At 41.2% G+C, this 288,358-nt stretch overlaps 2 protein-coding genes across 4 annotated transcripts; both read left to right on the top strand.

The window, feature by feature from the left end:
- Positions 1-20,812: 20,812 nt before the first annotated feature.
- Ndnf (neuron derived neurotrophic factor) lies at positions 20,813-28,479 on the top strand. The gene is made up of 3 exons (XM_048333508.1): positions 20,813-21,000; positions 22,919-23,043; positions 26,512-28,479. The coding sequence occupies exons 1-3, from the start codon at positions 20,813-20,815 to the stop codon at positions 27,903-27,905; spliced, it is 1,707 nt and encodes a 568-aa protein (XP_048189465.1). The 3' UTR covers positions 27,906-28,479.
- A 66,052-nt stretch (positions 28,480-94,531) lies between these two features.
- On the top strand, positions 94,532-228,822 carry Prdm5 (PR/SET domain 5). 3 transcript variants are annotated; one of them, XM_048333509.1, is made up of 16 exons: positions 94,532-94,862; positions 110,461-110,544; positions 141,493-141,615; positions 163,418-163,592; positions 165,738-165,912; positions 167,236-167,328; positions 167,564-167,685; positions 169,909-169,988; positions 174,305-174,389; positions 175,583-175,740; positions 186,334-186,427; positions 188,864-189,024; positions 191,720-191,813; positions 198,649-198,734; positions 221,582-221,686; positions 228,467-228,822. In XM_048333509.1, the coding sequence occupies exons 1-16, from the start codon at positions 94,770-94,772 to the stop codon at positions 228,629-228,631; spliced, it is 1,893 nt and encodes a 630-aa protein (XP_048189466.1). In that variant the 5' UTR covers positions 94,532-94,769; the 3' UTR covers positions 228,632-228,822. The 3 variants fall into 3 exon arrangements, with proteins under 3 accessions (XP_048189466.1, XP_048189468.1, XP_048189467.1); XM_048333511.1 differs by lacking the exon at positions 141,493-141,615; XM_048333510.1 differs by lacking the exon at positions 167,236-167,328.
- The last annotated feature ends 59,536 nt before the right edge of the window (positions 228,823-288,358 follow it).

The raw sequence follows: 288,358 nt of genomic DNA, 5'->3' as shown, positions 1-288,358 counted from the left end.
TCTGTAAAGCTTGGAATGAACTCAAAACGTGGTTATGAATGATTAGAAATCAACTCATTTGAGCCTAAACCTTAGACATTGCTTCAGTAGTATGGAGCTAGTTTCACATAAAAACCAATTCACAAAAATCTCATTGACCAACATGAATGTCTGCCTGTTTCCTATCTGGAATTGATTTCAGCAAATATCACAGATAGTAGTGATTGATGGGTGTAATGGAGATGATGTTCATTTCTTCCTATCAGTATTTCTTCTCTCTGCAAGGAAATGAAGGTAAACACTCTCTTCTTTCAGCCGCCTGTGCTCTGGGAGAATGTGTGTTCAACAATCTTACAACACAAGCCAAAAACATGGCCTCTACACAAATGTGCATTTTTATCAAGATCTAAAAATCATCATCTCTCATCTTGTTTTCCCAGACAATGTTCCTGTCTTCACAGAGGCAGATAAAGCAAAGACTGACAGTTTCTTTTTCTTTTCTAAAATAAGTATAAGATCTGAACTCAGAAAGATGGGAAGTGTCCGGTCTTGTTTTGGACATCACTACGGCTATTAGTTTTTCAATTATAACACAGGAAGTAAGTTATTTATATGCAGGGACTACGCATGGTGTTCAGATAATGGACAAAGACCACGAGGGGGCAGCTTTAGTGTACTTTTTCTGGCAAACATTATGTCTAGGAGAAAAGAGCCAATGTCAAAGGGCGGGTTTCTTTGGGACTGCATTCTGCAGTTTTAGATGCTGGGACCGCTCAGAGACAGGGGAATGGGAGCCATTATAATGCGAAGCCCACTGCTGACAGAACATAAGCCCGGCCAGGACCCACAGCTTGGAGTTGGCCCTGATGACTCTCTTGAGCTCAAGCTGTAGTGCAGGAAGTTCGGAGTCAAGCACAATGCTGTGCATTTGACTCGACCAACAAAAGGCATTTCTTTCCGAACTATCAAACAAAGTTTGCACAAAAAATACCCACATAAAGGTGTGGGAGCTTGTGAAAAGCATATAATTAAGGCATGTTTGACTGGTACATATGCATTGGTATGCTTGTATGTAGACTGAAATATTATGTGGATGCTGATAGCACTCAGTAAAATTTCATAAAAAATAATCATCGTTATAATTATTGCTCTATGTCAGATTTGAGGCTTGAACTCAGGGTCTGGTGCTCTCACTGGGCTATTTAGCTCAGGGGTGGTATTCTACCACTTGAGCCGCACCTCCACTTCTAGCTTTCTGATGGCTAATAGGTCATAAGAGTTTATCTTCCCTTGGCTGGCTTTGAATGACAATTCTCAAATCTCAGCCTCCTGAGGAGCTTGGATTACAGGTGTGAGCCATCTTAACCTTACAAATGAAAGCACTTGATGGAGTCGATCAACGTTGTCCAGTTTTGAACTTGGATTAATTTCCCAAGTATGTGGACCCTGAAACTGAGGAGAAGCTTGTGGCCACACTGGTGACAGAGCTGAGAAGCAACAGTGCTAGCTAAAGCACCAAATTCCTGGGGAGAAGCAGCGCTCAGTCTTAATCACCCACCCCATTGGTCTCCGGCAAGTCCTTTGCTAGGTGATCCTCTACTGAGACGGTCACCCTGGCCAGGCCCGGGGCTGTCACCAGAAAACAAACAAGCGCAATCCCAAAAGTAACCATTTGGTTTCAGGAATGAAATTTTTCTAAAATTTTAACTGGAGATTAACAGCCAAATTAATCTCCATGCCCAAAATTTGGTTAAAACATGTTTCATAATTCCCAGACTCCAAAAATAACATTTTCTTAGTCCAAGTCCATGACACCATGATTATCTGCAGCCCACGGCACTGTTTTGTTTTGTAACAATTTACTAGGTAGTAGCTTTTACCTAATTATTTTTAAGTAAATCTACCTCCCTTCACACAACCACATTTTCACAAATTCTACCCCAATCATGAAAAGTAAGGAGACCTTCAGTTTGCTGTATTAAATCTACTTAAAGTCATGAAATCACTTCCTGACTGCAAATCTCTTTTGCTTTCTTCAGCTCTCTTCTTAGTCTGTCAGCCATTACAGTCCCCATGGCCCAGTGTTCCTCTTGGCATTTTATACTGATCCCTCGCTCTACTCTCTCTCCCTTCTTCCCTCCTCCCCTCCTTCACTCTGTAGTAGACAAGATCTTGGGGACAATTTATTTGGAAAAGGAAACAAAAAGCTACATCTCTTTACTACAAGGAAAAGTTAGAACTAGGAAAAATGTGTTATAAATGTATTAGAAATGCACAACCCATGATATGGAGATATATATTTCAATTAGTTTAAGTAGGTTCATCGCTGAAAAATAATTTTTAAAAAACCAAATCCTTCCCCAAATTACCAGTATGTAGTAGTCACTCAGCACTTTCCCCGGGGATGCATTAGTTACATGGAGTTTTTGGAAGGTAAAATCTGAAGATAAGTCAGTGCTAGGACCTCTCTCCCGCGTCCCTTCTGCTCAAGGCTGGCGCTCTACCATTTGAACCCCAGCTACACTTCTGGCTTTTTGCTGGTTAATTGCAGAAAGTACTCCCTCAGATTTGTCTTTCTGAGCTGTTTCCAAACTGTGATCCTCAGATCTCAGCGTCCCAAATAGCTGGGATTAAAGGCATAAGCCACTTGTATCTGGCTAGGACTGTTTTTTTAAATAAATGTTTTTAAAAGATTTGTATGACTTTATATGTGAGAGTTATTATAGACATCACTGAAAGCACCTTCCACAGATCCTAAAAGTTAAAATCCTTTATAGCAAGAAAAAATAAGCTCAGACTCCGGAAGCATTTATACAAACACACATATTAATACTTTAACCACCAAACCCAGTCTATAATTTATTTTAAAAATCTCTACATTGAAAGTTCAGTCACACTTATTATAAAACAATGGAATCCACTAGACAGTTCTGAGATCTTTTATTTTTTGGCAGTGTCTTATAGAATAATCACCGACCTGTGTTTCTCTCACAAGCTTGTCTGATTGTCTGATGTTTCCTCAGTCCTCTCTTAAATGAAAAGAAAAGGAGAGAGAGAGAGAGAAAGAGAGAGAGCTTGCTTCATTCATATATGACATCTTTGGGGGTGAAGGATGGCCTACTTGTGGGTCAGCGTTTGTGCTTTGTTGTAGGTTTGTATGCATATATTCTTCCACTGTATGTAATTGGCTGTGAACTTCATTTAACAATAACTGTAGGAGCTGATGGCTCCTAAGCCTGGATGGCTCACGCCTGTAATTGTAGCTACTCAAGGACCACTGTTCGAACCCAGCCCAGACAATAAAACCGGGGAGACTCTTATCTCCAATTAAATACAAAAAAAGCAAGAAGTGGAACTGTGGCTCAAGTGGTAGAGTGCTAGCCTTGAACAAAATAGCTCAGGAACAGCACCCAGGCCAAGAGTTCAAGCCCTCGGACTGGCAAAACAACAACAGCAGCAATGGTGTGGGTCATTTCGTAGTATTTGCCATTGGAAAGTATACTTTTCTCTAATGATCTCTCATCCAGAGTCAGGACTACAAAGCCTGATCTTCATGGTTGGAATCTCCACCCCCAAACCTTATACTCTATTCCCCTTCCAGCCTAGCATGCTCACCTGAGCTAGGTTTTTATGGTGCATGCATGTGTGAGTGTGCACGCACATGCGTGTGCGCACTCCTAAGCTTGAACTTAGAGCCTGGGATCTGTCCCTGATCTTTTTGGCTCAAGCCTGGCTTGAGCCAAAGCTCCACTTCCAGCGTTGTGCTGGTTAATTGGAGATAAGAGTCTTGTGGACTTTGCTGTCTGTGCTGGCTTTGAATGGTGGCACTCAGATCTCAGCCTTCGGAATTACAGGTGGAATTACAGCTGGAATTACAGGTGTGAGCCACTGGCGTCTGCCCCTTGAGCAGGTTTTAAAGCAGCTTTATTTATCAAGTGGTATTGAAATCCTCAGATGTGGTATATAGAGATGAACAAAAAGAATAGTAAGAATATGTGATATTGTTCAAAACCCAGGATCTTGGCCTTTCCCTTATAATTCTAGATAAAATCTCATTGAATAGGAACTTAATGTTTTATTTCACAAGCAGGTAAAGATACAGCAACTGCCTGCTGATATTCTTATTTGTATCTGTTTTAAAAGTAAATCAAAACATCTGGCTTTTACTGTGAAGTAAAATCTTGGCAGCTGCGCATGTAGCTCAGTGGTAGAACGTTTCTCTAGAGGATTCCATTACCAGGACCTGAAAAAAAAATTATTATTGCAACTGCTCTGAGAAATTGGCTTATCCTGTTGGTAAGTAAACAGAACATTTTTGATTTTAAAAGGGCATCCAGACCCATGATGTTCTTTAATCTGGTAATATTTCTTGGACTGAAAGGGATTGAAAGACACACTCAATGAGCAGAGGCCCAGAGCTAACCCAGACTCCCTCAGTCTTCTTACCCAGACGGAGCCCAGTCATCTCTTCTGCATTTTGCTTTAGCAGCCTTTTGACTCCCAAAACCCGAATCAAAAAATAAAAACAGAATTTGCATGCTAGTGAAGGATGGGGAAAAAATAAAGAAGAGGTCAAAGATGAAATTCAGGCATTGGAAGAAAATTCAATCCTGAACTGATGGGAAAACAAGACCTTAGCAAGGAGGGAGGGACCGGAAACGGAAGTGCTTAGCTAGGGGGCAGGGTCCAGAAAAACGGAAGTGCTCAGCCACCTGTGTGCTGAGTTCTTTAGAATGACTCAGGGTCAGGTACCAGAGTCTCCACTGGCCAAAGGTGAATCTTTGCATGTGAAACTTTGTAAGAACATCATTAGAAGAAACACCTGTTTAAGGACGTTTCCTTTCAAGTTCCTTCTCTCAAATCAAGACAGCCACATACGTGTGTGCCCCATTTGTTCCTTTCCTTATTTCTAAAAATTGACCAAGATATATTACATTTATAAATTGCTTTCTTCAATGGTGACCCCTTTGGACAACTACTTAAAGACAATTTTTAAAAATTTAAAAAGAATGTATTACAATATAGCCATCTTACTATTCAAGGTCCCTGGCACCTCCTGTTTACTCATTTATCTACAGATTGTGTTGTATTTGTGACAGTTACTTTGCATCTCTCTTATGGGGGGAAGGTTTCAGAGTAAGAATGTACGAGAGTCGCAGGACTGGAGAGGTCACAACCATCCACAATATGGTTACCAAAAACACAGCCCCTGAGCTATCAGCACTCTTGTGTGTGAGCTTGTCAGAAAAGACCGCTCCCCAAATTGGCTTTGCACATGGGTAGAAAACTGAGCAACCTGTGCACATAAGATTTGCAAAGTATCCTGTCTCTTCTTTTTTTTTTCTTTTTGTTGTGAGACTGGGACTCAGACTCAGTACTGGGCACTTTGCTCACTGGCTGGTACCATGCCTTCAGTCCCTCTCTGTTCTTAGATAAAAATATATCTCATCAAACCACAATGTGCAAATTTCAGAGAGGTATTCCAGGATAATACCATATTTATGCTTTTTATTTTTTTGTGCTGGTCCTAGGGTTTGAACTCAGGGTGTAGGTGCCGCCCCTGAGCTTTTATGCCCCAGATTAGCACTCTACCATGTCTAGCTTTTTTGGTGATTAATGACAGATAGGAGTCTCATGGACTTTCCTGCTAGGGTTGGCTTCAAACCATGGTCCTCGGATCTCAGCCTCCTGAGTTGCTGGGATGGAAAAGGCATTCTTATTTCTGTCTACACGCCCCCCCCCCAGCATTAAGGAGAGACCCATGACATTTTGTGGATATACCATGAGAAAATGTAAATATTAAAATGGTTCTGAAGTGCGGAGTGGTGTCATCAGGCCATGCGAAGCAGGGAGAGCTGTGGTTCAACATGCAGGGAGCTTCACAAAGAGCCAGGAGGCTTCCTGCCTTGCCCTAGTGGGATAACTGCATCAGAGGTAACACCATGTCCAGGAGTGTCCGCTTACAATGGTGGCCACTGCATTCATGTAGACGGCTTTCTGTTGCTTCTCTCTGGGCACGTTTATTAGATCGGGCTTCGTGTGCGGCACTGCTGTCTGCTTCCCTCGGCTGCCTTGCTGGCCCTGGGGCCCAGTGGGACCCCCACAGGCCTTCAGTCCCCTTCCACCGGAAACTGTCCATAAGCAGCCATGTCCCCTGTGATTGCTGGTTACTGGCCAGTCCTGGTAGGACCAAGGCAGCCGCCAGGACTCGCCAGGACTTGGCGTCTGCCTGCCTTCTGGTGCTGGCAGCCTCGCCGTGTCCCTCGGGGGAGGGCAGTGGCTGAGTTCACCTGCAGATGAGGAAGGTGGCCAGTTGTGGAGCTTCCATGTCTGTCCTGTCCCATCCGCCACCCCCCCCCCCGCCCCCAGCTTTTTCCTCATAGGTTAAAAGTTCCTCCTGGTGGCTCACACCTATAATTCTAGCTACTCGGGAGACTGAGATCTGAGGGTCACAGTTCAAAGCCAGCCCAGGCAGGAAAGTCCATGACACTATTATCTCCAATTAACCACTGAAAAGCCAGAAGTGGAGCTTTGGCTCAAGTGGTAGAATGCTAGCCTTGAGCATAAAAGTTCAGGGACAGCGCTCAAGACCAGAGTTCAAGTCTTAAGTTAGGCACAACAACAACAACAACAACAGAAAAATGTTCCTTCTATTTGGAACATTCTAGAGTTCTTTAGCATGTTACAGTTCACTGACTCTCTGCTGAAATGCTCTTCCCCAGAGCAGTCTTTCCTAGTACAGCCTGGGAGGGCTTCCCTCTGGCCCGCCTTCCCCCCTCCATTGCTTCTCTGGCCCCTTTGGCTGCCTGGCCTTCTCTGCAGCGCCACTGATCACTGTTTACTTGCTCATCACTTCTCTGATCCTCCGGTTTCCAATGTCTTGCCTTCAGTTACCTCCCAGAGCCCGCACGCTGTCCACACCTAAGCAACGCCAGGCCCTCTCCCCGTGAACTCTGCCATCTGCCATGTTCGCCCCTTGAACACAGCCACTGCCGTGTTGGTGGGCGCTGCTTGTGTCTGCGTCATCAGGAGCTGGAGTGAACACCAGGCCTTTGATCAAAACCTTCTGCAGTCCATGTGTTCAGCAGACGCAGCTGCAGATGTCGCAGAGATAGAGGAGGATGGCTGCTTGTCCCCGCAAAGCAAAGTGCAAAACTAGCTTTTTCATAATACACAGACCGTCTCAGAACTCGGATAATTTAAATGCCCTGGTTGGTCACTATGTTAAGCAATACTAGAAAGGCCTTTCTTTGTTCCTTTCTTGCTTGCTTGTTTGCTTGCTTGTGGTCCTGGGGCTTGAGCTCTTGGTTGCTGTCCCTGAGCTTCTTTTGCTCAAGGCTGGCACTCTGCCACTTGAGCCACAGCGCCACTGCTGGCTTTTTCTGTGATTGATTGGAGATAAGAGTCACATGAACTTTCCTACCAGGGCTGGCTTTGAACTCAGCCTCCTGAGTAACTAGGATTATAGGCGTGAGCCACCAGCGCCAGGCTAGGAAAGCCTAGGAAAGTCCCAAGTCTCTAAGAAGGTAATTGCTGGTACCTGAAATAGAGTATAGATAAGAAATGGAGTTGGGATTGGCGGCTTTGCGAATCCTCTTTCCTGGTAGAGCATTTGGTGTTAGTTTATCCTCAGTTCTGTCCTTGTCATTAATAACCAGAAGTGGTGTCTGTTCAGAAAACAATGTGATCATTGCTCTGTTGCACTTGTCCCTCAGACCCTGGAGATTTAACGTTTTACCCTTTGATGTATCAGGAATGGGTAAAGATGGCTGCTTCCCGCCCCCCCCCCCCCCCCCCCCGCACATCACTTCTCTGCTTTCTGATGGGCTGTAACGGGAGCTGATTCCTTTCCAGTCTTCACTTCATGCACCACCAAGCTTTCCTGTACTCAGGCGCCATGTTGCCACTTATCCTAGGCCAAAGGACATCATGGAAGCTGCCAGAGGGCGTCTGGCAGGTGTGGGTTTGAGGAAGGCTCATGGTGTTTCTTAGCTGATCTGTTTGGACATAGAGACCAAAAATGGTTCGGTCACATAGGCTAGATCTTCCTCCTCCTTTTCCTCCTCCTCCTCTTCTTCGTCTTCTATTGTTATTCCTATTATTATTATTAGTTTGGCCATACTGGGGTTTTAAATCAGAGATTCATGCTTCCTAAGTAAGTGCTTTACTACTTGACCTGGTTTATTTTTTATTAAAGTCTCACTTTTTCCCATGCGCTGGCCTGGTAGAGTTTTTCTTTTTCCCTTAGTCTAACCTGGACAGCTATCCCCCTTTTACACTTCCTACTAAACTTAGTTGTCAGGCGTGAACCTCTATGCCTGGCCTTTAATATCGGGTGGGGATCCACACACATTTTCACCTGGACTGGAACCCTGATCTTCCAGATCTCAGGTTACCGAGGTGTGAGCTACTGGGGTCTTGCCCAATTGTCATTTATTTTTCTTCTCAACTTTTCTTCATGCCTTCCATATCTGTCTGTCTTTTTTTGTTCCCTGAACTCAAATATGACTTTGGACTTCTTCCCTTTATGTTTTGTTTTTTAACATTAGTCCATCTGAAATATTCAGTGCAGCTCAGAACCTACTCAGAGTATGGCAGATCCATTTCCCATCATAATTATTGAAATCAGCATTTCAAATATTTTTTAACCCTTGTACACCATGGCTTTCTTTCCTCTTTGCTCCTCTGACACAAGCCATTATTTGATATTAGAATTTGTTTCACTCCCTGGTCAGTTTCATTTCTCACTGATTTCTTTTCTCATTTCCATGTTGTGAGTTTATTGTGTGCATTCCTGTGATTAATGTGATATCCTTTCCCTAGTTCCTGCCTCCAGCTCCTCTGCACGCGTGGACTCCAGTCTGTTCCACACCCCAAATCTCCATTGCTCTCCATCCTCACTGTGCCAGATACAAAATGCAAGCTCTCCCCCTTTTTTTGGCTTTTACAAAAATGAGGTCATTTTTTGGTAATGTCGCTGTTTCTATAATCCCATCCCTACAATCTCCTCTCTGCACCATGCCCAAGTAATTGTTTATAAAGCGTGGATTAGAGCAACTCCCGGACCTGCTGAAAGGGTTTGCCATCCTGCCTGGCCTAGAATCCAGACTCTTTAATTTGCTTGCAAAGCTCCACCTCGTCAGCACATTGCATCCCATTCTTCCTTCACGAATCGTGTTTCCTTTCATCAGCCCCCCAAAGCTCAGGGCCACCTCAGGACCTTCGCACCAGCCACTTCTCTGCCTGGAGTGCTCTATCCACTGACATCCCTTCCGCTGACTTCTCCTTCTCACTTGAAGCTCATTGTAAGTGGTGTTTCCTCTACAAAACCCTCTCTAAACATTCAGCCTGAAGTGATCATCCCCTCAGATTCCTTAACAGAAGCCAGTTTTGACCCTCAGCATAGCAATGAATCTCAGCCTGTGCTTGATTCATGCTTGTGTCTGGACTGAGGCCGTCTCTAGAAGATACTACTGACATTTTTAGACTCTGTTGCCTTTTATATACATTTTGTCTTTGTAGGTAGATTGTGAGTTCCTAGGAGATTTCTTTCAAGCTCCTGCATACCAAGTTCACTGTGGAATATCTACTTGGCCATTGGCAAGTTGGTTATGAACAATATGTTGTTTTTTTTTTTATTTTAACCCTTCTGTCCTTATTTTGGGGTTTTCTATGACATTATAGAGTATCTCACTGAAAGCTCATTTCTTGGTCAAAATAACTATTTAAAATTGGAATTGGAGGCATGGCTCATGAGCAAGTTAGTGAGTGGAAATGGTCAGGTTGCCAGTTCAAGTCCAGGTCTCAAATGGAAGAAAAAAATCAAATTGCTAAGTCAAGTGCTGGTAGCTTACATCTGTAATCCTAGTGACTCAAGAATCTGAGGGTCATGGTTCAAAGCCAGCCTGGGCAGGAAAGTCTATGAGACGTTTATCTCCAATAGCCAACAAAAAGCCAGAAGTGGAGCTATGGCTCATGTGGTAGAGGGCTGGCCTTAGTGAAGAAGTTTACGGGCAGTGCCCAAGCCCTGAGTTCAAGGCCTAGGACTGCACACTCTCACACAATCTAATTTCTCAGGGTTCCATATCTGACAGTCCTGACACTCTGGGACTGCCCTCCTCGTCCTTGTGTAGGTAACCACCGCCATGCTGTTCTGTGCTGCGGTGCTGTGGAGGAGGCCATGAGCCCTTCGTAAGCATGTGGGGATCATCGCACAGGAAGCCATTGCGTCTGTTTCCGATCAACAGGAAACGAGGCTTAGTTGTTCAAGAAGAGCAAGGAGGCATGCATGGGCCCCCCTAGGGCCTTTTCTTATCCAGGGGTCCCTAGCTTCTCCAAAGATGGTAGAAACTAGTCCAGCTGTCCCACTGCTCAGGAGACTTTCCATAGCAGCAAGGCATTAGCATTCCATTCCTCCTCGGCTTTGCACCTTTCCATACAGTGCATTTGAACTATTTGCTCACAGCGCATCAAATGTGTTTTAGGACGTATATTACTCTTTTGAAACGGAGTCTGGATTCCTGAATTAAACTTGACCTATCTGTGGCTATTTATGCTGGTCATTTCTACTATTAACTGTGCACTTATGTATGTATGCATGTATTTACTTACATTTTATTTTGGTAGTGCTGCTGGGGCTTGAACTTGGGGCTTGGGTGTTGTCCCAGAGCTTTTTCTTTTTTTCCCTCTGCTCCTGGGGCTTGAACTCGGGGCCCAGGTGCTGTCTCTGAGCATCTGTGCTCAGGGCTAGCACTGCTCCACTTCTGCCTCTTTTTTGTAGTTTAGTGGAGATAAGAACCTCACAGACTTCCTGCCCCAGCTAGCTGTGCATGGCAATCCCAGGCCCCTGAGCAGCGGTGTTTCTAGGCGGGAGTCATTGGTGGGCCCGGCTCATGGTGCTTTTTGTTGGCATTAATGATGGCGAAGATGCAGCAATGCTGACTTGATAGCGAGACCCTCTTTCAAGGTGTTCAACCCCAGACTGGGCAGGGCAGGAAACTACACACCACAGCTCTAAGAGCAGGTGCATGACAGGATGGAAACTTTATTTGAATCCTTGGCATGTTTCAATTTTCTGTTGCTTTTTAAAAATATATATTAATTCAATTTCCTTTTAGAATGAAAGTTGGCAGTCGCCGAGGGAAATGCCTGAGGAGATCACAATCATTGCAGTTGAAATGCACCGGAGGGTCCCTAAGCTGTAGATTACAGACCTAATCACCCTAAAGCCCTTCGTAATCGCCCCGAGTGTAATGCCAGCCTTCCTGGAGGGAGGGAGTAGAGAGCACAGGTCCCCGGGGCCAGGAGGAGCCAGCAGCCCTCCCCAGGCTCTGAGGTCATTGCAGAATAAGAGCTCACCTTCCTGGGACTGCAGACCCCACTGCGAGGCCCACCCAGGCCGTGTGGTTCCTTGAGGAAGCACCAACTACCGCAAGGCACACGCTTTTTTCTTTCTTTTGCTTCCAATTTTCAAGCACAGCAGAAGATATTTTTGGAGTTTTATAACCAACCAGTGTCAGGCAGTATTTTCATTGTTGGCAAAAGACAGCGAAACAAAGCAGCTTCTGGGAATTCAGTTTCAGGAAGGAATGATGATTCTTGTTGACTTTCTGCCTGGGGATGATTCTTACATCCAGGTGGGGCAGAGGGTGGGCCTTCTATACAAGTCTTTCTGCCCCAAGATCAAGACAGACACAAAGGCCAACGTGCCATTACTATCACCATTGCCATCATCATCATTATTATTTTCTTCTTTGTAGCTGGATCAAATGCCTCAGATTTCCAATCAGATGTGGCATGGATGTTTCACACAAAAGCAAAAGCCCTTTCCAGCCACTGGTGGCTCCCTCCTGTAATCCTAGCTACTAAGGCGGCTGAGAGCTGAGGATTGCAGTTTGAAGCCAGCCCGGGCAGAAAAGTTCCCAGGAGACTCTTATCTCTAATTAACCACTCAAAAACTGGAAGTGGCACTGTGGCTCAATTAGCAGGACTCTAGCCTTGAGCACAAAGAAGCCCAGGGACAGCACCCAGGCCCTGAGTTCAAGGCCCACAACCAGTAAGAAAAATAAATTGCCCTCCTGTTTAAAAATAGAAGTCGGGGCTGGGAATATGGCCTAGTGGCAAGAGTGCTTGCCTCGTATACATGAAGCCCTGTGTTTGATTCCCCAGCACCACATATATAGAAAATGGACAGAAGTGGCGCTGTGGCTCAAGTGGCAGAGTGCTAGCCTTGAGCAAAGAGAAGCCAGGGACAGTGCTCAGGCCCTGAGTCCAAGGCCCAGGACTGGCAAAAAAAGAAGTCAAAAAGACTAAATATTTGCATTAAAAGAGGGAAAAGAAAAATAACAGAACTCTCTGTCTGGGGACCATCCCTTGAAATGATCCCCACTAAATTATAATCATGCACTTTCCACTCTCTGTAACTCAGCATTCAATTTCATTTATTCCAGATGCAGTTGTAAGTCACAATACCTATCCTTTTGGCTCTCTGGAAATTTATGTCAAGTTTGCGACTTATAGATGATTGGGAGTTTTTTTATTAAATATTTTTATTGTTATTATAAAGGTGTTGTACAGAGAGGTTACAGGTACAAGTCAGATAAAGAGTACATTTCTTTTTGGACAATGTCATCCCTCTCTTTGCTTTCTCCCAGGTTTCCCTCCCATCCCCACCCACAAATTGTATCGTTCATTTCCCACAGTGTCCAGTGAGGACCACTGCTGCATTTGTTCTCCCCTTCTGATAATGCTTTTAACAAAAAATATTCCACTGCTTCTGCAAAGAACTTGTAGCCCCAACATCTCACTGGCAGAAGGCTGGGGGCATGTGCTTTGACTGAGTGTGCACAGGTAGCCATGGCTGTTGGCTGCTGTTCTGAGGGGTGTGTAGCACCCAGAAGGGTCACACTGCTTTTATCTGTCTACATCACTCTATTGAGAGAACCATGGACAGTGAGATCAAAACCCAGAGGAAATTTTTATTCACCAGATATGCAAATTTCCTCCAGTGATGAAATACTGTAACTACATGGCAGCCTACAAAAGATTGTGGAAACAAGCCTCCCAGTGCTTTGACATAGATTCCTATTCTTTTGTGTGTGTGTGTGTTGGGGGTGGGGGGGGTCCTGGGTCCTGGAAGCTGTCTCTGAGCTTCTTCACTCAAAATTAGCTCTCTACCACTTGAGACACAGTTCCACTTCCAACTTGCTTAACTGGAGAAAGAAGTCTCCCAGGCTTTCCTGCCCAGGCTGGCTTGGGCCATCATCCTTATATCTCAGCCTCCTATGTAGCTAGGATTACAGGCGTGAGCCACCAGTGTCTGGGTAGTTCCTTACTCTTAAGGTTTTCTGTTGCCACTTGTAGTTAAATCCATTGAGTAAAATTTTAAGGCAGTAAACGTTATTCAGATTTGTTTTCTTCTTATCACTGTTTACATAGTTTCAGATTCAAAATTGTGCTCACTAAGTAAACTTGGTTAAACAGTTTAACTAAGGCTGGAAAGTGGCTTAGTTGGTCTTGTAGATATGTTTTATCTTGTTTTTTTTTTTTAATTTTACTTCATTTAAAGATTTTGTTTTATATTGTGTTTTGTGCCAGTACTGGAGTTTGAACTCAGGGCCGGGATTCTATCTTTGAACTATTTTGCTCAAGGATGGTGCTCTGCCACTTGAGCCACAGCTCCACTCTTTTGCTGGTTAATTGGAGATGAGAATTTCCCAGGTTTCTATGCTGGCTTCAAATTGCTACCCTCAGATTTCAGCCTTAGGAGTAGCTAGGATCAGAGTAAATTTCACACAGCCAGCAGTGAGGCTTCTGTAGGAGCACTGGAGCCAGTCCCACTTGCTTTGGGGTTTTCTGTGTTTTGCCTTGATAGAGTTCAGCCTGGTCGGGGTTTTTGTTGTTTTTTGTTGTTTTTGATGCAGTGGACCATTATTCAAGTGTGCTTTTATGTTTTACTTTATCATTCGGCCATTTTACAATTCATGGGCATTTCTGCAGGTTTAGGTAGGTACGTGTAATATTTATTTCAACTACAGTAAAGCTCTAGAGAAGAAGTACAAATTGATGGTAAAAATTATATGTTTGATTCATTTAGTATATTTTCAGTCATCTACTTTTGGGTTTTGCAGAATAATGCAAATGCTTCATAGGTATTCATTAGGTATTTCTTTCCTCCCTCCCTCCCTCCCTCCCTCCCTCCCTCCCTCCCCTTCCTTGCTTTGTGCTAATCCTGGGTCCTGAACTCAAGACCTGGGCATTACCCCTGAACTTTTGTGCTCAAGGCTAGTGCTCTACCACTTGAACCACAGCTCCACTTCCAGCTTTTTGGTGGCTAATTGAGGATTCATGTCTTAAGGACTTTGCTACTGAGGCTGGCTTTGAACCATAATCCTCAGATCTCAGCATCCTAAGTAGCTAGGATTGCACATGTGGACCTCCAGTGCTCAGATCGGGGTAGTCTATTTTCTAAAGATTGTGGAAGAGCAAACAATGAGAATGTTTTTCTTCTGTCTTTTAAACTTAGGTAGGATTTTAAGGTATGAGCCAAACATGATGAAGGCCTTTGCGTCATGAGCAATGTACCAAACAGTGAAAACCACTCTTCCTGGTAATCAGGATGACATAGCAAGTGTTTCTGGATTGTTCCAAATTATGCAGCCCAATTGGTTGCTTTAAATGGTAGAATAAAGACATTAGGCATAATCTTAGCAATTGTCTACTTTGGTTCCAACTCCAGCCTGGGCCATAGAAAGGTAGAAAGATTTCTGGCTGAGCCTTTCTGCGCTAGCTACCAGATGGCCACGAAAACTTAAATAGTGACAAAGAAGGGCTGAACGATCTGATTGATGTTATTTAATTTAACCTTTAAATTTAGATAAGCTTTGGATACTCAGAGGTAATCTGGAGGAAAAACAATCAGAAGCAATAAGAAATGAGGAGGAAAAAGGAAAAATTAAGCCATTAGAGACCACTTTAGTAACCTTAGAAATCTGTTCTTTCTTTCTTTTTCTTTTTTTTCTTTTGGTGCAGTTTTGGGGCTTGAACCTCACAGCCTGGGTGTTGTCCTTAAGCTTTAAAAACAAATTTTTTTTAATCGAGGCCAGCACTTTACTACTTAAGCCACAGCTCCACTTCTATTTTTTGTTTTACATTTTGTGGTTAATTGCAGGTAAGACTCTCCTGCACTTCTGTCTGTCTTTGAATTGAGACCCCCAGATTTCAGCCTCTTGTGTAGCCAGGATCGTAAGTGTGAGTCACCCGCCAGCCCCTGGCCTGGGAGGGTGTTCTCAGAAATGGACTTGGCCAGAGTTTGTTCTTAAGAAGAATGACATTTTAGTTATTTACTTAAAGTGACTAATTTTAAATTGCAAATGTCTGAGAGACACTTTTATTAGCAAAACAAATCTGTAAAACGTGAAAACCTTCCTTTAAGCCGACTGTAAAGTGTGATTTTTCATTTTTCTTTTGTGTGTGTGTGATGTCCTGAGGCTTGAACTCAGAGACGGATGCCATCCCTAAGCTTTTGTATTCAAGGCTAGTGCTCTACCACTTCAGCCACAGTTCCACTTCTGGCTTTTTTTGGTAGTCAATGTGAGATGAGAGTCTCATGGACTTTCCTGCCTGAGCTGGCTTCAAACGACCATCCTCAGACCTCAGCCTCCTGAGTGGCTAGGATGACAGGCGAGAGCTGCCCACACCTAGCATCAATGTGCATAATTCTGATCAACTCGCTAATTTTTTATTTTAAAAGGTACTTATTTCCTATTGTTGGTAGTTTAAAGAACACCTACCTCAATTAATAAACGATACACAGCAGTTTAAACATATTAATGAGGAAGAACTTAGGGTTAAGGAGTGTAGAAAGTTGGGGCTTTCCCCCTCCCTTCATGCGCAGGCTGGCCGCAGGCACATGGGCAGGAGGAGGAGGCAGGAGACTAGGATCATGGACTAAGGCTTGGGGGTGAGAATGCCACCAACACTTTTATTCACTCGTTCTCTACCCCAGAGAAACACAAGGCCATGCAGAGACCCAGAGTGCAGAGACAAGCCTGAATCCAGGCACCCCAAATCTTTTACAGAGGTGGGTAGAAGGGCTATTTCAGTCTTCCCTTCCAAAGTTCTATCCTCCAGAGCCGTTCATAGACATGCTAGGCAAGCCTAATCCAAAATTCCACTGTCAGAAGGGCTCTGAAATCCAAACTTCTTAGAGAGCAATATGACTCCACTTCTCCAAAATTCAACATCATTAAACTTTGTTTCATATGCACAATTATTACAAAACATTATATGTGATTTCCTTCAGGCCATGTGCCTAAAGTGCATGAAAATGTGTTTAGATTAGATACCAGAAGCATCTCATTATTTTGATACAAATACTCTAAAATTTATTTATTTTTTTTAATACTCTAAAATTTAAAGAAGTCCTCAGTCCAACATACTTCTCATCCTAAGCATTTTCAAATAAGGAAAATTCAATTTACCAATATCCTTTAAAGATACTTTTCCCAAGAAGACAAGCAGTACTCCTGTATGCCTCCCACCTCTCACTTTGAGTAGTCTTATTAATTGAAATTGTTTGCTAATATTAAACCACTATATAGCCAGGCACTAGTAGCTCACACCTGTACTTCTAGCTACCCAGGAGGCTGAGATCTGATGGTCATGATTCAAAGCCAACCCAGGCAGGAAAATCCATGAGAGTTTTATCTCCAATTATCCACTAAAAAACCAGAAGTGGAGCTGTAGTTCAAAGTAGTAGAGCACTACCCCTCCCCCCGCCACACACAAAAAAATCCCTCAGGATAGCAACCAGCACCATAACTGACAATTTTTTTTTAAAAAACCCCAAAAACCTGCTACCATTATCTAACTGATGTGGAGAATGTTTATGAATCAGATGTTCCATATTTTGATAGTCACTTATACTGTTCATGTTTTTCATATCACACAGAGTTTTTCTGTGTGACCTTACCTGTCTAAACCTGTCCACTTATTTTTAAAAATGGAAACAAAACCACAATTCATGCCTGCCTAACAGGCTCATCACTAACTGTAGCTGAGACAAAACACTTTAGAAAAGTGCCAAGAACACTCATGTTGATACACAATAGAGTGCATTAATGTTATCTTTAAATTCATTTCTTATAATTAGCAAACAGTCTTCTCAAGGGTAATTAAGAATGCTGGGGAGATTCTGAGCATTCCTGAGGGTCTGGAGCTGACCTCAATACCCCAAATACCCCAGCAGGCAAGCCAGTCAGTAGTTCTGTGCAGCTGGCAGCTTTAGGGGAAACTTTAGAAGCCAATCATTGAGGCTGCCCCAAGTACCCTGAGGCAAATACACCCAACTTCCTCTCACAGGGCTACCAGAGTGCGCTTGCTCCCCATCAGTACAGCAAGACAAATTCCAACCATTTCAAAGATGACTGAAAGTTGTTCTCTTCTTTGCCAGGTGCCAGTGGCTTATGCTTCTAATCCTCGCTGCTCAGGAGGCTGAGATCTGAGGATCATGGTTTGAAGCCAGCCTGGGCAGAAAAGTCCATGAGACTCTTATCTCCAATTAACCACCAAAAAGCTGAATTAGAGCTGTGACTCAAGCTGTTCAGTCTAGCCTTGAGGAAAAGAAGCCTCGGACCTGAGCCTAGGCCGAGGACTGGTATATACACACACACACACACACACACACACACACACACACACACACACACACTTAACTTGCTCATTTTGGCGCTCAAGAGGCAAAATTTAGGTACTACAAAGAAGAGTCATGTAAATGGGTTTCATTTGTGCTAAAATAATAAATATTTCTAAACACACATATGGAAGGTAGAGAGGGAGCAAAGGTATTGAGGGTCGAAATAGCTAATGGCAATATACTATCTATAACATAATACGTACTATATAATATAGTAATATAGCATAATATATAGTAATATATTATGTAATAATAGGCAACAGTGGTCCCATTCAGTCTGTCTACCTTATTCCTATTTAGAACAAGTTCACTGAGTTTTGTTCAAACCATCCATAAATCTCTTGTTGGTCTAACTTGTTGCTATTAGTATAGTAACTCACAAAAGAGTCCACTTACATTCCCAACTCTCTTGGATTTCTCCTTTACAATCCTTTGAACATTGAGAGATAGATTATTTAATGAACCTAAGGAGCCTGATGTTATTTCTAGTATGCTCACTGGCTTGAGGAGGACATTAGTACTCCCTTAGCAAATTAGTGTCCATTTGTAGAGTTGATGGGTCATTCCATCTTAGTACACTCCCCAGGAAACAAGAGGTCCATGCCAGTCAGTGACATGGCAAAGATCTAGTTAGGCAATTCAACAAAACATCATATTTCTTAGTTCCCAGTCAGGTTTCCTTTCAAGTGCAATGTAATAAAGAAGTAGGGATGGGAAGTAGGAAATGACTACAGCTTTCTTGAGAGATGTACTACCGGATGTAAGTTTGGGCTATGGAGTCAGGCCTATCCATATCCATACCCTTCTCTGATTCACTCCTAGAGAAAAGCCTCACCTACGTCATCTAAATGTGGGAAGGAACTTTGTGACTCTTAGTCACTGCAGAGATTTGGAATGGAAAACTACAAGAAATAAAATGTTTTAAGCCAGGTGTCCGTGGCTCATGCCTAGAATCCTGGCTACGCAGGAGGCCGAGATCTGAGGATTGCGGTTCAAATCCAGCCTGGAAGGAAAGTCTGTGAGACTCTTATCTCCAATTGAACACCAACAAAGCTGGGAGTAGAGGTGATAGAGCGCTAGCCTGGAGTGAAAAAGCTCAGGGACAGCACCCAGGCACTGAGTTCAAGACCCCAGGACTGGCACAAACAGACACACACACACACACACACACACACACACACACATTTGGAAGTAGTTAAATAAACTTACTGTGCAAGATTATTATGAAATGTTGCTCACACTTTCATTTAAAAAACAAAAGGCTTTTATCTTCCAAAAAACATTTTAGCTATCTAAATCTATCTTTGACCATAGTCAAGGCAAAAATAAAATCAAAGCAAGCCAATGGTTCAACTAGATGCAAATCCGTTATATCCATAGTAATCACTATTTAAATTGGTACTCACCTCATCTCAAATTACTGTAAATTTTACTTTTCCATAAGTCAATGTTCTTAAATGCCAAAACACTGTGTATCCCTAATATTTTTTAAAATTTTCCTGATGTATGCTAAATCAAAGAGGCAAGGAAAACGAATCCCTCCCATTGTCTTTTTCTGTGAGGGGAAAAAACAAACAAACATGTACTTGATTTTCATGGGGAGCAAAACTCTTTACTAAGCATTTAAATGAGATAACTTTCCCAAATGAGGCTCCCTCATGGAAACTGAGACACGCAGAAGACAGTGGCCGTGACAACGATCAGAAGTTGCAGGACTTTTGATGAAAGTCAGAGATAGATGTCAAAAGGTAATGTAGTGTAAGTACTCAGCTGGAGATTCAGCCTAGTGTTACAAACAGACAGCGTTCCTTGGCTCGCTGGCTCATTCTACAGGGCAGAGCAAAGCCTGCCTTCTGAAGCTTTGGATGTACATGTTGTTTTGAAGGAGGTAGGGCTCTGTACCAATTAGTCATCAATAGGTAACTCAGGATTTGGGATTAGCTGATTTTCCTATGAGGGAGTTGAATTTTATAACCTCTAAAAACACTCTCAAACGTATGAAAATCTGATCTTGGAAGAAGTATGATGATATGTAAAAATCCTAAGTCTAATTTTAAGCCAGTTTTTTTTTTTTTCACTTGCAGTAGTTTCCTGGTTTCAGACTAGTTCCTGTGATAGGTTGTGAGTGGTAGCTTAACTCAACTAGTGTTTAGTACACCAAACTCTGGCAAAACTTTTCGAACTGTTGTAGGGCCTCTCTGCAATCGCTGCAGGTCAAGCTTCAAGTCATTGCTAAAACCTTGTCTCTCCACAGTGATCTGTCTGTTGGTTTGTGCCATAACCAAGTGGGAATTCCCTGTCTGAGTGCCCAGGCATGGGAACACACTCAAATTCGTTCCGGTTCAAAGAGTTTTTAATAACTGAAATCCTGGTTAATTTATTCTCATCATCATGAAATATTTGAGAACACACACGAGAGTTACCTCAAGTTTATGTGTTTGCATCAAAGATAAAAAAAAAAAAAAAAGCCTTCAGAAGGATTCTCCATGGAGAGGGACAGGGAAAATACTTCATTGAAATGAACCCCAGGAAATGGAAACAGTTTTTTTCTTTGTTGCTGTTTTCCTCTTCTTTTCTTTTTCTCTTGTTTGTTCCTTTACCTGTCTTTGGGGAGGAGGGGTCAGGAGGCGCAGTAATGGAGGGACAGCGGGGGACCAGGGCAGCTGTGCTCCTCACTGGACACGGTGTGGAAAATGAACTACACGACTTGTGGGTGGCGAGGGAGGGAGACACTGGGGGAGAGCTGGAAGGGGGTGACAGTGACCGAGAAGAAATGCACATAACCCGGCTTCCCTGCCCCTAACCCCTCTGCGCGCCCCCTTTAGAACAGCCAGGAGCTCCTCTAAGTGCAGAAGAAGAAGCCTTTCCACGGTTCCGCCACGCCCCAAAGGGTCACCGAAGGGCCCTTTCCCGCCCTGCCCTGGCGCCCTGCCCCGCGCGCCCTGCCCGAGCCCATCCGCTCACCTTGCCCTGCCCCGTGCGCCCTGCCCGCGCTCACCCGCGCGCGCGTCCTGCCCTGCTCCACGCGCCCTGCCCGCGCCCACCCGCGCGCCTTGCCCTGCCCCGCGCGCCCTGCCCCGCGCGCCCTTCCCGCGCCCACCCGCGCCCCTGATGCCGGCCCCTCTCCCACCCCGCAGGATGGCGCTGCTCCGCTGGGGGCTGCTGTGCCTGCTGCTGCCGCTGGCCGCCCGGGCACAGAAGCTGCCCACGCGGGACGAGGAGCTCTTCCAGATGCAGATCCGGGACAAGGCGTTTTTCCACGACTCCTCGGTGCTTCCGGACGGGGCCGAAGTTGGCAGTCACCTCTTCCGAGACACACCTAAAAGGTAAACCCAGCGCGCCCGCGGTGGGCGCGCGCCCCTCCCTCCCCGGTCACTCGGACGGACAGACAGATGGACAGACGGACGGAGAGCACTGCCTCTCTGCCCAAAGGAAGGAAGGAAAAGAAGACAGCTCCCACCGAGGCCCCTGGTCCCCAGCAAGCCTGCCTCTCCTCCACTGTAATCCCTCTGGAGTAGAAGAGCCCTTCTCACACTTCCTGCCTCGCAGCATGATGGCTTCTTCAGTCGCAGGCCAGTGGGACAGGTCAAAGGATGCCAGGGGTAACAGGAAATCCATCCAGCACACATGAAGTTTTAAGGGTTAACATTAAGTTTAAGAAGGATCATGTGATTAGACTTTGAGAGACTCAAACCAGAGATAAAAACTGATACCATCTTTAAACTTTACCCCAGCGTGAACAAACTGAGCCCACATAGTATTTCTAGATATTCTGTAGATGTGGTATATATAGGTATTATATATGCTTTGTATCACAGATCATAAATGATTAATCGCATGTACTACGTATGACAGACAGCATATATGATGCAACTGTGTATCACAGATATGCTATGTCTCTGATATATATATATCCTGTTAAAGTATAATAGGATACATATCATATTATCATATATGATGTCATTTGCTATAACATATCATATATCATACATAATATACTATATAGAGTAGGGTATATATCATATGAAATTATATTATTATATATTTTTATATCTAATATAACATCATATAGATGATATATGATATATGTGTATCATAGATAATATGACATATAATATATGATATGTCATATGTAACATAGGTGATATGTGCCACCATATAAATATAATGTATGATAAAGCAATTATACATAAAATTTCTTAATTTCCTATGCTGTGGCCCCTCTCTCCCTTTCATAGTTAATCTTTAGATATAGTTCAGAAACAATTTCTCCTTTGAACCTGAAACTCATTGGCATTCTAAGAAATCGACTTCTTTACACCATTCCTAATGCAATTCCAAAAATCTGTAGCTCTTTGTAGCATAGTAGACAGTAATGGTGAAGGCCGCGCCTCAAACCCCTCTGCTTAGTGCCCCAGCCGTATAAGCCTCTGATCATTGAAATGAAGGTAGAAGACTAGTTTTTTTGTTTGTTTGTTTTTAACTGAAGTGTAATTGTCTGTGGGGATCGCTTCAGCCCTGCCTGAGGGAAATGATTTGCTTAAATGAGTGTGGCAGGCAAGGGATGTAAGCGGTTATGGGAAGGAGTCTGATGAACTGGAGAACTCCATCTGGTGTGGCGAAGGCACACTGTGGTTATGGGAAGGAGTGTGAGTAACTGGAGAACTCCATGCAGTGTGACGAAGACAGGCACACTGTGGTGCAGGTGTGAGTCAGGGCGGGAGCCTCTTCCTCCAGGGAGACCTGGGAGCATCCCGCTGTGGAGAGCAGTGACATTGGTGAGAATGGGAAGATGGTGTTACCTTGCTCGAGGCCCGGGAATTCAGAAGTAGGCAGCTGTGAGAATGACGTAGTGAATTAGTAATGACTGTAAGAAGGGCCCTGAGGAGGGCGGACAACATTAGCACCAAATTCATGGAAACGCAGCACTGGTCCTGCAACATGCCTACACTGCAGTGACTGTGTTCAACAATACCTAGCGTTAGATGTAGGTCGGGGCTGATATTTCACAAAAAGTGCTTTGAGATTAATGCCTCCCCAAGGTTTCTTACTATATTTGTTAGTAAATCGAGACTTTTTTATTTTCCCTGCAGTTAATATTATCTTATGGGGTATTTTTTGGAATGTTAAAGTGCCATTTTTATGTTGTCAGATGACCAAAACGGAAAAGCATGATTTTTTCCCCAGTAAGTCTTGATGGTCCCTGTTGAAAGCTCATGGTCTGAATCATCCACCCTCCTGCAGGTTTTTCTTTGTGGTTGAAGAAGACAACACACCTCTGTCTGTCACGGTGACCCCGTGCGATGCTCCTTTGGAGTGGAAGCTGAGTCTCCAGGAGCTGCCGGAGGAAACCAGCGCCGAGGGCTCGGGTAAGGAGCAGGCCGACCTGGCCCGGATCTGTGCATGGGGGGCAGGATGGATCTAGGAAACATGACACCCTCTACCAGGAAGCAAAACCCGTAGGAGGCTCACACCTCCATCCCCGCTACTCAGGAGGCTGAGATCTGAGGATCATGGTTCAAAGCCAGCCAGGGCAGGAAAGTCCATGAGACTCTTATCTCTGATTAACCACCAGAAAACCAGAAGTGGTGCTGTGGCACAAGGGGTAGAATGTTAGTCTTGAGTGAAAAAGTCCAGGGGCAGGGCCCAAGCCCTGAGATCAAGCCCCATGACAGGCAAAAAGAAAAAAAGAAAAACCAGTATGGCTGCCCAGGAGAAGCTGGAGCCCCTGGCATGGAGATACAGCACCAGAGCACATCTTATCTTGCTGGAGCACAATTAGAGGAGACCATCAAGTACAAGTTGAAGGTGATAGATGTGGCCCAGCTGTTGTCATTATCCTTGGTGATCTTGTTGAACATTTGCATCACCGGGTGGACTGTACTGCTGGTGCTTGGATTTTGCCCTCACAAGTTCTGATGTTCCCGAGTACTGGTGGCTTATTTCTGTAATCCTAGCTACTCAGGAGGCTGGGCAGGAAAGTCTGTCTCCAATTAACTTCAAATAAAAATCTGAAAGTGAAGCTGTATAATGCTAGCATGCCTTGAACAAAAAGCTCAGAGACAGCGCACAGGCCCCGAGTTCAAGTCCCATGACCAATACACAAACACACACACACACACACACACACACACACACACAAATTATAACCTAATTATTGTAGAATGTGGACTCAACTGGGATTTTTTTCACCATTCTGCCTGGGAGATGTAGGTGGTCTTAATACTTGGCCAAAGCAAAGATCTTCTGTAGTCTAGGGAACACAGAACAGAGCAGCAGTGAAAGGCGGGATGAAAAGAAACTCAGCTGCAAGAATGAGTTAGGCTCCCGAAGAAGATGATATTGCAAAGCAATTTAAGAGCCATGGGTTCTGCTCCTCCTTAGATGGGCAATACAGCTTAAAGACAACAGCTGGAACAGTCGGGACCACTGGTGTTCTGCAAAAGGTGCTTTCACACCATGGGAGTGAGGAAATGTGGGAAACACCCACAGGGAATGATGCATCTAACTCTACTCACCACAGTCACCGGATAGAACCAGCCCAGATGCCTTTTAGTAGATGACTGGATCAAGAGAATGTGGTATAGACAGAACGTTAGACAGACATTAGATATTGTGTCCTTTACAAAGAAATGGGACGACCTGGAAAAATTATGTTAAGTGAAGGAAGTCAGGCTCAAAGAGACAAAGGTTGTATGTTTTTGCTCACGTGTGGAAGTTAGAACAAGCTTCTAAATATATAATAAATGCCTTGAGTGGTAGGCAAGTGTGCACAAATGCAGTCATTGAAATAGGGTAGTTTGTTTACAGCATATTGTCTTCTAAGTATTACTGTTGCACTGGTTTTCCTTTTACCCTTTTTCTCTCCATTTTGGTGTTCCCCTTCCCTAGTTCTGATAAATGCACATACAGTACCCAGGGTACCAAAGTCAGTTACAGTGACATCAGGGGTAAAACCATGGTGACGAAAGACAAAAGAAAAAGGCATCATTTCATATGATAAAAAATTATTTAAATCTATCTTTACTAAAATTGTTTAGGGGGCTGGGAATGTGGCTTAGTGGCAGAGTGCTTGCCTAGCATGCATGAAGCCCTGGGTTCGATTCCTCAGCACCACATAAACAGACAAAGCTGGCAGTGGGACTGAGGCTCAAATGGTAGAGTGCTGGCCTTGAGCAAAAGGAAGCCAGGGACAGGGCTCAGGCCCTGAGTCAAGCCCCAGAACTGGCAATAAATAAGTAAATAAATAAATACTGTTTAGTAAAATAAACACCAGGAAATGGATATCTGAAAGGGTTGGTGGGATTAGAAGATAAACAAATGAAGTAGGGAGAATGCAGTATAAAAAAAAAAAGTCAATGTATAGCCCACAAAATTAAGACAGTGAGGAAGGGGTGGGCTGGGAGGTAGGCTGAGAATGAGGAGGGGTGGGAATGAGAAGGGGTGGCATTGATCAAGACAGGTCGTATTCATCAGCTGCTTTGTGGAATGGCAACTCCTTTGTCCCACTACCTAGAGATAACAAATTAAAAAAGAAGTGTGTAATATTATATTGACATACACTGAAGTTTCGTACAATTGCTAAAAGGAAGATAAAGGAAGTGAATCTGATAGTAATTTAGCATCCAGCCCATTGTTTGGAAATATGAAATTCTATGTAGCTCACTTCAGAGTGACAAAGTTGGGGAAAGTTTGTTGCCACTCTGGTTAGGCAGCCCTTCACTAGGGACTGGAAGGTTGACTAATGCCAATATTTGCAAAGGACATTAACAAACTATGGAAAAATGACTTTGCCTTCAGGACTTCCCCTGTCTTCCCCTGGCTTGTATTCTAGCCTTAAGTCTTAGCTACTTATGAGTAGCTTGTATTTGAATCAGATTGTCCAGTACTGCTACCAGCAGTGAATTAATAAAATAGTCAGCCATCAACGTGCAAACTGAGTCACTCCTGCTGATAAACAGATTGACAACTGAGATTAATAATATATAAATAAATATGCATATAATTATTGGTAATCCATAACATATATAAAATCAGTAACTATTGTTAGTTATTAACAATCTCTTTCTATATGTATATAGTCTTTGACCTAAGACTTCCACTTACTGGATTTCTAAAGAAATTTAACCTCAGAAAAATTCAGGAAAACATTATACATGAACACTGTTTATAATGGCAAAAAAATAAGCAATAATATTATTTTTATAATACAATATTAAGTGAAAAACGCATGATTTAAAAAGTGGGATGGTCTAGTTGCTTGAGTACATGAGAATAATGTTAAAATTCAGAGAAACTGAGTGACAAACATCAACTGGATCAAAATGTGTAAAGGGAAAGACTAGATATGAATAACCAACACAGAAGTAAGAGACTCTCTGAATAATAAAAATGGATGATATTTGTGTGTGTGTGCACGTGTGTGCGCTCATGGATGTGTGCATGTGTGTGTGCGTGCGTGCCCGTGCATGTGTGCCTGTACTGGGGCTTGAACTCAGGGCCGGGCGCTGTCTCTGATCTCATCTGCTCAAGGCTAGTGCTCTACCACTTGAGCCTCAGATCATTTCTGGCCCTTTGTGATGAACTGGAGATTAGGGGTCTCCTGAGCCTGCTTGGCTGCCTTTGGAACCATGCCGCTCAGACCTCAGCCTCCGGCAAAGCTCGGCTTACGTCCTGAGTCACCTGCACCAGGCTGAGAAGGCATGCTGTTTTTATCTTGTTTTTCTGGTCAAGCTTTCCTTTTATGAACATGCCTTCTTTTTAACCTGGAGCGGCATGCGCTAAGTGAGGCCGGGGTGCAGACACTCATGCAGCCGTGTTTCTGTCCTATCTTCCAGGTGACCCCGAACCCCTGGAGCAACAGAAGCAGCAGGTCACTCACGAGGGAGGCACTGAGCTCTTCTCTTACAAGGGCAACGACGTGGAATACTTCCTGTCCTCGAGCTCTCCGGCGGGCCTGTACCAGTTGGAGCTGCTTTCCACGGAGAAAGACACCCACTTCAAGGTTTACGCCACTACCACTCCCGAGTCCGACCAGCCATACCCGGAGCTGCCCTATGACCCCCGGGTGGACGTGACTGCGCTGGGCCGCACCACGGTGACCCTGGCCTGGAAGCCGAGCCCTGCAGCCTCCCTGCTGAAGCTGCCCATCCAGTACTGTGTGCTTGTCAACAAGGAGCACAATTTCAAGAGTCTCTGCGCTGTGGAGGCCAAGCTGAGCGCGGATGACGCGTTCATGACCGCGCCCAGGCCCGGCCTGGACTTCAGCCCCTTCGACTTCGCCCATTTCGGATTTCCTTCCGACCCCCTGGGTAAGGAACGCAGCTACCTGGCAAGACCATCTCCTAAACTCGGCCGCCAGGTCTACTCGAGGCCCAAGGCGGACATTCAGAAAATCTGCATAGGAAACAAGAACATCTTCACCATCTCCGACCTGAAGCCCGACACCCAGTACTACTTCGACGTGTTCGTGGTCAACAACAGCAGCAACACCAGCACGGCCTATGTGGGCACCTTTGCTAGGACCAAGCGAGAAGCCAAGCAGAAGACCATCGAGCTGAAAGATGGCAAAATCACAGACGTGTTTGTGAAGAGGAAGGGAGCAAAATTTCTACGGTTTGCTCCAGTCTCTTCTCATCAAAAAGTCGCCATCTCTGTCCACTCGTGCCTGGACACGGTGCAGCTGCAGGTGAGACGAGATGGGAAGCTTCTCCTGTCCCACAGTGTGGAAGGCGTGCGGCACTTCCAGCTGAGGGGAAAGCCAAAGGCCAAATACGTCATCCGGCTGAAAGGAAACAGGAGAGGAGCATCCATGTTAAAGATCCTGGCCACCAGCAAGCCCAGCAAGCAAGCATTTCCCTCTCTCCCCGAAGACACGAGGATCAAGGCCTTTGACAAGCTCCGCACCTGCTCTTCCGCCACCATAGCGTGGCTCGGCACCCAGGAGAGGAATAAGTTCTGCATCTACAAGAAAGAACTCAACGAACCTTACAACGAAGAGCAGAAGAGAAGAGAGCAAAACCAGTGCCTGGGCCCAGCGACCAGGAAGAAATCAGAAAAGGTCCTCTGTAAATATTTCCACAGTCAAAACCTGCAGAAGGCAGTGACCACGGAAACCATCCGCGGCCTCCAGCCCGCCACGGCCTACCTGCTGGATGTGTATGTGATTGGCCACGGAGGGCACTCTGTCAAATACCAGAGCAAAGTGGTGAAAACCAGGAAGACCTGTTAGTTGTCTCCCACAGGGGGAGGGAGCCGGAACTCTAGGAAGGAGGTTGTATCGCTTGATCTAGAAGCTGACTGTACATGGCAAGAAGGATGTCAACCTGTGCAAACAAATGCTGACTGTAACCGGAGGAGACGTGCCCTGGTGGGTCCAGTGTCACCCACCTGCATTCAAAGCCAGAGGACATCTCGAAGGAACGGTCGCCCTCTCCTTTGCCCACTGCATGAACCACTTCTAAATTATTTTATTACTTAAAAGTTTAAAAAATAATGCCACTCGTTGCCCTACTCCTGCAGAAGCAAATCATTTCTCTCTATAGATGCTAGTGGATATATAAATTATTTTATAAAGTCTTGTTCTAAATGTCAGTGTGTCGATGATTGTAAACTATTCAATTCTTCCCCCATCCAAGTACAGATGGAATCTAAGAATTATTAAGTGGACAGCCCTCTCACCAGTTATATTGCTATTGTAAATTCTTATTTGTTAAGGAAATTGTTGAAATTCTATATGTATCTCCTGTACAAAGTGGACATACATTATATTCGTGTACATATAATTAAAGATATTAGATTCTCTACCATTCATTTCCCAAGCATCTAACCTCATGTGTTCAATTTCCAGTCTGTCCCTTAAACTGCACCTTTCTGTAATTAGGCACCAAAATGATCTCCTTTGACTAGACAGGAGGGGACACTGTGTCTCTGCAGAGACTGGGGCATCAGGAGCAGTTATTAGAATATGGATTTGACATTCAAAAGGATCCAAGCATTGTTTGAGATGAGCAGACTTGTTTTAGAAGAGGACATGACAAATTTTCCCTTAGCAGCCAATGAATCACCCTAAAGTATACCAGATTTTAAACATTTGCTTTAAGTTGCAAAATTGAAGCACTCCAAGTATTTCTTATCTACTTGACTATATTGAATATATTATATATTATATTCATATATATGAATACGAATATATCATATATGTACATATATATGTATATATATATATTTGGTCCTGGAGCTTGAACTCAGGACCTGGGCCCTGTCCCTGAGCATTTTTGCTCAGGGTTAGTGCTCTACCACTTGAGCCACAGCTCCACTTTCAGCTTTTTGGTGGTTAATTGGAAATAAGGGTCTGACAGACTTTCCTTCCTGAGCTGGCTTCACACCATGATCCTTAGATCTCAGCCTTCTGAAAAGCTTGGGTGACAGGTGTGAGCCACAGGCTTGAATATTATTCTAATGTCTAGCTCAAGCAACTTGTCAAACGCCAATACAGACTTTGATTAGGATAAAGACACCTTGAAAGCTGTTCTTCATCACATCGACAGGCTGCCCCCTTGAACCTTGATCTTTCTAAGAGATTTTTTTCCTAAAAAGTACCTGAGGTGACTTAGGCAGATAACTGCGGAGTACCCAGTGGCCATTTGGGATGGCTTCATTCTCCAGAGATTCCATTTGTAAAGTGTGAGAACTCAAGTCTGGGAATCAGAAAAGTCTGGGATGTATAATCACCTAAAACAATATGGCTTTAAGAAAAGCTGTTACTTCATATCTATAAAATTGGGTAGGGGTATATTTGAAGACGATGGCACAGTTAGAGACCAAAGTGAGAGCCCAGTGCTTTCCTCTGGTGTGGTTCCACAACGGTAAGTTACCATGTTCCACACCTCCGAGTGCAGAGGGCGGCCATGTCTGCTCGCTGTCCCCCCCATGCTGGCATCAGGGCTAACCTTATGCAGAGTGGGCCCCTTCCACTGAGGGGGTAGAAGGAGGAATCCTATGGAAATGGGGTCTTCTCACCTTAGGAGAAAATGTCCCCTTCCTCAGTATTAAGTTGTTCAAGCCAACAATGACGAAACCTGGACAAAACAGAAATGACATCCAGAAGAAAATTTTAGGACAAAAAAATCCCATGTATCCAGTGACCTTGTGAACCATCACCTTGGAAGCAGACACACCCAGGGGATAAGTGGACATCTCAGATGTGTTGTAGCCTGCATTATGAATGTAAGCTTTAGAAAGGGCCCAACTGTCTCACTCTAGCTGCATCTGTACTACTGCGGGGCAGGGTGATCAATAGGACTATAGTGAATCAACAAGCCATTGTTGGGTGCTGGTGGCTCACACGTGTCATCCTAGCAACTCAGGAGGCTGAGAACTGAGGATCAGGGTTTAAAGCCAGCCTTGGCAGAAAAGTCCATGAGACTCTTATCTCCTATTCATTTCCAAAAAAGCCAGGAATAGTGCTAGCTTTGAGTAAAAGTGCTCAGGAACAGTGCCTAGGCCCTGAGTTCAAACCCCAGAAACGCGTGCGTGTGCGTGTGCACACACACACACACACACACACACACACACACAAAATAAAAAGTTATGGCTGCTTCTGGAGGTCATGGATTTAACTCTGAGATATTGTCTTTTTTTTTTGGCCAGTCCTGGGCCTTGGACTCAGGGCCTGAGCACTGTCCCTGGCTTCTTCCCGCTCAAGGCTAGCACTCTGCCACTTGAGCCACAGCGCCGCTTCTGGCCGTTTTCTTGTATATGTGGTGCTGGGGAATCGAACCTAGGGCCTCGTGTATCCGAGGCAGGCACTCTTGCCACTAGGCTATATCCCCAGCCCTGAGATATTGTTTAATGCCCAGGAACCTGGGACCCAGGCCAAGTCACTTTAGCCAAGCTTTTGGACTTTTCTTCCAGCTGTGATAGTGGTTTCCAAAGATTTTTGGATAACTGAAGGAATCTTTTCATGGCCCCCTTGAAATGTGTCTGTTTATTTTAAATTACAGGCAAATGAAACATACATTGTAAAATGCCTATCATTCATAAAAAAAAGGGGAGACCTATTAAAGTCAAGCATCCATATTTACCACTATGCTTAGAGTTTAGGAGACCTGAGGGAGCTAGAATCAAGAAAGAAAACCTTCTTCTTCATTAACAAAAGAGACATAAACTAGTTAATAAGAAAGCCGGTGGCTCACACCTTTAATCCTTGTTATTGAGGATGCTGAGATCTGAGGATCACAGTTCAGAGACAGTCCAGGCAGGAAAGTCTGTGAGACTCTTATCTCCACTTACCCACCAAAAGGCCAGAAGTAGAGCTGTAGCTCAAGTGGTAGAGCACTAGCATGAGCACCCAGACCCTGAGATCAAGCCCCAGGACCAGCACAAACATAAAGTGAAATAACAGTAAAAGAAAGTGTATCCTTTTCCACATTAAGCTCTGGGAGAGCTATACCACAGTAGCATGTACAATCCCTGAGGACAGTCATATGTCATTGAGGGCAGAGGAATCTTTAGGATATTTAGTTCTCATTTGGTTAACTATTTTTGTTTTTCAAGTACCAAATAAGAAATTCAAGGTGAGGGAAATAAGGACAAATTAAGAAAAGTTCTCAAAGCCAAAACAGCTGAGCTAGATTCCAAACTTCTAGCCAGATCATGAAACACCAGTTCTTGCTGTAGAAAGAGAAACTGTTTGTAGACCACTTTCTAAACCAAAGCAGCCTAGTTTTCTTACTTGGGATTTTCACACAGCTTATTTTCCATATCAGATTTTTTTTTTAAAGAACTGTGTTATCTATAATTGACCACTCTAAATTTGTAAGAAAAAGATTGTGGTAATTTTGTGAGTTTTAGAGACCACAAAATTTCTAAATTAGATCTGCATGCTCAAAATCTTGATGTTTTTAGGATTGTTAGTGGATGTGCTGGGAATGTGGCTTAGCGGTAGAGTGCTTCCCTGGCATGCATGAAGCCCTGGGTTCAATTCCTCAGTACCACATGAAAAGAAAAAGGCAGAAATAGTGCTCTGTCTCAAGTGGTAGAGTGCTATCCTTGAGCAAAAGAAGCTCAGAGATTGTGGCCAGACCCTGAGGTCAAGCCCTGGGACTAGCAAAAAAAAAAAAAAGATTCTTAGTGGCTCAAGCCTATCATCCTAGCTCCTCAGGAAGCTCAGATCTGAGGACCCTGGTTCCAAATCAGCCTGGGAAGATTAATCCAAGAGACTTTTATCCCCTACTGATTAGCAAAAAGCCAGAAGTGGAGGTGTGGCTCATGTGGTAGTGGTAAAGTGCCAGCCTTGAGTAATAAAGCCAAGCAAAAACTCAATGTTCTGAGTTGAAGGATCAGTACAAGCTTGCACAAAATAAGATTATTGGTCTACAGCTTTAATGATAGACCCAGTTATTTTGGATGCAAAGTTATTCAGAAGCTACACAAATCATAGCACAGTATTTTCTTACCTAAGTTACTTCATAATTGATATCCATGTCCATTTTTAAAATATGCCTGCAAAGTTTAGTGGAGAAAAGGATAAATCCTAACATTTTAGTTACTCATTATATTGTTTGTGTTGATCCTGGGTCTTCAACTCTGAGTCTGGGCTCTGTCCCTGGGCTTCGTTTTGCTCAAGGTTAGTGCTTTACCACTGAGCCACAGCACCACTTCCAGCTTGTTCTGAGTAGTTTATTAGAGATAGGAGTCTCACAGACTTTCCTGCCTTGGCTGGCTTTGAACTGCCACCCTTAGATCTCAGCCTCCTGAGTAGCTAGGATGAATGGCCTGAGACACCAGCACCCAGCTTCATAACGTATTTTTCTAAGTCACAATTTTGGTATGTGAATAATCAAAAACTCTAAAACACATGCATACATAAGAGTTTGAGAAAGGCTTAATGATTCTTAATGTTTTCAGGTAGATGGCAGATGTCCCGATGAAACACACACACACATACACATACACACACACACACACACACACACACTTACATTAGCATACATTTCAAGAGTTGTGATGAATGCAGAAGCGAGCTGAGCTTCCTTCCGGAATGTCACTAACCCTTCTGGAGTCCTGAGCGCTGCTGCCTAACTCCATACAGGTGGAAGGGAAGGTCCGTTAAAACCAGAACCCAGTCTAACAGTCACTCGGCACTTGGTTTCAAGTGTGTCTTCATTCTGGAGAGGCACAATTCACCCAAAGTTCCCTGTAAAATAAAAACAAAGTGGAACGTGACACCTTCCTCTCTTGGAGAATGAACTCACGTGGGAGCTTCTTCCATCTCCATGTGCTGTGGCAGAGGCAAGATCAACTGCAGATTTGCCTCTGGCTTCTCTCCCCAGGACTAAGCAGAGGGACCACTGCGACCCCTCGCCTGGCTCTGTCATGGTCAAAAGAATCTGGAGGCATCACCGTTGAAGTTTTCCCAGTTTTGTCTAGGAACACACACAGTGATGTGGGCTCTGGCCCTTGTGATAGTTCTAAGGATGGGGAGCAGAGAGGAGAGCATAGAGAGAGGACATGGCTGACTTTGAACCACAGAGAGAACATTTTTAAATAAGAAATCACTTCTAAGAAGAAGTGAAAGGTGTAATACAGCCTGATCTGACTCAGAGTCTGGACTCTATCCTACATACGATCCATGCTGGAAACCTTCCTCCGGGTCATGGTCTTTATGCCCACTGTCTTTTTCAGTTCCTTATGACTGGATAAATTCACTTAGGGGAATCATTTCCTCCTGTTTCTATAATTTTCCTTCCCAAAGTATGAGAAAAGTATCTTAGTAAATCAAATTTAGAAAGGCTTTTTGGATCCACTTCTGACCTCTTCCTGCATGTGTTGATGGAGGTTCTCCTCAAGTGCAGAGTAGATAAGAGGCTGCTGATCCCTTTCACAGGAAAAGTAAATGCTCCAAGACTCAAGATCTTAGGCACAGTGCCACTGAGATATTGTCATTATTTAGATCTCACAAAAGATAGGATGAAATCAGCCTTCTCATAGTGTACACAACACCAAAGTCCTGGCAAACGATTCACTTAAAAACTTAAGAAAGAAGTATCAAGCTGGGCTATGAGCAGCTCACGCCCTTAATCCTAGCTACTCGGGAGGCTGAGACCTGAGGACAGCAGTTCGAAATCAGCCCAGGCAATAAAGTTTATGAGATCATTATTTCCAATGAACCACCAATAAAAGCCAGACATGTAGATAAGGCTCAGATGGTAGAGTGCTTAACCTCGAACAAAACAACAGAAATGTAAATCTCAGAGACAGAGCCTGGGCCCTGAGTTCAAGCCCCAAGACTGGTACATGCGTACATGCGTGCACACATACACACGTGCGCATACACATGAGCACACACACACACACACACAAGAATAAAGTATCAGACTGTGGCACTTCACTGAGCCAAAGAGGCGAACCTTCAGGAACGTTGCAAGTTCTGTTGAAACTTGTTTGAAATTAGTTTTGAGACCCTGAATCTGGAATGAACTTCTCAGGCTAAAGCCATGCCCTGAGACTCTTCAGAATGGAGAATCACTTTTGACTGAACACAAACGTACAAAACAGAGAGGGGCATGGAAAATCAGATCTCATAAAGGGCCAGATGGAATAGTCCAGAAAACATAACCATCTCATAAGTAGAAGAATTTGTTGTTTTAATCTTGAGATTGGAATACAACTGGGACATTTAAGAATGAAGATGTCTATTCTCTCTTTCCCCACGAATACCAGACAAAATTAATATCCAATTGAATAACCATAGTTTGTAAATAAGCACATAACAATGTCTTGTCTAGAATGGCCTTTGAGTTTAGCCTCTCCATTTGTATAGATAGGATCACACAGAATAATATGAACATCCATAAATGTCCATATTTAATTATAACTCTGATGAGATCTTTCTTCTGAGAGAAAGTGAGTGTAATAAAGAACACTAAGCACTTCCATACTTAGCAAGCCTAGAGAACTGAGTGTTTCACCTCTTCTCTTTTCTAGAATATGCTATGCAAAAGGATTCCACATAATGGACCCTTTACCACACAGGTGAGGAGTTCCATTATACCAGACAGACGAAGAGAGGAAGCAATATCCCATCCCAAGAATCTCATGGGTCCCTGTGGGTTTCTGAGTTGATATCTAACACTTGGAAGATATTTCTATCTGCAATAACTAAGCTATGGCTTAACTAATCTCATTGTTGCAAGGCTAGACAGATCATACTAGGTAAGAATAGATTATATAGTCTTAAACCCATGGTTTCCCCTGCATCCTAGAAGCTTTTCCTCGATGTGGTCAGAACTTTGAGAGAGACAACAAGCATACATACACTAAAAAAATATAGCCAAATGAAATGGAGCCATCTTTATTATGGTAAAATGTCATGTTCAAAAAACATTTATTGGGGCTGGGGATTTAGTTCAGCAGAAGAGCGCCTGCCTAGTGAGTGCAAGGCCTTGAATTTGGTCCTCAACTCTGGAAAAAAAAAATCCATAAAAAAATTTATTTAAAAACATTAGCAGGGAGCCTGTAACTCATGCCTATAATCCTAGCTATTCAGGGGGCTGAAATTTGAGGATCACTGTTTCAAGCTGGCCTAAGAGGGAAAGTCTATGAGACTCCTATCTCCAATTACCCACCAAAGAAGGCAGAATTGGAGTCATGGCTCAAGTGTTAGAGCGAGTTAGAGTCAAGTGTTTAGCCTTGAGCTAAGAAGCTCAGGGAGAGCACTTAGGGTCTGAGTTCAAGCCCCAGGACCTACACGAAAAAAAAAAAAAAGAAAAGAAATCACTCCCTTTCCATTGACCATTTAAAAATAGTCATATTGAATATCCTCTTTCTACCCAAGAAAGTCTGGCACCCCTTGTCAATGAAGAGGCATAAATTACAGGTGTAAATGACAGCTTACTGAGTTTTGCCTCCTCCCCAAAGTACAGGATCAGAGTTTCTCTTGGGTAAAGACAAAGAAGATCTCTGGGTGATCATCAGCTTTGGAAAAAGATGTGAGAGGTAGGAAAGGAGAGAAGGAGAGCAAGAATCACAGAGGTCCCATCCAAGCTGCAGTTGGGGTAAGCCCCCTGATGAATGGCAGAGAGCTCAGCTTCAAACACAGCTGTGTACTGAACAAACTTGACCACTCCAAATACCAACTTCATGGGTGAGCATTCCAGGAGACCAGGGCTGAAATGTGCAGATAAGCACTCAAACACTGTATTCTAGGAGGGATTTTTTTTGTGCCAAAGCATACAGAATACTTAGGGTCTGCTATGGCAATCTTGCAGGAACAGAACTTCTCTTTTTCAGATCTCTAAGGACTTGAAGCCATTCTGAGACTACTTAGTGCCTTTCATAAAACCCACTCCTACTTTAAAAGTCTCCTGATGGCTTACTTATATGAAAAGAAAGAGGAAAAGACTGTATTTTGATTCCACTGAGTTTTCTCTTCTCAGCTGAAGTTTTGCAGACTAATAAAGAGACGGGACAGCAGTGAAAACAGTGCTGAAATGGGAACTGGGTTTTTCTTTTTAAACTTAATTTGTAAAATGAGAAGGGTAGAGATCTCTAAGTTTCCTTCCAGGAAAAAAATCAGGGAATCTAACAACCTTTAAGAATATACTGAGTGCCAAGCATTTGAAATATAATCATTTAATCCTCTGAATAAGGCTCAGCTGGAGATTTTATTGTATTTTTATTGAACAGTTGAGCAAATCAAAGTAGCAAGAAATTACATAATGTGCTCAAGATCACAGATGGAGCTGGAATTTATTCTATGGTAGGGCTGGCTCCAAGTACATATACCATTTTATGTCCACAGGATGCTTGTAAGTTCTACAGCTTATTAGTAAAACACAATCAATCACACAAATATATTTACCCCAAAGACTAAAAACCTGGATACAGTAAAGCTACCAACACAACTCTGTTCATTGCAGCACTACGTACCATAGCCAAAGTATGGAATCAGACCAGATATCCCTCAATGAAACGAATGGATCCCAAAAAATGGTGTGTATACACAATGGAATTTTACTCAGCCATTAGGAAGGATGATATTATACCATTTGTACAGAAACAGAAAGACCTGGGGGGAAATCATGTTAAATGAAGAAAGTCAAGCCCAGAGACACCAAGGATCCATGTTTTTCTTTGTACATGGAAGCTAGGTTTAGCTATTGAGCTTGTAAGTGAATAATGTTGGGTGGTATGTAAGTGTGTACAGTTGTGTTAATTGAAATATGGTAGACCCAAGGGAGAACTCAAGTAGTGTAACTCCTTAGAAAGGCAAAGTCAAAGTTCAGCAAAATAAAACACCAGGAAGCAGATACTTGTAAAGGGTGAGGTGGCTCAAGGGGAGAGGGGTGGACAAACAAAGAGGAGGAGATAAATGGAGTCAAAAATCCAGTGTATGTCCTACAAAATCAGGAAGAGGGAGAGAAGGGGTGGGTGAGGGAGGGATGGGAGAGAATGTTGACATGGGTGACACTAATCAAAATATATTGTATTCATAAACTGCCTTGCTCAATGGCAACTCTTTGTACAACTACTTAAAGATAATTATAAAAACTTTAAAGACAAAGACATGAAGAGTGCTTTGGCAAAAATGAGAGACAGTCAAAACGGGCCTGGATGTCCAGAAACCGTATTGGTAATGTTTTAAAGAGCTGGAAGCAGAGGAAAAACCTAACAGAGTATTGCCGAATTCCTTTAGCTGTGTGGCATTTTCCCATCTGATGCTGTCTTTTACCACTCAAAGCCTTGCGCATTCCTGGTGGCCACTGAGAAGGCAGGTGTGCTGGCTTTCCCATGTTTTACTGACGAGGACACTGAGGCTGAGAGAAGTGAGGTAACTCTCCCATTCTTCTGATGCGAGGAGAGGCAGCCTGGTCCTAACGCCCATGCTGGTGGCAGACGGGCGCTCACTGCCTGAGGGGACAGACAGCCAGCCATCCACAGAGCCCACCCCCGGGTCTCCACTGCAGGCCTGTCAGACGTGAACGCGGTCTAAGCAGAACCGGGGCTCTAGGCAGAACCGGGGCTCTGGAAGATGATGTTCTGATCTGTTCCTATAAACTCCCCTCAAGCGCCTGCCTGGGAAGGAGCCACCAAAGCCACTGCCCAGCCGGGCTGAGCGCACAGGCCCTGGTGCGGGCGTCCAGCTGGATGAGCCTGAGACAGGACTGGGGCCAGAACAGGACGAGCCTGAGACAGGACTGGGGCTGGAGGGCTGCTGGAGGGTTTCTTCCATTAACCTTTCTCAGACAGGTGCTAAGCACAGATGAGGCCCCAGTGTCCCTCTGGGCCTCTTTCAATAGAATTCTTTTTCAAATTGCTAACGTGAATTTTGTCACATATATATATATTATGTATAGATATAATATAACATAATAATCATATCATAAATAATTACAGAATAATTATATATAATATAGTTAAATATATTAATATTTAATAATATATAGAATTAAACATATAAATATAATAGAACTATAACATAATTATTTACAATATGATTATGTATAACTCTATAATATATAGTACACAGTTTTAATGTATGTTATATGCCATATAATATATTATTACATTATGTGAGTGTATATTATATTACAATTCTTAATAATGCTAATGTGATTATATATTGTATCATTATATTCTGTTATTCATATTAATATATGTGTATATAATATGTTGTACATAATTACAAACACTGTATATATATATACACATATATATTAGGTGTGTGTGAAAGCAGCATATAGCAGGGAATTTGAATCACCACTATGATCCCTTTCTGCACAGTCAGCCGCTCTTCGCCCTGCTATTCCACGTGTGATATTCTAAAGATGATCTTATCTTTCCCTGTATTGTGCACGGAGTTCTGTCTGCTGTGCAGTGTTGTGCCTGGTTCTTCTCTCTCTCTTTGGTGCACTGGCTTGCACGCCCCCAGGCCTTGGTGAGCGGTGCTTGGCATTGGCCCCTCTGCCTGGTGGCCAAGGGCTGCCCAGGTACCGGGCACACAGCCGTGGTCAGGCCCGACCGCCCCTCACACAGCCCTCCCTCCCCACAAGCAACACACTCCGCAAGGTCTCTTCATCCGCAGCTTCTTAGTATTTGGGGCAGGGAGTGGAGAGCACCCCGACAATGTAGAACATTGCCTGGGGGCTTAATGTGCACATAATTGCAAGAATCAGATAAATACATTTAAGTGTGAGGTGGAAGAAAAATGTGAAGTTCAGTTTAAGAGCACTTTCCATTAACGTTTAGATTGGGCACTGTTTGCAGTGAGTGACCTGATGTTTCTGTTTCACGTGAATTAAGTTGACGTTTGGCAAGTCAGGCTGACAGGCTTCAGAGAAATTTTTCCCTGAATGTATGTAGCAGAGATACTGTGTAAAAAACAGGTCACCCCTGGCTTTCTCTTTGCTACACGCCACCCCCCCCCCCCCCCCGCCCCACAACCTCTGTTTCTCATGCTTGATCCACCAAGAGCTAAGGGTCAAGTATTTTTCTTTACCTCATCCTAACACAAAAATACATAATATGAGATCTACCCTCGGGGCACACGATTAGCAAAGCTCTTTAGAACACACCCATCTTGGAGAACTCAATCTTCATTACCCAAATCAGTAACTCCTCATTACCTTTCCCATTCCACACACCTGACTGCTTTAGTGACCTCAGTTCAGCGGACTCACACATTCTCTGACCCGCTGTTTGTGCTGAGTGTGGTGTGGTCCAGGTGTATTCATGTTGCAGTTTACTCCCTTTTTAAGGCTGTATAGTGCTTCACTGTATTTATGTGGCATGGTTTGGTTATCCATTCATTTGGTTTTCATATCCTGACTATTGCTAAGGATACTGCAATGAACACAATCGCCTGGCTGCCTTTTCAAGATTCTGGTTTCAATTCTTTGGACATATGATGGTTTTATGTTTAATCTATTGTGGCTTTCATGCTGATTTCCACAGTGGCTGATAGGCTGCACTCTCACCAGCAATGCACCTGAGTTCCAGTTCCTTCACCAGCTTTTGATGTCTTTTTGTTTTGCTGTGGCGACTCTGTTTGTTTTCACTCAAGTTATTCTATGTGACTTCTCACTGGGGGGTGGGGGGGAAAGGTTGTGTTTCCATGGTAACCAGTCATACAAAACACTTTCTTTCCTGTGCTTTTCGACATTTTTATGTCTTTTCTGAAGAAAAGTCTGTTCAAGTCCTCAGTAAACATTTTTAACCTGGTTATTAGTATTTTTGTAACTGTGTTATAGAAAAAAAGATTTTTTAAATATGTTTGGAGATGGTGTTCTTGTCAGACAAATGGTTGGCAAATATTTTCTCCCAGAGGTTTCAGAGGTGGCCTCTGACTCTGTGACGGCACAGAGGACTTTCATGTTCGTGAGCTTTGTAGCTTACTATAATACCACATTTGTGTTTGCCGATGTCTTGATGTCTTGCAGGTGTCCATGTCTTCCTGAAGTCAGTCTTCACTCAACTTGTGTTTTGAGTCCCAGTCACATATCCCGAGGTGCTGGAGAGTTTCCTGTTGAAACTGGACGTAGTGATGAAGGACTCAGTGGAAGCTTCTAGCACCTCTAAGTCACCTGGAGGCTTTGCCCTGCTTGGGCTGTTGAGCCATAGGAGGAGGCACAGGAGAGGGGGGTGCAGGGTTACCCTCTTACTTTTCTGGGGCTCAATGTCCTGACACTTATCTCTACCCAAGGACTGTAGTAAAACACCATGAAGTTTCCATTTCAAGCTCTGTACTAATTTTGTCTAAAGAAATAGTGAGAAGCTGGGTGCTGGTGGCTCACGCCTGTAATCCTAGCTATTCAGAGGCTGAGATCTGAGGAATGGCAGTTCAGAGTCAACCTGGGAAGGAAGGGTCATGAGACTCTTATCTCCAATTAACTACCAGGAGATCAGAAATGAAGCTATGACTCAAGTGGCAGAGTGCTAGCCTTGAGCAAAAGAGTTCAGGGACAGCGCTCAGGCCCTGAGTTCAAGCCCCATGACCGCCCCCCCCCAGCCCCCTAGGAACCTATAGACAGCTAAATGAAGACTTGATTACTGTATTTAAAGCATATGCAATAAGAAAAAGAGATGATTACCTCCACATTTGGGGTAAGATAAAATATACAGTTCATGCTAACATCTGTTTTGTTGTACAGTTCTGATTTGTATTTACCCAACTTTATATTTATTTAATATAAATACACAGAGGAATACGGTTATTCATAAAACTGTATAGAAACGTAATAACCATAACATATTTGACTTGAATTGATGCTTTCAACTCTCAGAATAAGAATGACTTTTAACTTTGCTTTTTTTTTTTTCCTCCTGCTTTTGTCTGGCTTTCTTGCCAACCTTTTCCTTGCTTTGCAAAACCAGTTAGGGATGCATTTCTTGTCTTCTAAGAAACAATTTGTATAATATGAGAAGTCACTGTTTTCCTAACATTTGATAGAACACTGCTGCATAATAGCTTGCCCTGTTACCTTCAGGGCTCTGAGTCTTTGTACAATTATTTATTTATTGGATTCCATTCAGGTTTTCTATTTTCCTAAACCAATGCTTTCTTTCATGTTTTCTGTAAAAATTTTGCATTTGACTTAGGTTTTTCAAATGCATTGTTTTATAGTTCTTCAGGCTATTGTGTGATGGCATTTGCACATTTGTCCTTGTTATAGTTCTACTTGTTTTAGTTTTTAATATTTTCAGTGATGTCTTAGTTGCTGGAGTCTTCCCAAGACTCATCTTTTTTGTCTGCTGTCTGGTTTATTTTCTTAGAAGCAGCTTCTGATTTCATTCATCTTCTAAAGTATTTTTTTGGTATGTATGATTAATTTTGTATGACTTCTATTTCTTTTTTTAAATCCCCTTGTAGTCATACTGGCTTTATTTATTTGTCTGAGACTGAGACTCGGTATCTGTTGCTTTTGTTCACTTGGCTGGCGCTCTTCCACTTGAGCCACATCTCCAACCCCAAACTGCTGTGTTTGCTTTTTACATTACATGAGTTGAGAATTTAATGTGTGTGTGTGTGTGTGTGTGTGTGTGTGTGTGTGTGTGTGTTAGTCCTGTGGCCTGAACTCAGAGACTGGACCATGTCCTTGAGCTATTTTGCTTAAGACTAGTGCTCTACTACATGAACCACAGTTCCATGTTGGGCTTTTTGCCAGTTTATTGGAAATAATATTCTCATGGACTTTTCTACCCAGGCTGACTTTGACTCACAATCCTCAGATCTCAACCGCCTGAGTACCTAGGATTACAGGCATGCGCCACCAGAGCCTGGCTGGATTGTACCTACACTATCTAATTGTACCTACACTATCTAATTGTACCTACACTATCTCTGTAATCTTATCTGAGTATATTGGAAACCATGTATACTGGTATTGGAAGTAGGAAATTGAAAGGGAATACCAAATTTGAGAGACACAGGGTAAAAAAAGACAAACAACTGCAAAAGCAATACTTGCAAAACTGTTTGGTGTAAGTGAACTGAACACCTCCGTGGGGGGGGGGAGGGAAAGGGGGAGGCGGGAGGGGGGTATGAGGGACAAGGTAACAAACTGTACAAGAAATGTATCCAGTGCCTAACGTATGAAACTGTAACCTTTCTGTACATCAGTTTGATAATAAAAATTTGAAAAAAAAAACAAACCTACAACTTAAACTAGCAGGTCATTTTATAGTCAATCTCTGTTTTTCAGTAAGTAATGATCAGAAGGTTATTAAACATATTGAACAAAAAAAAAATAAGATGCCCTAAATTCTACTGAAGCGTGTCTTAGAACATGCAATATCTTAATTAAAACTTAATTGGCTATTTTTCAATTTTTAAAGGAAAAATAATGACAAACATTTATAGCTTAATTGAAATTTTTATGTTAAAATTGAAATTTTTATGTTAAAATTGTAACTATTAGTGAAATGGGAAACCTCTAAAATATATTCTATTGATATTTTAATTTTATTAGATTTTATTTCATCTTTCCTCACTTTAAACATTTGCCATGCATATCTCTGCATCAGATTCATAAGAATATTCTACAGAATTTTTTTTTTTCACCAGTCCCCGGCCTTGGACTCACGGCCTGAGCACTGTCCCTTGCTTCTAATTTTAATTTCTTCTTGGTCAGTGATAAAATGGATACCTGACCAGTTACACAGATAAGTTACCACAGAGTAAAAATATTCTACCAATCTCTTAATGAAAGAGCTTTTCCTATCACCATGCCATAAATGGGATCTGGAAGAACTATTCTATCCAAGGTGATGGTACAGAAAGAAAGAAATGATGAAGTTCATCTTCCTACAGGGAATGATGGTGGAACCAGGACCCAACTTGGGAGGTTCCGGGCATGACATCACTTCTGCTCTTATAGTGGGAGGGGGTGGGGACTGGCAATTTGGCCAGAAAGGCTACTTACCCATTTATCTGTGCATCACAGGCCCTTACACACTCCTGAGAATTCACATGGCATCTGGAGGTTTGGGATCAGCAAATCTTAACCACATGGAGGCTTTTCTCTTCCCTTGAGGGCTGTTGTTGATTGCTTGGAAAGCCAGTATTTCCAGGCCATTTACTTCACATTCATCCCACTGTAAGGTGTCATTTTGCGTGGCCAGCAGGCCTGTAGTACCCCTGGCACAGCTGTTGATTTCTCTGTAATTAAAATCCTCACAGGGAGAGACGAAAGCAGGCCTTTTACCTCATTTTCTCATTAGTTTGGTTTTTCCTTCGCATTGGATTTCTCTTTAGGCTTGTCAGAAGGAAACTTTCATTAGAGTCTTTTGGCTACTATGTTGTTTTACCAGAGCAAATGGAATTTGAAAATCCCAACCAATTGCTTTTCACCACTTTCTAAGGAGAAAAGAAAAGGGCGTCATTTCAGCCATAATGAGTGGTTGCTCTTCAGGGTCTATTGTTTAAGAAAATTTGCACAAATTTTAAGTCACAATTTTAATAGAAGCTGTTAAGTTTGGGGCTTAGTGTCAAGTTTAACTTCCAGAACTGAAGAATGTAGGCACAACTTCCTTTGTTACTAACAGTCGTTGGTTGGTTGATGAGTGTTAGCTACAAATGTCCCAAAGATACAAATGAAAATTGCTTCTCAGAGAATGTTTATGGCCCTAACAAGGACATCTTTTGCTAGTATTTGTCCTACTTTTGACTTCAGTCATGTCTGTTGACTTCAACTTACCCAGTCATATTTGATTGTTATAAGACACAAAATTGGAGCTGGGCTGCTGGTTGCTCACCCCTATAATCCTAGCTACTTAGGAGACTGAGATCTGAGGATCGCGGTTCCAAGCCAGCAGAGACGCTTATCTCCAATTATCCACCAGAAATTAGAGCTGTGGCTAAAAGCGTTAGAGAGCTAGCCTTGAGCTGAAGAGCTCAGGGACAGTGCCTAGGCCCTGAGTTCAGCACCAAGACTGACAAAGAAGAGAGAGAGAGAGACAAGGAGGGAAGAAAGGAAGGAAGGAAGGAAGGAAGGAAGGAAGGAAGGAAGGAAGGAAGGAAGGAAGGAAGGAAGGAAGGAAGGAAGGAAGGGAAGAAAGAGATAAAATAGAATACAAATCGGTGTGTCCACCTCTGAATTTTCTTCTTGTAGCTCTGGCTGGATGTGCTTTTGCTGAGCCAGAGGAGAGAGGGGAAAGATAGCTGCTTCCTGTCACAATTCAAGACTCACTTTTATCAGCCAGGTATTGAGGGGAGCTTGGTACCAGGCCTCCACACATAGCCAGATCACCCCCAGCACCCATAAATCAGCCCAAGGTTGCTAACACCATCGCAGACAGCGGGATCCAAGGAGGAAATTGCACTGAAATGAAACCTGATTGCAGATCAAAGAAAACCTCAGCCTTGCAGTTCTTCTTTTTTTCCCTTTCTTTTCCCCTTCTTGTTGACATTAGTTGTACTCTAGTTTCCTGTTACACTGCCTTTGCCTCCTTATAAACCACGATTGGATCTCTGTAAACTGTAGCAATAACGAGCTTGGAACGCACACACATTCGAAGACTAACACTTCAATAACTTCCTTTTGACTACATTGCAAAATAATCACAAAGAATTTATCACTTGGATAAAAGAAGCAACACCACTGTGTTCATAATAGCCTATGTGCATCCGTGGCTGGCAGACTCTGTTCTCTAAACGCATTATGCAAACATTACACTTCATCGTGGGCCAGGGAAACCCGGCTGCTCGCGTGCCAAGGCCCCACCGCGAGTCTGTTTAATGTTATGACTCCAGCCTCAGTGATTACATTCTCTGACGCTCGCCTGGTGGGGAGGCTGATGTCATGGTCTTACTGTCTGGATCTGCTTTAACTCCTTACAACCATTCCCTAGCCCTCCCTGTTAGCAGGGCAGATAAAGTGGGTGCTTCCAGAAGGTGAGCCCATGAGAGTGGAATGTGATGAAACGAATGGGTTTCAGCGCGAGCCACCTCCTTCATGACTTGTCAATTCGGAAACAGAGTGGAAGCCATCTCACCCATGACATTGCTGGCTAACAAAAAGACACAGAGACACAAATGTGACAGTCCAGAATGGTGGGAGGGTCCTGAAGCCATGCGGCCTGCCACTGGCATTGGACGCTCAGCACAGAATCAGTTGTGGAGCACGAAGCCCAGGTCCATGCAGCAAGTTGCAAAGGCTATTTTTGTTTGGGGTTGATTTTGTTTGTTTGTTTTGTTTGTTGGTATCACTCCTGGAGTTTGAACTCAGGGCCTGGGTGCTGTCCCTGAGCATTTTGTTTTTTGTTTGTTTGTTTGTTTTCCCCCCTCAAGTCTAGTGCTTTACCACCTGAGCAACAGTTCCATTTCCGGCTCTGGGGTAGTTCATTGGAGATAAAAGTCTTACTTTCCTCTCAGGCTGGCTTCAAACCATGATCCTCAAATCTCTGCTTATTGAGTAACTAGAATTACAAGCAAAAGCCGCTAGCAACAGGCTCAAAAGCTGGTTTTTAAATTATTTATTGTGGTTATTTTCCATTTCATTTTTGTTTGGCTCTTTTCACGGACACAGTTGCAAACTTTATCAGCAATTGTTGACATGAGAGCTGTAAAAGTTCCAAAGTGAGTCCAGTGAGCAGATGGAGTCATTATGTTCAATGCACATGAATAGAAATTGAACTACATACTTGAGAGTAGGGATGGGGTGCGGAAATGGGGGACAATGAGGGGAGGGTGACACTGATCCAGGTGCTTGCACTCACAACCAGACCTACGGAACGGCGACCTCTTTGCACAACTGCTTAACAATAATCATAAGAGTAATCTGTTCAAAAAATGACCTCGGGTTACAAAAACTGCATGTGAAGCGGGAGGGGAAGCTTCAATTTCACTGCTTTACTTCTGTCCAGTGTGCCATGACAGTGATCATTACAGGATATGTCCACCCACGGAGCTACGGGGGAGCGGCGGCTGGGCCCTCGGGGGGCTGAGGTCTGAGGATCGCGGTTCAAAGCCAGCCTGGGCAGGGAGGTGAGACGCTGATCTCCAGGGAACCAGTACAAGCCCGAAGGGGCGCCGTGGCCCACGTGGTATCAAGTGCTGGCTTTGAGCACACACATCCAGAAGGATGCCACACTCTGAGTTCAAGCCCCAGCGTGTACACCAAAAAACATATTTGTTTTTTTCTTTTTTATGGAAACAAACCCCCATCTTGGAAATATGCACCACTGTGGGAAACCAGTGATGTGGGCCTGGGTGACACAGCTACTGGGGTTTTCATTCCTGATGCTCTGCTCTGGACACCAGGGACTTACCAAGAGTCATGGATGAGGCTGCTCTAGGGGGCGGGCTTGCTGTCTGTTTGAGTAGGGTCTTGATTTTTTACCAGAGGCTGGCCTAGGTACCATGATTCCACACCTGGCTCATTTGTTGAGATGGGGGAGTCTCATGAACTCTGCCTGCACTGGCCTTGAACTATCATCCCCTGCTTTCCTCTCCCCAAGGAGCTGAGATTACAGTCATAAACCACTGTTTCCTACTGAGCACTTCTGTTTGTCACAATGTGACGATATTACTCTTAGAAAATGGCAATAGTCACACGTTAAGTATTTGTACAATGATGCCCATTTTGGGGTCACTCCCACCCCATTTATCTTGCTTAATTCTCACTATAGCCCTGTCAGCAGGACTTTTAACCTTCAGAGGATACTGAGGCCCAGAGATGGGAAGTGGCTCCTTAAAGGTCATGTGCCTACTTTCTGACTTTGCTGTTGTCAGACCTTAAATCTGCCTCTCTAATTCTTTTATTTCTGCCTTGTATTGGCCCTGGGGCTTGGACTCAGGGTTTCAAGTTCTACGTTGGCTTTTTATGCTGGAGTCTGGCACTCTACCTCTTAGACAGCAGCTCCACTTTTGGCTTTTTGCTGGTTAATTGGAGATAAGAGTCTCGCAGACGTTCCTGCTTGGGCTGGCTTTGAGCAGTGATCCTCAGAGCTCAGCCTCCTGAGTAGCTAGGATTACAGGCAGCAGCCAGCAGGCTATCTTAATTCTTGTTGGATGCTCTTGTCATTAGAATATGAGCTCCACGAAGCAGGGAGAACTGGATAGACACCTCTGTCTTTACCAACTGGATGATTGCCTAGCTAGAGTTCTCTTATTGAATGGATTTTTGGTGCATATGCCACAGCTGCATTAGAAAATACATGAGTGGATAAAAATTGTCAGTATCCAATCATAGAGATGAAAAAGGTATTATTCTTCATAAATTGGCTTGTATTTCTCTAGGGATCATTTCTCTAGATTTTGGACTTTGTGCTGTTCTGTGATCCTTATGGACTGTATTAAACATTTGTACATGCTTACTCATGTGTATACATGCTTACAAACATGTAGTTAGTATTCTTCCCAGCAACTCTTTGGTCTGACTGCATTATTCTCACTCTCTGTAGTTTAGATGACTTATTTGTCTCTCAGTCATGAATGTTTAGCCTTAGCCATAGTAATTGGTTTGATAATTATTGACAACAATAACTATTAACTACAATAACATGGGTAACAGCAATATATTTAATGCTTGCCATGTTCTATAGTACTAAACTAATTATTAGCAGTCTTCATGTGTAGTCTTATCCAATCCATCCCAAAATTCTCTCACTGAGCCATTCAGATGGCTCAGTTTCTGCATTAATTTGAACAATATGTAGAGTATTTGAGACTACTTGTGACACCATTATTATAACAGTTAAGATCAGAAACAGCCCAAATATTTATCACCATTTTTACTAGTACACTAGGAGAAAAAAAGTGTTAATATATTGATACAAGGAATAGAAATGGCTATTATAAAGGATGAGCCAATTATATAATTTAGGAAATTCCTAGTGCAATTATCAGAGCATTCGACATTTTTCTTTTATTTCTTTTGGTGCTGGTCCTGGGGCTTGAACTCAGGGCCTGGGCACTGTCCCTTAGCTTTTTTGTTCAAGTCTAGCACTCTTACCACTTTAGCCATAGCTCCACTTAAAGTTTTTATTGGTCATTAGAGATAAGAGTCTCACAAACTTGGATTTTTCTGCCCAGGCTGGCTTTGAACCATGGGGCTCAGATCTCAGCCTCTTGGGTACCTAGGATTATAGGAGTGAGCCACCAGCCCTTGGCTAGCATCAAGCTTTTAAAGCTATCCTGGACTCAGGATACTAGCTTCTTCTGAGATCACTGCTATGATTTGAAACTACAAATGTCTCCCATGAGCTAATGAGTTAAAGGTTTGATTGGATCCTAAAAGATCTCATTAGATGGATGGATTAACCAGCGGACTAGTTCATGGTTGAATGTGCTACTGGAGGCAGGGCTTACTTGAATAAAGGAGGCCATGGGTATGTTTTGGCCTTGATCCCCTCCTGTCTGTCTCTCTGCTTCCTGGCTTCTTTAAGGTGAGAAGCTCAACCCCACCATGATTGTGCAGCCTGGACCCCGAGTCACTGCAGTGGAGCAAGAGGATGATGGACTAGAAGCTCTGAAACTGTAATCCAAAACACTTTCTTTTCTCCTTTGCTTAGGTCTTTTGTTTGTGTTTTAACAGCAATGAAAAGTTGAGCATAATTGCATAACGTTTTCTCTGGGGAATAAAGAAGGCCCATCAATCTCCTATATACTCCATTATTTACAAGCTCTTATCTTTTTGACCATGAATGTTCAGGGCAGGCAGTGGGCTATTGACTCAACTACATGTGAACTTGAAGCATGCCTCAGCTTGATCTGTATTTCCTCTGCAGTAAAATCAATTTCCCGCCCAAATATCTATATCCATTATTATGATACCAAGAAGCCCCAAACTCTTTCTCTCCCAAAGATGGAAAGCCGCCCTCATTATTTGACCTCTATGGGAATTTTTTAAAAAATTTCCTCTTTGGCTAATTCTGATTTAGTTTATCATTCTAACAAAATAAGTAATGGAAAAAATTAAGCAAGCTAAATTTTATATTTATATCACAGATCTAAATGTATTATAGACAATAGAATATAAGCTTCCACCTAATGTGAAATCAGCCCAATGGCTGGATGTATTGCTCTCTGCAGAGACAGCCAATTAGTGAGAGTTAAAGAGTAAATATTTATGCCAAGAGTAAGAGTGCTTTTAAGGTGGTCCACAACAGAGTAATGCTTTGGAATCAAAGCATTTCCTGATCCTTCAGAAATCTTGCTTTAAAAATTAAAAAAAATTAAACTCTAAGCCACTAGAAAAATAGAGTCATATTCAAAACATAAGGATTCTGAATTTCATGGTAATGCGCTAACTGGCTGTTATGCTAAGCAAGCAGCATTAACTGAATTACTGTACTCATAATACTCAAGTAGGAAGGTCCTTGGAGAGACTCAAAGAGCTTATTGTTAACTGGAAAAGGTAAATTGAAATTCAGAGTGGAAACAAAACTCATGGGGGAGATGACAATACATACTGCTGTAACAGAATTGTAGTGTACAGTACACCATTTGTATTCATATCACATGACCTTCGAAGGGTTAACAAAGATGTTGCATTATTTTACCCCTAGCTGTGCACCTACATTGGACATGAAGTCAACACATGTATGACTATTTTTTAAAAGTATTGCTAAGGTGTGTCCATTGTTTCTATTACTTGCTGACCAAGAATTTCAGCAAGACTGAAGGAGGGCCTTTGTTAAGAATCAGAGGCCAAGGCCTGCTAGGTATTTTCAGCCCCGTTTACTTCATAAAACAACAAAAACATATAGCTGTGTTGTTTGTCTTTTTAATTTTCAAAATGAAAATTAGGCTCTGGTCCTAATGTAAACATTACCTGAGTTTTTCTTTTTGTTTCTGAGATAGGGAAAGGCACTGTATCTCTCTTTAGTAACTGGGTACACATTTCCCTGGGACTTTCACTAATGAACACTGTGAAATCCTGGTTCTAGTAAACAAACAAACATCTTATCTTCAATACTCAGAAAAGGTGTTCCAAACAAATGAAATTCAAAATGAAAATGAAGTCAGGCACGAGCAGCTCGTGCCTAGAATCCTAGCTATTCAGGAGGCTGAGATCTGAAGGCAGAAAAAGTCCCAGAGACTCCTGTCTCCAATTAATCACTATTAGCTGGAAGAAGAGCTGTGGCTTAAGTGGTAGAATGTTAGCCTTGAGCCAAATAAAGCTCAGGGTCAGGATCCAGGCCCTGAGTTGAAGCCCCAGAAGCAGCACAAAAAATACCCAAATGACAAAAATAAGCAATGTTTTCAGGGGTTCCTCAACTGGGTGATATGATACCAATAAACTCAAATCCCTATGTCATTCACTAGCTTTCTTTCACCTTGTACATTAATGAGCGGCCAATGCATATATTTAGTTAAGAGATTTGCCTCCAATCCCTGTTGCAGGTTGATACAATCAAGAGCTTTAGCGAAATAAAGCACATAGAGTAGAATCTGCAAATAGCATCTTCCCAACATTCCACTGAGCAAGGATGGTGACTTTGGGAATGCGATACCTGCCAGTTATGGTACAAGACTTGAGAGGATGCTATATCAGCCCTTAGGTATTGCGTGCACTTAGGAGTTATTTTCTGCAAGTACTGTGGCTTGAACTCAGAGCCTAGTTGGTATCCTTTAGCTTTTTTGCTCTTCTACTTGTGCTTCAGCTCCACTCTGGCTTTTGGGTAGTTAATTGGAGATAAAATGTCTCAAAAACTTTCTTGCCCAGGCTGGGTTTCAGCTGAAATTCTGGAAGTATTTAGCCATTCTCAATCCCGAATCCTACAAGTCAGCTGCTATAACATCAGATGATTCAACAACTAACTCTATTTTTTAAAAAATGTGAGCTTAATCTGCAAAACATTGATTTGTTTACTATTTATTTGTACTTATAGTTATCTTCACTTTGTGAACAAGGAGTAATTGAAGTTCTGTTTTGGAATCAATTGCCTATCCTTTTAAAAGAAGTGTTCATACTCTTAAAACTCTAGCCAGGATAATGAGTATGTTTACATTGTAATAATTCAGTGTACATATGCCTACTCACACTGAAGAGGAATTCTGTGAGACAATACTTACTCCTGTGAGGCATGGGGCTTTATAATACTTTCTATTTTATTATTTTTTAATTAGACTTCTTATGTTGAATAGACTGCTTCTATGTAGTAAGCTGTTGGATCATGAATGGATTACAACTGAACAGCAGTTAGTTGTCTGGTTCAGTGATCATTCATGTGACATCATTGTTATACATATTCAATTCTGTATTGTTTTTATTTTTTACAAATTGCCTTACAACTTCCTCTAGGTTTGGTACTGCCATTCAAACCATCCCTTTTTTTGCAGAACCGAGATGTCCTTGTCCCAGAATCCTTCCTGTGTTTTCATGATATGGGGGTGCAGATGGGGACCCCAGATGTGCTGGAGTCTTCCCTCAGATCTGTGTGGTTGGTTCAATAGCCCTGCTGGCACTGGGAAACTGAGGAAACTGAGCCCACTGGCACTAGGAAACTGAGGAAACATTTTAAGCTTAAAGTTCGGACAGGAAAGTGTGATCTGTGCTCACAACACAACACTTTAACCATTATGCTGCTTCCATGGACTCCCAGACTTTCAACTGGGGGAGGAAGTGGATCACTGGGACCCCTCAGAGGCTGTCTCCTCCTCTGGGTTCTGTGCTCAGCCCAGCAACTGAGGGCACTTTTTTTGTTGTTGTTGTTTCACTTTTGGTCAAAAAAACATCAAACCCTTGAAACATGCTTGATGGCATGAACCTTGAGGTGTTTAGTTTTAAAACCCAGGGCTTTCACACTCCAAAACATTTTTCACTCAAGCTGTTATCTCGGCATTTAAAAAGTATACTGGAAATTTGAGAACCGAGGATTACCTTCTGTTTGCTTGCTTTCAATCTTATCATAACCAAGATTTCCTCAAGCAATGGTTTTCTTGGATTTCCTCTCATAAGACAAGGAATGAATTATCTGAAATATATTTTCAAAGAGAGACCCGTCCCTTTTAGAACTCTTACCTTTAAGCAAGTCAGGCACATTTAGGGACAAAATGATTCTCTGGTGAGCATTACCCCTTTCAAAGACAATAACATGACTTGAAGAGTAGCCTTTCTTATTGTTGCTGCTAAAACTTATTTGAAAAATTTACTAATGAGCTGGGTGCTGGTGGCTCACGCCTGTAATCCTAGCTACTCAGGAGGCTGAGATCTGATGATTGTAGTTCAAAGCCAGCCCAGGCAGAAAAGTCACTGTGAGACTTTTATCTCCAATTAACCAACTCCAATTAGAAACCCGAAGTGGAGCTGTGGCTTGAGTGGTAGAGCGCTAGCCTTGAGCTCAAAGAGGCTCAGGGACAGTGCCCAGGCACTAAGTTCAAGCCCCTCAACTAACCAAATAAATAAACAAAAATTTACTAGTAACCAGTCCAGGCTACCAAATCACTGCGACTCATTCTTTTAGGTAAATGTGTAATAATAAATTTTCTGCCCAGGGGGGACTTTGTATTTTTTCCCATCTTTCTTTTTTTAATTATTAAGTATCTTTATTGTTATAAAGGTGAGGTACAGGGCTGGGGATATGGCCTAGTGGCAAGAGTGGTTGTCCCGTATACATGAAGCCCTGGGTTCAATTCCCAGCACCACATATACAGAAAACGGCCAGAGTGGTGCTGTGGCTCAAGTGGCAGAGTGCTGGCCTTGTGCAAAAAGAAGCCAGGGACAGTGCTCAGGCCCTGAGTCCAAGGCCCAGGACTGGCAAAAAAAAAAAAAAAAAAAAAAAGAAAGGTGATGTACAGAGGGTTCACAGTTACATAAGTCAGGTAAAGAGTACATTTCTTTTTGTACAATGTTACCCCTTCCCTCACTCTCTCCTAGTCCCCCGCCCCACCCCCCGCCATTCTTACTCACAAGTTGTAGTTCATTTTCCACATAGACTCCAGTGGGTACCACCGCTGCATTTGTTCACCCTTGTGCCTCCATTTCTGAGCCCCCTTCACCCCTCCTAAAGACAGATAAATGAACAAGCAAGACAAACCATCTTTCATTTTAAACATGTGATCTGTAAACTTGAAATAAGTATGCTCAGAAATAGCCCAGTGCAGGTGACTCGTACCTCTAAGCCAAGCTACTCAGGAAGCTGAGAGCTGGAAAATAGAAATTGGAGGCCAGCTTAAGCCAAAGTGTCTGAGAGATTCCATCTCCAAAATAACCAGCAGAAGGCCAGGCTGGAGGCATGACTCAGGTGGTAAAACATCAGCCAAGCAAGGTGAATAGTGAGTATGCTTTGAGTATTGGTAAAGAAAGGAAGAAAGAAAGAACGAACGAATGAAAGAAAGAAATGAAAAGGAAGGAAGAAAGGAAGGGAGGGAAGGAAGGAGGGAGAGAGGGAGGAAGGAAGGAAGGAAGGGAGGGAGGAGGGAGGACATCTTAAATTGTGCATGTTCAAAATGTTCAAAAAGTGCCCACCTGTCGCATGCCTTTCCATATGAACTAGTGTGTCTGTCATTCTTTGGGCTCTGTTTGAGGAAATGTTTACTTTGCAAATAATTCCACTGTTTCCCATCCCTACTGACTTGCCAAACCTCTTCTATTCTTTCATTTATTTATTTTTTTGTGTGCCTTTCCAGGGCTTGAACTCATGGCCTGGGTACTGTCCCTGAGCTTTGTGCTCAAGGCTGATTACCACCTGAGCCACAGCTCCATTTCCAGCTTTTTGTTAGTGAACTAGAAATCACAGTTTCACTGACTTTCTTGCCTGGGCTGGCTTTGTACCACAGTCCTCAGACCTCAACTTCCCAAGTTGCTAAGATTACAGATGTGAGCTACCAGTGCCTGGCTCTCTCTGTTCTTTTCTCTTTGGGTTTTCTCATTGGCTTTGTACTCACTAAGAGAATCTAATGTGTTCTGTTGGAGAACTGCATAGTAAAATAAAATCTGTGCACACTCCTATTTAATCACTCATTCTCTATGGATCATTTTTATTTCATCATGGGTAAAGAATTCCCACTCCTTGATGATCTTCAACTATATATGACAGATTCAAGTTTTCTTTCATATTCTTAATGTGCAAAATCAGAGACATTAAACCCTTTTACAATATAGTATAGTATAGTATAGATTTAATTTTACTTTAGCTATGCTACAGATACATGAGTTTTCTTGCAAGAGACAACTTGCTGTTACAAGTTGGAATGGAAAACAGTAGATCATAGAAGGATAAAAAGAAGCAATCAATGTAGGAAAGAGTGATGTTCAAAGAGTGATGGTAGGGTATAGGAGAAAGAACTCTGAAGAGTTGATCCATTTGTTTATTCTCCTACTTTGGTAGATAAAAGTATATTGTCAAAACCATGGGGCCAGCAGAGACAATGTCATTGAAGTCACAGCTAGAGAGGGGACAATTTACAAATAAGTAACTCCACTCCAGGGGAGTCTGTAATGCCTATGAATAGAGGAATTAACCCTTTCTAGGAAGTGTGATGGTTTCTCCCCAGTGACTAAGGAAACTTGTAAATACAAAGCAAAATGTGTAGTTTCTTCAATGCCTGGTTTCACATGCCTGAGCTCCCTGCCAGTAAATCTTTGTTTGCAAGGGGGAAAATGAGGTTTTAGGATGTTAAGTCTATGCAAAGGCCTCAGATGCACAGTGACTCTGTTCAATGTAGCTTCGCTACACTGTAAAGATTGTGAGGGCATAGGGACCTGCTTGAAATCAGAAGCTCTCCTATCCCATTTCCCACAACGTTAAACTCTTCATCAAACCTAGCACAAGAAACACTTGGGCTTTGAGTCATTGCTGTATGAAGAGTCCTGTATCACATAAAATTATAAAACTATATAAAACCTGTACAGTTTTCATCTATTAATTTGTCCTTTGTTAGCCTAAGTTGCACAGCCCCAATTAAAATGATGGGGGAAGATATAATTTTCCTCTGCTAAAGTAGGTTATTAAAAATCATACCTACGAATGTATAACTAATGTTTATAATATCCTCAATAACCTATTGTCTAGAAATAAATTGGGCAAGATTATGTGCATAGTTTTCAGTAGACAAACTTTACGAGTAGATATCAATAAATTGAAAGACATTACATTCTTTGGAGAGAATTTTGAGGATGTAATTTTATCCTGTTTTACTTATAAATGTAGTGCAGCCCTAAATATATTGAAATAGCTGAATATTTACAGTGAGATTATTATCTTTGGACTTATGGTTTAATGGTGTGGAATTATATTAATAAGCCAGTAAAATAACTAGTAAAACTGAAAAACTGCAATGGAAATTGAACATCTCAGTTATTAAAATGAAGTAAAATGTGTCAATTAATGAAACAACATGGTACAAGGACAGGAACAGACAGATAGGATAATAGGACAAAATAGAAAAATAGTCTTAATGCATACAGATTGTTAGGATACATCAAAGGTGACATCTAAAATAAAACAGAATTGGAATGATTGGCCAGACTCTGAAAAAAAATAGAAGGAATGAAGTTGAATCCTTTCCTCATAAGATTCTATGGAATAAATTCTAACTAAATTTTAAATGCAAATTATAAAATGTTGGAATAATGTGTTGTAGATATATATATTTATTTATTTATCTTCTAAGTAAATTCCTAATCTTAACATTTTTCTGACTCAAAACTCAAAAGCCATTGCATAATAAAGGCTTCCCCAAACTAAGATCAACAAACCAATCTTTATTATTATTTTTCAAGTCTAACAATAAAAGGGTTACAGTTACATAAGTCAGGTAATGAGTATATTTCCTTTTGGACAATGTCACCCCTTCCCTTGCTCTCTCCATTTTTTCCCTCCCATCCACCCACAAGTTGTGTAGTTAATTTTCAACAAACCAACCTTTAAAATTAGACCAATATATAAACAGAAAATTCATGGAAAATTAAATGTGCTTGACTCACTAATATGGAAAAAATATGTATACCTACAAAACTATGTTTATCTTCACTAATAAAAAAATGAAGTCGAAATGCTGCTCTTATATTACTCAATCTAATTAGCCCACAATCTAATTAGTGATTTTGATTGCAGCTTCTTTGGATGACAATATTGTAAATGCAAACTCATATCTTTGCTGGTGGGAGAACAAAAATGTTGTTCCTTTTATGGAAAACGTTTGCCAGAAATGATTAAAATGATCATATGTATATATGTCCTCCAAATCAGCAGTCTACCCACTGGGAGTTTATAATGCAGATTTTCCTGCCCTCACAGAAAATGCAGAATGGTAAGAGCATTCATGACAATCACAAAAAAGCATAGAGGCCTCCCTCCGGCCCATCAAGACAGTTGTGGCAAAAATCCACTGTGGTCCATCACAGCTTGAAAGAGATTGCAGTCACACCAAACAGAAAGAAACAGGAAATGGGAGAAGAAAAAGAAGGGGAGGGAGGCATGTTAAAAAGAGGAAAGAGGCTGGGAAAATAGCCTAGTAGCAAGAGTGCTTGCCTTGTATACATGAAGCCCTGGGTTCGATTCCTCAGCACCACATATATAGAAAACGGCTAGAAGTGGTGCTGTGGCTCTAGTGGCAGAGTGCTAGCCTTGAGCAAAAAGAAGCCAGGGACAGTGCTCAGGCCCTGAGTCCAAGGCCCAGGACTGGCAAAAAACAAAAAGAGGAAAGAAGGCAGATGCTTTATTATATGGGTATGGGGAGAGTTCTCAAACATGAAGTGTGAACAGCAAGTAAAGAAGAGTCCTTGTTATGTTACATTCTATACAGATACCTAAGAATGTATATGTGTTGAAATGCTAGAAGTTCACATAAAAAACTTCCTCCAATGTCAATAATGGGAGAATGAAAAGACCTCCAAAGTGTGTTTTAGAAATGGGAGGGGATCACGGATTGTTATTGGGGGCTTTGCCTGTCAATCAGGCATCCTTTGTTCACACCAACTACTCACTCATATTCCCCCACCCCCCACCCTCCAGTCAGTACCTTGGGTTTCCATGGAGTTATTCTTATCTAGCAAAGAAAAAGTGACCTTGGGCTTTCACCCCAATTGACCAAACCTTCAGTGCTGAGCCCTCTGAGGTAAATTGTCAACTTCTCATGGACTACCGTGGAAAGAAACTTGACCTTCTGGGGCTTGCCCATTGTCAAGTGCTCTAAGAAACAGCAGAGTCTCTGTTGTTACATTCTCAGAAGAGGTTGTATTCTGCATGAAAGTAAAAAATGGCACTTCATTGTTGTGTCTTAACAAGTGGCTGGAATTCAGATGTCACCAATGACCATGCAGAGCAAAAGAAAATATAGCATCTGCTTTAAGTTAGAATGGCAAAAGCCAAAGTAGATCCAATAGAGAGCTCTATGGAAATGAGGCCAGCCAGGAAGCAGGAGAGGTCTAACCCAAAGGGGATGAGAACTTGGGTTCCGGAGACTCTCACCAGAGGTAGGAAGCATTAGAAAGGGAGACATCCTAGAATTTAGGAAATTATTTGATGTGAAGATATGGGAAGGGAATACCAAAGATGATTTTCTTTGCCAGTCATCTTGCCTTAAAAGTATGAACAGAAATGTGGCATAGGAATTTCTTGAGTTACCATCATTCTAAAATTCCATAATATAGAAATGCCAAGTTTCTGCACTGATAGCTTTGTTATTAGTGGTTCGCCTTATAAACTTACAAGTTACAAGGTGTTAAATGTAATTGACAAGCAATGCAAAATCTTGACTGTAGGGTAAATCTAAAATAGACATTCATAAAAATAATTATTTAGCTCCTATTTGTTATAATTGGTTTGAGAACTGTGTTCTTTTTTCTTTTCCTCCCTCCCTCCCTTCTTCCTTCCTTCTCTTCCTTCCTTCCTTCATTCCATTATCATCCACTTATCTATCTATCTATCTATCTTCCATCTATCTGTAATTTCTTTAAATTAATTTATTTAGCATAAAATTATCATATTGGGCTGGCACCAGAGGGTCACACCTGTAATCCCAGCTACTCAGGAAGCTGAGATCTGAGGATTGTGGTTCAAAGCCAGCATAGGCAGGAAAGTCTATGAGATTCATTATCTACAATTATCCACTAAAAATGAAGAAAGCTGGAAGGGGAGCTGGAGCACAAGCAGTAGAGCATTGGCCTTACGCCTAAACCACAGGACCAGCACTCAGGCCCTGAGTTGAGCACACACATACATACCCACACACCTTGGCATAGTGAATGCTAAGTTCTTTTAAGTCCTATAGAATGATTGATTAGGGGGTTATCGGTGCATCAGATAAAAATTTCCCACCCTTCTCCTGGACAAGGATCTGTGTGTTACCCTTCACTGGGTGCTCGCAGACAAGCCCCATCATGGTGGCTGCTGCCCAAAAGCATACACTGCAAAGTTTGTTGTCCTTTTCTGCTGGGTGCATGATGGTGTCCCCCAAAGGCAGTAGCGGGGATCGCTTGTTTCTGTGTAAGACAAAGGCATACTGGTTTCTATTTCTGTTCTGAGTTCAGCCATATTTGGATCAAAATGAGAGGTCAACAGAAGAAGTCTAGGATGTGAGAACACTAAGGTGCAGAAGGATGGCTAGAATATGTCTAGTGGATCCAAATATGTGTGCTTGCTGTTTCTAATAGTATATAAATTTAAATTTGTGTTGGGAAAAATAATACCTTACTTTTCAAAGTTGAGAGTAAAATAAACACTGACCCCATGGTGCCAAAATCAAAATTTAAAGACATTTTCTTTGGCTATTCCATGGGACTCTGGCTTGTGTCGTTGGCAGCCTTTCGATGCTGCCCTGAACCAAAAAGCTGACCAGTGGTTTTGAAATCCTGATTACAAGGATTTCCATTCCCAGAACCAGCTGTTAGTGTGTGTGTGTGTGTGTGTGTGTGTGTGTGTGTATGTGTGTGTATGTGTGAACTTCATGCTCTTCTTATCTAATTATACCGCTCACAGAAATATTTTTCTCTCATGTGACTAATTATGAAGCACCCATAATTAAATGCTTTAATACTCCAACTTTATTGCAAGCCCTTACCTCTCCTCAGAGTGCTCCTTTATGGGTGATGGCTTGTATCATGAATCGTCTTCCCTGCGGGCAGAAGTGTGAGAGCAACAGATGCGGGCACAATGACCGTGGCACACCACCCAACATTAGAAGCCACAAATGTATTTTCCTTGAGGAGCTGAAGGAATCAAATTGTGAGGGCGGCGTACAGGCTGGAGAGTTCAGATTCTGGCAAAAGTATTTGAATGTCAGAAAAACAAATCCCAAAATGTATAACTCACAGAGAAATTCTACGCTCTGGCTTTCTCATGGGTGTTGCTTGTGACTAATGGGGTGTTGTGATGCGAACTTGGATGCAATGTCTCCCAAAGGCATGTTCACACCACAGCATGGGAAGGATGCCATATCGCTGTTAGTGCGGTGTCAGTTGGGAGATGAGGGTGGAAGGAGTCCCAGCTCTAGGATCTGTCTGCCATTTCCTACTAAGGAAGCTCAAAGGCCCTTCCTTGACTTTCCTTTCTCCACAAAACAAAAGGCAGAAGACAGTTAACTCTTTTTTATGGAGTTCACAGTATTCTAGCACATAACCCCAGTGTTTGTAGGGTCTCTTCGGCTTGTGGATTGCCTATTGGCTGTCCTTCTGGGTCAGTTCATTGGATTATGGTCAATCTCGTTTTCCACTCCTAAAGACTAATTGGCACTTGCTTACCAGAGCTTAGAAGAGGAGAGAGGACTCGATAAAGCCCTCTTTCTGTGAGGGATATTCACAGTGCTTCAGATCTATCTCAAACTATCACAAGCATTTGCCGTGATCCAAGGCAGATTTAATGTCGTTGAAACACATGAAGTATTGATGAAACAATAAGAGCTCTGCCCGACACTTCGATGTAATGTCCTGGACTTTTGAAGGCTAGAGTTTCTGGAATCCAATGTAACAGTTAAAGCCAAATAGGCCAATAACAACTTTATTTTCTTTGGCAATATCCATAACTAAATACCAACTAGCGTGTACACTCAAATACTCCAAAAGGAAGCTTCACACACATTCCACCAATCGCTACACACTCCTCCATCATAGCTTGACTAAATTCTCCCTCTTCCTTGAAGTCTTAGGGCATTACATACTGTGGCTCTTCTTCACTTAGATGAAAACAGCAATGCCTGCATTCCATTTTTACCCTTGCCTTCATCTCTTGCAGGAATGAAAAAGATAATCTGAGAAAGAGTAGAAATTTCTCTCTCAATAGAGAAAAGGTGAAGGATTGTCCAAGTCTAAAATAGGAAGAGCTAGCTAATTTGGATAATAATCTCCTCTACAATAATAATAATGTGGGTACAAGGGGCAGCCGCAGCAGAGACTCAGCTTATCCAGGAGTTTGGCAGGCACCGGTCTCAGTGCTAGGCACTGAATGGTCTATCATCTGCTCTCATTTTTCCTAAGGTTTGCCCACATAAGGGAAACATTTCTCTATGCACAGGATGGCAAATAGCCTACTTAGTGATTTGTAAATATATCCCCAAATAACTTCACAATATTAATAACAAAAGCCTTAAAAATTTTTTTCATGAAAAATGTGTAAATTGATTTGGCATTGAATGACATAATATATATCTTTATTTTGCCTCTAGCATGATATTTTAAATTAGTTAGCAATAAAAATGTTTTATTCCTTAGTCAATAGTGTGTGTGTGTGTGTGTGTGTGTGTGTGTGCTTGCACATATGCCAGTCATAGGGCTGGAACTTCGGGCCTGAGTACTGTCCATGAGCTTCTTGGTTAAGTCTGGCGCTACACCCCCTGAGCCTCATATCCACCTCTGGCTTTTTTCAGGTTAATTGTAAATAAGAATCTCACAGACTTTCCCACCCTGGATGGCTTTGAACTTCATTCCTCAGATCTCAGCCTCCAGAGTAGCTAGGACTACAGGTGTGAGCCAACAGCATCTGGCTTAGTCAAAGGTTTTTAATATTCAGTTGAAGGCTCCTTACTACACAAAGTAAAAAAAAAATCAGAGACTTTAAAAATTATGTAAAATCAATTTATTTAGGCAACCATTACTCTTAAGATGAACAATGAAGTAATTCATCTTGTTCAAGGCTTGTGTTCCCTGCCACGAAGTTCTTTATTCTACCTTAAGAATTTTCCTTGAGATTCAAGACGTTCACACACCTCTTCCCCAAGCAAGTGGAGCCTGCAACTCTCTTCAGAGATTTGAGTTCACTGCCTAGGCAGGAGATCGGTCCTTGTTATCATCCAAGGTCTGAATCTGTCTGATCTGTCTGATCATTTCTTTTCTCAGTCCATGTCAGGAGGAGTTCATCTTGGACAGGAAGCCGTCTTGTTTTGTGTTGACAGGTGGGCCTTTGAAGGACACTCCAGATGCAAAGTTTATGTAACACCCTCCCAACCAAAGACAGAGTGCCTGCGGAGCCCCACCGACCCAGGGCAAGGGGAAGCTGAGCACAACCAAACATCTTACACGCTTGGTGTGCCATTGCAGTTCTTTTCAGAGTCATCACTGCTTCAAAGTTGTTGTAGACTTATGGATTTTTCAAATTTCTTCTTTCTATATTTTGTGGAATACCTAGAAAAATCTGTCTTGGGACCAAGACTGGGAGAGGTTTTTAATATCAAGGACATTTTCTTTGCATATTTTTATGATGTACTAGTTATAAAGACATTCAGAATATGTCCATCTTGGTGTCAATAAAAATATCACCTCCTTCACGATTAAATTGAATGAAACCTGCTAAGAATTACAGCCTTCCTATGTAGCTATTTATCATCTTTCAAATACAATTTTTAGAATGGTGAGGTGATCCAACTATTAATATTTCATATTGTGCAGAGGTCAATTTACATGGATCATTTAGAAAAGGTTCAGTTCTACAATAGATACACTGGTCTGCCTTCAGAAAATAAAAGCAGCAACGATTTGTGTCCTGTTCAATAGCATGACAAAAACACATAGGTCTGCTAGGGCGCTCTGAAGTCTGGAGCTCTCCTGTTTCTCTTGTCTACTTAGTTTTGTTTGGACACAATGACACATACGCAAGATTGAGTCCAGCCAGTGCCCTTAATAGTCCCTAGTACAATGAAAGAAAAGCCAATCCGGTTGGGTTCCAATAGATTTATTTGAGTTTGGATAATATCTGATTATCTCTCCTTATCTACTTATCCAATGGGTGCTATTTTACCTTCTGTGAGAACACTGGCTTTCAGGTCTAGTTTTGGAATGTTGTCCACCCATGCATCCATCCTTCCACCTTCGTATTTGGTAGGGCACGTCACCTGTAAACCATGGCGCATTCATTGTTGTGGATTTTCACCCTAGTGAAGAAGATCACTGAAGAATGTGTGATTCTTAGTTGATATATTCAACTAAACAAAGAGAGGATTTGGGCCACCGTAAATGTGCACATATTAAAAGAAGACTGACAGATGCTAGTTGCTTTTAGCCTGTAATCCTAGGTCCTCTGTAGGCTGAGATCTGAGGACTGCAGCTCAAAACCAGCCTGGGCAGGAAAGTCTGTGAGACTCTTAGCTCCAATGAAGCCAGAAGTGGAGCTGTGGCCCAAGTGGTAGAATGCTAGCCTTGAACAAACAAGATCAGAGACAGTGGGAAGGCTCTAAGTTTAAGCCCCAGGACCAGCAAAATTTTTAAAAAGAAGCTTATACTTCAGAACCTCTAACTTCTGTAAGCTCCAAGACTCTGGAAATCTATTCATATGATTAATTTGTTTCATAAATTTTGGGGGTTATTGGTGACCGAACACAGAGCTTTCTGCATGCTAGGGCAAGCAATCTACCGCTGAACTATACACACCGGTCTCGATAAACACTTAATGAAAGCTTTTGTTCACATTTGACACTGTGGTAAGCCTGATGGATCTTCTACTCCAGCTTTTCTCATAGTTGCCCTGTTGGCTGAGAATGGAATGGCCTGTGATATTTCCAAGAGAAGGCTGAGTGTTAACAGGAGCCCATTTAATCTGGGTTTCTGAGACAACTCTTCTCTGCTCTCAGTATTTTCTGTATGGTTAGGCCATTACTAGCTGCCCCTTAAGTAGAAATGATTTCAGGAATATTACTACTCCTATCTGGGACTTAAGAAAACATTGCAGCCAGACTCTGGCCACACCAGTAATCCTAACTACTCAGGAGGCCAAGATTTGCGGATTATGGTTTGAAGCCCGCGTGGGCAGGAAAGCCCCTGAGGCTCTTATCTTCAATTAACCAGCAAAAAGCCAGACACAGAGCTGTGGCTCAAGTGGTTAGAGTGTCAGCCTTGAGCAAATAAAGATAAAGAAGTGTGTAGGCCTTGAGCTCAAGTCCCTGGACTTACATACCCACCCACCTCCCCCACAAAATAATAATAAAGGAAAAAAAGAAAATATTGCAAAACCAAACCTCATAATGTTCACCTTTTCTACAGTGACCACTGCTAAAAGATTTGGATAATGATAAATCAACCAAATTTGAAATTCACAGGAGAAGGAAACTATCTTTGTGTTACCAGGAATATACTTTATAACGTAATATGTAAATACAACATGTTCTTTATTTATTTTTGGTGCCAGTCTTTGGACTTGAACTCAAGGCCAAAAAATACACGCAATCTGAAGTATTACTGTTGATAAATTAAAAAAAATAAAACAACAGAATAAGAACTTTTCCAAACTTGACAACAACAAAAACCCTAAATAGTTATACACATACTAGTAGTATGTAGAGCTAAATGTATTTTTCTAAACTGTTAATATCTGTTAATGAGATTTACAGGAGGCCATTTTTTTGGAGTAAGATTGTGCAAAAGGGTCCACAGATGAGATGAAATCAGAATGGAATTCTCCTAGGCCAAATAATCAGTGTTCTTTAAAAGAGACTGATATTCCCAAAACAGAAACTTTGGAGCAATGGACTGGAATCTTCTTCTGTCTGGGCTGTTGTCAGGAAAAAAAAAGAGAAAAAAGACAAAAATAAAAAGATATAAAATATGAAAATAAATAAATAAAATCAAAACTCCCCTTTGGTATCTTTAAGCCTTAGAAGGAAACCACTGGACTGACCTGCTAGATACTGGTCCACAATTTGGCTTCTGTGGTGTTTCCGAGTTCCTGCTCACACAGCCTTACAAAACCTGCTGTTGTGCAGCTCAATGGGAAGCCTTTCGATCTCATAGACAAAGACACTGCCTGCTAGATGAATGGCTAATTAAAGCCAATTAGGGTCTTCAAATAAATTTGTTATTTTTTTTTGCGTTTGGACATAACAAAAATGGTCTAGCAATCATGATAGGAAAAAAGCCTAAATTATATTTTGCTCATCTCTATGGAAAATAATTCTCTCTAAAACTAAGTCATGGCAAACAATCACCAAAAAGAGTTCCATTAAGAAACAAAGCAACTTGATGATTGTGGAAGTGTGCTCAGCATATCATATTTTCTCTTTTTCCTTGGATTCTTCTGGATGTCTGTGGTTCAACTCCAGCATATTCTGTACAATTTTTTATATTATATATAAGGGGCTGGGGATATAGCCTAGTGGCAAGAGCGCTTGCCTCATATACATGAAGCCCTGGGTTCGATTCCCCAGCACCACATATACAGAAAATGGCCAGAAGTGGCGCTGTGACTCAAGTGGCAGAGTGCTAGCCTTGAGCAAAAGGAAGCCAGGGACAATGCTCAGGCCCTGAGTCCAAGCCCCAGGACTGGCCAAAAAAAAAAAAAAAAAAAATTATATGCATAAAATATGTGAGTACATAAAAGTGTTAACATTATTATTTCCAAATGGTGTGTGGCAATTCTGTGGTGATTCTTTGATTTGTCCTATATTTGAGTTTCATATAGCTTAGATGTTCTACACATTTCAGGGAAAAAATTAAAAAATAAATGATATTGATCAAGACTCATTGTACTCATATACTGCTTTGTTGAATGGCAACTACTTTATCCAACTACTTCAAGCTAATAACAATATTTTAAAAAATTAAATAGTACAGACAGGTGTTTTATGTAGTTATATGTTTTTTAAGAAGAGAAAACTCCTTGAATAAAATGTACTCTTATTCAGGTTTTCAATGAGCTATTCTATGAAGTGGTTCTAATTGGAGCTTGCAGGCAGGAAGTTGGCATTCATGTGATTTGCTCCAGAAATAGTATTAACTGATTTACTATCCTTAAGCTCTTTACTTAATCTTCTAGCTCACCCTTTGTGAAGAATGGATAATAGCCATTCTTGGAGAATTACAATGGAAAATAAGCTTAGGTTTGTAAAGTATTTTAAAGAGAAAATGATGTATTAAAGACCTTTATAATTTGGGATATTGTTTAAGAAAAACTATGAGCATAGTAATTAATTATCCTAAAGTGTCTTTGTTCATGTGGCAAAAGAAAGCAAAACCTCCTTTAGTGTTAAGCTACAATTAAGTTAAAATTTGGAAAGGAAGTGACTTTCTTTAACAGGAGCGCAGGCATATGTAAGAAAGAAGAAAGAGCAATAATGATCCTACAGCTGACTCTTCCAGAATCTCATGAATGTTTTTATTTTTATTTTTTTAAGGTGATTGGGGGTTGCAGGATCTGGGATGACAGGAAAGAACATTGCTTGAAGAATGACTCCTAGTGGAGTAGGATGGGAGAAAACACATTAGAAAATTGACTAATTGAATCAAAACCTGTTGTGCGTTGGAAGCAAACTGACAGCATAGTACCATTTCACTAAGCATCTTTGTGTGTGTGTGTGTGTGTGTGTGTGTGTGTGTGTGTGTGTGTGTGTGTGTGTGTAGTTGTGCACATGCATGCCTGACAGCACTGGGGCTTGATCTCAGGGCCTGCCCCCTTGCTTACCTTTTTCATTCAAGGATGATTATCTGCCACTTGAGCCACGCCTCGGCTTCTGGATTTTTGCTAGTTAACTGCAGATTTGGCTGTCTATGCTGGCTTCCAACTGTGATCCTCAGATCTCAGGCTCCTGATCAAAAGAATATCTTTTTCTAATCTAATCCAAGTTAATGTAGTTATGTGTGTATGTGTGTTGATGAGGGTGGATGATGGTAATTTTTTTTGATGATGGTAATTTTATAATGTCTGAGGCTTAGAAAATAATAAGCTAACTTGAAATACTGATTTAAATCAAATGGTTTTTGAACTAACTTCTAGAAGCAAATGATACCAGCTTTTATCTTTTCAAATCATTTGCTTGTGGGCAAATCAACATATGTTAAAAGAAAAAGAAGCCATGCTGTTTAAATCATCAAAAGTGTAGACAAAAAAAACCAACAGCATCCTAGCATCGGGGTGGGTGAGAGGGCAGCCTTTTCCCTCGGGGTAGAAAGCCCTCTGAACTACTGACAAAAGGCCTCTGTAATTGATTGGGAAAGTAGATCATGTCTGTGATTTCTTTTGAGCAGCTCTGCGTTGGAAGTCAGTGGTGGCACATGTGGTTCGTGTTGCGTTCCTGTCACTGTCATTCGCTCCCCATTGCACAGCTCCAGTTGCCCCATGTCCACCAACACTGGACTGTGTGGGACAGAGTCACCAAGTTCAATCTTCAGAAGCAGAAGGACAGACATAGGGCATCCGATGACCTTGCCTCAGCTCTGAGGTGATACGACGTCCTTGTCCGAATCTTTCTCCCCTCCCAAGGGGACTCATCTTGCACTGAATAATTGCTGGCAAAGTTCAGAACTGCCCAAAGCAACTTTTGTAACTTCCAGACCTACATTCCAAGACCCAGCAAAACCTGGCCAAGGAACACACCACACTCATCTTTACCCAAAGAAACGTTCTGCCCTTTAAGTGATCATAGTGAGGTTTCCTCTTGTAAAACTTTGCAGCCTAATTTTGCTCTTTTGCATGCTACTTTGCCTTGATGTGAATCCTTATGGGTCAATAATACCTTAGAAATTAACAACTGGTATCTAGTAAAGGTTTCACAAATGCTACTTGTTTCTTCATGTGTTATTGTCCCTATTTGATTTCCAGCCAACAATAATCTCAATAATTACTGTAATATTTATGGCAAGAATATCATTGGCTTTCTATCAGTAATCAATAAGGTAATTTTGTCAGACTACCCATGTCAGACTTTACTGTATTATGTAATTCTAGCTATAATGAATTACTGTGTAGGCATCCTGGCTTAGATTTGTCAGTATCTATAGAATCCAGGTAATTGATCTGGTTAAATTGTTTATGTACTTAGATCACTATAAGTGATCTAAAGTTTCTTGTGTTTGTAGAGATAAAAGAGAATGACCATGTGGAGATTTACTTGGTATTTCAATAGTCAAGAGTCAGAAAGTTCTAGCTTATACTGCTGCTGTTATTCTGTCATTTACCCATCCACCCATCCATCCATCCAGTCATGTTTGTTTCATGTTTTTCAAGAATGTTTACTAGTAGGACATATAGCAGTGAGCAAAACCTACGCATATTGCCAGGCACCAGTGTCTCACACCTGTAATCATAGCCACTCAGGAGGCTGAGATCTGAGGATCACAGTTCCAGGAGTTCACATGAGTTAGCACTACATTTCTATAATTTTAAAGAACAAATAATCATTTATACACACTGAATTAAAGCAATGTATGGGGGAAATAACTAGAATGTGAATACCTAAACTTGCCAAACTAAGGCAAAGAAGATGCCACATAAGGCTGGTTTGGAGTCTGTGCTGTCTTTTCCTGATCCAATACCAGAATCTCTGGTCCCATCCTTGTGTTCCCTAAAGGTCAGAACAGGTACCTCATAGGTTCAATGAAGACTCAGAGATTAAATGTCTTTATTTTATAATTTGTGACAAGGAGGGAGTATGTTAAATGCAGAGGGGACATTTCTAATGGCATGTCACAGGGCAAAGCCCTGGGCAAAGCCAGTCCTGATTAGTGAGTGATAGGCACTAGTGCAAGGGGATTATCTAGTGCCCACTGGTGACATCCACCACACATGCACCACACACACACACACACACACACACACACACAAGAATTGTGCCTACATGGGCAAAAAGGGAAGAAAGATTTCAAAACAAATGGAACTGTCATTTTTACTTTTGGAAGAATGGTTTTGTTTCAATTTAATTCGGGATGATGAAGCTGTGCACAATATTGCATAAATACATTAAAATTCAGTTTTGAAAGCCGGGTGCCAGTGGCTCATGCCTGTAATCAATCCTAGCTACTCAGGAGGCTGAGATCTGAGGATCATGCTTCAATGCTAGCTCAGGCAGGAAAGTCTATGAGACTTTTATCTCCAATAAATGATTAAAAAGCCACCAGTGGATCTGTGGCTCAAGTGCTAGAGTACTATCCTTGAGCAAAGAAAGCTCAAGGATGAGTTCAAGCCCCAGAACAGACACACAAAAGAATCAGTTTGAAGTCCAATGGCTTAGAAGGCCATGGTATTAAAAAAAAAAGAAAAGAAAAGAAAAAGAAAAGTTAATCTTGAGAGCAATAGTAGGAAAGAGAAAGAAAAGAATCTTTTTTCCAAAACCAAATTTCTTGTGCTTTTATATTCTAGCCAAAGATAATGTTGGGTTTGAAATGTATGGAAGCATTTGAAGAATTACACACATGCTCTAGTAATTTGTATAAGGGAGCATAGTTCTAAATTTCCTTTTGGAAGGAACAAGAAAAGTATTTGAGTTAATTTAAGCAGAAATTCAGCATCTGAAGTGCTTTTTAAGTAATTTTCTTCATTGCTAATAAACATGGATACCTATTTTATGGTGTGAATAAATCTATATGTGACGCCATAGACAAAAATGTGAAATACCAAGGAACCAAGTTCCAACTTGGATTAAGATGCTCTTCAAAGTTATTGGATCGTTTTCTTTACTTATGGAGCATTGTGAGATCTCTGTGCAAATATAAAAATACTTGCCATCAGAGGTTACTGGATGAGGAAAATTGGTGAAGACGAATGAGGCCTTCATCTGCAGCTGCCTTAATACTGGAAACTCTTGCATGTGAAGAAGGAAGTGTGTGCTGGTGTGCCCACCGTCAAGGGCTCTGCTTCTTGGGTTGGAAATGAGATTGGAGGGAACAGTGTGTGCCACAGCATTTACAGGCAAAGCACAAGACGCAAACCACCAAGACTCACCTCCCAATGGGAAGATCCATTCTGACCAGCAAGGACCGTCCAGTGTGGGTGGCTCGTAATTGTAATTACTCAGGAGATCTGAGGATTGCAGTTCAAAGTCAGCCTCGGCAGAAAAGTCTGTCAGACTCTTGGGTCCAATTAAATACCAAAAAAAGTCCAGAATGGAACTGGGACTGGCTCAAGAGGTAGAGTGCTGGCCTTGAGCACAAAAGCTCAGAGACAGAGCGCAGCCCATGGCTGGCATGACAAATAAGAGAAACAAGACTAAGAAATGGCAGGTCGGGTCTTGGGACTCAGTTACGGAGTGGGTCCATCTCCAAGCTTGTTAGCGCAGGCATTCCATAAGGCTCGTTGCTGTTCTTGTCCATGAGGCTCGTTGCAGTTCTTGCCCATAAGGCTCATTGCAGTTCTTGTCCATAGGCTTGTTGCAGTCCATAGGGCTTGTTGCAGTTCTTGTCCATAGGCTTGTTGCAGTTCTTGTCCATAAGGCTCATTGCAGTTCTTGTCGATAGAGCTCATTGCAGTCCATAAGGCTCGTTGCAGTTCTTGCCCATAAAGCTCGTTGCAGTTCCTGTCCATAGGTCTCCTTGCAGTCCATAAGGCTCATTGCAGTCCATGAGGCTCGTTGCAGTTCTTGCCCATAAGGCTCGTTGCAGTTCTTGTTTGCAACAGTTGAGTTGAGGGGAGATAAACTGTTTGGAGATGAGGGAGGCGATGTTCACCTTGGCGGTGGGTTTTCCTCCTGTGGACTCTGTGTTCCTGGGGCTCAGGGAGGTTGTGGGAAGAATCAAACGCCGAGCTGTGGATGGTTTGGGATGGCCTGTGTTTTGGAGAGCTCATAACACTGGGGTGCAATGAAAGGCAGGAGAAGCCCGAGGGGCGATGTTTACCAGAAAGTCCATTAAGTTAAGTAGGATATTTACAGAAATGTCTTCCAATTGTCTGCAGAGAGCACAAGGGAGAATTCAGTTTCACGGTGATTAAAAAAATAAAAGGCTTGTGTAGATCTGGTTTTAGTTACCTAATCTAGTGAATATTGTATCTTTTCTTTCTTTCTTTCTTTCTTTCTTTCTTTCTTTTTTGGCAGGACTGGGAGAGGGGTTGGCACTCATAGGGATTGAATTTAAGTGGCAAACTTCTTAATTCATGCTTCTAGTCTTTTTGCTTTCAGTTTGCTTTTCAGGTAATGTCTAATGCCTCCTATCACCACCTTCAGGGTAGCGGGGACTATAGGAGTGTAGCATCATACCTGGGCCCTTAAATTTTACTTTTTTTTTTTTTGGCCAGTCCTAGGGATCGAACTCAGAGCTGTGACACTGTTTCTGATCTCTTTTGTTCAAGGCTGGTTCTCTACCATTTAAGCCACAGCTCCATTCTGGCTTTATGGTGAGAGAGAGTCTCACAGACTTTTCTGCCCAGGATGGCTTTGAACCATGATCCTCAGATCTCAGCCTCTTTGAATAACTAGGATTACAGGCATGAGCCTCTGGCATGCAGCTGGAATTTTTGCCTTTTAAGGACCATTCACACTTGTTATAGACTCAAGCATAACAAAAAACTATAATCACTGCTTGCTAACATTACCAAGCTTCATTTACTGTATTGAAGTAAGAAAAGCAGACATCTTCAGGCATACTTGCCTGCAAAGCACAACTTAATCTAGGGAGAACAATTTCTATAGTTACACAATAAGAAATAATTTACGTGTTCTCCCAGAATGTAGGGTGAGGTAGAATTTTCTATTGTCAATTTGTTGGTAACAAACAAAATATTCTCTTGCACACACATGAGGACGTGAGGAAAACTTGTTAGTAGCTTTACATGATAATCACTCTTAAATCAGCTCTTTACCAATAATGCAGATCTAAAGTGAAAAGTGAATTTTGAAATCATAAAACAATATTGCAAGATTTTTTTTTGCCAGTCCTGGGGCTTGAAGTCAGAGCCTGAGCACTGTCTCTGGCTTCTTTTTGCTCAAGACTGGCACTCTAACATTTGAGCCACAGCTCCACTTCTGGCTTTCTCTGTTTATGTGGTGCTGAGGAATCGAACCTAGGGCTTCAGGTATACAAGGCAAGCATTCTACCACTAGACCATATTCCCAGCCCTGCAAGATTTTTAAGTTGCAAAAAAAAAAAAAAATCAGCCTCATGACTTTTTTCAGAAAGCATATAATTAACTATGAACTTGCCCAGGGTGATTATTAGAGTCTCTAGTTGAGTCAGGCCCTAGTGGTTCATGCCTAGAATCCTAACTGCTTGGGATTTGGAGGATGAAGATTTGAAGCCAACTCTGGAAGAAAAGTCTTTGAGACTACATCTTCAAAATAACCAGCAAACCAGGTAATCTGAGGGAAGGGTAGAGTTTTGCTAGATGGGAGTGGCAGACATTGATCAGGATGCATTGTACTCATAAATTGTCATGGTGAACTGAAACTTCTTTGTACAACTACTTAAAGATAATTAAAAAAGAAAAATAATAACCAGCAAAAAGCCAGGCTGAGGTTGTGGTTCAAGTGGTAGGGCACCAATCATAAGCAAGAAAGCCAAGAAATAGTGTGAGAACCTGAAAGAAAGTCTAGGTTACAATGTTCATGAGTATTGAAATTAGTATAATTTCATATTAAAGTAAAAACATGTTATAAACTTCAGACAAACCTCCATACCATAGTAGACTTTCCATTCAAATAATGAATAACCTCTGTACGGATAGAAAAAAATCAGTAAGTGTTGTTTACTTAATAAAGCAGAAACAGTGAGCTGTACTTTAGAACCTATGAGAGTGTACTTCAGTTTTTATTAATTTCTTTGAATCCTAGGTGAATGACTTATCAAAGGCAATCTGAAGAAAACCTGGCCCGTTGTCCATCCAGCTCAGAAAAAAGATGGAACTCAGTTGTGGAGTTTGGAGGACTGAGCCTCTTAGCACTCTCTGTGGACATTAAGTAGAAATGGAGGTGGGGTAGGATGTATGTGGGGGACAGAATTCAAGGGAAAGGCAATTCTGTGACACAGGATAGACCTTGGGGGTACAAACTCTGCACATAGAACCCATCAATCAACTTCACTTACCAGTTCCCTAGTTTCTCTCACACCTTAGAAATCCTGTGGAAAATTCTATGTGGAATAGGCAGTCTTTGATTCAGAATGCCAACTTAAAGGAAAAACTCTCAGCTGGGCCATTGTGGCTCACACTTGTAACCGTAGCTACTCAGGAGACTGAGATCTGAGGATTATGGTTTGAAGTCAGCCCCAAAAGTAAAGTCCTTGAGACTCTTATCTCCAAATAAGCACCCAAAAAATAAAGCTGAAATTGGAGCTGTGGCTCAAGTGGTAGAGTTCATGAGCAAAAAAGCTATGGGACATCATTTGGGCCCTGATTTCAAGCCCCAGGACTGGCAACACAGACACACAGACACACAGACACAGACATGGACGGACACACACACACACACACACACACACACACACACACACACACACACAAAAGCAAAACATTTGAGTTTGCCACGAGCATTGTCCTGCATCTTCAGAAAGATCAAAAGTTGGTAGACAACAGTGGGAGTTTTCACTAAGTTTCTTTGGGTTGAGACCTTAGAGCGGGCTTGCAAAGCCACAAGCATTGAAATGAGCTTGAATGATGTAGCGTAGATGAAAGGCAAAAATCATACTCCTCTCACAATCAGTTTATTAAAAATCCATCAATGTTACGTTTATTGCACAAGAGATGGGCTTCATAGTTGGCATAAATCCATTCTCAAATCTTCATCACCAGATTAGCTCCATGAAGATATTGGATTTAACAAATACCGAGAGATTAAAAGGAGGCATCCAGGCTGGAGAAAGAAATGCAATATAACTCGACACTTGGGTTTTATGGCGGCTAGTTTTCAAAGGGATCTTTTACATCAGTATCATTAGATCGGGCTTCATATCAAGGCCCAGATTACCAGACAAATTATTCCAGCTTGAAAGAGTTAAGATGTTCTTGAGATGTGAATAGCTCTATTGATTGGGAGGGTCAGATAACTGCTCTTCAATGTGCTTCAAAGTTTTTCTTATTATATTGTTCTTATGGCCTGCTTCTGAAGTGGTGATTATGGCCAGGACTCAGCTCTACTTAGCGATAGAAAGCAAAGGTAGTAGAAAATTAAAATCTTCAAAGTCAGTAAGCATTTCTATTTAGTTATTAATTTTTAAATATGGAATCATGCTTCTGAGTAGATATTTAAAGATAGACTGATTACTCACTTCTAGCTTTATGATGTGAAGCTCTAATTTCTACTTATGAAAATGCCCCAGTAATAAGAAATTCTACTTCTTTACAAGATCACTACAATTATTAGGAATTAAAAGCATTTTTTGTTTTAAAATTCATTGTCAAGGTGATGTACAGAGAGGTTACCATTTCATACATATGGCAGTGAGTACATTTCTTGTCAAACCTGTTACTTCCTCCCTCCCATCCCCACCCCAAATTGTCCAGTTGGGGTACAGCATATTGGAAGTATTGCTGTTGCATTGGTTCACCCTTTACCATTTGTCTCACCAATTTGATGTTCCCCTTCCCTTCCCTGATTCAGACAAGCATATATATAGTACCCAGGGTACCAAAATTAGATACCAGTGACAACAGGGTAAAACCATAGAGAAGAAAAACAAGAGAAAAATACATAATTTCACATAATACGTTGAAAATAACAACAATGACAAACCCCTTATTTTCATAACTTGGAGTTCATTTCACTTAACATCATCTTATGTGATCATATATACATCGCTATTGAGTTACTGTCATCATCTGCTAGGACTATCTTAGACATATACTAATTATTACCAATAAAGGAAACTGTAGAGTCTATGCTTCTTTGAATCTGGCTCACTTCACTTGACATGATTTTTTCCAAGTATACCCATTTCCTTATGAATGGGGCAATGCCATTCTTTCTGATGGAAACATAGAATTCCATTGTATACATCTTACCACATTGCTGGGTCATAGGGGAGCTCTATGTTTAGCCTTTTGAGGAAACTCCATACAGCTTTCCAGAGTGATTGAACAAGTTTACACTCCCACCAACAGTGTAGTAGGGTTCCCGTTTGGCCACATCCCCGCCAGAATCTGTTGTTATTAGTTTTCTTTATAATGACCATTCTTTCTGGGGTGAGGTAGAATCTCAATATTGCAGACCTATGGCCACTTAATCTTTGATAAAGGAGCTAAAAAATAGAATAGAAGAAAGACAACCTCTTCAACAAATGGTGTTGGCAAAATGGGTTAAACACCTGTAACAAACTAAAGCTAGAACCTTATATATCACCCTGCACCAGAATCAATTCCAAATGGATCAAAGACCGTGAGGTAAAAGCAGATACCCTGAAAACACTTCAGGAAGGAATAGGAGAAACACTTGGACTCCTTGGCACAGGTCAAAGTTTCTTAATAAAGGCCCAGAAACACAACAAATGAAAGAAAGGTTGGACAAATGGGATTGCATCAAACTGCAGAGCTTCTGCAGGGCAAAGGACATAGCTTGCAAGATAAATAGAAAGCCCACAGATTGGGAGAAGATCTTCACTGGCCATATATCAGACAAGGGCCTCATATCTAAAATATACTTAGAACTCAAAAAATTAAATTTCCCCAAAACAAATCCTCAAAGAAACAACTACCTCCCCTAATCAGTGGGCTAAAGATCTAAAAAGAGACTTCTATGAAGAGGAAATGAGAATGGCCAAGAGGCACATGAAGTGCTCTACACCACTGGCCATAAAAGAAAAACAAACTAAAATGTGTTTTAAAAGCACTTACTTACTCTAGCCCTCTCATGAACAATTAGATCATGGATAGAAGTATATTTGTGTATTTAAGAAATTACATTAAGCCAGGGAATGATGACTCACTCCTATACGCATAGCTTCTCAGACAGTTGAGATCTGAGAATCACAGTTCAAAGACAGCAGTGCAGGGAAGTCACTGAGACTCTCTCTCCAATAATCTACCCAACTCTGTGGCTCCAGTGGTAACGTGAAAGTCTTGAGCAAAAGAAGTTTAGAAACAGGGTCCATACCTTGAGTTCAAGCCCCAGGCCCAGCACAAAGAATAAAATAAAAATAAGTTACATTAAACAGTTTATTAGAGTAACACTTGATTCTATTTTTCCCCCTTTTCTTTTACTACCACCAAAATATCTACAGTAATTATAAACTTGGATGAAGAATTGACTGAATTTTCTCCTGGCAAAGATTAGTTTTTAAGAAAGAGACTTACATAGGACAATACCTGTATTTTCAAGTGTGGGCCTGTAGTTCATACCACTGTTTTTCTTCTAAACCAGCCATGTGAAGAGAGACATGGAGAATACTTTCCCTGCGAGGAGGAAGGTAGAGAGTCAGCTGTTGCAGCCCGAGTCATGAAGGCCACGCCAGCCCCGAGCCAGCAGCAGGGAGAGCAGAGCAGAGGCTGCTATTTCCTCCAAGTCCTCCTAGGAACTCAACCTGCACACACGGGGATGTCAGATCTCCAGTCTCCACACGTACTGGAGTACTGGATACGTCTCTGTGCCCAGGAATGTGCTGCTCTGCTATGTTGTTAGAATAACGCTACTAAATACAATGGTGGGGTGCGGGGAGAGAAGCATGGAAATAATAAGAGCTTACTGATTTCAGAAACAGGACAAGGTTATTGATGACTAGAACTTGAAGTGACCTGCAGCTGAGGAACTGAGATGTGGACATCTCTAGTGATAGAAACGTGTGAACAAGGCAGGCTCCCATTCCCGGTCCTCTTGTCTTACCGTTACTTGCTGGGCCATCATCTACCTGCCAAAGTCAGGAAATACTATAAATTAACAGGGGAAAAAGCTGATATTCAGACTGGACAAAGGAGAGGTTTTCATTATGGGATTATCAGGAAAGGCTTACCACAGGTGTGGCAGGTGTGTGTATGTGTGTGTGTGTGTGTGTGTGTGTGTCTGTGTCTGTCTGTCTGTGTTTTGCCTGATTCTGGGGATTAGAAGGAGAAGGAAAATGGGTAGGAAGGGTGATGAAAGGTCATTTGCATGGAAAACAATCATGGGAGCCCACAGGCAGGACAGGAGCACACAGGAGCAGGCCTGGGGCAGAGCCGCGGTGGGGGCCAGGGGGCCTTCAGGGAAGAGCGGCTGTGGGGAGCCCGAGGGCAAGGCAGGAAGGCCACGGTGTTAACTGATCCATGGGCCATGTGCTTGGCTGGGGGAAGATGCTCTGCTTGGGCTGAGATGTCTCCTCTGTCAGGACTCATGACTCTCCCGGGAGTCATCACTGAGACACTCAGCTGCTTAGCACAGCATCCAGGAGCAACTGATTCTTCACACCACTGTCGCTGCTGTGAGCCTGTTCCAAGAGCATCGTGTTCATGCACACACGCGTACACAGAGAGACTCCACCTGGAAGCCCGTGTGCACACTTCTGAGTGGGACATGACCGTCCACTCTCGTATCTCAAGTTGCTTCCTGTGAACGTCCAGAAGTAACTTTCATTATTCCCAAAGGTAGAAGTGGTTTTCAAAGGCGATGATCAATTCACCTGACTATGTCTAGGGGAAAAGAAGAAATCAGTTACTATTTCATTGAGAAAATATTGTGTAATACAGATTTTATTATATATGCATTAAGGATTCTTGTAATACCCCCATTCAATTTTTATTTTCAGTCTACTATCCTTTCAAGAAGTTATATGAGACTCAATCATGAGACAATTACTGCACAAAGACAACTTACCATGTAGACATAAATATGTATATACACGTAAGTATGTGTATATAATATGTATACATAAATAGAAATGTGTTAAATATATTTATGTGTATAACATATATACAAATAAGTGTGTATACACATGTGTATAGAATATACACATATTCTATATGTATATCTGCATATGAATACATGTTTATGTACATATACATATATGTAAAACACAAAACTAAGGTGTCAATGACTTTATAATACCTTAGGTATACATATATATTATATTACGTTATATATGTATATAATCACAGGGTAAAGTGTCAATGACTTTATGATACCATAAATTCCTATATGGGGGAAACGACTAGTCTCAAATGAATAATTAGTTAAATTCAAGTTAAAGTGATTGCACATGTCCTGTTTCTTCCCTTCCTACCACAAATTATTAAATATTTTACAAGTATTAAATATTAAATAACATTGGCTTATTTTATTCAAATATTGATTTATTGTTATTTCTTTTTAGATATGTATCTTTAGCTTTACTATGATGTTAATTTCTATGTCCTCTGAAAATGCATATGTTGAAATCCTAATCTCCAAGGTATTGCTATAATGAAGTGGCAACTTTGGGGGTCATTAGGCCATGAGAGACGAGGCCCCATCGGTGGGGTGAGCAGCCTATGAAAGAGGGCCCAGAGAGACTTCCTTCCCCTGGAAGGCCTCCATGACCCGCTCAGCAGAACACAGACTCTCAGGAGACACTGATCTGCTTTAGCACGACTGTGAACTACAACTGAGAGGATTAGGTTTCTACTGTTTATAAGCCAACTTTGTTTATAGTATTCTGTTATAGCAATCTGATTTGACAATATTCCCTCCCCCCTAAGCCCATATACAAAAGTCATTTTAAGCCAAAAAAGGCAATTATCAATTGTTGCATTTTAACAATATATGTTGGATATAGCTCATAAGGCCATATATTTTTGTGGACACATTCTGTTGCTAATTGCACACCAGCCCATTGATTTCTAAGGTATATTTTTTTTCACTCTGCTTCTAAAGTACTTGCAACTAACTCAAATTAAAATAGTTTACAAGTAAGAGGGAATGAGTTTAGTTCCCAACGTTTATCTCCAAGTTACAGATGTTTTCTTTCTCCAAAAAGGTTTTTCTTTTGCCTTAGCTGCATTAGAATGCCTTTTAACTTTATAATCAGAGTTAAATAAATAAACATTTCCATTGGGAAAATTATAGACTTTCACCAGCTGGAAACTTCACTGCTTAGGTGAATTTATGTCTATTCTATAGTAACGCCATAATGCATTGGACAGGCTCAAAAATCACAGCTCAAATTTAATCTGTGTAATTAGTTATGCTCATTCTAGGCCCCTGTCTTTCATAAAGTTGAACACTAACCCACCTCTGAGAATGAGTTATGATTTGGTGCTCAAAGTGAGAATATCTACAGATTGTTCAGAAAGTAATATCCCAATTGGGGCTACTTTATCTTTTTACAGTGGGATATTTAATATTACTGTGATAAAAAATACTTATCAAAGGGGCAAAAAAATGTTTTTGCAAAGACCTTTGGTTATTTTCTCTAGTGTCATAGGTGATTCGTGTTTAAGTTACTTTGACTAGAAACCCAAGTCTTTTAAATGTGCAGATGAGTTTTAAAGGGAAGAAAATAAATGAACCAGGCCAATAAATCATGTTTGAATTTAGGCATTGGGTTTAGGTATTGGGTTCATTCCCATTCTCTTTGTTTAGCATTTTGCAGATATGCTGAATATAACTGAAGCCACACATTTGCCACTCAATGATAAAATAACTATGTGAGTTTGTGTCAGTCTTGGGTCTTGAACTCAGCGCCTAGGAGCTGTCCCTAAGCTTCTTTATTGCTCAAAGCTAACTCTTTACTAGTTGAGCCATAGCTCTATTTCCAACTTTTTGGAGATCAGAGTTTTTTGGCGATCAGTTTTTTGGAGTTTCATGGAGTTTCCTGCCTGAAGTAGCTTCAAGTCTCAATCCTCAGATCTCAGCCTCTTCGATAGCAAGGGGTACAGCCATGAGCCATGGATGCCCAGCTCATCAAATAAATATACATCACGGTGCTGACTCTGTTTCATTGAATGAAAAGAGAAAAAGTGTGGCCTCTTTTTACAGTGGATAAGCAAGCAAGGTGCTCTCTGAATACACTCACTCACTCGATGCTCATGTATGTGTAAAAACATATGCGTATGTGTGTATGCACACCTATTAATCAAGACCCTGAATACTTTTGGTCAGTGTAGAACCAGGAATATTTAGGTTTATCATTTTACTTCCCTTTTCTTACATTTTTTTACTTTTAATCTCAATTTTCTCTATTTAAAATTATTTATTTATTTATTTTTGCTGGTTCTGGGGTTTGAACACTATTGATTTTTTTTAAATGACACGACTAATACAAAAATACATTTTCTTTGTAAAACCATGGAGTGTATGTCTAAAGTTTCTTTAAAAATTTCCTTCAGCCACGTGCTGGTGACTCGCAACTATAATCCTAGCTACCCAGGAAGCTGATACTGAAGACCAAGGTTCAAAGCTAACATGAGCAGGAAAGTCCATGAGATTCTTATCTCCAATTAAGCACCCCCAAGAAACCAGAAATGGGGCTGTAGCTCAAATGGCTGAGCACTAGCCTTGAGCACAAAAGATCAGAGATAGTGTCCAGGTATTGAGTTCAAGTTACAGGACAGGTACAAAAAAGAAAAAATATTCTTTATATCTCTTTCAGAGATATAAGGAATTCAATGTATATTTTGACTTCTTTCAGTCCACCTTGGAAGACTCACATCTCTTAAACCTTTTATTTGCATCTATATCTCCATAAAAATGTGTAGCATAGTTAAGAGAACTTTTTTTTTTTGCTAGTCCTGGGGCTTGAACTCAGGGCCCGAGCACTGTCCCTGGCTTCTTTTTGCTCAAGGCTAGCACTCTGCCACTTGAGCCACAGCACCACTTCTGGCTTTTTCTATATATGTAGTGCTGAGGAATTGAACCCAGGACTTTATGTATACAAGGCGAGCACTTTACCACTAGGCCATATTCCCAGCCCTAGAGAATTTTTTTTCACACAAGTAGAATGCTGTATAAATAAGTGTATACATTACTTTTTTGGTGGTACTGGGGTTTGAACTAATAGTCTTGGCCTTGCTAGATAGGTGCTCTATCTTTTGAGCCATATCTCCAGCTTTTCCTTCTTCCATTATTACTGCTTGGAACAATATGTATGCTCAAGCTGGTCTGAGCTACCATCTACCTATTGGCCAATAGCTCAGGGATACATCACCTTTCCCAGCTCTTGATTGCAATGGAAGTCTCATGTTTATGCCCAAGTTGTCTTTTCACTTTGGTCCTCCAGATCTCTGCCTCTCAAGTAGCTAGAATTACAGGACTGAGCCACACACACCTGGTCTGTACATTTATCATTTTATGTTATGTGACTTAGGTCTACCATATTTAATTATTTTATCCATTTGTGATTATGGTTTTTCATTATCTAGTTCCCCTATCAGAAAGTGTTTGTCATTGCAGTTGCAGTAAGTATTGTGGTAATATTCTCTTTGAACACGTGTGTGAGTGCTTCTATATAGGTAGAAATTTGAGGCCAGGCATGTTGGTCACCCCTGTTACCCCGGCTATGCAGAAGGGAGAGATCAAAGTTTCCTGATTTGAGGCAAGGCAAGTAAAAAAGTTGTGAGACTGGAGCTTAAAACCTAAAATAAGGGCTGGGGATATGGCCTAGCTTGCCTCATATACATGAGGCCCTGGGTTCGATTCCCCAGCACCACATATACAGAAAACGGCCAGAAGGGGTGCTGTGGCTCAAGTGGCAGAGTGCTAGCCTTGAGCAAAAAGAAGCCAGGGACAGTGCTCAGGCCCTGAGTCCAAGGCCCAGGACTGGCAAAAAAAAAACAAAAACAAAAAAAAAAAACCTAAAATAAATAAATAAACACCAAAGGAGAAAATAATTTAATTAACAAATGGGCAAACAGAAAGTTCTCAAAAGAAGTGCCAGGGGCTGGGGATATAGCCTAGTGGCAAGAGTGCCTGCCTCAGATACATGAGGCCCTAGGTTCGATTCCCCAGCACCACATATACAGAAAACGGCCAGAAGCGGCACTGTGGCTCAAGTGGCAGAGTGCTAGCCTTGAGCGGGAAGAAGCCAGGGACAGTGCTCAGGCCCTGAGTCCAAGGCCCAGGACTGGCCAAAAAAAAAAAAAAAAAAGAAAGAAGAAGTTAAAAAAAAAAAAAGAAGTGCCAGTGGCTAATAAATACATGAACAAATGTTTAGGATCTTTAGCCATAAAGGATATGCAAATCAGAACAAAAGGGATTTCAACTCACTTCAGTCAGAATGGCCATCATCAAGAAACATACATACACCACACACAAGAATGAATGCTGGTGATAATTCAAGGTTGAAAGTAACTTTATATACTGTATGTAAATTAGTTCAGCAGCTATGAAAGTTAGTATGGAGGTTCCTCAAGAAATGAAAAATGGAACTATATAATCCTGCTCTACTACTCTTGGGTGTATAACCAAGGGAATGTCAATAAACATGCAAGAGATAAGAGATAAATACCTGAACACCCATGTTTATGGCACTACTGTTTATCATAGCACCAGCCTAGGTGCCCCCAAACTGATGACTGGATACACAAAAAGTGAGATGAATATCTATCTATCTATCTCTATCTATCTATCTATCTATCTATCTATCTATCTATCTATCTATCTATTTATCTATCTATCTGTTAGAAATATAATGAGCTGAGTACTGGTGACACACTCATGTAGTCCTAGTTACTCAGGAGGTTGAGATCTGCAGATCACCATTCAAAGCCAGCCCAGGTGGACAAATCTTTGTGACTCTGATCTTCAATTAACCAGCAAAAAGTGAGTAGAGGCATGGCTCAAGTAGTAGAGCACCAGCTGTGAGTGAAAAAGCAACATGTGGAAGGCCTGAAAACAAGAAGAAAAAAAGAAAAATCACAATGAAATCATTTTGTATAATTTATACTAACAAAAATTAAATTCAGGGGCTGGGAATATGGCCTAGTGGCAAGAGCGCTTGCCTCCTACACATGAGGCTCTCTTTTTCGATTCCCCAGCACCACATATATGGAAAACGGCCAGAAGCGGCGCTGTGGCTCAGGTGGCAGAGTGCTAGCCTTGAGTGGGAAGAAGCCAGGGATGGTGCTCAGGCCCTGAGTCCAAGGCCCAGGACTGGCAAAAAAAAAAAAAAAAATTTAAATTAAATTAAATTCAGGGAAAACAGGTGTGGTGGCATATGTCTTTGAACATCAGCATGAATGAAAATGTAAACAATGGAAGCAGACTTTTGTTTGAAGACCGAAAAAGGAATAGCTATTCCTCGTTCTTTTGCTCAAGGCTAGTGCTCTACTACTTTGAGCCACAGTGCCACTTCTGGTTTTCTGGGGGTTTATTGGAGCTAAGAGTCTCACAGACTTTCCTACATGGGCTGGCTTTGAACCCCATTCCTCAGATCTAGGATTACAGGCATGAGCTACTGACATTTGACCTTCTGCCTTGCTGGCCCTGAGTATGAGCCAACAGGTTTAACCTGAAAGAGGCTCGCTAACACGCTGTACTCCTGTGTGTTTCCTATGATATCACTGGGAGAATTGACCAAAGCCGTGATATTGATGGGGTTATCACCCGTGTGATAATACATACAACCTGGACTTCCCCATTGACTAGGAAACCCCAGGTGAGTCGAGATGTGACAGCTGCAACCCATGTAAAGTTAAATCAGTCAGAAAATTCACCTGGGTCCTATATGCATGTAAGCATGCATGTATCTACAAATATGTATGTGTATGTATGTATATATGAATGTTGCCTTTTAGTTTGCAAACTGTAGACCTCTATTTGAAAATTTTTGTTTGAAAACAAAATAAAATGAAGCCCATTAAAAGTTATAAAAAAGTAAAAATAGAAAAGGGGAGCAATAAGAAAGAGTAATGGAATAAGTTTGAACAAAATACATTATATATGAACATATCACAGTGAAGATCTTTTGTATAATTAATATATGCCAATACAATATATGCTAATTTGTTAATACAGTTGATTAAAATGAACTTTCTGATAGCAAATTGCTTTTGTAGTCAATTTGAAGTCTATCATGCTATTATATTATGTAATATTAGATTCTTTTTACTACTATGCTAATGTACTGATTATTACTAAATAGTGCATTGCTTAAGAGTTTCATACTTGTGTTCAAAATGAATCGGATTATAATTTATTTCTGGTAGTATGGTCTATTTTTGTTATCAGCACATCAAAGATTGTGAATTGATTGAATTTAATATATTCTCTAAATTTTCTGTTTACTTATTTGCTTCCCGTTGTGAATCTGTCTGATAGTTTTTTTGTGTAGCTATATTATTAACTACCATTGAACTTATTTTTTGTTGTTTTGTTTGCTTTTCTGTTATTTTCTGAGCATGTTTTAATTATTATGACTTATTGTCATATGGAATATTATTAGGATAGAAAATTTTTATCCTTTATAAAAAAGTGATGGTGGCATGAATCAATATTTACAAATAGAACAATAAAGCATTTTTAATTAAGCATCCTCTTTAAGTTTACATCTTCAAAGCTGGCTAAATTATCTTCTTTTCAATTGAGTTTTGCTGCTTTATGAGTTTGGGGAAGCATAGATACTACATAAATACAAACATAAGAAATATTTTACATCCCCTACCTACCCAACAATCATTTTAATTTCATGGGCCAAATTTGTTCCTCAGGCCTACTTTTATTATTCTTATATAACCTCCACTGAATTGAGCAGGAATTCAGTGAAACTGTCTGAAGGCAGAACTTGGAATCACATTTGCAAAGATATTGACTTTTCCTGGTGCATGTTTTATTGAGAAATTGGACAGTTAAATTGGCAAGGATTATCTGTAATAAAGTATTTGAACCTCACGTTCTAACATTTATTGGGAAAAGAAGAAAAAATAATGTTTCACTGCAAATTGCTACTTTAAAGATTCCTATTTTCATTTTGTATGCTGGAAAAATAAGCCTAGAGAATTAGACATGCCCACATTTTTCTCTACAGATCTTTTAAGTCTAAAAACATTGCAACTGCATGAGAAAAATATTTGTATTAAATACAATAATCACACTGAACTCCAGGAGAGTTAAAGGGTGAGAAAATAAAGTGGAAGGAAGAAAAAACATGACTGCAAAATATTGAACCTGAGAATCCAAAATATATTCACCAAATAGCTTTAAAATTAACTTGGATTATTTCACCTCTACATGCTCCTTTCTCAGAAATGACTGTAAAGATGGCAAATATGTCTTTTTGTTATTTTCTAAACTTCAGAAGGTAATAATACCAGGGGCTAACCTCACATGGCCATCTAAGTATCCAGGAATTCTGGATCAGGGTTGCCCCTCCCGTCATTCTCTTCCATTCCAGTTGTCCCTCCACCCAGATTAATTTCCCCTTCCCCTTCTCTGTATCCACCCCCCTTTCCTCTTGCCCCTCCTCATTCAAACTTGTTTCAGCTTCCTGACTTTCATTTGTTCATTTTGTTAAGTTGTCTCTTAACTGGTGGAATAGTTTACTCCATAGAGTTTTTCTCCTGTATATGCTATAATTGAGTCAACTTAATTGTGTATATATGCAAATGTTCCTGTGTGTATTCACAGCAGAGGTTGTACTTTGGGCCTACGATCCACATAGGAGAGAAAATACACACGTAGTCTATCTGGGCTTGGCTTATTTTTCTCAGCATAATTTTTTTCTTAAATTTGAACGTGAACTCTTGGCTTGGGCAAGAGTTGACTCTGAGCTTTTTCATTCAAGGCTAACACTTTACCATGTGAGCTACAGCTCCACTTTTGGCCCTTTGTAGTTAACTGGAGATAAGAGTCTCACATGCTTTCCTGCCTAGGTTAGTTTTGAACTGTGATCCTCAGATCTCAGCCTCCCGAGTAGCTAGGATGATAAGCGTGAGCGATCAGTGCCCAGCTCATGATCTCTTTCTTGATGTTGACAATAATTTGAATATATGTCATATATTTAGGAAAAACCCAATTTCAAGAATCATTCCTGCTTCTGCATTGCTTACTCTGGAAGCCAGATTTCCGGTAACAAAACAAAGGTAGTGAATAATCAGTCCTGTTTTAATTATTTAGTTTCTTTGTGTGGAAAACGTTTACTCTGATGAGTTGTTGAAGCTTATACATCCAACTTTGAAACTTAACAACCATCAAGTGTAGCCTACCTTTCTAGTGGTGTACCCCTCTTGTCCTAGTTTCCTGGAAGCTGAAAATGGGAGGATGGCAATTTGAGGCCAACCCAGACAGGAAAGTTCATGAGACTCCATATTCACAGAAGAAGCTGGGCATGATGTCACCCGTCTGTGCTTCCAGCTACAATAGGAAACCTAAAATAGGTGGATAATGGTTCAGATACAAGCCCAGGCAGCAAATAAGACTCTATGCCAAAATTAACCAGCGTAAAAAAGGGCAGATGTTTTAGCTCAGTGAAGCATACCAGTTTAGCAACTACAAGGCCCTGAGGTCAAGCACCAGGAAAGGAATAGCCTAACTATTGTTATTGAACATATATTGCCCATATGCTTTAGCTGGGAGGAGTGGAGACTGATGAAAGTTTTCTAGAAGGACATTCAACATTATGTATCGTATGTCATTTTTTTCTCTTAATTAAGTCATACATAAAAGTATATTTTTGTAGTACACTACTCTTTTTTTCTTTTCTATGCCTGTCCTGGGGCTTGAACTCAGAGCCTACGTATTGTCCCTGAGTTTATTTGCTCAAGGCTAGTGCTCTACTGCTTGAGCCTTGGGGCTGCTTATAAGAGTCTTACCAGGCTGTGATCCTCAGATCTCAACCTCCTGAGTAGCTAGGATTTATATCTTCAGTGTGATATTTTAATGAATATATACAATGTAGGATAATAAAGGTAATTGGTATTTCATAACCTCAAACATTTGTCATCATTTCTGTGGGAAATTAAAATTGCTACTTGCTGTTTTTTTTTTTTTAAAAAATATGTAGTTACTATTCTTTTGCCAACCACAGCTCCCTACTCTATGGGAGAACTTTAGTTCTTTTGTTCAGGTTCATTTCAATGTCCTTTACTGTCCTCTCACCGTAACCCTCTCATCCCCTTCTCTGCTAATCACTACTCTACTCGCTACTCTGTCATGCCAGCATCTCTAACTTCTACAGGAGAGTGAGAGCATGTAATATCTGTCTCTCCAGTCTTGTCTTTTACTTAATTTAATGCCTTATAGGGTCATACATATGGCTGCAATTGACAGGGTTTTGTGCTTTTTATAATTGAATAGTATTCCACTGTGTGTGTGTGTGTGTGTGTGTGTGTGTGTGTGTGTGTGTGTGTGTGTGTGTTCTTATCCATTTATCCAAGAATGGTAATGTAGATTTATTCTGCATTTTTGGTTATGTGAATAGTGTTGCAATAAACATATGAGAGCAGCTGCCTTCTGTTTCTTTGTATATTCAATAGTGGAATTACTGGATCATGTGGTAATTTCATTTCTTGTTTTTAGAGGAGCTTCCAACTTGTCCTCCATGATGGCTGCATTAATTTCCATTCCTATCCAGTGTGGGGAAGGGTTCCTTTTCTATACATCCTTGCCTTCACTTGTTACCTCTAGTCTTTTCTCTTTTTAAATTATAATCATTCTTACTGGGGTGAGGCAATATCTCATTTGGATTCTGAATTGCATTGCTATGCATCTGTACAATTCTGTAGTTCTTCTTGTTGTTGACTTCTAACTTTGGTTTCTGCTATGATTTTGAGTTCATAATTTTTGTTCAGATGTGTTCTGTCGCCTGTGGCCTAGTATATATCCTATTCTGAAGAGTGTTGATAAGAATGGGCATTCTGCAGCTGTCAGATAAAATGTTCTATACATGTCTATTGATCTATTAGTATGGTTTGTTGGTGCTCTGTCTGGATTACATTCCCATTAATTAAAATGGCATGCTGAAGTCCTGTATTAATGCTGTATAATCTGTTACCCATTAGGTAATAAAAACATTTGCTTTATGGATTTGTTTTGTGCAGTGTATATGTATTTACAATAGTTATATCTTCTGGCTGAGTAGATCCTTTTGTAATTATTAAATGACCTTTGTGTCCTTGTGCAGTTTTTGACTTAAAATCTGTTTATTTATAATTACTCCTGCTACAATCTATTTCTGTTGGCTTGTCTTCTGTTTACCTGAAACATTTTTTCCACCCCTTAACTTTCAGTAAATGTGTCTTTCCTGCTGAATTGTTTCATATAGCATTATATAATTAGTTCTTGACTTCTTCTTTTGTTTGTTTTTCTTTTTGTTCTTCCAGCTAGTCTGTACTTTTTAAGTCAAGATTGTTATTGATAGGTAGCAACATATTTCATTTCATTGTTCTCTGGCTGTTTTGACTATCCTTTATCCTTTTCTTCCTCTTTGGTTGTTTTTCTTTGTGGTTTGGTGGTTTCTGTAGTGGAAATGTTTTAGTTCTTTTCTTGTGTGTGTTTTCTCTGCCAGTGTGTTCCATACATTCACACATTTTCACGATGGCAGTTACCCCTTGATTTCCAGAGTTAGGGGCTACAAGCATCTCTTCTAACTCTGTGATACATTCTGAGGAAAACGGTATTTCTCTTTTTAAAACATTAATTTACTTTTTTGTTATTGTAAGGGTGATATATAGAGGAATTACTGTTATATAAATTAGGTAATGGGTACATTTCCTTTCGGTCAGCGACTTTTCTTCCCTCATCTTCTCCCAGCCCCTCCCTCCTGTCCACCCATGAGCTGTACAGTTCACTTCCACTGGTGTCCAGTGAGCTCCCCTGCTTCACTTTCTCACCTTTTTCCTTTGAGTTTTATACCCTCCCCATCCCCTCACAATGATATACACTCAAATACACCATACTTAAAGACAGAATCATCAAAAAGTAAAAAACAAATTAAGGAAGAGATCACATTTCCACATCTTGGAGTTTGTTTAGAACAGGTCGAATGGTAGGTCCATTTCCAAGATGGTGATGAGTTTTAGCTGCTTACAACATAGAGGATGAGAGGTATAGAACATGGGATTTTTTGTGTACCAGTACTAGGACTTGAACTCAGGTCCTGGGCCTTATCCCTGAGGTTTTTATGCTCAAGGCTGGCATTCTACCACTTGAGCCACAGCTCCACTTCCAGCTTCTTTTTTATTTTTTTGGCCAGTCCTGGGGCTTGAACTCTGGGCCTCAGCACTGTCCCTGGCTTCTTTTTGCTCAAGGCTAGCACTCTGCCACTTGAGCCACAGCGTCACTTCTGGCCATTTTCTGTATATATGGTGCTGGGGAATTGAACCCAGGGCCTCATGTATACGAGACAAGCACTCTTGCCACTAGGCCATATCCCCAGCCAACACTTCCAGCTTCTTAATGGTTTATTGGTGATAAGAGTTTCATGGACTTTCCTGCCCAGGCTGGTCTAAAACCATGATCTTCCAGCCTCAGCCTTCTGAATAGGTAGGACTACAGGTGCGAGCCACCAGCATCTGATTTGGATATGGGCTTCTGCTTGCGACAATATTGCTGCTGGAATTCTCTGCAACTCTCCACATTGTGTTTGGGGCTGGCCAGGGCTATGGAGTTGCCTGCGCAGTCGACCATGGCAGCAATGAAGACCACTAGAGGACTAAAAGTTCTCCATAAGGAGAAGTTTGTTTTGGCTTCCAGATGCTCTGGGAAAGAGAGACAGTGCTGATAATTGATCAACTCTGGAAAAACAGTTTTAGCACCTAATGAAGGAAGGACTCACTTAAAAGCCCATTTTCTCAATGTGAGAAATTACAGTTTGTTCCTCATGAGGATTTCATGATTTGCTTGGTGTACATTTTTTTTCCTACATGTACTGAAGTGGTTTCATCTTTTTTCCATTTCCTAGCCTTGAGAACAAAGATCAATTCTGGCTCCCTTTCCTGGGTCTATTATTGCTCAATATGTTCCTCACTGTTTTTCTTACAGGCTAAGCTGTCCTGCCAAGGTCTACCCTCTGGAATCTTGCTGCTGAACCTGCCTTTGCTCATGGTCTTGCAGTATGTTAATGTTGAGTTTTACCAACAAAAACTTACAATTGGCTTTTTTCCCCCCCTTTCTCTAAGTTCTGCACAGTCTTTGCATTGCTCTGCAGGACCAGGGTGTTCAGTTTCCAATCTCTGTGTCCCATCTCTGTGTTCCCTTCCTAGTGACAGAAATTCTGTGAAACCTCCTTTGTAGAAAGATATTCTCTTGCCCAAATTCACCCTGTTTCCAAATAGGTCATAACTATGGGCTACAGGAGGTACATTTGTGTCCGTTAAAACAGGCTCCCTTACCCACTCTGAAGTGGTGTCAATTGCAGGATTATTTTCAAGCACTCTGTGTTTGTCTGCTGTCTGATATCTAATGGTGCTTGTTCTTCACACTCCATGCATTATCAGGAATTCTGTCAATATTTGTTGCAGATCTGAAAAAAGGTATTTTTACAAAGGAAAGGCATATCAATCTATCCTCTCTCTCTCTCTCTGTCTTTGAGTGATAATCTGATATCCCTCCTTGGATTTTGCCCCCCCCCCCTTTTTTTGTGACAGCATCTGACTCCTGAGTGCAGGGGTTACACTACCACCATGACTGGATTATTCTTCCTTTTTTATTGTTTTATTTTGAGTTTTTTATTTTGAATTTTTGATTGGTTTTGAGACATGACAAATAAATATATAATACATATGTGTATATCTGTGCATAATATATTATATAATTAATTGTATTGTATAATTATCTTTAAAATTTTTTCAAGGACATTTCTTGTGTCCAGTGTTAAGCCATAAAAGATTTGTCGTTTCTCTTTCTGTGTCACTTGATATTTTTGTTTTATAAAGGAGTTGAATATTGTCAGAAATATTTACTGTTTCACCTTGCTGAAATATGAGAATAGGATCTGAAAGTATCTTTTTATTAGAGTTGTATGATTCAAAGTCATCTTCATTGGAAATTGATATTCAAGCTATAGGTATATATTATTTTATGACATTTATGGTTTTTCTGTTGGACCATCCATCTCTCACGGAAATTTCTGGGTCAACTGAAATATTCCAGCCCCAGCTGACTGTATGTTTCACAACTCTGCTTGCTTCCTTCTTTTTAAAATAATATACTCTTTCTCCCTTTCCTTCCCATTCTTATGGGTTTCATTACCACTTGACTCTTGCTGGAATTCCAGTAGGGTTGTTGGGGTTTATAGGTAATGGATAAGAAGAATCTAGATTGAGATCCAGTATCTTCTAGGCACTTAGTACCCAGAAGCTTAACCTTGATTTCCTCTTCCCATGTTATTTTCTTTTCCTAGTGTTTGTGTGTGTCGGGGGGTGGGGGTGTTCCTGTCATATTGGGCCTCATGAACAGCATGGTAGGGATGAAATAATGACCAGGAATTATTTCTTCAATTTTCTTTTTACAACTTAATTTACTTTATTCCCAAGAGCTTGTACGTTTTTGCTAACCTCTTAAAACAATTTTTATGATTTTTTTCTTGGCACTACAAGTATGTGGTAGAACTAGGAGATGAAGGGAGAGGTAACTTTCATTTTGTTTGCTTAGGTTTCAGAGTAAGACTTAGACTCCACCCCCTTTTCCATTTTTTTGAGACAGCATCTCAACAAGTCATCAGGCAGGCCTCCTGATTTTCCTGCCCTGGCTCTTAAGTGCTGGGATTATACATGCCACAATGGCTGGACTTTCTTTGCCTCCCTCCCTCCCTCTTTTCCTTCCTTCCTCTGTTTGTTTCTTCCTTCCTTTTAAAAAATTTTCTTGTCCTGGGACTTGAACTCAGGGCCTGGGCCTTGTCTTTGCGCTTCCTTTCTTTAAGGCGAGTGCTCTGCCACTTGAGCCACAGCGCCACTTCTGGGTCTGTCAGGAAACTAAAAAGCAGTAAATTTCAGTGCTTTGTTTTCCCAGTGAGGCTTTTACCCTACCATGACACTTGAAAAAAAAATCCTTAGCAACAGAGATACAGTCAAAAGACTAACTAGAATGTGTGGCTCAAATACTTAGTGTAGAATTATAATTCAACTCTTCCCTGAAACGAAACGGTAAGACATTGATAAGTACATAGCTTGAATGTAGTTAAGTAGAGCAAACTTTGGTTGTTTAGGTCATTCAATGAAAACAAAAAAGAGTCCTCCAGAAGGCAAATTTGACACTAAGAAGAAATGTATATGGAATCATTCTTCTTGGGTCAATGCTGTGCCATATTTTCTAGCATAAGTAAATCAGGTGCTTTGAATATCAACTTTCCGATATTCTTACTTACTTTTTTAAGACTGCATTTAATCTTTTGATATAAAGCAGACTTTTAATTTCCCCTGTTTCAAAGATAATATTCAAAGGTCACTCTAGTTTTTAAAGTTTTAAGAAATGACTCATTGTACTACCATGTCTTATAAGCTTCAAAATCAAATTTCCGGTCAGTATTGTGCATGTTGATTTGGCAAACATGTCTTTTTTTATGTACTTCAATGGAACTTAGTAATGAAAAGCTTTTGATTGCTGGTTCTCATGTTTTAGTTAGTTGATTTTCAGAAGATTCCACTTAATATACACAAAATGTTTTGGGCTTTCATGAAATACACTGAACACTTGTGTCCATTGTAAGACAAATCTCTGATTGAGATTCATAAAAGGGTTGGAAAGTTTCTTACCTTATTGATTCCAGGCTTAGCACAACATTTTCTATTTTTTACTTTTTTCTACTTAGTAGAGATTCCTAGACTCAGGGATGAACATGTTTCACGTTAGCAGCTTTCTTCTTGAGACAACTAAAAAGGAGCTACTGTGCTCAAAGCAAGGGTCCTGTGTCGTGAGGGTGTGTCAGGCTTACAGCATCAAAACAGCTGTGGAAACTTCTGTGCTCAGAGACACTTGTCAGAGAATTTGACTGAGCACTGGGCAAGGCTGGAGGCTGGTGGAAAGGTTGTGTCTTAACAATGACTACTTTCTGGTAAATCCAAGTCAGAAATTCTTGGCCAAAGCACCAACTAGGTTACTAGAAATTTGGGGTAGCTAAGTTGACCTAGGTCCTTGTACCTGGCAGGAGAGTAGTTCGGGCAAGATGTGAGCATAGTAAAAGTGACAGGAGAGTTTATTAGAAAAGAAATAGGGCAGAGAAAGAGCAGTGGCATAGACATGGCCTAGTTAGACAGTCCTTCAGTGGCCATCTTACAGGTTACAGTGCTGGGCCTGGGGCTATATAGTAGTGAGATTTGGAGAACTTGAAGATGGCATTCTGACAGGTGGGTCTCCTTTTTGTTTCCTCTAAGTTTGTGGCACCAAAGATGTACCCATTCTTTCGTAGCTCCCCCATTTCTTTTGTCAAGTGGGGTTTGGTTAATCGGTTCATCTGGCCATCTGCACATTGTATAGGCTGCAAGTCCGGGATTGGCTGGGAGGGAAACTGCTGAATCCCAAGGGGAAAATACCAGAGTTCCCCCTCTAGGATGTACTATAGCTCTACTTGCATCCAGTGTATCTAGCCTGCATGGTGTAAGGCCTGCTTCAAAAGACCCTTGCAAAAGCTACTTACCACAGATTCTTGTGAGACACAGCAAAGGATCTGTCCTATGCTCACCAGGCTAGTAAGAAAGTCTCAGATCAGCACCCAACCAACTTTCTTTCCAGAACCATGTATGTGAAGGAGACTCATGGAAGGAGGTAGGACAGGGAGAGAAAATAGCAATATAGAGGTGAGCCAAGCCTGAGAAACTAGCCATGTGGAATGTAAAAATGGGAGGGATGAAATGCAGGTGGAAGAGAGAGGAGAGATAGAGGGATGGACAATAGGGTCCACAAAAAAAGCTTCAAAAGCAGCCAAATTAAAGGCACACTCCATTCCCAACCCAGGCTCAGCAAGCTGTGCTCCTGTGCCAAACTGTCCACGATCACAGGGAATCCTAACAAACCTACGCTTTCTCTTACTCTCTTGTCTCCATAAATTATTTTACAAATGCTTGGCTCCAAAACAAAGAAACCCTCAAACATGACAATTTACTGAACATCTACTAGGTTTTCAGGGCATCTAACAGTCCTCCCCAGATACTGCTTTACTTACTGAGTCACTTCTCTATACAGCGGTCAGGCCAAAGGCATCAGACCTGAAACATCATCAAGCCACTGTTCTTTCCTCCTCAGACAAAGCTACCTGAGATGTTTAAGGTTCATTTATTCTGTTCTTTAGAATCTTCGAATGCTGCACTTACATGACACCCGCCCACCCCCCGACTTTTTTTTAAAATTGTATTTATTTTCTATCTTAAATCAGAATTTTCTATTTGGGAGCTTTTGGCCCAGTCTTTCTGAAATCCTGAAGACGCAGTAAACTTTTCCTCAGGATGTGTCTGTCATCTTAAACTTCTGCCAAAATCTTGTGCCTCTAATGGTTCACAAGAACATCAACTTTGGGCATGCAATTATTTCCAGAGAGACTTTTGAGTGGGAAATTGCCGAAGATACTCCCAAGTAGGAAAAAGCACATCATGCAGGATGAAAGGGGTTTTCCACCACCAGAACCCTCCCCCCCCCCCCCCCCCCCCCCCCCCCCCCCCCGCCTCAATGAGAACCCCAAGCCAAGCCCTGGGCGGATTCTGTGTTCCCGGCTGGGGCACCGCGTTCCATGCTGGGGTATTCCTTACAGCCTCCATGGGGGGCTCGGAGAACTCGGGTCCCATCTGGTGACTCTCAAGCCCGAGTGGCTTCGCAGTGGGCACCCTGGGGAACACCACCAGGCCAGAACCACACACGTTTCTGCTGCTTTGGACATGGCTTGCGACCAGATCGGTTTTCAAGGCAAACGGGGCTGGTGGCAGTGCGCCCACCTTTTCCTTCCTGCAGCCCATTGCGCCCACGGCCCTGTGTTTCTGGATCGCCTAGGAGTTGGTCCAACTCTCTGAAACCAGCCTGAAACAGTGAAGGGCGCCGCAGCTCCAATGTGGGCAGCGCTGGCCTGTCCGAGGCTTCTGGAGGGTTCTTCCCGGGCGCGCGGCCGGCTCGGTTCTGGCGGGACGCACGCCGCGGGGTCGGCAGCCCAGCGCATCCGCCGACCCGCCAGGGAGTGGGGCTCGGGGGACGGCGAAGGCCTGGACACCCCGAGCTGGGCCACGGCAGGAAGGCCGGTGGCGGGGGACGGCCCGAGGGCGCCCCGCTGGGGGCTCCGCGCTCTCCGGGGTCCGCGCCGCCAACTTCCGACCAATCAGCGCGCGGCGACCAGAGGCTCCCACCCCGCGTCCCCGTGCGCCTCCCGCGCCTGGCCTGCGCCTCCCAGCCCAGCCCGCTCCCCGTGCGCCCCCCGCGCCTGGCCTGCGCTCCCCAACCCGGCCCGTTCCCCGTGCGCCCCCCATCCCGGCCCGCGCCCCGTGCGCCCCCCGCGCCTGGCCTGCGCCCCCCCAGCCCGGCCCGCGCCCCGTGCGTTCGGCCCGGGCCCCGTCTCCCCCGTCCCGGCCGTGGCCCCGCGATTGCCCCGAGGCGGCTCCGGGCCCCGCCAGACCCCGGACGAGGAGGGGCTGAGCCGCGGGGGATCCTGGAATCGCCTGGGAGGTGGGGATTGTGGGAGGAAAACTCCATTTCCTCCTTCCCCGCCGGCCTCTTCCCTCGGCCGCCGCCCACCCCGCACCCCAGGTCCCCACGTGTCGTGTCCCGGGGCCCGGCTCGGAGGCGCGGGGCCCGGAGCGCGCCATGCTGGGCCTCTACGTGCCCGACCGCTTCTCCCTGAAGTCCTCCGGGGTGCAAGACGGCCTGGGGCTCTACACGGCCCGCAGAGTCAGAAAGGTGGGTGACTCGGCGCCCCGCAGCCCCCGACGGTCCCTGGCCCGCGGCCCGCGCCCGCCGCGCACCCGGACACCCGGGCACCCGGGCAGTGCCACGTCGGTGTCCGGCCGGCCCGGGGTGGGGCCGCCGCCCGCCCGCCCGCGGCCAGCTTGCCCTTCCTCTTAGCCAGGAAGCTTGTCCACACCAGGCTCCCTCCTCCTCCTCCCTCCTCCTCCTCCCTCTTCCTCTCTCTTCTTCCCTCGCCTCCCTCCCTCCCCTCTCTCATTCCTCTTCCCTCTCCTCCCCCTCTTTCCCTCTCCCTCCTCCCCCTCCCTATCCCTTCTCCCCTTCCTCTCCCCTCCTCCCTCCGTTCTCCCCCGCCCCCCCCCACTTCCTCTTTCCTCCGAAGGGCTGGTGTCATCCTGCAGGCCGCCTCAGCTGCTTTCCCCAGGATGACTCCGTGTGCTCCGGGCCGGCCTGCTCATGCGGGAACCAGGGTGGGAGCCCACCCCATCCCCACCCCATCCCCACCCCTGCCACCAGCCTGGGAAGCCCAGGGTCCCGCCCCTTGCAGACAGCGGTGGGCAGCTTCTGGGACATGCCAGCTGAGAGTCCCTGGATCTCTGACTCCTCCCTCCCTACTCCCCCTGACTCTTGAATTTTTCCCAGGTTTTGGGTGAGAGCTCAGGACCAGCACACCTCGCACAGAGGGAGATAAGTGTTTGGATTAGAAGTTGCAAACTTCGAACATGGAAACACTTGTGCTATGGTAGTTTTACACGAAAATTGACCTTGAAGGCAGGTGTGTGTGAATGTGTGCGTGCATGCATAAGGATAGCCACCTTTTACCCAGTAGCTACTTTGTGTCAGATCCATACTTAGCAGTTGACCTTTATTACATGTGATTTCATCTACACAGCAATCCCTTGGATTCCCTTAGGCCTTGTTTAAGAGATGAGAAAACCAGTTCTGCTAGTGTGGCTACTGCATGTAAAGCCCATGTTCTGACAGAAAAGTGCCCTTTACATGTCTCTCTCCCTGCCTCCTCTCCCCCTCTCTGTCCTTTGTTGTTCCCCACATGTTAGCTAATAACTGGAAAATGGAATTTGGGTCAAGGGTGTGCTTTCCCAGGTTAGCTATGTGAGCAGAAGAACATCTAGAAGATACATGCAGGGTGCCCAGGACACCCCCAGTCTTAGCAGAACACCTTTGAGATGGTTTAGAGTTCATTCATGGTTGTTTTTTTTCCACCAATTGAAGAATTAAAGGAGGCCAGGTGTCAGTGGCTCACACCAGTAATCCTGAGATCTGAGAATCACAGTTCAAAGCCAGCCCAGGCAGGAAAGTCTGTGACTCTATCATTAAACTACCAAAAAAAAAAAAAAAGCAGAAAGTGGATCTGTGACTGTGACTCAAGTGGTAGAGTTTAAGCCTTGAGCAAACATAGCTCAAGGAGAGCATCCAGGCCCAGAGTTTGAGCGCTAGGACCAGCACAAAAAAAGAAAAGAATAGTAAAGAAAGGATAGGGAAGTGTTTAAAGCAGAAGGAGCGGGTTTATTTGAAAGTGAAAGAAATAGTAAAACAAACTCCTGAGCAAGGTGGGACCTGGGGTAAGCTATGTCTTTCCTGTGTAGCTGCCTACACAAAGTGTCTTGGTACTCCTCCCCACTAAGGGCATGCTCAGGCTTTGGTTGGCCAGAGCATCAATCATGCATCCATGAGAGTCCTGGGATTGGTTCCCCACCCTCAGATTGGTTGCCTGTGACTGGAAAGTATCCTCCAGCTCCCACTCCTGCACAGTACTTCTCACTGGATGGAAATAGGGGGCCTGCTCTTAGTCAAAGCCACAAGGGTACATGCATTTGCTCTGAGCCAAAGCCACAAAGGGTACATGCGTTCCGCCCGATGGATGGAACAAGATGGTGCAGTTGTTGGGGTGTTCCTCCCTGCCGGCTGCCATGTGCGAGCCTATCTTGGTGGGCATTTCCTGTCCCTAACTTTTCCTTGCGCCTAAATAGTGTCAGTAATGCTATCACATCTCCAAAACCTGATGCATTCATGGCCTGAGACAAGAGCAGACTCCAGGGCATAATATGACTCGATAAACCAATTATTAATTATTCCAAAATGGTAATTTGTGAGAATGGTCAAATGTAAAAAAAAAAGAAGAAGAAAAAACCCGGAGTCATTACTTCATTTCTATTAGAGATAAATAGATGTCAAATGACCAAATGTTAAAGTCAACTTTCCTCCAATGCCAAATCTAATCACCAAAGCACTTCTGTATGCAGTTGAAATTCTGTTAGTATGCAAATTACCCAAATGGACTTTTCTGGAAAGTCTTGGTTGTCAGTATAATTACCTAACAAAAGGCATACAATTTTCTTTCTCGTGTGTGTGTGTGTGTGTGTGTGTGTGTGTGTGTGTGTGTGTGTTAGTCTTGGAGCTTGGGGCTTAAACTCAGGTCCTGGGTCCCTGAACTTCTTTTGCTCAAGGCCAGGGCTCTACCACTTTAGCCACAGCTTCACTTATGTCTTCTTTTTTTTTTTTGTAGTCCAGTAGAAATTAGAATCTCATAGACTTTCCTGTCTTGGCTAGCTTCTAGCTGTGATCCTCAGAGCTCAGCTTTTTGAGTAGTTAGGATTACAGCATAAGCCATGGGTCTGAACACAGTTGTTAAAGATCATGTTATTTATTGTTATCAATAGCAAGACATCAAACAATTCTTCAAAGATAAGAATTACTACGATTCCATTTTTTAAAACTTGTTTTATATCACTAGATTTTTAATAGCAATGTACATCTGAGTTTGTTTTTTAATTTACTTTTATTTTGTTGTAAGGGTAATGTACGGAGAGGTTACAGTTATATAAGTAAGGTAATGAGAGCATTTCTTGTCAAACACTGTTAACACTGTTAACCCCTCCCTCATTTTTCTCCTACCTTCCCTTCCCCCCAACTTCTCCCTCCCCCAGGTTATAGAGTTCATTTCAAACCTAGTGTCTTATAGGTATTGCTGTTGGATGGGTTCACCCTTTTTCCATTGTTTCCCCATTTTGTTATTCCCCTTACTCAGATCAGGTAACCATATATACAAGACACAGGGTGCCAGAATCAAACACAATGACTACAGAGGATAAACCAAAGGGGAAAAAAAAGAGAAAGAATTTCATACATTAACAACAATGGTATCAGTAACAAAAAAAAAACCTCTTGTTTCATATTTTGGGGTTCATTTTGATTAGCATCATTTTTATATGGTCATATGAACATACCTATTAAGCTATTGTGCTCCTCTGCTAGGGCTGTCCTAGACATATATTAATTGTTACAAATGGGGGAAACTATGGAGCCTATGCTTCTTTGAGTCTGGCTTACTTCTCTTAATATGATTTTTTTCCAGGTCTTTCCATTTCCTTACAAATGGGACAATGCCATTTTTTTCTGATAGAAGCATAGAATTCCATTGTGTATATATACCACCTTTTCTTGATCCATTCATTTACTAAGGGACATCTGGGTTGATTCCATATCTTGGGTATGGTAAATAATGCTGCGATGAACATGGTTGTGCTGGTAGCTTTTCTTCTGAGTCTTTTAAAAATTAATTTTGGAAGTACTTAATTATTTGAGTACATAGGATAACTAGCTTCTGAGGTTATATATTAGTAACATTTTACTATTTCATTGACATGTGTTTGTTTTTTCCTGGCTGATGTAATTTTAGTAACGTAAATCATAAAAATTTTTATGCATATTATAGCCAGAATGCACATCTGTATTTCGGTGAATGTGCATATACTTATAGTACATCCAGATCATCACTGACGTAGGTTAGCTTAAGATCCCAAGATACTTGATGCCAAGGTCATGGGAAGGTCTCTGGATCCCCTTAAAGTAGGCCTTACCTTCTTTAGTCTTTGAATGTCTGAGGATAGAGCCAGAAAGCAGACTTCAGTCAAATTGTATGGAAGCTCGGTGCCAATATATCCTTGCCTCTGTGCATAATTAATCTCTCAGGACTTTCCAGGCTTCCTTATGCAAGGCCTAACTGAGGACAAATCAAGGGATTTGATAAGCCAAGTGTCAAATCAGCAGCTATCCAAAGGACTGTATTGAAGACTTCTCATGTTCTCTAGTCTAAACCAGTGTTGGAACATCTGTGTTGGAAATTACAGATGGTTTACGACACTTCCAGAACATGTATGCTCGTGTGTCACTCTTGCTTTATGAAAAGGGTGGAGCTCAACTCATCTGTTGGTTGCAAATTCAAAGAATGGACTCCGGATTGTGCTTGGGGAAATCCTTCCAGAAACTCCATCCTGCTATGGCCAGCAGGTTGACAGAAAGTTCTCTTGCCCCATGATTCAGGGTGTTTTCTAGAGTGAGGTCTCAGTTATATAATCACCGAATTCCCTGATGGCTTCAGTCTTAGTAGAGTTTTCCTTGCCACTTCCCTTTGTAGCAGGCCTATCACCTCAAAAACCTTTCAATGTAAAATCTATATAGTGACAAGGGCAATGATAGGATAGAGTGTTTTGAAAAGCCTGTGAGTACAAAAAGTTGAACTTACTCACACTTTTACATATTGTAGTTTGCTAATGATCAAAGTAAAACTATCCCTGCAATTGGTGCCTTTAGTAAGCTGTTCTGTGTGCTTCCATGAGCTTGCTGTGAAACTTCAGGTTGCAAATTACTGTGGAGATTAAACTTAACATTAGTTATACGAAGCTAATGCATAAGTATACCTGCCAAAAATATGTTGAGCAAGCCTATCACTATAATACAGTTTTTCCTTCTAGCAGGTCCAGTGGGGATGGTTGACATTATGCTCCAACTTGAGAAGTGGGGAAGGAAGCTGAGAGTTTGCCTCATGTCCTCGGATTCCCTGATAAGAAGAGGGTTCAGGTGGGGAAAGATACTACTGCTAGCCTCTTTCCCCTTCCAGATTTGTTTCATTTGCAGCTGTTTCTTCTCAGACTGTCCATTTGATTAGATTTTTGGTCCAGCGGGATTGGCTCATCTTGGTGATGCTTCACTTCTGTGTGAAGTTTGCCATAGTAGAAGGAAGCCAGCATATCTGTGTCTAGGTTATGTGGGCAGTGAAGCCCCCGACAGAAAGATCACTGCACAAAATACTGAGGAAAGAAGTTATCTTTCTATACCATGGGACCTACAGCCTTATGGGAAACTGGAACTATATGACAAGAACAAGGATTTAAGATATATTCAATGCCCTCAATAGCATGTCTGTATGTTGATTTTGTAACGAAATTACACAATTAGTTAATACACAGTCTGCTTGAAGAGGCAGGGACGTAGCTCATCTTCTTGTCTATGCAGTGTCTCGATGGGCCCATCGTGGAGCTGTGTGGGAAAGGGGTAGGTTGCGTGTTCATAGAAGGGTGAATCCCAGGCTGTGTTGTCAGGATGTCCGTGGGAGGTGCTAGGAGCAGTGTGGGGACTCTATTCCGACCTCCCTTGTTGAGACCTTTTGTGCTGTGTGTATTATTTCACTGGGCCTGCAGCCTGCAGCTGTCGGGGCCACCGAGTTCCAGTGAAGGCATCGCGGTGGTGTCTGTTGTGAGTCTGGGGCGAGGGTGGCCATGGTTGTGAGTTGAAGTGCTGCTTGCCACTTGGGCCGGTTCTGAGTGCTTTGTGGACAGAACTGCTGGGAATAAAACTGAAGCTGTCCTGGGAGCTCTAGGCTGGGGAGTTACAGAAACATTCTCTTGGAGACCTCCTTGCACCCAGGAGCCCAGGGCCCCTGGAACTGTCATCTCCCATCTCCAGGCATGCAACGTCTTATTTTATCAGACACCAGTCTCCAGTGGCTCTCCAGTTTACAGATTACAGTATTGCTCAATCGTTACACTTGCTGGAATTGTGATAGTTTTCGTTATGTCTTTTAGTATATTTTTTCTCCTTCTAATCTCTTCTTCTTTTTTTTTTTCAAGTGCTAAAAAATTTTGTGATCATGAGAAATAGCTATTGCTTTTCTTTTACAGAAGCCCTTTAACTTGTTACTTAGCCTTAGTATATTAGAGTTAGTATGTAATTGGGTTTTTTTTTGGGGGGGGGAGCTAAAGACTAATAAGAAAACTGAAGAATAGCAAAAGAGAGGATGTAGGAATAAGATGAATTGTGTCCCCTAATTCCAGTAACAAACCTTGCTGAGGAGTTGGGTGCTAAAGGCTCATGCTTGTAATTCTAGGTACTCAAGAGGCTGAGATCACAGGATCACAGTTCAGAGCCAGCCCTAGGCAGGAAAGTTTATAGGACTCTTATTTCCAATTAATTACCAAAAAGCTGGAAGTGGAGCTGTGGGTCAAGTGGTAGAGTGCTATCTCAGGGACAGTGCCCAGGTTCCGAGTTCGAGCCCCAGGACTGACATACATTCACACAAAACAATATTGCTAAGGGCCTTTTCTCCTTATCTGAGTATATACCAGCCATAGTGAATTAATTCAGATGGTGTGGTGTGACTCTGTTCCTGGCTTTCTTTCCTCCAAACCCTGTCTCATTGCCTAAGGAGCTAATCTATTTATTTATGAATGATTGATTGACATTACAGACCTTATTTATTTATTTGTTATTGATTGATTGGTTGATATTGAAGTTTAAACTCAGGGGTTCCTACCTCTCTTTGTTTTCATTAGTTTTGAATAGTGTCTCTTCACCCAGGCTCTCTGGACATTGATCCTCCTTACGCTCCAAGTGTAGATTAAAGATATGGTCACTGTGCCCAGCTTCTTATTGCTTAGATGGGGTTTCATGAACTTCCTGGGCTGGCCTGGAACAGGCCTCTGGACCTCAGACTCCCAAGTAGAGAATACGACAAGTGTGAGCCACTTGGTTGTAGTGAGTTCTTGATGGCATTCTGAGTCGTGAAGGTGAAGACATTCTCCCATCTTACCTTGCCCTTTCCAGGCGCACTTTTCAGTTCTTGGTTTAAACTCTACAGATCATTAGTTTTCTTGATATATGACATTCTTGCTGGGGTGAGATGGAATCTCAATGTTGTTTTGATTTGTGTTTCCTTTATGGCCAGTGATGTAGAGCATTTTTTCATATGTCTCTTGGCCATTCTCATTTCCTCATCAGAGAAGTTTCTTTGTAAGTCTTTAGCCCACTTGATGAGGGGGCTAATGGTTCTTTGCGGTTTTGTTTTGGAAGAAGGTAATTTTTTTAGTTCTGCATATATTTTAGAGATGAGGCCTTTGTCTGTTGAATGTCCGGTAAAGATCTTCTCCCAGTCTGTGGGCTTTCTGTTTATCTTGCGAGCTATGTCCTTTGCCGTGCAGAAGCTCTGCAGTTTGATGCAGTCCCTTTGTCCAACCTTTCTTTGATTTGTAGCCTTTCTGGGTCTTTGTTCAGGAAGTTCCGTCCTGTGCCAAGGAGCACAAGTGTTTCTCCTACTTCTTCCTTTAGTGTTTTCAGGGTGTCTGTTTTGATTTCAAGGTCTTTAATCCATTTGGAATTGATTTTGGTGCAGGGTGATATATATGGATCTAGTTTTAGTTTGTTGCATGTGTTGAGCCAGTTTTTCCAGCACAATTTGTTAAAGAGGCTATCTTTCTTCCAAACTATTGTTTTGGCCCCTTTATCAAATATTAAGTAGGCGTAGTTCTGTGGGTTCATTCCCGGGTCTTCAATTCTGTTCCATTGGTCTTCAGGCCTGTTCCGGTGCCAATTCCAAGCTGTTTTTATTACTATAGCTTTATAATACAACTTGAAGTTGGGTATTGTAATTCCCCCAACACTGTTCTTTCTGCTTAGGATTGTTTTTGCTATTCTAGGTCTTTTATTATTCCATATGAATTTCTGGATTGCTTCCTCTATTTCATCAAAAAAAAGTGGTGTTGGGATATTAATGGGTATTGCATTGAATTTGTAGATAGCCTTTGGCAATATTGCCATTTTGATTATATTAATCCTCCCAATCCAGGAGCATGGGAGGTTTTCCCATTTCCTTAGTTCTGACTTAATTTCGTTTTTCAAGATTTTAAAGTTCTCCTCAAAGAGGTCTTTCACTTCTTTGGTTAAGGTTATTCCTAGGTATTTTATGTTTTTGGGGGCTATTGCAAAGGGCGTTGCTTTCCTGATATCAGCCTCGTTCTTTGGGTCGTTAGCATAGAGAAAGGCCATTGATTTTTGAAGGTTTATTTTATATCCTGCAACTTTGCCAAAGTTTTGGATCACCTCTAGTAGCTTGGGGGTAGAGTCTATGGGATTCTTTAGGTATAGGATCATGTCATCTGCGAAGAGAGAGAGTTTAACTTCATCTTTTCCTATTTGGATCCCCTTTATATTTTCTTCTTGCCTAATTGCTCTGGCTAGAAATTCTAGTACTAGTTGGAGGGGATGTGGCCAAAAGGGAACCCTACTTCATTGTTGGTGGGAATGTAAACTGGTTCAGCCACTCTGGCAAGCAGTATGGAGATTCCTCAGAAGGCTAAATATAGAACTCCCCTATGACCCAGCAGCTCCACTTTTGGGTATCTATCCAAAAGACCACAAACAAAATCACAGTAATGCCACCAGCACAACAATGTTCATTGCAGCACAATTTGTCATAGCGAGAATCTGGAACCAACCCAGATGCCCCTCAGTAGACGAATGGATCAGGAAAATGTGGTACATATACACAATGGAATTTTATGCCTCTATCAGAAAGAATGACATTGTTCCATTTGTAAGGAAATGGAAGGACTTGGAAAAAGTTATACTAAGTGAAGTGAGCCAGACCCAAAGAAACATGGACTCTATGGTCTCCCTTATTGGGAATAATTAGAACAGGTTTAGGCAAGTCATAGCAGAGCATCACAAGGCCCAATAGCTATACCCTTATGAACACATAAGATGATGCTAAGTGAAATGAACTCCATGTTATGGAAACAATTGTTATATCACAGTTGTAACTACTTTCAACGTCCCATGGGTATCTGTAGCTTCTATTATTGATGATGTTCTTGTATCACATTCCTGTGGTGGTACCTACATTATCTCTGTAATCTTATCTGAGTATATTGGAAACCGTGTTTACTGGTATTGGAAGTAGGAAATTGAAAGGGAATAGCAAATTTGAGAGACACAGGGTAAAAAAAGAGAAACAACTACAAAAGCAATACTTGCAAAACTGTTTGGTGTAAGTGAACTGAACACTTCGGGGCGGGAGGGAAAGGGGGGAATGGAGGGGGGTATGAGGGCCAAGGTAACAAACAGTACAAGAAATGTATCCAATGCCTAATGTATGAAACTGTAACCTCTCTGTACATCAGTTTGATAATAAAAATTTGAAAAAAAAAATAAACTCTACAGATCCCACAGGATCTCGTCTATTGTCTATAAATGTTTTTTGAGGCCAGAGTTATTGACAGCACTGAGGTATTTGTTTCTTGTCATTGTTATCATGAATCATTATAAACTTAGTGGCTGAAAACAACACAGATTTATTATCCTTTGGTTCTGGAGTACAGAAGTCTGAAATCAGTGGGCTTGGCTAGGCTTGGCTTGCCAGGGACTTTCTGTGGTTGTCCAGAGGCTGGCTGCATACCTTGGCTCATGGCCCCACATCATTTCAACCCCTGCTTTTGTTGCCATAGTTCTGCTTTTGACTTTGGCCCTTCTGCCTCCCAATTGAGGACTCATGTGGCTGAATATGCCCCAGATACTCCATAATAATCCCCCGTATCTCAAGATCCTTACTATAGACCCATCTGCAAAGCACCATTTCCAATATGCAGTAGCACATAAGGTAGCACAGATCATGGGGTTAGGATGTGGCCATTGTTAGCAGCCTCTTTGGGTCTACCATGCCCCTGAACTACAGTTCTTTCATGTCACAATTATCAGACATTTACAAGATAAACTGGGATGAGTCCTTTCTCATAGGCCGATCTCAATCTCAATAGGTTTAGAGTGCTTCCAGTGTGTCTAATGTATTGATAAACATTCTGCTTCCTTTGCAGTATTGATTCTGGCCTGAGTCTACAAGATTAGCATTCCAGCAGCATAACTCAAGTGAATAGTTCCTTCAGAAAGAGGAAGAAGAGAGTGAACACAAGGAGAGGAACACAAGGAGTAGAAAAGAGTAGATTCTGATGGTGTTTCAAAGTGCTAGTACTGAAGGTATTAACGCTGAGGACACGGAAACTGAGATTTGCAGTCACCCAGTCAATAGTTGTGTCTCAGGTTCTACTTCCTTTCAAAGTGCTATCTCCCTGTCTTTTAAACCCAAGGCTGCATGCATTCTGCTTCTCACTGAAGGAATCACACTAGAGACATCTGGTGAAGAAGAGTGCTAAGCAAAATAATCCTTGAAATAAAGGCTGAATTCTTAACTTGTAAAATAGAATAAGCTAAAAAAAAGGTTAAGGTCAAGTTATGTACAAGTTGTACGGCATGTATAATACTTGAAATAAAGGCTTAACATTTGGTTTGTAAAATAGGATAAGCTAAAAGAAAAGGTTAAGTTGAAGTTATATTGGTTAGAAAAATAATATGAGAAGGAAAAACATAAGATGTAGGAGAAATAGGTAGAGCAAGGAAAAGCCACCATGCGTAAATGTTAATACAAGAAGACTGGATTTTGTGGAATGAGGTTCTTTGTTGGTCAGTGTAAAGGTGACTCTGGTGAGAAAGAATGGATTTTTATCCTCCAGCTCTAATTCTGCCAGTGGATATTTATTGACCTTTCCTGGTGGCTGCTGATAACTGATTTGGAGATAGAATCAGAGTTAAAATCATCATCATATATCTGCCTTGTGTGACATGCCCTGTATGCCCAAACTCATATTCTTGTTGTTTTGGATTAAAAATGTACAAAAACCAACCCACATATACTGTTTGCTCTGAAACTAGATGTGTGTGTGTGCGCACACACATACACGTATGTATACACACATATGTTTTGGTGGTACTTGGATTTGAACTCAGGACCTTGAACTTGCTAGGTGTGATGTGACTGAACCATACTTCCAGCTCTGCTTTTTACTGGGTGTGTTTTAGGATAGAATCTCTCTTTCTGACCAGGCACTCTCTGAGCTGTGATTCTCCAGGGTTTCTGTTGTCTCAGGGTTATTTTGAAGGCTACAGTACAGCATCCAGCTTCCTTCTGGGGAGATGGAGTTTTTAGGACTTTTCTTCCTGGGCTAGCCTGGCACCGTGATGCCCCAATGTCTGTTTAACATGATCCGTCACAATGGCACCTGGTCGTGGGTTGAAAATTGGTCTTGTGAAATTTTCTCTCCCTTCAACTGAGGTCCTCAGACTTCAGCCTTCCAAGTAGCTAGGGCTATAGGCATGAACCACTGATGCCCAGCTACGGCTTCAGCCAGCCCTACATTGCTATAACAAATAGCTTGAGATGATCTTTTATAAGCAGATTTATAAGCAATGGACTCTAGTCCATTGTCAGTAGGCTCTGTTTTTTGGGGGCGGTGATAGGCATCATGGTGGGAAGTGTGCTGCCCTGAGCACTGAAGCAAGAGGAAGGGGCTGGGGCCTAAAAGAGCAACCTCTCCCCCCTTCTCCCCATGACCTCTGGTCAAGCCCTATGCTCAAAAAGTTTCAGCACTGCCCCATGCTGCCATTCAGGGGTCAAATGTCTGCCACATGAACTTTAGGGGAATACTTACAGCTGAAAGAATAGCGACTCACTTGCCTGCATCCGGACTTCTTTTCCTTGACACCATGCAGTTTACTTGGTTCTCCATTCTTTCCCCTTCAGACTTTTGAACTCTGTAGAAGTGATAGATTTAAATCTTTCTCCTCCCAATTTATGCTGCAGAAAAAAAGTGGCCAGTTGACTTTTGGAGAGACCGGCTGCGCTGGAAAAAGCAGACTTGGGTTATTATCGCCTGCTGCAATGGTTGGTAAAGGTTAAATACATGATAAAGTGGACTGAAAATTGAACCACGTCCATTAGCTAAATCCTCAAATTTATTATAAATGCACCTTATTTTTCCATCTCTTCTCTGTACGGGCTTTCACCGCATTTCACTGCATTTCAGTTCAACCGTCAAAACACTGAGCATTTGCTTTGAGCAAGGCAATGCCTGGGATCTTGCAAAATGTCTGTAGTGGGGTCTGAGAGGGGAAATGGCCAGCCTGCTTTGAGTGGGATGGATGGGTGGTTTCTGTCAGGGTTTTGCTCTGCAGCAATGAAACAGAGGTGCTGGAGTTTTCTCCTCAAAATAACCCAGTGGCTTTTCATGCTGCCTCTGACCTTTGCTAGCTGGCTGATCTTCATCAAGCTATGTAAATGCTCTGAGCCTCAGTTTTCTTGGTTGTCACGTAGGAAAATTTCCACAAAGGATTACTGCAAGGGAACGTGGCTCCAGTAGTGCAGTATTATTAATTCCTTCATGATGTTGCATTTCTTATGCAGCTTTTCTTGCCTGCTAGCAAATACTGGTTAGGTCCCATTTTGAGTCAAGAAATTACGTGAGTGTGTGTGTGTGTGTGTGTGTGTGTGTGTGTGTGTGTGTGTGTGTATGTACTGGAGTTTAAACTCAGGGACTTAGGTTTGCTAGGCCAGTAGTACCCTAACATTTGAGCCACATTCCAAGTTCCTTTCTGCTTTAGTTATTTTTCAGACAAGGTCTCATGTTTTTGCCTGGAGCTGATCTCAGGCCACAATCTTCCTGATTACACTTGCCCTGTAGGTGTAATTACAGGGATGAACCATGATGCTTTGGCTTTTTGGTTGAGATGGGGTGAAGGGCATCTTGGCAACTTTATAGGAATCTTCCTGGATAGTTGGGATTAAAGAGGCAAACTATCATATCCAACCTTTGAAAAATGATTACTGTTTGGTACTGGGGTTTGAACTTAGGCCTTTCTGCTTGCCAGACAAGCATTCTACTATTTGAGCTATGTCTCTAGTCCTTTTTGCTCTGTTTTTTGCTTTTGTTTTTCTTTTTCTTGGTGCTGGTCCTGGGGTTTGAACTCAGGGCCTGGGCACTGTCCCTAGGCTTTGCTTTTATTACACAAGGCTAGTGCTCTACCACTTGAGCCACAGCTTTACTGGCTTGGTTTGAGTAGTTTTTCAGAGATATCAGTCTCATGGACTTTTCTGCCTGGGCTGGCTTTGAACCACAATCCTCAAATCTCAGCCTGCTGAGTATGCTGGGTTACAGGCCTGAGCCACCCATGTCTGATCCCCCTGGTTATTTTTGAGATAGCATCTTGCTTTCCGTTTGGGTCCACAGTGGATCACGATCCTCGTATTTACCTTCGGGATGAGTAGCGAGGATGATATGTGTAGTGTGCCATGTGCATCTTGTTTGTTAAGATGGATTTCACCAACTTTCCCCCAAGCTGGCCTTGAACCACAGCCCTCCCAGTCTGTCTCTTAAGTAGCTTGGGTTGTAGGTGTGAGCCACTGGCTCCTGTGACATCATTTCTTTTGGTCTGAGACATGGTGCCGAGTGCCCATCCTGGCATGAGTGCATGCTTAGTGTGGGGGGTCTCTAGAGACTGGACAGGCTTCCGGCCCCTTCTGATTGTTCTTCCTAATCTTTGTTTTGGTGTCATTTCTGTGTTGATATAAACAGCTAGCAATCTCCCTGCTCTCTCTCTCTTCTAACCTCCCTTTCTCCCTCCCTCCATCCCTCCCTCCCTCCCTCCCTCCCTTTCTTTCTTTCTTTTGGTCAGTCCATGGGGCTTGAATTCAGGGCCTGGGCGCTGTCCCTGAGCTTTCCTGCTCAAGGCGAGAGCTCTACCCGCTTTCACCACAGCTCTTCTTCTTGTTTTCTGGTTGTTCATTGGAGATTAGTCTCATGGGCTTTTCTGCCTTGCTGGCTTTGAACTGTGATCCTCAGCTCTCAGGTTCCTGATTAGATAGGACTACAGGCATGAGCCACCAGTGCCCAGCCTCCCTGTTTGGTCTGTGTTTGTCTTACTTAGAATTTATGGTTTCCAGTTGCAAGCTCTCTATGTTCTACCCCTGTTGTTAACATGAAATAACTGGTCTTAGTGACTGCTTGTCTTTTTTTCATCTGGGCTCATTATTTGTAGTTCCTCTCTAAGTTTTCAAATTTTACTCTTCCCAGGAGTTGAGTTTTCTGTTGTTCATTAAGTAATTTATATTCCTTAAAACACTGCATTGGTGGTTACATTTCCCCTAATGAGGTTCATCAAAAGCTCCTCTGGAGATTTTGTTATTTTTCTTCCTATTCTTCGGGCAATGAGGAGGACTCCACTGAAAACAGTGAAAACAGTGGTTGGGAGGAAGCTCACAGAAGGGTGGGGCACCTCCTTCTCACGCACTCTTACTACTTGAAGATGGGGACCCAGTGTCCCCCCCCAACCACACCCCTTGCATCTGTGTTCCTGCTTCAGTCCACTGTGAGAAAGACATGCCACCTGTCCATCAACTGTGACCTTGCAAGCCAGACTACAGCGGCCAGCCACTCCGCTCTGCACACCTGAGGCTAACACACCGGGGGCTTGCACACCCAGGCTTTACACATCCAGGCCCTGCATCTGATGGTTGACATGCTTGAGTCTGTTACACGTGGTTTGAACAGGTAGGGGCTTAGAGCCGTGTTTGAAACACTTAGGAGGTGTGCCTCACCATTTGCACACTCAGTGCTGCACTGCACGGTTGCACAGAGGGCTTCAAAGCACACACTTGGAGGAAGTCGTGCAGAGTGAAGTGTACCCACTAGGCTGTTCAGAAGATTGGCAGGTGGATGTCAACCATTTATGAGCAGTCTTCCTCTGAGAACGGCAGCCTCCTCCTTTCTTGTGTAAAATAGGGATGAATTGGGGACTTCTATAGAAGCCAGGTGACTTTGTGCCCAGTGGGTGTGTCTCTCAAGTCAGGCAACATTCATTGCTTTTCATATCGAGGGAGATTGAAGTGCTCAGTGCCTCCTCAAACTTGGAAAGTGCAGGACTTAACTCTTTCCTGAGGGCTCCTGGGCTGTGGAGTCTGACTTCTAGGTTAGAAGCGGATGAAGCTGGTTTTTGGGTATGTAAATGAGTTCATGTTTTTGGAATGTCTCAACCTATTTTATTTAAAGATTTAGAGGACTGTTTTTCTTTTGGGGCTGGTACTGTGGCGTTCTTTTTGGGTTGGGATTCAGGGTCTCATGCTATGCTCATGCTTGGCTTTTTTGCTCAAATCTGGGGCTCTACCACTTGAACCACACCTTTACTTAGGACTTTTTGCTGGGTAAGTGGAGATAAAAGTCTTATGGATTTTTCTGCCCAGGCTGGCTTCAAACCTCAATCCTCATCAGATCTCAGCCTCCTGAGGAGCTAGGATTATAAGTGCGAGCTACCAGTGTCTAATTGAAGAAAAAAAACAAAACAAAACAAAATCCTCAAATGTAAAAAACTGTCCCATGTTTGTAGCTTGATTATTATGCTATTTTTTTTTAATTTTGCCAGTCCTGGAACTTGAACTCAGGGCCTGAGCACTGTCCCTGGCTTCTTTTTGCTCAAGGCTAACACTACCACTTGAGCCATAGCACCACTTCCAGCTTTTTCTGTTTGTGTGGTGCTGAGGAATAGAACCCAGGGCTTCATGCATGCTAGGCAAGCACTCTACCACTAAGCCTTCTGAGCCCTATTGTGCTAATCTTTCAATGTTATCATTGCTACTCAGGGTGAAAAGTTTGGGCCCTTTGCTGGGGAGAAGAAGATGCCTGAAGACCTGGATGAAAATATGGACTACAGATTGATGTGGGAGGTGAGACTGTGGCATTTTTAAAATATTAAAATATTTTTAAATATTAAAAATATATTTCTCCGGATACTATTTTGTATAGATGGAAAGGCATGTGAACTGAGAGTCTATAGTAATTCTAGCCGAGTATTTAAGTACTAAAATGTCCTAATTTTGGAGCTGAGCATTAAAAATCTATTAGATGGATGAAATTACTAGACAATTCTCTTAGGACTCTGAAAGTTAGAGCCCATCTCTGAAAAAGAAGTTTTCCATCTTGAAAGATGCTTTGGATTTAAACATAAATATATTCTGGATTTAGAATTTGATATTTGTGAGTGAACTGATTCTTTTCTCGAACTTCTGTTTCCTCATTAAAGCTATTGAACAGAAACAGTTCTGAGCTCTAAGCTGAACCAAAGCAAAAATCCCATTTTAAAATGTATCTGACCTTTAAAAACATACATTTAGGAAACCTTGACACTGTAGGCAGCCTTTGCAATCCAAAGTTGCTTTCATTCCAAGATACGTATGGATCCGTCTATGTCTATATATCACAAGAATTTTCATCCTTCTATTGGCCACTTAAATTTATTGTTGTTTTTGTGTAGCAATTAGAAGAAAGGACTGAGGAATAGAAATAGGAAAGCTGAAGTGCAGAGACTGTTGAAACGAAATTTTGGAAAAACAACACCCTGGGAATTATATTTGCTTTGTTTATCTATCTATCTATCTATCTATCTATCTATCTATCTATCTATCTATCTATCTATCTATCTGTCTGTCTGTCTGTCTGTCTGTCTGTCTGTCTGTCTGTCTGTCTGTCTGTCTGTCTATCTGTGTGCTGGGACAGGTGTAGAACTCAGGGCCTGGGTGGTTTCCCTTTAACTTTTTCTTCTAAATGCTGGGGCCTGTACCACTTGGCTTATCACCTCACTTCTGGCGTTTTTGCTGGTTAACTGGAGTCTCATGGACTTTCTTGCCCAGGCTGGCTTTGAAGGGTGATCCTCAGACCTCAGCTTCTGAAGTAGCTAGGATTGCAGGTATGAGCCCCTGGTACCTGGTTTCTTTGAGGAATGCCAGGTGGGGCTTCAGTGTCAAGGCTCCTAACGCAGGAAAGGCTGAGACTCTGGAATAGAGAACCCTACCTAGAAAGCAATCAGTGTGTCCAGAGGAACAGAAACCACAGGCTATTTTACATACATGTAAAGAGAGATGTAATTCAAGGTATTTTCTCATGCATTTGTTAGATAGCAAGTCTGAAGTCTATAGGGCATGCTGACAAGCTGGAAATTCAGACAGGAGTGAATGCTGTAGTCTATAGGCAGAATTTCTTCTTTGAAAACCTAGTTTTTGCTCTTACGGCATTGGAAGAGAGTCATGTGCATGGTGAAGGAATAAAGGTTAGGAATATAGATTACTGCACTCACAATATACCTACCCACCACGTAGGTTCATGTTTGATTAAGTGGCCGAACACTGTCACTTAGCCAAGTGACTTATAAGGGCATTGTAATGTATTGCCTGTAAGCAAAGCACATTTCTCAGCATCGTGCCTGTTACGGAGACTTCTCAGACCTGGTAAGGAGGAAGATTTCTGAAAGGCTTCCTTAGTATAAACGATCAAAATTGAGATTAATAGCATAGTCCAGAGTATAATTTTAAATGTGAAATGTTATTGATACTGCCTTTATTTAGCACACTGTGTTGTTTATTTTTATGAACCTAAAATATGTCTTAATTGCCATCACTGCTTTTTTTCCTTCCCCCAAGGTCTTAATTTTGTCAGCAGTTAATTCTTTTGTCATGAAGGTTTTCATAAATCAAACAGCATGTGGCCAAAGATAACTAAGTCTCAAATGATAAAAATAGCAACCCTTAACAGGTTATTAATAATGGCTTTTGATATTTATTTTCTTGTCTTAACATTTTAGCATGATGATTTGGTTAATGTTTTACACAGCTGGTTATGAGGCATTTTAACACAGATAATGATTATAATTTTTATCTTGGAAAGAAAACTTGCAGATGGAAAACTTAAGATTGCTTTTATATTGTTCAGTGCCAGTTCAGTAATATAGCATAACTTTTCATTGTCCTCGTTTTTTTGTTTTTTTTTTTTCTTGGTGCAAGTCTTGGGCCTTGAACTCAGGGCCTTACTGCTGCCCCTGATCTTTTTTGCTTAAGGCTAGTCACTTGTGCCACTGCTCCACTGGCTTTTGGATGGTTAATTGGAGAAAAGAATTTCATGGGATGGCTGGAACCCTGATTCTCAGATCTCAGGCTCCTGAGTAGCTGGATCACAGGCATGAGCCACCAGCACCCTGCCCCTTTCCTTATATTAGTGTTGGGTACAGTAGAACTTAGAAGAGCCCAGAGAAAGGAGAATAATTTCCCTAACTATTAGTTTCTCCTCTGAAGCCCTTGAGCCCTCACGAAGTAAGAAGTGAGAGAGCTCACATGAGATAAAGACCTCTTTTCTGGAGGAGAACTTGAGGCCAGCTTTGAAGCCACTTCTGTATGCCCTGTACTTCCATTGCTCACCCCTTTGCAGCTCCCGAGTGGGTCATCCTTCTCAAGCCAATAGTTACCTGTATTGTGACTATGGAACCTGAGCCAGAGGCAGGTGCCAGCATTCGGAAAGGATGTCACATGAGACAGCACGAATTATAGCTCTTTCCTAATTTATATTTGTACTTGATCACGGTGCTGGTGGTTCTTACAGACAAGGCAGGCTTTTAAGTGTCGGTTTCATACCAAAGAACTGGAACCGCCACATGGTAATGAGCCGATGCCACTAATAGGGGCGAGCTTTGGTAGCATAGGAGAGAGTGACTGACATTGGTTGCTTGAAGCTCCCTTCCCTCCAGAGGCACAGCTTAGAATTGACTATGCTCATGCATCAGAGGTATTTTCCAAACCTCAGTTTCTTTCTACACTGGCCACAAATATTTGAAGTTATTGTTTGAAGAGACTCAATCTTGTTTGTCATTCATGCTTCTTGATGCTCTCAGGTTTTTCTTTTCTCCTTCCTTCCTTCCTTCCTTCCTTCCTTCCTTCCTTCCTTCCTTCCTTCCTTCCTTCCTTCCTTCCTTCCTTCTTTTTGTGCCAGTCCTGGGGCTTGAACTCAGGGCTTGGGTACTGTCCTTGAGCTTTTTAGCTCAAGGCTAAGGCTCAACCACTTGAGCCACACCTCTACTTCTGGCTTTTCGTATAGGTTGAAGATAAGAGTCTCGTAGACTTTCTTACCCAGGCTGGCTTTGAACTGCGATCCTCAGATCTCAGCTTCCTGAGTAGCCAGGATTATAGAAGAGTACTGCTGGCACCTGGCTCAAGTTTCATTTTCGAGCAGCGTTTATTAGCAGAGGAATTCTGGATTTCTCGGGCTCGGGCCAGCTGTAATGCTGTAATGCTGGGACGTTGGGAGCCAGAGATTGTCACTCTGAATGCTTCTCGTTGACAGTTTGGGGGAAGGTGCTCAGTTGTCAGTATTGTATTCTATTCTTCCCTTAGTGAGAAGGACTTTTCCCTATTTTTCCCTACCAATTTAAACTCAAGATGCATTGCTTTTCACACTCTACTCTTTCACACTCACCTTTAAGACCAAGATGCATTCATATAGTGTTGCTCGAACTCTCAACGATACATTCCTTTAGTATCTCTACACCATCCTCTCTGTACAGTATCTCCTGTAGAGACTGGGAATTCTAACTGAGAGGAAATATTTCAACTGTTGCATGAAATAGTTCCTAAATACTGATCCTAAATAAAGGAGGTATTTCACATAACAATTGAAATACTTCCTCTTCAGCTATTGGCATACGCCTTTAAATTATGCCATTGGAAGAATAACATATGGTTTATTGGCTCTGCCATTGGTATTGACATTTATTTAGTTATTTATTTTCCTGTATATTTGTGTCAGTACTGGGGCTTTCTTGAACTCAGGACCTCATGCTCTTGCTTGGCTTGTTTCTGATCAATATTGGAACAGTACCACTTGAGCCACACCTCCAGTTCTAGCTTTTTTACAGGAGGTAATATTCTGGAAATAATATCCTTACAGATTTCTTTGTGTGGTTTAGCTTCAGACCTCAGTTTTTAGACATAAACCTCCTGATCAGCCAGGATTACAGGCGTGAGCTGCTGGTTCTGGGCTGCTGTTCCTGGTTGGGATATTAAAGTGAGCACTGGGGTGTGCAGTGTCTGGTTTTGAATCCTCTCCACAGCTTTGCCTTGTAGGCCATGGTTATGTCTTCTTTTTCCAAAGCATTTCTCTGGCATTGCCTGTAGAAGCTGGCCTGGCGAGTTCTGAAGACTTGACACTGCCTTGGCTTTCCCGGTGGAACCCTTCACTCCTGAGCTGTGTCTCCATGTGAATCCCGGAGACCCTAGGGCTGTTCCATCCCCCCTCTCTCTCAGTGGGGCTGGGCTGCGTTGCCCCTAATCTTTCACCATTCACAGATGAAGCTGGCTGTCCAGTGGTGTGATGTGTCACCCACCAGGGCCGACGCTGTGTCATGGCCCGGACACCGTGGCTGTAAAGACAGCTGAGAAGCTATGTGCAGAGCCCCAAAGAAACAGACAGCCAACTAAAAAGTCAAGTGAAGTATCCCAACTGTGGGTGGTATTTTTTTCCATAGGAAAATACAAAATCTCTCTCTCTCTTTTTTTTTTTTTTGGTTCTGAAAACTGTAATTAGCTTGTCTTGTTTCACATTGTATGATTTCTTTTCTCAGCCAAACTTCAGGTTCTCAAAGAATTAGGCCATGACTTTGAAGGCCTCCTTCTCCATTGTCGTCTATACCAACACTGAATGTGACATCTGGGGTCCCTGAGTTAGAAGAGGATTTAGTATTCTCTCATTAAATGAAGGACTAACTCTAAAACTGACAGTTTAAAGGAACTGATAAATTAAAATTTGTTTTAAGGTGTGCAAGGTAAATATGCTTCATGATTAATCAATGCTAACCTTGTTTCAACTTTTTGAAAGTACTCAGAAAACTGGATTGAGACAATTGATTATTTCCAATTCTCTCAAGTACAGTTTACAAAACTTTCCAGTTCCTACTGAATTCATTCTCATCCTCTCCTATGCTGTGTAGACTCAGAAGAATTTGAGTTAGGTAGGTCAGGAGAAATTAATGAGCTCAAGTCTAGTGGGTGGATTTCTGCTCTTCTTTCAATGCAGGATAATGCAATGTGTTCTGTAGTGACTGAAAAATATCACCCATCTACAAAATCTCTTTTTTAAGTATGGGTTGATTTCTTGTTATTGTGTCATGTGTAACGTATGCTAAAGTAAGTGTTTATTTCAACACCAGGGAAGTTAGGAACAGCACAAAACAAACAGAATTAGACTTTTGAAAAAGGCCTCTGGACTTGTGAGGGCTCCAGATGTAAGAAACACAGCTGCAGCGTCAGGTGTGTGACCTTCCTGTGCCTGGCAAGGGCACCATGGAATGTTCCTCATTCATTTATTTCCCAAAGACTATCCCTGGGAGGAATAGTAAGGAGAACTACTTCTACTTGCGTTAGAGGCCAGTCGGGCTCTGGGGGCATTAATCACTACACAATTAGACTGCCCATATTTTATAAGAGACAACATGTCAAATGATTGTACTTCTTTGTGTCAGTAGAAAAGACTTCCTACTTGTGAGTAAATAATATGTTTGCAAAATAGAACTGTCAAAATGTAAGGGAGGTAAGCCAACCTCATTTTTCTCTCGTATGCGGAAGCTAGATCTAAAACACACTAGAACATGACAAATTATACATGTCTCTAGGCATTCATACACAGTGAGACCAAAGGAGGATACTTTTAAGGGAGGAACACAAAGACACAGTGCCTATGACAAAGTAATGCTTATCGAAATGAATTCCAGGAAATGTTGTTTTTCTCTTCTTTTTGTGTATTTATCTGTCTTTGGGAGGGCAAGGGAGGGGTATGCACAAAAATAGAGGGATAGGGGGTGAACCCTAGATACCTTGTAGAAAATGAACCATATAACTTGTGGATGGGGATGGGAAGGATAAACTGGGAGAGAGTAAGAGAAGGGGTGACATTGTTCAAAAAGAAATGCACTCTTTACCTCACTTATGTAACTGTAACCCCTCTGTACATCACCTTTATAATAATGAAAAATTAAAAAAACATAAGATTATGAGATTTGCAGGTGTTTTGTACAAATATTTACTCTGCTATAGTTTTAGTAAATTATTATTTCAAAATAATAGTGCATACCAGGTGAGCTGGTGCCCTTTCTGTAACTGATGGGATTTTAAACACCTTGATGTCGGGGGAAATACATACAGATCGTGTTTGGAAACTTCTTCCTCAGTCCCTAGCCCCTACTTCATTATACAATGGGGATGGTCCCTAAATGATGGCCTCTCTCTCACTGGTTCTATTCAATGAAGCACTTACATAGGAACCAGATAGGTATGGACAATGGCTGCCTCATTAGTGAGTGTGTGATCATTCTCCATGTGGCTCCAGAAAAGCAGGAGTGTGAGCCCAGGCCAGGATGGAAACTTCACACTCTCCTGTGAAATCTCCATCTTACTACCACCAGTGGCAACACTGGGTCTGCTGAGTAAGTTCTGAGGAGTTTTCCAGTGATGACTTTAGCGAATGGTGATTTCACTCAGACTCACAGGGCAGCCTGACTGGATGGGAGGGGATGGCACTTGCGGGGAGCTGTGCTTGCTGTGGAATGTTGAGTAAAATGGTGGCAGGTCTGTTTTCTACCCAGCCGGGGATGGGGCACAGAGAGGAGATCCTTTGACTGCTGTTTCCTTGAATTGTAGTAACCAGTCATCAGTACCTGGCCCAGTGGCGTATGGATGAGGGTCTCAGTGCTTAGCCGAGGAAAGAACTGTCCTGAACCCACCCCAGTGCTGGGGTAATGTGAACCCTGTGCAGATGGTTGCCCTATTTGGGGATGAGGAAGAGTTTGTGCCCTGTTGCTTCTTCATGCTTGAAGTGGTGTAGTTTTGGGATAGCAGATCATTATAGAATAGGTTTTTATTTTACAGAACATATTTATTTTAGAATAAAGTTCTCTTTTCTAAATTGTATCTCAGTTACAGTGACAGTCTAACTTCCAAGTTACTTGAAACCAAAATAGGAATCTGAGAAGGACTTGGTGAAATACTCTGATATTGTAAGTAGTATGAAAACTTCCGATTTTCTCACGTGGCTCACCAGTAATTCTTATAGCGCTGTTCAGGTGTGCAGGTGAATGAATCAGAGCTAATCAGAGGTGTTCTGGCCATATCTCATCAAAGAAATAATCTGTTATTTATTTATCAATTCATTCGTTCATGCATGCCTGGTGGTCCTGGGGACTTGGTGCAGTCTCTGAGCTTTTTTTGTCCAAGTGCTCTACCACTGGAGGCACAATTCCACTTCCAGCATCTTGGTGATTAATTAGAGAGAAGAGTCTCTTGTAGACATTTCTGTCAGGATGGCTCTAAACTTTGACCCTTACAATCACAATCTCCTGAGTAGCTAGAATTATAGGCGTGAGCTACCAATGCCCAGCTCAAATGATTCTCAAAGACAGTTTTAAAGTATAACACGGAATACCTGACAATAAAAGGATGGAGAAAGATATTTCATGCAAACACAAAGGAAACCAGTTTTGACACTGCTGGTATTCTACAGAATGGGCTTTAAGATTGGCAGTATTGCTAGAAATAAAGTTAGGCCTGTTCAAAATGCTAAAGCAAAAAACTGAGAGTGGTAGAAACAGATAAATGCACGGTCCTAATGGGAGATTTAAACATACCTTTTCCAGTTGCTGTATGAATAAGCACGGAGGATGTATGGAAAATCTCTGTGATTTAATTAGTACTCATTCATGATTGGTTGACCAGTGAGAGTCACTGAACCAAGTTTACATGGAGTACTACCAAAGTCACTGTGTGCTGGTCATAAAATGCAAGGCAGCAGGTTCCAGAACATGTGACAGCCAGGTGCTGGTGGCTCATGCTTGTAATCCCAGCTACTTAGAAAGCTGAGTTTTGAGGATCACAATTTGAAGCCAGCCTGGGCAGGGAAGTCCATGAGACTCTTAGCTCCATTTAACCATCCAAAAAACAAAAGCTGGAAGTGGATACATGGCTCAAATAGTAGAGCACAAGTCATGAGCAAAATAGCTCAGGGGCAGTGCCCAGGCTCTGAGTTCAAGCCCCAGCACTAGTAAACACCTTCTCCTGCAAAAAAGAAAAAGAAAGAAAGAAAATAAAAGCATATGACTGGAGCTAAAGGAAAAGAACCAACTCATGGTTTGATCTCTTTAGTCTTTTTTTTTTTTTTTTGGCCAGTCCTGGGCCTTGGACTCAGGGCCCAAGCACCTTCCCTGGCTTCTTCCCGCTCAAGGCTAGCACTCCGCCACTTGAGCCACAGCGCCGCTTCTGGCCGTTTTCTGTATATGTGGTGCTGGGGAATCGAACCTAGGGCTTCGTGTATCCGAGGCAGGCACTCTTGCCACTAGGCTATATCCCCAGCCCTGATCTCTTTAGTCTTTACTGGCTTGGGTTTTCCAGTCTTGTAGATGCAGACACTTTTCTCTTTCATGAAGATGGGAATTTGGTTTCTGTAGCCTTTGAAGTAGTGGGCGGGTGGATATTCAAGTGGACCCTTTGCTTGCACATGCTCCTCTTTCCTTGCAGTTGTTTTGTGACTATAGCTGCTCTGCTCTTGGGAACTTGGCTCAGTACCAGATTTCCATGTGTTTTAGTTTTTGGGGAAAAATGTTTTCAATTGTTTAAAATCTACTTTTTGTTGTTTATAGAAGTTCTTTTAGGTGTTTGTAACAAGGAAATCTTTTTACCAAGTGTTTTCTTATTGTAGATGATAAGATTTTTGTTGTAGGTTCCAAATGGAACCATTTAGCATAGATGGAAAAATACCACCTAGGAAGATGCAGAGCATTCTGGAACTGCTAAAAGAAATTTCTAGTACTTCGTTCCTCTCTATGCCCACTGTGGACTGTAGTCAGGGAGGAGGCAGGACCAGTGTGTGCTAGAAGCATTATGTGTATTTGATCTGGGATTGTTCATTTTCTACTCCTCACACCATGGTTCCTACCTACCTATGCCAGCTTCTGGCAGTTTCTGACAAATCTCATGTATTATTATTATTGTTTTGTTTTTTTTTGGTCAGTCCTGGGGCTTGGACTCGGGGCCTGAGCCCTGTCCCTGGCTTCTTTTTGCTCAAGGCTAGCACTCTGCCACTTGAGCCACAGCGCCACTTCTGGCCATTTTCTGTATATGTGGTGCTTGGGAATTGAACCCAGGGCCTCATGTATATGAGGCAGGCACTCTTGCCACTAGGCCATATCCCCAGCCCAAATCTCATGTATTATTAAAAGAATGTCAATAGCTGGGTACTGGTAACTCACCCCTGTAATCCTAGCAACTGAGGAGGCTGGGATCTGAGGATCACAGTTTGAAGCCAGCCCAGGCAGAAAAGTCCATGAGACTCTCATCTCCAATTAACCACCAGAAAACTGGAAGTGGAGCTGTGATTCAATGTGGTAGAGCTCTTGCCTTGAGCAAAAGAGCTCAGGGAAAGTGCCCCTGAAGGCTCAAGCCCCAGGCCCCCCCCCCCAAAAAAAAAAGAGATTCATGGATAGTGGGTGAAGTAAAGGTCTCAGAAAGACAAAGAGCATATGTTTTCTTCTCATATGTAGGAATTGGGTCAGTATTGTGAACATACATGAAAGCATATACAAAGTGATATCCAGATATACTGAACAAATTGACAAAATTATAGTAGTCATAGAGGATGAGTCCAATGGCGTGACTCCTTTGAACATCTAACTTATAGTTTAACAAAATGAATAGTAGGGAGCTAGAACATGTTGTCAGGGGTCAGGGTCAAGGAGATGGGAGCAGGTGCATGGGGAGAGAAATGGTGGGCAAATCGTCATTAGATTCAGTGTGCACATGTGAAAACAGAGCCACGTAACTCGAGGAGGGGTGGGAGAGATGGGGGAGAACAATGGTGGGGTGACCATGGTGAATGACCATGGTGAATTGCACACACACACCGATATGATGAATTGAAACACCTTGAACAACTGAAGATGTTAAAAATATATAAAAAACAAACCAACTAGCAAACCGACTTCTATGTTGTTGTACATGGAATATGTTGTGGTTCTAATCATAATTGAAATCAGTTTAGTTATTAAAAATAATAGATGCATTTGGTTGCAAGTAATAGCAACTGTAATTCCAACTTATTTAGATAATAAGGAAATACAGTATGTCCATATGAAATTCACATGTTGAGCACCTGTGGGATGGTTGACCTGTCAGCTTAATATTGTCTTCGAGTTTTTGTTTGCCCACCTTAGTAGTGGCATCACTACACTATGGCTTTTATTTCGTATTATCATCATCATCATCATCATCATCATCATCATCATCATCATAATCATCACTTTGTGCCAGTACTGGGGCTTGAACTTGAGGCCTTGCCTTCTCAAGGATAGTGTTCTACCACTTGAGCCACAACTCCACTTCTAACTGGTTGTAGGTTAATTGCAGATAAGGTCCTCACAGATTTTTTTTTTTGTCTGTCTAGGTTGGCTTCAAACCTTGATCCTCAGAACTCAGTTTCCTGAGTTAGGAAGGATTACAGACATGAGCCAGAAAACGGCTTTTGAATCATGAGCTCACATCAAGGAGATTGTTTTAGGAGACAGGGTTGTGGTTAAAGTACAGAGATGCAAGTCTTCCAGAACTCAAGTTTTCTGCCTGTCAGGAAGTTTCCTCCTGGTATGTCTGGTTAGCATTTTGGACACAGAATACTACTTTGAGATTTCAGTTATGTGTGAGTCACCTCATTGACATCTGATCTGAAAACAGATTGGCAAGCTTTTCAATGTTTTCAAATAATCAAAAGTCAATTTTTTTTTGTCTTTGTTGTATGGCCAGAAAGTAAGTTTTTTTTAAAATACAGTATCTTTTTTGTGGGTTGTAAACATGAAGTTAATTTAAAGATAAATTTATTTTAATTGAAATCATTTATCCAATAGCCTGGAGCTAAAAATTGGTACAAGGCGCAGACAAGCAACTGAACTGTGAAGTTGGAGAGTGAACCCAGGAATGCACTGTGGTACCACGGTGGTGGCCAGATGAAGGACTGGCGTGTAACACAGACAATCGCTTTAAATGTGATATATCGGCATGAGCTTCCAGCGTGTGTGATGGTCAGAAATGTGGGCATTCAGGGAGGGAATTATTTGCTACTTGCAAAGGCCACCTGTGTTTCTGACACAAAATCCTCCGATTTATTCAAGGTCTTAAAGATAATGCTCAACTCCCCGCAACCTCTTTTGTTAAGCTCAATGTCTTGAGTTCTCACTGGCTGGACCTACTTTGTCTCAAAATTAGCATTGTGATCATTTTTCACCCCCTGCAAATTGATCTTTATCCTCATAAAAAATTCTAATGATATGAAAACATATGTGATGTTTCTCAGAAGAGATTATTTTGTTGTTGTTTAGATAGATTTGGTGATACAAATACTCTTGAGTTGTGCAGGAGACTCTCCTATAGAATTTGCTTTATTTATTTATTTGTTTGTTTGTTGTTTGTTTGTTTGGTCGTGGGACTTGAACTCAGGGCCTAGGCACTGTCCCTGAGCTTTTCTGCTGAAGGCTAGTGGTCTACACAACTCCATTTCTGACCTTTATGCTGCTTAATTGGAGAGAAGAGTCTCACGGATTTCTTGCCCAAGCTAACTTCAAAACAGTGATCCTCAGATCTCAGCCTCCTGAATTGCTAGGATTACAGGCATGAGCCACCTGCATCCAGCTTCTTTCTTTATGTTTTAAAGAAATCTGAATTTGATCTCGTAAGACATTGTAAATTTTTGTGACTATTCCTGTAAAGCTACATAAAGAAGGGTATTCCTAGTTCTCATGGCAATAGACAATGAAGTTGGTTTTTATTTGTCTACAATGTGGGGGTATACTCAATAAAGGCCCTAAGGCTTATGGGAAAAGACAGGCTTAGTGACACAAACCTTCATTGACACATGGGAAGTAGGAATGGAATAAAAGTCGTAGTACAGTTTTATATCTATTAAATGATAGCAAAGCAATAAATTTTGCAATAAATGGAGTAGTTTATTTTCAGAGAGACCCAGGTTTGCTTGTGGAAGTCAGCAGCTTATAGTTTTTTTTTGAAGTGGTGAAAGGAAGGTTGTCTGAAATTGGATGAATTATCTGAATTGAAGGGAAGTAGCCTTTGATGTGGTGAGGTAACCTCCTAGACTGGGTGGTGAACTGAGGACCATGTGAGATGGATGGTGTATGAGGGTGCTGTGAACTTCCATGGGTGCAGTGTTTTTGCATTCATGTAGTGTTTCCAGAAGATTTTCTTGTGTGCAAGCAAAGTCAGAATCCATGTAATGCTTGTGTTGCTCCCTAACTTCAGTTCCATTAGACCATTAGAACCAGTTTATGATTTAAAACAGGCTTTCTATTGACATAAACTATACACATTCCCTTAAAATACTGAGTTCTATGGCCTTTGAAAGTAATGTTTTAGAAACAACTTACCTACTTCAACATGGTGCCTCCACCAAAGGAGCTCATCTCTGCAAATGTCGTGTGTGTGTGTGTGTGTGTGTGTGTGTGTGTGTGTGTGTGTGTGTTGGTACTGGGACTTGAATTTTGGGCTTTGCACTCTTGCTTAGCTTTTTTTTGCTCAAGGTTGATACTTAACCACTTAAACCACACCTCCCTCTTCTGGTTTTTGTTTTTGTTTTGCTGGTGAATTGGACATAATGAATCTCATGGACTTTCCTACCTGGGCTGGCTTTGAAAGTGAAGCCTCAGATCTCAGCCTCCTGAGTAGTTAGGGTTACATACACAAGCCACTGGTGCCTGAAGACACATTTTTATTAATTAGGGAGTTGCTACCAAAATACTTTCCCCCTTAAACCCTGCTCCTAGGCTACTCTGAATTTGTCATGAGCACTGCCCCTTTCCTTTGCCTTACAGAATATAATCCTGTCCTCTTCTTCCATCCAACTTTCTGCTCCACCTCCCTGCTCTGCTGCTTTTCACATGAACCTGATGATTTTCATTCTTCACAGACGGCTGTCATTTTCCTAGCTTTTCTGTTACCTGGACCCACGTTGGGAGTTGGCTCCATGCTGTGTTCCAAGTGCCCTGACTCACTTACAGTGGCCTGGAAAGAGATTCCTATCCTATTTGATCCCTGATTTCCCTACATGGAAGTAGATACAAGGCAGTTCAGGCCCTCTGTAGTCTCAGACACATTCTCAGCACCATGCTCCAGGAAAAGCCCACCAACCAGCTTCCTCCCATCTCCATTGTCAAGTATTGTCTGTGTTTACCTGAGGCTGGCTCTGGTGTCTGGGCTTGTCTGAGCCTGGGCTCTAGTTTGGTTTATGTATAGACACAGAAAATTGGCCACATACTTGGGGTCATGAAATTTGGCTCAGAAGGCTACCTTATATATTCTACTCATCTCAGGGGCCCAGCCCAATGTTAGATATATCACTACAGGAATAGACCAGTGTCCATTTGCTTATCTTAAATGAGTTAATTCAATATACTATCTTCACTCTACACCCAGAGACAGGTAGCCTGCTGGATAGGTTGTACTTAGCATGGTAGCTTCCTCTTTCCTCCTCCATACAATTGCTTCATGAATAGTGGAATGGCTCTGGTCAGGCCTGGGAACTGTGTGTATGTTCGTTCTACCAGTGATAGAGACTCAGGTGCTTCAGACAGACAGACAACAGGCAGACAACTGTCAATCTGCAAGGTTAGTGCAAGACAATGGCCTATTCTCAACTAGTCTGCATCCCACCTCTACTTGGGTTACATTTTTCTTCAAAACAGTTAAATGACAGTAGTTATAGTAAGCAGTTTGTTTTGAGCTTGAGTTTCATTCATTGTTTATGTGTTTCACCATTATGTATTTGGACTTTGATTTAATTTGGTTGTAGTTTCCTTCTTAAAATGATCTTTCCTTAATGAATTCATCAGAACTGTTTTAAAAGGGAAAACAATGAAGTGAAATTAAGGAAGATGCCCAGGTGCTGGTGGCTTATGCCTATAATCATAACTACTCAGGAGGCTGAGATTTAAGGATCATGGTTCAAAGCCAGCCCAGGCAGGAAAGTCCGTGAGACTTTTATCTCCAACTGACTACCAGAAAACTACAAATAGCTCAGGTAGAGTGCCCAGACACCGAGTTCAAGCCCCATGGCCAAAAAAAAGGAAAGAAAGAAAGAAAAAAGAAATTAAGGGAGATGATGTTTCCTTTGTTTTAATTGTCTCTGTTATTCTGAAGCTGAAACCCCATCTTCAGTTTTACATATTAATTTAACCTCTGTCCCATTTAATTAAGTAGAGATAGAAATGGAAAAAACAAAAACAAAAAACACTTTCCTTCTCTTGCTTCCCAACTTGCTCCCTGGGCTTTGCTAAACTGGGGTTATTATGGATTTCACATACCAATTTTTTTTTTGTTCCAACAATAGAACTTTTTAAACTATTGGACTTCTGAGGTCTTGATTTTAATTCCTTGAATAGTTGATAGTGAAAATCTTCATTAATGTTTGAAATAACCTTATAACTGGTTAAACATTTTCTTAGAAAATAGAGCTCAAGATGTACCTATTTAAACAGTTTATATCACTAGTCCCAGAAAAATTATAGACCCATTCCTCCAGTAACTTTCTATTATTTTTTGATAAATCATATAGGAAAATAAAATGAAGTTAGATTTTGGAAATTATTAAGTTATTCAACCACAGAATTTCTGAGTGAAGTAGTACCCACATTAATGGAGAGTGACCCTTGGAAACCCGTGGGTGTAAAGAATTTGATTTCAGTCAAATATAGTCTTTAATGGTTACATAAACTCAGGAGAGCACAATGGGTATACTAGCCTCGCATTTTCTCTTGGGCTTTTCCTTGAGACTGTGTCTTTAGCATTTAGCTGCAGCTCCACTTCTGGCTTTTTGATGGCTAATTGGCCGTGGCTGGCTTCAAATTGCGATCCTCAGATTTCAGCCTCCTGAGTAGGTAGGATTACAGGTGTGAGCCACCAGACCCTGAACTACAGTAGCCTTGATTAGGGTGACACATTTGATTATGGGGGTCATGATGACCTTTTGTAGGAGTTGGAGTAATTCGGGCTTAGAATGGATGGTTAATGGATGGTTGGCCATTCGTGGCCACAGTTCTTACTGGATTTTAATTCAAAGGAAGGCTTTATCTGGCCAACATGAAAATTGAGTATATACTTAAGCCTAGCATCTGTAATACAGTACAGTAATGGTGGGGATATTTTCTCACTCTTAGAATATTGTGGAAAAATGGAATGAATTTACTATTCTAACTGTACACTTAATATTTTCATTGTTGTTGTTTTGCTGGAAATCTAACCCAGGGCCTCATTTATGCTAGGCAAGTGCTCTACCACTGAGCTACCCCATCCTGGACTATTGTAAACATGCAGGATTCAGTGTCAAGTATATTCATTCTGTTGTGAAATATACTTTCAGAACTTTTACATTTCATGAATCTGAAACTGTGATTAGACAGACATCTTTTTCACAGCCCTGGCTTGGTTAGATATTTCAGATAAGTTAAATAATATAATAATTTTTTTTTGTTTTTTTTAAATGGCTGGCTTATTTATGGTGTGTGTGTGTGTGTGTGTGTGTGTGTGTGTGTGTGTGTGTGTGCGCGCGTGCACGCCAGTACTGGGGCTTGAACTCAGGACCTTGCTCTCTGGCTTCTGCTCCAAGCTGCCACGCTACCACTTGAGCCACACTTGAGCCATTTCTGGCTCTTGGCTGGCTGATTGGAGATAAGAATCTCAGGCGCTCGGCCAGGGCCGGGGCTTCACTGGGGAGTCTCAGAATCTTCTCTCCTTGGGTTTCCGCCTCTTGAGGAGCTGAGGAGTACAGATGTGATCTACCACCTACCATCTCACCAATCTTGCTTTCAAGATTCATGAATCTTGTAGCCTGTGACAGAATGCCCTTCCTATTTCAGGCTGAGTAATATTTCCTTGTATGCTCGAAGCATGGGCATTTGGGTTGCTGCTTCCTCTTGACTATTTTGAAATGTGTTGCTGTTAATATGGGTCTGCAGACGACTCCCCAAAAGTCTCCTCTCAACATATTTGGATGCATACCCGGAAGTGTTTCTTCTGGATCATAATAATAATAGTGTATTTAACTTTTCAAAGAATTCTCTATTGTCCCCCATCCTTTCAACAGGAAACAAAAGTTCTCGGTTTTCTTTCTTATTTTTAGGTCATGGAACTTGAACTCAGGGCCTTGGTGTTGTTCCTGAGTTGTTTTGCTCAGTGGTAGTGCTCTATCACTTTGAGCCACAGCTCTGGTGGTTAATTGGAGATAAGAGTCTCATGGAGTTTCTTGCTTGGGCTGGCTTCTAATCTTGATCCTTAGATCTTAGCCTCCTGAGAAGCTAGGATTCTCAACATGAGCCACCAGTGCCTGGCAAAAATTCTGGTTTTTGCATACCATTGACATTTGCTGTTTCTTCCTCTTCCTTTTTGTCTCATCCTTTCCTTCTTCCTCTTCCTCCTCTACTTCCTTTCCTCCGTTTTCATCTTTGTTTATGGGTAAATTATATTTACCCTTTGTTTGAATGCTAAATAATGTTTTATATATATATATATATATTTATTACCAAACTGAATTACAGAGAGGTTACAGTTTCATACATTAGGCATTCTATACATTTCTTGTACTGTTTGTTGCCTTCTAAATAATGTTTTAAGATCCTTGATGAATATTCACACATTGAGAGTAAGGAGGGACCAGATACATGATGGAATTCAGCATGGATCAAGGTAACATTTAATGGTTAACATGAGGCTGATAGACTGGATATTCAATATATACCAGTGACTCAAAGTTAGTACCATTTCCTGGCAGCTAGAACCAACCCATTCCCGCTGCAGCTGAGCAGGAGGCCCTTAAGATCCTGACCTGCGGCTCCCGTCCTGTGGACAGGACTGAGATCTGAGGTTGGGTTCAGAGACCTGGACATTCATCAAGAGCTGACCTGCAGCTGTGGACAGGGAAAGAGAGAGGACCAGTACTGTGCCCCTGAAACAGGGAAGACTCGTGAGCAGTAGTTACCTTCATGTGGGTCACAGTGCTGTCATGCCGGAAGATGGCGAAGACATAGCTTTCCTGACAGATCTAAACACATGCATGTGCACTCGTGCGCGCGCACACACGGCAAGCCAGAGTGCTGTTCTGTGAACCCAGCGAAAAGTGCATTTCTCACCAGTGTTGGAAGAACTTTCTGGCAGTTGGAAGATGTCCACAGTGGCTCCCCAGCCTGAGGAGAAATGCTGTGTGCTGAGGAAGCACCCTGCAAGGCTTCCCAGGGCACCAGCTGCCTGCGCCACACTTCTAGTGGGTGTGACCCCGGCCAGGTGGACCCTCACACACACTCTCTGTACCCCTTTGCTTACAGAGTGTGCAAGACAATAGACAAAAACACGTGCTCACAAGCAGCTTGAGGTACACTAGCAAACTAAATCTTGCCTTTAGAATCTGGAATATTGGTCTGTCCCGAGTAAGGAAAATCTGAGACAAGACAGTGAGCTGCATGCACTCTTTCCAGACGGCCCCTGAGTGCATGGCTTCCCCGTCCTGCTTCCTCAACATTGTGGGTTTTTAAAAATTTTTTTCATCCCAGCATTTTGTTTTTTGTTGGTCCTGGGACTGGAACTTAGGGCCTGGGTGCTGTCTCTGAGCTTCTCAAGGTTGGCAGTTTACCACTTGAACTACAGCTCCACTTCTGGCCTGTTTTGGTAGTGTACTGGAGATGAGCTCGGGGGCTTTTCCTGCCTGGGCTGGCTTTGTAGTGTGAGCCTCAGATCTCAAGCCTGTGAGAAGCTAGGATTACAGGTGCGAGCCACTGGCACCCGGCCGTTCTAATGTTTGATATGTGTGCCATTTACCACCTATGTGCCTTTGCTTTTGCAAATGGTCAACTTGGGCTAGCTTGACCTTTCTGGTGATTACCTACCCCATATTTCTGCGGGGCTGGCTTGGGGGTGTCTCCTGACTGTCAGTATGGCAGGTGGCTGGTCTGCACACTGCACCTGTGGTGTCGGTTCCTCTCCTTCCCTCCGTCCAATGTGAGCTCTCCTAGCACCGGCTACATGGGGCTGATCTTTGATTTCTTCATGCAAGTAATCCGTATTTGTCAAATGAAAGGATAGTGTGAATGGAAGAATTAAATTTTAAAGTATTTATTTGTTAATTATGGAAAGATGAGTTGTTAATATTGTTCATCTTTGTTTGGATAGGTTTGAGTGGGAGCTATAAATTGACATAACCAAGATGTTCCTAATTTTCTGTTCAATGGAGTTTGGAATGATAAGAATTGGGTATATGTATTTCTTTCAGTTGAGGTCATAAAAATTATGATAGAGTTAGAACTTGGATGTAGTTACAGTTTGTGTGATCAGAGAGGCCTTCCTCTTCTCTCCTCTTCCTTCCTCTTATTCTCTCCCCTCTGCCCTCTCCTACTCCTTATGGCCCTTTCCATCTTCCTGTTGCTTCACTTCCTTTTTCTCTTGATAATCCTTCTCTCTCTTCCTCCTTTGCCTTTGTTCCTTTCCTTCCTTCCCTCCCTCCCTCCTTCCTTCCCTCCTTCTTTTCCTTTCCTCTTTTTTTTTTTTTTTGTGCAGGTCCTGAGGCTTGAACTAAAAAGAAAAGGAGCCTGTTCTTGAGTTGTTTTTACTCAAGACTAGCACTCTACTACTTGAGTTGCCGTCCTTTCTGCTTTTTTGGTGGTTAATTGTAGAAATGAGCCACTGTGTCTAGCTCATGTATTAATTAATTTATGTTCTTGTCTTTCTGACTACTCTGCATTTGTGCTGGCCAGTTGATGCCAACCATCTGTTGATTTGTTAATGTTTTAGCAACACAGGCTTTGCTTGTATTTCAGAAAGATTGCATTTTTATGTTTTCTTTTGTAGATTTTAGGTAAAACAGGTGAGAACAACAGGTGGAGTGGAAGTTTCTTTTGAACAGTTTTTATTTATCTGTTGTTTAGTGTATGGGCCATTGTAAAGTTCCTTCTTTTAGTCTCTTTGGCAACAAATTGTTGCTCTAATTTATATCCAATTTAATGACTGCCTTTTCTGCAGTGAGGTATATTATGGAAAATCATTTGCATGCACATTACCCCATTGCACCCAGCAGAGGCTCAGCAAGCTGGGGTGAAAGTTTGCATAAAACTCAACTGCTGTTCCCTTTCTTTATAGAAAGAAGATTAATGTTCATGGGTTTGAATAAATTCCTTGTAATGATTTGGTTTATCATTTCCTCGCCGTATGATAAATGACTACTGGGAATGTACTTTTGTTCTCTGAAGAGTTTTTAGGAATGCTTCAGTAATTAATATTCTAATAGATGCTTTCATTACTCTTCAATGTAATGAATTGTGTTTAAAAACATCTTTTCTCCTGTCCGCCCCTAGAGGTAAATTGAAATATATACCAATATACTTTGGCCAGCATTTCAGGAGGTAGTTTGGTATTTTATAGGTCTCGGCATTTCAAAACCCAGAGGAGGGCTGTGTTGACTTCTAACTCGGGACTTGAGGACTTGCAAGGTTTTCTCTGTTTCAATGTGTGGACTAATTTGTTGATTCTGGGCTGCCTACAGAGAACATTGGGTGGCCTGATAGGATTTGTGGACTTCATAGCAGGCTACGCAAGTTTGGGAACAGTTCACACAATGACCTCCGTGTCTTTAGAGGACACAAATGAAGGTCACAGAGCTGAGCAGCTTCCACTGGTGCCACCTGTCTCTGTAACCTGTACACAGCCCATGCAGGAAGAATTCTGGTCCCAGGACAAGCAGCGAGCAGCGCGTGTTGTTCTTGAGTTCTGTGGAATGGTGTGTTTCCCCAGTGCCTCACACAGGGCCCCTGTCGCATCTCTCTGGAGACCGAAGACACTGATGGCTTGTTTGATCTCTCATTTTAACCTCTAGGGCTGTTTGACAGCCTGGTGCCAGTGACTTTACTGTAAGCCTAGCTATTCAGGAGGCTGAGATATAGAGGACAACACCTTTGGATGCAGAACATTTCTAGATTTCCCATTTCCAAAATAATCAGCAAAAAGTAAGGCAGCATTTGAATTGTATTCAATGTACACTATGTAGAAAATGAACTGTGTACCTTGTGGTTAGGGACTGTGTACCTTGTGAGGCAGTTGAAGCTATTTGTTCTCACCCCCATTAGCACAATCTCTGCACTAGGATATCTTTCTAAGATGAATGTTCACTTCTGCTTAAGGAGTTGGGATATTGTGGGAAGCATATTCACTTATTGTTTAGATATCAAAGTTAAAGAAGTTTCTGTAGGTGAAACTACTAAAGGTAAATATAATAGGTAATGATCTGTGAATCATGCAGACTTTTTAATGGATTTTCTTTAATTTATTTAATTGGTGCTCATTTAATTAATAAAAATAATTGGTGCTTATTTAATTGAACTCAGGACCTGGATACCACCTCTTAGCTTTTTCTTTCAAAGCTGGTGCTACGCCACATCTTCACTTCTGGGTTTTTGTTTTCTCTTTGTTGCTGCTCACTTGGAAATAAGAGTCTCACGGACTTTCCTGCCTAGTCTGACTTTGAACTGCTGTTCACAGATCTCAACCTTCAGAGTAGCTAGGACTATCCTGCTTCAGAGTTTGGATTGTTAGTGAAGGTGAAGCAGTTAACTGCTCAGGGGAACAGGATGCTGTGGGCTCAGAAGTTGTCCTGGCATGCAGGAGTTGTCAGCTCCCCAGTGACGTTTTCCTATCACCCTGTCAACATTCTGGACTGGAAGTTGTAGTGGTACAGTTTATTGGTCATTTAAGTTTAATATTAGGGTTTTTGCATATGCATTCAACAAGGTATTTCCCTCCTTTGTGTTGCAATAACTGCCAATGGAAGTCTTATCTCTAGACAAAGAAAGTGTGTTTGTTGCCTTGTAATTGTAGATGACTTAACTTCAAGGGCAGTTTGCTGGAGAATTAGAAACACTCCCTGGAGAATGCCTGAGATTTGTAGGCACACGTTAAAAAACTCAAAGCAAAGTTACACAATGCCATTGGAGCATCATTTTCCCCAAATTCCTTTCTTTATTGTGTTCTGCATCTGTATTTTTAATGGTTTATTATGGTTTTTATGAGGTGAAAAAAAGCAATAGAAACATATTTATGGCCAATAGTTTCCGTATGTGTTAAATTCCTCGTCCAAGTCTGATGGTGCTGTGTACACTGCTTCTTATGCCCCTTCTCAGGAAGAAAATAAAAGAAAAATAAACACATCATTTTAGGCTTAAGATGCGGAGAAAACTCATGAAATGGGACTGATGAAATTGCAGAAATATACGATTAAAAATTGTAAGAAGAAAGGTTTATGTCTGTTTGCAGCCCAAATGTAGAATGAAAATATATACATGTCGTGTTTCTTCTTTTTCTCTCTCCTTTCTTCTCCCCTTCCCTCTCCTTGAATTTTAAACAAAATTTCTTACATTAAACGATACTCACGTTATATGTAAAGACTTTGACACTATTTTCATCTGAGCAATAGTTAGGGATTACAGTAACTTTCACAACTAAAATGAATGGAGTCAGCAAAGGTTGATTTCGTTGACCTGTATGACCGTGTGTGTGTGTGTGTGTGTGTGTGTGTGTGTGTGTCCCTGGGGACCGGCTGGCCCAGCCAGGCCCATGCGCTGGCTGCTCTGCAGGACGCTTGAGATAAGGAATGATTATTGTTTTAAGCTGCTGCAAGTGATAACAATGGACAGTGCTGATAATCTCTTGTAGCAATGAGGATTTGCTTCCAGAAGTGGGATATTTGCTTTATTTCTTGCCTGCCTGACTTCCTTCCTTCCTTCTTTCCTTCCTTCCTTCCTTCCTTCCTTCCTTCTTTCCTTCCTTCCTTCCTTCCTTCTTCTCTTCCTTCTCTTTCTTTCTTTCTTTCTTTCCTTCCCTCCCTCCCTCCCTCTTCTCTCTTCCTTCCTTCCTTTTCCCTCCCTTCTTTCCTTCTTCCTTTGCTCTCTCCATTCCCTCCCCCTCTCCTTCCTTCCTTCCTTCCTTCCTTCCTTCCTTCCTTCCTTCCTTCCTTCCTTCCCTCTCTCTCTCTCTTTCAAAAAGGATATAAGGAGGGTGAGAAGATAGGGGAGAGCAAGACAGAAAGAAAGTGTGATTGTGTCTCTGGACACCCTCCCTCTCTGCCTGCCCCATACCCAAAAGTTATTCAGCAATTTAAAGGACACCATTTACAGTAGAACACCATATATATGTAATTAATGTATATTAATATACATATATAAAGATTTACATATAATATATACAACTGCATAATATATTTATAATACATTTATATATAATTTATATATTTGTGTATATATGCTTATATATGAATATATGTATATATTTTTTTTTCCAAAAGTACAGAGATTTATGAGTGCCTTGACCAGTAGGGAGCATGACTATGATCCAGATTCTTGTTTTCTGTTGTTGCTGTACAAGTCACTATGGATTTAGTAATTTGAAACACTACATTTTTAGTTCTGTAGGAATGAAGGGCTTTCTGCTTAGGGCTTTCCCAGGCCAGAGCAGTGTACTAGCAGGGCACTTTCTCACTTAGCCATCTTGAGGACCACTTTGCTCCCAGGTTCCCTCGGGTTGCTGGCTGATTTTGGTGAGGCTGAGGGATGGAGGTCTCACCTGCACTGCTTCACCTAGGCCAGAGATGGTTTCCAGCAAGATCTCCTGCGCCCTCCGCCTCCGCAGCCATGGAGAAAATCCCTTATCTCACGTCCTTCTCCTGTTTCTCTTCTGACTTGGCTGCTCACGGGCAAGTGAAAAAGCTCTACTTTCTAACAATAACAACAGCAACCGACTCGCTAGGGAAATCTTCCTTTCCCACTGTGGAGTTGTAAGGAATGATACTGTACCTCATTCCTAGGTCTGTCCAAGCTCAGATTCAGATATAGGAGGGTGAGGGTCATTCATGGGGACTCATTCTCAGTCCTCTGCTCACCCACTGGAGGCTGGTGACCAAGGTCGTAATGGTGTTAAGGTCACACAACCGCAGTGGGGCTTGCTTCGAGCCCTGGCTCCAGATAGAACTGTGAGGGTTGTGACTCTCCCCTTACCTGTTACCGATGGCCAGAAAGCGGACAGCTCTCAGCTGCGAGGAGGCTGAGGTCTGGGGATCATGGTTTGAAACCAATCTAATCAGACAAGTCTGTGAGACTCTGAACTCCAGTGAACCCCCCAAAAGCTGGAAGTGAAGTTGTGGCTCAAGTAGTAGAGCACCGGCCAGGAAGAAGAAGAAGGAGAAGGAGAAGGAGAGAAGAAAGCAGAAGAAGAAAGAAATAAGAAAGAAGAAAGAAGAGCTTGGGCCAGGAAGAAGAAGAAGAAAGAAGAAGAGGTTGGGGCCTGAGTTCAAGAACCCCAGGAGAGAACGCAGTGTTCCTAGATTGTCCCAGTCTTTTCTGACTTGACTGACATCCAGATGCTCTGGTGCTGTGCAGAGTTAATGTAGAGCTCAGCAGCACTGAGAAATAGAAGACCGCTGTTGTTTTTTAAATTACAAATATTTAATGCTTCGAATATTTCAAGCTGCAGAGAACCTTAGAAAATACTGTGGGATGGTAAACATTTGGGACTAAGAATCCAGATCGCAGGGGCCACCACTGGTTCTGGCTGTGCTGGGTGAGAAAGGTGGGAAGCGAGGTCCTTACCGGTGCCCTCCCGGAATCTCTAGAGGCCGGGGAGGAGGGGAGACCACAGCTCTCCCTGAAGCCCCGCAGCCCACACTGCGTCCCAGGGCCCTGCTGGGGACCCGGGGACGGCTCTCCTGCCATGCTAGCCTTGTCAAGGACCCCACCCGAAGGCAGCTTCATGCCCCACGCGGTTCTGGTTGGCGCCAGCGAGCCCACTCGGAAACCAGAGTCCCCAGGCGCTGGAGACCTGCAGGGCCCCCCAGCCCTCCGACTTCCCCTCCGGCCGCCTGCGGCTCTTGGCCTGGGACCAAGTGTGGCCTGCTCCCGGATCCGGCCCAGGCCTTCCCATTCCCCCCTCTCGGCCCTGCTTTCCTCTACAGGACTCCAAGCGATGTCTCCGTGACTGGAGTGCGAGTGTCCCTGTCCACACACGAGACACAGGGCGCACCGGGATCCAGGCGCTGTTCCCACCGAGGCCACAGGGCGCACCGGGATCCAGGCATTGTTCCCATCGAGGTCCACCAGAACCACAGAGGCCTTAGGGGCTGTGATGCCAACCAAGCCCCACTGGGTGCCTGACTACATAAGTGCTGTACTTGAGTTCCTAACCACTCAGAGGGAAGTCTTTCATTTCATCCATAAACACGTGTGTGTATGTGTACACATATATATAATATAATATCATATTGAAGTAGACATAATTTCTTCTCCCTAGTCACTGTGTTCCCAGCTAAGGCCATTTTGCTGGAATGTGGGTTTCGGGCTGACCAGGTGGGGCTCTCTGGATCAAATCCCACAAGGTGGACATTGGAGTTGAAGTAACCACCCCCCCCCCCTTGCATTTCTGATTAATCATCTCAGGGTGTCCCCTCCCTTGAGACCTGAACTTCTTTCTGACACCAGCCTGGTTCAGGATGCTCTAAAAAGTGTTCTTGATCTTTGCTGGTTTGATTTACCATACCACTATAATGTATGTGATACATTATATATAACATGTATATTTAATATATGTGATACATATTTTATATTACATATCATGTTACATATAAGTAATATCTATAAAATATACACAATATGAATAATATATTAAATATGTAATTTAAACAATATATTAAATATTATGTAATATATAATTACATATATTATGTTATGTAATATAGATAATATAAATATGTTATATAATTATATTTAAATCTATATTTAGCTAATATACAAATTTATATATAAAATATAATATATTATTTATATACTAGTTTTTAAGTATTTGTATAAAAGAATTTAAATTGAACATGGCATTTTATGAGTACAATGCTGATATTTTTCTCTCCTCTGGCTGGCTTCAAATCGCGACCCTTAGATTTCGGCCTCCTGCATAGCTAGGATTCTCGATGTGAATCATCAGCATACTTACCACATTTAACAGGTGAGGAGAGAGAGGCACAACTCCAGTGACTGCACTACATAGTCAAGGATGCTTTCCTTTCCTCACATGAAGAGACTAATCTATGGGCCAGGTTGATCAGATGCAGGTTAGAGAAGATCAACAACATTGAGGGTGTGTATGTGTGTGTGTGTGTGTGTGTGTGTGTTTAAGCACCAAAACAAGCAAAAGAACTTAATGAAAAACCCTTTGAAAAACCAATAGGATTAACAAAGAAGGGAAACACAGGCTTTGCATAGAAGGTATAAATCATGGCAATTTCCTAGTGATGATCCTTGCTGATTTCGGAGCATGTGTTTCTCTTTGGTTTCAATCTGACAACATTGTCCTGTCAGAATCAATTACTTTGCTTTTTGTGCTTCTAAAGGTACATTGAAGTTTGGTGCATAGTTAAACACTGGAGACAAGTTGTGCAGATGGCTTTGCTTAGTTTAAAAAACCTACAGAAGGAATGCCTAAAATTTACATTTAAAAAGACAACATTTCATACTCTAGACCTCATGGTGCTTTGAATTTGAGGGCTCAAAACTACCTTTTTGCACAGTAATCTTAAAAGGGGAAATATAAGCCAGGTACTAGTGGCTCACGTATGTAGCCCTAGCTACTCAGGAGGCTGAAATACGAGGATCGGGATTCTAAGGATACCTGGTCAGAAAAGTCTCCATGTGACTCTTAGCTCCACTTAACCAAAAACTGAAAGTTGTGCTGTGGCTCACATGGTAGAGCACTAGTCTTGAGCACAAAGAGGCTCAGGGACAGTGGCCAAGTCCCGAGTTCAAGTCCCACAAAACCAACAAAAAAAGGATATGTGTGGGTGTATGTATGTGTGTGTTTCTCATACAGCACAACATAATTTGTCACTAAGTGTATTATTGCCATCTTTGTAGGAACTAATGTTTTAATACTGTTAGGTTTTGCATTTTGCTATTTTTTTTTTCAGGGCAAATGTGGCTGCTTTTCCCCTGGAATTTCAGTGTCTTGCATTGGGTGAGATTGAAATCCCTTGGCAGTTGAGCTGATTGAAGGTAGACCTTTCAATCACGTGGTAGGCCTTTTCCTTTTGAAAAGGAACCATCCAAATAACAAATGAGCTTCTCTCTCTACAGTTGACTCAGTTTTGCAAATTACATATTGAGGTTTGGGTAGAGCAGATTTGTTGATATTGCTTACCTATTTCCAGTATTTCTTTTATTTGTATTAATTTTCTATTATTGAACTGAAAATCTTTCTGTGGTTACCTCAGTCTACCTGGTTGGGAAGATGAAATTAACTGTGACAGTTGTTGTTTTTTTGGTAGTCTGATTGCATAATGTATCAGAATTTAAAGTTCCGTGTAACTTTTTAAAGTTGTTATTGTAGAGTTGATATACAGAGGGCTGACAGTTACATGAATTAGGTAATGAGTAATGAGTACAGTTTCTTTATGTGCCATGTCTCCTCTTTGGTCTCTCCTGGTTTTTCCCCCTTCCCTGCCCTCAGCATATCCAGTTCATTTTTCCAGTGTTGTCCAGTGAGCTCCACTGCTATATTGGTGCATCCTTGTTCCGCCTTTTATTTGCCCCTCCTATCCTCTCCCAAATCCAAACAAGACAAAAGGAAAAGAAAACAAAAACAGCAACAATGGTAACTACAATATGTCTCTTGTTTCCTTTTCTTGGAATTCATTTCATAGAATATTATTTTATGTGATCATCTATGCATAGCTATTGAGCCTTTGTCCACCACTCCTATGCATAGCCTTCTTTGGCCTCAGTATGCGATGACTAGAGTCCTATATAATTTATCATGTCCCTGTGTGTGTGTATACATATATTTATTTTGATCAGACAGGGTCCTCAAATCTAAAATATACTTAGGGCTCAAAATTAACCCTCTAAAAGATAAATCCTCAAAAATTCAACAACCCAATCAGAGAAGAGAGAAGAGAGACTACTCAGAAGAAGAAAACAGAATGGCTAATGGACACATGAAGTGTTCAACATCTCTGACCATAAAAGAAATGCAAATGAAAACAATATTGATATTCTTTCTTATTCCAGTTAGAATGGCAATTATTAGGAAAACTAACAATAACAAATGCTGGTGGGGATGTGGCCAAAAGGGAATTCTAGTACACTGTTGGTGGGAAAGCAGTATGTAGGTTCCTTAGGAGACTAAACATAGAGCTTCCCTATGACCAAGTAGTCTAACTCCTGGGCATTTATCCAAAGGACTAAAATCAGGCCACACTAAAGTGGCCAGCACAAGCATGTTCATTGCAGCATTGTTTACCGTGGCCAAGATATAGAATCAACCTAGATGTACCTCAGTGGACAAATGGATGAAGAAAATATGGCACATATACATATTGGACTTCTACTCATCCATCAGAAAGAATTACATTGTACCATTGTAAGGAAATGGGAAGAGTTGGAAAAAATGACATTAAGCGAAGTAAGCCAGAGCCAAAGAAACATAGACTTCATGGTTTCCCTCATTCATGGTAATTAGAATTTGTCTATAAATATACAAGTAAACACACTGAATAATCAACTGTGACTTTTGTTTGCTGCTGCTGATCTTCAGTCTGGAAAAACTCCAGATCTGTGGTATATAGGACCAGTATTGAACACAGGCTGAAAAGGGCGAAGATTCCATGTGAGCATTCTTTCTGTGACTGTAGAATGTCAGACACAACGTAGAACATCAGACACAAACCAACTGTGTGGCCTTTTTCTCTTCATACATGCTTTCTTTTCCTTTTCTGCTTCAGTTACCTTTTGTGTAACTGGGACAGGATCCGTGAACACATCCAGTAGATTCTGAGATAAGTTTTATTAGGAGATGGGAGCTGTGGAGCTGTGGCTCAGATGGTAGAGTGCCAGCCTCAAGTGAAAAAGCCAAGCAGGAGTACAAAGCTCAGAGTTCAAGAAGTTCAAGTAGCAGCATCAAGAAAAATAGTGAGTGAACTCTTCACTGTCATGATGATTCATCAGAGAAGCTAAATGCCAATAAATCAATGCAATACACACCAATTCATTAGGAGAATATAAATGACAGTCCATCAATAAGTGTTCATTTGTATTGAGAATGTCATATTTCAGAATTTTAGTATGAAGATGAATCCGTGCATTTCTCTGAAGATGGAGTCTTGTGTGGAAGAGGAAGAGATCACCAGAAAGTTCATGCGTCTACTGAAGGGAAAACAATAAAAATGAGTTGCTAATTTTGAGTCGTTGAACATAGTTGGAACTCAAGCCTGGGGAAAGAGTTGGAACACATGAGCCAATAGTGCTCCTGGTGAAAACTCTAAAAAAGTCAAGTGTGCTCATCAGACCCAGCCAGAGAAAACTTGGCTGTGCATCACATCACAGAAGAAGGAGTCCAGCTGTCAAACACTTCCCATATATAGTGAGCTTAATATGAGTCATAGATGTGTCAATAAGCAGGTCCTAGGCTACTTTATCTAAGTTGGTAAGGCATTGGTGTTTCCTTAATTTTTGGTCCTGGTGCTGGGTCTTGAAGTCAGAGCCTCACATTCAAGATTGGCTTTTTCCGCTCAAGGATGACTCCTTACAACTTGAGCCATGCCTCCACCCACTTGTGACTTTTCTGCTGGCTAATTGCAGTGAAGAGTCTCTTGAATTTGTTGGCCCAGGGAGGCTTCAAACCACGATCCTCACATCTCAGCCTCCTGAGTAGCTAGGATTATAAGCAGGAGCCCGCAGGGCCGCACATTAAGTTAGACTTAATTTAGGCAACAGTTACTCTTCTTTTAAGAGCACGTTTCTCTCAGCGATGTAGGCATCTCACTGCTTTCTGGGTGCAGTTTGGTCTTTTGTTAATGTAAGTAGTTTTGTTCCTATGGCCAGGGCTATGGAGATTCAGTGTTCACGATTTATACTTGGGCGTTGGTTTGGTGGGACACAGGGTGAGGTGATGAAGCAGCCATGTGCTCTAGGTGGCCCTGGGCAGGGTTGCTGGGTGGTCTGGCCCTGCTTGGAGAGGGTGAGGTGGGGCAGGGTGGGCTCTGAGCTGAGGCACTCCTTGGCCAAATAGGCAGTCTATTAGATTGTAGGAAGAGACTAACTGAACTTTTCACAGACAGTATTTGCTAGAATCTTGAAATACCCATTTCTGCAAGTCGTTCAGCAGATGGATTAATTACAGATTTTTGGAAAGGCGTGATTGTTTCTGCACGGTAACTGTTTGGATGGCTTCCTGGTCTGTGTATGCTCCTATGATTTGAAAGTAGCCAGTGTGTCTGATCTCAGCACTTACTACCTCTTCAGTTATTCTTGCTTTTCCCCTGCCTCTCCTCTGCCTTCTTATTGCTCATCTCAAATCTAAGTTTTCTTAGCTTTTCCAAACCTAAACTTCCTATCAAGTTTCTTTCCAGGCTTCAGCTTTTCTACCTGTGACCCCTCTGCCTCTTCCCTCAGCAATTCCTTCTTATGAAATTGTTCTCGTTAACTCATCGCAAGGCTTTACTTACTACTCTATCTAGTGTTTCTCTTCTCCCATAGCTAGATTCTCCCCCTCCGCCTCCATACTTCCAATGTTCACACTGGCTAATCTTTAAAGTTGCTTCTGTGTTTGAGGACTGTGAGGTCAAAGGCTTTGTTTTGTTCACTGGAAGGTTTTTAGCCCTCAGCAGTAAAGGATGTGGTAATTCTCAGTTGAACAAATGAATGATTGTCCAGAAGTCCATTCAAACACATACATTATTGGGTCAAGGTTGTCCTTTCAAAGAGAAAATTTTGAAAATTTTTTTCTCACCTCAGATATGCACAGATAAGTTTTAAGCATTTGCATTTTTGATACTTGGTGTTGGAAATATTGGTGTGCATTCTTTCTTGTCCTCCACTGAATTCTAGAGGTGGATAAGCCTGGGGGTGGGGGTTGGTAAATATAGTTTTATTAAACTGGGCAAGTGCCCAGTCACTTAACAGTGAAGGGATTTGAGAGAAATGAAATTCCAAGTGACTGAAGTGGAATACCTGGGGTTTTGGTATTTTTTCCCTTCAATGAAATGTTGAGTAGATCTGACCAGCAAAGTCTTGCATTCTGAGATTTAAAAAAAAGGGGAAAATGCAAAGAGAACACTTGGTTGAAATGAAACCTTTTGGTACAACTCCTTAAAGATCATGAAATAATATATGACAGATAATTGGAGAAAAAGAAAACACTACTCCCAATAATTCATGAGCAGGCCATGAACAGATGAGATAGGTTTTCTTTTGCTCATCCACTTAAAAAGTGTGGATGAAATTGTGGTTCTGTTGGGAGTCGGATTCCAGGGTCAGTTTAGCACGTTCCCCTTTGTGGAGATGACTCTGTTACTTAGTGGAGGGAGAAAGGCCCCAACTTCACTTCCTCAATTGGGAAGGGAGCAGCTCCACCCTCTTCTGTGGATTTTGGTTCTCTTCTGCACAATGCCAATTATGACACATATATTCCAATGCACCTGCAAAGAGAAATCATTTTGACTAGAAAATAACTGTCCACACTGGATATTTCTGAGAGTTGATTGTAACGGTGAGTCATCTAGACATCTCGCCAGATGGAACTGTGGGCTTGGTTAAGACATATGTTTAAGGGAAGAATGATTATTAATCCAGCATCTATTCAACACCTGTTAATTAAAGAGATCTATGCTTGGGGACAATGTATATCATGCCTTGGTATAGTTAGTAAGGGTCATCACAGATTTCTGTGGGAATTCAGGAGCCTTTTCTGTTTCAGGTGCGTGGGAGGAAGGGAGAAGTTCTGTACATTTTGGACGCCACCAACCCCAGACATTCCAACTGGCTGCGCTTCGTGCACGAGGCCCCCTCACAGGAGCAGAAGAACTTGGCTGCTATTCAAGTGAGCTGATTCGCATTGCATTTGGACTCTGCACTGTGAGAGGAATGAATTAATTTATAACTCCCTGTCTTAAATCTGGTTGCCAGTGAACTGGTTCAAATATCAGTGACTAACTCATAAAAGTGGAGCAATCACATCAAATCAGCCGGTGCAAGTGGAGAGCTTGCTGAGTGGGATGCTGACACCACATCAATTGCTTTTATGAGAATTCTTGAGAGAGTGAATTACACAGTTTGATACTGTTTTGGCAGGTTTCACGTATCAAATATTTTTATTTTATTCAATGAATTCTTGACAGAATTTTTGATTGAAGAGTTTATTTGGTCCAAAGGATGCTGGGTTATTGTTTAAGGAGGCTTCACAATGGTAGTTTATTTGTACACAACTAGACTATGAGTCTATGAGGGTCATGGGCTAAGCAAGGTTCTTCAGAACTGGTAGTGTGTGTGTGTGTGTGTGTGTGTCTGTGTGTAAGGTGTGCTAACATATATATACACACATATATACACATGTATGTGTGTGTGTTATTACATTTTCTTGGTTCATTCACCGAATGTAGTACATCTAGGCTGTTTTGATAACCTGGCTGTAGTAAATAGTGCAGCAATGAACATGGATGTGTAGGTGCTTTTATTGTATCACACAGGGCCTGGGTGCTGTCCCTGAGCTCTTTTGCTCAAGACTAACACGCTACCATATGAACCACACCTCCACTATGGCTTTTTTGTAATTAAAGATAAGAGTCTCATTGGCTTCCCTGCCCAGGCTGGCTTCCAACCGTGATCCTCAGATCTCAGCCTCCTGAGTAGCTGGGACTATAGGCTTGAGCCACCTGAGTGCCTGGCCTTTTATCTTGACTTGCAATCTTTTGGATAAATGTTCAAGAGTAGGATGATTGGATTATAGGGTAGTAACATTTTAGTATTTTTAGTTTTTCACCATACTGCCTTCCACAGAGTTTATACTCTGACATACCCATCCACAGTGTGACAGCATTTTCCCCCTACAGACATCCTTGCTAGTATTTGCTGTAGTTTGTTTTCTGGACAATGGCCATTCTGAGTGGAGTAAAATGGAATCTCCATGTTATGTTGATTTGTACTTCCTTCATGGATATAGTTAAAGCTAAAGAGACAGACTACAGGATGGGAGATCTTTTCTATCTGTATATCTGACAAAGGTCGAATAACCAAAATATTGAAAGCGCTCAAAAGAACAAAATTCTTAAAGATTCAATTAATAAAAGTGCAAATGAATAGAGGGGCAAGTTAATGAAGGGAGCAAATGATCTAAATAGAAACTCTTTGAAAGAAGTGCGGTGACCAGTATATGAAGAAATGTTGAACATCCTTCACTGTGCAGAAGCATTTTAGCTTGATGCAGTCCTGTGTGTGAATTCTCTCTCCTATTTGCTGAACCCCTGGGCTTTACTCAGGAAGTTCCTGTCTATGTCTGCAAGTTCTAGTGTTTTCCCTATTCCTTCCTGTAGTAATTTCAACATTTCAGGTCTCATTTGTAGATGTTTGATCTTCTTTGAATTGACATCAATACAAATGGGACACAGGGAACTCCTTCCAGTCTTTTATAAAGGGATACCCAGATTTTCCTACACCATTTGTTGAAGAAAATGTCGTGTTTTTTTTTTTCCCAAAATATATGATTGGCTTCTTGGTTAAAGATCAGATGTCTGTAAGTTTGTGGGTTCATTGCTGGGTCTTCTAATCTTACCCATTGTTTTTTGGGGTTGTTTTTGTGCTAGCAGTCTGGAATTGTGAAAGTTCTAGTATTGCTTGTTTTTTGTTTTTTTTTACCCCCCTCTGAATTGCTTTCTGTACTTTGGATCTTTTGAATATGAATTTTTGCATTGTTTTCTCTGTTTCTTTGGAGAATGTCATTGATATTCTCATGGATATAATATTGGATCTGTACTTTGATTGCTTTTAGCAGAATGGTCATTTTCATTTCCTGGTGTCTTCTTCAGTTTCTTCCTTGGAGTTTTCATTAAAGAGGTCCTTCACCTCCTTGTTTAGGTTTATCCCTGCAGTTTTTAATTTTTTTTCCTGAGGTTTTTACAAATGGAATTATTTCCCTTGCCATCTGCTCATTGTTATCATAGAGAAATGCTACTGATTGTTGTGGCCAACCACAAATTTAAACTGATTTATTTATTTTTTCAAGTATATTTATATTTTGTAATGACTTCTTGAGCAAGCTCATTTCATGGGATCTTTAGAGATGTTATAAATTTATGTTTATTTATAAATGTTACTCTTAGAAAAATTACTTACAGGACATAAACTTTACTTTAAGCCATCCTGTTATGTTGGTAAGTTGTTCTTCATGGGGTTCATAGAGATGCAACTAGATTCTCTAATTCTTATGCTTGAAAGATAATCTTCAGCTTTTTCAAAATGCCTATATCTTGAGAAATTTCTTCCTATTGATTCTTATTTCTGTAGAAACACTATTCTCTGTTTGTTACAACTTTCAAGGTGTTTATGTGGTCAGCTTTGAGTTTTGCCTCAGATTGCTCATCCTTGACTAGAGGTGCCTCTTAACCATACATTTCACTTAATAAAGGTCCTTAGTAATGGAAAATGTGTTCTTAAGTGTTTATCTTAATCTTTCACCCTCTGTGTCTGCTATCCTACTATGTCCTATAATTTGCATGTTTAGATACCTCTATAGATACAGGTATTGGTCCATATCTATAGATACCTATGATAAAGTTTCTGGGTTTATTTGGTGCTTTAACGTACAATGGTTTTCTTCCTCTATGTTATTTGCATTTCTTTCCTTGAAAGACAATAGTAATTTAAAAAAAATTGCAGTGGGAGCAAGAGATGAGATGATGAGATTCCCACAGGATAAGATGACGATGTGACCACAGGATTAGAAATTCTGTGAAATTTCACTTGGATTTTAATAGACTTTAAATCTCTTCAGAGGCTACTGTGAATATGTTTTGGTACAGAAGCAGTGGCTTTAATTTCTTTTTTAGCATTTTATATCTTTTCTTGACTAGTACCACACTTGTCACGGAGAACATACAGGGATCTTCGTTAGATCCCTTGAGGTGGCAGCTTTCTTAGCTGAACAGTAGCTGCAATAGGAGACTGCTGGGATTCGAACTTCTATCTGAGCTAGGGGCAGAGCATAATAGTTAGGTCAGATGGCTGGCAGCCATGGCAGCCTTCTGATTGGTTGGGATGTCTCCCGAGGATGGCACTCGAGAAACACGGAGCTGGTAAGAGAAGATGATAAGGTTCCCCTTGTTACATTATGAATCACTTGCATTCCAAATTGCATCTGAAAATTAGGATTTTCAGGAATTTTTTTTATCTCAGCTTTGTGTCCTAGTAGTAGAGTAAATGAGAAACACTTGTGGCCAGGAGTCTTGCTTGGTGGAAAATGTCAGTACTTGGTCTGATTTTTTTGGACCAGAGATTAAGAATTTGAATTTGGTTCTGGCAGAAGATTGGAGTTGCTTTTTGGATACTCAGTTGTATTTCTAGTTTTGCAATTTGTTTCATTTCAGAAAATTTGGCTTGGCAATAATGGTCGAAGGGGCTAAATGGCTGAAGAAGGATCTAGAAGCAAACGATTCTTGCCACATGCACACTTTTCTGAATAGTCAGTTGGACTTTCAATTCAGACTTGTGAAAAGCTTCCAACTTTGACTAGAAAATCCTAAATGTGAAAGATGAGCCTTAAGTAAAACAAAAGCTTCATTAAATAAATGGTGATTTTTATTCAATGTTACTTCTGTTGTACTAAAGGAAAATCAGTATATGTAGCATTTGGAAAAACATCAGCCTCAGCAGTATTTTTGCAGGATTTAGGAAACTTCTATTTTAAAGTAGTTAAATGCTTAGTTAAAATTATTTAGTTACAATAGTGAATTATTCCATTTAGAATTGAATTTTTGAATTCTTTGGTAATTTCAGAGATGCGATGTTCCATTTCGTATTCTTATTTTCTGTGTGTGTGGGGGGGGGGGCTCCTGGGGCTTGAATTCAGGGCCTGGGTTCTGTTCCCTGAGCTTTTTTTGCTCAAGGATAGCACTCTACCATCTAAGCCACAGTTCTTTCAGCTTTTTGGTGAGTAATTGGAGACAAGTGTCTCATGCTTTCTTGCTTGGGCTGGCTTTGAACCAGATCCTCTGATCTTAGCCTCCTGAGTAGCTTGGATTTACGGGTGCGAACTATTGGTGTCCTGCTCATTTCATATTCTTTTTTTATTCATTTCATATTCTTAAGGTCATATTTCCAGTCACATCCGCCCTGAGGTTGTTTGTTATATATTATCAGCATAAATGGAAAGGTGACTGAGCGTTTTAAGAAAAATATTGAGGATATAGAAATATCCTTCTCGATTGATTCGGGAGAAGACGGCGGAGGAGCGGCTGTGCCCTGCAGAGCTCCCTCTGATATGGTAGTTTTCTCACCTCATAGAAACTGTTTCTCCGAGAAAGACAGCCAAAGTAACTTCTAACAGTACAGGGATTCTCTCCAGGAAGGAAAAATCGACTTTGCTGGTCTGAAAACACAGTTTTGAGCTCCAGGCGGCGTCCCGCCGCGGCGCCAGCGCTGGCTCCGGCACAGTGCCGGGCACAGCCCCCAGCACTCCACGCAGCTAAAGCGAGAAATACTCCAGACGGCAGCCGAGCACGGAGGACCTGACATCGCAGAGACCGCGTGAGTACCCCGCAAAAAAAAAAAAAAAAAAAAAAATTATTTTCGCTTGTGCCCACAGTCCAGCTTCTGGAAGGCATCCCTGTCCCCACCGCCAGAGCAAAGCGCCATCTTTGCCACTGGCATAGGGTCAGACCAGACTGAAACTGAAGCGGGCCTGGGGAAAGCGAGGTCAAAAAAGCCATCTTTGAAAAGGGCAGGAGGGGCGGAATCAGTGAGAACCAGCTCCGCCCAGAAGAACGCCCCCTGCCCTGGTGGGAGGCGAGTCCGGGGCCTAGCCAGAGAAGCCCCGCCCTGCCCGCCGGAACTTCTAAACTTAAAGCAAAAGCTGGGAGCAGCTACCAGGGGCACGGAAACAACAGAAGGAGGAACAAACAGTTCCGGGGACAGCTAAACGGTCCCGTCACAGAGGAAACTAATTCCCAGCCCAAAACGGAGCTGCATTCCATAGCTACCTATGCCAAGGAGGCCGCCTCCCTCAGGCAAGCAACTCTTAGTGGAGCAAAACAGGCTAGAGGCGCCATGCTCTGCTGAGTTCACAGTCTAGTCAAGACCAGGCATCAAAGGCAGCGGCCCAACAGCAGACAGAGGAGCCACAGTTCCTGTGACTGCCCACGTCCCCATCGACAGAGGACGCCCAAGGCCTGCCTGCAAGCTGTGCGAACCTCAGAGACCCACGATTGCACCAACAGGGGAGAAAGTCAGAACAGAACCACCCCTTGCCAACTGAAATCAAGTCAAATCAGCCAATCAGGAAAATAGACTGCAGTCCATTGCAGGGAAACGAGAGACTGGTTTCTTTTTCTTTTCAAACATTTTTTTTTTTAACTTTTCTTTTAAATTTTCTTTTTAATTTTTTCACACCTGAAACATCATTGGCTGTTTTTTCTTTTGTTTTTTTTTTTTTTTTTTTTTTTTGGTTTGTTTGTTTGTTTTCCATTTTTACTGGTTTGTTGTATCAAGTTTTTTTGTGTGTTTGTTTATTTGCTAGGTTTGTTCCTTTTCGGTTATTTTCCTTTTTATTTACTTATACTTCCTTGTTAAATAATTTTTCTCTGTTTTGTGTATCTGTCTTCCAGTATTTTTACTTCATTTCTCTCATTGCGTCCTCTTCCTATAAAAATTACTTTCCTATAAATAACACCTACACCCTTTTCTGCTAACTCTCCAGTGTCTGTCATTTTATGAATGTTCTTTCTACTGATTCTACTCTTCTCCACATTTCCACGTCACTGAAACTAAACCAAAATCACCACCACCACCCCCCCAATACAGTTGACTCTATTCTCTTTACTACCTCCAACTTACCCTCCGGACTTACTGCCTGGACCTCCAGGTTCCATTGACTTCTGGTTATTGGATAGAGGATATCACAGCTTAATACGAGTGAATCAAAGGGGTTCACAGAGAAAGCCAGTCCTAAAAGAACTTAATATAAAAACAAGAATTGCGTATAAGGTTGTAACAGTAAATAAGTAACTACTGAATACAGGGCCCAGGATCAGATGTTATATTGAAATTGTATTCTTTAGAACACCAAATCTAAATTTATAGACAGGTATACAAGTTATCTGTTTATAATTGTGAAATTGTAAGATTTACACAACAGTGCTTGGTAAGGGCTGCTTTGGGTCTTAAACAGTGCTCACAGGTGCTGGTAGGTTGGCATTCCCAATTCAAATGGGCAGAAGAAACACAAGAAAGATGGCAAATAATGAAGTCTTATCCCCCACCCAAAACAAGCAGGAAGCAGAGCAGTCAATCAAAAACATAGAAGAAAACCCCCAAAATGCTCTACAAAGTTTACTGATAAACATGATAAATGAAAAGTTTGAATCTCTTCAGTCAATTATGTTAGAGCGTGAGGAGGCAAAGCAAAAATTAATGGAGAATTTCATGGCATCCACAAATAGAAAGATAAGTGAGCTTCAAGAGTCAAATGAAAAGATAGCTACCCAACTTAAAGATTTGAGAGACAACACTCAAAACCAAAGTAATGAAGTTAATGAAGTAAAGAAGTCCATACAGGACCTAAGAAATGACATGGAAAACATCAGGAAAGACCAGTCAGAAGGAAAAGAGATTCGAAATCAAGTAGTTAGCCTACAGTCCCGACTAACTGAAGCAGAGGATCGAATCTCAGGAGCTGAAGATTCCTTAGATTCTATGGAGAAAGATCAAAAATCAATACAAATCCAGTCCAAGCAACAAAACAGATCGCTACAGGAGATTCAAGACACAATCAGGAAGCCCAATTTAAGGATAATAGGTATTGAGGAAAACTTGGAGAAAGAGGTTAATGGGATAGGCAACCTATTTAACAGAATATTAGCTGAGAACTTCCCAAATATCCAGAAGGAAAGGCCTATACAGATACAAGAAGCATTTAGAACCCCAAATCGACCAGACCAGAATAGGACTTCCCATCGACACATTGTGATCAAAACAGCTTCTGCAGAGTGCAAGGAAAAAATACTCAAAGCTGTTAGGGCAAAGAAAACAATCACATATAAAGGAAAAGCAATCAGAATTACCCCAGACTTCTCAGCAGAGACCATGAAAGCAAGGAGAGCCTGGAATGAAGTATACCAAACTCTAAATAAAAATAACTACCAACCAAGAATTCTGTACCCCGCCAAACTCTCCTTCATAGCCGAAGGTCAAATAAAAGTCTTCCACAATAAGGAAAAACTGAAACAATATATCTCCACCAAACCACCTTTACACAAAATCCTTAAAGATGTACTATACAGGGAAAATAATCAGGATCCCAACACAGACAGAGAAATGAACCCTAATTAGTAAACACTAGATCAAGAAATGGGAAGACACAGCTTCAAACAAGACAGTGATAATGAAAGGAACAAACGATCACCTCTCAATCCTAACTGTCAACATTAATGGACTTAATTCTCCAATCAAACGACATAGGCTCATAAGTTGGATCAAAAATCAAGATCCATCTTTCTGCTGCCTCCAAGAGACACATCTATCCAGCAAAAGTAAACATCTTCTAAAAGTGAAAGGCTGGAAACAAATCTATCAAGCAAATGGCCCCCATAAGCAGGCTGGAGTTGCAATCCTAGTATCAGACAAAATTGACTTCAAATTAAAAAAGGTAAGAAGAGACAAAGAAGGTTACTACATACTAGTAAAAGGATCTCTCCAACAGGAAGAAATAACCATCCTAAATATCTACACGCCAAATGCAGGAGCACCCAACTTCATCAAACAAACACTACTGGCTCTAAAAACATTCATAGACCCAAACACAATGATAGTGGGGGACTTTAACACTCCACTATCACCTCTGGACAGATCAACACGCCAAAAACTGAACAAAGAAACCACAGAACTAAACAATTGCATAGACCAACTAGACTTAATCGACATCTACAGAATATTCCACCCAGCAAGGACAGAATACACATTCTTTTCGGCAGCACACGGAACATTCTCCAAAATAGATCACATCTTAGGGCACAAAGAAAATCTGTACAAATTCAGAAGTATCAAAATCATTCCCTGCATTCTTTCAGACCACAATGGAATAAAATTAGAGCTCAACTCATTCAGCCACCACAGAAAATCCCACAATTCATGGAGACTAAAGAACACACTGCTGAACCATCAGTGGATCATTGAAGAAATTAAAACAGAAATTCAAATGTTTATGGACTTCAACCAAGTTGAGGGCACAAAGTACCAGCTCCTTTGGGACACAGCAAAGGCAGTACTTAGAGGAAAATTTATATCTCTGAGTACATACATCAACAAACTGGAGAAACAGCAACTCAGTAATTTAAGGAAGCACCTTAATTTTCTGGAGAGAGAACAGCAAGCCAAACCCCAAGTCAATAGACGGAAGCAAATAATTAAAATCAAATCAGAATTAAATCAATTAGAGACGAAAAAAACCATCGAAAGAATCAACAAAACAAAGAGTTGGTTCTTTGAAAAAATCAACAAGATAGACAGACCCCTGGCAAACCTGACCAAAGAACGAAGGCAGCACACTCAAATAAACAAGATAAGAGATGAAACAGGTAGCATCACCACAGAAATAACCGAAATTCAGAAAATAATAAGGGACTATTTTGCAAACCTTTATGCCAACAAATTCGAGAACTTGGAAGAAATGGATGATTTCCTAGAAAAAATTGATACCCCCAAACTCAACTATGAAGACTTAAACCTTCTAAACAGACCCATATCCAGTATTGAAATAGAAACAGCAATAAATGATCTCCCATCCAAGAAAAGCCCAGGTCCAGATGGATTCACAGCAGAATTCTACAAGGCCTTCAAAACAGAACTCACTCCAATATTTCTCAAACTCTTCAATGAAATTGAAAGAGAACGTTCACTGCCAGACTCATTTTATGAAGCCAGTATAACCCTCATCCCAAAACCAGGCAGGGACTCATCACGGAAAGAGGACTACAGACCAATCTCCCTGATGAACATAGATGCAAAAATTCTCAACAAAATTCTGGCCAATCGACTTCAACAAGTCATCAAAAAAATCATACACCACGATCAAACTGGATTCATCCCAGGGATGCAAAGCTGGTTTAATATACGCAAGTCAATTAATGTAATCCACCACATCAACCGGAGCAAGGTAAAGAACCACATGGTTTTATCGCTGGATGCGGAAAAAGCGTTCGATAAAATCCAGCACCCATTTATGCTAAAAGCCCTGGAAAAACTGGGATTCCAGGGAACATTCCTGAATATAATCAAGGCAGTTTATGACAAACCAACAGCAAGCATAACTCTAAATGGTGAAAAACTAAAGCCATTCCCTTTAAAATCAGGAACAAAGCAGGGATGTCCACTCTCTCCCCTGCTCTTCAACATAGTACTAGAATTCCTAGCCAGAGCAATTAGGCAAGAAGAGAATATAAAGGGGATCCAAATAGGAAAAGATGAAGTTAAACTTTCTCTCTTCGCAGATGACATGATCCTATACCTAAAGAATCCCATAGACTCTACCCCCAAGCTACTAGAGCTGATACAAAACTTTGGCAAAGTCGCAGGATATAAAATAAACCTTCAAAAATCAACGGCCTTTCTCTATGCTAACAACCCGAAGACCGAGGCTGAAATCAGGAAAGCAACTCCTTTCGCAATAGCCCCCAAAAACATAAAATACCTAGGAATAACCTTAACCAAAGAAGTGAAAGACCTCTTTGAAGAGAACTTTAAAAGCTTGAAAAATGAAATTAAGTCAGAACTAAGAAAATGGAAAAACCTCCCATGCTCCTGGATTGGGAGGATTAATATAATCAAAATGGCAATATTGCCAAAGGCTATCTACAAATTCAATGCAATACCCATTAATATCCCAACACCATTCTTTAATGAAATAGAGGAAGCAATCCAGAAATTCATATGGAACAATAAAAGACCTAGAATAGCAAAAACACTCCTAAGCAGAAAGAACAGTGCTGGAGGAATTACAATACCCAACTTCAAGCTGTATTATAAAGCTATAGTAATAAAAACAGCTTGGTATTGGCACCGGAACAGGCCTGAAGACCAATGGAACAGAATTGAAGACCCAGAATTAAACCCACAGAACTATGCCTACTTAATCTTTGATAAAGGAGCTAAAACAATAGTATGGAAGAAAGATAGCCTCTTTAACAAGTGGTGCTGGCAAAACTGGCTCAACACATGCAACAAACTAAAACTAGATCCTTATATATCACCCTGCACCAAAATCAATTCCAAATGGATTAAAGACCTTGAAATCAAAACAGGCACCCTGAAGACACTAAAGGAAGGAGTAGGAGAAACACTTGGGCTCCTTGGCACAGGACAGAACTTCCTTAACAAAGACCCTGAAAGGCTACAAATCAAAGAAAGGTTGGACAAATGGGATTGCATCAAACTCCAGAGCTTCTGCACGGCAAAGGACATAGCTCTCAAGATAAACAGAAAGCCCACAGACTGGGAGAAAATCTTTACCGGACATTCAACAGACAAAGGCCTCATCTCTAAAATATATGCAGAACTAAAAAAATTACCTTCTTCCAAAACAAAACTGCAAAGAACCAACAGCCCCCTCATCAAGTGGGCTAAAGACTTACAAAGAAACTTCTCTGATGAGGAAATGAGAATGGCCAATAGACATATGAAAAAATGCTCTACATCACTGGCCATAAAGGAAATGCAAATCAAAACAACATTGAGATTCCATCTCACCCCAGCAAGAATGTCATATATCAAGAAAACTAATAATAACAATTGTTGGAGGGGATGTGGCCAAAAGGGAACCCTACTTCATTGTTGGTGGGAATGTAAACTGGTTCAGCCACTCTGGCAAGCAGTATGGAGATTCCTCAGAAGGCTCAATATAGAACTCCCCTATGACCCAGCAGCCCCACTGTTGGGTATCTATCCAAAAGACCACAAACAAAATCACAGTAATGCCACCAGCACAACAATGTTCATCGCAGCACAATTTGTCATAGCGAGAAGCTGGAACCAACCCAGATGCCCCTCCATAGATGAATGGATCAGGAAAATGTGGTACATTTACACAATGGAATTTTATGCCTCTATCAGAAAGAATGACATTGTTCCATTTGTAAGGAAATGGAAGGACTTGGAAAAAGTTATACTAAGTGAAGTGAGCCAGACCCAAAGAAACATGGACTCTATGGCCTCCCTTATTGGGAATAATTAGTACAGGTTTAGGCAAGCCATAGCAGAGCATCACAAGGCCCAATAGCTATACCCTTAGGAACACATAAGATGATGCTAAGTGAAATGAACTCCATGATATGGAAACAAGTGATATATCACAGTTATAACTACTTTCAACGTCCTATGTGAATGTGTAGTTTCTATTATTGATGATGTTTTGTATCACCTTCCTATGTTTGTACCTACACTATCTCTGTAATCTTATCTGAGTATATTGGAAACCGTGTTTACTGGTATTGGAAGTAGGAAATTCAAAGGGAATACCAAATTCGAGAGACACGGGGTAAAAAAAGAGAAATAACTACAAAAGCAATACTTGCAAAACTGTTTGGTGTAAGTGAACTGAACAACTGGGCGGGGGGGAGGGAAGGGGGGGAGGGAGGGGGGCATGAGGGACAAGGCAACAAACAGTACAAGAAATGTATCCAACGCCCAACGTATGATACTGTAACCTCTCTGTACGTCAGTTTGAAAATAAAAATTTGAGAAAAAAAAAAAAAAAAAAAAAGAAATATCCTTCTCATTTGGGTCCTTAAATTTGGGCTGTTATTTACTTCATAAACCGTGTCAGGATGTGAGGATGGACTTCATGAGCTGAGAAGAGCTTCTATCTTAAGCTGGGCATCAACAGAACATCCTATGATTCTGATGCCATTTTATACTTCCCATACCAGAGGAGCTATTTTGCCACAGGTCGTTGGCTCTCCTTTTCCTGTTTTGTGGGAGGACAGACCATTGTAGGCAGCTTGCCCTGGGGACTTTCCTGGGGATATGAAATTTTACTATGGCAGACCTGGGTGATCAAATGTGCAGAGAAACAACTTTCATATTAGAAATACTGCCAGCGATGTAAACAAGCGACAATAAAAAGAAGCATCAGGGGCTGGGAATATGGCCTAGTGGCAAGAGTGCTTGCCTTGTATACATAAAGCCCTGGGTTTGATTCCCCAGCACCACATATATACAAAATGGCCAGAAGTGGCGCTGTTGCTCAAGTGGCAGAGTGCTAGCCTTGAGCAAAAAGAAGTCAGGGACAGTGCTCAGGCCACGAGTCCAAGGCCCAGGACTGGCAAAAAAAAAAAAAAAAAAAAAAAAGAAGCATCAGAGGAAGATATCATTTCTTCGGTCACAGTATCACAGCTTCTTCTAGCTCTGCTATATTTCTGTTACTTCTTACCAAGTATATGAAAACAATATGTCTACAATATGTTTTGGCATCCGTGTGTTAAAGATAGTAAGGAAAAATTACCTGTTTTTCTTTAATAACATACAAATAGCAGTTAAAGTAGCTTAAAGATCTTTCCTTTAATAGGCTGTCTTCTAGCAATAGGACATTCTTGTGTTTTATTAATGTAAGCTGCTATTATTAAATTGTTTAATTACAGCATAAGTTCAAGATATCTGTTATCTAGCATGAAAATAAAGCCAGTTGCTGGTGGATTATGCCTGTAATCCTAGTCAAGACGCTGAGATCTAAGAATCATGATTCAGAGTCATCCCAAGCAGAAAAGACTGTAAAACTCTTATCACCGAATAACCACCAGAAAACTGGAAGTGGTGCTGTGGCTCAAAGTAATAGAATGCTAACCTTGAACAAAAGAGCTCAGGGACAGTGCTCAGGCCTTGAGTTCAAGCCCCATGACTGACAAAAAAAGGTATGTTTTGAATGTTATCACCCTAATAACTATGTGAGATAATTTTTGTTAATTAGCTAGATATAGACATTTTACAGTATATATATTTCAGAAGCTCATTTGATATATGATGAATACATTTATCTGTTAACTAAAACAAATAAGGTGAAAGTGCAGGCCTACCTATATTGTTTTAAATGTTAACCCTATGTGTGGGCATATGTAAAGAAATTTATTATTTATTAGTTTACATTGTTATTTAGATTGTAGATTATTGGTAAGACAAGTAGCTATTTAGGGAAACATATAGGAAAGAAAGAAATGTATGTTAATCCTTAGTGACAGATAGGAAAGAAAATGAAATATTTGTTAACCCTTAGTGATGATGATGATAACTAATACATTGAATGCTTACTATGGGTAAGCAATTATATATTTATTTAGTATTTACTGTGGTGCTATGAAGTATAATTATTTTCTGTTGATAAATAGGAATGCTGATACCTTAGTATATTGTCTAAGGACTTTGATTCTATAGAGCCAGTTAGAGGTTAGGTAGAATTTGAACTCAGGTATTCTATTCTCTCTGTCCACACTCTTAACATTTGTGTTCTAACACCTTAAAATTGAGACTAATTAAATATTTTTCAAAGATGCTCTTACATAGTTTTGAAATCACTGGAAGTCTTCAAAATTGTTTATGTTTTCAAATTATTTATGTCATATATTCTTTGACTTTTGAAAGTTTCCATCTCCCCTTCTAAATTCTTTCCAAACACTGTACCTGCTTCTCATTTCTGTAAAGATTCTGTCTAACATTGTCTGTCATTGCCTCTTGTGTGCTGTTGGCTCCTTTTGGTTCATCTTTGCTAACAGCTGATGTGTTTGAACTGTAGTAAAGTTAATTATGTAAAGCTCTTGAAAATGAGCAATAATGACAATACCACTTGAGTCACACCTTCACTTCTGACTTTTTGGGGGTTAATGCAGATAAGAGTCTTACTGGACTTTCTTACCTGGGTTGGCTTGAATGAACCATAATCCTCATATCTCAGCCTTCTGAGTAGCTAAGGTGACAGGTATGAGCCACCAGCTCTACAGAAACGTAGAAGAACTAGAAGCTTTTTATAATGTTTAAAATGTTTCTGACTTTAACTTGTATTTTTTAATAGATTATGCTAAGGATTGTACAGCAAAGTTATCCTAAATTTTTGGAGCTTAAAGTAGTAAGCATTATTTCCTGTAGTTTTGAGGATGGGAACTCAGGGGCATAGCTCTGGGTAGATTAGGGGCTGCGGCTCTGGGCTTCCACTTCCAGACCTCTCATAAGATTGCAGTCAAGCAGGGTAGAGTTAGGCTGAGTTAGGGCAGCCTCGGTGTGACTGTTGGAGGGAAGTCTCAGGTCTTCACCCTATGGTCTTACTTGAGAGCTCAATGGGGGCTTTCATCTCCTGGAGATGAGAGAGAGAGAGAGAGAGAGAGAGAGAGAGAGAGAGAGAGAGCACAGGGGCATGAGTAAAAGTGAGAGCAAGAAAGACAGACTGATAGAGACAGACAGAGATGGTATTCTTACATCTTTGGTAAAGTCTTCCTATCATGGCACACCATATATTCGTTTTTTTCCAGTACTGGCAGGGAAACAGGCCCGACCTGTTGCAGTGTGGCGGGGACTACGGAAAGAGGTGCGTCCTGGGGAAGAGGCCTCACTGAGGGTCATCTTCAAGGCTAGAGTGGTCTTCAAGGCTGGGGACAACAGTCAATAATGGGGAAAAGCTACTGTGTGTGGCGATGGGCCAAGAATACAGAATTGAGCTCAGTTTATAGAAAAGCAAGAAGGGAAGCCATGTTTTGTTTTTTTTTGGTGTGTGTGTGTGTGTGTGTGTGTGTGTGTGTGCGTATGCTGTTCCTGGGGCTTGAACTCAAGGCCTCCGTGTTATCCCTGAGCTTTTTTGCCCCATGCTCTATGACTTGAGCCACAGCTCCACTTCTGGCTTTTTGGTGGTTAACTGGGGATAAGAATATTATAGATTTTCCTGCCTGGGCTGGCTTCAAACTGTGATCCTCCTATCTCAGCTTCCAGAATAGCTAAGATTATAGGCTTGGGCCACCAATGCCTGGCAAGAAGGGAAGTTTTTAAGTAGTAGACAGAGCATGAGCCAGACAAGTTACTTACTCATTCAAATGATCGCTTCCTGGCAGGTGCTGGTTCTGGGCCCTCTGCTCAAAGCTGCAGTTACTGGCACTACAAAGGTGATCTGCTGCCTAGCTTCACAGAAGTAAAAGTAACCACTGTAGCTTTGCTCCTCTGCATGACTTGACTGTGGCTATTGGATAATGGATATTAGGATGATTATGTTTAGTGAGATAATGTCAAGTAAACCATCTGGCCCCACACCTGTCAATGTACATGAGCCAGTATTTTTACTGTCACTATAGTTTACTAGGTTTGGAGCTTCTGTCCTTACAGTTTTGTTACAGTATATCACAGAGTTATATCTTATATTACGTTAAAACTTATTATCTTTAAGTAGTTGTACAGAGGAGTTACCATTCAGCAAAGCATTTATGAATACAGTGCATCTTGATCAATGTCTTCTCTTTCATCATCATTCTCCATCCTGCTCAATTCCACCTTTTCCCTCAATTTTCTTCCTTTGTAGGATATACATTGAATTTTACCACTGCACTTTATTTTACATTTTATTTTCAGTGGCTTCATTACGCTAGTTTCATGCATACATATAATATGCTTTGAATTTAAATGGTTAGTGAAATGAATTCACAATCTCATAAAAGGAATATCTGGAATCTGGCATGGGGGGGTGGAGGGGAGAACTCAAGGGGAGGGAGTAGGGGAATGCAGAAAGGACGGGAGGAGAATACAGCCATAATAGTCAACGCATATCCTATGAAATTAAGAAAATTGAGGGGATGGGTTGGTTTGGGAAGGATAGGGGAGAAGGATGAAAGGGGTGATATAGATCAAGATGCATTGCACCCATAAACTGATTTTTTGGAGGTTAACTCCTTTGTACCACTATTTTAAGGTAATAAAAAATATATATAGGCTGGGGATATGGCCTAGTGGCTAGAGTGCCTGCCTTATATACATGAGGCCCTGGGTTCGATTCCCCAGCACCACATACACAGAAAATGGCCAGAAGTGGCGCTGTGGCTCAAGTGGCAGAGTGCTAGCCTTGAGCAAAAAGAAGCCAGGGACAGTGCTCAGGCCCTGAGTCCAAGCCCCAGGACTGGCCAAAAAAAAAAAAAAAAAAAAAAAAAAAAAAAATATATATATATATATATATATATATATATATAAAGCGAGAGATGGAGAAAAGGAACAATAACTAAGTACATAAGTAGATAAATGAATCCAACTTTTTGATTAAAAAAAGAACAAAAACAGAAACTGAGATTATTCTTTATGAGGGAGTGCAGAATCTCATATTTCATATTAAGTTTATTCAGCATAATCATTTACTATATATTGATTATCTGACTTAAAACGTGAAAATAAAACACTTAAGGATATTTAACTTAAATACTTCACTTGTTATTAATACGATTTACTATTATATTGATTATCTGACTTAAATTGTTATAAAATTAAAACATATGAAGAGATTTCATGTAAGTTATTCTTAAGTTCTCAGTAGTGGGAGCCCAAGTTTCCCAAGATGTTCACGGAGTCACTTAGGTGCATTTACTTCTGTGGTGACTTGTGGCTGCACATGCAGTTTCTCAAGAGCAGCCAATATCCATCATCTCTGCTTTGCAGACCCCCCTGGCACCGTGCTCCTTGTGGGGTCCTGGGGAGCCCTCGCTGCTCTGGCCCCTCCCCTCCAGCTCCCACCCCTGGCATACCAAGCCCAGGGTGCTTGGTCAATTGGGCAGAAGAGCCCATCTGGTTTCTTTAAAATAATAGAAAGCAAATGCTTCCGCTTGAACTCTGGCCTATGCTTTATGGGAGTGTGTGTAGTTGTTTGGCAAAGAGTTTCTCAGAGAGAGCTAAGTGTGCACTTGGAGTGTGTGTGTGTGTGTGTGTGTGTGCGTGTGTGCATGCATGTGCACATTTCAGTCTACTGTCTGAGTATTTTCATCTCTTTGGAGCCAGGGACATCAAATGTTGATTTGCAGTATCACCCTGGACTAGCAGAGAGTAATTCCTGAGAGGTGAGAGAAGTCGGACAGATGAGGAAACAGCAAAGGCAGGAAACACGTATCTGCTGTCAGGTGAAAATGCTAGGGTATTTTCCATGTCCTACTTAACATACTTAAATAACACAAGATTAGTAGTTGAGACTAACTGAATTTAAGCCCATAAGATTTAAAAGGTATGGTAGAAGTTAGAAAGAGAAAGTTGAGGAAGTTTTATTTGCCAAAACATAATGAAAGAAATGTTTGTTTACCAGAGGGGAAAATGATACCACCTATCCTGTGTATACACATGTTTCCAAGCATTAAAACTAAAATCTGAGCAGGTAATGGTGGCTCACATCTATAATCTTAGCTACTCAGGAAGCTGAGAGCTGTCGATCACAGTTCTAATGTAGCCTGGGCAGTAAAGTCTGTGAGACATTTATCTCCAATTAATCACCAAAAAGCTAGAAGTCGAGCCCAAGTGGTAGAACCCTAGCCTTGAGCGAAAGAAGCTCAGGGACAGTGCCCAGACCCTGAGTTCACAGCCCCAGGACCAACACAATGAAACAAACAACCCCTCCCCCAAATCTGGGCATCCCAGAGTAAGCATGCTGTACCACTTGTTACGTGATGAGATTAGTTTATCTTCTGGGGTGGAATGAAGGAAGAAATGCTTTGTTTGTCCTTTCAAAACTGGAGATGCCTCTGATGGTGAGGATCAGATCGTTTTCAGTGGTAACAAACAGTACAAGAAATGTACCCAGGGCCTAACGTATGAAACTGTAACCTCTCTGTGCATCATTTTGACAATAAAAAAGAAAAAAAAAAGTGTTAGTCAAGTTTGTCAACAAAGTAGAGTGAATTACTAGAATTATCCACATTCAGGTCTTTTTCGAGGGAGTTGAGTTTCCTAGGGAAATTTCTACTCAAAGAAAACTGTACAGTCCTGCATCTAGTGAATGAAGTCAGTAATACGAGGTTAAGTATTAAGTGCTACCTTTCATCACTGAATTAATAAACCATTCAAAAGAAAGCATGCGATTTATCTTACAGTTTGGACCCCATTCAGTTATTGTAACTTGCAAAGCCAAGGTGCACCTCTGCCACAGAGGGCGCCGTATTCTGAGGGTTCTGTGGAGCCCATCGAGGCACAGTTCCTCAAAACCTGGCTTAATCACTTGATCATGGCTGCGTCCCCCACAAGAATAAGTCAGAGATGACAGCTCGGAGAATGGGTCAAGGAGACTCCCTGAGTGCTGTAAGAGGCGGTGATTTATTGCATGGAAGGCACAGAGCCTCAGGGAAGATGAATTCACAGATCTGAATGAGGGTTCCCTTTCACTTGGAGTTTTGTAGACTTTAACCTATGTCTACATGTCTGGGAAGTAATCAAATAAATATTACGGTTGATTTATGCCCACTCTAAGTTCTATCTTATTATATTGCACTTCACAAAATGGGCATTTTTCTGACTTTGAAAGCTGCTGTTTAGTGATCATTTTACTTAATTCACCCTAATGTGTAGAGATGAAAGCAGTGGCTTTTTCTTAGTTTCTTTTCCTGTGGTTAATTAGGCCTTTTGAGATAACAGCTGTCCATTTTATAACAGCTTACATATCTGTTTGCTTTATTAGTTTTGCAGACAGGTGGAGGCCGGAACAAAATGACCATGGTTGTTTTTGCCAAGCTCAGGGTTTGCCTCTCCAAGCAACAGAGTGTAAATGTAGATATGCTTTTGGGAGCTTTCTAGATGTGACTTAATTCCACACCTATTTGTCTACTTTGGAGTGTGGTATGCTGATGTAGCTTCATTTATTCTTACAAAATTTAAAGTGCACATCATCTATCTATCTATCTATACTATGCTATACATGTATAAATACATACATATAACATATATATTAAAACTATATAGCACACATATATCTTTGTATGTATGTTTATGTTAAAAATCTATGGGTATAAGCTGCTTAAATTAAAGGTAGAGCCAGTGTCATGTTGTATGTAAAGGTGGTATGTACTAATTCTATTAAAGTTTGTGATTTTTAATATATACTTCTAGAAAGTCTATTACTAAGTAATAAAAAAGCAGAACAAACGTGAAAATACATATTATTCAGGCCTTACAAGAAAGAGTTAAAACTATACCATTTTGGCCTTTTGTGACAACTTATATATCACTGAATGCCTCATTGTAGTTCACAGAAATCAAATGTACTCCTTTGCTTAGTAAGTCATCCCCAGTATAAAACTGATAAGGAACACTCTAAGGCCACGCTACATGGTTCATAGAGGGCTGAACAGAAGTAGAGCATTGCCTTCCCTGTGTGAGCACACAGTTTCTACCGTGAAATATTTACTGATTCCTGAGAGTATACGCTTTGGCTATTTCTTTTGATTCTAGAAATAATACCTGGCCTCTGGATTATCCAGACGCATTACAGTTCCAGCTCCTTCAGGTCTCCTCTTGGTTAGAAAATCAGGCACACACTTCTTGGGTATGCTGGTGCTAGGTTGATGGGGAGAGTCCTAGAAGTTAGCTCTAGAGTAATGGATTGATAGTTGATGATAGGAAACCTCAAAACATTGGTTTACTTCTGCATTGCAGTCTTTGCAGTCTTTTTATTTCTTGGATGGTCCTGGGGTTTGCATGCAGGGCCTGGATGCTGTCCCTGAGCCTTTTACTCAAGGCTAGCACTCTACTACTTGAGTCACAGCTCCACTTCCAACTTTTTGGTGGTTAATTGGAGATAATCATCTCAGGGACTTTCCTGCCATGATCCTCAGATCTCAGCCTCCTGAGTAGCTAGGATTCCAGGTGGAGCCATCAGTGCCTGACTACAAGTATATTATTTTTAAGATAATATGAGTAGACTCTCATAAAGCACTTGGCTTTCAGCATCCTTAGAAGCATTTTGAGGCTTTCCTTTTCTGATATCCCTGGCTTATTTTAAACTGTAGGTACATGATATCATCCCAGCAGCTAGCATGGGCAGGAGGAGCTGGTCTGGGGCAGGCAGTGGCCCAGTTGGGGTGGGGAAGGAGCACGGTAAAAGGAGATGTTTGCCCAGGGAGAGCCTGGCTCTGCCTCCCGCAGTGAGCCATAGCAGGCCTAGCAAGTGGAAGCTTGTTGGCTATTTTATTTAACGTAGAACCCACTTTTCAGAATCGTATTCAACTGTTTCTTTGTGGTGATTTTGAAAACATTCCATTTTATTTGCATTTGTTTGAAGCTTTCATTCTTTTTCCTAAGACCTGACTAACATGAATGAAATAAGAAGTTGATAGATTCTACTTGTTTGTTGTTTTAAATGCCTTTGTCATTTTTTTGGCTTCACCTTTTTCCCTTATTTTACCGCATTCTTTCCTTGTTGTCCAAAACCTTATTTTTTTTCTTTTTCTCATACGAGGGGCTGAATTCAGTGTGTTATGCTCACTTGGCTTGCTTGCTTGAGGCTGGCAATGTACCATTGAGTCACACCTCCAGCCCAGCTTTTAGCTAGTTAAATGGAGATGGAGTCTCATGGGTCTTTCTGCCTAGGCTGGCTTCAAAACTTAATCCTTCAGGTCCCAGACTCCTGAGTAGCTAGGATTATAGAGGCATGAGCCGCTGGGTTTCAGCTAAAAAAACAACTGAAAATCCTATTTTGATTAAGCTGTTCTATCAGTTTTGCAACAAAAAAATCAGTTAATGTAATGGTCAACTTTGTTTTATTTTCTTCTTCTGGGCTTTGAGAGGCCAAAAGATGAGGGGTGTGTGTGTTTGTGTGTGTGTGTGTGTGAGTGATGGTTCACAAATATATTGAACTATCCAGACGTCTATTCTTTTTGGCAATTTTTGGCCCAGACTTTTGGAAATTCTTCCAAGGAAATAATTTGTTTGCCATTCTTCTTGTTGGCTTTGGAATGTAAAGGTTTTTTCTATTCCATGGTCACATTTAACATTACTTATAATGGAATCATTCGTATTTCATTGCTGTCTGAGTGTGTGTGTCTGACAGCATTGCCTGACAAACAACGTTTACAGTTTTCCACAGCAGGTATTATTTTTGTATAAGGCCAGTTCATGTTGCCGACTTAATTTAAAAGTTAGGTGTTTATCCCAGTTTCTTCTGATAGAGATATAAATTCATCATCCTTTTTAGATTGATTTTTTTTTCCTCTAGAGCACAAATAACAGGATTACCATGTACAATTTTTTTTTTTTTTGGCCCGTCCTGGTGCTTGGACTCTGGGCCTGAGCACTGTCCCTGGCTTCTTTTTGCTCAAGGCTAGCACTCTGCCACTTGAGCCACAGCGCCACTTCTGGCCATTTTCTGTATACATGGTGCTGGGGAATTGATCCCAGGGCTTCATGTATATGAGGCAAGCACTCTTGCCACTAGGCCATATCCCCAGCCCTAATCATCATCCTTTTTATAAAAAAAAAACAAAACAAAACATTTTTTACTGGTCACTGTCTGTATCAGTGGGAGATACTGAAGAAAAAAAAAGCCCCAAACAAAAACTATGATGATAACTTTGCATGATACTTGAGGATATCTTACAATGATTTTGTCATTGCTCTCAGGAAATAGTGAGTGGCTCAGGGTTTTGTTTCAACTTCCATTTCAGGAAGGAGAGAACATTTTCTACTTGGCACTTGAGGACATAGAAACAGACACAGAACTTCTGATTGGCTACCTGGACAGCGACATGGAAGCGGAGGAGGACGACCCACAGATTGTGTCAGTGACAAGCGAAGAGGAAGAGGAGAATACGGCTGCACAGCCTGCAGCTGGCAGGAAAGGTGCTGTGTGGATCAGATCATCGGAGAGCTGAGAGAAGGAAGTTGTGGAAGCAGTCGTGCTTGCACTATTAGAATTTTAGCTGCACTGTAGTGTGTTGTTGATAGGATAGTGTTTTTGTCATGCGCTGTGCTCTTCTGACTAGCTCGAGAAGCACTTTGGAGAGAGGTAGCAGAAAGACTCTGTAGGACAAGTAAGGTCAGGGCTGGTTGCATTGTCAAGGGGAGAGTTTGTGGACCCCTTAGCTTTCTAGTTAGATGATAGACAGTGGAGATTTTCATTTGTTACTCCTAAAACACTTAGTGAGTCCCTAACTCTTGTGGGAAAAGGTTGGAGAAGAGGTAAAGCCCAACCCTGATTTCCAACCTTCAGCCTTATTTGAGATCCTCTGGGATCCTAGAACTTCTGGATAGTGTTGTGAGTTTGTCCGGGTTTGTAAAGGAAAACCTATGATGACCCTAGGTCAGACCTGCTTATTCATTTAATCCTGCCTCCGAAGAGCTAGATGTCACTTGCTTGTCCACAGTTGTGGAAGGAGCAATTACTTTAGGACCTCGTTTCTGTTATCTCATGTTTTATACCTGAAGGAAGCTTGAGAGAAATAGGAATAATGTTTTATTGCTCTAATAGGCTTGAGTAAATTTATAAAGACCCGAAGATCTTTTGTTGAGATTTCTGGAGTCTGTGGAACTAGGTGAGGTGCCGTCACTTTCGGTGTCAGGTGAAGGCCTGTTCTCCTTCGATAGTTTTCCTCAGATGTGTCCTCAAATGAGGGAAGGGCGTGGAAGGACAGATGCACATCTCTGCAGGACAGTGATCACCAGTGGGTGAGGGCAGAGGCTTCAGGACCACACTGAGACCACTAAAGTTCTCAGTTCTTCGTACTTTGCCTTCGGGGCTTAGGTTTCAGCCTGTGAATTGAGGGATTTAGAGGGTGCCTGAGCCCTGATACTTACTGGATTGCATTTTTCAATTCAGTTGTGACATTGGTTTTACTTGTTGCAGTGATTATAGTGTTTTTCATAGGAATCTTGTATTCTAGCTATGGTTTTTGTTGTTTTGTTTTTGGTTGGATGATTTAAGAACAGGTTTAGTCTATTCTGTTTTCCCAATATGCATTATACTCTTCAAAACATCAGATTTGGGATGATAGCAATTATCTCTTCTATTTTACTTAATTTTTTTCTCTGTTACTTCCAACACGTGTCACTGTTATATCCATTATTTTAATTTAAAAGTAAGTTTTCAACTTACCATTTAGTGCCCAGAACATTTTTTTTTGGTTATCGAAATAATGTATTCCATTTTCTTTGTAAAAAGAGTAAGTAGAAACGTAAAAGATTTTCTGAAACATAAGAACCCAGAGTGTGTGTTTGTGCATGCATCATAACTGGGGCTTGAACTCGGGGCCTTGAGCTCTTGCTTGGTATTTTTGCTATTGGCTGACATTGTACACATAAGCCATATCTCTAGTTTGGCTTCTTTGCTGGTTGACTGGAGATAGAGTTTGGGGATTTTACTTATTTTTAAAAAAATTTTTTAGCCTGCGCTAACTTTGAACCATGGTCCTCAGACTATAAGCTTCCCGAGTAGCTAGGATTACCAAAGTGAGCTGTGAGCACCATTTTAGAACTCTTAGACCCATTTATGAAAGCAAAGAAACAAAAACCCCAACAGAAGAAAGAATAGATGGGTCAATTAAAAATGCAAATTGTCTGAGTGCTAAGGGTTCTCATCTGTCATCCCAGCTACTCAGGAGGCTGAGATCTGAGGATCGAGTTTGAAGCCAGCCTGGGCAGGAAAGTCTGTGAGACTCTTATCTCCAGTTCACCACCACAAAGCCAAAGTGGAGCTGTGGCTCAGAGATAGCACCCAGGCTCTGAGTTCAAGGCGCGCATGTGCTTGCACACGTGTGTGCACACACACACAACATTGAAATTGATTTTGTGTTCACTTTGTGAAACATTAGTGAAAGATTTTTAATATAGTGGATTTCTGTTTGGAAACACTTTCTTTTTTTATTTTGTAATGGAAGTTAATACAAATTTTCAGCATTAAAACAGTGAATCTGATTTTAAAGTCAGGGTGGAGCTGGCAGTTGCTGGCTGTGGATCTGTGCTATAGCACGCTTCCTTCTTCATATACAGATCATTGGGGCTGTGAAGAGGGGCACGCCTGTCCCCAGTGCGAGCTGAGCTTCCCCAGTGAGGACGTCCTTGCCCAGCACGCTCACATACTGCACCAGAGGCCTGCAGAGGAGAAAGAAGTGAAATGCAAGGACTGTGGGAAGAGATTCCCAGTCAAGCAAGCTTTGCAAAGACAGTGCGTATATCAAAGCCTATCGTGCAAACCATAAGCTAACACTTAGCTAGCTAGACTCATAGTTTTTCATCTGTGTGTGTGTGCATGTGTGCACGTGCGTGTGTGTATGTGTGTGTATGAGAGAGAGACACACACACAGAGAAGTCTGCATTGGTATTAACTCATCTCTTCTGACTGTACTGTGCTCACTATTAAAAATTCTGAGTTTTGAAATTAGTAGGGAAACACTATTCTAGTCAGTCTTAATGTGGTAACGTGTCAATAAAAATCAATCTGAAGTGGATCCACACTTACCTGGAATTGAGTTCTGCATCAAGCAGTGCTTTGAAGTGATAGGTGAAGTTTCCATGTGTTACAGACTTGGGAATCAATTACAGAAAAGTTTAAGAAGTGGCAGGAAGAATTCATAGCTTTTTTGAGGAGCCTGTTTTATTTAATAGACCTTTGGGGGAGTAGTGTAAACATGGTCAGGTAAAATTATGACAGTGGGATGAATTAAATGTTTCTACCCATGTTTCTATACTCTTGTTAATTTAACAACATAAAATTTGTTACCTGTTCATTTAAGTATTTAATAAGATTGTGTTCGTTACCTTAATATAAGAAGATTTTGCCACAGTCTTAATGTTCCTTGGTTTCACCCATGTAAAATTCTAATATATGTTGTTTCGTATTAAGATTATTTCCATGTATTATGTACACCAGGTTTTGCTTATAAATTTTCAAAGTAAAAATTCCAGCACAGACTTAAAAAATATTTAAAAAGTCAAACTTGTATAACATTAGGAAATTAGATATTTAGGGATTTTATAATAGTTTTATTTTTCTTTATTTAGTTTGTTGGCAGTTCCGAAGTTTGAACTCAGGGCCTCACACTTCCTCCACGTTTTGGCTCTCAGCTGGTGCTATACCACGTGAGCCGCGTCTCCAGTTGGCCACTACTGACTGGCTCAGTGGAGATGGAATCGCTGAGACGTCTCAGGCTTCTCATCTCTATCCTCCAGTGTCTGGAGAAGCTAGGACTACAGGTGTGAGCCACTGGTGCCCAGCTAGAAAGAGGCCCCACAAGGGCCATGCGTGTTTGCAAATAGACTTTCTATCCTCAGTCTAGTTTTGCTGCATAGAGTATTATATACTTCCTTTGAGAAATACCCTCACTGACATGGAGCATGTGGATAAATGAATTGCTATTAAACATTTCCAAAGGCAAAAGACAGCGTGAAGAGGGTTGTGACATGACTTTGCGTGGAGTTAGCATGTTCTCATGTGCTTTGTCTTAGAGTTCTGTTTTTTGTTTTTTTCTTTTCCCCCATTTCCTCTTAGTGTCCTACACTGCACAGTGAAAAGCAGCCCGAAGCATTCATCACGAAGCTTTCAGTGTTCCGTTTGCAATTCCTCCTTCAGTTCAGCGCTGAGGTTTTGTGTCTGAGTTTTGAAATGACTGTTACGTACTCTTGGGTGGTTTATTTTTTGCATGTGACTGATGGCATGGAATGCTTTGTCTTTCACCTGTGTAAAACGCATGAGTTTGGCCTGGAACTCCGGAAGGAGCGCAGCCCTGGGTGCTTGTGACAGAGCCTGCCGTGCTGTGTGTGCTGCACACACATGCCCAGCCTCTCTCCTTCCTCCCCTCTCACTGCTTGCCTTGCAGTTTTGAGCAGCACCAGGAGGCTTGTCCGGGCAGTGCCAGGTTTGTGTGCAAAGCGGACAGCTGTGGGAAGAGACTGAAGAGCAAAGATGCCCTGAAAAGACACCAGGAAAATGTCCATGCTGGTATGTCGTGGGAACGTGGCTTGTAATCTGCTTTTCATTCTCACTCCTGAGAGGAGAACAGGCTTTTTTCCATTGTGTTTCACCCATATGTGGAAGGTTTTTTTTTTTTTCTTTGTTTCTTTTTCTTATACTGAATGATATTTTTCAAGTTGATTTCAGCAGCCTTCGCCATTTTCCCATTTCTGAGTTAATCCTAACTGGACACTAAGCAGAATCCATAAGTTGAGCATAGTGTTTGCACCCATGAAGAATGATGTGTTAACAGTTTTCATGTTTCACTGTGAAATTTTGTCTATAAATGGTTGAAATGGGCTATTTTAGCTGTATCTTAAAACTATTAAGGGAGCTACTACTGGAAAATTCACTTCTTTTAACATGTATATGTCTACAAAAGTAGAGAAAATTCCTCACTACATTTTTGACTTGGGAGTTGAATATCATTTTAATCCAAATTGACATTTGGATTTAGTACAGCTGGTAATCACTGGAATTCCGCCTAATAGTTGAGCTAAAGAACAAAACCAGTATTAAATTGGATTGTCACTTAGTTTATCGTCTCAGTTCTTTGAAGACCATTAGTAAATGGACTTAGTTCGAGATAAATCTTTTGCACTGGCTTGAACCAATGACTCTATTGTCAGAGTTTACTTTTGACTTCCTAAAAAATTGTATTGTTATTATAAAGATGATGCGCACAATTGTTATAGTTGCTGAAGTCAGGTAAAGAGTGCATTTCTTTGTGGACAGTGTTACCCACCTTTAACATCTTGTGTATGTGCCTTGAAGGGGTTGAAGCGCTTGAAGCTGTGCTTGCTTTGTGCATGTCCTGATTATGTGTGCAACCCATGTGTTCAACTTTCCCCTTTGCTTCTTTCTAGAAAGAGAGAAATTCTCCTCAGGATAAGGGGAAAGGTGGGCTTTTTTTTCCTTGTTTTTTTCTCAAGGTCAGAGGAGCAGATTAATTGGTACCCAGCATATGAACCCTAGGTTTGTTCATCATCTACAACAAAATCAAGTGTAATAATCATAAGATTACAGAGACCCATTGAGCCCCACACTAAGGGTGGACTAATCAGAATTCTGGGTGGTGGAAGGTAGACCTATAGGAAATAACCTTAGCTTCGTTCCCATCGCTGGAACTTGGCATTGTTCTTTTCTGTTTCTTCCTTCAACGAACACATGGTCGATAGGTGGAAAATGCATTTTCCAACTTTAAAGTATACTATGATTGTAGAGGCAAGCATGATTTTTTTTTTGATAGACTTGCCTACATTTTTTTTTAAACAAAATGATGTTCTGGTTAAAATGCTGTTCTTAATTTTCTCCATTTATGTCTGCAATGTATTGTAACAAAACTTTCATGTTAGTTTTAAAGTCAGCTTTGCTGAACTAAGTAAAACTCCAGATGCGCGCTGTGGTTCTGGCAGCGCTGGCCTTCTTTCTGGGCATGTGGTTTCCATGCGGTACATACACCCCGTGTACTTTGTGAAGCTTCTTGTAATTGGCCTTGGATATTAGAATATAATAGATTCAGAAAATTTGTGGTAATTTTTGTAGGAAATAATTTATAAATAGATATTTTGTTTTATTATTTTTTTTTGGTCCTATGTAGTAGAACATGATTTTTTTTTTTGAGATCTTGATGTGTTTTAGCCATGGGTCACAATGACAACGTTTGTTGAGTTTGGTACATGATTTCAGCTCTTCATTTGTAGCTTTTCTTTATTTAGTTAATTAATTTATTTTTCTGTGAACTCAGATGTTTGGGGGAAAATATTCCCTGTTGAGAAAAGCGAGGGGGAGAGTTTCATGTAAATAAGATAGAATTGCTTAAAGGGAAAAAGTTTGTTCGGCTGGGATTATAGGGGCATACCAGCATGCCTAACTTGTTTTAGGCAGTCTCACTAACTTTTTGACTCAAAACATATTCTTGCTGATCTACATCTCTTGAGTAGCTGCGATTACAACCTCTGGGCAACCATGCCTGACTCTTTTTCCCCCTTTAATACTATGTTACTATAAGAATACTAACAAACTTATTTTATGTTTGTAAAAAGGAATGTGTCAAACTGAAGACCTCTCTAAAAGGGTTTAAAAGACAACTCACTGTCTAGCTGAGTTTAACGAATAATTGTGTGTAACACTGAGCAGTATAGAATTCTCTGCTGTGCAAAACTTATCACAGATCATGCATACATATCATTTGTTTCATTTCTATCGTAGGAGATCCAAAGAAGAAACTCATATGCCCAGTGTGCAATAAAAAGTGTTCCTCTGCCTCCCGCCTGCAGGAGCACAAGAAGGTTAGTGTGGAGATGAACTTTCTGTAGTGTCGGCCACGCCAGCTACCCATTGATTTGTGTATGAAGACAGAGTTTTTCCATTAAGCAATAAATAACATTCTATAATATAAACTTTGAATGAATATAAGTATAAAATGAATATGCAGAAATGTAAGCTATAGAAGGATATATTCACCTAGCTACTCAGGAGGCTGAGATCCTAGGATCACAATTCAAAGCCAACCTGGGCAGAAAAGTCCCCATGAGACTCATCTCTATAATCAAACACTCAAAAACTGGGAGTGGAGCAGTGTTCAAAGTGGTGGACCACTGGCCTTGAGCAAAAAAATCTCAGGGACAGCACCAAGGCCCTGAGTTCAAGCTCCATGATTGACAAACAACAAAACAACATGAAAAATATTGTGTGTGAGTTGAAGCTAGTTCAGATAGACCCCCCAATAGAAGTTGTCATGTTTAGCTGAATCTTTTACTCCACTTTGGATTCAAGCTCTTTGAGTTGGCATTTGCTCAGGAAACACAGATCAACAAGATAAATCATCCATCTACTTTTGTGTATTTCTTATGTACTGGAAAAGGCCTTTGGCTTTGAAAGTAAATGCTTATTATAGGTGAATCTGACATACCAGATAAGTGTATACTACTTTGAAAGCCTAAAAAACTTTTCCAAGTATTAGTAGAAAGTGATTATATTAGGAGAACCTCAGTTTAATATTTATAATAAGTATACAAATTACTGTTACTGTTTTGATCTGAAAAGACCATCTGAAAAATATTAAATTTAATCACATTAGGAACTAGTTAATAGAATTTTTACAAAAATAGAATTAAAATCGAATTTAGACTTATTTATATCATCACAAGGTCTGAAATATTTCCTATCATACATTTTTAAATATCTAGGTACATGAAAATGTATCTTTAGTGAGTAAATAACAAAGGAAAGGGAGGATGGCACTATTGAAAGGAAAATTTCACTTTGATTTTCATTTTATTTTTGTTTCATTTTATTGAATCTTACCTCTATGTGTATAGAAATATTCATTTATTTTTGTTATCTTTAAGTAGTTGCCATTCAGCAAAGCAGTTTCTGAATAAAATGCATCTTGATCAGTATCACCCCTTTCAACATTCTCCCATCCCCCACCTTTCCAACTCATCCCTCCCCTCACTTTTCTTAATTTTGTAAGATACACATATTACAATTTAATTTGACAGAACACAAAACTTGTTTCATGTAGTAGTAAATCCAGCCATGTGCATGGTTTATCTTGTAGCTTATGAGGTGGTAAATATTGTTTGGTGTTTCTCAAGTGTTCTTCCCCGGGCTCAGTGATTCTGACCTTCGGGGGAAATAATAGAATAAGCAAGCACTGGGCCAGGGTTCCTCATGTCAGCAAACTTCATGAAACTTCTAATTTCTAAGTGGTGATTTTATTAGGTTGAGTAAGATCGTTAAATAGCCTTGGAACGTGTGTGTGTGTGTGTGTGTGTGTGTGTGTGTGTGTGTGTGTGTCTGTCTGTCTGTCTGTCTATCTGTCTGTGTTTTGTCCATTGTGGGGCTTGAATTCAGGGCCTAGGCACTGTCCCTGAGTTCCTTTTGCTTAAGGCTAACAGTCTACCACTTTGCACCACAGCTCCTCTTCTGGTTTTCTGGTAGTTAATTGGAGATAAGAGTCACACAGACTTTCCTGCATGGGCTGGCTTTGACGCATGATCCTCAGCGCTCAGCCTCCTAAGTAATGAGGACTACAGGCATGAGCCACCAGTAGTATTTATCTTATTTTTTCATAGAGGCTTTGCTCTTGTCGGAACTGTTCAGGTGTTAGTGTAGCTACTGCAGTTCCTTTACAGGAAGTCCTTACAGAATTCTAGTGCACAGCCAACTATTCTTTTCCTGCCTCCTGATCACCTTCATCCCTTTAGGTGGTTTCTGATGGGTTTCCTTCCTTCCTTCCTTCCTTCCTTCCTTCCTTCCTTCCTTCCTTCCTTCCTTCCTTCCTTCCTTCCTTCCTTCCTTCCTCCCTCCCTCCCTCCCTCCCTCCCTTCCTTCCTTCCTTCCTTCCTTCCTTCCTTCCTTCCTTCCTCCCTCCCTCCCTCCCTCCCTTCCTTCCTCCCTCCCTCCCTCCTTCCTTCCCTCTTTCTTTCTTTTTAAAAATTCATTTATATTGTTATTGTAGCAGTGATATACAGAGGGGTTACAGTTACACGAGTACAATCTTTTGAACCATGTCTCCCTTTCCCTCTCTCCCATCCCCACCCACAAGATGTACAGTTCATTTTCCACCTAGTATCTAGTGAGTTCCGTTGAAGTATTTGTTTACCTTTATTCCACTTTTTCTGTGCCACTCCCTGCCTTCCAAACACAAATTAACAAACAAGACAAAAGGAAAAGAAAACAAAAGTGCCAATAACAGCAACTAAGAAAAAAACCTTCAACAACCCAATGGGTTGAAGACTTAAAGAGAGATTTCTGAGATGAAAAAGAATGGCCAGTAGACACATGAAGAAGTGCTCATCATCTCTGGAAAATCAAATGCAAATCAAAACAGTGTTGAGATTCCACCTCACCCTAGTTAGAATGACCATTATCAAGAAAACTAATAATAACAAGTTCCCAGCAGAGATACAGCCAACTGTTGGTGGGAATGTAAGCTGGTTTAACCACTCTGGAAAGTATTAAGGAGGTTCCTCAAAATACTGAACATAAAGCACCCCTGTGACCCAGCAATCTCACTCCTGGACATTTAGCCAATGTAACACAAACAATGCCACACTAAAGTGATCAGCACAATCATGTTCATTGCTGCATTGTTTACCATACCCAAGATATGGAATCAACCCAGATGTCTCCCATTGGACGAATAGATCAGGAAAATGTGATATATACACATATATCACATTTATATATATATTTATATATCATATATATATATGAATTCTACTTGTCCATCAGAAAGAATGATATTTTGCCATTCATAAGGAAATGGAAAGACTTGGAAAAAATTATATTAAGTAAAGTTGCACTGTTTTTCTCATTTGTTATAGCTATAATGTGCATATAAATCTACAAGTAAACACATTGAATGATTAATATTTAAACACTGTGTCATGATAAATTACATAGGTCTGTAGGCATCAGTACATTGATGCCAAAGGAGGATATGCACAGGAGCAGATGACAAAGGCTCATTAGCTCTGTGCATATGATCATATTAAATAATATTTTATGAAATGAACTCAAAGAAAAGGAAATGAGGTATTTTTTTAGTTGCTATTGTTGCTCTTTTTGTTTCTTTTCTTTTTTGTCAGTGGACCTCATGCTAGTTCAGCTTGATTACTCAGGACCGGTACTCTTATCACGCCAGCAATGCCTCTGCTTTTTGCTGGTTAATTGGAGGTAGAGTCTTGCAGATGTTTCTGCTTAGGCTTTATTCAAACCTTGATCTTCCAGATCTCAGCATCTTGAGTAGCAACAGTTAAAAGTGTGAGTCACTGGTATCTGTTTATGTGGTGTATTACATTTGTTAATTTGTGTTTGTCTGAGCTGGTCTTACATCCCTAGAATGAAACCACCTTGATCTTCGGGGATGATCTTTTTAAGGTATTGTTGCCTCCAGTTGGTAACTGTTTTGAGAATTTTTGCATGATTGATCATCAAGGAGATTGGTCTAATTTTCTTCTGGGTCCTTATCCAGTTTAGATACCATGTTAATATTAACTTCATGGAATGAATTTGGTGGCGTGCCTTCCCTTTACATTTTAAGAAAATGTTTGAGTGAGTATTGGTGTACGTTTTCTTTACAGGTCTGGTAGACTTTGGCAGGGAATACATGTTGTCCTGGACATTTTGCTGGTAGACTCTTTATTGTGTCTTCAATCTTATTGCTCAGTTTAATTGTTCATTATAAGCTCAGTTTAGGCATGCCATAGGAGAACAGAAATTCAGTCATTTCAGTGTAGCTTAAGATATAGTATACCCAAAGACTATATATTTCCAAGTTGACATTTGTATATAACAAGAGTTACTATATACTAGGTATTTTTTACAGAGTCTACAGTTAGTTCAAAGTAACTAAGCTATATCTCATTCTTAAATAGTGTGAAAGTGACGTTTTCTTTACTGATGTATTTACTAGGTAACATATGTCTGTTGTATTTTCAATGTATGTGACAGAGTGAACAAAGTTGGGCTGAGTGATAAACATAATGTGAGCATTGCAGTAGCAACTATCCGTATGTTTGCACTTTTACACGAGCTCCATGCCATTTATTAGGTTTTAACAGTCCATTTAAAGGTTAACTAAATCTTTTTGCAGATACATGAGATATTTGATTGTCAAGAATGTATGAAGAAATTTATTTCAGCTAATCAGCTAAAGCGTCATATGCTCACCCATTCAGGTAAACTGCATCCTGTTTCAAACATCTTGAAATTACCACAATAGGATTGCTTCTTTTCAGGACCTCAGTACAGGCAATAAGAAGCACTGTTGTATGTTCTATCTCAGTCATGTGATTTTGAACAGGTGACTTAATTCTTGAGATATGTTTATGCAAATCAAAAGTGGTTTGACCAAAAAATACCACAGATCTTCCAACTCACCATACGTTTTTTTATTGGTTCTTTTTTGAATTTTAGATTCTTTATTCATGGTGCATTCCTTGCAAAATTAATTATGAAGTTTAATTTCATTTATTTATGTGCTGTGCTACCATAGTGTTTGACATTTAGTAGAGATTCAACAATGATAGTCTTTTTTTCCCCATCTGTAGATGCTTTAACATCCTAAGTATGGTACTAATCAGTGTTAGCCTAAATTCTTAAATATGCTTTCAAAAAATATTTTAATGCCATGATTTTATTTCATGCCAGTTTGAGTAAATAGGTCTATTTTACTCATGCAGACATAAAAAGAAAACAGCTTTGAAAATAATGTTTGCCTTATGGAGTCTCTTTCTAGATTTCAAGGTTCTAGAAATTAGAGGTCATTTAAGTCAGAATGCATTTGAATTATTTATCTTATTTGGAGATATATGTAGATAAGTGGGTTAGCAAATTAAAATCGGAGATTAAAATGTCGTTTGGTGGCTTTAAGATATGCTTTGAACAGCAGAAAGACGTTCAAAAAATGTAGTTGTCAACATCCTATGAATATTACATAAATACGGCTTTTCCCTAAGGCCTACATGCCTAGCTCCTGCGCGAGTGGGAACTCTGGCCTCTGAGAAGCCCGCAGGAGGGGGCTGCCTCCTTGCCTCCTTCTCCGCCCCACCCCCCGCCCCCCTCTCCCCTGTTAGGCCTCTGGGCACTAAGGCCGGTGATCCTCACTTCAGCCTCACCCCATCCGGAAATAGGAAAGAGCTCCCTAAACTCCTCAGAACAGGCCTGCAAAAGAGGTCGCTCACATTGCACATGTAACCAGACTGTCACACATTCAAGCAGATGCACTAGGTGGTAGCTTTTATTTTTGTGTGTGTGTGTGTTTTTAAGTTATGTGACCATTCTTGAAGTTAAGGTAAAAACATTTTCCTTTGCATCCTTTGGCCTTTATGGAGATGTAAGCCTGTCTCCATTCATTTTTTTTTTTTAACAGAAAAACGACCTTACAATTGTGAAATCTGCCATAAATCTTTCAAGAGGCTTGATCAAGTGGGCGCTCACAAAGTAATACACAGCGAAGACAAGCCTTACAAATGCAAGCTCTGCGGAAAGGGGTTTGCGCACAGAAATGTTTACAAGAATCACAAGAAGGTAAAAGCTTAGGGATATTCTTGTCTTGTATTAATTCAGTGGTATGATTTTTAATTGCTTAGCTCATAACCAAGTTTTTCTGCTATCATTGACATGCTATATGTAATGGGATAGCTGGATGAGATCTTGCTTCTACTTTATAACTACCTTATGAATTTTATTCTCTATTTAAACTGTTCTCACAGCAAAATCTCATTTAATTTGGCTCCATCTGATTATCAGAGGTTTAAGTTCATGGTTGGTTGGCTAGCTTTTTCCTCCCTTGCTTGCTTCCTTCTTTGCTTCCTTCCTTCCCCTACTTCCTTTCCCTTCCTCCCCTCTTTCTGTCGTTCTTGTACTGGGGAAATTGAACTTAAGGCTTTGCAATTGGCAAGCAGGTGCTCCATCATTTGAGCCACATCCCCAGTCTATTCCAGTTTGTTTTTCTCAGATAGTGTTTTGCTTCTGCCTATGGTAGCTTGTGACCACAATCTTCTTACCTCTGCCTCTTTATGTAACCAAAATAGGTATGCAACACCATACCTGGCTTCATTTTGAGATTGGAATTTGATAATTTTTTCCTTGGCTGGCCTCAAACCCCTCAGTATCTCAGATGACAGGTGCACACCACTGTGCCTGGCCTGATCCCATTGTTTAAGTCTAAGATAAGAGGCAGATCATCAAGGTCAGAGGTCAGGGCCTAGATGTGACTCAGAGACTTGCCCATGCTAAGCAAGTGCACAAACATGGGTCTATTCCTTCAACCTGTCCTGAGAATTTATCCTTCAACTGGATTGCTTCCACATTCATTTCCTTAGACTGTTTGGTAATTACTTATCACTGCTTACCATATACCATCCTACCAGGTAAAACTTCCCAAAACCTTACTCTTTCATATCACTCTTCAATATACAAAGTGGATTTCTAGTGCTCATGTAGCACTATCCTGCATGCATCTTCTCTTGTTATTCAGACTTCCAAGCCATGCCCTCAATGTCCTTTTCCAGTGTTTTCTTCTATTCTCTTCATTAAGCATAAAATGATTCAACATTTGCTTTCACTCTGCAGACACACTCTTGCTTCAAGGTTTTAACACTTATGCTTCTTACACTTTACCTTTGCAACAGTTCTTGTTTTACTATTTATTAGCTTTTTGGAAAATCTGTTTCGTGTTGAGATGTAGTATTTGAACTGAGTTCAGGAAGTGTGTCCAAAATATTCAACATATTAGAAATATTTATAAAAGTATTTGAGAAGTAGCAGATATAAACTTAACTGAGTTTGGTTGAAATAGATTAATATGCTGCTACATTTTATAGATATAGATAAATTGATAGATTCTCTACAGAAGTTGTTACTTTTTGACTTGCCATATTTTATGGGCCTTGGAGTTACATCAATATTTATTGGGGACTTTCTGAAGATAGTACTATCATTTTTGAAATAATTATGATCTGCATTTTAGCTTTTGTCCAAGAAGAAAAAGAAAAGATAGACTTAGCAAAGAATAAACAAAGTTTGATTGATAGTGTCTCAAATCCTCTCTGCCTTATTTCTGGCTCACTGCCCTCATGTTTAACTCAAGCATTATATGTACAGAGGCAGGAATATATTAATCACTGCAACTTTGGAATTGCAGGACTGTAAAAAATTATCTGGCTAGTTTCCTGTTCAGTCTCTGAAACTCTCTTGCTCCTTTCTTTGATGAAACTGATCTACCCACATTTATGAGATTTTCACAGTTTGGCTTATGTTATATGCCATATGGGAATTTGGCAAAGGATCTTTGCACCATCTTTCATACTTTTCAGCCATAAATCATATGAAAGTAATAATGATGTCTTGGGAAGGACAGAAACTATGATGTCTGCTGTTTCCGAAGTGGAAAGCACATTCAATCCTCAGCCCAGAAAAATGTGTTTCCTACTGTGTTATGTTTGGTATGGTTATGTGAAAATTTATGAAATATTCACCAAGAATCAGCCTTTTCTTCCATCATGATTCATTCGTGGCTACTTAGAAAACTATAAAATAAGGATAAACAAAGAAATCAGAACAAAAGAACATTAAGAATCAGTTTGATCTTCCTATAGCAAGTCCTGTTATTTTAAGGAAGTTAAATGTTTCTTGGTTTGTTGAGTATGTAGCCTTTTAAAGTATTAGTTTTTTGCATTTTAATACTTTTTTGTCTTCTTTTGAGACTGTTCCTCTCTTTAAACATTGAGATATTCTTCATGAAAGGATTAAGGTCATTATTATTATGACAGTGAAATTTTAAACAATTTATTTTTTGCCACAACTTAGTTTCTCCTTTCATCTTCTTGTCAAGTATATAAACTCAATAGCTGAATGTGAACTTTTTGCTACTTCATTCCTTCTGACATTCATTGGACCTAATTGAGAGAGTACCATATAGTCTAGCTAAAATAAACATCATTTATCTGAATCCAACTACTTTTTTTTAACTATTTAAATCACAACCAGACTGACCTTTCTTAAGCAGGGGGAAGAACCTGGTCAATGAATCATCATACTCGGTTTTCTTCCCTGTTCAGCGAAACACAAAGCACATTTGGAAAAGTTGTGTGTAGGATGCCCTCTCCTTCTGCTGTGGAACAAAGCATCTTGCTTTGTGGAGCAGGCACTGTGTTTGCCTGATCATAGAAATGAAGCTAGAAGAGTTTTCCTTGAGGAAGCCATAGACAAGACTCTTGAGGATAGGAGCTGTTTGATTAAAGAACCTTCTCCCATGTCCTAGAGATTTATGTGGAAATCTAATCACAACTTGGAAAAATTGAAGTTTCATAGTATGCTTCATTCCATCACACCTAAAGTGTTCTGGACCATAAACACTTTGTTGATCTTGAAGTCATTGAGTCACAAATGGCCACTAAAACATAAAACAGAGCCTGGCACTGGTGGCTGACACCTGTAATCCTAGCAGCTCAGAAGGATGAGTTGTGAGGATTACTGTTTGAAGCCCACGTGGGCAGAAAAGTCCCTGAGACTCTTACCTCCAATAAACTACTCAGAAAAAGCCAGAAGTGGCGCTGTGGTGCAAGTGGTAGAGTGCTAGCATTGAGCATAATGAAGCTCAGGAATAGCACTCAGGCCCTAAGTTCAAGCCCCAGGACAGCAAAATGAAATTAAAAAACAACAACCCAAACTAGAAAGTACAAGAGTAAGTCATTTAATGTCAAGTGTATACATACATGCATTCAATTTTGGTATTAGTAGTCATTTCTTTGCTAATGTTTCCACAATTTGAAAGACACGAAGTTCTAGTGTTTCTTCCTTGACATTCCGTTCTATTTTAAAGAAAAGTATGGACCTTTCCCTAAGATCTCAAGTTAGCTTCTAAGACAAGAATATGTGGTGTAAACTTGACATGGTAAAGAAAACCTTAAACACATCTTAGGAAGAGGTCAAGCTGGATGTTCAAAGAGAAGTCACCAATCGTCGCTCCACAGCTACAAGCCCCTTCCTTTGGCAGGAGGTCGTTCTTGGTGACCTTGCTCATGGCAGAGTCCTGCCCATTCGTTCAAGGTGTGACGTTGTACAGAATTACCCGTTTTAGTGCCCTGGACACACTTTCACAGTGGTTTGATGCTCAACTTTTTTTTTTTTTTTTTTTTTTTGCCAGTCCCGGGCCTTGGACTCAGGGCCTGAGCACTGTCCCTGGCTTCTTTTTGCTCAAGGCTAGCACTCTGCCACTTGAGCCACAGCGCCACTTCTGGCCATTTTCTGCATATGTGGTGCTGGGGAATTGAACCCAGGGCCTCATGTATACGAGGCAAGCACTCTTGCCACTAGGCCATATTCCCAGCCCAGATGCTCAACTTTTGAGTGCCATGCAGGATTTGAACTTGACAGAGCAACTGGTAGGAGAGGACCTTGTCTGAAGCTCAGTTTTTGAATGGTAGTTTTTTTTTTTCCTGTTTGCATTGTTCTTTTCCCTAATTGGGTGATGAGATTGTAATATATAAATCTTTTTTTTTTAATTGCTTTAGTTTTCTGGTGCTTTTAATTGAAGAAGGTTTCTTTTATTTGAAGAAGATTAAATAAATAAAAGAGGACTGCAAAAACCCCTAGGTCAGGGAGAGCCCAGTATGCTGGAGTCTTGTCACAGGAGGGATATGAATTTCCCCCAGCAAATAGGGGATTTTAGCATGAGGAGGGCCGGCAGCTTGCCAGTACCAGAGTGTCTCCTGAATGCACCAACGATGTCAGCAATCTAATTGTGAATGGCCCTGATGAAAATGTTATTCTGTCATGAAAATAATATTTGATCCATGGGACTAGAATCCTACGCATGTAGTAATTATCGTATATTAGGCTAAAGGTCTTCTGAAGCATTTTTGAGACATTTCAGTGGTGCTATAAATAGTGTAGCACATTGTATTATGTTTTTTCTACATCTGTAATAATAATCAGACTTACTGTAGGAAAGGAACTGCTATACGGATGTGTATTTTATGGGCTGGCGCATTTATTAATTCAGTTGCATTGGCAGACATTGGTGTCATCACTGATTTTGCATTGTGTCAGGGAAATATTCTATAGCTCAAGGATCATGTGATTCATAAATCACTGAAAAGTTTGGCACTGTTTAAAGATGAAAGATTTGAGGACAAAGCACCTTTAGAAAGCTTAATCTCATCTGGCACTTGCAAAATACATCCTGGACACAGAAATTCTCTACCAACAACACTCAGGCATTTTACCACCACCTTTCTTAAATGGTATGTCTTCTGAGGGTCTTTGTATGGATGAAGCACATGGGTTTTCTGCTGGAGTTTCTTTCTGGTCTTGGCATCCTAGTCCAAATAGTGATGTTGGTAGCTCTTTATGACAAAATGTATTTACTCACCTGGCTGTGGACTGCTAACCTGCTACTTAAAATATGCTATTGGCTTTTGGCCAATAAATGATTTACACAACGTTTTGCTCTAGATTTGGAAAAGTGGAAGAATGATTTAGGTAACCAATAGTATTCTTGGAAGATTGAAGACATTCTGTGACCCAGTCTGAATTCTCTAAAAATGAATTTTTCAAAAATTTGAGTATTGGGGCTGGGGATATGGCCTAGTGGCAAGAGTGCTTGCCTCATATACATGAGGCTCTGGGTTCAATTCCCCAGCACCACATATACAGAAAACAGCCAGAAGTGGCGCTGTGGCTCAAGTGGCAGAGTGCTAGCCTTGAGCAAAAAGAAGCCAGGGACAGTGCTCAGGCCCTGAGTCCAAAGCCCAGGACTGGCCAAAAAAAAAAAAAAAAAAATTTGAGTATTGTATAGTGATTATAGAGATCCAAATATCAAAGACCAATAAGGGGGATGGGAAAAATGATGATCAAGGCTTATTGTATTCATAAACTGCTTTGTTGAATGGCAGCTTCTGTGTACAACTAGTTAAAGATAAAAATAAAAGAAAAAACAAAGATAGGATGAAAGCAAAGATCAAATACTGCTTTCCAATGAAGACCATTCCTGTTTACATCTTCCCAGGTTCTCTCCTTCATTACTGAATGTATACAGTTCAAGTAGTCTTCTAGATATGTTTTTCCCTGCATGCTCAAATGTGTTGTAGCGGTTGTCTTAATGAAATAAAATATGTAACACCCATACATTTATGATTATTTAGGAGTTATCCTCTTAAAAAATTTCTTCCTACACTTGTCAGATACAATTGTATAAGTGAACTAGGCTAGACAGTAAGTTTACACATTGTCCTTTAGATCCAGAGTGCCACACTGCCACTCACAAAGTGGTTCCCAGTTACAGCATGCAGGGTGCCATGTTCTTACCATGTAGCTAGCATCAGATGACACCCATTTTTGTGATAGAAACTATGTATGTATCTACGTATGTGCCTGTTCTGGGGCTTGTACTCTGGGCCTGGGCACTGCCCCTGAATTTTTTGAACTTTTTTATTTCAAGGCTAGCACTGTACCACTTGAGCCACAGCTCTACTTCTGTGTTTGGTGGGCATAATTGGAGATAAAGAGTCTCATGAACTTCCCTGTTTTCTCACATGTCACCCTCCTGAATAGGACTGCAGGCGTGAGTCACCAGCACCTGGCAACCAATGAAACTTTTCAAATTATCTTATTTTATCTATGAGGAAAATATTAATACCATGTGCAATCCAAATACTTGATAATTCAAAGTATATCCTCTGTAATCCACCCTTGAAATATTCTCTGCCTACCAGATATTTTTATGTTCTTTTAAAAATTATCTTTAAGTAGCTATATAAAGTGGTTTCAATTCAACATGTTAGTTTATGATACAGTGTCACCCCTTCCACTGTTCTTTCGCACCCTTTGCATCCCTACCCATCCCCTCAAGTAGCCTAGTTTAATCATATTTTAATAGCCATTTGAACATTTCCCAAATTGAATACTGTGTCTTTCATTCAGATTTGTTTCCCACTAAGCCTGTTAATGGCCTGTCCATCCTTGCACTGCTCAGCAAATCTTGAGCTTGTGCTTCCTTCCTCCTTTGTGTGTCTCATGTTTCATATTTAAGTCCAACTACAAAATCTATTGACTTTCATAAAGTACTGGTGTCTGGTGTTAGCCTTAAATCACCTATTTCTTGGTTAACTGCTATGTCTTCTCCCTTTCTGTTTTCCTTGTACCTGCATGTGTGCTCAGCAGAGTTGCTGTAGTGTCTTGTTAAATGTCAGTCTAGACATGCCTCTCACGTGGCCAGAACCTACAGATTTTATATTTCTCTTAGAATAAATTAAAGATAAAGTAGTGTATTTCCCCACATGGCTTTACATGATTTGTTTCACCCCCTGTCTTTTCCCATTTCTCTGATTGCATCTGTTCTCTTCTCTGCTTTTTTCTTCTGGGTCCAACTAGATGGGCTCCCTGGTGGTACCCACATTGGTCACTCCCAAATATCTGATATAGCTGAGTCCTGGTAGTTCACACCTGTAATCCTAGCTACTCAGGAGACTGAGATCTAAGGATCACAGTTAGAATCCAGCCCAGGCAGGAAGGTCCATGAGACTCTTATCTCCAGTTAGTTACCAAAAAACAAAACAAAACCCTGAACAAAAAAATCTCAGGGATGGAACCCAGGCCTTGAGTTCAAGTCCTAGGAGAGGTACACACACACACACACACACACACACACACACACACACACACCCTGATCCTGTTCCCTACAGCCATTAATTAGGTCTTTTCTCAGATGTCACCCTCTCATATAGAATTCTCTTGACTTCCTATTTAAAATTACTACCCCACTGTGTATATATACCACATTTTCTTGATTCATTTGTCTGTTCAGGGGTATCTGGGTTGATTCGTATCTTGGTTCTGGCAAACAATACAGCAACTAACATGGTTGTGTTGGTGGCTTTAGTGTGGCCTTGTTTGTGATCTATTGGGTTAAATGCCCAGTAGTGGAATTGCTGGGTCCTAGAGGAGCTCTGTGTTTAGTCTTTCAAGGACCCTCCATACTGATTTCTAGAGTGGTTGAACAAGTTTACATTCCTACCAACAATGTAATTGAGTTCCCTTTTGGCCATGTCCCCTCCAGCATTTGTTATTGTTAGTTTTCTTGATATTGGCCATCCCAGCTGGAGTGAGGCGAGAGCTCAATGTTGTATTGATTTGCATTTCCTTTATAGCCAAAAATATTGAGCATGTCTTCATGTGTCTTCTGACCATTTTTACTTCTACTGAGTAGTCTCTTCAAGTCATTAGCTCCCATTTATTAATTGGGTTCTTGTATCTTTGAAGGTTTATTTTTTGATGGTTTAATTTTTTTGAACTACATTTTGGATATTAGTCCTTATGTGCTGTATAGCTAGTAAAAATCCTCTCTCATTTTGTGGGCCTTCTATTTAGTTTGTGAGCTATGTCCTTTGCCATGTGGTATATATACACAAAGGAATTCTACTCATTCATCAGAAAGAATGATGTTGTGCCATTCATAAGGAATTGGAAAGGCTTGGAAATAATTATACCAAGCAAAGTAAGCAAGATCCAGAGAAAGATAGGCCACATGGTTTACCTCATTGTAACTAGAATATGCCTATAAATTTACAAGTAAACAAGCACAATGGTAAGCAAGGGATTAAAATTATTAACTGAAGTACAGTAGATTCTATGGAGAGCACAAATAGTATAATTCTTTAAACAGACTAAGCCAAAGAAAGCCCAACAAAATAGGTGGAAATGGGTATATTTAAGAGGGGAGGGTGGAGCCAAAAGGAGATTCATAGAAGAATGAAGGGAGAAAAGGGAGACAAGGGAGACAGGAATTCACTGTATATAGCACAGAATTGAAAAATATAATGGGAGAGACAAGTTGAAAGGGGGTGAAGATGTTTAAGTGATGATACAGGTTAAGATGCATCATACACATAAACTGTTTTGGTAAGTGAAAAAATTCAATACATAGGGTAAAAATCAAGAAAAGTGAGGGGAAAGGTGGGTGAGAATCTTGAAAGGGGTGACAATGATCAAAATGTACACTGTTCATTAACTGCTTTGGTGAGTGGCAACTCCTTTGCACAACTACTTAAAGATAATACAGATATTCAAAAGCTTACCTCACAAGTTTTTGGAAATGTCCACTACCTGTCATTTCCTTCTTTGCCGCTCTTGGTAGCATGTATTATTTCCTACTATAGATGGTATTCTGTCATTTGCCACCAGTGTGCAGGTGCCTGGGTAACAGGGGTTCATTTTTGTTGTTCACTATTGTACCCCAGAGCTTCTGACATAAGACTAGCAGCCATAGTCTAGGCCTGGCAGAAAATCATGTGAAGAATGATATTGTAGGAATGCTGCCCTATCTCTGATTTTCTTTTGAAGGTTTTGCTTTTCTTATTAATAGGCCATAATTTATGTTGTAAATGTCTTCTTCACTTGTCACCAAAAAGTTTGCTTTTCAGTTTTAAATTTAATTTTTTATCTGAGTATTTTTTCATGCTTATGTCTTTCTCCATTCAGAGGTTATTTAAAATGTACTCATATTTGCTTGTAGTAGTATGTTTAGGGTATTATTCTTCATTTTTTAAAATAGTGGAATGTACATATTTGTTCTCTTGTAAGACGTGAGCATTGGCTCCAACTTAATGTTTTCCTCAGATGTTGAGGTACTAAACATTATGCTGTTCTCTTACCAGTTTGAAATGCCATGTTATACTCAATGTTTATATATATTTAAATTTTTATTGTTATTGTAAAGGTGATGTACAGAGGAGATAACAGTTACAAAAGTCAGGTAAAGAGTTATTTTTGTACAGTGTCACCCCTTCCCTCTCTCCCAGTTTTTCCCTCTCGTAATGTTCATATATTTCATGAGGGGCACAAACTTATTCTTTTTCTGTATTTTTTATTTCATCTATGTATTTGCCTTCTCTAATTTCAATTTTTGGGGACTGAATAGCACACTGGAATATTGTTCATTTGTCATGAGTTTCCATCTGTTTTCTCCATCCTTTATTTTCCACAAATGAAAACTAGTATGGTAATCCTTCTATTACAAATGTTATGTTCATGGATAACACTGAATCTTGATGGTTGTAATGTCCATTTGAATTATGAATATTGTGAAGTTAATATTCCTTGAATGAAGTGATTTTCCTTTGGATGGCCCCTAGTAGTTTACTACCACTTAAACTGTAAGAACCCATCAATTTATGCTTTAATGGAAGAAGATGGTTCAAATTTTTATGTACTTTCTGTTTTTATGGTTGTTTAGCATTAATGAGCTTTGATTGTTGTGCTATCCTTGGTAGAATTTGATTGTCTCCACCGATTTATGCCAAGTGGGTTTATACTGATGTGTAATAGAAAACAGCTGCGTGAGCAGGGTCTTCCTGCTTTGTTGTTTGGGGTTGTTTTTTTCTCTATTTTCTGATTTTTGATTATTGTTATTATTAAGTATTTGTACAGAGGGGTTACAGTTCCCTAAGTCAGATTGCTCCTGTTTTTGAAGTTTAGACCTAGCTGCTTGCCTGTGCCTATTTTGGTTCCACGCGTGAAATTCTGTCTGTTATCTCCCTTTGAGCTTAACAGTGACTGTTGTGGGCACATGATAGCATTGTATTCACTTACTTACCTACCGTTGGAATTAAATGAATTAATTCTGGTAATTAGGATAACATTTGACACTAGTAAAATATTTAATGTTATGTAGGGTTAATCATAACGTAAGTACATCTTTAATGAATATTTAATGGCATATATAACTTAGAGGCAAAGTATTATTTAGTGATTATTTGGAATAATTCAGTTAAATCCACCATTTGCTACATTTGTATTGGAAATGTATCAGCCACATAGCTCTGGAGCTTGGTTGGTGCTAAGGGAGGTTTAGTCATTAAAGAAATGACATAGTATTTGGCTTCACAAAGTCAATCCAGAGAAATCCGCATACTAAGATTAGCAGCGAGTTGTCAGATTTGTAATGAGTGTTCCAGTTTGATTTCCTCCTCTGAAGGCAGCACACTCCTGCCACATGGCTGGGAGGCCAATGCTCCCAGAAGACAGGAAGTACTGCCCACTCCCTTGATCTGACTTCTGCAGTGATGTGTTCCTTCGCCTTCTGACACACGCGTGTTTCTTCCCGTGTTTCCTCCGCAGACACATTCTGAGGAGAGACCATTTCAGTGTGCGGAGTGCAAAGCTTTATTCCGGACCCCATTTTCCTTACAGAGACACCTGCTGATTCACAACAGTAAGTTACCCTTCGGGCAGTGGGGAACAGAGGAATTACCTCATATTCTGTTCTTAGAACCTTTGAGATGTAGGCAGCCCAGAGGCGCACCTCTGTAGCAGTGGGCAGTTAATCTCCTGTTAAATGTAAAATGAACTTAACTTTCTTCCTTTTCTCTTTCCTTCCTATACCTTTGCTTTATTTTCCATAAAAAATTAATCCTTTAGTGAGATATCTCATATTTTCTCAATTTTTACAACTTTTATATACATTTTTTAAAAGACTCTAGATTCCATAAAAGGCATCTTATTTTTCTTTGTTGTTTGTGTGTGTGTGTGTGTGTGTGTGTGTGCGCTGGTACACAGACTTGAACTCAGGACTTTGTGCTGTGGCTGGTGCTCTCCTATTCGAGTCAAGCCTCCAGTTCTTCAGTGAGGTATCTTTGCACATGGTCTTGTCACAGTCATATTTTTTCTCTCGTAACTGTGATAATTAAGGATATATGCCTGCCTCTGTGAAAACGTGAAACTACATGATGTGATTCTATTAGCTCACAGACTTTGCAAGCCGGAACGAACTGGAGTACATATCTAATTTAGCACTTCCTGTGGAGAGGGATTGAGACGCAGTGGAGCAGCTGTGATTCTGGGGATTAGCATCCCAGCTTCTAGTAGTTGTCTGTCTTTCCTGCTTCCTGTACTGCTTGCAGTTTTTTACTTACTTTGGTAGAAAAAGAATTAATAAAGTCTGGATTTAGTTCTCCACAAACACATCATCAAAGTCTAAACAGCTGCATTAAACACTATTTTTGGAATATGAAAAGTATATATTGATGACCCCACTGACAGACTTGACTCTTGAGAAGAAGAGTTTATAGCGAAACTAATTCACTGTTCAGTTAATTTATTTATTTATAGTGCCAGTAAGGTGACATGAATCCAGGCCTCAGGTTCTTGCTTGGCTTTTTTGCTTATAACTGATGCTGTAATACCTGAACTGTGCCTTCAGTTCTGACTTTTTGCTCATTAATTGAACCTGAGAGCCTTGGATTTGTTTATCTGCACTGGCTTCAGAACTATATCCTCAGACCTCAGTTTCTTGTGTAGCTAGGATTATAACCATAAGCCACTAGTACAGGCCTAAATGAACTCTGTGTGTGTGTGTGTGTGTGTGTGTGTGTGTGTGTGTGTGTATGTATGTGCTGGTCCACTGTTCCTGAGCCTCTTTGTGCTAAAAGCTAGCACTCTACCACTTGAGCCACAGCTCTACTTCTGGATTTTTGCTGGTTAATAGGAGATAAGAGTCTCACTGGGTTTTCCTGCCTGGGCTGGCTTTGGACTACATTCCTCACATCTCAGCCTAATGAGTAGCTAGGGTTACAAGTGTGAGCTACTGGTGTCCAGCTTCTAAACTGAATTTTTAACCTGAGTCCTCAAAATAAATGGTGTGGTAGTCAGAGACTTCCCAAACTGCCTTACCAAAAATTAAAGAGAAATTGTGTACTAATGGCAATATTTATATTGCTTACTCTTACTTTGTTCTCTACACACGTAAAGTTCTAGTGGCAGTTTAAATATTAAATTTCAGAAGAAGATAAAAATCTTGCCAATTGGCTGTACCTAGAAGAAATTTCTCTGGTTGAAGTATGTAGATGAAAAATAATAAAGACGACGAGCTTCGTATACATAGTGAGCAGTAAAGGTTGTGGTGAAATGCAGGTTCCTTCCTCTCACTTTCATGTCCTCCTGTGTGCAACTTGCAGCCATTTCCAGTTTCCCTATAAAGAAGAGCAGTCTGTTTCAGAAATAACATTTCTCATATCACAGTAGGATCATCCATTCCATTTCACCCTCGTCTTGTTTAAGAATATGTTAGGAGATGGATGGATTTTAAGATAGGGATTTAGCCAAGTGAACAACTTCCATTGTCCCTGAATTAAGTGGTTAACTTTAGCCTGGTGATTAGGGGTTTTTGTTTTCCATGAATGAAATTGTATTTTGTATATAAGCAAGGAATTTATGACAGAATCTAATGCTTTTGATTTTAGCCTATTGGTTCTCCTCAGCCTGAGAAATACGATTTCAGTTAACTACGTTGTAGACCGTGGTGTGAGCTGAATATCTAATGTAACATGTGTAGTGACAGGCTTTATATGATGAATTTGACCAGGAAAAAAATTAACCTAGTTCATTAAACGAGTTCAGTGTAGATCAGTGAGTTAAAGTGATGGAAAACCCAGAAAATGACTAAAGAAAAAATGCAGAAATACTATGTGAAGGACGAGAGTCTTAGTCCTGGGTTCGAACCCCAGTATCCTGACTGGAAACAATAAATCAACATAAGGTTTTATGGTTATGAGAAATTGTTAGAATTCCAAAGATGATTTGGGTGGGAGGGAGTGAACAGGTCTGTCTTGTTCCAGCCTGGGTTTCTCTTACTTAAGTCTTCATCTTGAAGGTGAAAGGACTTTCAAGTGCCATCACTGTGAAGCGACTTTCAAAAGGAAGGACACATTGAATGTCCACGTCCAGGTGGTCCATGAGAGACACAAGAAGTACCGATGCGAGCTCTGTAACAAGGCCTTTGTTACACCTTCCGTGCTCAGAAGTCACAAGAAAGTAAGTAGAAGCCTGCTGTGAGTTCCAGTGACCCCAGGTTTAAGGGACTCCTGCGGATTCAGCATCTGGGCCTCTATGTTCACCATCATTTGTGTCATGTGTCCATTATCTACATAGCTCCTGAAAAAGACAAATGCATGATGTCTACCAGATATTCACAAAAGGCTTCTTTCTCCATTTTTCAGACTAGATGTGATTTTCTTTTCCCCTGATGCAGAAACACAAAATTAGATATAAATTTTTTATAACCCTTAGCTACACTAGTAGGTATATTATAGATACTACAGCTTATCAGATGTTATTCCTTGTTGGATTAATAAGATTATGTAACATGAACATAATGAATAATAATAATTTTGGTTTTCATAGCTAATACAGATACGTATAGGCAAGTTAGTAGGCTGAGTCCTTCCAGGCTCCCATCATTCTAGGACTGGATTCTTCAGGGACTGGGTCTTTCTATGACTGAGTCTTTCTAGGACTGGGTCCTTCCAATATTGGATCCTTCTAGGACTGGGTCTGTTTAGGACTAGTACTTTATATTTGCATCTCTGGGGCACAATAAAGTTCCTAAAATGGACTTAATAAATTCACAGTGTTTTGTTCATTTTCTTTTCAGACATTCATCTGATATTCATTAGTGATCTGTTTTCATGCTTTCTTGTTCGTAGTGTAGTTTAGTAATTTACTTTTAATGACTTTTAAAATTAGCTATATTTTACTTATTTAAACAAAAATGGGTATGTTTTCCTTCTTTTTATTAAGAGACTTAATGCCCTTTAGTAAAATTTCTAACATTGGCATGACCTTGAATCATGTAAATAAACAATGAAATCTTGTGGCTATTATATTTCAGAGAAATTAGCAGCTCCCTATTTGGAATAATCCAGTGTTATAATAATAATATATATACCTATATATGTACACACACATAATTTCCCAGCAACTGTATACTAATCAGGAAAGACTGACCATATTTTGTATTTTCTGTAAAGAAATGAGAAGTCAGGTCTGTTATGTGTTAAAATGATAAAAAAAAATTTTTTTTTACTTTCAAGTGAACTATAAAAAGGACCAGAGAGTAATGGTTTATACTGAGCTAGAAAGTCATGGAATTTTCTTATAGCAGCTCTTGTAGTTAAAATGGAAAATGGAATGGCTGCCCAATGCCGAGTCCAGGAGACCTGTGCCCTAGACAGTGCTCTTGGCTGGCTCATATGGAGGTTGACTCGATTTTGTTGCTCTAATTTGAGTACAGTATGAATGCTTTCAAGGAAAAATGGTTCTGAAGCACTAATTTGCCTGGTGTTGTCTAAGGATTCAGTTTATATGGCTCTTTTTGAAATCACAAATAGGACTGTACACACTCAAGTATAGATTGTAATACAAACATTCCAAGTTTTAAATTAAATGTCCATACGGCTGTGCAACTAATGAGCATTAACCGTTCATTTACTATGCAAGATGAGAATATGTTGCACGCAAGCATGTATACATGTGCGTGTGCCAGTACTGGGGCTTGAACTCAGGACCTTGCACTCTCACTTGGCTTTTTCACTCAAGTGGTGCTCTACCACTTGAGCCACATGTCCACTTCCAACTTTTTCCTGATTAATTGAAAATTAACACACATTTCTGCCTGGGCTTCTTTCTAAGGGTGGGGGGGAGGGTCCTCACATCTCAGCCCCCTGAGTAGCTAGGGTTCTAGGCAGGAGCCACAGAAACCTGCCAGCTGTTTTTAAAGGCCTTCTCTATTTTTTTTCCATAGAGCACAACACATGGGTGTAATTAGCACGTGAACAGCTGTACACTTGGGGGCACAGCCCTGGGTACTTGGTGCAACTGTGGAAACTTGCATGATACATTATCTGCTTCTGCTTAACTTTCAGACTGTATCTTCTAAAAAATAAATAAATTCTCAAAACAGTATCCTAGAGAATAGACAGGTCATGGAAGGAAATGCCTCTTTCCTCCCTGCAAGGTCCTCGCCCTTGTCCTGAGTTTGAGACACACGGCAGCTTGGCATGGAGTGCTTTTGAAAGATCGATTTTGATCTGAGTAGAAACGTGGTGTCTTGGTGTGATGGCAAGGCCGCTTTCAAACCCTGCCTGCCATGTCCCTTCTTTAAGCCCCAACACTGAAATTCATCTTTTCTAGTAGGATCATTTTGTGCTTGGATTCAATATATGTTGAGAGCAGCAATGTTCGTATTGACTGTTAATGCGTGCTGACTTGGAAAAGCAAGTTGGATTTATATCCCTTTCAGCTTTGCAGTAAAAAGTCAGTACAGACAAATGCAACTTAAGTTACAGATGACTTTATGGAGATTAATTCCATCCTCACAAAGAATGTGAAAAATGCCCCGGAAGAGGTGTTTCGTGGCAGCCCGGGATGGGCAGCTACAGCCCCCTTAGAACTGTGGTATTTCTCTGCATACGTTGGTTTCGAATAGCTGAGGAACTCCATAAAAACCTAAAAAGTAAACTCCTGAATTATTTTCAAATTAACACTAATGTACCATCCAAAGGCCTTACCTCCTGGGAATACTCATGATAAATGGTTTAAATTCTCACAGTGATATTAAATCATTTTAATGAAACCTAATCCTGGAAAATAAGGAATTACTGTTGTCAGAGGCATTTAATCATCTTTGCCGAATTCTCCGTTTAACTTCTTCCTGTTGCTCTTTGCGTAGACACACACCGGCGAGAAGGAGAAAGTCTGCCCATATTGTGGCCAGAAGTTTGCCAGCAGTGGAACGCTGAGAGTTCACATCCGCAGCCACACTGGTGAGGCAGGAGGCCGGGCTTGGGCCTCGGCGGGGAGGCAGCGTTTCAGGGAGGAGACACCCTCGCTCCAAAGCCCAAACAGCACCCTGATTAAGAATCAATCTCCCTAAAGTATTGAAAACCCAGCGCTTTACTCCACAGAATTCTTAGCAACTACTTTTCAAAATTAAGTAAGATACTTGAAGTGGAAAACTTCCTATGTAATATTTTGGTTGTATTTAAGTGTGATTTTACTTTATGTGGGATTCGAATGGATGCAATAACGCTTTCATTTTATATGAAAGTTGAAGACCTCCTCCTCAGTCTGTTCTGTAACACAAACTGAAAATGACTGTGACTCTGTGTGTGTGTGTGTGTGTGTGTGTGTGTGTGTGTGTGTGTGTGTGTGTGTACACACATGCACTAGGGCTTGAACTCAGGGCCTCAAACTCTCTGGGCTTTTTCGCTCAAGAATGGGCACTCTACTGTATGTATGAGCCACAGCTCTAGTTCTGCCTTTTTGCTGGTTAATTGGAGATAAGAGCATCTCAGGTCTGCCCGCCTCACTGCCTGAACAGTGATTCTCAGATCTCAGTCTCCTGCATACCCCCCAGGATTAGAGATGAGCGCTGCTGACACCAAGCAGAAAGTGATCTTTTAAAATTAAGTTACTCTTCAGAATGCCTCTTTAATGCTGTTATATCTGCCATGTGGCTGGAATATCTCTTTGTTCAGTGTTGTTCCGAAAGGCTTTCCTTCTTTCCTTTACAATTTCTCCAGAATGTGGTTATGTCTAATAAGGGTTTATGAAACACTGATGATTCCCTCCCTTCCTCCTTCTCTCCCTCCCTTCCTCCTTCTCTCCCTCCCTTCCTCCTTCTCTCCCTCCCTTCCTTCTTCTCTCCTTTTCTTTTTCTTTCTCTCCCTCTTTCTGTTTTTCTCTCTCCTTCCTTCCTTCCTTCCTCCCTCCCTCCCTTCCTTTTTTATACCAGTATTGGGGCTTGAATTCAAGAACTGGGTGATGTTCCTGAGCTTTCTTGCTCAAGAGTAGCACTTTACTACTTGGACCCCAGCTCCATTTCTCACTTTTTTTTTTTTTTTTTTTTGTGCCAGTCCTGGGCCTTGGACTCAGGGCCTGAGCACTGTCCCTGGCTTCTTCCCGCTCAAGGCTAGCACTCTGCCACTTGAGCCACAGCGCCGCTTCTGGCCGTTTTCCGTATATGTGGTGCTGGGGAATCGAACCTAGGGCCTCGTGTATCCGAGGCAGGCACTCTTGCCACTAGGCCATATCCCCAGCCCCATTTTTCACTTTTTGATGATTAATTGGAGATAAGAGTTTTATGAACTTTCCTGACATAGCTGACTTTGAATTGAGATTCTCAGATCTTAGCCTCCTGAATCACTAGAATTACAAGTGTGAGCCACTAGTGTCTAAAAACACTGACTATACATAAGAGAACTTTGTCTGGGTGTTATTTACCATGTAGATAAATACTTGAACTACTACTCCAAATTCTGTTCTGAAGATGACATCACAGGAGTCTGAACTAGTTTTTCGGTAGCCAGGCTGTATTTATGTGGTAAACTATGGAATTGAAGCTTCAAGCTTCCTGCTCAGGAGCCCCCTCTCTGTGACTTGCTTTAACCGTCGTATCCCCAGCAGCTAGCCTCGAGCCCCTGCCGGCTTCGCTGTGAATGTAGAAGTGGCAGCTTAAGTCATCCAAAGCATCGACACTATGAGACATAAGCAAAGGAAGGGACAACAGTATAGTGTATTTTTTTTTTTTTTGGAAAATTTGTCTGAAATGAGAATGTATGTGTTATCGTAGGCACTTAAATACAGTCGATCCTTAGTATCATAGGGAAGTGTAGATACTGCTGTGAATGCTCTAGACACGTTGAGCTCAGCACTTTGCCTGTACCATGCACACAGTAGGTGTAAGCACCCATTCCTGAAACCACATTGGGGAGGCCATACTAGTGTCACGGTAACACTGCTCACCAACAGTGATGCTTTACTTGGCTTTTAGCTCCTTATCACAATTATTTTGAATATTTGGTTCAACTTTCTTAGACAGGCTTCCTTTCACCAAGAGTGAACCTTTTATTTTATGACCTGATCTAAGCATGTTGTCTTTTTTTTTTAACCTTGCTTTTTTGGATACCGTTTGCATTTGGAAATGAAATATTTTCACAAAATTCATGGCAGGGAAACTCTCAGCAGCTGACACAATTGAAACACAATGGCGTGTAACAACAGGAATGACAGTTTCTCCCCACCTACCCATCAGGGATTTAAAGTGCTCATTGATGAATTATTTACTGTGCTTGTAAGAAATTGGTGAACCAAGAATTCGTGGGATAGCTGTGGATGGCCAGGAGCCCTTTGCTTACAACTTACTTAGAACAACCCCAGTTGTTAAAACAGAGACTAGTGCAGAAGCAGAGAGCAAGAAATGAAGAGTAAGTGATCTCTACTAAATCATAAAGTATTAAACCTAATCTCTAAAATTATTTTGTCTTCTTGGCGTTTTGTCTTCCCAACTAAAATGCATTTCACTCATTAGTATTGAGAAGCAAGGATTTATTAAATGATATAATTTCTGATGTTGTGTTTTCTGTTTCTTAGGTTTATGTTTTATAGTAATATTGATAATTTTCAAGCCCAGTATCTTTCTTCTTCCAATTTTATCAAAACAAATTGTTAAACCTATTGAATTTCTCATAATTTAGTTTTATAAACGTCCTCTTTGTGGGCTCTTGATAGGGAATTAATTTCATACCATGTTTGGAATAGTTGTTATTAATACATGAACTTTGGAGGAATATATTTGGGATGGCAGTATTCCTCATTAATTCTTTCATGTAATAAATATGTAAAGGAAAACTTGGTTAAAAACTTGGTTACTTGGGTTGTATTTTGAATCCTGAACCTTCTTTCTTGAAACTAAATGATAGTGACCTCCAAAATAATGTTTCATAAATTCAGTTTGCCTTGTCTCCCTAAAATTTGTTTTTGTTTTCCTTTGGAATTAGCTGTAATCTACAGTTTCTATTTATTTCTAAGACCCAAAAGAGAATATGGACAATGAAAATTTATACCCCCCCCCACAATCTTCCTTTGTTTCCTCTTCATTTCCCCACATTTTTATTGGCACATATGAATTGTACAATGTGGGGAATTCATTGTGATGGTTTTATGTATGTACATGTTATTCATTGCTTCTTGTCACTCTTATTTTCTTGTGCTTCTTTCTCCACCTTTCTTGTTTTATCATATATATATATATATATTCTTTAAGTAGTTGTACAGAGGCGTTGCCATTCAACAGAGCAGTTCATATGAATACTGTGCCCCTTGATCAATGTCACCCCTTTCCACATGCTCACCCATCCCTCTAGCCCACCGCTTCCCTTACTTTTCTTAATTTTTAGGTTATGCATTGAATTTTTTTGCCATTTAACAAAGCAATGTATACAATACATTGTGATCTGTGTCATTCCTTCAGCATCTTCACCCCTCTTCTACTTACCCTTTCCTTATTTCTCTCAGTTCCGTGGCGTATACAGCACATTCTTGCCTGCATTCTACTCATTTCCCTGGTTCATTTTTCTATCCCCCTTGGTCCCCACACTTTACAAGTACCCATTCCCTAGTACTCATTTTGTTAGGCTTTAACTTAGTTTTTCTAAAGAATTGTACTATTTGTGCTTATTTCTTGCCTTTGTCATGCCCCTACTCTTTTTCCTATTCTGGAATTTACCCTCTAATTACAGACACAATATTTAATGAAATCTTGACTTGGATACTTGAGGGTTTGTGATTTATTACTTATGGCTTAAGTACTCCAGATAGAGAGAAAGTTTCCCACCAGAAAAAATCAGCTATTTATACTAACCAGCTATTTATTATTTAAAATCCACCGTATGGGTCCTGGAGGCCAATTGGAAGCTTCACTGTTTTCTTTCCTCTCCGTGTGAACCTAGCGAGTGGCAGGCATCACCTCCTTACATTTTCATTTTCTCAACTGAAAAAATAGGAGTAATGGTCATCCACCCAGCAAAGTGTGGTTCTGAGGAGGAAACGCGGGTGCATTTGCAGCCCCACGCCCAGCTCAGTGTGAGTGTGTGACAGGTTTAGCCACCCTGCTGACAGCCAGCCTGGCCTGTGTGTGCACTGCCGCTCCTAACCACAGGTGCTCTTGTACTTCCTCCACGTTTGCTTTCTGGTCAGTGTCATTTGGCCTATCTATCTGTATGCTTTCACGCAGTATTAGATCACCTGGTATAGATGAGGGTTTGATTTTGAGTGGGGCTGGTCTGGGGTGAGTGAAGGTCTGTTCATAGTAGGGTGTGGCCGCTTGTCCTCTGTGAAGGCAGGCATTTAGCTCTGTTTCTGGTGGGCAGCTCTGTCATTTGTCATCTTGGTTTCCTACATTGGAATGACAAGATGGCACTGGGCGGGTCAGCTGCAGTGGGAGATGGGAGACCACATTCTCCTGTGGGTTTACAACTTTTTGGGGTCAGTGAGAATTAGGCTCATTCAGCCAGCGAATCCACAGACTGTGACAGGAATTCCATCAGTTGTTCATAAATTATGAAAGAAATCTTAGGAACTGCTTCTGGGTTTTTAAAGCTTTGGGCCAAAAGGTTAATTACTTGCCTAGAGTTCCAACCAACTTTCCATGTTAATAGATACCGGCTGGGTTGGTGCTTCTGTTTCAGGCGAGCTCACACGCTGTTATTTGAATGTAGTCATAAATCACTGTCTTTGGAGTGTTTAATTTTTTTTTTGTGAATACCTGTGACTAGCTTAGAAATAAAGAGTGGGGGTATTATAAGTGGATTATATCTGTAGTTAATCCACTGTCTTTCCTTCTTCCATAATACTTATTTCAAATCAATTATTTACTCTTTTTATAAATGTTTGTGAAACATTAGAAAGATAGTAGGTATGAATAATTAGAAGTAATGGTAGGAAAATGACAGCATCAATAAGCAAAAAATAATTAGACTGTGTGAAAACACAAGTGAAAATTTAAGTGTTTTCTCCCCATTTTTAAAGAAATTAAGTGACTTCCATATGTTGAGAGAGATTTTATTCTGCTGTATTAATTTTCAAAGCGCTTTCTGAGTAACATGAACTACAGATAATCTTAAGAATTCATAGAATCATGTCCTTACAATCTGCATAGAAATAAATGGTGTCCTTCACATCACACTTCAAGAGCCTCAGTTTTTCCTCCAGAAGTATTGATTGGCATTCATTCATAAGTAAAGTCTCCAGGCCCATGGTTTTTGCTTGCTTAGCATCTTTTGTGTCTCTTAAGATCACGACTGAGTACCAGCCACACCAGGGCAATGTACCATTTCTTTCTCTTTGTAAAAATTCTTCTGTATGTATTCAATTTCTACTGAGTGGATTTTGAGTTAATAACAAGCAGAAACAACCATTTAGAAGAGAGGCCTTCATTTTCTTCTTTCAGGAGAAGTATTATTTCCTCCATTTCCTTTTAAAAAAGTCTCTAAGGCCCTGTTTATTTTCTTCTTGTCCAGCAGTGTGGTAAAGCTCAGAATTTCACACTTCTTAGGCAAGTGTTTCACCACTTGAGCCACATCCCAGGCCAAAGACCCCATTGTTTCAGGCTATCATTATTGAACACTCAGGGTTTGCCTGAGGTTGGAATAATTCAGAGGGAAGAATGAAAGAGTGACATTTATCTTAGAATTTAGTGTTCTGAATAATCAACTGGTTAATTAATAATACTGTCACAGACTCAATTAGATGATGTATCATTTGTAATATACCAATGTTAACGTGTATCTTTCTTACTCTCTTTTATTTCTTTTTTATATTGGGGATCCTGAAAGATTGATTAGGCTACAGTGTTGCTGTTGTTGTTGTTGTTGTTTTGCCAATCAGTCCTGAGGCTCGAGACCAGGGCCTGAGTGCTGTCTTGAGCTTTTTTTTTTTTTTGCTAAGGCTAGCACTCTACCCCTTGAGTCAAAGCTTCACGTCCTGCTTTTTGGTGGTTAATTGAAGATAAGTGTCACCTGGCCTTTCTTGCTCAGGCTGGCTTCAAACTATGACCCTCAGATCTCAGCTTCCTGAATAGCTGGGATTACAGGCATGAGCCACTGGCCTGGGCTAACACAGTTTGAATCAGTTCTTTCAACAAGTTTACTGATGGGTGAGTCACTAAATGGGAGAAATGGGGGTGGGGAACTAAGGAAGGGGTCACATTGATCAAGATTCATTGTTTGCATAAACTGACATGTTTAATTGAAACCCTTTTGTACAACTACTTAAAGATAATAACAAATGGTAAAGAAAAATGTGTTGTGTTTATGTTCTAAAATCATCCTATTTGTTGTGTATATTTTAGCCTGAGAAATGCACGATAATTTCAGAAAGTAACCATCAATTTTTACGTAGTTTAAATACTATTGGCTCACTTTAACCTACACTAGTCTCATGAAATTCCACCTCCTAACTAAAGGGGATTCATTTGTATGAAACGCCTTTTTCACTGAAGTTATCAGTGGATCTGTTAATTATAATGACGGTGTGAAGACAGAAGAAATAACACAAAATATTATTTAACAGTGTCTTAAAGTTGGGAGATCTCATGGAGCTAAGCTATTACAAGTGACAGGGCGGAGCGCCTGCTGGTGTGTTTATTGCTGGGGGTTGGTTCTGTTCCCCCATGGGGGAGAGACCACGGCAGGGGCCCCAGTGCCACTCGGGTGGTGACCTCTGTCCTGTGCCTGAGACTCTGGAGAGGAGGCATAGGTGGGTGAGGACACATAGACTCCTTGCGATTTCTTCTGACACAGAGCCTCCATTTCCTCCCAGGTGAGCGGCCCTATCAATGTCCTTACTGCGAAAAAGGATTCAGTAAAAATGATGGACTGAAGATGCACATTCGAACTCATACCCGGGTAAGACCGCATGCTGTCCGCTCTTACCCAGCTCACACTGGGTGTCTGAAGGAAATGAGATGTACCAGGAGAAGACTAAAGTGATTCATCTTCAAGTCTATGGTTAAATGTAGGATAGACATTTGAAGATAACTTTTTGGCAGTCCCAGGTAAAGCTGGTTGTTTTGTTTGCTTGCTTGGGTTTTTGTTTGTTTGTTTTTTGGTGCCAGTCCTGGGACTTGATCTCAGGGCCTGGGCACTGCCCCTGAGCTTTTCCTTGAACCACACAGCTTTGCTTCTGGATTCTTGGGTGGTTTCTTATAGGTCAGAGTCTCATAGACTTTCTTGCTTGGTCTTCAAACCATGATCCTCAGCTCCTCAGCCTCCAAAGAAGCTAGGATTACAGGTATGAGCTAATGGTGCCCAGTAAAAGAAGAAAAATAAAATAAAGGCAAATCAACAACAGCAAATCCAAACCACCAATAGGTCCTGATCCTTGGGATTACAAATCACTGTTTGAATTTATAGATGACTAAGTAACAGATATCTAGATTTTAGTATTTTATGATTAGAAATCATAAAGAGATTGTCTGGTAGAATATTCACCAGTAACAGGAATACTGGTTAATGGGGGTAAGCTTGTGAGCATCTGATCACTACGTGTACTTACAAGGAAGAGTATTGGCAAAAAAAGTGTCACAAATTATTGAAATTGTGGGACAGGGGACGGCAGAGCACTCCAGGGACAGCATGCTGGGTCTCACTCTGTCTGATAGAACCTTTGTCCCTCTGCCCCCTCTCATGGACAGTTGTCAGTCAGTTGCACGTGGCTTTTCCAGAATGGAGCACATGTCTCATGTGCTTTGGTATGGGAATTCCCATATCTGGATGTGTTTCTTAGCTCAGTGTTCCAGTCAGTCATTCATTTCCACATGGAATTCAATGTTGCTTAAAATACCTATTCTTGATTTTTCTCTGTGCATCTTTTTACTGCTGATGGTTTACACTGTTGTCCTGGCTACTCAGGAGGCTGAGATCTGAAGACTATAGTTCAAGGCAAGCCCAGGCAGGACAGTCTGTGACACTCTTATCGTCAATTAACCACCAAAATACCAGAAATAGAGCTGTGGCTTAAGTAGTAGAGTGCTAGCTTTGAGCACAAAAAGCTTAGGGACAGCGCCCAGGCCCTAGGTTCAAACCCCCAACTCTAACCTTCCTCCTACCCTGCCTGGAGAAACATTCTTGTCCCTCTAGAAGAAAAGAAGCTTTGCCACCCACAGTAGGGTTCTTATTCTGCTCTTTTAAAGGCAAGGTCATACTATGAATATTAGAAACTGTAATATATACTGATATGAAACTACTTTATAAGCTTCAAAGGATTAAACAATACTGCTTATGATTATATGATTTAAATGTACAATAGTGAGCATCACAAAAGGAATTTTAAGCTAGTTTTAAATTGTTCCAGGAAGTTTTTTTATATGTGTTATTATGGAAATGTCAATCATGTTTTATTTATTTAGAAGTTGCTAACATTGAGGAAAAAAGAATCCTGTAATCTTTGTAATGTGCCTATTTTATCATTGGCCTGATTACCTTAAGGTAGACATAATAAGAAAATACTATGTAACTCCCTGATGGAAAAACATCTTTTACTCTGCATATCGGTGGCTTACACCTGTAATTCTAGCTACTCGGGAGCCTGGGATCTGAAGGTCTCAGTTCAAAGCTAGCCTGGGCAGGAAAGTATGTGATGCTTTATCTCCAGTTAACCAACAAAAAGTCAAAAGTGGAGCTGTGACTCAGGTGGTAAGACAACAGCCTACAGTGAAAACTAGGGGACAGCCAGTCCCTGAGTTCAAGCCCCAGGGCCAGCACAAAAAGAAGAAGAAAAACAGAAAAGAAAACAGAGGAAAGCATACTCAGGTATTTCTGCTTCTTTATTTAGATAAGATTAGAAGATTAAAAATCAATATCGCAGTTTATTTTGGTTTTTAAAGTTTATGATGATTTAGGGGAGGTGTAAATTTTTGACTCATTCTAAATTATCTTCTATGTTTTAGAGGCAAGAGGATTAAGTTTATTAACACTATTGAACACTATCTTTTAATTTTTTTTGAATTAGTCAATTTTTTTATTATTTCTAGGACTCACATATTTCATAGATAACTTGATACACTTTGCCAGTAAATTATATAAGGTAAAATTGGCTTTAAAATGCCATTGTATTTTATTTGGCTCAGACTCTGGAGCTTCATGAAATTTAGCATTCTTTTTTCTTTTTTCTTCTTCTTTTTTTTTTTTTTTGCCAGTCTTGGGCCTTGGACTCAGGGCCTGAGCACTGTCCCTGGCTTCCTTTTGCTCAAGGCTAGCACTCTACCACTTGAGCCACAGCGCCACTTCTGGCCGTTTTCCATACATGTGGTGCTGGGGAATTGAACCCAGGGTTTCATGTATACGAGGCAAGCTCTCTTGCCACTAGGCCATATTCCCAGCCCTAGCATTCTTAATTTATCACTAAAAGCTGGTTTTTCTTTGTGAAAAGGGGGAAAATCAGACCATTAGAAAAATAACTTCCTTTGTGGGGACTGACAGCTTTATTTGTTCCTGTATTTTTTTCCTCCTTTGTGGAAATTCTTTTTGATGGTCATGAACTAATTCTTATTTTCTGTTGAACTGGGGCCCATGAACTCACCAGCTCTCTTCAAGTAGTAGCAAAGAGCATTTTAAGTTCCCTAATTAGAAATACTTTTTCTTGGCATGTACCATGAGGTTCCTAAAATAAGTGCTCTGGCCCAAGTGCGCTGTAATTTGATGACAGCATCTTTGGATTTCCGTAGCCCTGGAGAAGAAGAAGGGAAAGTTAAACAAAAACAAAAACAACTATATTTCATTTTCTTTTCAATTCATTGGCAAAAGCGACAAAAGACAGGTGGAATTAAAATTCTGTTTTGCTGCATGTCACTGTGTTTCAAGAGTAGAGTTACATTTACATCAGAGTTTGAACAACCCCAAGCACTGATTAGATTTCTGTTGCTGTTTCTGTTGTTGTTGTTTTTATTTGTTTGGTTTGGCTTTTATGGTATTGGGTTTCTGAACTCAGAGCTGTATATCTATAAGGCAAGCACTGCACTGCCAGTGTCACTCCACGGGCCTGCGGCAGGTTGGTTATTTCTTTTCTTTTTAGTGCATGTACTTTATTTCTATATAGTAGGAAGTTGTCCGTGGCATGAATGGTTTTTTTTTTAATTAAATTTTGTTGACAAGGTGTTGTGCAAAGGGGATACAGTTACATAATGAGGCAGTGAGTACATTTCTTGTGATGTCTTACACCTCGTTTTTCTTTCCCTTGGTTGGTTATTTCTGAGGTAGGATCTAGCTTGTGCTGGGCAGGCCTGAACTGATCTTTTGGGGCTTGTGTTGCTGAGGTGACGTGCTCCCCTTCCCCCCCCCCACCTGCCAGCCACCGTCCTCCCTGACTTTGGGGTAACAGGTGTGCATTCAGCCATTGGTTGGGACAAACTTTTATTTATTTTTTTGCCTCATACCACAACCCTCCAATCTTCACCTGCTAGATAGCTAGAATTATAAGCTTCAGCTTCCATCCCTGGTTTTTCTTTCAAGTCTTTTGATGGTCTTTACATTCTTCTTCAGCATGTCTATGGTGGTTTTCTGTTCCATCTTGGGGATTAAACTCGGAACCTAGGCAGTATACTTTAACATTTTTCCTCAAGGCTAGAAGTCTAGCACTTGAGCCACAGCTCCACTTACGGCATTTTGGGGTAGTTAATTGGAGATAAGACTCTCATGAGCTTTATTGCTTGGGCTGGCTTTGAACCACTATCCTCAGATCTCAGCCTCTTGAGTAGCTAGGATGACAGGTGTGAGCCACCAGCACTCAGCCTGACTTTTTTTTAAAATTTTAAAATGGAATCAGATGTAGTCCTGTGCATCTAAACATAATGTGTGCTAGAAGCAATGATGTTGTGTAGCAGTAGTTCCCAAGACAGTGCCAACAGCTCCTTCCTGCATGCACCTGCCCCTGTCCTCAGCAGGGAAGAGTCTCTCCTTCTTGTCTCCAAGCTGGTCCCTGTGACCCGCTTAACCAACAGAATGTGGCATCAGTGACTCTGGAAAGCCAGAAGCTAGGTCAGTGAGGAAGGAGACTTACGACTTTTGCTTGGGCTTCGTGTCACCAACGCCATGTTATCGAGACTATGTAACACAGGCAGGCAGGCTGGTAGCTCTCTGCACTGCCCTGGATGGCCACCATTTGAGGATGCCCTGGGGGAATACCCAGCCCTTGCTGAGGAGTAGGCGAGGTCAGCTAAAGCCACTGAGTGTGATGCAACTATGCGATGAGCAACTATGTCAGGTACTGAGTCTGAGTCCCAGTCTCAGGCCAAAAAAGAAAATACTAATACTATCATTTACAAAAGTATATATTATTCTGAAAAATATTTACCTGACCAACCTGAAAGAAGAGCCCTTGGCACTCAGTAAGTAGCTTTTCCTTTCCCAGTAGTGCCCAGCAACACGAAGCTAAGGGTCATTCGAAGTGTCTTTTCTCTCAGCTGTTACCACAGCTGGAAGGAATCCTGCCTTTTAACTGAGGCATTGGTGAAGTTTATGAGTTCCTTACCATTTGAACATATGAGTAATGAAAAAATAGAATTTCATTTGAAGGGATTATTTATGGAGTACTTAGTAAAGTGATGCACATTGCTTTTATTCTGGATGACAGGAATTAAAGCAAATCCCAGCGGTGTACATTGGAAATCCTTAGGAGGGACCCATAGGCTTTGTTGAATATCTCACATAATTTCTGCAAAATGAAAAGCAAAGGGTTTGTCTTAGAAACTCTGTGACAGTTTCTATTTAATTTTGCCTAACAATGACTTCAAACAGTTGTTGAAATTATAGGGAACTCCTGATTAAAGGGAACTTCCTTGACTAAGCAGTATGTTTCCAATTGTAATTGTTTAAGATTTAGACATGTGTACATTTAGTCTCTGTTGGCCAACTATGTTTTATTGAGACAGTGTCTATGTCATGTTTCTGTAAGGAAGGATGCAGCAAGACAGGGAGCCTAATGGGAATATCCCAAGGGCATGAAAAATGCAGGTAGGGGGTCTCCATCTCTGTATGGGGGAAGGGCACACACAAAGAAAGGTGTGGGATAAAACAGAAGAGAATCTGCAAGGGTACCTATTTTGCTCAAGACCTCTAAATGAAGTGGAAAGGTAACTGCCGAACAGCTAAAATTTTGCTGAAGGAATAAAAGAAGGATTAGACAGAGAGGTTTGAAAAGAAAGTGATTTTGTTTCTCTGGAAAACCACAGGCTCTGTCTAAAGCTTCAGACTTAATGATACACACAGGTTCTAAGAAGTCTGGCAGTAGAGATGTTTGCTTGTTGTTTATTTTACCAAGCATCGGATCTATCATTCCAGCGGAGAGAGGAAAAGAGAGGCACAGACACACCGGGACAGAGGCAGAGGCATGGATTAAAAAGAGAGGGAAGGGGCTGGGAATATGGCTTAGTGGTAGAGTGCTTGCTTCTTATACATTCCTCAGCACCACATATATAGAAAAAAACAGAAGTGGCGCTGTGGCTCAAGTGGCAGAGTGCTAGCCTTGAGAAAAAACAAGCCAGGGACAGTGCTCAGGCCCTGAGTTCAAGCCCCAGGATTGGCAAAAACAAAACAAAAGGAGGGAAGAAGAGACAGGAAGGGAGGGAGAAGGGAGAGAGTTTTCCTCTAATACCTCACTAGAGCTATTGTTCTACAACTACTTAGAGAGAACAAAAATAAATAAATAAATAAATAAATAAATGAAATGGGGAAAAAAATCCCACTGAACTAATCTATCCCATGCTTGACTCAAACAATCAGTACAAAGATTGACTTTGACATGTGTCATAGTAACATGTGTCATAGTTTCTTTGCAAAATCCAAAGTAAACCCAACTCACCCTGCACTAGCTCCTCCCTGCCTACACCTGGAGCCCTAGCAGAGAGCTGTGCTCCCAGAACCACCCATGCACTCCCACTTTTCCTCCCTCCCTCCCTCCCTCCCTCCCTCCCTCCCTTCCTTCCTTCTTCCTTTCTTTCTTTCTCTTTTTCTCTTCCTTTCTCTCTCTCCCTCCCTCCCTCTCTTCCTCCTTTCCTTTCTTCCTCCCTCCCTTCCTCCCTCCCTCCTTCCCTCCCTCCCTTCCTGTCTCCTTCCCCTCCTGCCTCCTTCCCTTCCTCCCTGCCTCCCTGACTGCTTTCTTTCTTTTCTTCATTCATTCATTCTTTCCCTTCCTTCCTTCCTTCCTTCCTTCCTTCCTTCCTTCCTTCCTTCCTTCCTTCCTTCCTTCCTTCCTTCCTTCCTTCCTTTCTTCTTTCTTTCCTTACCCTGAGGCTTGAACTCAGGGCCTGAGACTCTTTGTGCTCATGGCTAGCACTCTATCACATGAGCCACAGCACCACTTCCAGCTTTTTCTCAGTAGTTCATTGAAGATAAGAGTCTCATTGACTTTTCTGCCTGGACTGGCTTCAAATCACAATCCTCATATGTGGCCCTCCCGAGTAGCTAGGATTATAGGTGGGAGCCACCATTGCCCAGCCCTGCCTCCCATTTCTGCATCTCCTTTTCCCCTCCTCTCCTTTTCCGCACAGGTACATGCTGGACCTTGACCAGCTGAGACCAAATGTGGTCTTAATGTAGGTTCCCTAGTCCAGGTGCTTTTTGAATATAGACGTCCATGCTAGCCTCTCTCTTTTCCCTGTCACACTGGGTCTTTGAGGTCATAGCCCTTCTTAACGATCCCGGTGGGGCGGGGCAGTCCGTGCAGAAAGCCTGCATTGCATTGCATGGCTGATGTACACTCATTATACCAACCCAGGGTTTCTTCGTAATCATGACCTAAATAAAATCCTACTTCTCTCAGATATTTGTACAGTGGTGACAAATCTGACTTCGTTTCTCTTGCTAAAGAAAGAAGAATAAGATGGGCACCTGTGACTTATGTGTGTCATCCTAGCTACTCAGGATGCTGAGATCTGAGGCTCACCATTTGAAATCAGCCCAGGCAGGAAAGTCCATGAGACTCTTACCTCCATTTAATCACAGAAAAATCTGGAAGTGGTGCTGTGGCTCAAGTGGTAGAGGGCTACCTTTGAACACAAAGAAGCTCAGGGACAGTGCCAGGCCCTGAGGGGGGAGGGAAGGAGGGAGGAAAGAAGGGAGGAAGGGAGGAAGGAAGGAAGGAAGGAAGGAAGGAAGGAAGGAAAGAAGGAAAGTAAAAGAAGGAAAGGGAAACACTACAAGGCAGATATTTCCTCAGTATGTTCTATTAGCCTGAATTTATTCTCGTTCTAACTAGAGTGTTCTCTGGTTTGCTGCCTGCTTTCCCATCAATAAGCACATTTTTTTAAGAAGACCTGTGGTCCGTTACTTCATCTTGTCCATCAATTCAAAGCCTCTCATCCCCCCACTGAAAAGTGCCTTGCGCTGACTAACCTGCAGGTGTGTCGCTTTCTCCCTTCCTAGTGGAACTCCAGAGCCTCGCTGGGTGCCCAGCGCAAACCACAAGAAGGCATTAGGTATCTGCAGAAGTGACTATAAAGCAGCAAAGTCCGTGCTCCTGTTCCATCACTGGTGGCTTGGGGCAGGGCCTCTTTGTCTCCCAGGAGCTACCTTCTCAAGGGCACAGGCCAGAGACCCAGTGCTGGCAGAGAACCAGTTCATCCTCCTGCCTCTGGCAGCCCTAGTGGGAATAATAAATAGCATTGTTTCGGTGATGCCTATGACACTCCTTGGTAAATCATCAAAGAATATCAACAAAGAGTGCTAAAATAAGACTCTATAAATATTTAGCATTTAGGCTGATTGTTGCTAACCTACCACTATTTTATCTTAGACTTTAATTATATATTTCAGAATTAAGGGGAAAGTATATGTTGTCTGCAGTCTGTGAAGAAAGTTTTTTTATTATTTTGAAGCAAAGCAATATACAATTACATTTTTAAAAGAAATGGAGTCATTATTCTTAGGAAAGTAGCACAAATGTTCAATACTGTTTTCTTTGTGAAACAAAGTTTGATACTCATTTTTTATCTATTCAGAGGGTTCTAACTACTAAAGTGTTGTAAGGATTTTGAAATAGCCCAGGTGAGAAGTACTGTATGCCACTACTCCTACCTACCTGAGAGACAAAAATAGGGGAATTATGGTCCAGTGTTCTTCAGGCAAAAAGTTACAGACCCGATCTGAAAAACAGATGAAAAAAGGATGGAAATGTGGATCAAGGGGGTAGAGCACCTTCCTAGGCCCTAAGTAAAAGCTCTGGGAGCCTGCTGCCTCTCCCCCCCAAGCCTTATAATAAAACACTTTATATATGAGGGTCCCATTCATTAATGGGTTCCAAGATCAGTGCTATACTGACATTCTGACATGATCTTTTCCTCTAAGTCACCTAATTATATTTTAATAATTTGTGTGGCTCATCAATTCTGCATTAAATTATTCATTTGCCTATCATGATAATAAATAGACAAAGGCAGATTAATATGATCAACATTAATATGTCTCAACACATGAAATACCATAACTAGGTTCTGATTATATGCAGGCATTAGGATATCAGTGGCCTTCCCACAGGCTTTGAGAGTACTTAAACCTGTTCCCTAGAACATTGTGTTCCTCCCTGCCAGCTCTTGTCTTTTCCTCTTCTCAATGATTACCTTCCTTGAGCTCACCTTTGCAGACTTTCCACTGAAATCACATTCTCTGTGCATGTGTTTTATATTCTGTGTCTCCCCATTGTGGGATATCTGTAATATGAATATTATTCCTTTCTTTTGTCATCTAAGTCTTCCTCTAAAGACAATTTAAGTGAGGTCCAGAAACCCAGCTACTTGGGAATCAAAGATGAGGAGGATAAAAGTTCAAGACCAACCTAAACAAGTTAGCCAGACCTATTTTAACCAGTAAGCTGGGCATGCCAGTACATGTTTCTAACTCCAGCCAGGCTGGAAGTATGGGTGGAAAGATCATGTTCAGAGACCAGTCCTGGTCATAAAAATGAGACCCTATCTGAAGAATTACAAAAAGTAAGAAGGCCTAAAGGTGTGACTGAAGTGGTAGAGCATTTGCCTATGAGACCTTGAGTTCAAAATCTAACACTGCTTTTAAAAAGTCAAGGTTTATTAATACACCAGACAAAGTATTGGGAGATTTGATCTTGCTTGCTGGGTAAGCTGAAGATAGACTGTACAGAGCAAATAAGTATACCAAGTTCCATAACATCATATCCTGGAGAAGTTAAAGCAGGTGTTCACTTAAGGAAGAACCCAATTGGTCTTATGATTTTATGAATATTTGTATACGATTAAAGGTACCTAAGTGTTCTCTGAAACCATGAGTGCCTGGAAAGAATAGAGAGAACACACACATATCTATGCATAGGTTTATTTATTTAATTTAGTTTCCCATCTCATATGTTCAAGGTGGTAAAAATAGGAACCGGAATGGAGAACAATTTCCCAAACCCATTTCCTTCCCCACGTGTTACTTGTTTAGACCCATCAGGCAGACGGGTTATCTTCCTAAGGTTTCCTTTCCTCTCTAAAGCTGTGGTTTGCAGTGATTGTGGTGCTGATTGCTCACGTCCTTGATGCCAGACTCCAGTGGATCAGAGGCGTGGCTTACTGATCTGAGCTTTCATGTTCTGGAAATCCCCAAGCAGGAGGAACAGGCAGTGGGAAGGCTCACGGCTGCTAGTCAGGTCTGAAGCCTTTCACCACAGGGCAGTGTCTGAGCTCAGAAGAACCATGAGAGACATAATTCCTCCATCCAAGAATCTGTGGTTGCTGTAACACGGAGCTGACTAGTCCAGTATTCCTCAGTGGCACTGTTCTACTTCAGCCAGTAGTGTTGGAGAGTTGAGAACCTCCTTGAGGCTCACTGAGTACCTGTAGCCTGTGCACTAGACATATCCCAGGTGCCAACACAACCACGTATTCCTACAAGATGGAGCTGGATCCTGCTCTAGAGCTCAACGGCATATTAATAAGGACAACTGTAGAAGCTTCCTCCAGATTCCTCTCTATAGCATCGCATGGATGCCATGTGCCTCTGCTGCTGTCTCCCGTACCACATCTATTTGCATAAATAATAATATGTACATACACACGTGCACCTCACGTCGTTCTCAGAGTACTTCTGTTTCCATCGTTGCTCTGCTCAAGGAATGGATGTGTGTGAGTACTCTGCCAGTATGTATTAATGTGAACATTTGCTGGAATGAGTGTTGCATTGCTTCAGATATATTTCTCTGTGTGTGTACAGTCCAGGGGCTTGAGTTCAGAACCTGGATGCTGGCCCTGAGCTTTTTTTTGTTCAAGGCTAGTGCTCTACCACTTGAACCACAGCTCCACTGCCAGAATTTTGGTAGTTAATTGGCAATAGAAATCTTTTGGAATTTCCTGCTTGCACTGTTTTTGAAATGGGGTCCTCAGATCTCAGCCTCCTGAGTAGCTAGGATTACAGGTGTGAGTCACCATGTCCAGCTTCCTTTGGATCTTTTATTTTTCTGCTTTGTAGAGACAATAGAGTAAAGAGACTTAAGTGAACATGTGTTTCTAGACATGTAAGTGGAGTATTGTGTCAGTGCCAAAAAATGACATTCCACCGAGAATATAGTCTTCAACATGCGGGACAGTTTATCACCAAGTAACATATAACTCAGTGACTGAATTTCGAATTTTGAAACTATTGCGTCCTGTTTCTATTTCCCCATTGGCAAGACATGAGTGAGTTCTTCCACATCTGTCCTGCGCAATGCGAGGCTCGCGCTGGGCTGCTGCCGGCACATGTCTGTTCCTTTGTGCAATGCTGGACTTCTAGCCCCATTTGGTATTTGGAAATGGCTGGTGGGTGTTCTTTTTGTTCTTGTGTGCAGAGATTTGTTGTGTACTTTATGTAGGAAGAAGGAAACGTGTACATTCATTGACTTCTCCGAGAGCCTCATGGATAGCTTAGTTCCTTTAATTACGCTAATTGAATCTTCTGCCAAGTATATTAACATTGACTAAATGGAGAGGGTACCTGATTACTAGCAGAAAAACAAGGATGTTGAAAAGAGAGATAGCAAGCTACAGGGAGACTGTGCCACAGTTCTTTTCCTACCATTGAAGGGGCTGGTATATCTAAATTAAGCAAGTTAAAACAGAATAAAACCATCCCCTACCATTCCATGAAGTTATCTATGTCTTAGAGACATACTATGTTTAGCCTTTTCTTTTGCCTCATGTATTCTCAAAGAAAAGTTGGATAATTTATATTCCTTGTCAAAATCTTCCCCCCCCCCCCCCAAGCTCAGTGGCTTGTACCTGTAATCCTAGCTACTTGGGAGACTGAGGTTGAGAGGATTGTGTTTCAAAGCCTTGGCAGAAGATTGTGAGAGCTTTTCACCTGAGAGCTGGGTATGGTAGCACAGGCCTCCGATCTTAGCTACAGCTGGAAGCCTAAAATTGGTAGAGTACCCTCCAGACACAAAACAAAGCCCTATATCAAAGTAGCTAGTGCCAAGAAAAGGACTGGAGGTATTGCTCAGCAATACAGCACCTACCTAATAAGTCCCAGGTCCGATTACTGCCCCCTCCAAAGTTCTGCCTCAAAAGATACCAAACACAGCCTTCTTGTGGGGAAAGTGTTTGGTTTGGTCCATCCTGAAGGTTGGCCCTTCTTTGTGAAGTGCTTTCCTGTAGACCATCGCCACACCCTCCTAGCTTCCCTGCCCTCAGTGCTGGGACCGTCCCAGCCGGGCGCAAATTCCCCCAGGATTATAGATTGTGACTTTTTACCCAGGAGGAGAGGTGGGGACACAGGGATGGGGAAGAGATTGTGCAAGCAGATCTGTTTAGTACATTGCCCTGCCAAGTGCAGCTGACGGTTGTACAGGGACGATGCACACAGCCCCTCCATGGCATCTCAAGCAAGCCTTCGCCACAGACTGCCTGCCATTCCTCCCTTCACAGGCTGCTCTTTCACACAGAAGCTGGCTTGAAGGTATCTTTCTAGAGTCGTGACCCCCACCCTGCCTCATTTGTTCCAAACTGGAGTGTTGCCCATAATGCAGGACCATAGGCTACCTTCTCTAGGCTAGACCTGAGGATGGTTGGTCACACCTGCCATGGTTCTTGAAAATAGATTAACGAGAGGCTCCTTCTTAAGGAGCAGACAGAGCCCCAGCCAACCAAGAGCTAGAGGAAGTTGCTGTCCTTGATGGTGGCAGCTCATGGTGCTTGCAGATAACAATGATGCTTTGTAGCGGTTGGAAGTCCATTCCCTCCTGCTGGATGGTCTGTAGTATCACCTGAGACCACAGAGACCACAGAGTTTTCGCAAAACACTCAGCCATTTGTGAAAGGAGATGGAGCTCAAGTCTGCTTTGAGGAAGAAAAACAAACAAAAGTGAGAACTATAGCAGACAAACAGGACAGGAAGAGTGAAGATAGTTATCTAAATCTTAAAGTGTTTTGCAGCTGAGCACCAGTGCTCTGCTTACACCTGAAATCCTAGCTACTCGGAAGGCTGAGATCTAAGGATCATGGTTCAAAGCCAGCCTCTGCAGGAAAGTCTCCAGTTAAACACTAAAAAGCCAAAAGTAGAGCTGTGGCTCAAGTGTTAGAGCATTAGCCTTGAGAAAGCTCAGAACAGAGCCCATGCCCTAAATTCAAGCCCCAGAACTGAATGGCAGAAAAAAAATAAAGGCAGGGGGGGGCAGGGTGGGGAGAGGGAGTTCTGCAGCTGCCTTTCCATGGTATTCAGATTTAGAAAGTGCAAATTTTCTCATTAATTGAAATAACCCTTTTTTGTTGTCTTTCTTTTTCTTTTTCTTTTACTTCTTAGATGGACTGGCTGCTCTTTGGCACACTTTATGACTTTGGAATGACTTCAGATCTAGCCAGATCTTTGCCAGAATGGCCATGTAGGCCTCACCTGGGCAACTAGACAGGCTGTTCCTTTTCAACATGTTTGAGGGCTGCGAGAAGCAGGTGTATGGCACTTGCTCCCTGACACTGGTGTGGTGTGTTGACTCAGACATGTAATTTATACTCAGGCGATTTCCCCAGACTCCTGCCGGCCACTAGATGGTTTTATTTCGCCCGTTGAAATACGTTGGCTGCAGCACAAGGCCGCCTGGCCGTGGATGAATTAGCTGCATGTGAGATAGCGCCTTTCTTCAGTGTTCTTCTTATTTTCTAAGTTGTATAACAGGATAACTATGTTGCTCCTTGAGAATTTGATAGCCCTTTGTCTGAGGTTTGCATTTACATAATTCACTTCTCCTCCAGACCTCTGCAGAAACTTTACGATTTTATTCAAAGATGGATCACACCTGCCTCCCTCAGTTATGTCACAGGCATGCTCGTTGTTTGGGAGGTAGGGAATGGAGTTAATTCAGTTCCCTGTGGGCTGGCTAGATATTCCTCTTAAATGTAGGAAGTTGTGACTCTGTTGAGCTCTTATCTCATATCATCACTCTTTGTAGGCATGTGTCATGTCCCCAAAGTTGATAGATGTGTGTACCATATGCCATATTTAATTGCTGTAGTAGCAGAGGCTGTCCATGGGGGGCCCTGCACCACAGGTCCGTCTGCTTCCTCTGCTGGGCCTGCCTTTGAAGTTCTGTTGTCCTCTTTTTGAGGGTGAAGACACAGCACAGCACACTTTTCTCACACAAACTCTAGCTCAGTTCTCAGTGGAGACTGTGTGTGTGTCCTGAAGATTGAACTCATGTTTTTGGACAGTGTTTGTTTTTTTGCTCAGGGCTAGCACTTCACCACTTGTGCTACAGTTTCACTTCTAGCTTTTTACTGGTTAAATGGAACTAAGTAAGAGTCTCATGGACTTTCTTGCTCAGGCTGGTTTCGAACCACAATCCTCATACCTCAGCCTCATGCATAGCTAAGGTTACAGGTGTGAGCCACTGGTGCCCAGCTAGCTCAACAGGGACCTATTGATTGGGTAACTTTGAATTAATCATGGGAATTGTCTGCTTTCTCTCAAATCCTATCTAAATAGAGCTTAGAACACTTAGGTGAATTGGTGTGTACGTTTAATGTGTGTAAGAAATGGCCTTTGTTAGAGGAGATAGTTACTATTTTTCTTCCTGAGCTTGTATTCACTGTATTAAGGTACAAATTTGTTTAGAGGTGCCCTACTAGTAAATTAAGACTTTTGAAAAAGATTTTTTAAGCTATCTTGAATGTGTAAGACTGATTTTCACCAGCAAAAAAAAATTTTTTTTTTTTTTTTGGCCAGTCCTGGGGCTTGGACTCAGGGCCCGAGCACTGTCCCTGGCTTCTTTTTGCTCAAGGCTAGCACTCTGCCACTTGAGCCACAGCGCCACTTCTGGCCTTTTTCTGTATATGTGGTGCTGGGGAATCGAACCCAGGGCCTCATGTATATGAGGCAGGCACTCTTGCCACTAGGCCATATCCCCAGCCCACCAGCAAAATTTTTAACAATGTTATTTTCATAGTTGGCTTCTATTATTATTTGCAATCTAATCGTCTCTTTAAATTTTTATTAACATACATTAGTTTACAAGGGGTTTCACTGTGTTATTTATATACATTAAATTGACCTCCTTTGCCATTCTACTCCAGTTGCTCTGCCCTGACTTCTAAAAGTAATTTCAACAGGATTCATCGTGTTGTTCTTGCATTTGTGTTTTTTGACAATATTCACTCTCCTCTAACTTCTTTCACCTGCCCCCTCTCCAGCCTCTTATTTCCAGACCCCATTTTACATTCATTTATTAAGGACTGAATTTATGTATGAGTTTTGCTTTGAAAACAACATGTATGTGCACATATCTGTACATATCTATGGTTTTAATCCTTTCCATACTATAGTTTTATCATATATATTCACCTTATATTCCTTTTATCTTTCTTCCCTTGTATTTTCATTATAACTTATACTAAAAGTTGCTTTCATAACTTTACAGATGATGAGTACAACGTTTTCCTTGTAATAATATTGTCCTATTTGAATAATTAGTATTTGGTAAGATTTGCGAAATTCTGTAGTTGGCAATTGTAGCAAAAAGTAATTTCCCTGTCCGCAATTTCAGTACTTTCCCACCACTCCTTGCTTCAGACTAAAAGCATTCTTTACCAGGCACAAACCCACATTGTTCTCAGAATTCACATCAGCAAACAAACTTGCCGCTTCCTTTATCATGTCCTATATGGGTACAGGAAGGTGTTACTGTCCACAATAACAATTGCTCCTGTCTTAGGAGCTCTTAATCTATGTTTGTATTATCAATATTTTTTGTAATCACAGCACACATTTCTTTTGATATCTGTCATTCATAGTAACACAGCTAGAGCCTTTTCACAAGTGGGTAGTTTTACATCATCACTTTTGATTTTTGCAGTCCTGGGGCTTGAACTCAGGGCCTGAGCACTGTCCCTGGCTTCCTTTTGCTCAAGGCCAGTACTCTTCCACTTGAGCCACAGCGCCACTTCTGGCTTTTTTTATGTGATGCTGATGAATCGAACCCAGGGCTTCATGTATACGAGGGCCATATTCCCAGCCCCTTACATCATCACTTTTAACAACAGCCCTGGACTTAGCTTTCATTCATTGTCCCAAGGATATGCTCCTGTAACCTGAGGCAAGCACTCTCTGCTCACTAAAAGGGGTTTAAAAGGTAAGGGAAGCAGGGCACCGGTGGCTCACCCTGTAATCCTAGCTACTGAGGAGGCTGAGATCTGAGGACCATGGTCTGAAGGCAGCCTGGGTAGAAAGTCCTAGAGACTCATCTCCAATTAATCACTCAAAGTCTGGAAGTGGGGCCGTGGTTCAACTTGTACTAGCCTTGAGCACAAAAGCTCAGAGACAGTACCTAGGTCCTGAGTTCAAGCTCAAGGAGTGACACCAAAATAAATGAACGAGTAAATAAATAAACAAATGTATTAAGTCACCTAATAGCCAGGCCGCACCCAACCCAGCGTGGAATCACCACAGCGGAGGTGGGCCACAGGCCTTAGGAGCTTGTCAGTCTCTTCTGGTGATCCCAGCTTGTAGGCAGGGGGTGGGGGACAAGGCTCAGGGTGACCTGGGAAGGAGCCTTTGCTCGCAGCGTCCGGATTGTTCCCATGGGGAAGAAGACATGGGAAGGGGAGCCCGCAGGAATGCCAGACGATGACCAGACTTAGTCGCAGCCTATTTTAAGTGTGTCTGTGTGTGTGTGTGTGTGTGTGTGTGTGTGTGTGTGTGTGTGTGTGTGTGCTGTGGTTGCTGCTGGCTTTGCCACGACTGTGATCACCTTCATCACTGGAGTGGGAAGGGGACGACGGACTCACACAGGTCCTCACCTGAGCTTGCACACTGCACATGGGGAACCTTGGGAGCCTTAACGGTGCTTGTGCCCGGCTCCATCCAAAACCAGTTAAATGAGGGTGGGCCCAGCAATCAGGGTTTGTTGAAGAGATTACCTGGAGACTTGAATGTATCAGTAAGGTTGGCATCCACTATATAGTATGTTTGATCCAGTTGATTTTTGTCTTTCCCCCCCTCCCTCCCTCCCTCCCTCCCTGTGTCCCTCTTACCTTCCCTTCCTCCCTTCTTTCCTTTCTGTGCCAGTCTTGGGACTTGAATTCAGGGCCTGGGTGCTATCTCTGATCTTCTTTTGCTCAAGGATAGCACTTTGCAGATGAGGGAGTTTGAGAATTGTAGTTTGGACGGAGACCCTTTAATAATAGAATTGCATTCCTTTAGTTTGTAAGTTGCCAATTTCAGGTAGGCTATAGTTTCTAGTTTGTGCTTCAAGAACCAATAAGACTATAGTTTGGACAGCTCAAAAAGGGGGAAGCAAAACATTGATAATTTTTAGTTAGAAATTTTATTTTTATGAAATCTACTGCACATCGATGCATCATCAATTATTTTGTTGTTGTTTTGTGCCAGTCCTGGGGCTTGAACTCACGGCCTGGGCACTGTCCCGGACCTTTTTTGCTCAAAGCTAGTATTATACCACTTGATCCACAACTCCACTTCTTGCTGCTTTGGTGTTTAATTGGAGATAAGAGTCTTATAAACTTCCTGCCCAAGACTACTTTGAACCATGATTCTCAGACCTTAGCCTCCTGAGTAGTAGCTAGGATTACAGATATGAGTCACTGGCACCCAGCTGCTTTATTAATTCTTAAGATTTTCTTTTAAGTCTTGAAATGAGAAATGATGAGCAAAAGCCATCATTTTCCTGAACTTTAATGGGGTAAGTAAGTGTTCATAGCTATAAAAAATTTTTTTCACTTATAAAATTCATTTTAATAAAATACTTTAAAAAGTAGTCCAGGGCTGGGAATATGGCCTAGTGGCAAGAGTGGTTGACTCATAAACATGAAGCCCTGGGTTCGATTCCCCAGCACCACATATACAGAAAAAGCCGGAAGTGGCGCTGTAGCTCAAGTGGCAGAGTGCTAGCCTTGAGCAAAAAGAAGCCAGGGACAGTGCTCAGGCCCTGAGACCACGCCCCAGGACTGGCAACAACAACAAAAAAAAGTAGTCCAATGAAATTGATTTTGAAGAGTAGATGGTCTTTGTATCTGTTTTTCTTTTTTATTTTTTTTGAACTCTATGCCTGGGCACTGTCCCTGAGCTCTTCATCTCAAGGGTACTGCTCTACCACCACTTGAGCCACAGAGCCACTTCCAGTTTTCTGGTGGTTAATTGGAGATAAGAGTGTCATAGACTTTCCTGTCTGGGCTGGCTTTGGACCGCCAGTCCTCAGATCTCAGTCTCCTGAGTAGCTAGGATTATAGGCCTGAGCCACCAGTGTCCGGCTGGTTTTTATATCTTAACATGCTTCTGTGTGTGAGACACTCACTTCCACATTTGATTGCCCATAATAATTGTATGTCATATCCATGTTTCCCTCGTGGAAATTATATCATTGAGTGTGGACACTGTAGCTTTGTTATGGCATTGAGCTAGACAGAGTCAAGGCATGCATTAAGGGCATTCACATAACAACAGAGGAGCTACTCTTTTGTCCCTAAATTGAAGCAAACCTAAAGTTCTTTACATATATTCAGTGATCAGTGAATATGATCAATATGAACAAAAAGACTAATATGCACAAACAAGCACTCATCATTCTATAATTTTGTAACACTTTCCCCTTGGTCTCTGACTTCAAGGGAGAGAGAGCTCATTTGTTTTATTTTCTATCTCCCTTTGCCTGTGGTTGGATGAATGCAGCCAATGGAAATTTTTAGGTTGTCTGCCTCTTGTTTATGGGTGGGTCCACACAAAGGTGCAGAATAGTCTTTCTGTTTCTTTGCATCTGTGTAGTAGGGTCAGGCTTCCTTACTTCCTGGTGAGCAATCTTTAGCTAAAGTAAAAGGAAGGCCTTCTAGGTTTATCGAAAATATAACTTCTTTTTCCTACAGGCTTCTCTTAAATGGTGTTGGGAAGTGTTATTTCAGTTTATCTTGGCAAAAAGAAAAACTCAAAAAAAGCTCTATAATATTTGAAGCTTTGGCAAATATTTGAATATTTGGCAAAGGTTGGTGCTGGGATACTTAGCTATTTTGAAGCAAAATGCTGACAAGGAAGGCGTTTTCCTCAGTGATTTGTGGCATAGTCCTTTAGTACATATGGAGCTTTTTTTCTTTTTATTGTCAAGACAATGTACAGAGGGGCTACAGTTACATACTTAAGGTAAATTCCCACTATCTGCCTGTTGAGAAAGCTCTAAGGCAAGAAGTAAATGTCAGATGATCTGTGATTGATAGCAGAAGCAAATGCAAACAGCACAGTGGAGGGACTTACCCTTAGTGTAGGAGTCATAGGATTTTAACAGATAAAGACCACCCAATGTGAGCTCGTGACTTCAAATTCCACAGACACAGGAGAAAGCCAGAGCCAGGAGCAGGAGGGAGAAATCACAAAGAGTGGAACTAGATTTCCTTAAAACTCAAGATAATGATTTATCTGATAGGGAAAATGATCTAAATACCTGAGATAGTTTGAAATAGACATTATTAACATAGGCAAAAGGGAAATTCTTACAAAAAATTAAAATGGAATTGGAAAAGAAGTAAAGAAAACTTCTAGAAATTGGAATAGGGTCAATCAAACATTCCAATGGTCTTATTAAGTAGCAAGTAATTAGGACCTAAACAGAACTGATCAATTAATGCTAAAGTTTCCTTTATTTTTTTTTTCATTTCTTTATTGTTAAAGTGATGTACAGAGGGGTTACAGTTATTATTCTTTGTTTCTTTTTCACTATGCCCGAAGTGCAACATAAAAACATGGAAATGTAAAGAGGTTAAGAGACATAAAGAGGAGGAGGTAACCAGTGTGACAAGAAATGTACTCATTACCTTACATATGTAACTGTAACCCCTCTGCATATGACCTTTACAATAAAATTAAATTTTACAAAAGAGAGAGACATATAGAATAGAATGAGTCTATTATACACCAAAATGGCTTTGTAGACATTCAAAGCAAATGAAAACAAAGCTATTATTAATTAAATAAAATAAGAGTTTATCACCAATTGGTCCTTGAAAGGGTAAGATGATAAGAAATCATAAAAAGCAAATTGGTGAAACTGAGCTGCACTGATTATATAAACTAACAGTAATTCCATATTGGGCATTCCAGTGGGCTGAGTGTTCCTATGTTGGAAGTGATTGTATTAAGAGGTAGGGTCTTTGGGCATGATGAAGTCATGACAGCTCCACCTTACCTTTATAAGGAGCAAATAGACCAGTGTTTTCTTTCTGCTGCATGAGACAAGAAGTCTGCAGCCCCACAAAGGGCCTTCACCTCCCCACCCCCTGCCTTGGCAACACATTCAACCTCCAGCTTCCGAACTGCAAGAAATAAACTTGTAAGTCAAGCATTGGCTTGGCTCATGCCAAGCTCATGCCTGTAATTTTAGCTATGCAAGGTGCTGAGATTTGAGAATCATGATTTGAAGCCAGCCAGGACAGACAAATCTGAATGACTATTATGTCCTTGGAATCATCAAAAAGCCAGAAGTGGAGATGTGGCTCAGGCCTTGGGGGAGAATGAAAGGCCTTGAGTTCGAGCCTCAATATGGGAAAAGGAAGGAAGGGAAAAGGAAATAAGGAAGGAAAGAGGGAGAGGGGGAGGAAGGACGGAGGGAGGGAGGGAGGAAGGAAGGAAGGAAGGAAGGAAGGAAGGAAGGAAGGAAGGAAGGAAGGAAGGAAGGAGAAAGTTGAGATCTCTGTTTTGATTACAAGTTACCTACTCTATAAGTACATTTTCAAGTTAAGAGCACTTCAGATGAGTTTACTAGACCATGGTAAGTTGGGGGATTGCTTACCATGCCTGTAGATTTGTATACATTCATGAAACCTAATGAGATTCTCAAAATTTATAAAACCAAGTAATAGGCTTGCAAGAATACCATGGATCTTGGTGTGAGAAGATGGTTTATTAACTTGTAGACATAGTTAGCCAGTCCTAGACAAGTTAGATGTGAGACATCCTGCTTCTAGACAGTCAGTCCTGGGAACTGCCCACACAGATGTTCACTTTCCATGTGCAAAACTGTGCCCACAGCATCATTCATAGGAGGAAAGGGAAGTACCCAGCACTGGAGAATGGTTTTAAGTCAATTATGTTGTATCCATTACACTATATGTAACCTTAAAAGTGAGGGAGTAGTTGCTGCATGTGTTTTTAGAAGGATTAGAAGCTTGTAAAAACAATGTAACAAGGAGCAAAAGTGAAGTGTTTTCTAAAAGCAAGAAAATATGCACAGTATGATATTTTTTCTGTATTTTGTGTGTGAGTGAATGAATATGTGTGTGTAACTGTGCCAATCCTGGGGCGGCTTGAACTCAGGGCCTGGGTACTCTTGAGCTTTTTTGCTGAAGGCCAGCACTCTACCCCTTGAGCCACAGCTTCACGCCCAGCTTTTTAAGTGATTAATTGGAGATAAGAGTACCATGGACCTTCGTTTCCAGGCTGGCTTTGAATCACAGTCCTCAGATCTCAGCCTCCTGAGTAGCTGGATTACAGGTGTGAACCACCAGCATCCAGCTTCTTACTGTATTTTTAAAAGACAGAATAATGCTCTATCTTGCTTAGGAATTTTTCATCCATTTATAGTGAAAATGCCAAGAAAGTCAGGGAACGAGGAAGCGTTCATTGGAGTGGGCCTTCCTGCCCCTCCAGCGCTGGGAATATGCTTCCTGAGGAAGACCGAGGTGGCTACCCATCACCTGTACCGGGAAGGTTTTCAGGTAGCTGGTAGGCACTTGTCAATCTGTCTTACCGCTTGCGTAGTGTTGCTGTTCTACAAAAAGAAGCTAGTTTTTAATACCAGGTATAAATACAAAATGTTAACATAAAATGAAATATGAAATAAGTCTTCATAGGATCTCATTCCAATCCATATTTATAATAGTACTTTTAAGGTATGTTTTGAAAAACAAGTTCTCGCTCTCATTGCAGTTTCCTTAAATGCAAAAAATCTTTTTATGTTACACTAAAAAATAACTTGCCATTCATGTGAGTTGGACATATTTAGTTAATTTATGTATTTATTTAATTTGTTAATTCACTAATTTGTTTAATTCACAGGTCAGTACAGGCTAAAATGATGATTCCTAGTGACAAATCATGACAGGAAATTTAGACACATTTTCTCTTCCTTTTGAAATTGTTTCCTTCCTTAAGAATCTGTGGCTAACAATAACATTTCTTATTTAAAAAATAATTTTGAGCAGGGCATTGGTGAATCGCACCTGTAGTCCTAGCTACTCAGGAGGTTGAGATTTAAGGATTGAGGTTCAAAGCCAGCCTGGGCAGAGATGTCTGTGAGACTCTTATCTGCAATTAATCACAGAAAAGGCTGGAAGTAGAGCTGTGGCTCAAGTGGTAAAACACTAGCCTTGAGCAAAAGGAGCTTAGGGACAGCTCCTAAGCCCAGAGTTCAAGCCCCAGGACTGGCAAAGAAAGGAAGAAAGGGAAAAAGGAAGGAAGGAAGGGAGATTTTTTTTGAAAGAGCATTTAACCAGGAAAAATGTGGGGTCATGAAAATGATAATATATCAACTAAAATCAAGCTTTAGCTTTTTAAAATTAATTTATTTATTGTCAAAGTCATGTCCAGCGGGTTACAGTTTCATATGTAAGGCAGTGAGTACATTTCTTATCCAACTTGTTACTTCCTCATTTTATCTCCCACCCCCAAGTTCGTCCCCTCCCCCCAGTTGTACAGTTGGTTTTCAGCATATTTTCTTCTAAGTATTGCTGTTGCAATGGTTCACCACTTACCCTTTGTCTCTCCACTTTGATGTTCCCCTTCCCTTCCCTAGTTCCGATAAACATATATATATATATATATATATATATATATATATATATATAATATGAAACTTATCCTCAATCTTGTGTTGAAATTTTAGTTTATCCCCCAAATTCCTATGAGACAGTAAATTACTTGCACAATCTAACGCAGGGCTTATCTTCTTTCTCAATTGATGACATCCTTATTTTCCTAGTAAATTTCTAGAGCACTCCTAGGCCAATGGAAATAACTACCAGGTTGGCTAAATAGCACCCACTGAAAGACCAACTTTGACATCACTAATGATGGAGAGCTCAGTCCTATGCTGCCATTAGCAACTGCCACTCACAAATGCTTTCCATGTCTGCCACATGGTGATGAGTGCTTTATCTTAACAGTTTACAAGAGCTACAGCCCCCCTCTGTGACTTTGGGACAGAGTCGACAAGGCCTCCATCCAGGTTTCACCCTGCGGGAGGGCTGGTCCCTCCCTCATGCTCCCTGTCTCTCTCATTGCTGTAGGAGAAGCCGTATAAGTGCTCCGACTGCAGCAAGGCCTTCAGCCAGAAGCGAGGCCTGGATGAGCACAAGAGGACACACACTGGAGAAAAGCCCTTCCAGTGTGACGTGAGTTTCCATTCTCTTTTCTTTGCTGGGATCCTCCAATAGCAGAAAGCATGCCCACATGCATGGGCACTTGGTGTGTGTGTGTGTGTGCGGGAGTGTGTGTGTATACGTGCATGCGTGTGTGAGTGTGCATGCGGGCATGTGCAGGTGGCATCTGGGTGTTGAGTTTGTATCCTCTACCATCAGTGTCTGTTACCATCTGTGCTGTTTATGGTTTCTGACTGCATAACCCATGACATCACATTGCAGTTCTTTTACTAACTGTGGTTTTCTAGCAGGAAATAAACTTTGACTTTCTTTAAGACAAGCCGACACTTATTGCAATGCCATGAACTTGTTCTCCAATGGAGTAAATTTATGATGAATTGAATCAGCTTTCCTGTGTCTGCCTGAGTCTTTGACAGGTTAATGGCACTTAAACCAAAGATTTGACTAGTTACAGTTATTATTTATTTTGTCAAATCCAGTGTATTTCCAATATATGTGTAAACTTCTTTGTGTTAAATAAGACTGTAATTTTCAGCTTATGACATTTGACTCAAAACAGACTCATTTGACGTTTTTGTTTACATTATTTTTGAAAGGATAAATACCGCTGTTGCCCATAAATGTAATCTGAGGATTGATTCATTTTGGGAGAAACATGGTTTCTTAACCAATGATGCATTCTTCTGCCAGAGTTTGCTCATGACAGAGTTGTCACGAGTGCTAGGCAAAGCATGAGTGCACTTATTTTTGACGCCTAAATATAAACAAGCATTAATGTAGAGGAAGAAGAAGCACTGAAGCAGTAATATGTGAAATAGCACAGCCGAATCTTTGTAAATATTGAGAGAAACCTGAGAACTTGGTTCCCCGGGCATTTTCCTGTGGATAAAACGTGCAGCTCGCTCTGTCCCTGTGGAAGGGAACACAAACACAAGATGCTTCCTTGTCTTTCTGTGGAACTTCGCTGTTAAGGTTAAGACAATGAAACATTCCCAGTGGGTCTCCTGGGAAGAGCACCCGTATCCACAGTGCACTCCTGTAAGGGAAGGACTACTTGTAGAGAAGGAAACGCGTGCACACAGCACCTTCCTCTACACTGCAGCACTCGCTCTCACTTAGCTTCGATTTGTTTAACTCATGGCTTTTATCGGAAGCATGTTCATAAAGGCAAAAGCGGATTACATGATTTAATTGCACAGCTTCCCGCGCATCTGCTGGGTGCCTGCACATATGCGTTAGTGGTATAGGAGCATCTTCCTACTTCACATCCAACCCATCTGGTATCTGTGTGTTGAATCTTTTTGTAAAGTATTTCCTCAGGAAAAACAGACACAGAACCAGCAAAAAATAGGGCTAAAAGGTGTGACTTGGTTGGTAGAGCACCAGTGTAGCAAGTGTGAGATGCTGAATCCAAATCCTAGTAAAAAAAGAAAAGGAAAAAAGATTGACCCTTCTGGATTTTTTTTCAACTATTTTAGTCTTTTAGCTCTTACATGTATGTTTGCTGCGTTGTGGATTAATCTTTGAATATGGCATAACCTAGAAGCGTCTTCCTGTAGATTGTTCAATCCTCTGAACATCCCTAAAGTACCATGCCATTTTCACACAATATCCAACCCGGTAGTAAATGCAAATGCCAAGTAAATTAGGAATGTAAACGTTGACCATATGTCCTGATGCTATTTTCTTCTTCTAGAATATTGCTCTTAGCTTATCTGTCATCTTGTGTTTTTCCTCTAACACTGTCCTAAACTTGCCACCCAGAATATAAAATAGATGAATGATGATGATAGATAGATGATAGAGAAATGATAAGTAGAATATAGGTAGATTAATGATAGATTTTCTGTATAATATGTATGGATAGTATTCACTCACATGAATCCTCCAATCACTAGAGTCTCACGTAGGATGGAGGCCAAAGCCTTGCTGGGGTCTGCAGGACGTGTATGATCCGCACTCAGCAGCCTCATGGCCTCAGCTTGCTAACATGACCCTCACTCTCGGTCGCACTCCAGTCGCTCGGCCTGTTTATGGCCCCGCACATACTGAGCACGCCCTACATCCAGGTCTTTATTCACATGCTGTTTCCTCTGCCTCAACACCACTCACCACTCCGTGCAGGTACTTATGGCCTGTTCCTGTGTTTATCTTCAGGTGTCTGTCCAGACTAACTTCTCCTGTATCCTCATTACCTTAACTCTTGCCCTAGCATATTCTTCTTTATGGGACATATATCTACCACAAATTTATATCTGTGCTAGAGTTCATCTACTGCAACATGGCGATAGGAATTTGTCTCCGCTATTTCTTGCTCTATCTTCAACCTGTGACATTGCCCCATGTAGGAGCATTTAGTGGCCATTTAAATGAATGAATGAATGGCTCATGCCCACCTCATGCCCACTGCTGGCTTAGAATGAGTAATATTGCTGGCCTTTCTGATTCCAGTCTCATACTTTCCAACTGGCTGCATAAATGATGTCTGGGCTTCAGTTTCTATTTAGAATCCTTGGGATAAAGTTCTATCATTCAAACTATATTGCTACTTTCTTTTCTGATTATCAGGATGTTCAGAATCTGTTTCTGTCCTTTTCTTTTGATTTCACCTGTGACTTCTTTTCAAGTTACTTGTGTAGTGACTTTTAATCTCCAATCTTAGTGAACTAATTCTACTCCCCAGATAAATAATTCATGCCAGCAGTCTGTCTGCATATCTTTTTCCCTTTTCCTACAATATTCTGTTTCCTCAGGACACGATTGATACCACCCTATGTTTCTCTCTCTCTCTCTCTCTCTCTCTCTCTCTCTCTCTCTCTCTCTCTCACACACACACACACACACACACACACACACACCTGTGCTTCATTCTAGAAATTTCTAGCACCATTTCTTAAAGCATGCCCATTCCCCTTAGAGCCATTGGTTGCACTTGTCTACATGACTCCCTTAGCACTATGCTTATGACATAACTAGTATACCTCCTTAGGCTGTGGATTGGTTGTCATCTTATGCCTAACGGAATTGGTAGCCACATTCTCTAGTTCCTGTTTGTTACCCGAAAATGTTTGGAGGAAATTCAAAATACCTGTTTCACAGTATTATAAAATAAAATCAGTTTACCTCCAACCTAGTGTAATTAATTACGAAAATAAAGATTTGTCATTGTTTGATGTATGAATTAATACTAACTAGAAATAGGGTAAAGGTTCAGATGAGACTCAAAAGTGGAAGGAAAGAAACGAGAATATCACCACTGGGCTATATGAATGCTTTCTTGCTGTCCTCTATTTTAAAGTAACTGTAAACCTCCATATATTTGGCTGATTTATACAGAGCAAAATTGGGAATCCTTTAATGATTACACTTTTGCTCTTGAGCACAAAGCTTTCTTTTTTTAAATTTTTTATTATAAAACTGATGTACAGAGAGGTTACAGTTTCATACGTTAGGCATTGGATACATTTCTTGTACTGTTTGTTACCTTGTCCCTCATACCCCCCTCCCCCCTGCCCCTTTTCCCCCCTGAGGTGTTCAGTTCACTTACACTATACAGTTTTGCAAGTATTGCTTTTGTTGTTGTTTCTCTTATTTACCCTTTGTCTCTCAATTTTGGTATTCCCTCTCAATTTCCTAATTCTAATACCAGTATACACGGTTTCCAATATACTCAGATAAGATTACAGAGATAGTGTAGGTACAATCCAAGAAGGTGATACAAGAACATCATCAACAGTATAAACTACAGATACACATGGGATGTTGAAAGTAGTTACAACTGTGATATAACAATCATTTCCATAAAATGGAGTTCATTTGCGTTTCGCCAGTGTGACATCAGGTAGTCAGTTGACATTGAGTCCCCAGCCTGGCTCTCACTCAGCAGGCTTTGGATTGCTCCCACCGAGTCTCCAGTGCAGAGCGAGTGTCTGGGCCTGCCTTAGCTCGCAGCCATTGCCCAGGGTTTCAGAATCTTGCTCACCTACCTTCCCATTTTCACCTGCTTACTGTTGCTGTGATTTTCCCCCATGGGACTCCGGAAACAGACTTTATTTGCTGGTCCTCCTGTAATCTGGTGAGCAGAACTGTCTAGGAGCCCTCTTTAGGTTCTCAATGCCACTTTCTTTGTGGTGTCAGCCAGGCAAATGGGAAACGTAGAGTCCGCTCCCACTTCTGTTTGCCATAAGAGCCCTTGGGAACAGTAGGCTCTTCAGAGGTAATGTAGACTCTGAGCCCAGACTGTCTGGATTTAAATTCTGGAAACAACTACCAAGTTCTATGAACTTAGGAAGTTTGGTTAAGCTTCTCTATCTCTGTTTCAAAAATGGGAAGAAATAAAACACCTATCTGTGTTAAAGGATGGTTGTGAGGATTGAGTGCGTTAGCCTGTGGAAATTGCTCAAGAGTTGTGCTAGACACCAGGGTAGCAAACAAGACACAGTATCCCCTTTCTCAAAATGTTATGTTCTTGTGGATTATACAATTAAACAAATAAATAGCTAATTGCAATCTATGAATACTAGACAGACAAGGGGGAAAGATATTAGCCTCTAAAAGAGTAGTCAGGAAAGCATTCCCCATGGAAGTGACGTTAAGCCCCAGAAAATGTGGGGAGTAATTGGTGTGGAGGAAGCATTTCAGTGGAGGAGCAGCACGCTGGCTGGGAAAGGTGAGAAGCAGGAGGCAGGAGGGGTTGGCGCTCGGGAGAGGAAGGAGGCTGCAGGGTAATGGCATCGAGGGAACCTGGGGATCTCTGGTAGAAATTTACTGTGGACCTGTCTGCCACCAGAAGCCAGTGAAGAATTTATACTTAGTGCACGTTGATACTGGGTTTAAGAGGAGGACAAAGAAATAGAACTTGCTAGGTATTTTAAAAACATACTCTCTGTGCACATGAATTTTAAGGTAGGAAAATGATTCTCTACTTACTTCACTTGGAAATACTTTTCATTGATACTCTCTTTAATTTCTTCAAATTTCCATCATTTGGGGGAGTATTTATTTACACTGCTTATAAGATTGCTCTTCCTTCTCTTTCCCTCCCTCCCTCCCTCCCTCCCTCCCTCCCTCCCTCCCTCCCTCCCTCCCTCCTTTCTTTCCTCATTTGACCATGAAGTGAAACTCCCCACAGAAGCTTTCCTATTTATTGCATATATAATATATACATATACACATTTACATATAGATTATATATGCACATATGCACAGACACTAATATGTTTGTATCTGAACACATATACACACATATACATGTGTACATATGTATGCATATACACACATGTGTGTATCTTTATGCATGTGTGTGTATCATTATGTACATGTGTATGTGTATACACATAAACATATACTATATATGCAATGCTAATGAGTTATGTAATGTTTAAGTAGTTATACAGAGGGGTTTCAGTTCAACATGTCCACTGATCAATGTCATCCCAGTGTCATGCTTCCCCATCTCTTCCACCCATCCCCTCAGATCACCTGGTTCTGTTTTTCCCCTCTCGGCCCTGAGGCTTAAACTCTGGGCCTAGGTGCTGTCTCTGGGCTCCTTTTGCTCAAGCTAGCACTCTGCCACTTGAGCCACAGTGCCACTTCCAGCTTCTTCTATGATTAATTGGAGATAAGAGTATCATGGGCTGGCTTCAAACCACGCCCCTCAGATCTCAGCCTCCTGAGTAGCTAGGATCACAGGTGTGAACCACCAGTGCCTGGAACCTCACTCCATTTTTACATCTGCACATTGAATAGTATGACTTATTCATCCATCCTTCCTTTCCAGTCATCTGCCTTCTAATCTCACCTGTCCTTACAACTCATGTTCTATTTTCTGGTATTTATTTTGTCCAACTATGAACTAGTTGTTCAAAAAAGTTACACCATTTTCATTTTTGCTTGTGTATACCATACTTAAGTGAGTTTGTGTATATTGGCATATGATCTTTTGTATGTATTCATATGCTTATAATTTATAGCTGACTTCCACATCTGAGAGAAAACATGGTTCCTTTGTGACTCTGCACATAATTTTTCAGAGTACTTTTGCAAAGCCAATTTCCATTTTCATTATATCCATTATGATTTTCATAAGTGTTTTCATATCACTTAAGTGTGTCTCATTTTATAAGTACTTCATGTGAATGGATTTTTTTGTGAGTAACATCAAACTTTGAATTCAATTTCATTTCCTTTTATAATTTAAATAACTATGCCTTACATGTTCCTTTTTCATTTTTACTGTTTTAATTATGAGGTGGTTTAGTATAGACTGAGTCAGGTGTCGCTATGGCAGAGATTATATGAAGTAAACTTTTTCTAGCCTTCAATGAAACAAGAGATTACATATATATACATATATATGGAAATGTAATGAGATGGACTAGTGGCTAATAAATTTGCACATGTTGCTTAAAGCAGTGTTAGCCAGTGACATCACAAGCAGAATGAATGGAAAGAATGACTGGTGAGAAATGTCTTGTGTTATTTATGCCATAAGAAGAGGTGTCTCTAGACTGGAAAGTATTTTGCTTTAGAGGTAAATATACCCTCTTTAGATAAGAAAGGTGTGTTACAAGGGTCATTTCTCCAGGGCTGTTGGGGGGCGGGCAAGATAACACTTGCAACTGTATTTTTTTTAACCTGGTGTTAAATTCCATTGTTGCAAGAACAGTTTGGAATAAACATTAGTGCATACTTGATAGCAGTTATTTTTATTATGTATGTGGTGTAAATGATAAGTTGGTGGACCTCCAGTTTTTCCATCTAATATGGTTGGCATCTCTGGGTCTTTCCTAGGTTTGTGACTTGGCTTTTAGCCTGAAGAAAATGTTGATCCGACACAAGATGACTCACAATCCCAACCGTCCCCTGGCAGAGTGCCAGTTTTGCCATAAGAAGTTCACCAGGAATGACTACCTCAAAGTGCACATGGACAACGTCCACAGCCTGGCTGACAGCTGATGGCACCTGGAACACCATCAAAGCATCCTCAGGGGATCCTAATAGGAATCCTAGACTTTTCTCACCTGATCAGCATAACAGAAACTGCTAAAAGGCACTGGCTGGCATCACAGTTCTTATTTACCTATTTTGGACTTTTATAAACACACACAAATTAATAAATAAATAAAAAGGATTTTTGTTTGTTTTTGTGCCAGTTCTGGAACTTGAACTCAGGGCCTGGGCACTGTACCTGAGCTTTTTGCTCAAGGCTGATGGTCTATCTCTTGAGCAACAGCTCTACTTCCAACTATTTTTTTGCAGAGGATACTTTTTTGCAGAGGATGATAAGAGTCACATGGACTTTCCTGCCCAGGGTGGCTTCACACCACAATCCTCAGATCTCAGCCTAAGTAGCTGTTAGGATTACCGGTATGCCCCATCAGTGCCCAGCTTCAAATCTTGACTTCACTAAACAGTGATACCAACGGAAAAAATAATGCTATTGCCATGCATAATACTAGTTCTATTGTTCTTCATATATCCTGACTGTGTTGTCTATCGTTTCATAATGATGTTTGTTAATGTACTTCCCCACTAGACATCATTATATGTGTGTGAGAGAGTGGATATTTGTGTGAGTACTGGTTATTTCTGATTCAGACAGAAATTGTGCTGTCTATTGGCAGATAAGAGTCAAGTGAAGCATTTTTCCAAGTCTCAAGCTTGATAGCAGAATAGATTCTTGCTATTTTGTGTAACAGCTTATCTTTTCAACAGCTACATACAACAAATGAGCTTAAAGAGATACTTAAGATCTGAAGTAGCTATTAAAATACTGTTCATTTTAGAGACTCTTCAGGCACCATTATTTCCACTCCTTGATGGTCTGGAATTTTTCCTAATGGTCTGTGCAAAAAAAGGCAAAAAAAAGCTGTAACACTTCACTGTCCATCAAGTTCATACTGGTTATCTTAAGAAACCGACAGTGTACAAAACACTGAAAACAGTATGCAACACACAAGGAACAAAACACAGAAGCAGAGTAGGTTCTCTGTGCATGGGAGCTGGCCGGGGTAGGACAGTAGTACAGATTAAAGGTGTCAGTGTGCATACATCCCCCCTTGCTCTGACTTTATGCAAACACACTGAACATATCACCCAAGGTGTGATGGAATAGTTAACACATCACTGCTTCATTTTGCAGAAGATGTTTTCTAGAACCTTGGCAGATAATTCTGAAACTCCTGAATTATCCTCAGTCATCTCATATAAGTAGGAATCCAGAATACAAGCACAGGTCTGGCAACTGTTATCCTTTAAGGAAATGGAAGCAAGAGTATAATATCCCTTTAGGATATATTTCAGTGGATTATTTGGCTGCAACATACAATGGACAATTTACTTGAGCAGGTGATAGGATAAAATCTAATAGGTCAAAATAAAGTGACCAAAAACTAGGAAACAAATTAAATAAAATGAAACTCAAATCATGAAACTACTGAAAAGAGAGAAAACATAATTTTAAGGAATTTTGCGGTTATAAAGAGAAAATTATCTGAAGAGATAGTTCTACAGGTTCAAGAAATCTCATTTTAGAATCGCATTAATGGCCAACCCAGTTTTGCAAAGAAACATAAAAGCTCAAGTTAGATCCATAAAGCTTGTAAAAATACTAAATGTGATACCATTTAAAAATACAAATGCTGGGGGCTGGGGATATAGCCTAGTGGCAAGAGTGCCTGCCTCGGATACACGAGGCCCTAGGTTCGATTCCCCAGCACCACATATACAGAAAAAACGGCCAGAAGCGGCGCTGTGGCTCACGTGGCAGAGTGCTAGCCTTGAGCGGGAAGAAGCCAGGGACAGTGCTCAGGCCCTGAGTCCAAGGCCCAGGACTGGCCAAAAAAAAATAAAATAAAATAAAATACAAATGCTGGAATTATAACCTAGACATTAACTAAGCAGTGTGGTTATGAGTAGCATTTTGTATCTGAATTTAAACACTGTATTTTATAAAAAATAAATTTTAGTCTCATTTCTGACTGTGTCATTTGTTTGAGCAATGTAGTTTAGATCTGAAGTGTTTTCCTTTTATCATCACAGTGTACTTAATATCTAAATAGAAGAGAAAAGCTAGAAGATTGAGTAGCCTTGTGGGCCTTCTGCTTTGTTCTTCCAGTGCTGCTTTCTCTGGATTGTGTGATTTCTGTGATGTGTGATCTCAGTGGGATCCTCTGCGCGCAGAGCGGCTGGGAGCTTCCCCTTGAAACCCTGGTGTGGCCACGCTTCCGGCCAATGACCTAGCAAAGACAACATGCCAGCCCCACCCGACCACAGCCCCATCCACAGGGAAACCTAGAGAGGATGGGCTAGAGGTCGAAGGTGCTAAAGGTCCTGTTTTCAAATCACTAATGCCAATAGCAGTCCTTTGAAGACTCTGTATATTCTAACCTTGTACCCAGAAAAGATCCTAAGTAGCAATGGATATAGTAGCATGTGTGTCCTTGAACTTAGAAACTGCAATGGCTTAATGTTGAGAAGATTTTAGGCTTGATGAGAGGATGCAGAGCCACGCTGGGCTACCCAGGCAAGCAGTGCTTGGATCTCCATTCTGAAAGGTTTTGCTTTTCTTTCCTCCTGCAATGTTTCAGCTCCAGCACTTTCTGGAGGAAGAACCAAATTCAGGTGCTAGTGAAGTCGTGGCAAAGTAATTTTTTAATACATTGGTACTATGGGTAAATTCATAATTCATACCATTAAGTATAACCAAGATATCTTTGAATATTGAAATTCTCATTGCACAATCATTAGCTTGTATTTCCTTTGCTGCCCCCCCGCCCCCCGCCCCACCAAGCCCTGCCTTGTCTCCTTTTTTCAAACCTAGGTCCTCTGATCTCAGCCTCCTGAGTGTCTGTCATTCCAGGAGTGAGCTGCTACCAGTGCCTAGCTCCTTTATTTTTATTTTTAAAGGTTATAGGAGGATAGGGTAAGGTACTTCAAGTCTCCGTTTATCAGGTTATATTTTACATTGGAAATTTTAACTGAAACTCGAAAGCTCTCTAGGCATATCTTTCTCATCATATGCTGTTGGGCTCCTGCTATACCTTTAAGGGGCGGTCCCGAGGGGCTGCCTCTCCTCCCGAGCTGGGGCTGCGTGGCTGTTAGCCACTCCTACCTTCCTCCGGTCTGAAACCGGAAAGGCGGCGCAAACCAGCCCCGCCTCCCGTCTTGGAACACATGTGTCAAAATGGCACGGGGCGGAGCCCAAGGGGGCGGTCCTGTGGGCTGTGATCTCCGCCTCTGGGGGAAGTTCCATGACATCACTGTGATGGACAGCCCAGATCAGCCTATCACTAGTGACGCCAGATCCCTACCCTTCCTGACGCCATTACTGTCATATAAACCTCTCCCCTGAGTAAACCGGTGGAATTCCCAGAAGATTTCTCTGAGACTGTGTGTGTCCAGCGTCTTCATTTAAGGGTAAGGGGTGGGGGGGCGGTCATCGCGACTACACACCATCCAAGGCTATCACGTAGACCACACCCCAGCTTTGCCACCCGTGGGACGGGGCGGCACACGCGCAAGGGTGTAAGGGGACTACACAGGAGGTTAATAAGGCCCTACAATATGCAAGCTGTAGGAGTTTCTGGTGGCTGTTCTTAAGCCATATTTCTGGGTAAATCTTCCTGCTGGAAACCAGGACATATAAACTTTGATTTGCTGGTATTTGCTGAAGCAAATGTACTCATGCATTGCCCCCAGCCTGTTCCGGGCCTCTTTTTGCTGTAAGCTGATTGGCCAGCTACAATTTCCTCATCCACCAGTGGCACAAAGTCAGTCAGAACCCCAGTGTGGCTCAAATAAAATCTCTTGAGTATCAACTGTGTCTTCTTGAACATTAATTAGACAAATTTTGTTATCAACAGTACGAGAAATCCTGAGAAAACTTTGAAAGATTTAATTTTACTATTCCTTGCTATTGTAGTACAAATGCCAAATTTGATGTCATAAAATGCACGGGAATGCTGAGGTTTAACTTTGACTCTTGAGGAGTACATTTGTTGGATCTTATGGGGACACAAGCAATTCTGAAAATACCACAAACCCCAAAGTTTGACCATAGCATCAAACCCTACACCCAGAGACATGGGCCTTTATGTCCTCACTGTCAGCCTTAGCGACAGTGAATATCAAAATAGCGCTGGAGAGAATAGCATCTTTATTTTTTATAAACCTTCCATTTTCCAGAAAAGGATTTAGGTGGCTTAGAAAGGATTTTGTGTGGAAATGTTTGATGGCTTAAAAGTATTAAAAGACTAGAAACCTCAAAAAGCCTGGGATGGTCAGGAATTCTCCATATGTCATGTGCTGGGTAATGTGGGATTTATTTTTTTTTAATTTACAAAGGAAAAAATAAAACAAAAACACTAAAGTTCCATTTTCATAAAAGTAACTTCAAAGATTCAGTTCTTATTACTCCATAATAATTTTGCATTTCTAACCAATGTTGTTTGCATTCTGTGTTGGAGTTTGTTATGAGTTTCTCCTGGAGACAAAGTATGTCTGTTCTGACTCTGAAGAATATTGAACTCTGCGTCCTTTTCCTTCCTTCCTTCCTTCCTTCCTTCCTTCCTTCCTTCCTTCCTTCCTTCCATCCTTCCTTTCTTTTTTTTTTTTTGGGGGGGGGTCAGTTGAGGAGCTTGAACTCAGGGCCTGGGCACTGTCCCTGAGCTCTTTGGTTCAAGGCTAGTGTTCTACTACTTTGAGCCTCAGCGCCACTCCCAGAACTCAACATCCTTATGTAAGTGGCTTACAGCTACTAAAAGTTCTTTGCAGTTTCCATATTACTAGAGAACAGTATAATTCAATTGCCTCCCTTTTTTTTGCAAGCTGCAAAGCTTGCTACTAAATTTAAACAAACCTTTTTTTTTTTATTTCTTCTGGCCAGTTGCTTATGTCAGTATTTCCACTGCATTTCTGTTTTCTTCCCACCCATAGTGAGATATTTACCATGGCTTTCACAGGGTATAAGATGTAACTTGTTGACCAATCTGTGACCAAAACAGATGGGAAGCCAGGAAGTGTGTGACATGCACATGCAGAAAACTCGATCTCCCCTATCAATCATGGTTCACACCTGACAAAGAAGTGACAGTAATGAATGTAACCCTTTGAGAAACAGTGTGGACCTTTAGCATCATGGGAAATCTTGTCTGGTTTTGCTCCGTAACTGCTGAACAAATGTATGTTATAAACCGCTGCTCATAGGGACCACCCCTGATGTATCCCAGAAACCATGCATTTTTCTGGCTTTTCCCAGTACAGTGCTGTGCACCTGCTATATAACAAGTGTATCGCCTCAGGGAGAAGATAAGAAGGCTGGTCTATTTCTGGTGCCTTTTGCAAACAGGGACAGTCTCCATCACGTGGGTAGATCCTTGGGAGGTGTGTTTACCAGCTTGAAACCTCGAAACTAACTTTTCTGTTTTGCTGAAATGCAGTGCTGTTTGCCTGCCCCTCCACGGGCTCTGCTAATGTTGGGTGTAGCCTCCCACTCTTCTAGAGAGCTTCCATGTAAATGGCCTCCTCCTCAAAAGGTGATAGAATTGCTGATCAAGCCCCTTTCATCTTATTACTGGTAATAGCGTAACACTTTTACTTTCATGTGTGCCTAAAGCAGATTTTCCCATGTAACACAGTATGTCATAGATCTTTAGAACACAATAATATTATAGAACAGAATTAAGATTCCAAGAAGAAGAAAAAACATATATGTTCTTTTTATTTTTTCTCTTTTGGCCAGTTCTGATGCCTAAACTCAGGGCATGGGTGCTATCCCTGAGCTAACGCTAGCACTCTACTACTTGAGCCACAGCACCACTTCTGTCTTTTTTCTGAGTAGTTCATTGCTTACTGGGCTGGCTTTGAACTGCAATCCTCAGATCTCAGCCTCCTATGTAGCTAGGATTACAGACATGAGCCACGGGTGCCCAGTTAGAAGATATAATTCCTCTTGACAGGCTACTTTCTGAATTGAAAAAAACAAGTTCCTAAGTTTTCAGTACAATGATTGACACCAGTTGCCTTACTCAGTCCAGATGTCAGTGGGTCATGGGTCATATTTAGCATGTCACATAACAGCTCGATAGCATGATGAAGTCACCTATAGCATCCTCAGATGTTCTGATTATATCACAAGGCATTGTCCATGAGCTGACAGATGGGTTGTGTTCTAGTTCTGACCACAGGCCTTAAAGTCTTTATAAGGACATCATAGACCAGCAATAGCAATAATGCACACAAAAGCCACCAACAGGGAAGCTAGTAATGCCAACTTCCTTTTCCCACACTAATGCTTTGTGATCCACATTAAAACATAAGAATAATGAAGAGCTCATAAGATCTGAGCTAATGGTCACAGCAATCTGAAATTATCAGTACTATTTGACATGAGAACTTACTGCTATTATCATTAATTGTAGTTAATTGTCACTAACTGTAATTAATTAATCCAAACTTTAATATTGTGCTTCAAACTGTAGTCCTTTAAGGCACATGGCTTTACATGTTTTAGAATATATACCATGATATAGATAATATATATACCATTACTACCAATCTGGTAGGATATCTATCTATTGTAATTGAACCTTGATTGAGAATACATAGTTAAAAGTACCAAAGACTGAAGTCACCTTCAAAAATAGACTTTTAAGATATTTAAATCAACATTTTAAAACACAGTCATGAATGAATAATTGGTATGATCACCAGGACCCAGTGAGCAGAGCACTATAGATGTTACTTTTTCAGTAAAAGTTTGTATTCCTACTAATGCCAGCAGCTATGAAGTTTTCCCCTAACATAGATGCCTAGGGAAGCAAGTAAGAATCAAAGTGATGTTGAACATAGGTTTATATAAGTAGAGGCCCTGGTTCACTTAATAACCTATGGCAGAATAGAGAAAATACTTAGTGTAAAAGTATAAGGTTGTGTGGTCTGAGAGAAACCCTTAGCCCAGGGAACCCAAATGTTTTACAGCATTTAGTATATCTGCTTGCCTTAGCAATGAGAGAGATGTTTTCATCATGCTACATAGACGTCAAACCTAGTCTTCACTCCAGAGAGAGGTGCTTTTTCTCTTATCCAAAATGTCTAACCTTGAAATCATATTCCAGAAAAAGAGAGTGGCAGCCTATATTCTTTAGACAAGTAGAAAATGTAAGACACATCTCCCAACACCACCAGAATACTTAGTACCAGCATTTGGTTTGGAAAAGAGGCACATGGCATGGCATTTAGGAAAATCATCTGGCCTTTAATCCACTAAAGGCCAAACAATCATCAAGACATGTTGAATGCAGGGGCCTTTCCACCTCACTTTTTCCTGGAAGGCACATGTCTTCTGTGCAGGGGTCACCCTGACACGTTCAGCACTGCATAGAGCTGTCGAGCCTGGCCTTGTAGCCACATCGCTTCTCCCTGGGAACCCCACTGGCAGAACTCTGGGCCGCTGCAGAAGTCTGAGTAATGGAGCATTAAATACCAACAATCTGGAGATCACAAGGCCCTAATCTCTTTAAGCCCTGCGGGGATCTGAGAGAGGATCATAATAAGCACACCAAATGCAACTTCAGTTGAATCTTGAGGCAAGAAAACCCTCAGACACTAGTGAGAGCATATGAGCCTCTGGATTATTTGTCTTATAAACAGCATATTAAGACATCTTCTAAGACTGCAGCAATATGCAAGAACTGGTGCCAGACTTCCCATCAGGCTGCCGTGCTGTGCTCAGGGCGTCAGCAAGTGGAGGGACCAAATGGAAATACAGCTCACTGCATGTATCCAGGACTTCAGAAAAGGAGATTTACAACAGAGCTATTTTAAATTTTAGATGCATGATACTTTTGCAAGTGTGTGTGTGTGTGTGTGTGTGTATGTGTGTGTGTGTGTTTGCCAGTCCTGAGGGCTTAAACCCAGGGCCTGGGCATTATTCCTGAGCTTCTTGGTTCAAGGTCAGTGCTCTACTGAGCCACAGCTCCATTTCTGGCTTTTTTTTTTTTTTGGTAGTTAGCTGGAGATAAGAGTCTCTAGGGCTTTCCTAAAGCCCATGGAGGCTTCAAACTTCAACCCTCAGATCTCAGCCTCCCGAATAGCTAGGATTACAGGCAATATACGTTGCATATCTAGGTAGAGATTTTTGAAGCTCTAGTACATTTTTGTTTTCAGTTCTATCATGTCTGAATGTGGCTCACAGTGGTGAACTCTCCAGGACTAAGATACTGATTCTAGACAAATATCTCATTCTTTCAGAATGTTTTCTCTAACTTTTTTTTTATCCTTCCTCAATACTGGGGCTTGGAGGTTTGAACTCAAGACCTTGTGCTCACTAGGTTAAGCACTCTTAACACTTTGGCGACTGGCCCCAGCTCAGAATGTTTTCTCATCTGCAAGCAGAGATCATCATTTATGTTCTACAGAATTGTTGCAAAATTTGAAAGAAAAAACATATTAAAAAAAAGTGTAGATTTAGGCATTGGTGGCTGACATTTAAAATCCTAGCTACTCCGGAGACTGAGATCTCAGGATTTCAGTTCAAAGCCAGCCTGGGGAAGAAAAGTCTGTGAGACTCTAATTCACAATTAACCAGTAAAATAAATCCACAAAGGAAGATATGGCTTAAATGGGAGAGCATCATCCTTGAGCAGAAAAATCCAAGCAAGAGTAGCTTGGCCAGTATCAGTGCACACACACACACACACACACACACACACACACACACACACACACGCAGTGCATAGCATAGAAGCTACTAAAGACAACTCCCCATGTGTTGGCCCAGCACCCAATCTCTGCCTTTGGCTTGAGCTTCAGCCACTACCTCTGCGTAGAGCTATAGGATTTTATGTCATGCACCATGCCTAAGCGTGCCCACTGCAGAGAACACATAGTGGAGAAAGCTGCCAGACCCACTTCCCCTCCTGAACGCTACACTCATGTTTGTTCACTCGTGTTCTAGCTCTGTTTACATTGTCACCTGATCAGTGAGCTGTGGAGAGAAGAGAAGTCATGTGAGGAGAGCGGCAGCAGACCCCTAGGTCGGAATCCACAGAAACACACTGATGAACCCCACGCAGTGAGGACCCTGTGTGTCAGATGAACCCCAGCAGCAGCAAAGATGGGTGCCTGTGTGGTGAGTACAAAGGCTTTCATGTGGCTCTAATAGCCATCTGCCCCATGAAGGAAGTACTGTCTCTAGCCCACAGTATTTGCCACATTCGTAACACACACCACACAGTGCTAAGCAATGTGGTTTATTTTATCAATGTGTTCCTTGCCAACACAGAACCAGAGCTGGCTCTTGGATGGATGAGTAGAGTTTGTAAACTCTTCTCGCATGGTCCCATAGGCCTTGCCACTTTAAAAAAAAATTGGCTTTGTTTGGACAACGATTCTTTGCATTCTATGTTAAATCCCCATGTGGAAAAAACATTTTAGATACAGCTGATTGGGCATGTTTTCTAAAGCCTACTACGACAAATGTGATTAAAATGTGTCAGTGTGGGCTCACTGGGAACGAGGTTCCATTTAACCTAACACAGCATCCTACGCATGGAATGTGGCAGAAAACATAGTCCATCACGGTATCCCAAATGGCAGGCCATTGGATTCCTTTCAGTTATGAATGTAAGATATTCAGTGAAATGAACAAGAAACACTACCTGCCTCCTTCTTTGCTGAAGAAATATTGATATTCCTAGAGGATAATTTACACATAATATGTATGTAATACAAATATGTGTTTTGAATGTTTATTGTCAAGTGTGTTGACACAATTCACTTAAAACTCATGTAGGTCTATCAAACCAGAAAATGTTTTCTCTATTTCTTAATCCTGTAAAATCACATCCGTGGGGTATTTAATATCTGATACTAAGTCCATGTTCAAACTATAACCGAATAGAGGTTAATATTCTTGCTATCTGACTTAGGTACTTGGAAACATACTATGGTACCATAGTTTTTCTGTAACTTACTGTCATTTTGATTGGAGCCTCTATGAGTAAATCTTCACAATATTACCATACTATTTGGTTTTGTCTTCCTCCTCTTTATTTCCTCATTTACTTCATTATCCTCCATTCTCTCTCCTTTCCTTCCTTCCTTTCCCTTCCTTTATCTAGACTCCGCTCTCTTCCCTTCCTTTCCCCCCTCTCCTGTTTTTTTACTCATTTAATTCCTCTTTCACCTTTCCACATTTTTACCAATGTTTCCAAGGCATAGAAACATCTATCAGTCCGTATTTATATCTTACAGGTATAAATTACAAGTACTGATTTTCTGCAATTTTATATTACCCATGTCACTATTATTTCTCATTAGTACAAAAAATAAAATGTGTCTCCACAAACTGTAGACTTACATTTTGCACAGGGTGACTCAGGAAGTGAGTTGAAAAGTTAACTATATAGTAACTGTTTGCCAAAAGAGGAACTGCCAACCCAGGCAGACAAATCTTAGAGATTCTTATCTCCAATAAAACAGCAAAAGCCCAAAGTAGGAGTTTGTCTCAAGTGGCGGAGCACCATCCTGGAATTAAAAAAAAAAAGCCAAGCAAGAGTGTGAGGCCTTAAGCTGCAGTCTAGTACTGGCACACACACACATGTTTTCTGTAATTCTTAGTCCATTTGCCCTGTTAAGACAAAAATATCATAGGTTTATGGCATTAAAAAAAAAGAAAAAGAAATGTACTTCCTGTATGCTGGATGCTGGGACCCATCTTGTCCAGGTATTGGAACCTATGCAGTGTTTGGTGAAGAGCCATCTCTTCATTCATAAGTAACTATCTTCCTTCTGTGGCCTCAGCTGAGGGATGGATCAAAGCTGCTCTCTGGGTTCTCTTTAGTTTGATTTTTATTGTCTGTGATTCTAGGGGTCAAACTAGGTCTCTTACTAGACAAGCTCTTGACCTCAGAGCTACATGCTCAGCCCTGAGGTCTCTGTCTCTTTCTCTCTCTGTCTGTCTCTGTCTGTCTGTCTGTCTGTCTGTCTGTCTGTCTGTCTGTCTCTCTCTCTCTCTCTCCCTCTCTGTACCCCCATCCCCTCAGCTGGTCCTGGGGTTTGAACTCAGGACCTGGGTGTTGTCCCTGAGCTTTTGTGTTCAAGGCTAGTGTTCTACCACTTTGTTCTACCACTTTGAGCCACAGCACCATTTTCAACTTTCTCGCAGTTAATTGGGGAAAAGAGTCTCATGGACTTTCCGCACTGAGCTGGCTTTGAACCTTGATCCTCACATCTTAGCTTTCTGAGTAGCTAGGATTGCTGACATGACCCATGGATGCCTGGCTCCTGGGGTATCTTTTCTAAAGTTTCAATCTCATTCATGAAGGCTCTGCCCTCCTGACCTGATTATCTTCCCAACAACCCACTTGCAAATGCATAACTTGTGTAATAGGTTTCTATGTATGGATTTTGCAAAAGATGCAAACATTATATAATCAGCCCACATCTCAACATGAAAACATACAGGCAAAAGAAACTTCATGCATTTTATAATTCACACATTGACTCAACAGAGTATTTTGAGTAAAGATGTGCTGAACAGTAATGCAACACAAGTTAGGGCGAATATTTTATAACATCCTATAAAATAATGATATGACTTAATAACCTTTCTATAGTATCAGTTCATAGCCTCCAAATGCTTTTTTTCTTCTTCTTTATTGCCAAAGTGAAGTACAGAGGGTTACAGTTTTGTATGTAAGGCAAGTACATTTCTTATCCAACTTGTTACCTCCTCCCTCATTTTTCCCCCGCCTCCCCCTCTTCACTTCCCTCCCCACAATGACTTGTACAGTTGGTTTACACCAATTGGTTTTGTAAGTCTCGCTATTGCAATGGTTTGTCTTTGTATCCTTTGTCTCTCAATTTTGATATTCCCTATCCCTTCCCTAGTTCCAATACACGTATAGACAGTATCCGGGGTACTAAGATCAGTTACAGTAATCGCAGAGGTAAAACCACAGGAAGGGAATACGAGAGGGGGAGGGGGAAAGGTATGGTTTGACATGGCATGTTGAAAATAACTACAGCAATGATATACCACTTATTTCCATAACTTGGAGTTCATTTCGCTTAGTATCATCTTATGTGTTCATATGAGCATAGCTATTGAGCTATTGTGATCTGCTATGACTAGCCTAGAGGTGTACTAATTAATCCCTCTGAGGGAAACATAGTGTCCATGTTTCTTTGGGTCTGGCTCACTTCACTTAGTATGATTTTCAAATGATTTTTATTTAACAACTCTTGTCATATTTTTCTTAAAGATTATATAAGTTCTTTAATGTAAGTAAGGCTCAACATATGGTCAGACCCCATGAGTGATATTTATTATTATAATTTTATATACTTAAAACAGAAATCTTAGGATGATGGGTTTAAGATAAGCATGGAAATAGGAGGATGCTACACCAGCATAACGAAGGTGGAGGTTCTCTTCCCTTTATTTTATAGCTCTGTTGGATCTTTTTTTTATTTTGATTGTTCTTCTCATAACTATAAGTCACCACAGTTTCAATCATTATTTTCTTTGTTTTTTATTGTACAGGTGATGTACAGAGGGGTTACCATTACATAAGTAGGGTAAAGACTGGATTTCTTTTGGAACAGTGTTATCCCCTCTCTCATTTTGTCCCGCTTTTCCTCCTTCCTGACACCCCTCCCCCCAGGTTGTAAAGTTCATTTCTACCATAGAGAATGTCACTGTTGCATTGGTCAACCCTTTGTTCTTTGTCTCACCATTTCTGTGATTTCCCTTCCTATTCCCAAATCAGATAAAGTTATATAAAATACAAAGGGCCCCGAAATCAAAACTAGTGTCAACAGGGGGTGAGCCAAAGTGTGTATGGGGGGGGGGGATGAAAGAAAAAAGAAGTTACTATATTCCATACACTAAGAAAAAAAGTCCTGTTTCCATATCTTGTAGTTCATTTCAATTAACATAATTTTTCATGACCATAGGAACATAGCTATTGAGCTATTGTGAACCTTTGCCTGGACTAGCCTAGGCATATACTAATAATTATATGAGGGACACCATGGAGCCTATGTTTCTTTGGGTATGGCTTACTGCACTAAATACGATTTTTTTTCGAGTCTTACCATTTCCTTATGAATGGGGCAAAGTCATTCTTTCTCATGGAAGCATAGCATTCCATTTTGTATATATACCACATTTTCTTGATCCATTAATCCACTGAGGGGTATCTGGGTTGATTATATGTCTTGGCTATGGTAAATAAAGCTGCAATGAACATGGTTGTGCTTGTGGCTTTAGTGTGGCCTTATTTGTGGTCATTTGGGTAAATGCCCAGGAGTGGAATTGCTGGGTCATAGGGAAGCTCCAGCAAATGCTTGTTCTGTTCTGTATCTGAATGAAAAGTCTTTCAAAAAACAAAAATGGTATTAGCTGTTGAAAGTGTCATTTTTGCCCCTAATTAATTGCTTTCTTGAATTGATGATAATATTAGTCCTGACCATACATTTCTTAAAAGAAAATCATATTCCTAATTTACCTATTCTTTTTTGTGAGGTAGAGCAATTCAACTAGAATTTTCAACTATTTATGCACATGACAATGAGATACTCATAAATGTATTGTTAAGTATTTTCCACTGAGAAACATGCATGCTCAAGTAGCACCTGTTTAGTGAAACTCTTTGAAATAATCATGATGACCATTGGATCTTTTTTTTTTTTTTTTTTTTTGGCCAGTCCTAGGCCTGAGTCCCTGGCTTCTTTTTGCTCAAGGCTAGCACTCTGCCACTTGAGCCACAGCGCCACTTCTGGCCATTTTCTGTATATGTGGTGCTGAGGAATCAAACCCAGGGCCTCAGGTATACGAAGCAAGCACTCTTGCCACTAGGCCATATCCCCAGCCCAGACCATTGGATCTTTAAAGGAATATTTCAAAGGAAATAATAGACCAAAGAGGCAGCCTACAGAATGAGAGAAAACCCATGGAGTTAATAAACAGACTATCTGGGGAGTTGCAAAAATAGACATCTTTTGAATGAAATATCCGATTTGTAAAAGGGAAAATGAACTGGACAAAAAATTCTCAAGTAGAACAATTGAGGAAGTACAAATGGCCAGCAAATACATGAAGAATGCTTAACACCTGTGGCAATAAAGAAAGTGCAAGATCAAAACATTTAAGATTTCATCTCACTCCAGTCAGAATGATCATCATCAAAAACACAGCAACAAACGCTAGCAAGGATGAGAGTAAAAGGAACCCAATTAACATGATTGGTGTGAAATTAAATTTGGACAACCACTGTGGAAAGCAGTATGGAGGTTCCTCACTTAAAGAATAAAACTACTATATGACCCAAGTATGCCACTACTGGGCGTATAACTGATGAAATCGATGTCAAGACATAATGAAGACTTTTATTCATTCATGCTTAATATCGCACTATTCACAATAGCCAGGCTGTGGAAACAACCTAGATGTCTGAGAGCCACACTGTCCCAGGGCTGGGGGAAGGGCAGCATCTTGCTCTTGGCGCCCTTCCCCCACCAAGGCCAAAACTGAGTCCCCAACAGGATATTACAGATGAAAAGACTTACCTGCACTTAGACATATACATGACATGTATACACAGAACATAATGGCAATTGTATTATTGCTTAGGGGATGTAGGGAAAAAAGAAGAGGGAAAGAGATGATGGAGGATGGGTAATACTGAAATGCATTGCATCTGTGCATGCAGATGGCATAAGTGAACTCGCTGAAAACAGTTGACTAGCAGCATGAGGGGACGGGGCCAGAAAGAGCCATCTAGGGTGTTAATCTCCTTGAAGTGTACTCTGTGCCTGTGTGAAATTTTAAAAACATGCATTACATAGCTCTCTATAATTTGAAAAACAAAATGGTAAATAATTAACAGCTAGAGTGCTAAAATACACTACATAGAAAAAACAAAGGTAATTGAAGACAGAATAACTCATATGCCCACCATTTGAGGAGGAATTACACGAGTGAATTCTGGATATGTTTATTCTTTCAGATAATTAAATACCAAAACTGTAACAGTTTTGAGTTTTATTTTTCTTTGTTTTTCAAACACCATCTACTAAAAACTGCCAGAACTGTGTTGTGTTTTTCAGTTGAAATAATTCTCTTCTGAGTGCCAGTCTCCTATTAACTACATGATGTACTAAGATATATACATGCATCTATATATAGGACGTATGTATATATGTGTACATATGTATGTGTGTATGTATACACATATGTGTGTATATTTATATATGTATACTCCAGCATAAGGAAGGTGAATATGTGTGTCTATATATATGTACATATGGGATATATGTATATATAGGATATTAGTTAGCTGTGGGCTGTACTTGCTACTTGAAATTTGCTATGATTTCAGAAATTAAATTTCTAACACTGTTGCAACCGAGTGAAAACTAAAAGTCAGTATGCTTTGAATGATGGCTCAAAGCCTCATGTGGGAGGGTTAGAATGTAGGAGAATTTTATTATAAAATATACAATGTATGTATAACATATTATCATTCCATTTATAGTCACTCAGTACACAGTTTATTACCCTTATTTCCTATCTTCTTTTCTGTTGACCTGGAGATGCCCCTAGCCAAGCCCCTCTTTGTCTTGTTTACACTTCAGAGCTTTCTGTAGCTGGAGTTATAGGTAACCAGTATGGGTATGGATATATGATTATGTGCTGCATATACATATATAATATACTGAGAGGTGTGTGTGTGTGTGTGTGTGTGTGTGTGTGTGTTGAGTTGTTAAGGGGACTATTTAATACATTAAAATACTTAAATGTATTATTTTATTTCAAGCTCTACTCAATGTATTAAATACTTTATTGTCATAAATTTAATAATAACAGCATATGCCTTCTAAAGTCCAGTACATTGTATTTAGGGAGGAAGTTGTAAACAAATATTCTGAATTTTAAGTTTACCAGAACTATCTTATTTGGAACAGGCTGGGGCACATTGCTTGCTCTATATTACTTCTTAGAGAATAGGCTTTTGGGGAAATAGCACTTGACTCTGTTACATATCACCTTAAGACTAAGCAATTGAAGGTGAAGGAAATTGATTCCAGAAATAACAGAGACAAATTAGGCAGAATCTATTGATTTCAGATGTAATGGATGGCCACCTGATTTAACTATTTTTATGTAGAGAAAGTGAAGCCAGACTACCCTGTTCTACAGAATTACCTTTAAATAGCCCCGCCATTAGGTGAACTACTTTTGAGAGATTTGAAACAAATGTTCCTCATCATTTGGGGTGCTAATATTCCAGTTCATAGGTTTGTGTCTAAAACTTAGAACGTACCCCAATTTTTATCAATGAATGCTGAGTGGATCTGTCCATTTAGAAAATAAAAATGCAGTTATAGAATCATGGGTATCCTATAATCTCAAAAGAATAAATAAATTTTAGTATCCGAGTATTTTCCCCATCTCTTTCATAGATGTAATAAAAAACAAATTGCTCCTGTAAGTGATAGTGCCTTGTATTTATGGCTTCTGGTTATTAAGGAGAAGTAGTTAGAAATGCAAGATTCATGTATATCTGTTTTTATTGTAAAATAATACCCACCAATTTACAGATTTTTGAGGTTGTTCCTTAGAGGATTCATCCGTGGGTAGATGTAGTCTGTAATCTATCCATTTATAGCTATTTCCTTAAGAGCTTCAAACCAGAATGAATAATTAAAACACATACACTCTTAGTGATATGAGCTCCCCCTGCTGAAGTGTAAGTGTGTGTGTGTGTGTGTGTGTGTGTGTGTGTGTGTGTGTGTGAATACTGGGCCTTGAATTAAGGACCTAGGCACTTCCACTTCCTGTTTTTTTTTTGATAGTTTATTGGAGTTAAGAGTCTCTTGGATTCGTCTACTGGGGCTGACTTTGAACTGCAATCCTCAGCTCTCAGCCTCCTGAGTAGCTAGGATTACAGGAGTGAGCCACCAGCATCCAGCATCAACAGTGGTCTTTAATGATTTTAAACTCATATCCAGAGACAACAGGCAGCACAGCTCTCGTGCTTGATAGCTCAGCTTATACCGCAGTCAGATTTCACCTAGGCTTTGCCACTTCACTCAATCAACCAGAGAAGGTCACTTTCAAAGTTCAAACTTCCTAAGGAATTCACTGAGAAATAATTAAGATAATATACAACGCACCAGTGCCTAACATAAGAAAGCACTATGTGTTGTGAGTTTAGTTATCAAAGTCACCGGTAAAAACAGTGGCTGACATGCCAGAAGTCTTGGAGAAGAAGATATTCTAATTTAAGATAGTAGACATACTCTAATTTTTTAATGAACTCTCTTAAATATAGGAACAAGCTGTTTTTCTGTTCTCTTTTTTTTTCTCACTTGCAGTTGGTTTTCTCATGCTAGGGGTTAGAAACAGCTATAAACTTTTGGACATCAAGTTCCAGCTGACAAAATACTTGATATAATATGGGTGGATGGAGTGGTGCGATTAAGAATGCCTAAACTACAAGTTATGCCAGAAACGAATGACATCCATTACATACAGACTCTGGGGCATAGAGCATGCAGTCAAATGTTTAACTGTGATCAGACATCACTGGATACAAAACAGACCTACTATTCTTTGGTCGAAGACTAAGAACCATTGTTTTCTCAAATGAAACCAAAGTTCACCCTCAAGCATGGTACTTGAAAAGTGAAATGGAACTTGTGTTTCTATAACGAGATTTCTCTAGTGGGGTCTGTTGAAAAAATCCAACAGCAGAAACCCAAATGTAGGACAGTCTGAACGACCACAGGTAGGTTAACTCTTTTATATCATTTTAGAAGTTAAAACAATCCATTTGGCCCTCTCTTTGACAGGTACCTGGAAACTGAACCAAGATCAGATAAGATGACATAATCCATACTGGTATTAAGAAATTTGGGTTCAATTTTTCTTAGTTTGTTCTTTTGTTTTGTTTTTGCATGTTGGTTCCAATTTTGAAAAAAAATATTAAGGTGATGATCTTTATTGGGTTTTTAGAGTATAAAGTAAATGTAGTTGCATAGTCTAACACTGGAAAATATTATCTTTTGTGTTTAATATCTGCTAAATTTTCAGTCTCATCTGTTTCCTTCATACACTCACTCATCAGGGTACTAGTTCTGCTTAGAGTCTTACTCAAGTCCCTTGATGTCTCTGAACTTCTATTTGTTCATATAAATATCTCAATGAATTGATTAATTATTATTATCTCTGAAATTTTATGTATATTCAATCCTGGGCTTGAATTCAGGGCCTGGGGTCACTGTCCTTGAACTATTTGTGCTCAAGTCCTAGTGTTCTACCAGTTGGTTCAGTGTCACTTGTTTGTTTTTAGGGGGGAAGGAGTGGTTATTTGGCTCGACCTGGGATTCTCAGATCTCCTGAGTAGCTGAGATTACAGGCATGAGCCACTGGTGCTTGGCAGATTCTCTATCTTTGAAAAAAAATCTAGTTTAGTTATAACCATCTATAACCATTAGAAAGTTAATTTATAAAGTAGTTGATATCATTGGAATTACTTAGTGGAGCTGTACAAGGAATTAAGTCCATCATGTAACTTCTCTGGATTGCTCTACAGACTTAGCGTTGCCTCAAGGCAAGGATGAAAGAATCATACAGAAAGCACCCACTTTCAAAACTTAAAATGAAAGTCCTGAAGAAAATAGAAAGGTGAAAACATCACTCAGGGCATTTATAATTCCTTTACAGGGTCAGCATTTCCATTTCTTGCTATTTTAGCAACAGTTTATGACTATCTGAATACTTAATATTGGTCACTTTAGGTGTAGCTATGTTTTAATGTGATCTTCCTATGTTCTTCTCATCTTTGTGAAGAGTCAGTCTTTGAAATATCAATACTGAAATAATGTTTAATTTTTGGTGTGTTCCTTCTTAGTGCTCAATGATTTACATCATGTATGTGTTTTTAAGTTATTTGTATATGACTAAGATTCCTGGCATTCCTGGAACTGGGGGTATTTCATTCGCTCTGGTGAGCTAAGTAGCTACCTCTTTTAAATAAAAGTGGGAAATCCAGGCTGCAAGAGTTGGAACAGGCCCAGAAGAATTGTGTGAGGAGGAGGATTGGCCTTCACTTTACCCACCAAGGCACATACTTGCTCATCAGCTCATTCCTGTAACCTCAGAGCTGTCCCCAGGACAAGCTGAAAGCAGGAAGAAGTCCACGGGAGCCCAAATTGAGAAAAAAAGCAATAAAATAAAATGCCTTGCTTCTGCTCAGGAACCTTAGTTAAGGAAAGGCTGGAGCCAGGAGACTTCAGCCCAGTGCACTGCAATGCTGTGTGAACACTCTGGCCTCTGGCGAGAGGAGTTTTCACGCTGGCTTACAAGTGACTGGGTGTCATCATGCATGCCAGACCAGAGAGAATCAAAAGGAGCTTCCCAGACCATCCAGACGCTCTGTGGCAAGATTGGGGTAGTGGACATAAGGAGGCCTTTAGAAAAAAAAAATTGCATGGCTTCTGCAGTTAGACTGAGGCATTAGTTTCCTATTACTGCCAGAAAAAGTACCACAAATTTGGTGGCTTGAAAACAACACAAATTTCACACCTGCCACCCTAGCTACTCAGGAAGCTGAGATCTGAGGATCATGGTTCAAAGACAGTCTGATTTTTCTTTTCTTTTCTTTTCTTTCTCTCTCTCTCTCTCTCTCTCTCTCTCTCTCTCTCTCTCTCTTTTTTTTTGGTACTGGGGATTGAACCCAGGACTTTGCACTTGTTTGGCAGGTGCTTTGCCACTGAACTACATCCCACCCCTCAACGACAGTCTGAGCAGGAAAGTCTGTGAGACTCATATCTCCAATTAATCAGCCAGAAAGCAAGAGGGAGAGAGATAGAGATAGAGAAAGACAGAGAGAGAGAGAAAGAGCGAGAGAGAGACAGAGAAAGCGAGACAGAGAGGCTCCACTCTGGCCTTCAGCAAAAAACACAAGGAGAGCACCCAGGCCCAGCATTCAAACACCAGGTCACACACATACACACACACACCCATCACACACATTCATTATTGTATAGATCAAGATCAGAAATTCCAAAATCCAAACCCAGCTTCCCTGGGCTAGGGCTGTGGAGGAGCAGGCTTGTCCCTGTCTTTTCTGGCCTCTGGTTGCCTATATCCCTTGGCACATGGCCCTTCCTCCATTTTCAAAATATGTCACTGCAGCCTGTACTGACACATTCTGTCTTCATTTGGCTTCCACCTCCTGTCTCTCTCTCAGAAGCACATCTGTCATTCATTACATGTTGCCGTCACCAAATAATCCAAGGTCATCTCCCCATGTGCACATCCTTGTCTAGGGTCACGTGTAGACTGTTCTGCCACATGATTGCAGTGTAGCCATGATGAAGGGCTTTCAGCCCTTCTCACTTGGCAAAGGCTCTGCAAGTTCTTCCTCATACTCTCCTATACGATGGCCATGATGAAGGGCCACTCTGGGCCCTCCAGGTCACAGCCCCCCTGAGCTCTCAGTCCAGAACCAGAAGCATTTGCCAACTGCTGAGGAAGCCATCTTGAATGTGCAGCCCCATGAAACTTGGGGGAGATGTTATTATCCTAAGCCACCCAGCTGACTGCCATGGCATGTTCTTAGAAGGATTAAACAAATTAATACCAGTAATGGGCTTTGAACACAATATGACTTTTGATGCTAGTTCATTTAAAAGGCCATGGCTTCTGCGTGGTTCTCCTGGGATTCTACTGCCATGCTGTCTGGAAGCCCAAATCTCAAACTCGCCCCCAGGGAGAGCCCACATGAAGAAGTCGTGCGTAAGTGTTGGTGGACAGCCCAGCTGGAGTCATGACTGACAAGCCGCATGGGCCCCTCTCTTTGGGGGTGAAGACACTGGCCCAGGACCCCAGCCAATTACCCACCCTTTCAGCCTTCATGTCTTCCCAGCTGAACCCCAGATTTTGTGGGGCAGAAGCAAGCCAGCCCAGCTGCGTCCTGTCAAAAGTGCTGTCCACAGAATCGAGGACCCTAGCAAAACTTGTGAGTGAAGCAAGCAAGGCTAATGGAGACTAAAGGCCCATGGTTTACCCTCATACGTGGAGGTGAGCTCGATGCTATCAACACACATGAAAACATATAGAGTCACAGGCAGACATACACAAACAAACTGACTAAAGTATGGGATATGCAGGAAAGGATTGCAACTAATTTATAGTTTAACAAAATAAACACCAGCGAGGTGGAACATGAGTTGTGTATAAGAGAGAAGGAAGCCAAAGGGAGGGGGAGAGCTGGGCCCCAGTGGCTCAGGCCTGTAATCCTAGCTACTCAGGAGGCTGAGATCTGAGGATCTCAGTTTGAAGCCAGCTGGGGTGCAAAAGATCATGAGACTCTTATCCCCAATAAACTACTCAGAAAAAGCTGGAAATGGTGCTGTGGCTCAAGTGGTAGAGCACTAGCTGCAAGCACAGAGAGACTCAGGGATAGTACCCAGGCCCTGAGTTCAAGTACCAGGACTGGCAAAATAAAAAAGAAGGATGGAGAGAGGATGAATGGAGAGAGGAATGGTAGACAAATACAGTAACAGTATGTACACAGGTGAAAATGCAATTAGGAAAATTGAGGGGCCGGGTGGGGTTGGGAGAGATGGGGGAGAACATTGATCAAAATTTATTGTACTTATAAACTGACATGATGAATTGAAACCACTTTCTCCAACTACTTAAAGATAAAAAATCAAAAAAATTGTCTTATCCACTACATTTGGGATTTTTTTTAACATAACAGCTCATGAAGAATAAATCTAGGAAGTCAAACTAAAATGATTTACTTCTTAGTTAACTTTTTCGCCATCCACACAAGCAGATAATTAAAAATCACTGGGAAATGAAATGACATACTGTTGAATGTTTGCATAAGTACAAAGTTCCACTCGCTCTGTCATTGAATGTTGCAACATTGAATATTGATAGCATTAAATGTTGAATTTTGCAAACATTTCAAGTGTAGTCCACACTTTGAACATGACATTTCATGGACATTCTTTGCGTACTAGGACATGAGGTCAACCAGATTGATGGAGGTTTTTCTGAACATATTGGAAGCATATAACTTATTTATTTCCCTTTATTACATTTCACAGAAAAAAGTCATATTTTTCCTGGAGTTATGTTCCTTATTAACAGCTCTATTGAAGTTAAAAAAAATTAAGAATGGCTAGGGACAGAACAGTGCTAATGTCAAATTCTCTCTTTCCTTTTGGTGAACATATATATTAAAAATGTGTTTCTCTTAATACCATCTTGGTTTGAAACAAGTTTTCCCACATTTTTATTTCTGTTTGAACTTTGTAAAAGAAAAGGTTGACCCAGAAGATTTACTCTGCTTGGCTTCTTTTCATTCTCTTCATCCGTGTCTACTATCTTCAAACAGCTTTGAAAATGTATTCTATGATTGGTGCACACGAATATTTATTTCCTGCAGCTAGATTAGCATATCAGAAAAAATCGCAGATAACAGCATTGTGTTCAAGAGGTGAGCTACTCTCAGCCCCGGGAGAAAACATGTGGTAATAACAGCACATGTTACATATAAATATTATCTGTACAAAGCAAGTGACATGAGGAAGACATACTTGAAAAGCCAATACCAGGGCTGTCATAGCTATTCCTGGGGTTTCATGGGGGTGATATAGATGTGCTAAACAATATTACAAATGACTACCACATTTTGTTTAATATCACTTTTGTTCACTATTGTCTTTGTGTGTTTAAACACCATATTTGGCATAGGTATAAAAGAAACAGAAAATCTAAATCAGAAAAATAAGTAAAAAAATACATGAAATATCAATCTGAGAATAAGTAAAAAATGTATTTCAGAAAACAGTGCTTCAAGATTTTTTATAAGTATACACATAAATTGATTGATTGATTGATTGCCAGTTCTGGGGCTTGACCTCAGAGCCTAGCTATTGTCCCTGAGATTTTTTTGCTCAATGTACCACTTGAGTCACAGATCTACTTTTGGCTTTTGAGCTTTATTTATTTGGTATTTTATTGGTGATAAAAAGTCTCAGAGACTTTTTTGCGTTGGCTTTCTTCAAACCTCGATCCTCAGATCTTAGCCTCATGAGAATTACAGTGGTGAGCCACCAATGTCTGACTTACTTATTTAACTTTTTGACAGTAGTGAGATTTTTTAACTCGGGTTTTTCACTTGCCAGGAAGGTGATCCATTACTTTAGCTACATTTCCAGCCCCTTGACTCTGGTTATTTTTGAAAAACATCCAAGTTTTTAGCCAGGCTAGGCTGGACTTTGATCTACCTATCTACCTTCTACACCACTGTTGGGGTGACAGGCCACCATGCCCAGCTTTTCCTGTTGAGATGGGGGAAGTCTCAAAATCTTTCTGCCCAGGCTGGCCTTGAGCTGTGGTCCTTCTGATTTGTGCTTTCCAAATATCTAGGATGATAGGTGTGAGCCACCACGAGTGCCTGGTCCACATACTTTCATTTTCTCATCATCCCAAACCTAGTCTAATACATTAGGTTTTTTGACGGTTTTGGACAAATTCATTCTTACCAAGGCAGAAAAGAGATGAGGGTTGTTTAAAGTCAGCACTGAAGAAATAGCAATCAAGGTCACTTTTCATCATCAAAACCGGAAGCACTAAGAAGTCACCATTCCTAGAGAAACATTTGCGGACAGAAAATGTCTCAACATTCTAGACACAGTCATTTTGTTTTCCAGTTTCATAGCATGCTCTGTCTCAGAGAAGGAGAGGGCATCCCGTTGTCAAAAAGCAATGTGCTGAAAGGTTTTAGTCGGTGACTGTGAAGGGTCAGCTGAGTTTTGATGTTCATATCAAATATACTGAATTAAGCATCAACCCAGACAGATGCTTGCCTGACCACTGTATAGCTTGTCCTCGTCAGCACGGACTGCCATGACAACATGTCTTCAGCTGGGCGATTTACATAATAGAAATTCATTTTTCACAGTCATGAGGGTGGAAGTCTAAGGTCAGTGTTTCAGCGTGGTCTGGTTCTGGCGAGGGCTCTTCCCTTCTTTTGGACCCCTGCCTTCTGGTGTGAATTCCTACAGTGGGGTGAGTAAGTGAAGCCTTGTCGCTCTCTCCTCAGGCCACTAACTGTGCGTGGGGACTCAGGCCTCACACCTCCTCCCATCTAACCACCTTCAAAAGGCCCACCTCCAAAGACATCCTGTTAGCGGCTAGGGTTCTACCATGGGAATTTGAAGAGACAAACACTCAGTCTTCAGTATTCCAGTTGCTGCCTTTTAAAAAATACAAGCCAATTACTATTCTATCATTCCACGTGTTTTTGTTTGTTTGTTTGAACTCAAGGCCTGGGCATAGTCCCCTAACTTTTTGCTCAAGACTAGTGCTCTACTGCTTTGCGTCACAGCTCCACTTGCAGATTTTAGGTGGTTAATTGAAGTTAAAGGGGAGGAGAGTTGGGGGGAGCAGGGGAGGAATAGTGGGAGGAAATGGGGGGGTAGGCAATGTTCTACGAGAAATGTACTCATTACCTCACATATGTACTGTAACCTCTCTGTACATCACCCTTACAACAAAGTAAAATAAATAAGATTATTTTATGCTTTTGTCTGAATTTCACATATTTGTATATGCTCTAGGTAGGAACTCAGAAGTTTATCCACAAATGAATTAGAACAGAAGATGGACCTTTAAGATTATTACTATTTTTTTTGTTTTTTGTTGTTTTTACTCATTTAAAATCTAAATAAATAAATAATTGGATCTAATGGGGAAGAAAAGAGTCTTACAGACTTTCTTGCCTAGGCTGGCTTTGAAGAGTGACCCTCAGGTTTCTGCCTCCTGAGCAGCTAGGATTACAGTCATGAGCCACCAGAGCCCACCTCATTCTGTGTGTTTTAAATTGCATATCCAGTATCTGTGTGGGACTAAGCATTGATCTAGAGTGCCAGGGCTCTTGCTATAAAGAACTCAGAGTGAAGAGCAGATTATTGTATCAGTACTGAGGGAGTGAGTTTCATGCGATTTTGTTTTTTTTTGTTTTCAGGTTTTAGGCTATTCTTAAACACTAAAGATGATGACAGCTTTTCTGTTCAGGAGGTGAACTCTGGGCACCTGGGCTGATTTCAATGAGAGAAATAGAATCCCCTCGTTACTCTTGGGCTCCCTGTGTTGGCGGCATTGGCCTTGCTGATGTCCGACCCCATGTGCAGACCCCTGCATGCTCACACACTCTCTGTCTGTTAGTTTGGGTCAGGGTATAACTCACCACTCCTTAATGTCAGTCAGGAAACAGCCAAATAGTTAAGAGAAACAAAGCATCACCCATTGAAGTTTCCATGACTTTATTGGAAGGTTCCAGCAAATGTGTTTCCTGAAGGCGACAACACCTGCTATTTGCCTGAGCCAAAGAATCTTTCCGATTCGGGCATTAATACTTGGTATGTTTAATGCCAGGACTAAGGTGGCACTCTGTAATCCAGTGTCAAGATTCCAAGCTTCATGGCCCACAAACCTTTTGTTACGAGGAAGCATCACCTGTGAATTCATGATTAACTATTTGTGAGTGCTATAGATAAGCTGAAACCCTGGGCTCATTTCTCCACCAGAGACATCCAAATGTGTTTTAGTCTTTCCTACAGCTTTCACCCTTAAAAATGGGTGGTGCTTGTGATTATGCATAAATTGTTCAGAAACCCTCCACCCACAAATACCTATACTCTCCTCTTCATGACAATCTCTTTGTTGTTGTTGTTGTTTGATAAAGACAGATTCAAAGACATAAAATAAGTACCAAGGTATTTGCAATGGGGATGGGTTGGGACCAAGGGGAGGAGGGTAGACAGATAAAAGGGGTCGGGGAGAATGCAGTCAAGAGTTCATCATATCTATCACAAAATTAAGAAAAATAAGGGAAGGGATGGATCAAAGGGGGATGCCACAGATCAATATTCATTGTATATATATATATATATATATATATATATATATAAACTGCTTTGTTAAATGGCAAAAACATTCAATACATATCCTACAAAATTAAGAAAGGTGAGGGAAGGGGTGGGTTGGGAAGGATGGGAGAGAATGTTGAAAGGGGTGACACTGGTTTAATCAAGACACATTGCATTCATAAACTGCTTCATTGAATGGTAACTCCTTTGCACAACTACATAAAGATAATAAAAATATTTTGAAGGACAAACAGAAGGGAATCTTGAAAGTGTTTTTGGATAGAAGAAGAATGTTTTAGAATTTACATTCGCTGTAATGCCATTTGAATGTATTCAGTTAATATGTGTAACAGGACAATGATAATAATGGAAAAGATCCAAAAAGAAGCCATGTGAGTAAGCATGCTATGAAAAACTTACACGCATTAGCTCTGGAGTGCCAGTTGTGACATCTTCATGGTAGAAAAGCACACTTGATTGAGTTAAACCTCTATCCCTTATTTTATTTTTAAGGCCTTGTTATGTGATCCAAGCTATCTTTGAACTTGCAGTGAGCAGCCAGCAAACAAACCTTCATGAGTTGTGGGCTGCTGCTCCTGTCCTGGTCTATGGATCATATTTTAAAGGTCTACTTTTAGAACTATATTTGGGGTTGTGACATTGACTAATGTCCATAGCAGGTAACTGCTACATTGCAAGGAGACAAAATGCCTCTTTTAAATTTTTCTGTGCTTTAATACCATGAGAGTTACACATCCTGCCACAAGATGAGCAAAGAAACACGTCCTGAGAGGTCTTGGCACTCCTTGTTTGACGGTTAACCTTGAAGAGCAGAGATTCCTTGAGCTGGGCACAGGTGTGTGTCCACGTGGGTGCTGTGTGTCCTGCACTCGGGGAATGGTGTTGGAGTGGTTCAGGAGTCGGGGAGGCCAAGTCAGGCATAGATACAGAAGTTGGTGTGGATTTTCTGCCACCGGAAAATGAGCCGGCCATGCACTCCTTCTCTAATCAGAAGCAGCTTCCTCCCAGCTGTCCTCCATGAAAACGGCATTTCCTAGCCTATCTTCAGGGATCTCCGTGGGTCGGTCACAGATTATCACCGTCTGCGGGTGATTATTTCCACAGCGGTGGAGAGCCAGGTGCTCTTCCACCAGTGAGGCAACAACTTCAGTGCTAGGGCCCAGGACAGCTTCCAGAGCCGCAGCGGCGGGTGTGCAGTGTGCATACGCACAGGGAAACAGCCCCAGGGCTCACGCGGCTACTCTACCCATACTGGGGTTTGGTTTGGTTTGGTTTTTGCAAGTTTTACCATTGCTGCTCTTCAGGATCTGAAATGATTCAAGAACAAAAAAAGAAGCACAGCCATGATTTTATTAAAGAATGAAGAACAAATTCATTTATATATGTTTGCATGTATTTTATCACTATTATATTATTTTTGTGTATAGGCCAGTCCTGGGGCTTGAGTTCAGGGCTTTCTTTTGGCATTTTTTGCTCAAGGCTGGCTCTCTACCGCTGGAGCCGCATCCTGGGCTGGCTTGGAATCATAATCGTAATCTCAGCCTTCTGAGTAGGATTACAGGCATGAGCCACCAGTGTCCACTATTAGACTTTCCTTCATCAAACAATTAATGGAAATTCCCAAATGCAAGTACATTGTACATATAAAGATATATTCTTTAATAAGTAAACAACAATGAAGAACGTGTATATTAACGACTTGAAATATGATTGCAAATAAAATGGGAGAGTTTTTTGTACAACATCTAAATACACTAGAGTAGCCCAGCCTTATTCATTCATTCCAGCTGTGTTCATTGAGTTTCTAATGACACTCTTGTTCTGGGCATGGAAGACATTCTACTAAGAAAGAAAACTGATAAGAAAAAAATCTGACTGCATTCACTTGTGTTCTAGTTCTGGGGATAGATAAATTATCAGGTATGCTGTGTAATATGTTGGTGATAATTTCTGTGAAGAAAAACAAAGACTATGCTTTAAGAAGTGTTGATGAGGAAGGAGGAATAATTTAAACCAGAACAAAGATAAACATGGACAATGACTTTCTCACTAGGATTCCAAAAATTCAAGAAATAACAGCAAAAATTGACAGTGGGATAGCATCAAATTAAGAAAAAACTTCTCCACAGCAAAAAGAACAGTTACTTAAATCAAAGGATTGCTTACAGCATAAGAAAAAGCCTTCACCTGCTTCTCCACTGACAAGGGAGAATATCTGGACTATATAAGGAATGCAAAAAGAACAGTAACAAAATAACAAGTAATGAAATTTTAAAATGAGCAAATGAATTGGACAGATAACTCTTAGTGGTACAAGTGGTCAATGAATACATGAAAAAAGTGTTCAAATGTTTTTGATGTTGAACATGTTTTTAGCCATCAGGCAAGCACAAATGAAAACGACATTGAGATTCCGCCTCACCCAGTCAGAATGGTCGCCATCGTGCAGGGGTAGGGGGTCCAAGTAGGTGGAGCAGAAAAGAGGAAGAACCCCCTAAAATATATGAGTACAGATGAAGAAATCAGTATGGAGGTTCTTCGAAAAACTAAAGGTAGGATGACCATTTGACTGCCATGCCTCTTCTAGGCACATATCCAGAAAAACAAAAGTCAGCATAACCTAGCCATTCTGCACGTGAATGCTTCTAAAGCATTACTCTTTCCATCCCCCCATCTTTTTTTTCTTTTCTTTTTTGCATGTGGATGGGCTGGTTCTGGGGCTGAAACTAAGGACCTTCAACTCTCTTGGCTTTTTTTGCTCAAGGCTGGTGCTCTACCATTTGAGCCACACCTTAATTTCTGGCTTTTGGCTGGTAAATTGGAAATATGAGTCTCAGATTTACCTCCTGGGCTTGCTTTGAACCCCAATCCTCAGATTTCAGTCTCCTGAGCAGCTAGGATCACAGGAGTGAGCCATGGGAGCCTGGATTCATGCTTCTTAAAATGAAGAAAATTAAGATTAGAACACATTTATCATAGGACATGAGGTTTAGTCGGATAATGTATGTGAAGTGCTTACTGCTGCATTGGGCTATAATAATTGCTGGGAGTCTCTCTTCTGTATTCTTGAGAGGTGCTTGCCTATCATTGTCTCCTGTTCTGTTTGTATAGTGATTCTAGGTAATGACAGCAATTATTCTGGATTATCTTTTCAAAGATGCTTGTATGATGTGCAGGGTTGGAAACTGTAGTACTTCTTTCCCAAGCAAAGTGCAGGCAATCTACTGTCTTGAATAAATGATACATACATTTCCTCATGGAGAACAAGGTTGCACAGACTTCATTTCAACCCATTATAAAGCACTAGGGTTTCTTAAGATTGGGGTGCCTACAGGGGCCACATGACTTTTGATGTCTTTTGGGGGAGGAATGGACTAGTTAGACTCATGAAGTCATTGCAGAAAAGGATGATACTTTGATGATTGCTATTGTGTGTAATGAACCTTATAGTATCTCTGCTCAGGACTCAAACATTTTGTTTAGAAAACAGAACAACTATATTTATTTCATCTTTTGTAATTTGACTTTTTGGAGGGTATACTGTGAAGGTATGTCTAAAATGTTGCACAGAGTAAATTCAGAAAATCAAATTTAAAATATGACTTTCTGACTTCAGGAACAATAAATAAGCAATAGTGTAGTTCTCACAAAAATTACAAAACCTTGTTTTTAAATCTGGGTACCAGGGTCATGCCTATAGTTCTATCTACTCCAGAGGCTGAGATCTGAGGATCTAGGTGAACTGTTAAGTGGGAAATGAAACAAACTCATCTGAATTATGACAATGATTGAGTTGCATAATCTATAGGCATGTTTTCTAAACCCTGTATAATGTCTACTTCTGTTTTAATGTTTTGTTTTATTTTTAATGCTAGGTGCTAGTGGTTTGGGCCAGTAATCTTAGATATTCAGGAGACAGATCTGAGGATGTGGATATGAACTTAGTTCAGGTAGAAAAGCCTCCAATTAACCCTCAAAATGTTGGAAGTGGAGCTGTGGCTCAATTTGTAGAGGGCTAATCTGGAGCAGAAAAGCCAAGACTGAGATGAGGCCCTGGATTCAAGCCCAAGTATTGACACAAAGAAGGAGAGAGAGAGAGAAAGACAGACAGACAGACAGAGACACAGTGAAAGGGACAGAGAGATCAATCTTAGTACATCTCATTGTCATATGGGACACTTTAACTTTAGGGAAACATTGCCAGTGCGACCAGCACGGACTCCATTGAGTCTAGAAGAAGGAATATGTGTACGGCTGCTCATTTAGACACCGGTTTTGTTCCAAGTGAACAGCAGAAAGTCAGTGTTGTTTTCCCAGATACGATTAAAACATCATCTCCAAGCCAAAGAAGCTTTCAAGTAAATGCTTTTTAACCTCGACAAATTTAAAATTCAGCTCAATTTATTTTGATTAGATTAGATCCTGGCTAATCCCACTTCCTGTGACTTATGTTGAATAGTTGTTAAATGAATTCTCTTCCCATACAAAAACTTCCCCAAGTTTTGGACTGTCTTATAGGGCAAGCCGAATGCCTCTTATGGGATGACAGTTGGACCCCATGCCGCCCCTCCTCCGGGGGTCAGGCTGAACTGAAGCACTGAACTGCTTGGGCAATGGTTGGTAACATGAGCGGCTAGCTCGTAGCTGCACACCCGGACTCTGCCTCTGTGTGGAGCAGTCTACTGTCACTTTGACTCATAATGTTGGAAGAATTCCAGAAGTGATGTAAGGAATTATGTATTAATACAGAACAGGCAGCCGCTGGGCAAGGAGAGGCTAAATGAAGAAATGCACAATTGTAGAAGTTGTATAAGTTCTTGATCTTGAGTAGCAAAACCAAAACTACCACTAATTACATTCAGAATCGTCTTACTCAGAAGTTGGGCTGGAAGCTTCCACAAAGAAGTTAGACGGACGGGCTGAGCCATCCAATTGTCATGTAGGATTTGCCTAAGTTCAAACAAAGCACACAGTTTAGTTTCAGGATAATTTTTTCCATACATAAATTTCTATCTGGAAAGGAAGAAGAACATCTCTAAGATTTTTCTCTTAAAAATAAAATGAAAGGGGGATGTCAGAAACCCTGGACAGGAGAAAGTACCTTGCCAATCTGATCATCAGAAAATTCTCTCACATTCCTTTAGATTTCGCAGGCTCCAAGCCATGTGAAGTATTTGACATTTTCACCCTAGTGTTTTCACACATACAGGAGACACTTGCCAAGGGTAAAGAGTACATTTTGCTTTTCCTGCTAAGACCTAGTTTCCTGACTCAAAAGGGCAAGTAAGGGGGAAAAATGTTGCTTTGGATTTTTTCTAAAATCGGGCGACTCACACACAGAAACCCCACACCCAGGGTCTGCATCTGTCAAATTGCTAAGAGAAGTCATCATCCCTTGAGCCAGTCTACAATGCGTGTGCAAAGCAGGAAAGATGTCCAAACTGTGCGTCAGGAAAGCAAATTCCTTTGTCACCTGAGTTTTTAACTGGCTAAAATTAGACTCCCTTATTTTCAATAAAACGAGATCACATCTTCATTGGGCAGCAGCTGTATCTCTCGCTCTGATGGTGACCCTTGGGAATAAAAGCCACAGTGTGATAAGGTGCATGAATGTGTTTTCTTTTTCTCTCTTTCTTTGGTTTTAAAAAATAAATTCCAGGATGAGACTGAGGTTTGTGGCTAGAAGGTGTTGAAGAGGCAAAAATGTGCTACAGAAGAATGAAATCCCAAAAGTGATCCTCAAGGACTAGCATACTCTAGAAGGCCACTGTCCGCAGGAAGAGGAGTCACTATGGGAAACACAGGTAGACAGGACATAATCCCGGGAGTTAGGGAAGGGGGTGGCAAGGTTGGTCTTTGCCCTTCGAGGCTGTGTGGAACAGAATGCAGATAAACAAAGGTTGGGAAAGGTGGTATTGCTCAGAGATGGACATGTGCTGGCTTCAGGCAGACCCAGGTTTGCAGCCCAGGCTGTGTAGGCCCAGGGCCCAACCTCCAAAACCTCCTTGAACAATTGGGTCACCCCCTGGAATCACCCATCATGGAGTCCCCATGTGGAAGCTGGGTGACAGCACCTCCCCACAGTGCTGAGCTCCAACTCCACAGGGCCCATCTTCCCAGGACGGATGTTGTCATCAGCGTGAACGGGCATCTTCTTCTCAGAAGTCCAGGTACCACTGCTGCAAGATTCTTGTTCCAGTGTCTGAGAGCTGATGGAAGGCTAGTCTGGACCATTTTCTCTTTAGCCCACCATTTACTCTGGGTGTCTTCTGGGTTATGTCAGGAACTTTGCATTTTATTTTTCTTTTTGTTGGTACCAGTCCCGGGGCTTGAATTCAGGTTCTGGATGATGTCCCTGAGCCTTTATGCTCAATGCTTGTTCTCTACCACTTTGAGCCACAGCTCCCTTTCCTGCTTTTCTTGCTAGTTGTAGGTAAGTGTCTTATGGGCTTTCCTGCTGGGGCTGGCTTTAAACCTCGATCCTCTGATCTGAGCCTCCGAATTGCTAGGATTACAGCTGTGAGCCACTGGTACCAGGCCATGGTGAGATTAGATTGCTCTGCAGAACCAAACTTGAGATGTCCTGAAGGTTAGGTGCAGGACCATTCGCACGTGTGTGCGTGCATGCATGCGTGTGTGTGGTGTGGTGTGTGTGTGTGTGTGTGTGTGTGTGTGTGTGTGTGTGTGTGTGTGTAGGTCCTGGAGCTTGACCTCAGGCCTGGGCACTGTCTCTGCGCTTTAGTGCTCACAGATAGTGCTCTACCATTTGAACCACAGTTCTACTTCTGGCTTTTCAGTGGTTAATTGGAGATAAGTCTCATAGACTTTTCTTTCTGGGATGGCTTTGAACCTTGATTCCAGATCTCAGCTTCCTGAATAGCTAGGATTACAGTGGTGAGCCACTGGTACCAGGCCATGGTGAGATTTTAATGCCACATTAAACATCTGTTATATGGCTCTCAAAGAAGTTCAGTGACACCTGTTTCCTTGGGAGCACAATGGTTAAGTTGATTTTTTTTTCTCAAATTTTTATTATCAAACTGATGTACAGAGAGGTTACAGTATCATACGTTGGGCATTGGATACATTTCTTGTACTGTTTGTTGCCTTGTCCCTCATGCCCCCCTCCCTCCCCCCTTTCCCTCCCCCCCCCAGGTGTTCAGTTCACTTACACCAAACAGTTTTGCAAGTATTGCTTTTGTAGTTATTTCTCTTTTTTTTTACCCTGTGTTTCTCAAATTTGGTATTCCCTTTGAATTTCCTACTTCCAATACCAGTAAACACGGTTTCCAATATACTCAGATAAGATTACAGAGATAGTGTAGGTACAACCATAGGAAGGTGATACAAGAACATCATCAATAATAGAAACTACACATACACATAGGACGTTGAAAGTAGTTACAACTGTGATATATCAATTGTTTCCATAACATGGAGTTCATTTCACTTAGCATCATCTTATGTGTTCATAAGGGTATAGCTATTGGGCCTTGTGATGCTCTGCTATGGCTTGCCTAAACCTGTACTAATTATTCCCAATAAGGGAGGCCATAGAGTCCATGTTTCTTTGGGTCTGGCTCACTTCACTTAGTATAACTTTTTCCAAGTCCTTCCATTTCCTTACAAATGGAACAATGTCATTCTTTCTGATAGAGGCATAAAATTCCATTGTGTATATGTACCACATTTTCCTGATCCATTCATCTATGGAGGGGCATCTGGGTTGGTTCCAGATTCTCGCTATGACAAATTGTGCTGCGATGAACATTGTTGTGCTGGTGGCATTACTGTGATTTTGTTTGTGGGCTTTTGGATAGATACCCAACAGTGGGGCTGCTGGGTCATAGGGGAGTTCTATATTGAGCTTTCTGAGGAATCTCCATACTGCTTGCCAGAGTGGCTGAACCAGTTTACATTCCCACCAACAGTGAAGTAGGGTTCCCTTTTGGCCACATCCCCTCCAACACTCCTAAGCAGAAAGAACAGTGCTGGAGGAATTACAATACCCAACTTCAAGCTGTATTATAAAGCTATAGTAATAAAAACAGCTTGGTATTGGCACCGGAACAGGCCTGAAGACCAATGGAACAGAATTGAAGACCCAGAATTAAACCCACAGAACTACGCCTACTTAATCTTTGATAAAGGAGCTAAAACAATAGTATGGAAGAAAGATAGCCTCTTTAACAAGTGGTGCTGGCAAAACTGGCTCAACACATGCAACAAACTAAAACTAGATCCTTATATATCACCCTGCACCAAAATCAATTCCAAATGGATTAAAAACCTTGAAATCAAAACAGGCACCCTGAAAACACTAAAGGAAGGAGTAGGAGAAACACTTGGGCTCCTTGGCACAGGACAGAACTTCCTTAACAAAGACCCAGAAAGGCTACAAATCAAAGAAAGGTTGGACAAATGGGACTGCATCAAACTCCAGAGCTTCTGCACGGCAAAGGACATAGCTCTCAAGATAAACAGAAAGCCCACAGACTGGGAGAAGATCTTTACCGGACATTCAACAGACAAAGGCCTCATCTCTAAAATATATGCAGAACTAAAAAAATTACCTTCTTCCAAAACAAAACCGCAAAGAACCAATAGCCCCCTCATCAAGTGGGCTAAAGACTTACAAAGAAACTTCTCTGATGAGGAAATGAGAATGGCCAATAGACATATGAAAAAATGCTCTACATCACTGGCCATAAAGGAAATGCAAATCAAAACAACATTGAGATTCCATCTCACCCCAGCAAGAATGTCATATATCAAGAAAACTAATAATAACAATAGTTGATTTCTTTTTTAAAAAAAAATATTTGTTTATTTTTATTATCTTTAAGTATTTGTCCACAGGGGTTTGGATTCAACATGTTCATTTATGTGTACAATGCATCTTGATTTTCCATCATTTATCCCCACTCCCCAATCCCACCTGTCCCTTCAAGTTATTTGGTTCTATTTTCCCGTCTATATCTTTATATCTACTGATTTAATCTGCCTACCCTTCCTCTTCCTATTTGTGTATATAAAGATAATTTAAAATTTTAAACAAAAATTTTTAAGAGAATTGTTAGAAAAACACAAATATACTATATCAAGTAAGGCAATAAAATGAAGAAATGACATGGGGCAAATGGAGGGAAAAATAATATATGGGCAGACTTAAGCTCTTTCTGGTCAGTTTGAGTAGATTCTGCAGCAGAAGAATGTAAAGTTCAGAGCATCAGGAGAGAATCTAGACCCCAGCTATATACTTTGGAATAATCAGTAGACAGTTGGCAATTTAACCTACTCTGGTCATTGAAATCATCCACAAAGTAGGCAGAGAACAAGAGAGAAGAGCTTGCCTGTGGCAAAATATGAGGAGCATAAGTGTTCCTTAAGTAAGCCAATCGGATATGTGTTTCCCAAACATCATCTACTAATTCCTGCCTACGTTGCAGGATCAAGTCACAGACTTGCAGAGAAGACATGAGGCAGTAGAGTTAGTCATCATCTCAGGTTTGAGTCATAACTTTTTCCCCCTGGAATGACTATGCTCTTTCTAATCTCTAGGCTTCTCCACAGTGACAGTACCTTCTTCAGAGTTGTATTTGTTCTTACAGCGACCATCGGAGAGACCAGCTGTAGAAAGGTGTTGCATGAAGAGCACTGAGGGTTTTAAAGTTCCGGTTCCAGCACGTGGCTCACAGCTGATTTCCAGGTGCAGTGGCTGGAGGGGGATGTCTGGAGGAAAGGAGAATAACACCCTGTGCAGACGTCCCCTTCGAGGCTTGCATAGACATGACGATGCTTAACAGAAAATGGAGGTGCCAGAGTCTGCTATTTTCCTTAAATAAAAGGAAAAGTTACAAGATGTTTTCAGGCTTACTGAAATATTCTCATAGAAAGGAGATGGATAGCATAAACAAATTGTGTGCATGAGATAGTTCTTTTACATGTATCTGTTCCAACTTTTTTTAAATCAAATTGAAGGCTTCTGGGCTATGAGTTTGCTTACAAATTCTGTACTTTCATCATTTCTTCTCTCCCCTTTTTTTGATTGATCATCCCATCACTATATAGCTACTGTTGAACCATTTTAATGGAAACAACTTAGTTTCAGCATAACCAAATATAACATAAATAAATGCATAGAGTCTCTGACTCCCCATCATTGGACTTGGGAATATTCATATTCCTGATCCAATCATTTATTTTCAGTACAGTAACAATGCACTACACTGAATAGCCAATGTCTCATTATGCAACATGTTGTGTGCTCCATCATTTTGCCCAACAGTAGATAATACCAGTGTTCTGAACACATATAAAGAAAGCTATGGTAAACTATGATGTTCCATAGGCTACATTCATTAAATACATTTTCAACTTATCGCGGATTTATCAGATATTCCCATCGTAAGCCAGGAAAACTCAGTAATAGAATCTAATTTTATATTAATGATGGTATCTGTGGCAAACCATTGGAAGTAAGACTTTTTCACTGGGTGCTGGTCGCTCACACCTGTAATCCTACCTGCATGGGAGGCTGAGATCTGAGGATCACAGTTCAAAGCCATCCCAGGCAGGAAAATCTGTGAGACTCTTATTTCCAATTAACTAGCAACTGGCTAGAAAGTAGAGATATGGCTCAAGTGGTAGAAAGCTAGCCTTGAGCTAAAAAGCTCAGGGCTACACATAGGCCCTGGTACACACACACACACACACACACACACACACACACACACACACACTTTTTCAATAAAATTTCTACATCATGTAGAACACGTTTGAATGTATGACCACTTTCTCCTCTCCTCCTTTTCCTTCTCTTGCTCCTCCTTATTCTTTCTCATGCATATTTGCAAGGCAGGCATTCTACCCTTCGAGTCAGTCTCCAACCCTTCTTGTTTTAGTTCCTTTCATAAAGAACCTCATGCTCTTTGCCCAGATCTAGCCGTGAACAGTTGTTTCTATTACTTTGTCATCTGAGGAGCTGGAATTATAGGTTAATGAGACCATACTCAGTTTCATATAGTTTCACTAGCATATACCTGGTAGCTCAGACAGGGTTTTTTCTTCATACCTCATGAACAAGACCTGTGTTACAGAATCCCCAAAGGAGCTCTCATGACTCAGCACATGGCATGCCCAGTGAACCCCGCTTTTCAGATAAGTATTTTCATAATCTGTGAAAGGAAGAGAGAGAAAGCTCCTTGGATTTAGGTAAGGCCACGTGCTTTTCTTTTATCTGTTCAAGGCAGGCAGGCAGGCTGTGACATCTTTGTGGTCCATGTTTTGTCTGCAGATTTTCCTATCTGCGTGATTCTATTTCCTCTCTTACCTTGCATAGCAGGAGGCTGAGACACTCCGCAGAGTGCCATGATCTGAGAAAGAGAGAGAGGAGCTTGTCTTCTGGGTCCCTTTGGCCTCCTCTGCTATTCTGGAAACTCTCTAAACCACAGTCACCTTTGCTCCAGAGTTCTTCTTTACCAAAGTGCCTGGAGCAGGGCACCACCAAAAGCATCCTACGTGATCAGTGGTTTCCTGCAGAATCTGCTGCTAGTTTGTGGAAGAGCTGAGAAGGAAATTTTCCTATCCTGGGGATTTTGTATGGATTTTTTTTTCTTCTGTCTGTCTCTTAGAGTTTCCCTCTTAAAATGTGGTTGTGAAAAGCAGATGTTTCAGTAAAGCTGAAAGTCTAGGAAATATTCATCATTGCATGATAACTCAGTACCTCTGGATAAACAATACCTGGGGTAGCAAACGAGCTTTTTTTTTTTTCTACTCCCGCCATGGAGTGCTGACTACTGACTGAAAAACATGACTTCTGCATTGAGTCTGCATCACATCCACTGTGGCTGGCTTTGCCAATTGAAGGGGATTTCTTCTGTCTCCACAATCAGTTGTCAATCTGCTTTGCTGAGTAGAAGTAGATAAAGACACCAAAAATAAAAATTTCTATCCTAATATCACACAGTGGATAACAAAGCTCCTCTTAAAGCTTGCATCTCATGGTGATATCTAGTGTTGGCATGCTGGGGCTCACAGGAAAAAGTCATTATACAGTGGCTAGGGTGGCCCCAGCTTGAGGCACAGAATGGAGGACCTTGGCCAAGCACAGAATGGAGGCCAGCCCCAAGCATAATTCCAGAGACTCCATCTCAACCAATGTCTGAGCACCAAGGGGCAAAGGCCTGTTATCCCAGTTACCAGGGAGGCACATGTAGGAGGATTCCAGATCAGGCCAGCGAGGCATAAAAGTGAGACCATAACTCAAAAATAACCAGTGCCTGATGGGCACAGGTGGCTCACTCACACGTGTAATCCTAGCTACTCAGGAGGCTGAGATCTGAGGATTGCAGCTCCTGTCTCCTAGCAGAGGCAGGAAAGTCTGTGACTCTTTTCTTCAATTAACCAAAAACACATAAGTGGGAGCTGTGGCACAAGTAGTAGAGCACTGGCCTTGACAGGGACAGTGCCCAGGCCCCAAGTTCAAATCCCAGGACTGGTACAAAAATATTTGGGAAATAGGTGGCCCCGAGCTCAGGGCCTAGCACTGCACAAACAATAACAAAAAAATCATCACCACCACAACTATCATGCAGCCACACAGAAAACTAGACATGCCAGGACATCCTGATTATAGTCCTTGCTGGTAAGATGAACCCTGTGGAAAGGCATGGAGTTACAGAATTTGGATTTCAACAACCAGAAGCACTAAAGATATGGAGTATTTGTTCAAATAATTGCTCTAGTAGTAATGATGAGTTAAAGCCACCTTTGTTTTCTGACATTCGTCTGTGCAAGTCATGCAATCCATTACATTGACTTTTTTTTTTTTTTGCCAGTCCTGGGGCTTGAACTCAGGGCCTGAGCACTGTCCCTGGCTTCTTTTTGCTCAAAGCTAGCACTCTACCACTTGAGCCTCAGCGTCACTTCTGGCTTTTTCTATATATGTGGTGCTTAGGAATCGAACCCAGGGCTCCATGTATGCGAGGCAAGCACTCTACCACTAGGCCATATTCCCAGCCCTACATTGATTTTTATACTGAAGAAATAAATTGAAACAAACATTTTGTTTTAGCGGGGGCTGATATTCATATCTGGTATTATGACTAGCAGGTAGCTAATTAGCTATGATATATTGACAAGTATTCATGATTTTCTTGCTTTTACCATAAAGTAAGTAAGAAGGTCTTTGGCTGAGATGTCATATGATATAATGATGCAGTGCTACTAATATTTTCTACTTGGGAAATACAGTAGCTGTTTTTCTTTCTTTCACCAAAGTAACAAATAAGTGAATGTGCATCTTAGATCCAATCTTTCCACAGTTCATTTCTTTTTGGAAATTTCTCTGAACTTTAACTAGAATTGTATAAGATTGTGGCCAGCATGCTCGTTGCCAAACACTGTACCCAACTGGGAACTCTTTATGAAAAGCAGGTTTAATGTGGCTAGACTTGGCAGGACACCTCTGTTCCAAGCCAGCTTTCGAGTAGCCCAGACTCCCTGCTTGTGCTCAGTCTAGAACTTGTACATTGACCCCTTGAGCTCTGAAATGCTCCATGTGAGCTTTATTTATATTCTCTTATTTTAGAAATACTATATTGGTTGTTTGCATGACGCAGAATAACCAAGAAAGTGCCCTTGAAAGAACTCACAAATGCTCTCACTGGAAGACTGGTCTTCTTAATCTCCTTTGCCCATCCCTCTCTCCTCCCCTCCCTCCCTCCCTCCCCCTCCTCCCAAGTGATATTCAACTAAGCTGTATTGGCAACTGTGGAGCTCCTAAAGTCTAAAGTTAAGAACTCCTGATATGGCCAATGGCACTGGGGTTTCAGATCAGCAAAAAAAAAAGGAAAGACAAAAGAAAAAAATGATGGGAATTATTATATTAGCCACATGCCAATAACTCATGCCTGTGATCTATGGGACTCATATCTCCAATTAACCAATAAAAAGCTGGAAGTGTGTGTGTGTTGTGCGTGCGTGTGTGTGTGTGTGTGTGTGTGTGTGTGTGTATTAAATGGTAGAGCACCAGTCATGAGCAAAAATGCCGAGGCAGAGTGGAAGGGCTTGAGTTCAAGCCTCTGTACTGGTCAAAAAACAACAACAACAAAAGAAATAAAAACCAATAAACCAAACCTGCATCGGCAACAAAGAAAGCATATTGCTCTAAAGGGAATTTCTAATGAACTGCTTCAGAAGAAAGAAGTAAAACAACCCTCATGTAAGTCAAGTTCTTGTATTGGTTTAACAATGGCAAGATTTAATATGAAAGAGAAAGGCAGAGATATTTTCTGGAACATTTGTTTGTTTAAATGGGAGGTTGAGCTGCTTCGGGTGTTATTTGGGTGCTCAGTCAGCAGCACAGGTACTATATGAAGCTGAAGGCTGCAAAGCAAACTAGGATGGCCTCAGAAGGAGGAGCAGTGCACTCTCCACAAGTTCCACGTTAAAAGATGCCTTGGAAGGCCCATGTTCCATTGGGCGAGCTGCACATGTGAACCTGACCTTGCGGGGTCCTGGCAGACTCTTAGAAGACTCCCAGGACGCCGGCACTGCAGACTCCATCAGGATCAGAAGGGACAGGCTTGTTCTTGAAGACTGTGACAGAGTTATGCCTCCTTGGCCAGGGAGAAGATGGCAACCAGGGTTGGGGTGCTCCAACACTGGGAGGTGGGGGTTTGGGGGGGCGGGATAACCCAGGAACACCAGGGAGGAGAAAGACCACAAAACACGTGTGCCCTGGGGAGAGGAGGGAAAGCAATTGGTCTCCATCACAGCAGGAGCGTGCCCCTTAGGGTGGAACAAGGGGCCTTACATATGTAAGCCCTGCTCGAGCTGGACGGTGGACACCTAGCCTCAGCACCCTCCTTGCGCAGGGGTCCTCTTTGCTGTTATTTCCCCTTTTTGAGATAAACCTGTGTGTCCAATGTAAACACGTTCTGGCCTTCTCGGGGAATGAACCTGAGCCCCCAGGCAGTATCCTCCTGGCTGAAGGAACCTTGACAGGTGCAGGGAGCGGTTTGGGATGTGCGGAGGGAGTACCCGGTGCTGGAGACCGGGGTCCGGCTGCACAGGACTCTGTGCTTGCGGCCCGGGTGGAGGCATCCTCCGGATGCTCATTGCAGCGCGTGGAGTGGAACGGAGAACAGATCAGGGATTGAAGAGCGGGTCTCTGCCCTGCGCCTGTTTCCATGACGAGACAACCACAAGACTCAAGTCCTGCATGTGAATTTCCTTTGAGCTTCGTGCAGTTGTTTTCCTTGTCTAAATCCCTTTTTCCTGTGCAGGGAAAGGCCACGGGGAAGCCCAAAGGACCTCGAAGGGTTCTCAAATCTCGACTCGTGTGAACCCCTGCGAGTGGGCATGAGTGGGAAGAGGACCTGCCAGGCCTCGGCGATGCTCGCGGCATTTCCAGGAAGGCTCCCCTAGTCATGCCTGAGTCTGCTGCTTTGGTGTGCTCAATAATCACCAAGTGTTCCATGATTTTGACGCATGTGTGTTGCTTCCAGCCACAGGGGAAGCGGGGAAGTCGGGCTCCAGAAGAGCTAGAGCTGTGCTTCCGTGCGCTGCGTGTGCCCAGTGGAAAGCCAGCAGGGCCAGGCCGGCCGTGCGCTCTGCGCCCTGCGCTCTGCTCTGCGCGCGCCTGGGGCTCCTGGAGAGGGGCTTGGGGCTGCTGCCGTGGGAGCACTTGGAGTTAGTCCAGCACAGTTTGCATCTTGGCACAGTGAGCCTGTTATGAACTCTCTGAGCCTGGCTGTCTCCTACCCCGATCATTACCTTGCTTTGGCAGACGAGCACAACTGGGAAGACGTGTGGGAACACGAGTGGGAACACCATGGGAACACAATGGGGACACGCTGCTCCCCGTGGTCTCAGCAGGGCCTCGTGCCGAGTCTCTGGGAGTGAGGCTGGGAGAAGAAAGGCCACTGAGCAGCCAGCCCCTGGCCTTTCCCATTCCTCTCCTGGGGTCCGGGGCCCCCTGGTTCCGCCTGAGCTTCCTAGAAGGACAAATATCCGGCCCACCAAAGGCTTGCTCCAGCATGTGCACTGCATGCAAATGCTTTCCAACAAGGAACTTCACACTGTGCTTCTGTCCTGGGGAAACCTCTACGGTGAAGAGTGAACTTCGCACGCTGCACTGAGTACTTCAGTTGATGGCATTTGCCATTTCATTTTATTGATGGTACACTATCTCCAAACTGTGACCTCTTTTGCTCGACTTTAAGGATGCGATTTTAGACAGTTCAGATTTACTTGAAATATTTAGCGTAATGTTTTTAAATGCTGTATTCAATAGAGGAATAAAATGTGATTTACTGTGTGAAATTTTCTGTACACATTCACGTTAATATATTCTGTTATATGTTATGTAATACAATTTATATTTATGTCAAATATAAATCTGTAATATTATATAATAAAATATCTGAAGTACAAGAATTTAAAAAATTTAAGTATAAAACAAATGTGAAAAAACAACAAAATGTAAACATATTTATACATAATTATATAGTAGAATATTTATATGAATACTATATGCACATAATTTACTTATATATACTTATATGTAATTATATAATAAGATATCTTATATAAATATACTTACATAATTTATTTACAATTTATCATATTTACGATATAATTTATATACAATTGATATAAATGTCATATTTGTATGATTTATTTATAATTTAGATATTAATAAAACATACATTATATCAGAGTATATTTCTTTTAATTATTAATATGTTGATTAATAACATAAATTTATGTGCGTATACTATATAATAATTACCTATATAATGCATTGTGTAGTGTATATGTATATAATATACATATGCATTGTATATCAGATGATATCAGATGAATTGTATAGTATGTACATATATGTATGTAGTGTATATGCACGATATAGTACTACATATTTATAATTATACAAATTATATTACATATAATATGCAAGCTTCAGAAACTATCCATCAGAGTTCCACAGCTTTGATTGTTTCTGGGTCAACACTAAGTTTTGAGCTCAGCACCTTGCACACTCCTTTAGCTGTTTTGCTTCAGGGCGATCCCCTCCCACTGAAGCATATATCTACTTTTTCAAGGTCATGACTGTATTTGGCAGCCATGTTTGTTTTATTCTGCTGCCTAAAGTACCCATTCCACTGTGCTCTTCAGTTCTGACTCCATACTCTTATTAGCACAAGCACTTACTCATTAGGTTTTACCCTACCTTAAACCAATCATCTGTTTTTTCTAGATGTTCTCCTCATGGTTCACTATGTAGCTCTATTTGGCCGAGTGTGAGTTTCTTAGGAAAATGCTTCTGGACTGAATATTCCCCAGTTCCACACACAGGAGGGCACTTCAGGATTTTTCCTGTTTAGTATGGTTCGTGAATAAAACATTGTGAGTCAGGTTGCTCTAGTTTTCAAAGACCATTTCAGCAGCGTTACTTATTATTGAGCTCTTAATGTAATTATAACACTGGGTTCCACTGGAAAGTTACACAGTTGGGCCCTGGAGTTTGGCCAGTGTCCAGAGGCCACGTGTGTTCTTAGCGCTGGTGCTATGACATCCTCGTGTCCTCGTAAGGGAACAGCCGGCCATGGAGGTGCAGAGAATACTATCCCTAAACAGGTGGCCATAGATGTGCAGAGAACACCATCCCTAACCGGACAACTCACGAGGTGATGTTAGTGTCTGCTGTATAAATTAATTGAATAAGTGTGTTTTTAATCATAAATGTTTATTAGGAGGGCAACCTGGAGTCAAAAGTGACTTTTCATTGATTTGTGGTATAATAGAATTTTTAAACTCAGAACCTCCTGCTCTTCCTTGGCATTTTCTGTTCATGATTGGCTCTCTACCACTTGAACCTCACTTCGGGCTTTTTTGTTGGTTAAGTGGAGAGGGGAATCTCATGGATTTTTCTACCTAGAGTAGCTCTGCATCATGATCCTTAGATCTCAGCCTCCTGAGTGGCTAGGATGACAGGTGTGAGCTGCCAGCGCCTCTCCTCTTTGCTTGGACTCCTTGCACGGCCTGCCATAGTGAGGGGCATGTGGCAAGGGAGAATCGAGGGAGCATGTGGCATTGAGACCTCTCGACATGGCAGCATTGTCCTGGCAAGGTCCCTATAGGTGGATGGAGGCCACTGAGGGGAGGAGCTGAAGATGGCTGCCCGAGAAAGCGAGGAGGATCCAATGCTGCTACATTTGAAGGTGAAATGGAGCCAGGAGCTACGAAGTGCCCAGCAGTCTTGAAAGGTCAGACAAACCCTGCTCCACCTAAGAGAAGAAAGGACTTGCTTTGGGGTCTACAGAGAGGAATGCATGCCAGGTGCCAATGGCTCACTATGGAATCCTGTTGACATACAATGCTGAGATCTGAGGGTGGCTGTTTGAAGCCAGCTCTGGCAGAAAAGCCTGAGACTCCTTTCCCAATGAACAAGCAAAATGCTGGGCTGGAGGTGTGCCTCAAGTGGTAGAGTGCCAGCCATGAGCCAAAAAGGTGAGCGAGAGTCAGAGACCTTGAGTTCAAGGCATTGTTCTCTCTCTCTCTCTCTCTCTCTCTCTCTCTCTCTCTCTCTCCCTCCTCCCCCCAATGCATCTATCATGGTTTTTTTTTTTTTTACATATGTACAGTTTTTCTTATTGTTAAGTAGTTGTACAAAGGAGTTGCAATTTCACAAAGCGGTTTATGAGTGCAATGCACCTTGACCACCCCTTGCTCACCCATCCCTCCCCTACCCACCCCTTCCTTCCTTTTCTTAACTTTGTAGGATATATGTTGGATTCTTGACTGCATTCTTCCTCTTTCCTTCTGTAGCAACTCATTTGAAAGGGTTAAGTGGCTCCAGGACTCTGGGGTGAAAGCAACCCATCAGATGCCCATGCTGTCTAGACCTTGGGTGGTTACTAAGTAGCCACGAGTCCCTCTGAGACTATTTCCATAAATGTAAAGTTAGCATCCATTTTTTTATTGACACTATATGCCTTTTCTGGTCCTTTGGCATAATAAATTTGTTTGTAAAAGAATGTGTTTAGACATTTTAATTCTTAGTAAATTCAGAGTACTAACAGCAAGATCAGGAACGACAATCTCAGGACTAGGGGTATAGAGAAAGGACTAAAGTGCTTGCTTAGCAAGTGTGAAGTCTTGACTTCAAACCTCAGTAAGAAATCTATCTTAAAGACTGGATTGGTAACCCAAGAGGGTGCCTTATTTATAGCAGTTTGTGATGCTCACCTATGACAGCTCTTGATGCTAGCCCAGCAAGATCCACTCAGACTTAGGTCTTTAACTCAGGTCCTAGTACTCTCTCTCATGACTGAGGATACAAAACTCGTTAGGGATGGCCCTGCTTTGCAGAGTTTACAAGCAGGTGAAGGAATCAAGGAAACAAAATGGGTACCTGAGTTTTAAGGCCTCTACCCATTGCACAGCCTGACTCAACCTCCTGGCCCCCTGCCTGGGGGCTAGTGCTCAGGGAGGTGGCTCTTCCTCCCTGGAGCACTGGAACTTTGAACAGAACTGTCTTGTCATCAGGGTGGCTGCGTGGCCCAGTGGGAGTGCTGATGCACAGGAGATGTGGTCCCCTGCTGCTGAGAACCTTCTGGAAAACCAGACTCCTTTTCTTTCCCAGATGTGGCTGTTCAACATTCCATCTGATTCTCTGTCATACTCCCATTTGTTTCCCTCTTCCTTAAACTGTGTAAAATGGAATAATTTTAATTGAAATCTAACGGCCTTTAATGCAACATCCTTCATTGTAACTGTGACTTAAACTAGGCTTTCTTAGCCTGTGTTTCATAATAAACTAGAAATTGATGGAACTTGGGTCATATGAAGGTGGTCAAATCAGCAAGAGGCCCGGCCAAGGACTCTTGTAAGCCCGGTGGGTGCATCCTGGCGGTGCTGGGCTTCCACCCCACACTCCGGGACAGGACACTGTTACGGGGTGTGTGGGGATGTTCCACATCCCCCCAAGAGTCCACCACTCACAGACAGTCTCAAGCAAAAAGATGGGCTTTTAGGGGAAGCCAAAAGCAAACTGCCCGGCAAGGGACATAGCACAGACTTGGGAGCTGAAACTACACCCCTGAAAAGCGGGCTGACCGGCCAGGGACACAGCGCAGACTCAGGAGCTGCCACCGTGACCCCAAGCAGTCCTCAAATTGGGCTTTATAAAGGTAAAAGCGTGGCACAGATTTAGGGGCTTGACACAAGGTGTAGAGCACGCAGTGAGTTCACAGATGTAAGTTGATGCAGGAGGTAGAGCATGCAACAAAGCAAGCATGGCACAGATGTAGGAAGTTGACCTAGGGGGTGGAGCAAATAACAAATAAGTTAAGCAAGACATTTACAGAAGCAGAATTTTGGGGTCAGGTTGACCTAATAATCAAGATGGAGTCAGCTCTGCTCACTACAACAGACTTAAGATCTGATGTAGGAAGAACAGCGCCGGTCTCAGGCACACTGCAGAACCCTTCTGCAAAGCTGCTTCTTTAGAGAAGCAAACCTTGGCCTAGCTAGCTTGACGAGGCTTGGTTTACAGCATCTAGGCATGAGTCCTTGGGAGAATCCTCCTGACTATTCTATAGCAATGCCTCTGACCGATGGATTTAATGTCAAAGACATTCAATAGCTTTACATTTTATAAGATTTGAATACAGAATGTTTTAATGATATTCCAATCCAACTAATTAATGTGCCTCTTCATTTAATGCTGGTACTGGGGCTTGAACTCAGAGTCTTTCACTCTTGCTAGGCTTTTTACTCGAAGATGCTGCTCTACCACTTGAGTCGCACCTTCACTTCTGGCTTTTTGCTTATTAATTGGAGATAAGAGTCTCTCAGATATGTCTGTCCTGCTTGATTTTGAACCTTGACCCTTAGATTTCAATCTTCTGAGTAGCTAGGATTACAGGCATGAGCCACCAGTGTGAGAGACCAATGCAATTAAATGTTATTCTACTTACACATATGTCCTGGAGCAGTGGTGCAAAAGAGGTAATTCAGACATGATGTAAATAGATGATGTTTTGTACAAGCTTCCTTATCATTCTTTTCATGATTTTTCTTTGTGTATGATTAGTGTTCCTGGTAAAAAAGCTAACAAGTTCAGAAGGAAATGTTAATATAGGTCCAGAGTTCCTGATACATGAAAGTTGTAGGATATATGGAAGGTTTTTCTAACTGAGCAAATCTAGAGAACACATTTAAGACTTAATGCAGTTGTGATCATAAACATGAGTACAGATTTCAGACCAGAAAGAAGACGTTGGTGATAGGCAATCTCCACCAGCTTGCACTCATCTGTACTGGGTATATTATCCTGAAAAGTCAGAGTGATAAATGGACAGGCTCTCTGTCCTCAGAAGTCTGTCTATGCCCTTGTTTTCTAAGTTCCTACATCAAAGAACCCACAGGCCATCGATATCTGCCTCTGTTATTCTCAAGGACTTGGAGAAGGGTCACATAGGGCATGAATATAGTATTCCTCTTTTAAAATAGGCAGTCTAAGTAGAACTCTTAAAGGAGCTGTTCTCATTACATGTACCACCCCAGATTCACAAAGAAAAATAATTGTGTAGTTGTGTGGAACCAATTAACAGTGGCTCATGTCTACCTGGTAGATTGCAGTTCAAATCCAGCCACGGCAGAAATGTCTGAGAGACTTCATCCACAATTAAACAGCAAAAGGATGTACTGGAGAGTTGGCTCAAGTGGTAAAGTACTAGTTATGAGCAAGCAAACCTCAATATCAAACAAATTCACATACACACATGTGGGTGGAATAGCTCTAATGTGTGTAGAATTGCTCCAAAATAGTTCCTTTAGCTCATTTCCTCCCAGAACACCAATTCTACCTGGAATTGCCCCTAAGACCAAACTTTCAATTTTCATATTATATGCTCCATTCCATAATGGTTTCCATAATTCTCTATTGCCAAGGGAGGCGATTCTTCACTCTCATTTCCACAGATGCAAGATAATATCAGTTGGAAGGGAAAATAAAACTAAGTGCACTCTAGAAATGGATTTGATTTTTATAACCACATGGAGTATAATATATATTTAACACCCTTCTATTTTCTTGAGCTCACTTTTCAGCACGAGCCTACACGTGTTCAAGGGTTGGGTGATGTCATTTAGCTAGAGGGAAAATAAATGGTATTCATTGTTCTATAAAGGTATAAGATGATAAAAAATAATTTGACATAACTGTCTTTTGGAAGATATGTATTAAAATAAATGTGGGAACAAAGAAGTATTTGGCATCATTGTGCTTTATTTTACTCATGACTTATCTTGGAATTCATTTTGTAGTAGATATTCCTTTCATATTAGCAGGAAATTGAAAGATGAAATAAGATATTCTTCTAGATCTTGCCATGGTGTTTAGCTGTGTTTCTGTAGTGGTTTAAGGTCTGCCACAATGTTAAAGACAGAAGATATTACTGAACTCTACAGTGAGTTGCAAAAGATGAGTTCTATGCCGTGTACTCAAAGTACTGTGTATTTTTTATTCAACTACCAAAGAAAATTTGGATAAGCAAACTCCATTTGGCTAATAGAAACTTGGTAAACCGATAGATCTGGGAATTTTAAGCTAAATGCTCTTGTAACAGCGCCAAATGTTATGTCTGTAGAATTAACCCAGTGATGTTTATTATTGGACATCACTTAACGTTTTGTAGCTAATTGTGCTGTTCTCAGACTGGCAATGGTTACATCTATGTTTGAACTTTCCAACTTGGATTATATTTCTAAAATGTCCAGACATTTATGTGTTCTTTTGTGGCTATCATGACACCTGATGAATGGTGAGCCAGCCATGATGTCTCGGTGATATATTTAGAAACGACAACATCTGTTCACAGTTTTGCTCTTCAGCTCTGTACTCATTGCTGTGCTGCACAATCATTAGGGCTTTGTGCTCTTTTCTATTAATTTCCATTTTTTAAATTTAATGTGTTGCCTGTATCCCTTGAAAATACACCCAACGCTACCCATGGGTTCTGGAAACTTCACCCAAACCATCCATATTTCCCCTATCAAGAATTCTGGGTGCAATTGACAGAGCTCTGTATAAAGACAAGTGAAAACAAGACATAAATTAGGAAGTTATGAGATTCTTTCTGTAATTGTAAGTCTTAAGCTCTTCACATATTCTTTGCAGTGCAGGAACCATGCTTTCATACTGTAAGTGTATGTGTCCAGTAACCACATTCAGGGCTTCAAAATGGCACCAAAAGGGACTCACATAGGAAGACACATTCTGCTTCCTTTAGATTTGAAAATAGACATGAAGTGGAATTTCCCCATATTCTGTTTATGATGATTCACCACCTTTATTTTAGATTGAAATAATAGCAACTTCCATTTTTGACTTGTTCCACAGGTAAATCTTCCCTTAACATCATTGTTTGAAAAGCACAGGGCAAACTTAAAGAAGGAAAAAATAGGACACTTCATAACTTGTTTTCATTTAATGTGCACATTTAAAGACTGTTATTTTCTGATTTTCTTTTAACAATCTTAGTAATCCCTCATTTTCTGTTAACTTCTCCTTTTATGATATAAATCACATTACTGTCGTATTTTCCTTGAAATAATGAAAATTAGTTTCTGCTTCATTTTTCCTAATGCATGGTTTGAACACCTCCCAGGACAAGCACCCAGAATTTGAGCTTTGAAACCACTAACACTTTTCTTCTTTTTGGCCAATCCTGGGGATTGAACTCAGGACCTGTGTGCTTTCCCTGAACTTTTGTTTTGCTCAGAGCACGAGCTCTACCACTTGAGCCACAATCCTATTTCCAACATTCTAGTAGTTAATCAGAGATGAAAGTCTCAAAGACTTTCATTCAACATTCTCACCCACCCCTCCTAAACCATCTCTTCCCTCACTTTGCTCTTTCTAATAGACAAGATATCTTCAGACCACAGGTGATTAGAAAAAACAATTTTGTCAGTGCACAGGGAAATTTATTCCAAGAACATTAAAAATGTTTCCACAAAAGGCAAAAATTGTTGAATTGGAAAAATAAAAAAATGACTCCACTGTACTGGCCAGTAACCATATTTTACTGGAGAGTACTGAGGGCTTGAGGTATGAGCAAAGAAATTAACAATGATAAACTTTAAATTCAAACCTAAAACCCTGACAGGGACAGGGTTAACCTCTGGAGAGCAGAGGGGAGCTGCTTACTGTGAGCTGTAAAAGGAGTAGTCAGCTTTTTTAGGGTCCATTTTAGATCCACCGTATCCTGAAGTTGACCTGGCTTTGCACCCAGGCCCACACGTGTGGAGAATAACCCAGCTTCTAGAACGGTGGCAAGGACTGTCTAGTGTCTTGTCCTTGAGGAGTTTGCTGGTGGGATGGTGTTTCTGGCAGACTCCTTTCAGTCTGCTGCTTCACCTTTCAAATTTTTTTTCGAAGAAGAAAACACAAGCTTGGTTTTGGTCTCTCAGCCAAATTTGGATGATCACACATAGGGCCACCTCAAAATAATTTAGAACTCTCAGAAAATTATCACACTAGCTCCCTTTCTTCTGTATCATCTAAAAACAGCAGAACGTTTTTTATTTGGGGGGAATATACTGCCGTTTGAACTCAGGGCCTTGTGTTTGCTAGGTAAGCAGTTTACGCTTTGAGCCATACCCAGCCTGTTTTGCTTCTAGGTTATTCTTCATGTAGAGTATTATTCGAAATCTAGATGGATCTCAGACTTCAATCCTCCTCCCTACACAGAAGAGATTATTTAAAATATTAAAAACAGAGTTACACAGAAGAAAACCAAAGGTTAGATGTAGAAATGGATTTAAATGTGTAAAAATGAGATAGGCCCAAAAACTACAAGCTTACACTGGAAAGTATTAAGGGGGCATTAGGTCCTTCTCTGGTCACTCTGTCAACTTCAGCATCAGTTCCTGTGACCAGGTTAGACTTCTGGATACATCATTCTCTCTTGAAGCTGTGGGCGCCAGTCTCTGGAGCCCAAGGATTGAGACATCAGATGACACCTTAGACCCAGAGGGAGCTGCCCAGGACTTCTGCAGGCCCTCAGGGAACCCCAGTCCGAAGCTAAGTGCACTAGCATCTGCTCTCTGGGGAGGTGATGGTAGACCAAGTTTCCTCAAGCATCCTTTGTTCTGGACAGTGGTTCTCTCGGCCAGAATGTTGTTAATACTTTAGGACGGTGGCTGGGTCCTCTCTTCTGTGTAGAACGAGGACTTTCCATGTCCCCACTAATATAATCCATCACTTCCTGTTCTTCATCCATCTAGGTCCCAGGCTCCACTTAGTGCTCCTGTTGTCATTGATTTAACCCAGGCTTCAAAAACTTTCTTGCCCTTTTCCCCTTTAATCAACAGAGAAAAAGAACCTGACTCTCAAAGGTGCAGGCAGTATCTGTTACATCACTGTAGGTAGAGAGTGGCTGCCTTGGGATTAATGAGCAATGGCATGGACATATATTACACAATAGATTTAATGTTCTTCAACAGTAATTGAGAATATTCCAAAATCCTTGTTTGGTGATACTAGAAACTAAACCTTACATAAAATATGACCTGAAACCAAGCCATAAATTATTTGTTTTGTGCTTTTTATTAAAATTCTATAACCAATACCTTGGAAACATATTTTTTTCTTGAAATTATTATGTCAAGTAATACAAATCTCTTAGTAGCTTGAAACTATATGACCAAATATATAAAAGAAAGATTGTGGCAAGTCAAGTTTTCATTAGAAATACGTGAAATGCTTAGTCATGTTGGTGTATCTTTGCTGAGTATTTTTATTACAATAAATTTGACTATTTTAGCATTTGATTATTTGTTAATGTGATGAGTATAACTAATACTGCATTATAAGCATTGTGTATTAATAATACACCATGTTAATTTTCTCTAATTCTTAGAAACCAGGATAATGAGGCATTACAAATCTAAAAAGCTGTCTTTCTTGCAGTTCAGCAACCTTAACATACCAAATCAATCAAACTTATAAGTGAAATAAGCCAGTCTCTCAGTATCTTAAACATTAAAAGAAAACCTTTACTTGAGAGAGTTAATTTGTTAGATTGGAATGTGTGCCAACGTATAAAATGAAAAGAAATCAAATGTTCAATTGCGTGATCTCAGATGGCCATGAAAATCTTCATCAAAAAATTTGACTTCATGGGCTCGGGATATAGCCTAGTGGCAAGAGTGCCTGCCTCGGATACACAAGGCCCTAGGTTCGATTCCCCAGCACCACATATACAGAAAACGGCCAGAAGTGGCGCTGTGGCTCAAGTGGCAGAGTGCTAGCCTTGAGCGGGAAGAAGCCAGGGACAGTGCTCAGGCCCTGAGTCCAAGGCCCAGGACTGGCCAAAAAAAAAAAAAATTTGACTTCAGTAGTCTGAATAATTTCTGGAAAAATGTCGTGGGACACAGTGAGTAGGGTCGAGGCTAGGGCACACTTGGAATAGCAAGGCTAAAAGATGACTGGATGTGTTTATTCATGAACTTGTCGATCATTTTAGAGGAAGGGCCTGGCACTGGGTGAAAACATGTGGCAGAGATAGAAAAGTAGTCAACAATGGGTGTGTTTGCAAGCCAGCTAACACTGAGTGGAGCTCAGCCTTGAAGAGAGAGCACAGCTGAGGCAAGAGGCCAGGCAGGTAAGTAGTAGTTCTTGTCAGCCATTAGTTGGGATCTGTGCTAAGAGAGTATTCACTTGTCATTCCCAATCAGCTTCGGTGAGCAATGAGGTTCTTGGAAACAAGAGCCCCCAGGCATAGCAATCAAGGCCCTGGCATTCAAGTTGGTAGTGTGGGCACTGCAGAGCCAAGCCAGACTGGGCAGGACACAGACAGCAGCCGCCATCCTCCACACCTGGGAGAGTCAAGGAAGACAGAGGAGCCAAGGGCGCAGAATCCCAAGGTCCTTGAAGTGATGGCAAATACTCTAGCTTTTTCTGAGATGAGGTAAGAATCCTTTAAACTGGGGAGGAGGAATGGCATGATTTACATGTGAACAGACTCACTCTGACTACTGTTTTGAAATGTTTCTAGGGGAAACAAAGGCAGAGGCAAGGAGACCATTGAGTGGCACTGCCATCTTCCAGCGGAGGATGAGGACTTTCTAAAGGTACACAGGGACTGCTCACAGATGGATGGGGCTTGGCCAAATTGTCCAGAGTGACACCAAAAATGTTGGCTCAAGTAACTGACAGAATAAGAGCAGCACTGATGGAGAGGAAGGTGGAAGGTAAATCCCTTCCAGACAAATTTGTGTTTGTTTCTCCTGGGCCCCAGTTCCAGACCATGGAAATGAAGTTGATGAGTTTGCATCCTCCAGGTAATGGAGAATTTTGTTGTGGTTCTTACTAAAAGCAAAGCTTCTGCAGAGCAAATGTAACAGAACTTACTAGAGCCTTCAGGTCGTTATGTATTAAGCAGCACTCAACAAGCAAAGAAGGAAAGAGATCCAGAGAAATCTAAGTCCCACTTCTGGAGGCCAAGTAAGGAAATGACGTGACATATTACAGCTAGTATGTGCATTTTGGGGATGTGATCTGGTAGGAAGTTCCTCGTTACTCTGTTTGGCAGTTTCTGATTGGTTAAGCTGAAATCCCATTTTTGTACTTACATAGATTTTTCAGTTTACTTAAGCAAGAGTTCAATTTACTGAGTTCAGTCCAGCCTTACGACTTTCCAGTGAATTCCTTTTTTTTTTTTTTTAAGACTATGCCTGGGCTTTCTTTTATAAAATAGAGATCGCCACAGTATCTCTCAGATGAAGTCATTTTGATGATTAAATAAGATATTTGTCTAAGATATTAACAGTCCTAAGGCCATTTAAGCAATAAATTACATAATGCAGACATATCTACAGATTCATCTTGGGGTTCTTGCAATCTATATTATTTCATCATGTTCATTCCTATTCGTCATTTTCAGCTTGTGTTCTGCAAGACGAGTGATCTACTTTTCATCGATTATTGATAAGCAAAGAATGTCTACATTGTCCTTATTTTTTAAGAAAACATTTTCAAAGGAATATGCGTTTTCTGACACCTTCAGAATTCAGCAACCCTACCAGTTAAGAGCTGGAACTTTTGCTTTGGTGTAGAGCTGAAGGCATAAATGGGCATTCTGTGGGTTTCTTTGTCTTTAGATTTCATTTATCTCTATCTTTTATTTCACTCATATGCAAATTTTGCCTGCACCAGTAAATGCCAATTTAATTACTTTCCACAGACCAGAGTTATTTAAATTTAGTGGAGTTATGAATAAACCAATACCATAAAAACTTGACAAATGTCTGCCAGCACATAATAGAGAAGGTTACTTTTCCCTGGGAAAACCTATTTGAGATACATCATTCCTCTCTTTACTTTTAGTGGTTTTTTTTTTAAACTTTAAATGTCTTTCTCATCTTTAAGTATTATCCTTAAATGGAAAGAAAAGTTAAATCACCACATCTTATTTTCAAAAATGTAAGATTGCACAAATCCTGGAGAAGAGCATCACTCTGGCGGGCTGGGCTTTCTGCCCCCGGTAGGCGTGTGGCTAGATACTGAGTCTTGCAGTTCCTCTTCCTGCCTTAGAATAGTTGTTGGCTAAATGCAAATCTGAGAGATGAAGGGCTCTGTTGTAACCAGATTTCAGCAGGGTTTTTCTGTTCACTTGACATTTTTAGAATATATTCTTTTCACACTTAGCGGCTGATTGTGTTGGTTCAAGATTTTTTTTCCTTAAGATCTCAAGAGATGTTTTTTTTTTCCCCCTTCTTGTTAGAAGACAAGATTCCTAAGTTTTCATGTGGAAGTAAAATAGGACAGGATCTGGGATACAGAAAGAAATATAGCATTTTACCAGGGCATCTGTACAATCTTTCCTCCAGGAAAAATTCCTTTCAGATGTGACTTAAATCTGAGAACCTATTTCCCTTTGGCCAGGTAGAGCTGGTTCAGGGGATCAAAGATATAAAGCACTCAGGGTAACAGAAGAGAAAAACGCCCCACCAGGAGAGAAGACCAGGGACCTGAGTTTAGTACACCAGCCCTAGTCCTTCCTGGTGTAGTTCAGAAATTCATGGAGAAGAGGCTAGGTGGAACCCCAGAAACTAACCCCCATGTGTTCTAGATGGGAAAACTGTGGCCTAGCATAGGTCAGAAGGCACCAGAATAGGATTTTTGCAGTTGGTTTTGTTTATTTATTTATTTATTTATTTTATTTTTAATTAACATCTTCATAATATGAAGGAATTTCATAATGACTTTCCACATGATATACCTTTAAAAAATCATCACTTCTGCCTTATTCCCATTGCTCTCCTTCTGGGTCATGATTACATTGCTTCTTGTGCTAATCAGTCCTACTTCCTGTATTTCTAATTTCTACCTTTTTAGGTCAAGTCTTTTTTTTTTTTTTTTTAAGAAATGGCAACAGAATCAAGTGAAAGGGCTGGTGCTCAGATTATTCACATTTATTTCTTCATCCGATACTGCATTTCAGAGTGCCAGTGATGCTCTCAAGTAAAAACAAAAATGTGTTGGACAAAGAGGGGCCTTCTGTGTATTTTGGTGTGGGCCAACAGGGATTCTGTAATTACACAATTCATCATAAAATAACTCTGATTTTAGTCCTGTTCACCTAGGACAGGGTGCAGTATGCAAGTGGAATTCCTTACATGTGGTTTCTAGTACCTATTATTGCTCTCATGTACATGATTTTATTACTTAAATATAGCGTAGTCACAGCAAATTCCTTTATTCTCCAACTTCATTTAAAAGCCTCTTGTTAGGCACCAGTGACTCACACCTGCAATCCCAGCTACTTAGGAGGCTGAGATTTGGAACATTGTGGTTGGAAGCCAGACAGGAAAGTTTCAGAGACTCTATGTCCAATTACCTAGCCCTCCCCCAAGAAAAGACAGAAGTGGAGGTATGGATCGAGTGATAAAGCACCAGCCTTCAGCCAAGCAAGAATGCCAGGCCCCAGAACTGGCATAGATAAATGATAGGTAGATAGATATATCTCCACTGCTACTATTATTGGCCATTAATCTTTTTATATTCATAACACTTTAAGTCCATGTTTTTGAAATTTCTACACTATCACAGCATGGTCAATAACATATTTCTCAGATAACTCTCTCAACCAAACCTGCATCTGGTTGAGACAGTGGTCATTTATATGACTTTGTCCATATCGACCAAGCAAAAAGGTGGGTATTAAGCAGTCAAGAGAGAGAGAGAGATTATTGGTGCACCATGAATAACTGCGTGAGATAGCTGGAACTTCCGAGACTCGCCTCTAAGTGCCTGCCTGCCATACTTCTGGTTATCGCTGGCTCTGGGCGGCCAGTGGGAAAGCAACCACATGGGCCCTGGGAAAGGACCTGTGTGTAGGTCAAGGAGGAAATTGCCATAAGCATTGCTTCCATTTTCTGACACAAGTGAAATCTTCCAACTTATCCAACAGTGAAAATTTACTCCAAATAATCATGGTAATCATTTTGCAAGTTTCTTTTGAAGCAGGGCAGGGATCTCTGTAGTTACATAGCAAGCAGCCTCTGGCCAGCTTTGTGTTGTAAACTCTGCGTACTTGGATGCTTTTCTAAGATTTTCTGCTTAGATTTCCCTTTTTCCAAGTGAGTAATTCTATTCTAGCCCTCTGATGTCTGGTTCTTTTAAGAGTATAGAAAATGCGGGAGGTGGGGGGAGGGAGACGTGAGGACGGGCAGGTCAGTCACCCTCATTTGTCATCTCCTAGACTCATTTAAGGCTTCCATGCAAAGAGGTAGCATGAATAGCAACTTGCTGAAATGTTTCTTCTTTGTTCATTTGGCTTTCCCCTCCCTTCATTTGACTCAGAGTTCTAAACTGTGCTACTCTCATATCAGTACATAATTAAAATTAAGTTTATTCCAATTCATCTTCTCTGTCTAGCATAGATGACAGCTTTCTCCTACTCCCACACTTTATCTTTTCCTTTGTGAGTGAATACAAGGGATAGCATGAATTCTTTTCTTGCACACATTTCCTAGAGAACCTCAAGGTTCCTCAGCTCCCACAAATTTCTATTTACTAAGGTAAAGGATTGTAGCAAGATTAGTCCTCTTCTCCCTAAAACCCACTGAAAGGATAAATAAAACATTAAAGCTTTCCAATTCTTTGGTGTTCAGTATGTCTCATTAGCCACTAAGTGGTCTTTTGTGAATTCTAGGGTTATAGTTGCGATTGCTTTCTGATAGGAAAATAATGCAGAGTCAATGAGAAAATCTGCTCTTGTGGACCCAGAAACCCTGCTGGTCCAATTCTCATGAATAATAAGGAAAGGAGTGTCTGCCCATCCATCCTTCAGTCAGGAACACTGGGTCTTGACTCAGTGTGCCAAGTGCTGCTGTTCATAAATTAACTCTTCCCATAGGAAATTGTTTGTGTTTCCTGATTCTTGAAAATATACTTCAGATGTTTCTATTTAAGCACATAAAAATGGGGCTTCACATTTCTACTACCTTTACAATGTACTTAAGGTGGTAACAGGTAGCAGGCATGGGTTTGGGTTTGGATTTCCTATCTTTCCATCATGTCTCTTTGTATTCCTTGGGGAACTTAAGCCAGGAAAGTATTTTATTTCCAGCTTGGAAGCTGGGGTGCTCCTCCATAGGTGGTAATCCATTTCCAGCCAGGAAACTGGGGTGCTCCTCCACAGTGGTATTCCGGCAGAGTCAGCAACATTTTGCCCTTGGTTATCATTCATTAACTAATATCATCCCTCCATTAATGTGCATACTGTCACTTATTTCCCAAAAGGCTGTTTGTGCAAATGAAAGAGGAGAGGCTGTTTGTAAATGAAACCCATTGCTTTCTTTTCATAATAAAGTCTTGGGTACTGCTTTTGAAAACAAAGCAGAACACCTACAGGTGCGGAAAATGTCGCCCTTCTCAGGACAGGCATGAACGCGCGGCGCGGCTCAGCCTGGGCTCTGCCCACACCATTTATCTCAGGGGCCTTTAGTGGAAGGACAATGGGAACAGACAGGCAAGCTTTGGATTGATGGTTGATGGTGTTTTCATTCTATTTATGTAGGAGTATGTTTGTATTGTGCTCTGTGGTGGAAAAAGCAACTAAGCACCTTTTTCTCCCTGGACAGGTTGCAAGCACATTTTTTTTAGTGGGGGGAGGGTGGTTATGAGTCTCAAGACTCTGCAGAGTACACTGTTTTATAAGTGGAGTCCCTCTTGTCCACTAGACTCCACACACAAACAAACATGGAAAACAACAAAGTCCAAAGGAATGTGAAAGAAACCATCCAAATCTTTTTTAAGCATCTGCTGTAAGAAAAATGTATTACAGTCGGGTGCTGGTGGCTCATACCTGTAATCCTAGCTACTCAGGAGGCTGAGATCTGAGGATTTCAGTTCAAAGCCAGATTGATTTTTTATTTTTTATTTTTTTTAATCCCAAATATCATTTTCAGTGACCATTTGTTGGTTTATTGAATTCAACCTAATCACATTCATCTAATGTAATTTCAAAGTTTCCCAAAGCTCTTTTTCAGTTTAAACTCAGTGCCCTTATTGTATGATTCCGAAGTGGCAGCTTATCCCAGCACTTGCACTTGGTACATTGGATTTGCATGGCATTTGTAAAGGCATAATATGCATTATGACTTTCTAATGTACAATAATATGTATGTGGCCTCTCTAACTGATTTTCTGCCTACCCACATGTAATACAGCATACTTCACTAAGAAAAATCATCATGTGTTTGTTATGACAATAATGTAGAATTATGGAGTATCCAGAGAAAACATCTATTATAACTGATCATGACCGTTGTGCATCTTTATAACTGCGAGGTTCTGCTGAGGCTGCTTTGCATTGTTATACTTCATCTTCTTGCACTGTTTTCATGCTTCTTCCCACAGCAGTACTCTAGGATCTTCATCTCCCACGGATGTGTTCATGGTTATTTTTAAATGCACAATTTAGTGATACTTAGTGGAATCATGCCATCATTGCTATCTGTTTTCATTATTTTTTCAGCAGAGGAAGGAAATGGCTATTCATTGGTAGTTATGCCAGGACCCGCATCTCCTGTGTCTGGAAACTGCTCACTGTGGCCTTTCTGCCTCTATGAAAGTACATGTTCTCTGTGAAATTATATGAAATTTCACATAAATGGAATCATGTGACAGGTGGCATTTTGTGACTGACTTCTTTCACTTAGCTTGCTCCCACACCCAGTGTAGTAGTATATATCCATCCTTAATCCTTTGTATGGCTTCTTAGTATTCCATGGGGGTGATTTCATCGCGTTTTGCCTCTCTCTTCCTCATGTAGTGAATATCTGAGTTTCTTTCAGGTTTCTGGCTCCTGCCACCAATGTTGCCATAGCGCAAGTTTCTGTGGGTACTTATTTCCAGTTCTCTTTGGAGAACTGCTTAGAGGTGGGATGTCTGCTTTGTGTGCTCACACCGTGCTACCTTGGAGAAGCCCCCAAGCTGTTTTCCAAAGTGATTGCACCATTTTATGATACCATCAAATCATCCCCCCCTTTTTAAGGGGACCCTCAATCATGTCCAGACAAACTCAGTAAAAGCAACCCCTCATTCTCACCCCATTCACTGGTAAGCACGGGCACTCATTCAGGCAGGCTTTGTAAGACTGTCCC

The sequence above is a fragment of the Perognathus longimembris genome, chromosome 24, assembly GCF_023159225.1.
Source record: "Perognathus longimembris pacificus isolate PPM17 chromosome 24, ASM2315922v1, whole genome shotgun sequence".
Classification (NCBI taxonomy): domain Eukaryota; kingdom Metazoa; phylum Chordata; class Mammalia; order Rodentia; family Heteromyidae; genus Perognathus; species Perognathus longimembris.
The sequence above is the reverse complement of the archived record's forward strand: the minus strand, read 5'-3'. Positions and strand labels throughout refer to the sequence as shown.

Excerpts from the sequence above, each read along its gene's own strand:
- Ndnf (XM_048333508.1), top strand. The coding sequence starts at position 20,813 with ATGGCGCTGCTCCGCTGGGGGCTGCTGTGCCTGCTGCTGCCGCTGGCC. Across the intron at positions 21,001-22,918 it reads TTCCGAGACACACCTAAAAG|GTTTTTCTTTGTGGTTGAAG; the intron begins GTAAACCCAGCG and ends ACCCTCCTGCAG. Across the intron at positions 23,044-26,511 it reads AACCAGCGCCGAGGGCTCGG|GTGACCCCGAACCCCTGGAG; the intron begins GTAAGGAGCAGG and ends CCTATCTTCCAG.
- Prdm5 (XM_048333509.1), top strand. The coding sequence starts at position 94,770 with ATGCTGGGCCTCTACGTGCCCGACCGCTTCTCCCTGAAGTCCTCCGGG. Across the intron at positions 174,390-175,582 it reads TCATATGCTCACCCATTCAG|AAAAACGACCTTACAATTGT; the intron begins GTAAACTGCATC and ends TTTTTTTAACAG. Across the intron at positions 175,741-186,333 it reads TTTACAAGAATCACAAGAAG|ACACATTCTGAGGAGAGACC; the intron begins GTAAAAGCTTAG and ends TTTCCTCCGCAG.